This window comes from Peromyscus eremicus, chromosome 16_21 (assembly GCF_949786415.1).
Source record: "Peromyscus eremicus chromosome 16_21, PerEre_H2_v1, whole genome shotgun sequence".
Classification (NCBI taxonomy): domain Eukaryota; kingdom Metazoa; phylum Chordata; class Mammalia; order Rodentia; family Cricetidae; genus Peromyscus; species Peromyscus eremicus.
In genome coordinates this window covers 56,650,544-56,938,901 of record NC_081432.1, presented here as the reverse complement: position 1 = coordinate 56,938,901, position 288,358 = coordinate 56,650,544, and the positions used below count along the sequence as shown (strand labels likewise).

The 288,358-nt window shown below is 45.0% G+C and overlaps 4 protein-coding genes and 1 non-coding gene across 5 annotated transcripts; 3 read left to right on the top strand and 2 right to left on the bottom strand.

Annotated features, from left to right (window-relative positions):
• The first annotated feature begins 11,735 nt into the window (after positions 1-11,735).
• Positions 11,736-25,071, top strand: Ankrd66 (ankyrin repeat domain 66). Its single transcript, XM_059281642.1, has 4 exons — positions 11,736-11,769; positions 14,840-15,010; positions 19,096-19,324; positions 24,882-25,071. The coding sequence occupies exons 2-4, from the start codon at positions 14,848-14,850 to the stop codon at positions 25,069-25,071; spliced, it is 582 nt and encodes a 193-aa protein (XP_059137625.1). The 5' UTR covers positions 11,736-11,769; positions 14,840-14,847.
• A 32,481-nt stretch (positions 25,072-57,552) lies between these two features.
• On the top strand, positions 57,553-84,934 carry Mep1a (meprin A subunit alpha). The gene is made up of 14 exons (XM_059243876.1): positions 57,553-57,633; positions 57,720-57,744; positions 57,836-57,883; positions 62,302-62,342; positions 63,282-63,357; positions 65,277-65,394; positions 67,517-67,692; positions 71,484-71,705; positions 72,320-72,469; positions 75,169-75,384; positions 78,788-79,255; positions 80,516-80,689; positions 81,466-81,766; positions 84,385-84,934. Exons 1-14 carry the CDS (start codon positions 57,565-57,567, stop codon positions 84,539-84,541), a joined length of 2,241 nt encoding a protein of 746 aa, XP_059099859.1. The 5' UTR covers positions 57,553-57,564; the 3' UTR covers positions 84,542-84,934.
• Positions 84,935-96,213: 11,279 nt separating this feature from the next.
• Positions 96,214-193,566, bottom strand: Adgrf5 (adhesion G protein-coupled receptor F5). The gene is made up of 22 exons (XM_059282071.1): positions 193,357-193,566; positions 151,520-151,645; positions 145,103-145,157; positions 132,684-132,854; positions 130,547-130,723; positions 130,313-130,422; positions 128,205-128,263; positions 127,389-127,534; positions 125,346-125,567; positions 124,518-124,721; positions 118,624-118,794; positions 116,368-116,487; positions 116,009-116,218; positions 114,401-114,619; positions 111,165-111,320; positions 109,156-109,364; positions 106,569-106,748; positions 102,286-103,689; positions 101,174-101,215; positions 101,021-101,080; positions 99,472-99,556; positions 96,214-97,511 (listed from the first exon to the last, which is right to left on the bottom strand). The coding sequence occupies exons 1-22, from the start codon at positions 193,387-193,389 to the stop codon at positions 97,432-97,434; spliced, it is 4,239 nt and encodes a 1,412-aa protein (XP_059138054.1). The 5' UTR covers positions 193,390-193,566; the 3' UTR covers positions 96,214-97,431.
• A 2,248-nt stretch (positions 193,567-195,814) lies between these two features.
• LOC131894031 (small nucleolar RNA SNORD22) lies at positions 195,815-195,934 on the top strand. Its single transcript, XR_009374818.1, has one exon. It is a non-coding gene; the product is annotated as a small nucleolar RNA SNORD22 (small nucleolar RNA).
• A 40,630-nt stretch (positions 195,935-236,564) lies between these two features.
• Positions 236,565-285,440, bottom strand: Adgrf1 (adhesion G protein-coupled receptor F1). Its single transcript, XM_059281712.1, has 16 exons — positions 285,247-285,440; positions 273,986-274,052; positions 272,459-272,599; positions 269,569-269,626; positions 267,581-267,724; positions 265,778-265,951; positions 263,916-264,016; positions 262,282-262,340; positions 257,874-258,025; positions 255,373-255,536; positions 253,573-253,761; positions 250,064-251,431; positions 247,763-247,804; positions 246,335-246,394; positions 239,152-239,218; positions 236,565-237,143 (listed from the first exon to the last, which is right to left on the bottom strand). The coding sequence occupies exons 3-16, from the start codon at positions 272,525-272,527 to the stop codon at positions 237,070-237,072; spliced, it is 2,721 nt and encodes a 906-aa protein (XP_059137695.1). The 5' UTR covers positions 272,528-272,599; positions 273,986-274,052; positions 285,247-285,440; the 3' UTR covers positions 236,565-237,069.
• Positions 285,441-288,358: the final 2,918 nt, after the last annotated feature.

Below are 288,358 nucleotides of genomic sequence, written 5' to 3'. Positions count from 1 at the left end.
CTCCATGACCCCTGTAACCATCATTCACCAAACCGCCATCCTTTCCAGTCTAGACTTCTGCAATGCATCTCCTCAGTGTCCATGCTTGCGGTCTCGTCTCCCTCCCATCCGTTCTCCAATTAGCAGCCAAAGCAACCTTTGGAGGACACACAAAGTTGCACCATCTCATCTCGTCCATTGCTTAAAACCTTTCAGTGGCCAGGAGGTGATGGCACACACCTTTAATCCCAGCACTTGGGAGACAGAGGTAGGTGAAGCTCTGTGAGTTCTGAGGCTAGCCTGGTCTACATAGCAAGTTCCAGGACAGCCAAGGCTACACAGAGAAACCCTGTCTTGAAAAAAAACCAAGAAGAAGAGGAGGAGGAGGAGGAGGAGGAGGAGGAGGAGGAGGAGGAGGAGGAAAAGAAAGGAAGGAAGGAAGGAAAGAAAAGAAACCTTTCAGTGGCTGCTCTTTGTAATAGGGGGAAAAATCCAAATTCCTTGTTAGGTCCCAGACACACTGAACAGTCTAGCACTTACCTGCACTAAACTCACCTCTACGCACTCCATACTCCAGAACCAACATCCTCCCCTTCTTTATTTTTCACACAAGCCAAGCTATGCCCCTCTGTGTGGACCTCCTCTCCAGCTCTTCAGCTCCTTGAGTTCTCTGGATTTGCCAAGTGTCACCTCCACTATTAATCAAGGTTCTGCAGAGGATAAGGATCAATAAACACATAAGGAGGGGTTTAATCAACTGGCTTCTTCGGTTAGGGACACAGGAGTTCTGCAATGGCTACCCATCAGCTGGAGCGTTGGGGAAATCAGTATGTTCAGTCCAAGATTCTGGAAGCTTCAGCACAAGGCGGGCCATGGTGCAGTCCTGATTGGAGGATGAAGACTTGGAAACCCCATGTGGAATCATCAGTTTGCATCTGCCTGCAAATGCTGGTGAACCTGGAGACTGATGCCCTTAAGCTGTGGCGGTCACAAAACAATGCATGTGCTCAGGAAGGGGTTGACAGCTGCATGAGCTTGAGCTTCCCTCCAGGCCTTTAGTCTATTTGGTGATTCTGTACTCAGTGACTGTCTTAGGCTTTCATTTTGCTGACTTACCCACATGCTCTTGGAATCACTGATGGTTTTTAGCGACACTCTTACCCCCAAGGAAAAGTCATGAAACACAACGGAATCCACTAACAAGAGTTTTATCAAGACAAGGAGAAAGGGACAGATGTGATCACGCCTGTGGAAGGACAAGTGTGAGAAAGAGGGCGGGGGAACATGGGGCCCGACTTATAAAAGCCAGGTTGGACCTGCGCACATAGGACCATGTGGCTATTCCATGCATGCACGTAGATCACATGGTCATGTCCCTGTGATTACGTGATGACAGAGCCATGGGGCATGGGTTATGGAGGACGTATGACCCAGAAATGACTAGGCGGAGATGACTAAGTATCCCGCCAGGCATGCATGACCATGGAGGCGTGGTTGGAATTCCTATCAATCACTCTCAAGGACACAGCAGAAGTAGGCTTGTGTTTGTCAGTTTTTCATTGCTGTGACAAAATACTTGAGGCAAACCACAACGTAAAGGGGGAAATGTTTGCTTTGGCTCTCTTTCATTCAGAGGTTTCAGCCACAGTCAGCTGCATCGTTGTTACGTGAGCCTTTGGTGAGGCCCAATATCATGGCAAGAGGCTTTGGCAGAGAGTGTGGTGGAGCAGAGTTGCTTACCCCCAACCTGCCTAGAAGCAGAGAGAACAAGAGAAGACGTTGGCTTTAAGAAAGGTACATTCCTCGTGATGGACTTCTTCCCACGTGGCTACCCGTCCTCCTTCCCACCATCTCCCAATAACGCTACCAAAGCCTGAATCCAAGGACTAGAGAGATGATTCAGCAAAGTAGGTGCTGGACAAGGGTGAGGAACTCAGTTTGACCCTTGGCACTGGTGTTAAAAAAGCTGTCATGACCGTGCATGCTGGCATGGCAGAAACAAGAAGATCCTGGGGCTGGCTGGCCAGGCTAGCTGAATCGGCAAGCTTAAAGGTCAGTAAGATGGAGACACAGGAACATTCACATACACACACACACACACACACACACACACGCACGCACACACACACACACACACACACACACACACGCACGCACACGCAAACACGCGCACACACACACACACTATGAATCCATCAATGGATGAAATCTACTGATCAGGTCGGAGCCATCATAATTCAGCCGTTTTCTAAAGTCTTATTTGCTGACAATCCACCTTTTGACATGGGAGCGTGTAGGGCCCTTGTAGTGCATTCCTGCTGAGCTCCTGGCCCGGTTCCAGAGAGTAGCACCTAGCTCTAATCCTTCCTTTGTTTAACCACACCTTTTGTTTCTCTTACCTTTTGTTTCTGTTACTGCCCTATGAGAATCTTGTTTGAGAGTCAAGGATCAGAGAGTCCCCCAAGGATCAAAGGCCTATGCAAAACTTGGTCCAGGAAACCTGGAAAACGGAGGTTCCTGACAAATCAAGTAATTTGCACTTGACATTTGGTCTCTGGGAGCTCCTTTTAGGATGCTTTGAAGGTACGGAAATTAACTGGCTAAACTGTAAAAAAGAGTAAATATATATGCCCTAGGTGAAGGGAAAGTGCTTCAGTCCTTCAAGGCTGGACCCCCCTGCAGCCATGAAAGGCTAGATTCAGTCTTAAGATGCCTGAGTCTTCATTCCATGGACCCGCGTGAACACACACACCCGTGAAGTGACACACAGTTACAGGCCCTTTTACATGCAAACATGGTAACAGTTCTTCACCTCTCTTCTGGGTGTCTCTCAGGTCAAGCTGACAACCAAAATCAATCATGACTCCTGTTAGGTCTCAAACTCAGGACAAATGGCGGAGGTGCCTGTTTAACATATCAAAGCGGACTCTGGCCTCCAGGCTCCTTCAGTCTCTACTCACAAGCACTTGCTACAGAGTCATCCTGGCTGACATAGCCCACCCCCATATCTCCAGCCCTTGGGCTTCTGGGTTCCTTTATATAAGCCCAGGCATTTATTTGGCTGTGTGTCTTTTGGAGCTCTTGGTTCCACGCTTGCCCTCTTGCCTTCTTGGTCTCTTGGTCTCTGGGGGTTCCCAGGTACTCCATTTGCTCCCCCTCAACTCTCTTCTCCTCCTCTCTTGCTCTCCACCCCACCTCATGGCCCAGTTTAGTCTGGACTTTTCCAGATGACTCTGGCTGTTTTCTCCCTCACATCTCCTACAAACCTTCTCCTCAATCCGTACCTAGGAACAGCATAGCCTTCATTTTTTCCCATCCAACACTCCTTCAGTCTGATAATCCTCTCCCACTTTCTCTGCCTCTGCATGTTTGCTTATGGTATTTAAGAAGTTGTAAATTTACATGTAAGCATTTTTCTCTTGTTTATTGTCTGTGCCCCACCCCCACCCCTTTCTGGACCGAAAGCTCAATTAGTCAAGACGAGGAGTGCCTTGTTCTCTGCCTGGCTGTTCTAGTTTTCTGTGTGTTGCTGTGATAAAATACTCTGACCAAATGCACTTCCAGGTCATAGTCAACCGTTGAAGGAAGTCCGGGCAGGAACTCAGGGCAGGAACCTGAAGGTAGGGCTGCTTGCTCTTCCATGGTGTATTACCTCCAACCAGGGAACTCACTACAGCCAGGGCAGTACAGCAGGAACTGTGGAGGATGCTGCCTGCTGGCTGGCTCTTCCACTTTTTTTTTTATAAAGCCCAGGACCACCTGCTGGAGTGGTGCCATCCACACTGGGCTGGGACTTCCTGTATCCATTTATAATAAAGATAATGCCTCACAGTTATGCCCACTGACAGCCTGACCTGGGCTTCCTCAGTTGAGGCTTCTCCCCTCAGATGACTCGAGGCTGTGTCAAGGTAACAATCAAGGCTAGCATGGGCCCAGTACAGCCACCAACATGTATTGGAAGAAAAACAGGAAGACTAATGGAAGGAAAGAAAGAAGGAAGGAAAGTGGAAGGAAAGAAGGAAAGAAAAGATGTAGTGGAACCCCAGTAGAATCATTGTATAGAGGGTAAACATCAGAATGAATAGTTGTTTAGACTGATGGAGGATAAACATCAGAATGGATAGTTGTTTATACTGTATGGAGGGTAAAAATCAGAATGGATAGTTGTTTACACTGTATGGAGGGTAAACATCAGAATGAATAGTTGTTTATACTGTATGGAGGGTAAACATCAGAATGGATAGTTGTTTATACTGTATGGAGGGTAAACATCAGCATGAATAGTTGTTTCCTAGAAGTACTTAGACCTTGAAGACATCATTGTGGAAACAGTGATTGTTTCTGTTATCTACAGGGTTGTTTTTCTGAAGGAGCTTTATGGCCTTTGCATGATGTCACAAGACGGTCCTGGCACCCCTGGAGCATCTTACATTGTTGGGTACCGCGAACAGCGCACAATAAGGACTGAAGTTGCAGGGGCGTGCTGTTTTCCCTCACAAAACACATACATTAGATCAGCGGCTTTGGTATGAGGAACTTATTTTACCTCCCAAAACAACTTTTTCATAACAATCAATAAATCCGCCTTCGCATAGCTGTTCGGGGTTCAGTTCCTTGAAGCTGTTCCTCCTGCTGCCACAGAGCTGACTTACATCTTGGAGTGACTCTCTTTGATCGTCCCCTGCAATACAGACCACCAACAGGAAAAGAGAGGAGAAAAAAGAGCGGGAAGAAGGTGAGAGGGAGGGAGGGGCAGAGGGCTGGAGGAGTTTGAGATCAGCAGTGCCACAGACATGGTAGACGGTTGGTTAGAGCAGAGGGGCAAGGCCAGGAGGGGGCATCCAGAAATGTCATTGTTTAAACCTCTGTCTTGCATCAAATGTTTCATAAATTACTTCAGCTAATTGTAGTTAATAGCCAGAAGGGGAAAGGTTAAAAATGTTTCTTTTCTACTGCAGTAGTGGCCAGGCCTTTAATCCCAGCACTCAGGAGGCAGAGGCAGTGAGTTCAGGTCCAGCCTGGTCTACGTAGTGAGTTCCAGGATAGCTGGGGATACATAGAGAAACCCTGTCTCAAAAAACAAACAAAGAAACCAAAACATGTTTCCTTTGAGTGTTGAGCAAAGAGAAATGTCAAAGCTAAGGAATTTGCTCAGGATCTCACAGCTGGTTTTGAAGGTTAGGGGTCCAGGCTATCCCCAGTACTCCAAGGTGGGCAGACATTCCTCAAGTTCCAGTCGGCTGATTAACAGCCCGTCTGCTTTACAGTATGTTGTGGGCTGTGAGCAATGGGCTGCTTTTCAATTTCAATTTGGTTATCAAATGTTCTTAAGAGCCTGTTGAGGACCATCCCAGTTATACTAAAGTAGAAGATGAAATGATTGAACAGTTTGGGTGGGAAGCAGAGAGGCAAGCTTACCCCACCAGACTCCAAGGCCCCGGAAGCTGAGGGTCATTGTTGGCTTTCCTGGGGAGGAGGAGGGTTTAGTTTGTTGCAGGAATCCTAAGCAACAAGTTTCCACGGTGCACACAAACTAACACTCCAGCCAGCTAAGGTGGCCTGCGGCACAGAGCGCCTAGGAAAGACAGTAAGTGTTTTAATCTTAGTTCTTTTTTTTTAATTAGACAAATCATACTTAACTCAAGCATGTACTACTGACTACTTTTTTAAGCCAAGGCACATCTACCTGAAGGACTGGAGTTCAGATATACTTGATCAAATCCATGAGGATTCATGCAAAGGGAAGTTTGCTGAATTTCAGTGGTTATAGATAGGTTAGTGAATTCGGGTCAATTCACATGCCATAAAACTGGGTATGTTTAAAGCGTCCAATTCTGTGGGTTTTAGAATTTTAGGGTTAGGAAACTGTTGCTGCCACAGTCTGATTTTCAAGGAGTTCATCACCCCCGAATGAATCCCTGTACTTGGCCAGCACTCAGCGCTCACACCTATCCCCAACTGGTCCTAGACAACTATTGGTCTACATTTGACTCCAGAGATTTGCCGACTCTGTGCCTCTGTCATGCACAGGGAAGCATGTAATGCGTGGTGTTCTCTGTCTGACTTTGTTCACATAGCGTGTTTCATGATTCGTCCATAAAACACCCATCGCTCTTCACTCATTTAGTGTATGTGTGAATACGTGTGTGGCAGACGGAGGTCAACCCTCTGTCTTGTTCCTCAGGAGCCACACACCTTGTTTTTTGAGACAGGGTCTCTCATTGGCCTGTAGCTCACCAGGTAGGTTAGCCTGGCTGGCCAGTGAGCCACACAGATCTGCCTGTCTCCCCCTCCCCAGGTAGAACTAGAAGTGTGCTCCCACAGGGATGGAGGGTGGACATGGAAGGTCTGGGAAATGAGTGGGGTTGGGAATACATGATGAGAAATCCCCAAAGAACCAACTGAAAAAAAGGATGAAGTGTGTTCCCCTGCCATGTATACCGGAGATTGAACTGGGATATTCACACTTGCACGGCAAAGACTACCAGCTGGGCTGTCTCTCCATCCTGCTTCATTTCTGTTGTCAAATAATATTCTACTATCTGGATATTACATTTTTGTTTTGTAATCGGTTGGCTAATATCTAGGATATTTTTACTTTTGCCCATTATGACTCTCCATGAACATTCATGTTCAATTTTTTTGTTTGTTTGTTTTGTTTTTGGAGACAAGGTTTCTCTGTGTAACAGCCCTGGCTATTCTGGAACTCACTCTGCAGACCAGGCTGGCCTCGAACTCACAGAGATCTACCTGCCTCTGCCTCTCGAGCATGCACCACCACCACCTGGCCTCATGTCCAAATTTTTATAGCTATATTTTTCCTTCTTTTTGATGTATACTCTATTTAACAACTCACTATGAAGACACAGCAATCCAGATTGTGGAAATACCAGCACAAAAGAGAATAGGATAGCAAGTCAGGAAATAAAGCTGTTAGGGCCTGGAGAAGTCCCACAAAAGACCACCATCCACATATGCAGTCAACAATAGCATTTATATCTCAAGAAAGCTTCCGGCATGCTGGGCCCGGCCATTCCACACAAAGGCAAAATGGTGACGACCCTGAAAGAGATGTGTGAACTCCTTTTAAGCAGAGCTGAAGGGGAGTTCCTAGGGCAGTCAGGTCATTTTAGATATAATTGGCTTAAGCAAGTGGCAATCATATTAGTACATTCTAATTGGCCAGGGCTAGTCAGGGGCTGGTCAGGACTACAGTTTTCCATTTTAGGGTGGGCCTGGACAAGTCCCAGGCCTTATTTTGTTATTACTTTGAGCTTGTTGACTATGGAGGCTGGCTCAGATGTCCAGGTTTGCTACCCTCTATCTTCCTTGTCCCTGTTGTTAGGAGCACCAGTGATTAATTGCCCTTTGTTCGTGGCTTCCTCATAAACTGTCTTTCTAGTTTCAAGAGCAGGGACCGAGGCCTAGTTTTTATCTGAGTTGCTAGGGCACACTGTCACGGTATTTGCCTGGCCCTCTCAAAAGCTCATGTTCCTTGTTTTTCACAGTTGTTTATACATGGGTGTATAAAATGTCCAGATAAATGAAGTATGTTCACAATTGATCACAGATACAAATGCGAGACTGAAACCATCAAGGCAGAACAAGGAAAACTGCCCATGGCTGTCTAGTTCTCTCAGTACCATTTGCTAAAAGCCTCCTCCTCCCCCACTGAACTGCCTGCCCTGAGTCCTGAAGTCAGGAAGTCAGGGCCTCTCATCCTATCCCTTTTCAGATGGTTTTGCCTGTTCTAATATTGGTAGGTTTCTGTTTGCTTGTTTCTTGTGTTTCTTCTTCTTCTTTTTGCATTTCTGTATGATTTTTCTGGGGGCTGGGAGATTCACTCTTCAATTGTCTGGAAATAAAATATTGCTGCCCATGCAAACTTCTGGCTTCCTCGTCCACATGTTGTGCAAGCTCTTTGGTGTGGCCTCAGATGTGGAGCAGATGGGGACAGTTAAAGCCTAGAGGCTTGTGTAGAAGTCAAACACAAGGGCTTTTGAACACTGACTGTAAAAATGGTTTTCTGCTTAGTAACACCTGAAGATGAGATCTATGAACGTTTGTTCATTGTTGACCAAATCCTCTAGGATAAGGATTGTCTGTTAAATATTTATTTTTAAATTTGAGTTTATTTTGTATGTGTGCATGTGTGTGTGTGTCTGTGCACATACGTGTGGAAGCATAGGAAGCGTAGATCAACTCTGGGTGTCTTCTTCAGCTGTTCTCCACAGAATTCTTTGGAGACCGGGCCTCTCACTGAACTTCTAGTCATTTATTCTGCTAAATTGGCTGGCCAGTGATCTCCAGAGATCTGCCGGCCTCCTGTGCTCCAGCTTTGAGATCACAGTCACCAGCTGTGGTAGCGGCTGCGGCGGGCTTCCTTTGACATGGGTTCTAGGGATCTGAACTCAGGTCCTCCTGCTTGTGGAGCAAGCCCTTCACCAACTGAGCCACCTCCCCTGGCCCCAGTGAGTCACATTTAAAAAGTGAGACGCGCCGGGCGGTGGTGGCGCACGCCTTTAATCCCAGCACTCGGGAGGCAGAGCCAGGCGGATCTCTGTGAGTTCGAGGCCAGCCTGGGCTACCAAGTGAGTTCCAGGAAAGGCGCAAAGCTACACAGAGAAACCCTGTCTCAAAAAAAAAAAAAAAAAAAAAAAAAAGTGAGACGCAGGGGCTCGGGAAAGACTCCGCAGGTGCAGGTAAGATGCTTGACGTATAAGCTGAGGATCAGAGTTTGAATCTTGACACCCGCGTAAGTGCTAGTGTGAGTCTAGTGGCCCATCCCAGCTCTCAGGAGGCAGAGACGGGAGATCCCAGGGAAAGCTGGCCAGCTAGCTGAATCAGTGAGCTACGGCTTCAAGGGAAACGTGTTTCCTCAATATATAAGGTGGGAGCAGACGCTCAGCTTCTGGCCTCCACATGTACTCTCATACACATGCATGCACACCCTCACCCCAGACGTATCTGCGCACATGCAAGCACGCATCCCCACACATGCCAAAAAAGGAGAAATGCTGTGTATACCATCTTCTCTGTTACTCCACGAAGCACATGCAGAACACCTTTCTCTTGCATAACTAGAGACTCTGATCTGCTTGGGTCAAGGTCAAGGGTCTTTGTTCCCAACATTCCACTGGTGATACTATGTGTCCCCTCCAATGAGAGCCTCCATCCCCTTCTTGCTGTGTCCCACAAGTCTCCAATCTTGCTCCCTGCTTTCCATTCAGAGAGAAGCTGCTATCCAGTCTAGTGAGTGGTCAAGCCTGTTGTGGGAGCTCATTACAATTGCAGAATTTAAGGCCTTGTCTACTACCTACCGAGCCAGAAACACGAACAATTTCCCTAATCAATCTGTGCAGACAGAGGTTGGCAATCTGTGACCTCTAGGCCAAATCCCATTCCTGTTTTGAAGGCTTGTAGTCATCTAAGATACCCAGCCTTCCTAGGTTGGCTCGAGGAGACTTGCAGGGTGAGCCTTCACATCTCCATCCTGGTTGACCTTTTCACCCCAGTCACCTGCTTGCCCAGCCCCCTTGGTCCCCCCCTTCAGGTCCTTCTGATCACAGTGTTGAAAGATCCTAAATGTTTGCGAGGGGCACAGTAAAGAAACCCGTGATTGGCCACTCCGTGACTGGGGGCTAAGAGGGAGAAAACATGCAGAAGCATCTGGGAGAGAGAGTCCAGAGCAGGGAGAAAAGAAACAGACTGGACATGGCCCAGGCTCGGGAAACAGGGATGGCGGAGAGTAGCAAGTGAGAGACCAGCAAGAGGAGCAGGGTAGAGTGAAAAACCCTGTGTTATAAAGAGAGCATGGTGCAGGGTCTGTGTGTGTGTGTGTGTGTGTGTGTGTGTGTGTGTGTGTGTGTAGGGGGTGTGTGAGTGCTTGCGTGTGTGTCTGTGTCTGGAACAGCCTTGGGAGAGAGGTGAGAAAGGCAAGGGAACTAGCTGGGCTGGGAGATGTATAAGAAGCTCGTGTGAGTAGGGGCTGAAGGAGCCTGAAGGCCACCATGGGCTTCCACACACAACCATACGTATATGTCAATGGAGAGCCATAAGTTCCCCCTGCCAGAGGCAAGGGAGATGACTCCTTTTGGCAGATGGGAACCAGTTTCTCAAGTCCCTGAGGAATACTGGCTTTTACCCAACCACCAGAAACTCTTCTATAGTCCAGGGTAGGCTGAGCCTAGACTCAGTTTTGGACCAAATCAGTGGACTGGCTCTTTTGGGGAAGAACAGAGTAGTACCTGTTGGACGGGACACTAAGCTCTGGCACAGTCTTAAAGGTCTTAGATGGGGTTTAAGAGTATGCCAAGTTGTACTGATGATGAGTGATTTTTAGAGGATTATTATTGCCATGGAAGACAGACAGGTAGTAAAAACATGGCAGTAGTCTGAGATCCAGCCCCAGCAGGAGACAGACAGCATGACAGGGTCTCTGAAAAAGAATCAGAGCCCATGAGGCAGAAGGAGGGGCCTTTTCTTACACTGTTCTGAGAATGGAGGAGGTTTCACACATAAGCCAGTAGCCAGGCTCTCTTAGTCATAGGCAGGAAGCAAAGAAGGGTTGAGGAGCAGGATGTGTGTCCACTTTTGACGTAAACTCACTGACCCAGATGAGCGATCCAGACATCTGAAACTATGTTAGCTAGGGACTCACAGACGCAAGCATCTCTGTAGGAAGCCTGAAGGTATCTGTGAAAGGTGTGTCTGAAAAGCATTGTGGCCTGAGCAGCAACAGCTGGATTTTAACATTACATCCTTACATAGCCCGTCAATGGTCCAAGTGCAGGTAGTTCAACACTGGCTAGCTGTTGAGATTGCCAACCCAGGGAGGAATGAGGTCTCCAGAGGATTGTCAGCCCTGGGGCTGAAAGACGCCTGACCTTCTCACTGACCAGCTGCTCCCTCCTCACACCTGTCCTCTTTGTCCCGAGAATGCCTCCAGCTGGTGGGTGCTGGATACCAAGTAGACGGCACATTCACGCGAGGCACATAGAAAAAAGGGTGGAGCAGGAATTCCCATTGTTATAGAAGCAGCTTTTAAGTTCCTATGAAGTAGCCTTGCTTGGTCCCTCCGAGCAAAAGTGATTTGCTGTCTGATCCTTTGTAGAAAAAGATTGTTGAGCCCTGGTGTGGGAGCCCGTTCTCGGGTTCCTCGTGGCTTTACCCAGCAGGTCCGCATAGAGGATGATTAGACCACGGGCCTAAGTGCAGGTGTCTGAGATGGTCTGCACTTGGCTGTGCTGGGGGAGGAGGTCTTTTGCTCCACCCCTTGGCGTCTCTATAAAAACCCTGGGGCAGAGACAGTCAGGGCCCGTTGGAATAGGTTCCAGGCCCTCTCGAGGCTATCCTTTATTTTCTATCTGTTTATCTCCGCAAGATTCTCCGCAATAAATCCTTCCATCTAATATTTCCTGCTGCTCGCACTCAAGAAAACTTTGGGGACCTGTGGGGGTGGTTGGGTAAACGCCCCACACCCTGGTCTACACATTGATGTCGGAAGCTCTTACCCTGTGCAGTGTGAGCTCCTAGTCCCAGGATCCTCCACTGACAGTCACGAAAACGACTCTTATTCATCTCTTTAGGATCCAACCTAGAGCTCTGACAGGACAGCTCTGTTTACTTCCCCGTCTTAGTGACTGGCTCTTTTTCTTGTCCCCTGACACTACATTTGAATTATGTTTACTGCTCTGATCCTCGGACTCTAGGGTTGTTCTCACATTCGATTATGCATCAGATGCCACGCCAGGATCCTTGGTCCCTGCCCCAGAGTTTCAGGTTCAGTAGGTAGGTATGGAGCCCAATAATTTGCATTTCTAACAAACTCTGGAGCTGCTCGTGATGACAGTTTGGAAGGTAGACTCTGGCTTTCCAGTTCTCAGCTTGAATCTTGAGATCGAGGGCATCCCCAGTGGGCACAAGTTCAAGCAACTGCCCACTCCAGTTTCCTGCCTCTAGTCCTCATGTGTTCATATCAGCATTTCTCAAGACTTTAGAGCTCAGAATCTTTTAAACGTCACCCAAAGGGCTTTCGTTTATTTAGATTATATCTATCAATATTACCAGCATACAAAGTTAAAAATTAGCTCCCATTTTGGAGGGGCGTGTGGGTTTTAGAACCAAATGTTAGAGACCTTTGATCCCCTAGAGCTGAAATTATAGGTGGTTGTGAGCTGCCTGACGTAGGTTCTGGGAGAAGAACTCTGGTCCCCTGGAGGAACAGCATGTGCTCTTAACCATTGACCCATTTCTCTAGCCCTCAAACAGAATATCTTAAAGTGGGATGAATTCATTGATGGGAATTCTAATAAACCCATTCCATAAGAGTCCTAGTTATGCTTATCTTGTGATAAAAACACTGACCCCAAACAACTTGAGGGAGGAGGTTGCAGTAAACTGCTGTTCCTCCAGGGTCCTGCCTTGGGTTCCTGCCCTGATCTTCCTCGGTGATGGCAGGACCCTGGAGATAGGACCTAAAGCAAAGATCATAGAGGAGTGTTTATTGGCTTGCTTGCTTGCTTGCTTGCTTGCTTTCTTATACAACCCAAGACCACCTGTCCAGAGATGGCATTGCCCACAGTGGACTGAGCCCTCCCACATCTGAGGGCAAATTTGATGAAGGCAAATTCCTCAGTTCAACTTCCTTCCCTGTGTGTCAAGTTGACCAAAAAAAATGGTATATCTAGAAACATGTTAAAGTAGTTTCATGAATTAAATTTCTCATAGAATTAAAGAAAGCTAACAGCACAATAAGAAATATTTTCGTAAAAAGTAATCACGTTTTCCACAATAACAAAAAAATGTAAAGAATGATGTTGGCGTGCTCTCTGTTCCCAGAATCCCTTTAACAGCTACCGTAACTGGGGTCAGCTGGATCTTTATAGCAGCTTTGGCATTCACTGCCATGTTTTGATGGATGTATATAAAGAAACGGTGATTTCAGACATTTGTCAAGTTGGACAGGGAAACGTAATTGTAGCCTTTTTGGATAATCATGGGTTTTCTTCTCTGGATCTACATCAGAACCCCACAAGTGGTGATGTCTCAAAGATTTGCTGCCATGTAGCATCTGAAATGATGTCCATGTGCCTGCGATACACCATTAGAACCCACTGGCCTGCCTCCAATGGCTCTCTTCACCTGTGCTCCGTCTTGCAACATCCTGTGCTTGTCCTATGGAGAGGCTGGTCCATGGGTGATGGAGATCCCCTCATGTTGGCACATTTCATTTTATGTTGGGCCCTGACCCCCGTTCCTTGTGTAGCTGTTGCCTTGCTTGCTGACCTTCATCAGATGTCCTCCCTATGCTAATTCCCTGCTGATTTCCTTCCTCCAGAACAGCTTACCGGAGGTTCCTTGTTTGTGTATCCTGCATATTTGGTGTAAACAGCTAGGATGCAAGAATGTAAAACATCTGTAGCGAACTTCTGCCCTCCAGGTTCTCCCACTGTGCTGTAAGCCTGTATTTAAGGCCGCTTCCCTCCTTCAGTAAAGGACATTCTACTTAGACAATGACCCACTGTCTGGTCTCTGTTTTAATCTTCAGCCCCTCAATCCGACATGGTGAATGGGTAGTAGCGTGGGCACTACAATTTTACAATCACATTTGCTAAGCCGTATACTCAGGGGTAAAGGATTCAATAAATGCACTCCAAATTGTACCTGGAGGCGGTGCTCTCCTATAAGTGTGATGCATAGCAGTTTGCTGACGGCATCTTTTTTGTGTGTCCAGGCATCAGCAGTTTTCTCTACCATTGCCTTTAAACCACAGGGTAAGTGACAACAGAGTGAACAAGGCTGGTGACATTTTAATCTGACAGTGAAAACAGTTTTCATTTCCTAAGTCCCCTAAACTAAAAATCAGGGACGGACGCATAAGGGTTTGTAGATTACAGTATGTGCACTGGTGACCCATGGTACAGTATTTTGTGTATGTGTGCATGTGCATGTGTATGAGTGTGTGAGAGGAGAGCTGTGTGTGTGGAGGTGTGCATGTGTGTGTAGAGTTCAGAGAACAACTTTGGGTGTTGGTTCTCACAGTCTCCCATCTTTTGTTTGGGATAGGGTCTCTCACTGGCCTGGAACATCACCAAGCAGGTCAGACCGCCTGGCAAGGGAGCCTCGGGGATTGCCTATTTCTATTTCCCACGCTGGGATTACAACCATGAGCCACCATGCCCAGCTTTGTATGGGAGTTCTGGGGATCTGAATTTAGGTCTTCATGCCTGAGAAAAAAGCCACATTACTGACAGTGCCATCTCCCCAGATACCCTGTGGCATACATCAATAACAATTTTTAGCTGTTTTAGTTATGTGTTGGTGAGCTGTATTCCTCATGTGGTGTGGCAATAGCTTTTAATTTCCATGGATCCCTTATGCCAGATCCAGTCATCCAGTTCAAACTGTTCATGCAGATTGTCACTGGCCCCACAGCATCTCTGGATGCTTCTATACTAGAAAGACAAGATGCCGAACTCCACAACCAACTCAAGGTAGTATAAAACTAACAGAACCCTGAAGTAGGAGCAGAAAAGTCACACTGGGAGATGGGTGGAGGGGACACTGTAAAGTGCCAGTCTATTACTTTAGAGATAATTCTGGGTACAGTAGAGGCCATCAGTAGTTTGGGGTTTGCAGAATGGTGGATGCTATCCACAGTTGCTGAGAGTTAGGTATCTACACAGCAGAAAACACACACACACACACACACACACACACACACACACACACACACACACAAAGTTTAGATGCAAATCCACAAGACAGGAAAGCAAGTCACTGATGCAGAAACCTAGGGAGCCCTTGCTTGGGGTGAAGGATTGTATGGAATTTCCTAAATGGCCTGTATCTTGGGCAGATTCTGTAATGGAACTGTCGAAAATATCAGACATGACAAAGCTCCACCAGGCCGTGGCAGCAGGGGACTGCAATTCAGTGAAGAAGATTCTGAAGAAAGGTCTCTGTGACCCAAACTACAAGGACGTGGACTGGAATGACAGGACGCCTCTCCACTGGGCTGCAATCAGAGGTGAGTAGACAATGACTCCGTAGACCCGTTCCTCCTGGCCCACCTTCATGAGGGCATCAGTCTGTGTCAGAGTGGGATGGACATTTCGTTAATGCTACATGGACCATTTCACCTGGCATTGACCCTTACTAGTCACAGCCCCTGGGCGATGTTATTTAATGTTTTGGGCACTCATTCTTCTACACAATGGGAGCAGTAATGCTGTACTAGAGTTCTTTGATGGGGAGTTAGATAACATGATGAGGCTCTAAATATGCTCTCAATTAGTCCTCTGTCGTCATGACTGCATGCATAGAGCATCATGAAGATGAATCCCCGCCCCCTCCTAGCACATCCCAGGTATATGACCAGAAGTTAGTGACAAAACTCAGTCAAAGTCTCTGGAAATTGCTGCTGGATAGATGGCTCAGCAGTTAGGAATGCTCACTGCTCGTACAAGGACCAAGTTTTGTCCCAGCACCACATCCACCTCTAACTCCAGCTGCAGGACAACCAACACCTTCTGCCTGTGGGGCACCTACAGACATGTGCATGAGCACATGTGCACACAAACACACACGTAAATTAAACTTTTTAAAAAGAAAAGTCTCTAGTAATAAACACCACCAAATGACATTAGGGAAAATAGTACTAGAGACAACTTTGCTTGTCAATTATTTGTGTCTTCTCTCTTGTGGGGAGAGGGACTAGGCAGAAAGTAAAACCAGCTGCAAAAACCTTGGTTGGGGTGTTTCTGCAGAAATCTGTGTAGGGAGCATTAGTAACTGTATCAGATGACCACTTAGGGAACACTTGCTGTGTGCTGGATATTGTGCTGGGTGCTTCGTGTCTGGGAGTTTATTCATACTCCTCACGGATTTGGTGAGACCAATGGTGTAGCCCTAATTTGCAAATGAGGGCATTGAGCATTTGTTTCTTACCCAAGGTATTACTTATTGGAGAATGAACGCACATCTGTCCGATTAGAAAGCCTGTGCTCTTAAACTGTGACAGCTGTATTCTAAGGGTGCTCAATTTACTGATTGTAATTAGTTTTGCTAGTGTGTGTTTGTACATGATTGTGTGTGTAGGGGTGTGTAGGGGTGTGTGTGTGTGTGTGTGTGTGTGTGTGTGTGTGTGTGTGTATGCCATGGTGTACAGTGGAAGTCAGAGGACAACTTTCAGGAGATGGTTCTGTTTTACTTTAAGCTCTGGCTGGGTGGTGGTGGCACACACCTTTAATCCCAGCACTCGGGAGGCAGAACCAGGCGGATCTCTGTGAGTTCAAGGCCAGCCTGGTCTACAGAGTGAGATCCAGGGCAGGCACCAAAACTACACAGAGAAACCCTATCTTGAAAAACCAAAAAAAAAAAAAAAAAAAAAAAAAAAGCTCTGGTTCATGGCACCAGACTTGAATGATGAGCTATCTCATCAACACAAGTTTTAAAAATTTTTTATTCTAAAAATTTAGTTTATGTATTTTTTTTTTTTTTTTTTGGTTTTTCGAGACAGGGTTTCTCTGTGTAGCTTTGCGCCTTTCCTGGAACTCACTTGGTAGCCCAGGCTGGCCTCGAACTCACAGAGATCCGCCTGGCTCTGCCTTCCGAGTGCTGGGATTAAAGGCGTGCACCACCACCACCCGGCTTAGTTTATGTATTTTTGATGTTTTACTACATTTTTGTTATTTAAGTATATTTAATAATATTATTCCTCTCTTCCAAGTCCTTCTAGATCCTCTCCCTGCTCCCTCCTTTAATCCAGCACTCAGGAGGCAGAGGCAAATGGATCTCTGAGTTCAAGCCAGCTTGGTCTATAGAGCTAGTTCCAGGACATCCAGGGTTACACAGAGAAACCCTATATTGAAAAACAAATAACAAACAAAACCAATACAACAACAATACCCCCCCCCCCAAACCAGGAAAACAAGTAAAACCATACCTAAAAAGAAAAAAAGAAGAATACCAAGTTATAGCCAATAAAAGCACACACACAAAAGATACTCTACTCCTGAACACGAGGCCTATCCTAGGGTGGCTGATACACTCGGTGTCACTCTTTTGAAGAAAACAGATTTTTCTCTCTGCCAGCAAGTGTAAGTGCTACCTTTTACCCTAGGTCCCTGGGCTGTCTAGTCTCAGCTTCTTGGTCACCCAACCACTGTGCTGTTAGTTGTTTTTGCTCTTTTCTCTTTTAGGGGCCTGACACCCAGCTCCCAAATAAATCATACACACACACACACACACACACACACACACACACACACACACGCAGGATTATTCTTTTTTTTTTGGTTTTTCGAGACAGGGTTTCTCTGTGTAGCTTTGCGCATTCCTGGATCTCGCTCTGTAGACCAGGCTGGCCTCGAACTCACAGAGATCCGCCTGCCTCTGCCTCCTGAGTGCTGGGATTAAAGGCGTGCGCCGCCACTGCCTGGCTGGATTATTCTTACTTACAAATGCCTGGCCTTAGCTTAGTTTGTTTCTAGCCAGCTTTCCTTAACTTAAATTATTCAATCTACCTTTTGCCTCTGTGTTTTTAATCTTTCTCTATTCTATATACCTTTCTTTATGTCTTACTCCATGGTTTACTGTGTAGCTGGGTAGCTGGCCCCTAGTGTCCTCTCTCCTTTTCTTATTCCTTGATCCCCTTCCCAGATTTCTCCTTCTATATAGGCTCTCTGCCTGCCAGCCCTGCCTGTCCTTTCTCCTTCCTTACTATTGACTGTTCAGCTCTTTATTAGACCAGTCAGATATTTTAGACAGGCAAAGCAGCACAGCTTCACAAAGTTAAACAAATGCAACATAAAAGAAAGCAACATATCTTTGCATCATTAAAAAAATGTTCCACAGCATGAAAAAATGTAACACATTGTAAAATAATATTCCACAACACTGTCCGGTAAGGGTTGTATCTCATGGAGTGGGCTTTAAGTTGAATCAGGTATGGGTTGGTGACTCCCATAGGCTTTGTGCCACCATTGCCTCAGCATATCTTTCAGATAGGACACTGTTGTAGATACAGGGTTTGTGGCTGGCTTGGTGTTCATGTCTCTTTGGAGAGCGTGAAGAGTACCTTACCGTACCAAAGATGCTGGAACATAGGGTGAAGGCGCTGTGTAGGCACTGGCTCAACATCTCCACCATACTACCCCTTAAATGTCCCTTAATTTCCACTGTCTCTCTCTGTATTCCTCCCACACCCCCCTCCCCACTTGATCCTTCCATTCTAGCCCCCCACATCCATCCACAACTGTCTATTCTATTTACCTTTCCTAAGGAAATCTATCTGTTCCCTCTTGTCCCTTACTCTATATCTAACCTCTGTGATTCTATGGATTACAGCTCAGTTATCATTAACTTCATAGCTGATACCCACATATAAGTGAATACATGCCATATTCATCTTTGTGAGTCTGGGTGACCTCACTCAAGATGATTTTATTTTAGTTCCATCCATTTCCCTGAAAATTTCACAATGCCATTTTTTAACAGCTGAGTAATATTCCATTGTGTAAATGGACCCCGTTTCCTTTATCTATTCTTCTGTTGAGGGAATCTAGGTTGTTTCCCATTTTTGGCTATTTATGAATGGAGCAGAGCATTCAAGACCTGTTTGGGGGTACAGAATAAGTTCAAGGCCAGTCTTTGCAACTTAACTAGACCCGCTCTCAAAATAAAAAGTAAGGGAGAGTTCTAAGGACTGTAACTCAGCGGTAGAGAACTTGCATAGGACATGTGGGGCCCTGGCTTCAACCCCAAGTTCTACAAAATAAATAATTAAAATAAACAAGCAAGGAATATATTGCAGCTGCAGAAGCAGCGAGGCTTGCCAGTGCGTAGATGGGAAGGACTCGAGTCAGGCCTGGGACAGTACACAGAAAGCAGGACTGTCCTAGAAAGAATACAGGAAGTTCTTAGAGGGCTCAGGTCTCCATGGAAGGAGGATGGGGAACTGCCTCCCAGGAAGAAGAATGATGATAACAAGGTAGAGGTACCCCGAGGGCCAGTTTCCTCCTGCATCTGTACTGTCTAGACTGCTCCTGGCCTCAGGCCACTGGGGACATTTGTATCTTAACTCCATGTTTTTTTCTCCGTGGTATATCTAAGGGCAAATGGAAGTGATACATCTCCTGATACAATATGGAGCCAGACCCTGCTTGGTGACTGATGTGGGCTGGACCGCAGCTCACTTTGCAGCTGAGTCAGGCCATCTGAATGTACTCAAAACTCTCCACGCACTGCACGCTGCCATTGATGCTGCTGACTTCTTTGGAGATACACCCAAGAGGATCGCACAGATCTATGGGCAGAAAGCCTGTGTGGACTTCCTGGAGAAGTAAGTACTGTGTTTTCCCAGCGATGGGAAGGAGCCTGTGGTGGAGTTTTTGTCCACTGACCAATCTTAGGGAAATAAAAACAAAACAAAGAGATCTAACCCAGTGGTTCTCAACCTTCCTAGTGCTTAGACTCTTCATGACAGTTCCTCATGTTTTGGTGATCTCCAACCATAAACTTATTTCATTGTTACTTCATAACTGTAATTTTGCTGCTATTATGAACCATAATATAAATATCTGATATGCAGGATTTCTGATATGCGACCCCAAGGGAGTCCTGACCTACAGGTTGGGAACCCCTGAACCAATTGGCTGGTATCATAATTTTTTTAAATGATTATTTACTTTTATTTTACGTGTATGAGGTTTTTGCCTGGATGTATGTATGTGCCAAAAGAAGATGCCAGATCCCCTGAAACTGGAGCTACCAACTGCTGTAAGCAGCCATGTGGGCTAGGAAGAGAAGATCCTCTGCATAAAAAAAAAGCCACTGTTCTTATCAGAATGAGCCATCTTTCTAGCCTCTATAATAATTTTTAACTTGATTTTAATATTTAAAATTTTAATAATTTTATTAGAACGACAACTTGAGGGTGAAAAGCACATTGATCTTTTGCTTTAGATCCTACAAAAATTATCTCTAATAAGAGCTGGACATTAAGTTCGGGGATGGGACACAGCCTAAGCCTCATGGCCACTCTTGGGCTTCTGAAAGGTACTCGAGTTACCTGTATGACTCTGTAGGAGCTAAACCGGCCTCCTGACCCTCAGTCTCCTCACACTTCAGTGCAGCAGAGGCTGTGGAGACGGTTCAGTCAGTGAGGTGCTCGCCACACGAACAAGAGGTCCTGAGTTTGGAACCTCAGAACCCATGTACAAGCAGTCACAATGGCCACATCGGTAGCTCTAGTTTGAGAGTTCAGACACCGAAGGATCCCAGGACAGAACTGCAAGCTGTAAATCCCGTGAGAAATCCTGTCCCGAAATGTGAGGAGATGATACACTACATCGATCTCTGACCTCCTTATACACACGCACACAAACACATACACATAACGCCCTCCCCGCCATACCTCATGAGGCAAATGAATTAGACTTCTGTTTTTTAAGACCCGTCTACATTCATGTATGACTCCCCTAACACAACTAGAACTTGTCAAATATTCATTCATTTATTTACTAAGTTAAGCAGTTGGATATAATTAAGTACTAATTCTGTTCTTTGCAGTTATAGCCTTGAGAGGAATGGAAATGAGATATATGAACCTATAATTTGGGTCAACAAGTGATTCATACGAGGAAAAGTTGAATAGCCTGGTCTGAACATGGTTGCTTGGGAAGGAAGATGAGATAGAAAACCTGGAAGTAATGCCAGTTTGTGGTAGAGAACAGTGACCGTGGGCTGTCTCTTGTGAGCTTCAAATACAGTTATGGTCCAAATGTTAAACTAGGCCAGGATGGTGGCTTAGGCCTAAAATAGCAGCTGCTCAGGGGTCTGAGCCAGTGAAATTGTAAATGCAAGGCCTGCCTGGGCTATAGAGTGAGTTCAAGGTCAGTCTGGGCAAATTAGTCTCAAAGAAAAAGTAAAATAAGATTTAGGGAATGTAGCTTAGTAAATGGAGTGCCTGCTTAGCCCATGTGAGGCCCCTGGGTTCAATCTCCAACACTTCCATCCCCGTAAAAGTTAAACTAGTAAAACTGTTGCCTCAGCTGAGATTGGCAACAATCTCAGAGACCCTACCTTGGAAATAGTGTCACCATTTAAAATATCACAGATCACAAATAGGGATCTGGAAAGAGGCAAGGTATGAGTCCAGTTCACAAACTCTTTTCCCCAGTTCTAGGTGTTACACTCAGGACCTTTGTGTGCCATGGCCCTGAGCACCAGCAGGCATTCCTCATTGAGTTTCCTACAGATCTAACACCCTGCTATGTGACATGGCTCCCTTGATCTTATTACTTCTCAGGTCCCCACACAGGTATCTGAATCTGAAACTCCTGTTGTTCAACATTTTTCTTTCCCAACCTATCACCTGTGAGGGGGAATCACTAATTCCCCTGCCATCTGGATACCGTGGTATGGTATCCCACATCTTCCTTGCCTCTATTCATAATTTTTAGACCCTTATGACCTAGCATCCCCAGCTGTGGATAGATCTCTTGTATAAAGTGGGCTTCAGCACCAGATCTATAAATTGAGGACATGACTGCTCCGAGGGATGGTTGAAGAGAAGGTTTTTATTGTAGAGATGAGGGAGAGTACAGCCAGGGGCATTCCAGTGCAAAGTAGTAGACTAAACATGGCCAGTAGAATGGACTGGGTCATGAGAAGAAAGCGAGAGAGGAACAGAGACAGTGTGGCTGAAAGTTTTCTTGGTCCCACCCAGCTCCCATGGCCCACAGTCGCTCAGACCCAAATGAACACACAGAGGCTTATATTAATTGTGAACTCTATGGCCTAATGGCTCAGGCTTCTTGCTAGCTAGCTTTTACATCTAAATTAACCCATTTCTATAAATCTATACTTTGCCATGTGGCTTTTGGATTACTGGCATCTTTACATCTTGCTTCTCATGGCAGTGGTTGGCAGCATCTTCTCTGTTCTCCCTTTCTCCTTCCTCCTCTCTAGTTGGAATGTCCCTCCTAACCTTATTCTGCCTCACCATTGGCCAAACAGCTTTATTTATCAACCAATCAGAGCAACACATATTCACAGCATACAGAACGACATTACCCATCAGAGACAGTAAAGGGGAGAGAGAGCCAAGAGGACCAAGAGCCAAGAGTGAGCCAAGAGATAGCATGGCTGAAATGACAGGGCTTATAGGAACGAGAAGTTGGGGGAAAGGATGCCCGTGAGCTGGAGAAGTTTAGGGTTGGGGGTGGGGTGAGAAGAGCTGAGAAGCTCCAGAATGCCAGCATGGACTTTGTAACAGGTATTTGTAAGGTTGAGAGAGCCTGGAAGCCAGCATGCTCTTTGGTATGCTAATGGGCACCATAGTTAGCCATTTGTCTGGGTTTCTGTTGGACTTGACATTTCTACACTCTCCACTCCTGGGCTTGACCGGCTAAAGAAAGGCCCAGAAATAAGTAGATGAATATTGGCAGGGAACTACAGATGTCTACTTCTATATAAGCCCACCTCAACTGTTTCTCAGAGGGCACACTTTCTACCTGAATTCAGGAAGGAACACACTTTTCAAAGGCCGCCCCCCACTGTACTTCCAGGTCTTACAAATCCCTACATCAGTTCACCTCACCTTCCCATGCTTTCTGTGTCATGGTGTTCCTCCATCTGGGACAGTGGTCCTCAACCTTCCTAACACTGCGGCCTTTTAACATGGTTCCTCTTGTTGTGGTGATTCCCCAACCATAAAATTCTTTTCGTTGCTACTTCATAACTGTAATTTTGCTACTGTTAGGAATTGGAATGTAAATACCTGTTTTCTGATGGTCTTAGGCAGCTCCAGTGAAAGGGTTGTTCAACCCCTCAAGGGGTCACAAGCCACAGGTTGAGAACCACTGCTCTAGAATCTTCATGTCTTCTATAAGGAAGCCACCCCTGTGTTATCCTTTGTTTAGTCTCCACTTCCTCTTGGATTGCTAGTCATCTCTACCCCCCCCCCCCTTATAGTCTGTGAACACGTTCATGTAGATCTTACTAACCAAATGAACAGACCCAGAGGTCCCTCCGGCTGCTTTCTCTTCTCCCCCAGGCTCCTAAGCTCTGGAGTTGATCTACAGAGCTGGTTCTCCTTCCTCATCTCGCGCTCACTTTGGAAGTCTTCCCCATTGCTGCACTGACACATTCCTCATAGGAATAATCATGAACTCCCTGTTGCTAACACAATGCTCCCCTCTTCACCCATAGTCAATCTTCTTGCATTTTCCTTCCTCCTCCTCCCTCTCTTTTCACCCTCTTCTTCCTCCCTTTTCCTCTTTCCTTCATCCCTTTCTCCCTCTCTCCCTTTTTTCCTTCATTTAATTTTTTTTTTTTTGGTCAAAGCCTCACTGTACAACCCAGCTTTGCCTCCCTGTCCCGAGAGTGAGGATTACAGCCTGGTCCCGTCGGTCTTTTCCCTTGGGTATCTTTCAAATGCTAGAATCCCTCAGAGTCTTGTCCTTGGCTTTCTCTGGATTTTTCTGAGTAATCTTAGCCCCTCCATAGTGACTGGATGCACATGACATTTGGTCCAGTTATCTAAAATGGAGTGGGCACCACCAGGGAAATCAGGCAGACAATGCTGAGCAGACAAAAATAAACGTCAGCTGCATCACATGTGAATCACGTCTACCTACCACTTCCCACCAAAAACTTACTTCCTTTCTGTTGCTAGAGGAATCAGAGGAAAGAATTCTGGATGTGGGTGTAATTAGTCCGGTCCTGCAAATAGGGTGAAGATCTGGCCAAGGGAGGAGAGAGAAAACCTGTTGATCTGGGTGTTGGAAATGTGCATCAGTCCAGTGTGCATAAGAAGATGTGGAGGGTGTATGGAGGGCTGAACGCCCTGGCTGCCTGGGTGATCACAGCCAGGAGCCTTGCAAGCTAAAATGGGTGGGCGGAGGACCGTAGTTAGTTGGGCAAGAAGCCAATGCTGAACTCATCATGGGATTGATGAGCTGAAACAGACTGGCTAGCAAAGTCACTCATACAATAGAGGATGTGGCAATTGGGTTTCCTGTAGTGGGATCAAAGGCTTTATGATACTAGACAAGACCACTGAATTTCTTCACAGTTCACATTGTGAGGATGTACACTCTTAGGCTATTTTTTACTTAATTTACCTATACGTACAATTATGCAATTGGCATTTACTTCTTGCACTTCCAATTTACTTAATTAATTGATTGGTTGATTGAGACAGGATTTCACCTGTAGCCCAGGCTGGCATGGAGCTTACTATACAGCAGAGGTTAGCCTTGAACCTGCAGCAATCCTCCTGCCTCATTCTCCTGGGTGTTGGTATTGCATACGTGGCAGGGCATACTTTAAAATCTTAAACAACGAACATGTGTTCCTTTAATAGTCAGGAAAGTAGAGTTAAAAGAAACAGCCAGGCGGTGGTGGCGCACGCCTTTAATCCCAGCACTTAGGAGGCAGAGGCAGGCGGATCTCTGTGAGTTCGAGGCCAGCCTGGGCTACAGAGTGAGTTCCAGGAAAGGCACAAAGCTACACAGAGAAACCCTGTCTTGAAAAACCAAAACCAAACCAAACCAAAACAAAACACAATTAAAAGGAACAGCTTCCCAATCACATGAAGATTGTTCTGGAAATGTGGGCACTTTAACAATAAGCAGCCCCTCCTTCTAGCAGTCTTTGAAGATTAATCACATCCAGGCCTCTTCCATCTTCAGGTAGTTCCTCTGGGATCTGAGTCCAGACGTTGGAAGGTTTGGAATTTAACGCATGTGCACTTGGACATGTGTGAACTTGGCCTCCTACCGTCCTAACTAGACCATGAATGGCCTGCGCTGTGTGTAGTGTTCAGGAAGCAAGGTCGGTGGCGGCGCTGGCCAGGCTCCTTCTACCACGCTCACAGACTCGTCTCTTTGTAGGGCAGAAGCAGAATGCCGGGACCACCGCCAGAGAGGGCTGTTGCTTGATGAGCGGGACCCAGATTGGGACCTCAAGAAAAGGGAGCTAGAGCAGTCTCTCCCTGCCCCAGATCGAAACACCAACAAAAAGAGTAATAAGAGAATCCGAGGCTCCACCAGGCTCAGCCATTCCAAGGCCTGGAGGGTATGAGAAGGCGGAGCCCAGGACACAGACTCACTGGACCTGGGACCCAGCCTGGAGCCAGAGGGGTTGTCTGGCTTCCTGTTCTTCACGGAATTCGACTCCACCGCCCTTACCCAGGCCTCCACAGATACCCACAGCAAACCATTCGGTCGGAAAAGTCTTGCTGCCGTGTTCTCTATCAGAACCCATGTCTCTGCCAAAACCTGAGAGCGTGATGCTAAACCCAGAAGCTGGACCCGGAGGGGACATGGCAGTGGACAGCCAATGGCTGCTTGCGTTTTGTTTGTAGTGACTCGCAATGTCAGCATGCCCCGCCCCTCACCCACCAACGCACACATAGTTACAGAGTGTTCGCCATCAAAGAAAGGGCTCTTCCAATGAAATTGATCAGACGGGAGCAAAAAATGAAATAAAAAGCAAAACAAAAATAAAACTCTAAAACTTACCAATATGATCAATTCAATATATGAATACAATTATTATTTTTTTGTCACAAAGACTAAACAAGCGCTCTTTTGGCGTTCAGCTTTTTTTTTCTTGTGGGAGCCCACAGTCCCAGCATTGACAATTTCACCCATCATCATGTCCACCTAGGAGCAACGGTGGGCACTGCACCCACTCAGTGAGAGAACTGGAAAGCCTGTCATGAAGAGGTTCTGCCCCACCTAACCAAGCAAATGCAGAAAATGATGAAGTGTGGGCTTGTTGGTCTAGTTTTTCAATTGTAGATTTTGTAAAAGTTAGATTACATATTTCCAAGAAAAGTATCACATCTATTGAAGTTCTGAAGATGGTACAAGAAAAAGATAAGTGCCTCATTAGCTATTTTTAATATTGATTTGCTGAAATGCGTCAGATGTTTTAATGCTAAGTAAAGCATACTATGAAAATTAATTTTACTTCTTTCTATTTTTTATTTTATCTATTTGTTTTCAAGTATGAGAAGATTATGTAGGTTTTCTTTTTGATGGGGGCATGTACACCTGCCATATTGTGTGTGTGTGTGTGTGTGTGTGTGTGTGTGTGTGTGTGTCTGTCTGTCTGTCTCTCTGTGTTTGTGTATGCTCTTGAGTGCCAGAGAACAACTTGTGGGAGTCAGTCATCTCTCCATCATCTGGGTCCTGGGAATCAAACTCAACGGTCAGGCTTGGTGGCCAGGGCCCTTACCCACTAAGTCACCTTGCCAGCTCTGCCTTGTTTTTTGAAGCTTATATCTACTAGAATGTTTAAAAATCGCTATGTGGCTTGCATTTAATTTCTGTTGGCACTGCTATAGAATTCAGACATCTGTAGCCTCCTGTAAGAGACAATGCTGGCATATTTTATATTAATGGCCTGCTCTGCAGTCTTTCAGATCAATTAATTTCTCTGCATGAATCAATAGCCTTAGCTACCTAAGATCTTTACTACACACTCTTCAATTAATTATCTGTTGATTTGGGCTGGGTTTGATTGGGATTTTCCAGCCTTAAAAAAAGAAAGCTTCAACTCTTTACAGGAAAGTGGTGTAGCTATAGAAAAACTTTGTCCATGTTTCCATCTCTGAAGAGAAATGATTCCCCCTAATTCCAGCAGCCATCAATGGGCAATGACTCCTCAGCTAGGAGTGGGGAGCCTCATGAGGCCCTCTCTTGCCCGAGATGGAACATTGACTGGCTGGATCGTGTCTCTGGCTTGTGCAGATAACCGTAGTTGCTATGAATTCATGAGGTCAATGGCCGTCATAGCTTACAGACAGAACTTCAAAGACACTCCTCCCCCTCCTCTGGTTCTTACATCTTTTCTGCTCCCTCTTCCATGATGTTCCCTGAGTAGTCCCCCACCTCTCACTCTATGTGTGTGTGTGTGTGTGTGTGTGTGTGCACACACGCGCGTGCGCGCACACACGCACACACGTTGTTATAATTGTCTCATTGAGAGCTAAGCACTTACCAGTCATTTATTTTCAGCACCTTGACCCATAGATGTCTGTCCACTGTATCCTTCCCTAGTCAAGGTTGAGAGCAATGCTCATCTACGTGTATAATCATAAATGTTTAGAAGGCTGTTTGACAACATGTCCATTTGGCAACACAACAGCAGCAGGTCACTCCCTGGGGCCTATGACCTGCTTAGCCATGGACTTTGGTGTTGCTAGAGTTTTTCTCTCTAGGTTCCACCAATCCCCAGTAGTCCCTTAGCCCACTTATAAAATAAACATATAGATGCTTATATTATTTAAACTGCTTGGCCATTAGCTCAGGCCTACCATTGTCTAGCTCTTACTCTTATACTCAGCCCATTTCTGTTAATTTATATGTCACCATGTGTTCTGTGGCTTTACCTGCTGCTTCTACATGATGCTCCCTGGATGGCAGGCTGGCGTCTCCTTTTTTCTGCCTTCCTGTTCTCTCAATTCTCCTCTCTGCTAGTCCCGCCTATACTTCCTGCCTGGTTACTGGCCAATCAGTGTTTTATTTATCAATCAATTATCCACAGCACTTTGGACCATGTTTATAGTACTAGGTAAGAATTCTTTCCTTTGGAGCAAGCCTCAAATCAAATTAGAAAGCATTTGGTTATTCCCATAATGGTCACACCACTATTGTACCAGTGCCTGGCAGGTTAGTACTTTAGCATGTGGGTTGTACCATTGGGTAAGTCCATTGATGACTTTTCTCTCTCAGAAGCCTATACAGCACCTACTGGCTCTATTAAAGGTAGCCAATAGAAAGAAGACTCTAAGTTAGTTCCAGCCTAGTTTCTCTACAACCTGCACACACAGTGTGTTATGTCTTCAACAATGGAGTCTTGCTGCCTAGCTGTGATGGACAACCAAGAGCAATGACACTAGCTTGTGTTGTGTCGGGAGCCTCTGGGCCTCCTTGAACATAGGGAGTTCATAGGAAACTATTCTACGTTATTTCTTTTAATAACTGTGTCTTCTGGGGGAGGCATTCAGAGCACCTCTGTTCAATGTTTTCTCCTTTTTGCTTTGTATAGAACCACAGTCCACGGGATAGCCCACACACATTCAGAATGAGCCTTCCTAAGTTAAGCCTCTCCGGAAACACCCTCACAGACAGGCATAAAGGTGTGTCTCCCGGGTGATTCCAAATCCCACCAATGAGAGTAACCATCAAGTAACCCTCTGAAGTGTGGGTGATAAGTGAATGTGGACCTCTGAAACTGAAGAGAAAAAAAAAGAATATTTGGCTTTAAGTGTTGTGGTAGTTTGTAAATATCCACCATAGTCTCAGGCATTTAAGTATGTGGTACTCACTAAGTGACACTATTTGGGAAGATGTGGAGGTGTGGCCTTGCTAGAGGAAGTACATCACTGAGGCACTCTGAGAATTAAAGACCCCTCACTATTCCCAGTGCACTCTCTCTGCTTCCTGGTCCTGCCGCCAGTATAGACTCTAGCTGGTACCATGAGCCTTAATAAACGTCCTTCTGTAAGTTCCCTTGGTTACGGTGTTTTATCACAACAATGGAAAAGGAGCTAATACTAATGTCTTATATGTAGTGATTTATTGTAACAGTCCTGGAAGATTGATTCAAAAGCCTTTCAATAGCAGCATTGACTACAGAATGTGACAATCTCCTGTTATTCACTGTCATGTTAGAGAGTATATTAGGAAGACTTAGCAAATACTTTCCAAATGATGCCATTTGGGCCCTATGACTATTGAAGGGAAGAATGACTATAGCGTAAACCTGTTGGTTCCTGATTCAGATCTACATTCAAGACAACAAGAGGACACAGTGTTTTGTGTATGTCCTCTTGTGGAACATTTGTTTACACTGTGTGAAGATGAGTCACTGTGATTGGTTTCATAAAGAGCTGAGTGGCCCATAGCTAGACAGGAGAGACTAGGTGGGACTTCCAGGCAGAGAGAGGAACTCAGGATGAATCTAGGTGCATAAGAGACACCAGGAGACACTGAAGAAGTTGGGACATACAGTACAGAGGAGAGGTAACTGAGCCACATGGCAGAATGTAGATTAATAAAAGCTGGTTAATTAACTTATAAGAGCTAGCTGGGGAAAAGCCTAAGCTAAGACCAAGCTTACATAATTAATAATAAGTTTCTGAGTCATTATTTGTGAGCTGGCAGTACAAATAAAAGTCTAACTACAATGTCCAGTACCCAAGGGCCTGTTTGGGTCACGAATGAATTATCTGGAAATCTTCCTTTGGTCATGCATCTTAGGGTTTCTATTACTGTGAAGAGACACCATGATGATGGCGACTTATATAAAGAAAAAATTGGGTGGCTTACAGTTTAGAGGTTTAGTCCATTATCATCGTGGTGAGACATGGCAGCATGCAGGTAGACATGGTTCTGGAGAAGGAGCTGAGAGTCCTACATCTTGATCAGAAGGCAATAGGACGTGAACTGAACTAGGCATAGCTTGAGCATAGGAGACCTCAAAACCCACCCCCACAGTGACACACTTAATCCAACAAGGTCTCTGTAGATGAACAGTCTTATTAAATAAGAAACACAGAGCCAATTGCAGAGTTAAAAGCCCAAGAGGTCAGAGCAGTAGCTGACAGCTGAGACTTAAAACCGCCTTTCTTACCCTTAGCTGCCGCTGTCGTCCTTCCCCTCAGAAAGAGGCCTACTTCCTGTGTGTCTGTCCTTTTATTGACTTTCTGTTCTGCCTTCTCATTGGTTGTAAACCCAACCACATGACCTCCTCATCACTGCCTTTCTATACAGACCTCCAGGTCATCTATGGTTGGTATTGAGATTAAAGGCATGTGTTTCCATGCTGGCTGTATCCTTGAACACACAGAGATCTGTCTGTCATGTGATCTGGATTAAAGGTGTGCACCACCACCACTTGGCTTCTGCTATGGCTTGCTATTAGCTCTGACCCCCGGGCAACTTTATTTATTAACATAAAAATAAAATCACATTTTAGTACAAATAAAATATCACCATAGATAGGTCTCATCTACTTCAACCAGGCCACACTCCCTAAGAGTGCCACCACTCCCTATGAGATTATGGGGACCAATTACACTCAAATTAATACATCATGAATGGTTTTTATCTTTTTTTTTTTTTTTTACTTTTTCCATCTTCACATGTTTGTATATGGTGAGTATGTGTGTGTTTGTGTATGTCTGCATATGTGTGGGCACACCTATACTTGTGTGCATGTGCATGTAGAAGAGCAAGGTTGATGTTAAGCATCATCCTCCATCCCCTTTCTACCTTATTCACTGAGGAGAAGTCTCTCAAGCAAACCTAGTGCTTGCTAGAACAGCCACTCTTCCCAGCCAGCTTGCTCTGGGGATCCCCTGTCTCCCCCTTTCAAAGCTGGAGTTCCAGGAGCATCACCACACCAGCCCGGCATTTACATGAATTCCGAGGATCCGAACTCCAATCCTTATGCTTGCATGGGGAACACATTCACCACTGTGACACCTTCCCAGCCCCCCTTTAAAAATCTTGTTTCTTTTTAATTCATTATTTTATGCGTATGGGTGTTTTGCTTGCATGTATGTAAGGGCACCAGTATGCCTGGGTACTCACAGAGGTCAGAAGACAGTGTTGGATTCTCCTTGAACTGGAGTTATGTATGATTGTGAGATGCCACCTGGATTGTGAAAATTGAGCCTGGATCCTCTGAAAGAGTATTCTGGGCTTCTGACCACTGAGAAATCTCTTCACCCCCTTCATCTTATCTTTCTTAAAGCTGGTATGTCCTACGAAGTCTAAGAGTGGTAGCATATATAGAATAACACATTCAAGTGTCTCCATGAAGAAATAAATGTGAATGGTTAAAAACATGAAAAATAAGGAGATTAGTAAGAATTCTTCTTCTTCTTCTTCTTCTTCTTCTTCTTCTTCTTCTTCTTCTTCTTCTTCTTCTTTTTCTCCTTCTCCTCCTTCTCCTCCTCCTTCTTCTTCTTGTTCTCCTTGTTCTTGTTCTCCTCTTCCTCCTCCTCCTCCTCCTCCTCCTCCTCCTCCTCCTCCTCCTTCTCTAACAATGTGGCATAGATATAACCTGTCCTATATGGAGCTCAACACTTGGTCTTCAGGACAGTGCGGCCTTGAGGTAGGACCTAGGTGGGAAAGTCACTGGTGGTGCACCTGGAGGTTTCTCAGCTGGTCCCACGGCCTGTACTTTCCCTGTTTCCTGTTGCAGGTGCACTGTGATCAGTTGTGACCTTTCTCACCGCGTCCTCTTCTCCACCATGGGCTACATACCAGCACCACTTAAGTTACTTCTTCTTTTTGCTTTTGTATCCAGTTTTCAAACTATATTTTACTTATTTTATGTGTGTCTTAGTTAGGGTTTCTATTGCTATGAAGAGACACCGTGACCACAGCAACCCTTATAAAGGAAAGCATTTAACTGGGGCTGGCTTACAGTTCAGAGGTTCAGTTCATTATCATCATGTAGACAGACATGATGCTGGAGAAGGAGCTGAGAGTCCTATATCCTGGTCCTTGGCCAGCAAGGAGAGACTGAGATGTACTTCCTCCAACAAAGCCACACCTGCTCCAACAAGGACACACTGAAGGGTCCAGGAATAGGATGATAGGAATATAAGAATAAGATAGAAATACAGAGATGAGATAGGAATATAAGAATAAAAAAAGTAGTAAGCTTGAGAGATGGAAGCTGACAGCCATTAGCTTTGCCAGCAAATAGGGATTGGCCTTTAACTGGGCCTGTCTTTGTTTTACAATGGGCATCTCTGTTAGCAACCCAAATGTTAGCTTTTTACATGGCTCTCTACAGCTTGGGGTTAGCTATTCTCAACAACCCCCTACCACTGACAACTGCCATAGACCAAAGTTAACTTTAACGAGTTCTACCTGAAAACCTGCTTTGCGCTGGTTCGCATTCTCCCTGCTGTGGGAAACCAGCTACATCAAGAAAGCTATAAGTCTTGACAAATACTGCTAATTATGTCAAAAAGGACTACAGGGCTATACAAACATCCATTAGCTGGAACGCTCTGAAATCTTGTTAGTGGGAAATTGTAAATCCTAAAATGCAATATGTCTCTAAAAATTTAACTTAAAAATTGTAAAAATTCCTTTGTCCATGCCTAACGCTTGCCTCTTACTATAAGGGGGGCTTGAAACCCGCCCCCTTTGCCATAGTGACAGAAGCCTGAACCCCGGCTATGACCCCAGTTCACTGGTAAGCTGCTTCTCCCTGTGCTGATTTTTTTTTTTAAATAAAGTTTGCTTCTGGTTTTAGACTTCCATGGTCTGCTCCCCACTTTTTGCATGCCCTTAAACCTAACAACACCTTCTAATAGTGCCCCTCTCTATAGGCCAAACGTTCAAACACATGCGTCTGTGGGGCCATACCTAGTCAAACCACCACAATGGACATGTAGACATGTGGGCAGTCATCACTTTGTATGGAGGTCAGAGGACAACTTGAGGGATACTGTTCTCTCATTCTACTATTGGGGTGCTGGAACCAAACTCAGACGGCCAGTCTTGGTGGTAACTGCTTTCACCCACTAAGCCCTTTCACTGAACCCCTAAATTGCCTATTGCCTCTATAAATCCCATTCCTTTTGAGGGTCAATCTGCCTCCATCAGAAAGCTGTTCAGAGTACCCAGCCCACTCAACCTGGGTCTGCTCTGAGTTTTATTACCATTTGATGATTTATTTTATTCCCTAGCACTGTGCTCTAAGCTAAGAGGCAGAGGCTCTGAATGTATTCCTTTAGTTTCTCCCATAAGGCTTAACAGAAACACACACACACACACACACACACACACACACACACACACACGCATGCACCTCTCACATGGCCCATCTGGAAAATGAAGAGGTTTGGGTTAGAGTTTTAAAATCCTGTTATTTGGAGCTGGAGAGATGGCTCAGTGGTTAAAGACACTGACTGCTCTTCCAGAGAACCCTGGTTCAATTCCCGGCATGCACATGACAGCTCACAACTGTCTGAACTGTGCGTGTGCGAGAGAGAGAGAGAGAGAGAGAGAGAGAGAGAGAGAGAGAGAGAGAACAGAATATAATATATCCTGGATGAAATGGGATCACAAATGTTTCTAGATGAGGGAGAGGATTCCACTCCCACTAAAAAGGAAACAGGACAAAACAAAACAAATCTGGATATTGCTCTATATAAATAAAGCACTGATTGGCCAGTGACCAGGCAGGAAGTATAGGTGGGACAAGGAGAGAGGAGAATTGAGGAAGGAGGAAGGAAAGAGAGACTGGCTGGAGCCACTGCCAAGACAAGGAAGATGTAAAGTACCGGTAAGCCACGAGCCACGTGGCAAAGTAAAGATTAATAGAAATGGGCTAAATATAAGAGTGAGAGCTAGACAATGATAGGCCTGAGCTAATGGCCAAGCAGTTTAAATAATGTAAGAGTCTGTGTGTTTATTTCATAAGTGGGCTCCGGGACTGGCGGGACTTGGCGATGGGAGCTGGAGAAAAATTCTCCAGCTACACAAATCAAGCAAGCAAATAAAGAAACAACAGCAACAAAATCCTTCACAGCCTCTAGGCTGGCGTAGTTGAGAAATTAGAAGCTCCTTTCTTAGTCATTCTCTCTTCCAAGCTGATGTTTACAGACAGGCGCAAGATGAATGCTTGCCTAAGTTACTGAGCTGGCTGCAGTGGCGAATCCCAGGAGTTTCTGATTGTGGAGCCTTGGCTGCACACCAGGTATTTTGTGGCCTCTTTAGGATACCCTACTGACCCAGCAGATCAGGTGTTTACACACCTAAAGCTCAGTGGAGACATTTGTCCAAAATCAAACAATCGATAAGTTCCCGTGCAGGACTGCACGTCCTGCCTCCTGTGCTGGACTGGCAAAGTGCACCCACTTACAGGACTCCAGGGCTGCTTGCCTTTGGTATTTGCCGATGTTCTTCGTTCTCAATCTTTGTCCAGATTGTACCTGGGGAAACTGGCTGCCTCCCTCCCTCCATCCTCCCCTTCTCTCCTTTCCTTCCTCAGGTTCCCTAGCTCCTCCCCTTCCTGTTCTGTTCCTTCCTCCTCCTTCTTTCATGAAGATTGTAAATTCTTTGGGGATGCACGGCAAAGAGAGCAGCTGCCATAGTGGAGACAGAAGAACCACCTATTCTACAAAACCGTTTATGACTCCGGTTTTCTCTCTTACAACTGGGTTCAAAGGCACTGGTTTCTAAAACAAGTTGTTATTACAAAAATACACACAAATGTACCCTCAAACACAGGCACAAAACAAAACCATAAATATGAAGTGCTGTAGGAGAGGAAACACAATTAATTTAATCTTTGTCTCAGTCAGGTTTCCATTGTTATGATAAAAGACCATGACCAAAAGCACTTTAGGGAGAAAAAGGTTTATTTTAGCTTACAGCTCTCAGACCACGCCCATTACCGAGGGAAGTCAGGGCAGGAACTCAAGGAAGGTACCTAGAGGCAGGAACTGAAGCAGAGGCCATGCAGGGGTGCTGCTCGCTTACTTTCCCTGGCTTGCTCAGTCTGCTTTCTTTTTTCTTTTCTGGTTTTTTGAGACAGGGTTTCTCTGTGCAGCTTTGGTGCCTTTTCTGAAACTCACTCTGTTCACCAGGTTGGCCTCGAACTCACAGAGATCTGCCTTGCTCTGCCTCCCGAGTGCTGGGATTAAAGGCGTACGCCACCACTGCCCAGCCAGTCTGCTTTCTTACAGTACCCAGGACCATGAGCCTAGGGATGGCACCACCCACTATGGGCTGGGCCCTCACACATCAATTACTAATCAAGAAAATTCCCAACAGACTTACCAACCTGATGGAGACATTTTCCCGATGGAAGTTCCCTCTTCTCTAATGACTCTGTGTCAGGCTGACAGCAACAACAACCAGGAAATCTCTTCTCGAGCACCATGCTTACAGTTCCCATCCTAGCAGAGTGAACAAACCCTGAGTCAACCCCTGAGCCATCTCTCCAGCCCCTATCTTAGGTTTTCTAAAAAAGCATGCTTTTCTACTATCTTGGGGCTTGCCGACTCAGCTAGGCGGCATGGCCATTAAGTTTCTCTGCCTCCCCAGCTTTTTCACAGGGGTTCTAGGGCTTAAACTCAGGTCCCTGCACTTGCACAACAAGCTCCTCACTGACTGAACTCTCTCCTCAGCCCAGTTATAGTTGTAAACATTCCCACTCATTCTTTTCTTTTTTCAATGTATTTGTTTTTATTTTATGTGTGTTGATGTTTTCCCTGCATGTATGTCTGTGTGAGGGTGTCGGGTCCCCTGGAACTGGCGTTCAGACATTTGTGAGCTGTCATGTGGGTGCTGGGAATTGAACCCAGGTCCTCTGGAAGAGCAGTCAGTGCCCTCCTTAACCACTGAGCCATCTCTCCAGCTCCAAATAACAGGATCTTAAAACTCAAATCTTTTCATTTTCCAGATGGTACTCAGAGAGGAAAGATGATTTCCCCAGGGATGCGCAGCTGACTTATTGAAGAAGGATGATTTGTACTCAGATCCTCTGTGTTTCAGATGAGGAATCTCTCTTCCATCCCACTCACACTCCAGAGGACTGTTTCTTACACCTTACAAAACACAGAGGTCACTTAGAGAGTAGTAAGGTCTCACCAATCATTTCTGTGCACAAGAATAAAGAGTAGGGTGGTGGAGATCTCTCCCCTGCTGGCTTAACTGCTCTGATTGGAACACTTGAATAGTCTCAGATCCATAGGAGACGAGCTGTCCAGGACCCATCAAACACTGCTATTTTTTGTTTGCTGGCTAGGGCGTGGTAAGTAAGAACTTCACAGGTACAGCAGGTACATCCCTCCCTGCCAGCCATTCTAGCCCCATCTCATTTAACAAGACAGGGCATGATTAAAATCTCAAGGCCAGTGAGCTCTTACACATGTTCCCACTTCTGGATCTGGGAGAGTACACAGTCATGCTAAATTTGCAGAAGAGAAATCAGAAACCTCTCACCACTGGGAGTCATGTGGCCGTTAGGCAACACTGTACTCAGTAAATTCATAGTTTGAGACAATATCTTCTGTTGGCTACACTGGCTTCTTATCCTTGACTGGTCCCACTGGGACACTTCTCTTACCGTATCTAACATGTATGCATATTGTGCTAATGTTCAAGCATGTTGATCCACACACCCCCAACCCCTTTTAGCACTTAGTTTGGGAAATCACACAGTCATGTGACTCTGTTGCCACTGAAGAATCTGACATAGCAAATTACCTTCTACTGAGAAGTCAAGTTGCACATTGAGCAATGAGCTCTGAGGTGTCCAGTGACTGTTAGAAGTTAAGTTCTCTGGGGTTTAGGAGTCTTCCTGGTCATCAGAAAAATCTCTGCGACTGGTTGGCAAGGAGCCAGACACTTCCTTTGTATTAGGTTTTATGGCTTCATTGAAGTCTATCTGACGTGCCCTAAAATGGTCTCAATGTACTTAATAAATTTAGTAAACACACATAATTGTGCAAACATTGTGCAATCTAGTTTTAGAACCTTTCCATCACCCTAGAGGCGCCACCTGCTCCTTAGCAGCCACTCCCCATTCCTGGACCCTGGCAGTCACCCATCTACTTTCTGTTTCTGTGGAGCTGACATTTCCGCACATTTCCTGCCAATGTGTGGATGAAGGGAAGATAACACCTCCGTTACTCATTTCCTCAATAAGCCGCTTAGCAAGGGTACACCCAGCAGGGGGTGTATGCCAGGCACCCTGCTAGGTGCTAGGGACTTGTCCTGAATGGGCAATGCGGTCTCACTTCACAGGGAAGGCAAGAAGTTATACAGTCAACACAAGAAAGAAGAGCCCGCTGTGGAGGTGGATTCCTGTAAGCTTAGCACTTGGGAGGTGGGGGCAGGAGGGTCAAGAGTTCAAGATCATCATCAGGTACATAGCAAGTTTGATGGCAGGCTAAACTACATGAGACCATGTTGTGAGAAAGGAAGGGAGGGAGGGAGGGAGGGAGGGAGAGAGGGAGGGAGGGAGGGAGAGAGGGAGAGAGGGAGAGAGGGAAGGAGAGGGAGAGAGGGAGGGAGAGAGGGAGAGAGGGAGAGAGGGAGAGAGGGAAGGAGAGGGAGGGAGGGAGGGAGAGAGGGAGAGAGGGAGAGAGGGAAGGAGAGGGAGGGAGGGAGGGAGAGAGGGAGAGAGGGAAGGAGAGGGAGGGAGGGAGGGAGGGAGGGAGGAAGGGAGGGAGAGAGGGAGAGAGGGAAGGAGAGGGAGGGAGAGAGGGAGAGAGGGAAGGAGAGGGAGGGAGGGAGGGAGGGAGGGAGGGAGGGAGGGAGGGAAGGAGAGGGAGGGAGGGAGGGAGAGAGGGAGAGAGGGAGGGAGGGAGGGAGGGAGAGAGGGAGGGAGGGAGAGAGGGAAGGAGAGGGAGGGAGGGAGGGAGGGAGAGAGGGAGAGAGGGAAGGAGAGGGAGAGAGGGAGGGAGGGAAGGAGGGAGAGAGGGAGAGAGGGAAGGAGAGGGAGAGAGGGAGGGAGAAAGAGAGAGATGGAGGGAGGGAGAGAGGGAGGGAGGGAAGGAGGGAGAGAGGGAGAGAGGGAAGGAGAGGGAGGGAGGGAGGGAGAAAGAGAGAGATGGAGGGAGGGTGGGAGAGAGGGGGAAGGAAGGAAGGGGAAGAGGAGAAGGAAGGAAAAGAAAAGAAAGGGAAGACCACAGTTTTTGCAGAGCTCTCCCCTGACGCTCGTGGATATCTGAAGAAGTCAGAGCACAGAGGAGGGGGCAAAGGCTCCAAGCTGGAAAACTGCTACAGAGAGACCCAGACCTGGAACCACGGGCTGAGTCTGACAGACCATTGCCGCTCTGGCGGTGTTACTGTGAAGTGTTTGTGAGGGGGTTTAGGGACCCCAGGGGAGGTGACAACCCCGGGAAGTGAGCAAAGGCAGATCACAAACGTCCTTGATGTGGCCCTCAGAATGCTTCCGACAGGCTTTAGCGAGGGTTGCTTGTGACATGGTGACATTACAAACATTCCTCCGGGACAGGGCAAACATCCAAACAGACAGCGCACCTAAGGGTATTGCTGAAGTAACTGGGGTAAGTGATACTGCGCAGAGTCGGCCGAGCTACCAGCCCCGTGAAGCCCCCAGTCGTAAGATCTGCTCTAAGAGGAACCTAGTTTAGGAAAATTCCTCAGTTCCTCTAAACTGCTTGTCTGTGAGCTCTCCTGTTTGTGAACTAAGAAGAGTGGCAGGACTTTCCCCTAGGGCAGTGGTCCTCAGCCTTCCTAATGCGGCAATCCTTCAATACAGTTCCTCGCGTTGTGGTGACCACAACCATAAAATCCCTTTCCTTCTTACTTCATAACTGTAACTTGCTACACTTATGAATAGCAATGTACATATCTGTGTTTTCTGATGGTCTTAGGCGACCCCTGTGAAAGGGTCATTGGACCGCCAAGAGGTCGCGGCTCACAGGTTGAGAACCCCTGCTCTAGGTTCAGTGAGTGTGTTCCTGTGTGTATGGTGTAAACATGTGTGCAGTGCACGTATGTGTGCATATGTCCATGCATGTATGTATGTAGAAGCCTCAGCTGTCTTCCTTAGTCACTATTTACCCTGTCTAATGAAATAAGATCTCTCACTGACCCTCAAGTGAGGCTGGCTCTGGAGCAAGTCCCGGATCCATCTGTCTCTGCCTCCTCAGCACTGAGGTTACAAGTGTGTGCCACCACACCTGCCTCTTTCAGGTAGCTTCAGGGAGTCAAACTCAAGTGCTCGTGCTTGCCTGGTAAGCACTTTGCCAACTGAGCCGTCTCCCCAGCCTTCTCTGGGGTCCTCACATCTGTGAGGATGAAGCGACAGAGACTTCTGTGCCATTTCCACCAGGCTAGGCACAGGGCTCGTGCCCGCACATGTGAGCTACTGGGCACCTGGAGGCCCTCCATGTCCCGCTCTACTCAGTACACGTTGATGAGCACCCAAGTGAGTTGTATTCTGTGGCTGGAGGTGGAGATATTATTCCTACCTTTGGGCCATGTGGCAGTTTGAATGCAATTGGTTCCCATAATCTCATAGGGAGTGGCACTATTAGGAGGTGTGGCCTTGTTAGAGGAAGTGTGTCACTGAGGGGGCGGCCTTTGAGGTTTCCTATGCTCAGGATACCACCCAGTGCCTCAGTCAACTTCCTGTTGCCTGTAAGAGGTAGACTCTCAGCTCCAGCACCACATCTGCCTGCATGCCGCCATGCTCCCTGCCATGATGATAATGGGCTGAACCTCTGACTGTAAGTGAGCCACCCCAATTAAATGTTTTCTTTATAAGAGTTGCTGTGGTCATAGTGTCTCTTCATAGCAATAAAAACCATAACTAAGACAGGTCATTTTAATGGAACAGGGTAAAGCCAAAGCCTTTTGTGTGCATGTGTGTGTGTGTATGTGTTTACATATCGCATGTGTGCATGCATTAATGAGGACTCCCCAGGTCAGGGTTTTTATTGTTGCCGTTGTTTGCTTGCTTGTTTTTGTTTTGAGACAGGGTCTCTCACTGGCCTGGAGCTCACCAAGCAGGCAAGGCTGGTCAGTGAGCCTCAGGAATTCTGTCTTTACTTCCCTAGCACTGGGATTACAAGCATATGCTGCCATGCTGGCTTCTTTACATGGGTGCCCAGGATTGAACTCAATTCTCATATATGTGTGACAAACACTTGACCAACCTCTGCAGTCCTTTTGTATTTCTGTACCACAGAACTCTGGCTGTGGTAAACTATACAAAACAATTCAGATTCATGAATGTGCTTTAAAGGAACATATGCAAATTGTTCCCAGGGAAATATGAACAGATGTCTATTCACCCCAGAAAGGATATGAGTGACAGACCAAAGGAATGATTCCATGCAGGTTTAGTTAGGGAAACAAGTGTTTCACGTAGAATTACTTAGAAGAGTGTGGCTGAGTGAGAACAGGAACATGGGCCATTGAGGAGCAGCTGCCCCCTGAGGATAACAACCTCCCTTGCATCAACTTTAACTGTCTATGAATCCTTGAGGAGAGATGAGACCTTGTGATCACCTCCTGTGTGGTGACAGAAAGCTAATGGTCACAACTTGGTGGTGGTGTCTTTCTGCTAATCATAGCTACCGAGAGCTCGACAGGACAATGGCCATGCCTGGAGGCCAGCACTCTGCAGCAGGAGACAGAGGGCCCAGCTACAGGATGAGTAGACAGATACTCAGGATATGTCACGTCAGCCCCATTCATGGGCCTTGACTGTGTTTGATGACAAGTCAGCTTTTCAAAGGGAAGCCTGTGGCTGCGGTGGCTGAGGTGGCCCCTGACAGCTGGTGATTTTGTGAATAGCGATGATGTCCCCCCTCTTCTGGAAAGTTGTTCCTGCTTTTCCGCTGTCTGTTTGCTGGTGAAGCTGTCCCCTTTCATGCTGCCCTGCGCTATATCTTGGTAGCCCAGCCTTGCTTTCTGAGGTCTCTATGGATAGTTAAACACCATAGACTCATTTACTTTATTTCTCCAGAGAACCGCACTGCTTGGCTCTACTGGACACATATGATGCACACAAAGCTTAAGCGAACAGTTGAATGTGTGTGCCTGTGAATTCACACCTTAAATGGAGTTACAGACGAAGAGTGTCCCCTCCATGTGTCTTTCTGGTCACTACTACTTCTTAGTCTCTCCCTGTCGCCTCCCTATACTCTTTTCTGATTTCTGTCGCTGTAGATTAGCCTGGGCTTTCTTGAATTTTCTATGAAGAATTCATTATCATGGATCCTTTCTGTGAGGGTTCTTCCATTCCATGTGTTGTTGAGATTCATGAGTTACTGACTGCCAGCGGCTTATGCTCTGAATACACTACACTTCATTCAATGATTCACCATTCAATGGCTATCCGGGTTGCTTGCTGTTTGAGGGCACCGTAATCACAAACCATAGTGGCTGCTCATTGCATGCCCCCTTATTGATCTGTTTTCATTTCTCTCTGGTAAACACGCAGGGGTAGAATTGTTTGGTCACTGGGTATACCGACGTGGAACGCTACAAGAGCTTTACAGGCAGCCAGGCGTGAGAAAACACACAAGCATCTAGCTGGGTCCTGTAGCTTGAGTTTTCCTGCCTGGCCCACAGTCAGGACAAATCTCTCTCACCTGCCAGTCCCACAGCCGCTCAGACCCAACCAAGTAAATACAGAGACTTATATTGGTTACAAACTGTATGGCCGTGGCAGGCTTCTTGCTAACTGTTCTTACGGCTTAAATTAATCCATTTCCATTAATCTATACCTTGCCACATGGCTCGTGGCTTACCGGCATCTTCACATGCGGCTTGTCATGGTGGCGGCTGGCAGTGTCTCTCTGACTCAGCCTTCCACTTCCCAGCTTTATTCTCCTCCTTGCCCCGCCTACACTTCCTGCCTAGCCAACGGCCAATCAGTGTTTTATTGATTAATCAGCAACACATTTGCCATACATCCCATAGCAGGGTCCTCTCGTTGAAGGGCTTGCATCATCAGCCTTAGAATGGGAAGAGGTCAAGGGATGAGAGAGTGGAGGAGGGCAGGGGGATGACGACGATGAGGGGCAGGATGACGACGATGACGGGGACGATGGTGATAATGACAATGGCGGCAGTAGTCACCACGCTATTCCTGCAGAACTTACCACGTGCAGCTTTATACCGACAAGTTCAAGAGACCGAAGCCCAGCAAAGGACACGCAAACCCACACTGAAAACCCACACTTCCTACCAACACTGTGACCTTCCGTAAGGACCTATCCCTGACACTGCTTATTTACTCCCCCAGATGTGAAGAAACACCGTTATCAAAAGCAACTTGAGGAGGAAAGGGTTTACTTCACTCACTGTTTCGTAGAACGGTTCATCAACAAAAGCAGTGAGGGAAAGAACTCAGGCCGGGCAGGATCCTGGAGGCAGGAGCTGATGGCGCAGGCCATGGAGGAGGGCTGCTTACTGACTTGCTTCCCCTGGCTTGCTCAGCCTGCTTTCTTATAGAACCCAGGACCAGCAGCCCAGGGATGACACCACCCATCAATCACTAATTAAGAAAACATCCTCCAGGCTTGACTCCAGACTATTCCTGTGGAGGCATTTTCTCAGCTAAGGCTCCCTTCTCTTTGATGACTCTCCTTGTGTCAAGGTGACATAAAACCAACCAGCACAGTTAGAGACACAGGTGTGTCCATTTCTTTTCTCAACACCGAGACCTCGTCAGATCTGTACACGCCCCGTGCACGCTGTGAGTTCACGTGCGTGTTGATCCTGCTGTCTTTAGAAGGCTGTTTTCTCAGAGTCCTCCATCCCCTCTGGCTCTAGCAATCTTTCTTCCTCCTGTCCCACAAGTTTCCCTGGGCCTCCAGGATGGAGTTTGAAGAACACATTCTGTTTAGGGCTGAGTGTTCCAGGGTCTCTCCCTTTCTGTATCATGTCTGGCTGTGGGTCTCTGTGTGTTTCCCATCTGCTGCAGGAGGAAGCTTCTCTGATGATGACCGAGCCAGGCACTGGTCTGTGAGTACAGCAGCATGTCATTAGGAGGCATTGTTTTATTGCTGTATTTCTTTAGCAGAACAGTAGTATTTGGTTTTCCCCTAGCTCACTGGCCTATCTAGTCTCAGGATCTTTACTACCTAAGCAGTGTTGGGGATTTTGTTGAGAAGATAGACTTTTTCTTCCTCAGTTCAGCCCTTTTGTCCTAATGGCATAATCCTTGATAGACTCTGGATTTGATGTTGTATTTTTACAAATAACACTTTTTCAAATTACAGTCTTGGAAGATTTGTACACATTTTGTACAAATTAACCAGTCATTTACTGTTAGCCTGGACACATAGTAGTCACCTATCTGCTTTTAGTTGAATAATCTCTCTTTTTCTGCAGTTTTTTCTTGGTGTTTTGATTCTTTTTGAGATGCTAACAAGCCATCCTGGGATTAAAAAGTAAAGGTAGACTGACAGGAGCCCTAAGCCTAAGTGACCCTTGACACACATGCTGCCATATTTGGGCTTCTTTCCTCTTTTCTTAGATCTAGGCCTTGCTTAAGTCTCCATAGCACCAGAACCTCTTCTCACAAATACCAGAACCTCTTCTCAGATATCAGGTGAATGAGCTGCAGTTAAGCAATTAGGCAGTTAGACAAGGGTAGATAGATAACCTTCAGAGCAACATTTCCTGCTGGCACAACAGCCCATAATTAAGTCCCTTCCTGCTGACAACCCCCATAATTAAGTCCCTCCCTGCTTGCACCCCCTTTTGCCCCCGCCTATATATGCCTTAAGAGGAAAATAAAATTTTGGAGCTTGATCAGACGTCCTGTCTTGCTCTCATTCTTTGGGTCTCTTGTCCCTCTCATTCGCCGGCCCTCCCTTGAGGTCCCTGTTGAAGACCTCGTTGGCCGGGGCAATAGATGAGAGACTGTTTGCTTTCATTATGAAAGTTAGTTAACAGGACAATAGAGTAGAGTTTGGACCCTTCCGTCTCTCAGCTGTGGATGTTGTATAAAAGCAGAGGGCGGGTGTGAAACGTGTTGGGCAAGGTAATTGCCTAGTTCCTTCTGCCAATATGATGTCCGATGGCGCCAGCTCATTTGTCTTGCTTCGAGGACACTGGAATCTTCCCATCACCGTAAAACCGAAGCCACACATGCCCACAGGTTGATTTTGTAGGAGGGTGTGACAAAACATTGCCGTCTATAAAGTTTATATTCAAGAACCAAGCAATGGAGTTACAAAGTGGTTTGTTGTTGGTTTGTTTAAGACTCATACTGTTTAAGTCAGTTTGTAATTTTGTGTTGGACCTAGTTCATAGCTACCCTGGGTGGTCTGAGGCCCGTGGGTTGTGAATTGGACACTCGGGTTTAGGTAGTGCTTCAAACCGTCTCTGTAGTCTTTATGGACCACACAGGTGTAATTAGGAAGCACGGCTAGTAAGCAGAGTGTTGGTAAGTTAAGGAATTGAAAGCTTTCTCCAGCGCTATCTGAACCCCAAACTCAGTCCATATTTTATGTTTTTAGTACTGTGAGCAAAACTCACAAACTTATCCTACGTGCAGAGATAAACTTAAAAAAAAAATCTGGAATTACTTTGTAGTAAAAATGATCTTTTGAAAGCATTAATTTAAATATGGTGTTTCAGTGTCTTATAATGCTGTGCTCACAGCAATGCCTTGGTGTCTTTTGTTGGTGCTGTGGTAAATGGCCTGACCAAGGCTACTTAAGGAAGAACAGTTCATTCAGCTCTCAGTTCAAGGTGCAGTCCATCACACCTGGAAAATCAAGGCAGCGTCCTTCAAGTAGCTGGTCACATGACGTCTGCAGTCAGAAACGAGGAATAATACTAGGGCTCAGCTCCCTTCTCCCATTCTGCATAGTCTAGGCTCTCCATTCAGGGAACGGTCTTGCTTACAAGCTAAGGTGACTCTTTCCATACACCATTTAAACTAGTCAAGGGAATCCCCCAAAGGCACGGCGAGAGGTTTGCCCTCAGGGTGACTCTAGGTACATCAGCTGGCAACATTAACCATCAGAGCCATCTTAGTGGTTTTCCTGAAGTCTGAGGAAACTGTCTGTGGAGACAGGGGTGTGATATTTAATTCGCCAGCACGTGGGCGCCCCCTGGTGGGGAAAACACGAAACCAAACACCCGCCTCTGTCCCAGCCTACCCGCACTCATAAACGTAAGCACAGAATCCCAGAAGTGCATTTATTATAAAAGCGAACAAAACACTAGTCGATACTTTTTCAGAAGAAAACCTTAGAATCTGAAAGTAACGTCATGGATGAGGAACGCCGTTTCACAGTGCAGGAAACCAAAGCTTTATAAAGCTGATTGCCTGAACACTTGCGAGGGAGGATGAAAGAATTAAAGGGCTAATTCAGGTGTAACTCAACCGGCAACACTACAGCTTCCACGATGAGATTCTTCTCCTTTTTTAAATTTTGTTTTATTTGTTTGTTTGATTTTGGTTTTTCTTTTAAATTTGGGGGGGGAGGTTGCAAGGACAGAGAGCAGATGCGGGGGTGGGGGGTGGGGGCGGTGGACAGGGAGATGAGAGGGATCAGGATGCATGATGTAAAACCTGCAAAGAGTCAATAGTAGTAGAAAAAAAAGCTGAATGCCCTCACATTGTTAGATATTGAAATTTGGTGTTCTTCTGGGAGCAGAATCCATTCACGAAGCCAGAATTGACGTGGTGAGTGCCTGTAACATCATAATTTTTAGTCTTTGTAAAGTTGGGAGGACAGAGCAGGTATAATTTGGGCTGTGACATCAGCTGGGATTGAATTCAGTTGCTGCCTGTGACTTCCTTGTTCCCGTTCAACTGTTTGCTATGATAAAATAAAAGTCACTTTCTTTGGGCTGCTCACCTTGTGTGAAGCCCCAAACCACAGTGCTGGGGCGTGGTGGCCCGTGCTTCCTGCACTCTGAAGACCTCGGATGAAAGGAACTTGGGGTGAGATGCCTTCAGAGAGCAAGGACAAAGGTGTTAGGGGTTTTCTGTAACAGGTTTCTTCTCAGTTCTTTGTGATGTTTGTTCTAAGGGAATAACCTTCGATACCTAGGACTACAAATTCAAGGTTCTGCATCCATTGTGGATGCAGAATAATAGACCTATAATAAACAAGATCATGTGGAAATAACCTATAAATGCCTAGCACAGGTTCAGTTAGGTAAGTGCTGCATATGCATTTAGGGAATTTATTGCTAACCACTGCAAAGCATGATGCCTAAGAATGTCAACGTGGGGAAACATTTCTAAGTCAGGCTATAAGCCTAGTGCAAGGCAGGCTTTTTTTCTGTTTGGTTCAACAAATGAAAATCAGTCAATGTAACCCACCATATAAACAAACTGAAAGAAAAAAAACCCACATGATTATCTCATTTTGATGCTAAAAAAAACTTTTGACAAAATCCAACACCCCTTCAAGACAAAAGTCTTGGGGAGATTATGGATACAAGGGACACACTTCAACATGAAAAAGTCAATTTACAGCAAGCCTATAGCCAACACCAAATTAAATGGAGAGAAACTCAAAGAAATTCCAGTAAAATCAGGAACAAGGCAAGGCTGTCTACTCTCTCCATATCTATTCAATATGGTACTTGAAGTTTTAGATAGAGCAATAAGACAACTAGGGGAGATCAAGGGATATAAATTGGAAAGGAAGAAGTCAGAGTATTGTTATTTGCAGATGATATGATAGTATACATAAGTGACCCCCAAAAATTCTACCAGAGAACTCCTACAACAGATAAACACCTTCAGTGAAGTGGCTGGACACAAGATTAACTCAAAAAAACAAAAACCAGTAGCCCTCCTATATACAAATGACAAACAGACTGAGAATAAAATCAGGGAAACAAGGCCCTTCACAATGGCCACAAATAATATAAAAATATCTTGAGGTAGCTCTAACCAAGCAAGTGAAAGACTTGTATGACAAGAATTTCAAGTCTTTAGAGAAAGAAATTGAAGAATATATCAGAAGATGGAAAGATCTCCTGTGCTCAGGGATTGGTAGAGTTAATATAGCAACAATAATATAACTTCTTACCAAAAGTGACCTACAGATTCAACACAATCCCAATCAAAATTCCAACACAATCCTTTACAGACTTTGAAAGGACAATACTCAATTTCATATGGAAAAACAGAAACAAAACAAAAACAAAAAACAAGATAGATGAATCCTGAACAATAAAAGAATTTCCATTGAATCAAAGACACAGACAGAAATCCACATGCCCATGAACACCCAATTTTTGATAAAGAAGTCAGAAATACAAAATGGAAAAAAAAGCATCTTCAATAAATGGTGTTGCTCTAACTGGATGTTGGCATGTAGAAGATTGCAAATAGATACATCTTTATCATGCTGTACAAAACTCGAGTTCAAATGGATTAATGACCTCAGCACAAAACCAGATGCACTGAACCTGACAGAAAAGAAAGTAGGAAATAGCCTTGAACGCATCGGTACAGGAGACAGACAGCTTCCTAAGTAGAACACCAGTAGCACAGACACTAAGATGGACAATTAATAAATGGGACCTCCTGAAACTGAAACGCTTCTGTAAGGCAAAGGACACCATCAATAGGACAAAATGCCAGCCTACAGAATGGGAACAGATTTTCACCAACTCTATATCTAATAGGGCTAATATCCAAAATATATAAAGAACTCAAGAAACTAGACTTCAAAAAAACCAAATAATCCAATTAAAAATGTGGCACAGATCTAAACAGAGAAGTCTCAGCAGAGGAATTGGAATGGCCAAGAAATACTTAAAGAAATGCTCAACATCTTTAGCCCTCAGGGAAATGCAAATTGAAACTACTTGGAGACTTGATCTTACACCTGTCAGAATGGCTAAGATCAACAACGTGACAACTCATGCTGGTGAGGATGTGGAGTAAGGGGAACACTCTTCCACTGCTGGTGGGAGTGCAAACTTGTAATAGCCATTTTGGAAATCAGTATGGTGCTTCCTCAGAAAAATTGGGAATCAATCTACTTCAAGACCCAGCTATACCACTCTTGGGCATATACCCAAAAGATGCTCCATCCTACCACAAGGACACTTGCTCAACTATGTTCATAGCAGCTTTATTGCTGAGAGCCAGAAACTGGAAACAACCTAGGTGTCCCTCAAAAATTGCTAAAGAAAATGTGGTACATTTCCACAATGGAGTGTACTCAGCTGTTAAAAAAAAAATGACATCTTGAAATTTGTAGGCAAATGGATGGAACTAGAACAAAATCACCTTGAGCAAGGTAACCCAAACCCAGAAAGACAAACACTGTATGTACTTGCTTATAAGTGAGTAAAAATATAAGCAATGCTATCCACAGTCATTGACTCTATCTAGAAAACCACACACCAAACATAATTGACCAAAAAAAAGTCAATGAAATGATTCCTAACAATATTCTGCTATACGCATAGGCAGATGCCTACCCCAGTTGTCATCAGAAAGGCTTCCTCTGGCAGCTGATTGGAAGAGATGCAGAGACCCACAGCCAAACATTAGGTAAAACTCAAGAAATACCACAGAAGAGAAGAGGAAGGCTTGCAGGAACCAGAGGGATCAAGGACACCAGAGAACATGGCCCACAGAATCAACAAGCAGAACTCATAGGGGCTCACAGAGACTGAAGCGGCAATCATAAACCCTGTATGGGTCTGAGCTAGGTCCTCTGCATATTTCTTATGGTTGTATAGCTTGGTGTTCTTGTGGGACTCCTAGCAAAGGGAGTGGGGTTGTCTGACTCTTTTGCCTGCCCTTGGGACCCTTTTCCTCCTACTGGGTTGTCTCATTCAGCCTTGTTTATGCCTAGTCTTGTTGCAACTTGTTATGTGTTCTGTTGATATCCCTGGGAGGCCTGCTCTTTTCTGAAGGGAAACAGAGGATCAGTGGATCTGGGGGAGAAGGGAGACAGGAGGGGGACTGAGGGAGCACTGTAGCTGTGATGTTTTGTATGAGAGAAGAATAAATAAAAAGAAAAGGGAACAAAGAGAAAAAAGTCTTGGCTATGTGTATAGATTCCAACAGTGGGCATTTGAGTAAAGGGAGCCTTTTCTGGCTTTGCTTCCCAGTTTTCTTTATTCAACGTCTCTGAATTGTGAACAGAGAACAACTTAAGCATTGGTCTTCTGCTCATCTGTTTTGTTTTTTGAAGGCGAGACATTCAAAGAGTGTCGTGGGCAGAGCTCCGATGCTCAGGGTTTGTTGGCAAGAGTTGAACACAGATGGGTATCCACAAAAGGGATCATTTAGGAAAACCGGTGAGACCTCAACCCTGAAACTCCCCCAAAGCCCTCTTGGTCAGATTGGAATGGATCTGCATTTATATTATCTTAAAATATGCACGCCCAATGGTTTAAAACTGGATATGTAATCAGAGGCATTCATACTTTTCTGATCTAAGATTTTAAAAAATGATACCTTTTGTTTATTGTATGAAAATGGCATGCATGTATACAATGTATCTTGATAATCACCCTCCACATTCCCCTTCAGTTTCCCCAACACATCTCTCCCTCCACTCCATGTCCTTTTTTTCTCTCTCTTTCTTTCTTTCTTTCTTTCTTTCTTTCTTTCTTTCTTTCTTTCTTTCTTTCTTTCTTTCTTTCCTTCCTCCCTCCCTCCCTCCCTCCCTCCCTCCCTCCTTTCTTTCTTTCTTTCTTTCTTTCTTTCTTTCTTTCTTTCTTTCTTTCATTAAACCTATTTGGGTCTAGTTAGAACTGTCTGTACACACATGAGAGTTACCCACTGGAGCATGGACAGCCATCAGTGGCCACTTGTTACACAGAAAAATAACATTCCCTTCCCCAGCAGACAGCCGGGGCTCTGGTGGTGTACTCTTAATCCCAGCACTTGGGAGGCAGAGGAAGGCAGGCGGATCTCTGAGTTTGAGGCTAGCCTAGTCTACAGAGCTAGTTTCAGGACAGCCAGGGCTACACAGAGAAACTGTCTTGAAAAACCAAAAACCAAACCAAACCAAAACTAAAGATTATAAATGTTCTCTAATAAACATCATGTTAGATATACATCATTTTTCTTGCCAGTAGAGAAAGAAGCTGAATTATGAGGAGGAAAGAAGAAACAAATATACAGGTCTTGAGAACAAGAATGTGCGCATTCATCTTGGTTTACCCCTCAGCATTCAACGTAGACCCCAGTGCACAGGAGGGACCATATTTAACACTGGCTGTGGTTACTGTAGTAAGAGGGATTATTTGTAATTGCTCCTGTTCCTTCTTAGTGCCGACTGGTTCGAAATTAGTGGCAAATTGGACTCTAGGTTAAATATAATCAAATAAAAAAATCATGGTGAAGAATTGCTTTGTGAATTGAGAAATCACATTTTTGCTTCATCGGGGGAACAGCCAGCACTGAGGAACGAACTCACCAGAGGAGACTCGAGCAGCTTTTTCTGAACACAGCCCTAGCAGCTGTCACTAATTCCTTTTCTTCCGTGACCCCTGGGTGCCTTGCGCTCTGCACCCAGTCACATAGAGGACAGGGGCTTATTAATTATTTGGGGATGTGTGGTTCCTGGCAGAAATCTTCAAAAGCCATTATTTCCATCTGCTCAGCTAGTTGACGGTCCAAATTTGGAGCGGATGGGTGAGTTTTCCCTAAAGCATGTTGTCCCGGGCCCCAAGGCCTGGCTCAGACTCAGAGGCTGCTCTCTTTAGAAGGTAATCATCAACGAAATGTTATGAAACCCATCACATTAAATTCACCCAAGGCCTCTGAGAATCAGGACAAGGTGATACTCAGTGAAGGAATGACCAAGTCACATATTTACATGCCACCCAGAACATGACAAAGCCTTACCTTATACCTGAGTATTTAGAATCCTCTTCACTTCTAAGAATGGCAGATTGTCCCACTGAACCCACAGTGTCTCCTGGGACTAGTGTTCTGCTGTGCATTCTATCACAACATATCACAATTTATTACTCCGTTTATTACCTGCTCGTTCACCTTTCTACTGGACTGTCCTGAAGTCTGGCAATCTAGACATTCACTGATACCTAAGCTCCTTGAGGCAACACTGGTCCATGGTGGATTCATTGTCTCTGAGATTATATCCAGCACAGGGGTGGTATGTGATGGCATTTTATGGATGAATGCATAAATGAACACAGAAAGGACCCACCTAGTCAGCTGATGGAAAGAAAGCCCATCATTAAATAAGTTTATTTATTTAGGGCTGGGGATGTAGCTTGGCTGGGAGAGTGCTTGCCTATCATAGACAAGAGCCTGAGTCCAATCTTAGCATTGAATGAACCGGGTATGGAAGCACACTCCTGTACTACCAGACAGGAGGATCAGAAGTTCAGGGTCATCCTGGGCAATTTATCAAGTTAGAGGCCAGCCTGGGCCACACGAGGCCCTTTTTGTTAAATACTGAGTTTTTTATTTAGATTTTTTTTAGGTGCTGAGCACTATATATTTAGATGAAACTCGAGGCTTTTATCAAAGCAAAGAAATAATTCTTACTTTATGTGACTGTCAGGAAGATCAAGAAAAATAGTCCATATAAAGTGATTACTAGAATTCTGTCATATGAGGTTCAGTGTAGTGACACATGCCTTTTATCCCAGCACTTGGGAGCCAGGCAGGTGGAGCTCTGTGAGTTGGAGGCCAGCCTGGTCTACAGAGTGACTTCCAGGCTAGCTAAAGCTGCATAGTGAAATCCTGTCTACAATTAAAAGAAAAGAAAGGAAGAAAGGAAGGAAGGAAGGAAGGAAGGAAGGAAGGAAGGAAGGAAGGAAGGAAGGAGGGAGGGAGGGAGGGAGGGTGGAAAGAAAAGAAGAGAAAAGGAAAAGCTGTCATATGGTAGATGCCTCCTAAGTCACCAAGGAGAAGAAATTCAGGTGAGCAACTTTGCCAGGTGTTGGCAATCAGCTCGTCCCAGAAATTCAACTGAAAAACCAAGGCGTGTCTACTTTTCTTCCTTGTTTGGTGTGTGAAGCTATCTAGACGCTCCATTCCAACACGGCTATTAGAGACTGACATTTTTACATGACTGCACAAAGCTGTCCTCATTAGTGTGGGATGTGGCAGTGGTTTAGAAAGCAGCTGGCCTGTCATCCTCCCTCCGAGGTCATTAGATGGCAGAGTTATAGGAAACACTGGTGGTGAGCCTGGGGCTATAACTCAGGGCGCCTCCTTTCCTAATCTATTGGCTTGGATCCATTATCCAGAGAGAATTCCCATCACTGCCGCTGCCCAGGGCCTCCCGTTACCTTCTCCTTCTTACCTGACCTTGAATTGCGGCTTCTAGGGCCGATGATGGGGTTGGCGGGAACGGAGCCCTTGTCCACTCGCATAGAAGAGTGATTTGGCTGCAAACCAGCCTGGTGGTGTTCTGAGGGAAACGGGATTCTGAATCCCTTTTGTTTTCTGAGAGGGCTGAACCCCCTGTTCTCTGGACCGACTTCCATGTGTGACTTAGCCATCATCTTGCTTTCATTTAAGACTTCAAAGCTAAATAACTTTTCCTAGGACACACACACAAAAGAAGAGCCCTTCTAGACTGCCCCACCCAGGCTTTGTCCAACACCGTCTTCCTCTCAGGGATTTCATCAGTCTTTTGGCCTTGCTGCCCGGCAGTGGCCTTGAGACCAATTCTTTGTGACTAATACCGACTCCCTCCTTAAAATGCTTCAAAATCCAAGGATCCTCGGATGGCCAGGAATGCACTTTATGTGGAGTAATTAAGTGTCCCTTCTGCAAATGAGCTTGTTTCCTTGTGTCCTCACTTCTGAGGCAAGAGAAAAACAGACATCTTCCCCCTGAGAACCACATTACCGACAGAAGTCTGGCCCAATTTTCTCTTGGCTCTCTCCACCCATCCCCATGTGTTTAGACGCTTCTTTCAGACACCCAGTCCAGTTGGGCCCCTGGCCCAGTCATTATGGCTGTGTGGATCTCCTGTGAGTGACTTCAACTTAAGTACTTTGCAAAGTCTGAATGTAACTTAAGTGTCTTTAGGACAAAAGCCAGTACAGTGGTAGTCCCAGCAAGTTAGGTTCCACATCCATCCCCAAATGCTAAATAAATAATCACATAAAGAGGTTGGGAAGATTGCTCCGTGGTGGGGGAGGGGTCCTGTCCTGGGTGATGCTCCTCCTTGAATTCAATGTGACTGCAAGGTTTGGGTAGTGACATAGAGAGGTTAGGTAGGCAGGCACTCTTTGAATAAATAACATTCTGGCGTGCAGAGGGAAGCAGGTGACCGGAAGCAAAGGGGGCAGGTAGAGACTAAAGGCAGAGGTGGCAGGCTTTGGGGGTATGTTTAGTTGCCTTGTTGACAATATCAAGGAATCAATGCTTTTTTTTTTTTTTTAGCAAAGTAGCTTCTGTGTGTCCATTTTATCAACATGAAGATGATTGGCAAAAAATATGAAGAAGCTGCCTGACTGATTTCTCTCCTCACCAAAAATGGATGGCAAAGTATGTTCTTTGTGTCCCATCAAGGTAAAAACCTGAAATTAATCTATCGGATGCTGACCCGGATCAGGGGAATAGCTTCCCCAGGGCTCTGCCTTAGTGCTCAGGTGAGGAGCAAGCCCTTGGTGCCCTCAGCCCCACCCATTGTATTGTGCTCTTTCACATCCTGCCTGCTGGGGTCTCACAAGTTCCATACCAGATCCACCCCAATGTCTTAAAACTTCAGGAGCAAATGGATTGCACCCCCAAGGAGGCCTTCCCTGCAGTGTGGACACTGTCTCTGATTCTTAATATCTGCTTAGTACTCCCAGAGTCTAGAGGCTGCTATAGTCTTTTGATTTTCTTATAAGAAAAGGACCAGAGGAAGCTATCCAGTAATGACCAGCAGAAACATTTGTTGATGAAAATTCTAGAGAGTCCTGTTCATTAACATATAGTTCGTAGAACCATGGGGGTGACTATTAAGAATGTGGGGTCCCACCATATTGAGGTCCGTGGTCCATGCTGCCGATGAAGTCCATATTGAGGTCCGTGGTCCATGAGGCCATTGGCTGCTATAGGCAAGGAAGCTTCCTTTGCAGTGGTATCCATGACTTCAGACTTCATAACTGAAAATGAGAGACATTGAAGGCTTCTGTGCCAACCTCTCCCTCCCTAACACATGAAGAAACACTCCAGACAGGAAGCTATTGAAGGGAGTCTTTAAAAGTTGGGATAAAGATGCTGAAGTGTAGCTCTTCACAGCTGAAGGATTCTGGCAAAGACGGGGTAAGGTGGGGGTGGGGGGGGGACTCAAGTTCTCTTTAAGGGGCTGACCACTGAGAGTTTGACCATGCTCCAGTGAGTATATTGGCAACATCAATTGGACTTGGTGGATTTTTTTTTCTCTTTGGGGAGTGGGCAGAAGGGTGGGAGGGTGGGCCTGAGGGAAATGGGAAGCAAGTGTGATCAATGTGCATTGTGTAGAATTCCCAAATAATTAATTGACTTCGTTGGGCTGAGGTGTCTTGGAGTAAGCAAGCAGGGATGACTAAGTGAAGAGATCCTGCATACTGCTTGTCCCCACCCTCGATGGCACTCTATCCTGCTGTGGAGACATCACGTTGCTGGCATTAAGCCTACTTCTTTGAGATTTCAGTGTAGCTGAAGAGCAGCTGAGACATCCAGCTTTGTGGACTGAAGAACTACTGGATTCCAGGCCTTTCCACCAGGAGACAGCCATTGTTGGACTAGATGGATCATAGCCTATAAGCCATTCTAACAAATCCCTTTGAATACATAGATATTTAACAGTTCTGTTTCTCTAGAGAACCCTGGCAAACAGACTGCTGTTCTCCAGCCATTATCAGAGAAGCTTCCTCCTGCAGCAGATGGGAACAAATGCAGAGACCCACACCAACGGTTTGTGGAGAGTGAGAGACAGTGGAACACTCAGTCTCAAATGAGATCTCTCCATCCAATCCGCCCACTCAGGGCTCAGGAAACTGTGGAAGTGGAGGTGGAAAGATTGTTAGATCCTGTGGGGATGTAAGACACCAAGTAAACAAGGCCTTCTAATACAACAGGACGGACACCAACATGACTCACAGATTCGTGACAGCACGCACTGGACCTACCTGCACAAGTCTGCGCCAGATGATGTCCCAGCACTGGGTGTAGAAGTGGACACAAGGTCCCATCCCTCATCCAGAAGCCACTTTCAACTCACAACCACTTACAAAGGAAAAATTATAGTTTTCTCCTAGGGAGTCTCACTGGGTATATAAACCACAATAAGAGCAGGCCCCATGCCCGGCTGTAAATGACCAACACAAAACAAATTCAATGACATTTTTGGAGGTTTTTTTTTTTAAAACCTTGAAGGTCTTTTGCTTATATGTTTTATTTTTTGTTTTAATGGGATTTCTGGGTATGAGAATGCGTGTGTCTCTGCATCTGTGTGTTTCTTATGCTTTCTCTTTGGTTCTTGTTCCGTCCAATTTGGGCTTTATTATCTATCTATCTATCTATCTATCTATCTATCTATCTATCTATAATGCCTGTTAGTTTTCTTTTTTAAAAAATATTTTTTCTTTCTTTCTTTCTTTCTTTTTTTTTTTAAAGAATTATTTATTTGTCGTGTATATAGTACTCTGCCTGCATGTCAGAAGAGGGCACCAAATCTCATACGTGGTTGTGAGCCACCATATGGTTGCTGGGAATTGAACTCAGAATCTCTGGAAGAGCAGTCAGTGCTCTTAACTTCTGAGGCATCTCTCCAGCCCCTGCTTGTCTGTTTTCTAATGAGATAGAAAAAGAAGAGGTGTGGATTTGGGTTTGTTGGGAGGTGGGGAGCATCTGGAAGGAGCTGGGGGGAGGGGAACTGATTGATAAATATTGTATGGAAAAAAAAAACTACTTTCAATAGGAACCAAACCAAACCAAACCAACCAAACAAACAAACAAAAAACCCGAAAACTACTGCTCTTCTGTCAGACCCAAATTAGGGTCCCAGCATTCACATCATATGACTCCCGAAGGCCTGTAAGTCTAGCTCCAGGGGTATCCAACCCTTTGTTCCGCCTCTGAGGGCACCTGCACTTACATGCACACCCCGCCTCTACACACACAGATGTACATGTTTTTTAAAAGTTGATGATTCTTGCCCTGCATGTTGGAGCTCCTGTTACTGAGTGGATCCTAACAGGAAGAGCTACCATATCTGCTGTGTTAGAGCTGATGGCCAAAGCCAGAGCCCTGTTTGTGTGGCAGAAGGAACCTGGGGACAAGAACACAGAAAGCAGCAGGTGGAACATACCTCAAGGAGCAGGGGAAGGGGAAGGGGAAGGACAAGTTTCCCACTGTGGCCCTACAGGACCTGACCTGGGCTTTCATGGGATAGGAGAGTGCTGGGCCTTAGAGGGTGGTTCATCATCGTCCTCCATCACCCACTTCTAAGCTCACTGACATCAACGGAAGCCGCTCCATCCAACACCATTAGAAAAGCCTGTAATTTGCTCTTTTTCATGAAACATTGCCTACTGTATGTCAGTCCACTAGAGCTCACAGAGGAAAGCGAGGACTTTGCCCCCAGAGTTTGCATATTACTGCAAAACCATAAACCCTTCTAAGCGAGGACCTATGACTCTTGCCTCACTCTCTAGACACTGAAGGGTGATGAAGAATGTGTGGGGCTGCAAATAACTGGTAACTAATTAACATCTGCAATCAAGCTCATAAATGACTTGTAGGAATTCTGTAGGAACCTTTCCTTTTTATTCAGTGATAAATAAAACCTTTCCTTTTTATTCAGTGAACCTTTTTATTCAGTGATATGCAGTGTAAATATCTTTCCCACATGTGGCTCGTCCTTTAATTATGTTAGATACTTACCAAAAGATTAATATTTTTTAGAAAGTGTATCTACCACCAGTATTAAAAGTAATCAGTAACACCTTTACCTGAAGTCCTGTGACCCGGCATCACAGTGGCAAGGCTGTGCTGGGTGTGACGGTGAGGGTTAATAATCTTTAGGCTCCACCCTCTGGAGCCTAAAGCTGGAGGACCAGGAGCTCAAAGTCATCCTTGGCTACCTAGTAAGCCAACCTGGGCTACATGAGACCTTGTCTCAAAAAAGGAAGAAGCGGGGGTAGATTAAATTTTGATATAGCCAAATTGATTTTTCTTTATAATTTCAAAGCTTTTTTTGGTTGCAGTTCTTATTTAAGCAACTTTACTTGACCTCAAGGTTTGAGATTTGTGAATTTCCACCTTTGTCTGGAGTTTACGTTTTTCAGAACAGTACAGGGTAAGAATTTAATGTAGCTCTCGGACAGCAATGCAGTTTTCCAACGTTGCTGAGGTGAAACAAGTGTCCCTCTGGCACTTTGGTTCCTCCGTGTAATAAAGCCCTCACACACATCCCTTTCTTTGACCTTATACTCCATTCTAGAAACCCTGAGATCTGTCTTTGGGTTATATGATATTCTCTAATTACCATAGCTTTAAAAAGGTTCTTGATAATTCTGTTAGAGTAATTCCTGCCTCTTGAAACTTTCTTTTCAACATTTTCTTCTTTATTCTTGGAAGTTTGCTTTTGTGTAAATTTTAGATGTAGGATCATTGGTAACACCTTCTCTGAAATGGCATTGAACTCATAGACTAACATCAGACTAGTCATGAACATTTTATTTTATATGGGAGAGGGAATATGGAGGAAGAAATAGAGAAAATAGGCAGAGAGAAAAGATGTGAGTTGTGCATTTATGTCCTGTCGTAATTATAGCTTGCAACAACTGCACACAATTTTAGTTCATCTTTGACTGTCAATATATATAATATTATCGCTCTGAAGATTGTACTCACTTCTGTTGTGAATGGCATGGTGTATAACTTGTTATCGTACGTTCATTTGACTATTAATTTTTCCAACTTTCTCCCAGTCTCTGGGTCATGAGTGTTTAAAGCAGGCTTCTTTGTCCTCACCCCTGAAAGTGTCATTCATTCTTGGGGACTGTATTTACTAAGCTATACAGTACCTACAGAAGGGTCAAAGTTCCCACTGTGACAGTCCGAGCAAGGTCCAATAGGCTTTTATGGCAAGGAGTCTTTGCTGCATCCAGCTCATTTGCAGCGATGCCTTGGACGAGACCTGCCTGTGGCCTCTTTCTGATCTTGTTTGCTGCCCACATAGCAGCTGTGTCGGTAAGTGGATGTCTCTTTCTATGGGTATTTAAAGGCATCAGCTCCGGCCTAAGTCACCCACTTTGTGTACATTTATTTCCCTCCAGATTAAACATCTTTCGGACGAACATGGTAAGAATCATTTCCTGTGCAGTTTTTCTGAGTTTTCTTCAACAAGGTTAGTAACGTTTTTCTCCTTTTTTTTTTTTTTTTTTTTTGACAGACGACAATACAGATAGTGAACAGAAGGATATTTCAGAAATCAACTTAGGTGAGTTCAATTTCTGAAATATTGAGACATTGAAGTCCTTTGTTTATTATTTTAATTGATTAACTGATTTGAGACAGGGTCTGTCTGTGTAGTCCTGGATGGCTTGGAAATTGCTAAAGTCAACTGGGGTGGACTACAACTAGCATCCAGCCTTCTGCCGCTACCTCTGGTGTACTAGGGCTACTGATGGGCACCACCATGTCTGAGGTGAAAGGATTTCAAGCCCAGTGGTAGGGTTACCTTTTTGAGAGGCAAGTTTATTGGTGCCTACCGGCCTTAGAAGTTTCTAGAGAATGATGAGGCCTGAGAGAAAGAGGATTACATTAGGCTGTGTTTATGTTCATGTCAGTGTGGATTCATGTTTCATGCATGTGTGTGGAGGCCAGGAGTCAATTTCAGTTCTGGTTCTTCAGGAACTGCCCAACTGGTTTTTTGAGACAGGATCTCTTTGGCCTGTGTCTTGCCAAGCAAGTTAGACTGACTGGTCAGTGAGACCCAGAGATCCACATGCTTCCGTCTCTCTATCTTTGGGATCAAAACTACTCCTGGGCTTTTACTGGGGTCCTGGGGCTCAAAGTCAGGTTCTCATGCTTGCTCAGCATTCTTTTTACTACCTAAACCATCACCCCAGTCCCTAGGTTAGCTTTTTCTAGGGAAGCTAATGAGCCCTACTGGATCTAAACCACCAAACCTAACAAATTTTCTGTTTATGAAGATCTTATATTTTCTAGTTTCCAGTTTGAAATAAAAAGGAAGAGGAATGGGTAATGATTCTACTTGCTAAAAATGATAAAGAATTAGCAGATAGTTCCGTTTAATGGGAGAAACATCATAAGCCTGTCATATGTACTAGTGATGAGGTGACTCGTTGACCAGGCATAGAGAAGCAGGTAAATGGATTTCTGTTTGGATGGCTTGTTCAGAAGTGTATTTATTGAGGAAACCCATGCTGTCATCCATTACTGAGAGGAAAGACACCGAGGTGTCGCCTGCCTTGCTTCTGTCCTCTGCCTCTGGGATTTCAGGGAAGCCTTTGTGTCTTGATATCTTTGACTGGGACTGGTGTCTGTGGAGGGACACCTGATCACTCCCACCTTGATGTCTTTGGCTGGGACTGGTGTCCGTGGAGGGACACCTGATCACTCCCACCTTGATGTCTTTGGCTGGGACTGGTGTCCGTGGAGGGACACCTGATCACGCACACCTTGACGTCTTTGGCTGGGACTGGTGTCCATGAAGGGACACCTGACCACGCATACCTTGACATCTTTGGCTGGGACTGGTGTCCGTGGAGGGACACCTGATCACGCACACCTTAGAGTTTGCAAAGACGTTTGTATCCAGTGTCACCACCACCTTACAATGTGGGAAATTCTGTTTCCCTTTTGCAGGAAGGGACAGGAAACTCCCCATGGTTAGAGAGCCTGTGCACAGTGCTGTGAAGAGGTCATCTTCTCCTTCCTAATGTGCCCTTCCTCCATTTCCTGCTCCTGTCCAAGTGCTAGGAAATGCGCATGTTTGCACACAACAGGCCCCGGGAGCAGTATGGCTGAATTAACACAAAGCATACATATGGAAAAATCAACTCCATATCTATTCCTACTGGTGCTGAGGGTCGAGTGGCTTTGCAGTTGGTTGTTATTTAATTTCCTGTTATGGTGTAACTAGGTCAGCATTGAGAGGGTTGAGTACATCTGTGGAATGTATGTACACAGAAGTGGGTAGAGCAGGGGCAGCCTTTGTCCTGGACAGCTGAAACCAGGCTCCCTTCTAATACCTGGCCCCTCTGAGGTGTCGTTTGTAAGAAGCTATGTGCTTTGTAGAATAAGACTTCTGCTGCTACATAGGACTGCGGGGATTATTCTCTGGATTGGTTTACTAGTTGTGAACTCTGGGCTGTCCTCAGATTGCAGTGCAATCCAATGATCCTGTTTGAAGCTGTTCATATTTTATAGATATTACTGCTTGTCCATAGGGTTACAAAAAGTGGAGTTACCAGGCTGGGGAAGTAACTCAGTTACTTCCTAGCGTGGACAGAGTGGGTATTGTCTTAGTTAGGGTTACTGTGGCTGTGAAGAGACACCATGACTATAGTGACTCTGCTAGAGGAAAACTCTGCTAGAGCCACCATACCTGGATGATTATTAGGTGTTTCTGCTTAGAGCACATTTTAAAGCACTTTTATAGGCATTATCATTTAATTCTCACAAGTATATACATTTCAGAGTCTTCTGGTTACTCTTATAGTTAAGGAAACAACATGATAATAATTAATTCAAAGCCAAGGCTTGAACCCAGGTGTGGGAGCCCGTTCTCGGGTTCCTCGTGGCTTTACCCAGCAGGTCCGCATAGAGGATGATTAGACCACGGGCCTAAGTGCAGGTGTCTGGGATAGTCTGCACTTGGCTGTGCTGGGGGAGGAGGTCTTTTGCTCCACCCCTTGGCGTCTCTATAAAAACCCTAGGGCAGAGACAGTCAGGGCCCGTTGGAATAGGTTCCAGGCCCTCTTGAGGCTGTCCTTTATTTTCTATCTGTTTATCTCTGCAAGATTCTCCGCAATAAATCCTTCTATCTAATATTTCCTGCTGCTCGAACTCAAGAAAACTCTGGGGAACTGTGGGGGTGGTTGGGTAAACGCCCCACACCCAGGCAGGCCTAGGTTGTGCATTTTTAATAGGGTAAAATTAAAATTAATTATCTAATTAATTAATTAATTGAGGCTGGCTTACAGTTCAGAGGTTAAGTCTACTATTGTCATGGTGGGTGACATGGTGCTCGAGAAGGAGCTGAGAGTTTTATATCTTGATCCATAGGCAATAGAAAGTGAACTGTGTCCACACTGGGTGTAGCTTGAACATATATGAGACCTCAAAGCCCACCTCCACAGTGACACACTTCCTCCAACAAGGCCACACCTACTCCAGTCAGGCTGTGCCTCCTAATAGTGCAGCTCCCTAAGGTCAAGACTCAAAAACACACGAGTCTATGGGGGTCATACTTATTCAAACCACCACATTCCGTGCCCTAGCCCCCATAGGCTTGTAGCCATAACATAATGCAAGATGCATTTAGTCTAACTCTAAAGTCTCCGTAGTCTATCACAGTCTCAATAATGTGTAAAAGTTCCAAGTTCTAAGTCTCATCTGAGATTCGTGCAATCTTTTATTGTAATCCCCTGTAAAGTCAAAACCAAAAAGCAGATTACATACTTCCAACATACAATGGCACAGGGTGTACATTACCATTCCAGGATGGAGGAAAGGGAGGATAATGAATTCACAGAGATCTGCCTGCCTCTGCCTCCCGAGTGCTGGAATTAAAGGCATGAGCCACCATACCTGGATGATTATTAGGTGTTTCTGCTTAGAGCACATTTTAAAGCACTTTTATAGGTATTATCATTTAATTCTCACAAGTATATACATTTCAGAATCTTGTGGTTACTCTTATAGTTAAGGAAACAACATGATAATAATTAATTCAAAGCCAAGGCTTGAACCCAGGCAGGCCTAGGTTGTGCATTTTTAATAGGGTAAAATTAAAATTAATTATCTAAGCATTATTTTAAAAGGTAAGTGGTGCTCTTTAAATGCCTGGGACATTTTTCTGCGATCTTTTCCTTCAAGAATCTTATTTTTCAGAAGTCCAACCAGTGTGTATGGGTCCATTTTGCTAAATATCTGAAGAGCAGGGCTTGGAGACATCACCTTAAGTAGATTTGCACATATTTATCATTACAAGGGCATTGTCCCTGGCTAGGTTCATAGGCTGCCATCACCCTCATAGGAGGAAATCAACTCAATGTATTTATCTAGGTGAAGGGGAGGGAACATGAAGGGTTGGGATGGGACACCAGCTGTAATGCCCACTTGGAAATGGCCTCCTAGTTCACGGCTTCTCTCTGAGCTCCAATTCTTTTCTGAAGAGGGAAAGGTTTAGAGTTCATGATCAATGCTATCCTTTCTATTTTATCTTATTTACAAGGTTATTTTAAAAATAACATTATTTTATATGTATGGATGTGTACCACATGTATGCCTGGTGCCCACAAAGGCCAGAACAAGGCACTGGACCTCCTGGAACTGGTGTTAATAGATGATTGGAGCTGCCATGTAGGTATTGGGAATTGAACCTGGGTCCACTGCAAGGAGAACTGGTGTTCTTGACCACCGGAGCCATATCTCCAGGCCCAGTTCTAAGGTTCTTGGAGAAGGGCTTTCATTCCAGAATTGAGAAGAGGGCATATCAATATGTAATACTTACTGACTGTTCACATTTACTCAGTTAGAGGGAAAGACCCCACAATTTCAAATAGAGATAGATGACTGCATGATGAAGTAGCAAAGATTAATTTTACTGTGACATGTCTTTTATTAATGTTCATTTCAAATACCCTTTTGTTTTTAAATCCACCCCAGCTGCAGGCCTGAACCTCTTTCAAGGGGACATCTTTCTGCCAGTGAGTGCTACCCACAATATAATACTGTGCCTTGGGCGTTGTGACACCCTCTGGAGACCAACCTGTGCTCTGGGGCTTCCTCCATGTTGGACACCGTGGAAAGGAAGCAAAGATTGATGTGTAATCTGTGTCTGTAAGAACTCCCCCACAGTTGATAGTGTACAAAAAAACATTAAAAAGAACAGAAAAGTATACAATTATCAGATAATTTATTTATCCAACTTTTCCCAATAAACGAAAAATAGGAAGGAAGTGCTCCAGGGTGTTTATAGGGGTTGTGTCAGAGTTAGCAGTTACCTGGCTCCTTTCTTTTGTTCTTATTAATGCCTCTGAATCCCCAAAAATGGTCTCTGAGGAGTTCCCATTGTTTTCATAATGAGAAGATAAATGCCCAGAGTTAGGCTTGTGGTGTGAGTGGCGTGAGGGTCATGAAGGTGGTCTTGGGCACTGGGTTCCTCAGACGTTTGTTACTGTTGTTGTTTTCCATTTTGGTTTCATCACTTAATAAGTTTACAAAGTAGCTGTTTCCCTTACAGTACTTTTCATATACACTTAGTGTGGGTTGTTTTTCCTTCCCACGCATGGCTCTTGCCCATCGCCCTGATCCCCGCCAGTGTTTTAACTCTTGTATTCCCCTTTCCGCTCCAAATCACTGCTACTCTGTTACCCCACCCGCCCTTCTCCCTTTAGGCCTCCTTTTGTATTCTCATGACTCGCTTCCCAGCTTCCTGACCCCTGTTCATCCTCACTTCCACCTAAATACCAAGATATAAATACTAAAACTCTCCTATGGGAGAGAACATACAGGGTTTGTCTTTCTACACCTGGGAAATGTAGCATGTACATACAATGGAATTTTATCCAGCTGTAAATAAACATGAGACCAGTAGGGAAACAGATGGAATTGGATAACATTATGTTTGCTCTTATTTTTCATAGAGAACCAGAAATGCCCTGAGAGACCCAACAAGCAGATGGAAGTTCCCCATTCCCTACATCCTGGCTGACAATCTGGGTAATGGAGGTCGTTCTTAACTAGAAATGGGTGAACATTTCTCTCCCCTTCCTCCTGTTCATCAACTTCAGATCAGTATATAAAGAGCCCTGAAGAGTCTTTGTCTCGTGAGAAGAAAGCCATGGCATTTCTTTATCCAGTCAAGGTTTGGACAGATGACTCAGTCAGTGAAATGATTGCTTTGCCAGCATGAGGACCCGAGTTCGATCCCCAGCATCCAAGTGAGAAGTCTGGCAGGCTGACTTAGGCTTGTAATCTCAGTGCTTGGAAGGTAGAGATGGGTGGGTCTTTGGGGGCCTGAGCTAGCCAGCCCAGCCTGCTTGGTGAACTCTGGGAGAGACGCTGCCTCAAAATAACGTGAACTGCACCCAAGGAACAACACCCCAAACTGACTCCTGACCTCCACATGCTCAAGCTTATATATGTGTACTTGACTCAACACAAACATGCACACACACATGCATGCACAGTCAGAAGTTACTGCACATGTTAAAATGGTAGTAAAATCAGGAACAACATGAAGAACAAAATTGTGAAGAAAATTTGAAATCAAAATGGTATAATTTTGTACTTCAGCGGTACAAAGGCTGAGCTGAGTATAGATTGAGGATACTATTTCCAGCATATCGATTTCTTCTCCTTGTTGTGAGAGGAACGTAACATGTTTTGGAGAACTAGAACAGTCAACCATTTCAACAAGGGCACTGAGGACTCTCTCTCTCTCTCTCTCTCTCTCTCTCTCTCTGACAGAATCTTACTCTATAGCTGAGGTTGGTCTTGAACTCAAGTCAGTTCTCACAAGCGCTGAAATAACACATGTGAGCCACCCTGCCCAGCTAAGGACTAACTTCCTTAATGATGTTGCTATGACCTTATGATTCTCCAACATGGTGCTTTAAGAAATGAAAACCATGTTGTAACCACTCGGCCAACTGCCAAGGGTTATAGTGTTTCTTTTAGTTAATGTATAAAATGAAATGTGTAAACCCAAGGGTTTCATTTCCTATGACTTGGATTAATTTTTCATTGAGCTCTCTACCTCCAGTGAGTTGATGGTGGGACAAAGAATGCGAACGAAGTGAACTGTAGTCTCAGCTCTCTGGGGGTTCGCTCCTTTTCCTCCCATTCTTGCCCTGGGTAGAACTGTGCTGTGCACGGTGCTGGCCGGTTGGTCTTGCTACTTCCTACTCTTCTCACTGGGGGAGCAAGGTAACACCCCATCTGCTTCTTTTGTGTCACACTTCTCTAAACTGTGCTCTCCTCCATCTACGGGGAATTTTTTGTTTTAAGCCATGGGCCTTATTTAGCCCAGGTTGGCCTTGAACTCCTGATCCTTCTACCTTCTCCTTTCAAGTGGCTAAGATTACAGCCATAAACCAGCATGCCTTGTTTACATGGTGCTGAGGATGAACTCAAGACCTTACTCATGCTAGGCAAGCAGTCTACCAGCTGAGCTGCATCCCCGGCCTGGGAGGATGTTATTTTAGTCTGGGGACAGGACCACTATTTCTATAGCTAGTATCCAAGGTACTTCACCCATGCATACAAAAGCCAGAATGACTTGAAAGCCATATCTGTTTCCTGCTCTGTCACATGACTCTTCTGGGGAAAAAGCTCTAAATGAAAGAAAGGACAAAAAAAAGACAAAAAAAGGAAGGTGTTCTATGATTTAGTTCAGCTTCGTACACGTGTACGAGCTACTACTCCCCTCCGGTCACGCTTGCATCGATCTCTAAATTCTGAACCAGTACCGTGCATGGAATTAACTGAAATTTTAGTTTCCAAGGAATTGAGTTATTGTCCAAAAGAAAAAAAATCTACATGGAACCTCTGTGTATTTCATATGAGTAGTACAGTCTTCTATAAGCTATGAGCTATGTCTGTTATCCAAACTGAATGATGCCTGTCAATGTCTACAGATCTGAACGCCAAAGGAGCCATCCTCAATGCCTTTGAGATGTTCCGCCTCAAGTCCTGTGTGGATTTCAAGCCCTATGAAGGAGAGAGCTCATACATCATCTTCCAGAAGTTTTCTGGGTTAGTATGAAGTATTAGAAAGCGGGAAAAGCTTGTATCCTTCAGTTGGCAAACTGTCTGAAAGACATGGTCAGAATAAAGCAAAATCACATCTTTCTCTGTTCTCTTAGCTTCTGAGCCATCTCTGTAGCATTTGAATTAGCATCCATAGGCACACGAGGCTGAGGGAGAGCAGGTAGGTAAGACAACGTGACCATCGCTAAGCAACTCACTAGTCCCGAAACACTGAAATCTACCAGCAAAGCCCTTTCCATCCGTCTAGATTCCACAGTGGAAAGCCAAAAGGAGATCATTTGTGGAAAATTCTGGGGTTCCTAACAGAGGAAGGAAACTGAATTTATGAAAAAAGACAAAAAAAAAAAAAAAAAAGATTTTGGGAAAAGGAGGGTGAGTGGCATTCCACGGTAGACTTAGGGAGTCTGTTAAGGTTCCCTAGTCTGTCGGTTTCTGAGGCATGTTTGGGGTTCTTCCTGGTGAGGGCCCTCCAGAAGGAAGATAGACATAGACGGGTGACTTATTGCTGTGAGCAAGTTCCTGAAAGGAGGAAGGATTTAGTCTGGCTTGTGACGTGAGAAGGAATATGGTTTGCTGTGGTGATGAAGGCTTGGTGATAGGAGGGTAAGGTGGGGGACATTGCGTCCTGAGTCAGGAAGTGGAGCTGGGCTGCAAAACCCCACGGCAGGTCCCATGTGAAGCCCTTCTCCAGTAAGACTCTGCCTCCTAAGTCAGTGGTTCTCAACCTTCCTAATGCTGCCCCCCTTTAATACAGTTCCTCATGTTGTGGTGACTCCCCAATCGTAAAATTATTTCGTTGCTACTTCATATAGCTTTGCTACCATTAGGAGTTGTGATGTAAATATTTGATACACTTGATCTCTGATATGCGACCCCTGTGAAGGGGTTACAACCCACCGGTTGAGAACCACTGACTTAAGGTTTCCATTGCTTCCAGAACAGTGGGGACAAAGATGGAGTCTCAGTGGTGCATTTCATGCTCAACCGCCCAGCAGGAGGCCGGGGGCATTCCAAAGGGAGGGATTTAGGGGATCTGCCAGGAGCTCCCTAGGCTGCTAGTCTCTTAGGGAAGTTTTGGGCTCTCTTTGTCCAGGATCCTTCAATATGAGGTAAGCAGTCTTTCCTGTGTGGACAGACTACATCCTGAGATGTGAACGTCTACACTGGTTAACTTGCTTCATTATGGATACTCTTCATAATCATGAAATTGGCCTCAGCTCCTTATAGGGAATTTGGAAAATCCCTAAAGAGAGAATTTAAATCAACCACAACCATCACTGAACGACAGTATTTTAATCTGAAAGCAATAGTGTTCTTTGGAGTGCCCTGTGGGTTTATGATGGGGAAGGGGAACACCAATTTTCCCTCCTTGCTATCTTGTTATGGCAGTGTGCCTGGAGGGAAGGGTAGCTTTGAAGATGGATTATCACTGTAAACTGGGCTAAGAGAACACAGAGTTGCTTGCTAAGGACATCCCACACTAAATTCTTTTCTTGTCGCTGAGCCATCCATTCAGGGAAATGGTTTACTTTCTGTTTTGGAAAGTTCCTCTTTAAACTTTTTGTTTTCAATTGATCCAAGCAACTGTTCAGTTTTAAGGATGAGGGGCCGTGCTTCCTATAGCTGTTCTTAGGATGGAGGACTGGTCCTTAGGTGCAAAGCTGTGGCCTGTTTAAAGGGGTAAGTTTTGATGCTCTGATGCATGGTAAGCTGACTAGGGCTGACAATATTGTATTGGATATTTCCAAACAGACAGAAGAGAACGTTTAGAAGGAGCCTGTAGCCTCAATACCTAGACACTCTAGAGTCAGGCTAGCCAGGTTGCTCTGGGATTCTGTCTCTGCCTTCCAAGTTCTGGGATGGCAGGTGACTCTCTTCCTCTCCTGGCTTTTAAATGAATGCTGGGAATTTGAACTCTGGCCTTCATTCTGGCATAGCAAGTGTTCCACTAAGCAATCTCCCCAGCCCCCAATTTAAAAAAATCAAACCTAACTTTCTTCTTTTAGTCCTGGAATCTTATAAATTGTAGCCATTTGAAATATATGTTATATATAAATATATAAATTATATCTCTCTGAAAACATCTTCCTCTCTTCCCTCTCTAAAGGTGCTGGTCTATGGTTGGTGACCAACATGTGGGACAGAACCTGTCTATTGGGTCGCGCTGTGACTATAAGGGCATCATTGAACATGAGATCCTGCACGCTCTGGGATTTTACCACGAGCAGTCAAGGACTGACCGGGATGATTATGTCAACATTTGGTGGGATGAAATTTTGCCAGGTGTGTATGAACCCAGCATGGGGAAGAGGATGCCGTTGTCTTTATGGCTGTCTGAGAACATCTGTGGGAGGCCCAGGCTGGCTGTGGGCACAGGAGCGCCTCTCCAGTAGGAACAAGGGCTGGGAGTAAACAGCAGTTTGAGGATCTCTCAGGGGACTGTACTGATATGGTCACAACTGGTCTCTGAATGCGAGGATGGGGTGACTCACTGTGGGGGTCACTTGGAAGACAGAAGTGTATGCTTGGTATCAGTATGTTGTTAAAAACTCAACTGAAAGTCTATTTTCTTGTTGTAATGAGTAAAAGGAACTGGATTTCAGAGGACGTAGGGCTGTTTTCTGCATGGTGGCTTCCGAAGGCTGAAGTGACGTGATGATAACCAGGGAATACATGGCAGAGGGTTTTATGTATGTGTGCGTGTACATGTATGTTCATGTATATGTGTGTATATTTGTATGTGTGTGTATGCATCTTATGCATGTATGTTTGTGTATGTGTGTACATGTATGTGTGTATCTCTGTGTGTGTGCTGGCTAGTTTTTATGCCAACTTCATTGTGGGAACCCAGCTGGGAGACTAGCTCCCATATTTTATGACAGAGAACTCTTGAGGAGTGAGGGGTTAGAGATATTAGATAGAAGGATGGAGGGGAGAGAAACAGAAACACAGGATAGCCTCGGGAGGGCCTGGATCCTTATCCCCCGGCCCTTTCTGTCTCTTCTAAAGGGCTTTTTATAGGAATGCCAAGGGGTGAAGCAAAGACCTCCCCCTAGCTCAGCCAAGTGTAGACCCTTCCAGTCACCTAGAAACCATGCACGTGGTCAAGCAATCCTCTAATGCAGCTCTGTTGGGTAAAGCAAGCTCAGAGAACCTTTGTGGGCCTCTTTATACAAGCTAGGGCCACTTGGGAAGAAAGAATTTTAGTTGAGAAAATGCCTCAATAGAACTGGCTGATAGGCAAGTCTGTAGGGCATTTTCTTGATTATGAGAATTGATTGGGGAGGGCCTAGCCTATTGTGAGCAGTTCCTTTCTCCGGGTTCAGTTCCTGCCGCTGGGTTCCTTTCACAACTTCCTGTAATGACAGACTATGACATGGAACTGTAAGCTGAAGTAAACTTTCCTCTCAGGTTGCTTTTGGTCATAATGTTTTATCACATCAGTAGAAATGCAACTAAGACAGCATGTATGTTTATGTTTGTATGTGTGTATGAGTGTGTATGTATATTCTATATGTATAGTGTATGTATGTGTGTGTTTTTATGTGCATGTGTATATATGTGCTTTAATGTGTATGTATGCATATGTATATATACGTATATGTGTGTATATGTGTGTTATATATGTGTGTGATAATTGTGTGTGCCTCTGTGTATACATATATGTGTGTGTGTGTGTGTGTGTGTGTGTGTGTGTGTGTGTATGCATGCATGTTTTGAATGTAGGAATTAGCTTGGGATGTGTAAAAGCATTCTTTCAGATCCAAAATAAATAATGAAACTCTATTGTGCTAGAAATGACTTCACTCTTAGCACACATAATGTTTTGAATAAATAATATCCTTGCTCAGGAATTTTTATTTTATTTATATTTCAGTTTTATGTATAGGGTCATATATGACAGTATGTATGGCCAAGCTTTAAAATTAAATTTGAATTCAGAAAAGACTTACATCAGCACAGCTCATTAGGGGAAAAATGGTCAGTGATCCTTACAGGAGGATGGATAGGGTTCCGTAATGTATCAGACTCCCCTACATGATTTCTTAGCATGTGTCCCTCCAGCCCATCATATTCTGATAATTCCATGAATGTGGAATAATGGAAAAATAACAGGAAGCTGTAATTGTACAAGCCTTATGTGTCACCAGCATGTAACACACACACACACACACACACACACACACACACACACACACACACACACATGCATCCTGTCACCCAAGCACTGAGGCCAAGCAATTGTCTCACCTAAGGTTCTTTGAAGGGAGCTTGGGCGTCTATTTCCCCAGAGATGAAATTTCAGATGCGACTTCATGTGTTTGGCTCTCAGAGCTGATTGCCCCATAACTGGGTGTGTAGGAGAAAAGGGGAATGGACTCGCAGGCAAAAGTCCTACCTCACCAACTATGAGCCTTAGAGCTCTCTTAGACTCCACCTAGATTTGCCTACAGGTCTAAATTTCTTTCTTCCCTACACATATAATTGGCTTTGCTGAAAATTTCATTAGCAATAAAAAAATTCCTATTTCTAAGTCTTGAGGAAAATAATACTCAATGACTTTTAAAGAAAGATTTAAGGCAAATGATGCCCATCGATCAGAGTGAACTCATGCTGGCTGCTGATCTGCAGATTTGCCGCTCATATAATCTATCATCTAATCATATGATCTAACATATAATCTGCAGTGCAGGTTGGCATATCTGTCTCCTATCTCTAGTTCGATCTCATAAAATTCCATTTATCTGAATGACCTACAATCACTGGGTTATTGCTCTCTAAGGAGACAGCAAACCCAACGATCAACAGAGCCAGTATGAGTCCCCAGAGTTATTTGCACCTTTCATTGTATCTCATCCGCAGTCTATGGAGCCTGGAGTTTAACCTGAGGCCACCGCTGACTATGATGCAGTTTCCGCCTCCATCCCCTGAGTCAGGACTGTGTTTCCTCTTTTCCACTAAGGAAAAGATGCGATTTCTGAGGTCTAGCAGAGGTTGGCAAGCTATAGTCCCATGAGATGCAGTTGCTTTTATAATGGAAACAACTATGACCAAATGCGTTGTGAGAAATTAAACATCTCTCAATCCTTCCTCTCTGGATAGGAAACAGTAAATTATTGGTGACTGGTCAATTACAGGACACTGATTCAGCTATATAGTTCAACTCCTTATGGTGCAGCATATCTTATCTCCTTCTTACTAATCCAACCTTAGTAAGCTACCTTTGATAGGACAATATTTTTTTTTTATTCCCATCTTGTTTTTTCTTATACGTGTTCTTCCTCGACCAAGGGGCATGAACTTGGACTGACATGATTCTTTCTTGTCAGAGGCTCAGCTTTCCCTTTGATCTTTGGATTTCTTTCTCCTAACACACAAAAGAGCTGGTCTGGTAGAAAGATGGACAGACCTGGTAATGGGTGTACTTGGTTATTAGAAAGATACGTCATAAACATAATCCTGAATATTTTCCTTAATTCAAAAATTTCCTTTCTTTTTGTTTATAATTCTTATCTTATATTTGCTATTTTACTTTCTTTCTAAAGGCCACACACATATACACACTCTCATACAATTGCATGAAGTACTTGTAATGCATAATAATATATGATATATAAATATGTATATTAATAGAACATGGACATTTTATGTCATTCCAACAATCTTATACATACTATTTTACAAAACTCTGTATTATGGCATCAATGGATTAATACTAATAATCAACAGTGTATATTCTTTTATATATTCTCTTAACTGACAAGCCATCTCTCCAGCCTCTCTTTTATATATTCTAATTGTAAGGTACACATACATACATATATATATATATATATATATATATATATATATATATATATATATATATATATAGGTAGATAGATAGATAGATAGATAGATAGATAGATGGATAGATAGATAGATAGATAGATAGATAGATAGATAGATAGATAGATAGATGCTAATTGAAAATGCAATATTTCCCTTTTTGAGATATCTGAGTATCAAGACAAAGAGGAAAGTCTGGAGAGGATAATGTGACGAGTGATATCTGTGGGTTGTCTCTCCCACAGACTATGAACACAACTTCAACGTTTACGATGACAACTTCATCACAGACCTCAACACACCCTATGACTATGAGTCCGTGATGCACTACCGTCCGTTTTCATTTAACAAGAATGAGAGCATCCCAACCATCACAACCAAGATTCCTGAGTTTAACAGCATCATTGGGCAGCGTCTGGATTTCAGTACCATGGACTTAGAGAGACTAAACCGAATGTACAATTGCAGTGAGTACCTCTGTGCCTGGCTAAAGTGGCTTGCACACTTTTCTTGAATGCTTTGCAAAGCAGCAGCCTACATAACCTTAAGCACTTTCTCTTCAGAAAAAGACATCTCATGGGATGCTCATGTGCTATGCATGGTTTGTAAGGTACCAGTACTGGGCAAATGTAAGGAGCTGTTATTGTCTACTTCCTCTGGCTTCCTTTCAAAAGGCGAATAATTACGTAAAGGTCAAGATAGGCAGGGGGCTTGAAAGTGTAATGTACCCTACAAACTCTTTCCTCCGGTTAAAGTTCTCTAAAGCTCTGAGATGGGAACATGTCCCAAGTGTGCTGAAAAGGTATACAGGGCCTCGTGAATACAAGCCCATTGTGCTAGCTGCCTCACCCTTGGTCTTGAGTTCACGTTGGCCTGTCCAGCAAGAAATGAGTCCAGGTTTTTATTCTGGGTCTCTAAGCTACATGGTGTCTATCTTCTAAGAGCAACCAGTGACAATAAGAACTGCATTTGAAAAATGAAAGGTCTGTGGTTTTGTTTTGATTTAGTGGCTTAAGGCATTGACTTATTTGGAATGAGATACCTTACATTTTTAACCATGTGTCAAAAATGTCCTGTGTAGCCACAACCCACACCCTGTTGGACCAATGTGCCTTTGAGAAGACAAACATCTGTGGAATGATCCAGGGGACCAGAGATGATGACGACTGGGTCCGTGAGGACAGCAGTCAGTCTGGACGAGTGGATCACACCTTGGTGGGACAGTGCAAAGGTTGGTGATCGTCAAAAGTCAGCACCCTGAGCTGGTAAATGGCTGCTGGCACATTTTGCCTTTAGGTTATTGTGTTAATTATCAAACCTGAAAATCTGAACAAGGACAAAGACTATTTCTCATATCTTAATCATTAACTCAATAGAAAGTATCCAGGCTGTGGAGATGCAAGAAAACATTGTAGTTAGTCCCCAGCCCTGCATGCTAGTGACCTTAATTAGCCTCAGAAGGTGACACAAAATGAATGCCTTGAAAATAGGAGGAGAAGGTGTTGGGAAGAAGTTTCACAGGAACAGATACAGGGCAGTAGAGGATGCACATTATCAAAATGCGTTGTATACATGTGTGAGATGCCAAGGAATACATTTTAAAATATTTGTAACTAAAAATAGGAAATAAAGATGTATGTTTACCATGTCAAAACTGTTAAGGACATACCTAGTTAATAACACGACTTTATAATAGAGGGTAGTGTTTCCAGGTCAGTACCCACCAATGGAAATACCATGGTAGCCACATATATAATGCACATTTTACAGTAGCCTCATAAAGGGCTAAAAGGAAACAAGGAAAGCTCATTTTGATTCAAAGGTATTAGTATTATTATATGTAATGAACATTAAAATGCCTCTATGAGATACTTTAACTTTTCATAGGAACTATCTATGTTGTTACTCTTAATAGTACTTCTCAGTTTGTACTGGCCTCACTTTGAGTCCTTAGTGGACACATGTGTGTGATAGTTGATGTGTTGGCAGCGTAAGATCAACTAGTTCATGCATTTGCTTTATTTCCTGAAAACCCATAAGGTCAGACAGATTTCAGTTTGAAATGCAGCACCCCCGCTGACTGTTGGTGATTGCAGGGAATTGTTACGGTGTGCTGCTTTTCTTAAGACGTCTTGGCATTTACAAGGCTTGCGAAACACAGACATGCTAAAACTCCCCGGAGGAATGGAGGGATGAGGCTTACAAAGCCTCTGGAGGGAGACCTGTAGCTCCCTCTCTCACTTTTCATATCTTCAACTTCCCTTTTTCTGGGGAGGCTTTTAAAATTCTATTCACTTATTTATTTGTTTAATTATTTATTGACGAGACAGAGTCTCCCATGGCCCAGGCTAGTGCAAACTTGCTCTTCAGGGGCAGTGACCTTGAACATCTGATCCTCCCTGTCCACTTTCTTAGAGTTGGGGTTCTGGGGTGCACCGTCACAAGCAATTTATTTGGTGCTGAGGATTGAACTGGGGTTTCAGTTGAGCCACATCTCTAGCCCCTTTAAATTTTTTTTGGTTTTAGGGTCTATTTATCATGTGTCTGTCATGAAAGTCATGTCAAGCCTTTTTGAAAGCAAGTAGGGTTACAGTTAATAGTAGCCCTTTAAAGGCTAGACTGTTGGACAGCCTTTTAGCCCATGTCAGCCCAAGAGTTGATCAGATTTCCTTTCACAAGAGTCAGCTAAATGCCAGGCCACCAAGAAGGTCAGAGGTCACAAACCACTGGTCCTCTGAGCGGGGCTGAGGATGAAAGTCTCTGTCACACAGTACTCAGAGGGCGATCGGTCCTGAGGTTGCCACTGCGACCTCTGATTTGCCCTCCCCTGAGGGTTCATTACTAGGCTAATCATATTCAACATCCAGAGAGGCAAAGAGATGACTGCAGAAGAAGAGCCTTCTGGGAGAATGTTCTAGATCCCTTGTAGGAAAGGACCACACACGCCCCAGAAGGAATATCTGGGAAAAGCTCTAGTATTTTAACCAGACCATCTATCCTGAGTCGTGCATTCAAAGGTTCCTTGCTAGAGAGGGTTTTCTCTGCTCAGGTAGACTTCAAGAACCTGAAGAGTCCCCAGGGACAGAAACCACTTCTCATTTGAAACTCACAGATAGGGGACAATGTCCAGTCAGGTTAGCTGGGACATGGATTCAGACCTCCTGGGTGCTAGGCCTGAGTTATTTGATTTTTGTTTTTCAGCTCTAAAACTAACGTGGGCTTAACTTTCTTCTTCAATGTTCCTCCAGAGTTTTCCTTTATATTTAGGGGAAATCCTCAATCAGCTCCTATGTCTCGAATGAACCATTCCATGGAACAACAGATGATTCTTTACCACTGATAATAGACCCAATCATTGTGGTTAGAAACAGCAGTTTCAACCTTTTTTTGCTACAGACATTTGAAACCCAAACCCAAACCATACACCTGAATTGTTTCTTTCAGATTTGAGGAGATCAACTCTTTTCTTTGTAATGAATCTCTAATTTAAACTAGGAAGTTGGCAAGGGAAATGGAATTCACCTCCCAAATACCGAATTCCATCACATTCGGATTGAAGACTGTGTGAGGCAGACGTTTGCATTTTTACAAACTTGGAGAAAAGGAAAATAAAGGGAAAGATGCAAGTTTGGATCATCCATAATTCCAGCAGTCTAGAGGCTAAAGACAGCAGGATCATGAGTTCGAAACCAGCCTGGACTACGTAGAAAATCTCTCCCAAAGTAAATAAACATAAATATAATAGAGAGACGTGCAGAGCGTAGCTAGCTAGTCGCTATGCCCATTGAGAGAGGATGTTTCTGTTCCTGTTCCTCAGAGAAGTTCTAGCTTTGGCTGCCTAGATAACAGCGAGGGTTTCCTACGTCACTCTGTCTGGGTAGATGGAAGTCACGACGGTAGAGATGGGATGTTTGGCTGCTCTCTCCACAGCTGCCGGCTACTTCATGTACTTCAATACCAGCTCTGAGGGGACAGGAGACGTGGCGCTGCTGGAGTCTCGGATCCTCTACCCCAGGAGGAAGCATCAATGCTTGCAGTTTTTTTACAAGATGACAGGAAGCCCTGCAGACAAACTCACTGTCTGGGTGAGGAGGGATGATGGCACGGGCAATGTGCGGAAGCTGGCCAAGATACAGACCTTTCAAGGTATCTAGAGCCATCCCAGAAGGACCGCCTTGTGCAAAGCTGGGGCCGTGGTCCTCTTTCTGCTGGTCTCTCTCCTATCACCCTCTCCATTCTTCTCTTGCCCTCTCCTTCTTCTTCCAGCCTTCCTCTGCTTCTTTCTCTCTGTCCTCCATCCCCACCACCTCCATGCTCTTCTGAAAGTCCACCATAAGCTCCGGCATGTTTTACCAGCATGCTCTAGGCACTTGAAAACTAAGGGCATAGGTGAGGCTCAAAGACACTTTTAGAAGAGGCCATATGAATACACAACTCCAAGAAAGTAGGCGATTCAGAGGCGGAGATGCAAGAGCGAAGAGATGCTAGCCAGTTGGCCATGACTGGTTTGGGTTCTGTTTCAGGGGAGGAAATGACATCACTATTTAAAAGACTGACGTACCTTGAAGTCTCCATCCTGAGACTTCGCAAGTGTGTTTCAGCTACTTCAGCATTTAAAATAATGATAGGAACATAAGCCATTGAGTATATCAGCTCCACTGTGGCCATCTATTTGCTAAGTGTTGTTCTCTGTGTTTCTGGGAGTCCAAATGAAAACCTTTGGGATGTGAGGGTCCTCAGATCCAGCTTCTTAAAGCTAAATATTTCTAGTTTTTGTTGTTGGGATAGCAGGTCTTCAGAACAAGTAGGGGAGACAAGCTTTCCCTTTCCCCACCCAACCCAGAAGTCCTCAAAATGAACTCTAGAAAACAAATATTGTTTCCACTGTATTGAAGAGACTGCTTTTCTTAAAGGGAGAAAACTTGCTGAGATGTCTTTGGGAAGAGTAGGTGTCCAATCACTTTTACCCACTCCATCATCAGCTGAAAACTCTGCAGGCATAGCTCTTTTCTTTTTCTTTCTTTTTCTTTTTTTGCAGTGGGGGAGGGTCATGGTTTGCTGTTCCTGGTTGTAATAATCAAAACTAGTATGGTGGAAAGATGTCCGCAATCTGCCTTTCACTTTTTCCTTTAGTAATGAAAACATTATTGTAAAGAACTAGCACATAAAAATATTATACAGTGAGATTAGCCAGACACATATAGCATTTCAAAAATGCCCTTTAAAAGTAAAGAATATTTAAAATGAAAATGTGTTGTAAATATAATGATGTTGATGGACTGGTTGTTAACTGTGTCCAGCTCACTCTGAAAATGTTACCCTGGGAGCATGAACCCATCCCAGGTGGAATTTAGTTCCTTAAACTGGTTTGACTTCCCATAGGGCATCTTCATAAATTCCCTAAAAATAACGTGTAAATGGATTTTTGAAGTCAGTTCATTCTAAGGTTGGCCTGTCCATGAAACTTTTCTAAAAGGCTAATCGAATATGTTCTGGCATTTATGGAGTATTCAGCACAACTTAGTTACAATCATTTTGGAGTAGCTTGTAACTTTGGTGAAATGTCTATTTTAATCCAGAAGCTTACATAAAAATGTGTCTATCAATATGCTTATCAATATGTAAGGTAAGGGTCTATAAGACTTTTATATTAAGCTAAGCTACAAAATGTTTAAAAACAAAAAAGGAGTATGAATACACAGACGCACATGCACACACATGCGCACACGCACACACACACCCCTACACATATACAGCTTATGTTATAGTGATGCCAGGACCTCTAATAGATGACATTCTGAACCACCATGGATGAAGTTTGTCTCAAACAATCGAAGCATCACCATCACCTGCCTGATTCAGGGAAGCCTCTCACTTAGATAAAACCTTAGGAATTTCATTTTAAAAAAAAGTCTGTGATCATATGGCACAGTCTCGAGTCCACTACTCCCCTGCCCCACATTTCAGCCTCATTATCACAACCTGTATTTAAAACGAAAAATAAAATCAAAGCAGTTGCTCAGTAGCGAGCCATGAACTTTCATTCTCCTGTCCCCACGATCTGTAACCGGCCATGTGCTTACTTCTCGTCTATGCTTTTTGTCCCCATTTTAGGCTTTCAGTCACCCAATCTATTTCCTGTCCATGTGTCCCTATGCAAGAGATGACAGCCACACAGATTCCCATGTTACTGATGTGGTCCATGTACCTTCTCTACCTTCTTAGTATGTCTGGCAGGTCACCAGTTCCACCCAGGAGCGCTTCCATGGTCATCCTTAGAAGGACCAGAGAGCAAAGAGGGATACGGATGCTCTTAGTTCTGGAAAGAGCTTAGCTCTGGCTAGAAGATGCAGGAGAGGAAAGAGGCCATCCCCAGGGTCTCCTCTCGACTTCATTTTCAACTAACTTTCTTTGCATGTGTTTTGGGCGTTCTGAGTTACTCTGTCCCTACCTCACCTGGACTTCATACTCTGGCTGTTCAACTCAGCGTCCCATATTCCGCAGTGGCCCCTCATTCCCTCACCTCAGCTCTTTATTCAAAGTTCCCACTTCTAGTCCAGTCTCCGCAAAAGAACATGTAGACCATGTCTGCTCTTGGGACGTGAGTCACGGGCTTCTGGTAACCCTGGATTCCCCGGCTCACCTCCATACTGGTGTTTCCAAATAGACAAGGAAAAGTCTAGACAAACAGATTTTTGGTAACAAGTCCCAGGCTGAACCATATGAAATTTATCCATTACTTGATTTTTTTTTTTACTCCAAAAATGTCTGTTTTATATGGTTCAGCTGATATAAACACAGACATTTTAGTGCTACCGATAGCGGGGGAGTGCTGTGGCAACAGCAAGTTCGCTGGGGAGGAAACCTGTGACTGTAAAAACAGTGAAAAGCAAAACCAATTAAGATTTGATTACCAGTTGTAAAGTAAAGCCTGGGGTCGGGGAGGGGAGTGAGGAAGGGGGGGATAAGAATGGGCACAATGATGTGAGTGTGAGAACGCCGCAGTGAAGCCTACCACCGTGGATGCTACCTTTAAATGTCACAGTGTGCCTTTTTTTTTTTTTTTTTAATTTTTATTTTGCAATACAATTCAGTTCTACATATCAGCCACAGATTCCCCTGTTCTCCCCCCTCCCGCCCCCCTCACCTTCCCCCCAGCCCGCCCCCCACTCCAATCTCCTCCAGGGCAAAGCCTTCCCCACAGACTGAGATCAACCTGGTGGACTCAGGGTGAGACAGTTGATTGGCCTGATCTGTTTGGGAGGCATCCAGGCAGTGGGACCGGGTCCTGTGCTCATTGCATGAGTTGGCTGTTTGAAACCTGGGGCCTATGCAGGGTCCCTTGGCTCAGCATGGGAGGAGGGGACTGGACCTACAGTGTGCCTTTTTAAGAAGTGGTTCCCCTTGCTAAACAAGTGATTTGGCAAAGTTGCTTAACGCGTCTACAATGGCGCCTATGTTAGGAGCTGCCACGAAGAGTGAATGAGGGAATTGGATATGCCAGGCTCATTCATTGTTGACATTGACTGTCATCAACCTTTGTCCTCAGGAGATTCTGACCACAACTGGAAGATTGCTCATGTGACACTCAAAGAAGAGAAGAAATTTCGCTATCTTTTCCAGGGCACCAGAGGTGCCTCTGGTAACTCAGAGGGGGGGATCTCCCTGGATGACATCACTCTGACAGAAACGCCCTGCCCCACTGGGGTGTGGACCATACGGAATATCTCCCAGGTCCTTGCGAACACGGCCCAGGGGGAAAGGGTTCTGAGCCCTAGGTTCTACAGTCCTGAAGGCTACGGTCTGGGGGTGACCTTGTACCCCAATGGTAGAAACACCAGTAAGCCTGGCTATCTGGGCCTGGCTTTCCACTTGTGCAGCGGGGAGAACGATGCCATTCTGGAGTGGCCCGTGGAAAACAGACAGGCCGTCATGACCATACTGGACCAGGACCCCGATGTCAGGAACAGGATGTCCTTAAGCATGATGTTCACGACCAAAAACCAAACTTCTTCAGGTAGGTAATCTGAGCAAAAGAACTGCCCCTCAGGCTGGGATGGCCAGGATCGGTCGGTGTAAAAAACAATCATGTTCCTCAGTTTTTCCCTTGTGTGTCGGAACAACATAGTGATGTGAGTGTGGAGTTATTGGTTGTTTTTCTTGTGTGTGTGTGTGTGTGTGTGTGTGTGTGTGTGTGTGTCTCCATGTGTGTGTGGAGGCCAGAGGATAGTCTTGAGTGTTACTCTTCAGGCACCTTTTACCTTTTTCAAAACACTTCTTATTATTATAAAGTATGTATGTGCAGATATATTATCTACATTTGAGCCCAGATGTTAGCAGAGGCTAAGAGGCATCAGATTCCGGGAAGCAGAGTTCCAGAAAGTTGTGAGCTGCCTGATGAAGGTATTGGGAACTGAACTTCGGTCCTCTGCAAGAGCAGGCTGCACTCCTAACCACTGAGCCATCCAGCCCTCCATCCACATTCTTTTGACACAGGGTGTATTGTTAGTCTGGAACTAGTCAGGTACACTACAGTGGCCAGGCAGAGAGCCCCAGGGATGTGCCTGACACCACTGTCCCAGTGCTGGGATGACAAGCATGTGCCACCATGCTTGGGGTTTTTGCTGTTGCTGTTGTTTTAATGTGGGTCCTTGGGGTCAAACTCAGTTTCCCCATTTGATGGTAGACTGAGTCATCTCTGCAGCCCTGTTTTTCAATGCCATTGTCTCCTTCTTTATCCTAAATTTCCTTTTAGTCATCTATGAAAAGCCTGCTCTGTACCAGGCTCAGCAATGGAGTCTCAGGTTCCAGGAACTTGAATGTCCCCCACCCAACCGGAATCAGTTCTAAGTGAGAAGGTAGACATTGTCCGCCAGAAACTCAGACTTCATTAGACTTTCTATAGTATTGATGTGTTAAGTCTGAGACTGACTGGCATCAGTATGTCCATGAGATAAACTTACATCAACAAAAAGATGGGCTATTTTTTTTTTTCAAAAGAGACATAAACCTCAATGAGGGTCAGCAGTAGGAGTCCCTGTGCTCGTCATTAGGGAAAGCTACTTGGTAGAAGGCTAGCAAGCAGGGCTGTGGTTCTCTGGCCTTCTCACCTCTTAGTTCCAATTTATAATCATCGAGTAAATAGAAAAAAATCTTGATTTGTGTGTGTAAAGTGTGTGCATGTGTGTTTTAACAAAGCCCATCATGCTCATTAAAGACAAATTGGAGGGGACAGTGTAAAAGCTAATGAGACTGTTTGTCCCTCATCACTCTGCAGCTATAAATGACTCTGTCATCTGGGACAGGCCATCCAAGGTAGGAGTCTATGATCAGGAATGTGACTGTTTCAGAAGCATTGACTGGGGCTGGGGCCAGGCCATCTCCCACCGGATGCTGATGAGAAAACGTTTCCTTAAGGACGACACCCTCATCATCTTCGTAGACTTTGAAGGTACTTGTTAGACTTCCTGGGACAATAATTTTAGGCTCTGCATGGTCTATTGATTTACCTCAATTTTAAAGCAAGTCAGCGAGGTGGGAATCCCTTCCTTCCTTCCTTCCTTCCTTCCTTCCTTCCTTCCTTCCTTCCTTCCTCCCTCCCTCCCTCCCTCCCTCACCCCACCCCCCTCTCCCTCTCTTCCTCCCTCCCTTCTTCCTTTCTTTCTCTTTTTTTTTCTTTAAAGAAAAAAGCCTGTGTTGTAATAGCCACATTTTACTTGTTTGTTCAAGGATTCGTACTTTCGTATGATGCTTTGAATATGTTGCTTGATTGACACATGAAAATCATGCATAGTCATGCAGAGTATACCATGTGACACAGTGACACATCTGTCTATTATATGACTAGCAACCCAGGGCAAGTGGAGCTAGCTTTTCAAACACTCATCATTTCTTTGTATTAAAAACTATAATCTTTAACTGTCGCTGGGAGAAGCCAAAATTTCATCTTTTTGAAGTGTTATCTTTGTGGTAGTTAATCGGATATGACAGTGTTCTGGCTTCCGGTTCGCCTCAATCTATGCTCCCTTGGTTTGATTATGCTTCTTTTTGCAAACTCAGCAAGTAATTGTGTGACAGAATCACTTTCCAATAAACGAGCCGGCATTATGAGAAAAGCCGCTTTTCAATGTAACATGTGGTATTTGTGAAAGGTAGAGGAGGCTCAGGGAACTCCACAGTCAGTTACTAATCTTGGATTCTCTCACTGCCGTGGCCCGTTTCCTGAAGATCTCACCCACCTGATCCACACTGAAGTCCCAATTCTAGCCAGCAACGTGATCTCCCGAGGCCTCCTTCTCCAAGATCAGGAGCCTCCTGTCTTGGGAGAAAGCCCTGGAAGAGCCATGTTGGAGGAAGCCCTGCCAAGCAGCCTGGGCCAGAGACAATCCGGCCGACAGAAGCGGTCAGTGAAGAACACTGGCCCCATGGAAGACCACAACTGGCCACAGTACTTCAGAGATCCCTGTGACCCGAACCCTTGCCAGAATGAAGGCATCTGTGTGAACGTGAAGGGCATGGCCAGCTGCAGGTAGGCTCCACGGCCAAGGATGGCAGGAGGTGGGTGAGGTAGCGTATCTGAGTCAAATTTGCTGTCCAAAACCTCACAATGGTGGGGCTGAGGAGGTGTGTCAGTTGGTAAAGTGCTTGCTGCACAACCAGAGGACTTGAGTTTGGGTCTCTAGCACCCCCATAAAACATCAGAGCATAATAGCACACCCCAGTGCGGGGAAGGTGGAGACAGGGGAATCCATGGAGCTCACTGGCCTGATAACCTAGCTAAATCAGCCAGCTTCTAGTTCAGTGAGACCTTGCCCAAAGTAGAAGGCGAAGAGTGACCAAAGAAGATAACCAGTGTCTATTTCTGGAAACATGCACATGAGCACATCACACACCACACATGCACATGCACACACACACACACACACACACACACACACACACACACACACACACGAATGTAGGAATACATGTATGCACATACACACACTTACACACATACACACACATGCATGTGTGCACACATGCATGCACATACACCACACACACACACACACACCCACACACTCACACACACACAAGTACATAATACCTAAAAGAACACGGCAGTGACTAAATTATACAAGATGTTGTTTGCCTTAACTGTAACGCTATGGCTCACAAATGACCTAAGGGCTTTGGCTTCCTGGCTTCCTGTCACAGAGAATCAAGATCAAACTTAAATCTTCATGGACACAGATATCTTATTAGTTATTTAGTAGTAGTAGCAGTAATAGTTTTAGAATTAATCAGTTCTGTTCTATTATTATGTTTCCAATCACTGTAATGGAAACGTGATTATCATCATATTTCTGCTTGATGGATATCATGTGTCCTCCTAAGCATTATTTGACATGATCTGAATTATCTTTTCTGCCCTCAAGCACAGCTCTTCTTGCCTTCATCTAGTATATCAGGGAGATGAATGTGCAAAGGGTAATTTGTCCCAAATTATCTAGATAATCAAGGCTGGAGCTGGGACTTGCATATACCACTGCCTGTCTCTGAAGTTGGCTGTGTCTGATAGTTATTTTTCTAACGTTTGCATACAAACCTAACGAATATGTCATAAACAAAGGTGTGGAGGGAGAGACGCATCACCTGTGGTCAGCAGGGTGAAGGCAGATGTAGGAGCCATGCTGCATGTGGTCCCAAACAGGCAGGTGTCAGCTTTGTTTCTTTTGAGCTTTTACCTGCAAATAATTTCAGGCTTGGAGATACACTGCACAAATACTACAGATTTCCCTATATCCTTAAAATTTTTTCCTGTCATGTTAATACCTCATACAACCATGTTACCACTAGCAAAGGCAAGGCACGGACATCAACTCAACTCTAAGGACCAGACAGCAGACTTCATTTAGATTTCAATACGTTTTCCTCAATGTCCCCTTTCTATTCCAGGACCCCACAATGCATTTAGTTCCACATCTCCTTAGTCTCCTTCAACTTGGAACAATCCTTGTCTTTCACCATTTTGACATCTTTGAAGAGTGACGCCATTACTTCACAACATTTCCCTTAATGGTATTGACTCTAGATTTTTTTTCATGACTAGATTGAGCTTATGCTTTAAATACCAGAGGCCAAGAGTGCTTTGCTCTTATTATGTTCACTGCTCCTGGGGACACATCAACAAATGTTGACTCACCCAGATAGAGCACCAACAAGAGATCGAAGATAGGGGCCTGTGCCTCTGCCTGATGGTCCTCAGATGCCATTTCCCAGTAGGGACTTCTACTAGCCTCACTGGTCCCTGAAGGGAGGCCAGGAGTTGCCACGCATGCACCAAAGTATTCTTTTCCACAGTCCTGAAGCTGGGTCTTTGTGAGATAAGCTTGCTAAAGGTAACTCAAGCTGGTGGCCTTGGGTCTGAAGAGAAATGTTTCTGATTTAAGAAGCAAATTCTTAAGCTAGAGATGAATCCTTTACAAGTTAAAAAAATAAATAAATAAAAGCCAGGTGTGGTGGCTTACATTTGTAATCCTGGCACTTGAAAGGCTAGTGCAGGAGGATCATGGGTTTGAGGCCAGCAGGAGCTCCACAGTGAATTCCAGGCTAGTCTGAGGAGTCACAATGATACCCTGTCTCAATACTCACCCCAGAACTAAGAGAGCAAAACAACTCCAGGGATAAAGAAGGACCCCTGACTCATAAACACCCCAACCTGTTCCACTGAGTTCTCTGCAGCTGAGATTCTGGAACAAAGGCAAGCTTTGTCACTGTGGAAGCTGTGGAGCCCTTCCCCTAATGGACCTTATGCTAAATAACATTTTAAGAAGAAAACAGTCCCCAAGTGTAGCTGTTATGCCCCTACTATGTGTCAACAGCCCTTAACTGGCATAGGACCTGTTTTTCAGCTTTGGGTGGGAAACACCAACTATGTGACTCTGAGAGTTATTTACCCTTCCTCAGCTTAAATAACGCGAATGGCTGGATTATAACCCCTACCTCAAAAAGCCGTGGTGTGGTTAAATGTATTGCTATGTATAAAGCCCGTGGATGGCCTGGCGGTGGGCTGTGATTGTTTGCTACTGTTATTGGCAAGTCATGTTACTAGAAAGCACCTGAGGTCCAGGTTGTTTGCACTCTCTGTGTCCTGTTCCACAGGTGCGTCTCTGGGCATGCCTTTTTCTACACGGGAGAGCACTGTCAGGCCATGCAAGTTCACGGCAGCGTGCTGGGCCTGATCATTGGCGGCATCACTGGCTTGATCTTCTTGACCTTTGTCACATTTACCAACACTTACCAAAAGCTGATGCGGTGAGCAGATGCCTGCTGACGTCCACCAGACTGCAGAAGGGCCTCCTCCACCCAGACTTTCTTCCCGTGGTCAGCATCCTTTGGAATAGTTTTTATAACAAGCATTTTTGAAAGGGCTTCCAAAACCAAAGCTGCCATGTGTGGCTCTTCCTACTTCCGTCCCTTACCACTTCTGTCCCTGCACAGCTCTGTTAGCCGTCTGTGAATTCCTGGTGAATCCTCATGTCCTGAGACAGCAGCCAGCACTTTTAATTATAAACCTTTTGCTGGCTTGACTCTCTCCCCTTAGATCACAAGCTCCAGTCAGGTAGGGGACACGTTATCATCAGCCCCAGGGCTAGAAGCATACTTGGCAGGTATATTGTGAGTACTCAGTAAGTATTAAATGAATGAACCAACCAGTGAATGAATAGCTGTGAAATAATAGTCTATTGTGTGTGTTTCAGATCATAAAACATATGATTAAATCTAAATGTGGGTGTGTTTGAACCAAATAGTTTTCACTAGACAGAGCAGTCTTATTGCTCATTTGGTATCCTGTGAAATGATTTCAAAGATCCCAGTGGTAGTCTGAGTTTCCATGACTTGTACTTTCTTCTTGCTCTGGTTACGGAAAAGGCTTAATAAATCCAAAAAAGATGGAGTGTGTGTACTCTATGCCCCCAATGTGTACATGTGTGCGTCTGTGCGTGTGCGTGTGTGTGTGTGTGTGTGTGTGTGTGTGTGTGTGTGTGTGTCTTGAGTGCGCGCACACAGATGCCTCAAACCTCTTTTTCAGATTCTAAAATTGTAAGGTTTATTTTCTTGGCTGGATTTGTACATGAGCTTCTAGAATGTTTGCCTAGCAAGCATGAAGCCCAGGGTTGCTCCCCAGCACTGCACAATTTGGTAGCCCCTTCTCTGTAATCCACCATTCAGAAGGTGGATGCAGGAGGATCAGGAGTTGAAGGTCATCCTCAGGGACAAGTTCCCACCAGGGCTACATGAGATCCTCCATACTGATGATGATGACTGGTTTGTTTTCTATAGTATTAACGCATAACTGTGTTACGTTATTGTATTATGGTAACAGACCAGAGGCATCAGGTAGAACTTTGAAGACATGTTTGTAGCTCTTTGTCTGTCTGTAGCCTCAAGCTGGTCAAATGAAGCTGGGACAGGAAAGTTCCACAAGGGACCTAATGAAAAGGAAAGCTTCCATCCCCTCCCCAGCCAGCAAAGAGTTGGTTCTTGATGTTTAACGACAGAAGATCCCAGCAACCCGAGTAGCCCAGCGTTTAGGTGACCAGACTTCTGAGGCACAGGCTCATTGCGTTTCCATGGAGTTAGCCTGCACCGGAAACAAATGTGAGGGTGAAGGAAGGTAAAGATAGGAGCCTAACTTGCATCCAGCCACGAAAGGACCCAGAGGACAGGCACTCTCTAACTGGAGCTATAGAAGCATGCCCGGGAGCATGCCCGGGAGCATGCCCGGCAGGAGCAGTGGACACCATGGCGTAGCCCCTGCCCAGAGTTTCTAGTTTGGTAGGTATTCGGTGGCCTGGTGATTTTTATTTCTTTTTTTATATTAAAATTTTTTATTAGATTATTTCAATAAAGTTAAGATTTTTTTAATTAAGAAAATTTCTTATTCATTTTACATACCAGTCAAAGGTCCCCCTTCCCTCATGATTTGCATTTCTAACAGGCCGTCATGTGATACTGATGCTGCTGGCCTCCTCCACATGCCTTAAGAAATACTTTCCAGCAGTGGTGGCACATGCCTTTAATTTCAGCAGCAGAGGCAGGTGGATCTCTGAGTTGGAGGTCTCCAGAGGGAGATCCAGGACAGCTAGGGCTACCCAGAGAAACCCTGTCTCAAACAAACAAACAAAACAAACAAACAAACAAAACAAGAACAAAAGAAACCCTGTTGTTCTAGTGAGTAGGAGGCCGTCAGCAAGTCAGATATCCTGGACATAGGCTTGGACCAACCAGCCAGCTAGCTGTGTATTTTTGGTAAGAAATCACTCAGGCGGTTCTTGGGTTTAATTAACCACTGATTCCATCCTGCTGCTCAACCTCACCATCTCAAGGATTGTGTAGTAATCAGAAAAATCCATCCACGGTTCAGAACCAGTGGTCTGGCTGGATCAGCCAATGGAATCCTCTTCCGAGTGAAGGAGATCAGGGACCGAATAGGTTCCTGTTTAAGTTGGTTACTCCATTCTAGCAGTTCAGCCTCTCCAGTGCAAAGAGCATGCCCAGTCTTCTTCATGCTTGTAACAATCCACACCCAGTCCATGTTATTTGTTTTATTTTCTTTCCCCCTCCCTCTTCCTCTCTTTTTCTTTCTTTCTTCAAACAAGAGCTTGCTATGTAGCCCAGGCTGGCCTCAAACGCATGGTGGTCCTCCTGCCTCAACTTCTCAAGGGCTTGGATCACAGGTGTGCACCACTGTGCTTGCCTTCATATTTCATAGACTGTTGCTGTTGTTTGGAGGTTTAAACATATTTCACGTGCTTCAACTTATTGTGATTATGTTTTGAAATTGACTGAGAATGTCATACGTGCACATAGTATGTTCTGATGGAACACACCCTTCAACTCCGTCCCTCAACTGCCCACCCTCCACAGAATCCACTCAACGCTGCCAGTACGTGCATGGGTGTGGAACTGTCCACTGAAGTGTGGACAAGCCTGTCAGAGGCACATCTCTGAAGAACATTGACTCCCTCCCCAAGCAGCCATCCATTGACTAGCTCCTCGGTTAGGGGTGGGACTTTGTGAGCCCGTCCCCCATCCACACTGGAATTTGCCCCTGTCTGAAATAATGAAATGAGATTAAGTTCGAGTTAGATTTAACTTGGGGCTGAGGAGATGGTTCAGCAGTTAAGAGCACTGGAAAAGTTTGATTGCCAACATGTAACACGTTAACAACCACCTGTAGCTCCAGTTCCAGAGGATCCATGGACACCAGGCATGCATGTGGTTTACAGACACACATGCAGGCAAAACATATATATACATATATATATAATAAATAAAAATAAGACTTAATCCTCTACATTTCCTATCCTCCACAGTTCTCTCTCTCTCTCTCTCTCTCTCTCTCTCTCTCTCTCTCTCTCTCCCTCTCTCTCATTTTGTGGTAACAAAGTAATGGCAATAGGTTGGAATACAGTGAAGTTCCCATGTTTCCTGGTAGACACTGCATTCGTGTTCAATTCTTGACTCCAGAGATCCATGGCTGTGTGACCTTTAGGGAAGCTGTTAACCTCTCTGTGTTTACCATTTTTTTAAATCTGGAAAATGAAGAGGAAAAGATTCTTTGCTTATGTTTTGGTTTGCTTTCTATTGCTGTGATAAAGACCAGATCAAAGGCAAGATGGGGATGAAGGGTTTATTTGGCTTGGATGTCCTTATCACAGTCCATCACTTTGGGAGGCCAAGGCAGGAACACGGAGGCAGGAACTGAAGCAGATACCTTGGCGGGATGCTGCTTACTGGCTCCCAACCCAGGCTCACGGTCTCGCCCAGGACCACAGGGTGGCACTGGCCACAGTAGGCTCCCTCATCAATCGCTGACAAAGAAAATGCCCCATAGACTTGTCAATAGGCCAATCCAGAGGAAGCATTTTCTGTATTGGGGTTCCTTTTTCCCAAATGACCCTAGCTTGTAGCAAGTTGACAAAAACTAACAGAACAATAGACCCCTTGTAAAATGGACCCGCAAGCACATCCTAATCAAAGTGTTACCTTTCCCTTGTTTATGCACAAGATCTCATATTAATCTTACGGTGTAATTTTTAAAAGTCCCCCAGTCTTTAAAATTTTCAACACTTTAAAAGAGTCCAAGTTGTGTTTAAAAATCTAATTTCTCAGCTAGGAGCAGTGGTACACAACTTTAATTCCAGCATGGAGGGGAGGGGAGGCTAGTTTGAGGCTAGCCTGGTCTATAGAGCCAGTTCTGGTATAGCCAGAGCTACACAGAGAAACCCTGTCTTGAAAATACCCCCTCCAAAAACACAAAACAAAAACCCAAATAAATAAATAAATAAATAAATAAATAAATAAAATCGAATGTCTCTTTGAAAGTCTAAAGTCTCTCAACTATGGGCTCCTGTAAAACCAGAAACTAGTTAGTTATGTTTATTCCAAGAGGGAAGAACCAGGGCACAATTACAATAAAATCAAAGCAAAACCAATATCCAGCAATATAAGTCAAATCCTTTAGTTCAATATGCAGCATCTGGCACTCAGGATCTTCTGGGTTCCCATGGACTCGGACAGCTCCATCCCTCCATCTCTGCCGCCTGAATCCCATCATTTGTCTCCACTCAACTGCTGCTGGTGTCCTTGCTGATCATCCCACAGTCTTCGCACCTCCAGTATGCTGGGGTCTTCCCTACCACTGAGGCTGCACCTTTACCAATGGCCCCTTTTCCTCTTTTCAGGTCCAACAACCCTGACCCACAGTGCCAAGTCTCAGTCTCTCCCTGATCTCTTTGGTCCCGGAGTTTTCAGTGCAAATAAGGCTGGTGAACAGCAGCTTCCCCAGGACTCTTTTTAGAGACTCTAACTCAACCACCCAGTGCTGAGTCCCAGCTGCTCCCTATGACCCCCAGTCTTGCAGTTTTTATTCTACCCAGACCAGTACAACCTGGGAAACTCTTACATAATAACAAGTTTATTGCCAGCCTGAGATAACATGTCCTGGCCCTCCTCTGAACCACAGCTCTGTGTGTTGACCCGAGGAAATACTCTGAGAAGATTTTGCCACAGTGATGTCATTCTTTTCTTAACAACAGCCGGTCTCTTACTTAGCCCCAGCTGACCAGCATCAATTGTCCCAGGAAAGCAAGGTTTCACTTCAGTGATCCTGGTCTCTTGCTAAGTCCTAGCTGACTGCTCAATCACAGATGACCAGAAACCGCAGATTTTTTATTCAAATATACCATACAAATGGCCCTGTCTTGGGTTTTTTTTTTGCCGTGATAAAACACCATGACCGTAAATGCCCTAGGGAGGAGTGGGTTAACTTATTTCATTGATAACTCTCAGGTCACATTCCATTGCTGAACTAAGTTGGGGCAGGAGTCTGGAGGTAGGAGCGGACACAGAGTCCATGGAGGGGTGCTGCTTACTGGCTTGCTCCACCTCGGTTGTTCAGACTGCTTTTTTATTGTACCCCCACACTCGGCACAATGGGCTGGGCCCTCCCACGTCAATCACTAATTAAGAAAATGCTCCTCAGGCTTGCCCTCAATCTGATCTTTTGGAAGCGTTTTTTCTCGACTCAGAATCCATCTTCCAAGATGACTCTAGCTTGTTTCGGGTTGACATAAGACTAAGTGGCATGGGCCCCAGAAGTGAATGAAGTCTTGGCTTCACTTTGAGTCATCACAAACCAGGCCTCCGCCATCTGATTACTGTCAGATTATCTTCCACGTTCCCACAGGACAACCACGAAGCTTTGAGTCCTCGAGTCCTCGAAGGCACTTCAGCTTAAAACCCCAAACACACCCCCAATCCTAAGAGCACACTCGCACAATCCCCTGAACAACACGGTCAGGTTTGTTGCAATGATAACTCAGTTTTGGATTGCTGGAGGATTTCAACAAGGCTGCAGACATAAAGAACCAGGTACAAGGTACAGAGTAGGGCATCAATAAATGTCTTTTAATATAGTAGTAGATCTAGCAAAGCATTCTACTTAGAGTGCCTCTCATAGAGGGACTTGCTTATTAAACATTGCCTCTCACTGAGATTTTGCTATCTGGTGAAGAAATATCCAAATATCTCACACCCAGAGGAAAGGTGTGAGAGCTACGTGCACGTGTGTGTGTGTGTGTGTGTGTGTGTGTGTGTGTGTGTATGGTAGGGTGAACATCTCAATGCATATGATATCCCCCCAGACACTGGGTAGCGACCTTTCTCATTATATAAAGCCAATTCAGTTTGTCCTTCTGCCCTAAGTACCAGCCCTTCTCAACAGCTGACCCTGTTTATCCTCTTCTTGGCTCATGCTTTGGCAATGTGTGCCTAGAGGCCAGATGAGAAACTTACCACATGGCTCCAGCTGCTGGCCTGGTTAATGACAACCCTGGACAGCTGAGGATTCAGTGTGGATTGAAAACTGGAAATCTGTCCCAGCTAAGAAAATTCAACTGGCTAATTTAAAACAAGTATGTATCCATTGTACAAAGTGGTAAGTTTCATAATGACATTTTAAGATATTTTATTTTTTTAAAGTATGCATATGTGTGTATGTGCATATGGGTGCAGGTACCCACAGAGGCCAGAAGAGGGCATTGTATCTCTTGGAGCTGGTGTTATAGGTGGTTGTGAGCTGCTTGAAATGGGTACTGGGAACAGAACTTGGGTCCTCTGGAAGAGCAGTATGCACTCCTAACTGCTGGGCCATCGTCTAGTCGCAATTTTTAGTCAAGCTTATCATGCACTTTGACCGTATTCACCCTATTACCTTCTTCTTCCTCCCCACTTCTGTTCCCTGCTTCTCCCTTCCTCTCCCCTAACAGTTTCCATTCTATTTACATATGTGTGTGTGTGTGTGTGCGTGTGTGTGTGTGTGTGTGTGTGTGTGTGTGTGTGTCTTCAATCTACATGTTTGTCTTTTCCTGGGTTAAGCTTACCTTTCATAACACAACCATCTGTACTTCCATCTAGTCTCCCCCAAATGACGTAAACTACACTCTTCTTTGTGGCTGAATAGAACAGTTCCATAGGTGAGTTAGAAATGGAAAAAGGAGAATCCAAATCAATCGTTTTACAGCCTCACTCATGGACAAAGTTTGTTCTCATGGAACATGGAAAGGCTGCCACTCTGCTTCCTAAAATACCTTTCAGAAACCTGTTTGGAAAGGCAGGGGGATGCCAACATGCCTGCACTCGGTAAAGGGGTGGGACAAAGCGGGTCATCACTTCCGGGGCCGCCTTTAGCTTTGATTGGTTACATAAATTAGCTTTCGCTAGTGAAGGAGGAAACAAAAGGCAGAAGGGAGCTATTCCTCATCGTATATGTAAAAAAACGGACCCACCTGCAAATTCCCTATGCACAGTTCAACTGTATGTGTCCACACTTCTGTGTGTTTCCTGACCCGTCCCTGCCAAGATCATGGTGTCATGGGGGGAGGAGGTGGGAGGGGGAGTATTTCTTCATTCCGCACGTCTGCAGCCTAGGACTTCATCCTGTTAAGGTGACCCAAGTTCCATCACTGTGGGTTGTCCAGCGAGGACCCTCAGCCTCAGCCTCCGCGCTGGGGCTCTGAGCACCTCAAAAGCGGCACATCCTCTAATGCCCACCAGGTGGCGATCAAGCTTCAGGCGACGCGACGCGAATAGGGCGCGCTGGAGCCCAGGCCATTGAGGCCAGCTGTCACTGGTTAGCCCAGCTGGAGATGCCCGCGAGGATGCTGATTCAGACAGCTGTGAAACAGCTCTGGGGCGTGGGAAAACACTCACGGTTCCAGAAAAAAAAAAACAGCACATGGATGTAACAATTTTCCTCGGTTAATCAAAATCAAACACTTCTTTCCACAACTGCGGGGGCGGGGGGTGGGGTTGCTGACTGGCATGGATGGGGACAGGAGACAGCACTCATCAAAATCGCTCCCAGAGAGGCCAAGCATGAAGACATTCTTGGACTCTGTTGTCCAGCGCTGTCGGAAGTGGGCTGTGACAGCCATCTCCCCAGGCCTTGCCCAACCGGTTCCTGTTGCCTTTCATGCTGAGAATAAGCCCCCCGCCCCCGCTAGATTCCTGGGGTGGTTATGTCTAATCTGTCATGGTTGCCCGCATACTTCACTTGGCTCTGGGTTAAAGAGTAAAGGCCTTGGGATGGGAACAGATTCCCGTAGCTCCTGCCTGGTCCTGTTTGTGTGTGTGTGTGTGTGTGTGTGTGGTGGGCGGGGTGGGGGGGGGTGGGGGTGGGGGGACGGGACGGACCTGTCTCTTCTCAGTTTTTCAAGGGTGGCAATAGGAGTCAGTACAATTATTGGCTTCCTCAAATCCCTTTCGGCAGCCTGTCTGGAAGGGGTGGACTACGTCACTTCTGTTTTTAGCTTTGCCAGGGGTTCCATAAGCAGGATTTGGGCTGTGAGGGAAGAACCCTACAGCTGAGCCCCTTGGTGGCTACTGCCATACCTGCAGTGGCCTTTGGAAGTGAATAGCAGGTGTTTGCTCAAAGTAGACTTCAGCCATTGGGTCTACCTGCCCTCTTCTTGTGGTCTTTGCCCACACCACAGGAAGTGGGAGCCTTACCAACTTCAGCTCCTTCTAGAACACGCTACAAGGTATTTATAGGGCACAAGGGATCTAGCTTCAGCCAACTGAATCACACATGTTGGAACAGACATGAGTGGATTTGTTTCCTAGATGTTTAGGTCCTGACAGCTTTGCTTCAAACACCCTGTTTAAACTCCCAGTATGGCGCTGGATCATCACAACATTCCTGGGAGTGTGGAGGGTGTGACGGAAGCTGCTGGCCCTGCCTGAGCTCAGCTGTGAGCCTCTGGCATCCTCTGTGTCTGGAAAATGGAAGGCCTCACGGGGTGTTTGGGGAGTGAGATTGGGTTCTGGCTGATACGAAGCAGCAGCTTCATATCAGCAGCTGGGGTAGCACTTGACTGAAAAACGGACAATTTATACAAAGAAAGCTCTGCAAACCATTGGCTATTTTATTATCAGGAAAGAAAGCATCGCTATACACTGACATATTAGTAGGACATGATTTTAAACTCTGAGTCATAATTCTAGAAACCCATGGCATCTGATTGCAATAGAAATGCTATTTCTGTTTAAAAATGGGAAATAGATGCTCACTCTAAGTTCCTCCCTTGTGGACTCTCAAGGAACCAGGCTTCTATTGGCCTGGGTCACTGGTTTCTTTTGGGGGTGCAAGGGCCCCATATCATGGCACCTCTACATGTCACAGATCAAACACTCTCTCCCTGCATAAACAGCTTGTGTAATTTTCTTCTGTCTTCCTAACTGGCTGCGACTTACTGCTCCACTCACTGGGATTAACTCCCCCATGTCTCTCTCCACACTGACTGGCTGCTGTATTCTTTCTTATCTCCGTGTACATTTTCTTCAGACACAGACCTCTCTGGAGGGCCCTGCACAAAGCACCAAAGGTTCTGGCTTCCCAGGGCATTTCTTCATTTCCTCCCTTAGTGACCTACGCCCTGGGAGATGCTGGATGATGCTTAGAGCAGTCCCTGAGAACATTGCTGTGCACTAACTGTGTGTTTTTGGATCCTCCAACTTCACAACTCCTGAAACATTGGCATAGATTCTTTTGCAAGAAACCACCTTAATGGAAAGTCCATTATGGAAAGAAAGCTGGAGCCCATGAATTTACTTTACACAATAAAAGACACAGAAAATATTGGATCCAGGCAGGCGAGAGCACTCTCTTAGCAAAGTGAACAGGCTTCATGTGGCACCTATGGCACTGAACACCCCTTCTCTGCCACAGTTAGTGCTCCTTGCTGCCGCAGAACTGGGCACAGTCTCTGGCTTTCACGCAACGCACAGACCCGTGTGCTTCCATCTTTTACGATTTTGGATACTACATTTACTTTACTGTTTAGATATGTCAGTTGTGGGGTGGTGAGCGGAAAACCACTAAGTACTCCTTCAGCGTTTTGGCACACAGATTTTCTGGAATTCATTTTTAAAACTTTAATTATGTGTAAACATGTGTGTCAGGGAGGGGGATATGCACATGTAAGTACCCTCAAAGTCAAGAAGAGGGCAACAGATTCCATTCAGCTGGAGTTAGAGGTGGCGGTGAGCTGCCCAACATGGGCGCGGGAAACCGAACTTGGGATTCCTCTCTAAGAGCAGTATGCATTCTCAAGCATCAAGCCGTATCTCCAGCTGCCTTTCCTGGAATCCAGTGCTGTGCCTTGAAAGACTGAGGGGCCTCTGTGTTTTCATGTTGGTGTGAATGTGTATGTGTCTGCCCCAAGACGAATGGCCCCCTGCTGAATCTTGCATTTACAAACTAACAAACTTCCTTGGGGGAATTTTAAATAATGAGCCATTCAGTTGGGACAGAGATGTGGCAGTTCTCACGAAAACTTCTGTACATGTATGCCTGTGTATTTGGGTATCAGTGTGTGTTCACATGAGCCTGGGTGTGTATATGTGTGTATGTGCATGTCTGTGCACACATGTTCCTGTGTGCCTATGCCAGTTTGTGGGGTCTGTGTATGAATTTGTGTGTGGGCATGTGCCCTGGTGACAGGGAAACGTGTCTCTGCTCATGAAAGCAGGCAGAGGGCCAGATCCACATCCTATGGAATTCAGCTGAAAGTTCCTGCTATGCCGTTATGGAGGTTCTCTTCACAAGGTCAAGCCCAATGGCTCCCAAGGGGCACCAATGAAGTGGGCCAGAATTCAGTGTTCCCTGAGCACCACAGCCCCAGCCTTCCCTGGTGCTGGGCCTCTCTGATGTCAAGGCTGCCCCGTCATGCTGTGCAACACCCTGGCTCAGTCAGTGCTCCTGAATCTGAATCAGTCCAAGTCATTCTTTCTCTAGTACCCGATTCTAATCCAAAGGATGCCTCATCTTAGACTCATCTCTCTTTTCTCTCTGCTGAACTCTGCCCTGCCTTGAAGATTCCCTGGAGAACTCATCCACATCTGCATACCAACATTTGTTCCCTGGAAGGACTTTAAATCATGAGCCGTTAAGTGTGTGCTGCTTCTTACACAAGTGTGGGAATAGATCTCTGTGGCACTAGTGTAGAAACGGAACTCAGTTTGGATGGGACTTTGTCCGTCCCACCTCTCTCTTCCTCTGTGAAGAACAGAGAAGTAGAATTTAAGCTTAGAACTAAAAGAAAGAGATTTAAAGTACTTAAAAGCATTAAAAATAAAACTTTCAGAATCTAAGTCAATGTGTGATGGGTGGAGTTCGGACTCCTTTATCTTGTCATCCTAATGGAGGGCACACAAAGGCTCTCATTCCTTAAAAACCCACCACTGCCCTGAAGAGCCTGCTGCTTGTTGTTGAATGTGAAATGTCCCCCATAGGCTCCTGTATTTGAACCCTTGACCCCCACCCCATTGTCGGTGCTGTTCGGGAAGGTTGTGGAACCTTTAGGAAGTAGAGCCGGGTGGGCTAGAGGAGGTGTGTCACTGGGGGAGGGCTGTGAGTTCTCCTAGCCTTGCCCACCTCCTGTTCTTTATTTCCAGACTGCCGAGCGGGCAAGCAGTGTGAGGGGCTGGCCTCATGCCCCACAGCCATGCTCTCCCCACCACAATGGACCGTATTCTGAAGTATTAGTCAAAACAAACCATGTTTCCCTTCCGTTGCTTTTGACAGAGTTATCTTCCTACAGCAACGAGAAATTAACTAAGACACTGCCCTTACTGCCGCTGTTCCTTCGAGATTACGCTTGGATATAAACTGTATGACCTGCTCTTGGATACTGAACATGGTGAGCTCTACCATGGATGCAGTTTTAATAAATACTTGTATTTTTGAGAGACACACATATAAAAAACCACACAGGTATAAATGCACAAACGACCTAATCCTTGGGGAGGACATCTGCCATTTGCTTATCAAAGCCAAGTGTTGCTTGGAGCACAGAAGAGCCTACTGTACACTTTTCTCCAGAAGCCTTCCAAGCGGCTGTAATAAACACGAACCAGACCACAGAAACTCTGGATGTATATTGGTCTGGAAACACAGAAGACCGGGAAGAGATAGTACACGGCAAGCTGCATAGCACACCAGGGCCATCATCTCCACAGTCAGGATGAAGTCACAGCGGCAATAAAAAAAAAATGTACACGCCACACAATTATTAAAGTCTATTCTATAACGCACAGAAAGTACCTGGTTAAAGCTGTTACACATAAGACAGATGTGGGAGTCTGAGTTCAGTGCAATATATGAAATTTGTCAATAACTGGGTATAATATATACAGATACATGCATTGCTTTCAAAATGTCAAACAAACTTTCACACAGTGCTTTTCTGACAAACCATGAGAGACAAATCCTTACTTGAATCTCACAGAGTTGCTGTCAGATCTCCTCTGTGTGTTCATCTTACTTTGCTCAGGCCTTGACATGCAAAAGGTTCATATGCATGTCCTTGTCATGAGGACATGGATCTCCTTGGGCGCATTGCTCGCAAATGTCATCATCCAGTCAGAAGCATCCTCATGGCATGATTTCCTTCCTATTTTCTCCTCTGTCTTTGATTCTACCCTTTAAACTAGGGAGTCATCAGGAATGTGCTTAGCTTGTCCCCCATGACTTCATTTCATTGTCCAGTTTTGAGGCATATATTTTCATTCTCAGTGCTGAGTGATCATATTAGATCTTGATGTGGAAACCTTAAAATGTGCTCCCGAATGTTTTCTACATTATTCCCCCTTCCTTCTTTCTTTCCTTCCTCCCTTCCTTCCTTCCTTCCTTCCTTCCTTCCTTCTTTCCTTCCTTCCTTCCTTCCTTCCTACCTCTCACTCTTTCTTCCCTGAATTCACTGAACTCCGGAGTACTAGCCTTTTACTTACAACTCCAGTCAACACTTATATTTGTAGCCAATGAGGGGTGGGGTGGGGCGAAAACTCTTTTCAGAATTCTATTTTACAATACATATAGAAAAGTTGGGCCTTGGGTGTTTCTTTTAAATACTATACATATTTGGCATTATATAAGGAATGGGGTGAAAATAAAAATAAACGTGGCAATTGCTTTTAGTCTGTCTTTACAAAACAAAGTGTCTTCTCTACTGAAAGAGTCTCTTCAGCATCTGCTCCCAGAAGTCTGCGGAGAGAACACTTTACCCAGAGTTTTGGACGGGTCCCTTTTCTCGGCACATGCCCTGTTTCTGAGACGATCTGCTGATTTGGTTTTGTCTGGTCCTAGTTGAGCAGTGAATAAGCACTAGATGAATTTTCCACAGACGAACTGGTTGTTTCTGGGGTGGAAACGTTATATGTTCCTGCAAAAAAAGAAGGCAAAGCAGCATTTCAGCCTCAAAGACAAACTTTCACGCACTTTGGGGTGCGAACATTTTCTAACGAACCAAGATGCGCTCTGGTCCAGCAGTCATGCCTGGAAACCAACCCAGGCCTGCCCTCCTCCCTAACCCAGCATGCCAGAGAACCAACGACAGAAGTGCTGTCCTCAAGCATGCACGGCAGCCACCAAGCACTAACTACTCCCCGACACACCAGCAGCCAGATTTCCACACAAGACAGGAAGATCTCAACGTGGGCAGCCTCTCCCTAAGCGCCCACATGCATGGACCTGGGGGCTTCTACATGAAGAAAACTTCCTGGTCCCCATGTTTATCTTGACTTGGGGAAGTCTGTAGGAAGGAGCTAGCCATTGAGCCGAAGGTTCATAAGGGGAAGACAAGGAAAAGGAAGAATAATCATAAGGGAGGAAGAGGAAGTGTGGGAAGAAGTGACAGATACCAACGGAAGTACCGAGGACCAGCAGAGTGGGGAGGGCAGCTGGTGGGACCGCTCAGCCTTGTGTGGGCAGAGGCAGGCGCTGTGCACAAGGAAGACAGAGAACACACACTGGGCAAGGGAAGGGCCGAAGTGACTACCCTACCATCAGTATGATGAACTGCCACTGCTAACAGGGTTTCCATCACTGTCTGGGGGGACCTTTGGGGCTGCTGACAACATAAACCAAAGTTACAGGAATTAGCCCCCCCCCCTAAAAAAAATTATCCAGAGCAGGGCTGTACTGATGGCCCATGTAAGAGTATCCAACAGCAGGGACCAGGAATGTCAGGCCCCGACACCCCAGGAACAAAGCCCACCTCCCAACTTAGATCTGGATCATTCACAATTAAAGAGTGTATTCTATTGGCCTGATATTTTGCAAAGTTTAAATTCAGCGGATTACTTAATAATTTCTGCTCACTTCATTGGAAATGCTAAATGCTCAGGAAGTCCAACAGTATTCCAAAGACTCAGTCATTTCATGTGGGGTCAAATTAGTAACATTTGAAGTGAAAAGGGACAATTCTCTCGTCTCTGGAGTGATTCCCCAATTCTCCACTATATCCAGTGGAGATTCGGTCTCCATGGACTTCTCAGAATATTCAGATTCAGATATATTTGATAGCAAGGGTATGATGCCCAGAGTCTGGAAGAGAGCACAATCTAAGTTTGCAGTTGTGAGATCTGGTTTTAAGGATGGACATGAGGCTGGGAGGTGGCTCAATGGTAGAGTGCTCGCTTAGCATGCTTGAGAACCTCGATTTGATCCCCAACACCGAGAAAAATGAAATGGAAGGCATGTGTGTGGTCTTTCTCTTGTGGGAGGGCAGTGTGATGGAAATGTGTTGTGAGGGGTCTGTGTAAACAGGACTGCTCCGTGGGGGTGATGTGAGGGGACTGTCCCATGGGGCAGAAGTGTGATAGGACTGTCCTGTCAGGGCAATGTGATGGGGCCATGCTGTGGGAGGCAGTGGTTGGGACTGGGTTTTACATTCTGATTAGCCGAGACCAGCTGTGCACTCGTTAACACTATTCATTTCCTATTTCCCAGGTAGAACTTACGATTATCTAACAGACTGTCTAGCCCGGGTGATGGCTCATGTACGTATGCCCAGTTTGTAAATGTCAACGTATGGAATAAACCTGCTCTATAAGTGGGAGGAACCACACTAAGCTGAATCCTATAATCAAATTTTCCACTTTGGGGCTTGTCAAGATTCCAAAAATCTTCATGAGCTTCCATTACTTGTCCGTTTAGAGTAGCTGCCCTTCTTTAGCAAGCTCCTGGTCGCTTGTGAACATATAAGCAAGTTCCTGGATTCAATCTCTACCCTAAACACAGTTGTTGAGGTCCCTGCCAGGAAATGGGGGTGGAAGCAGAGGTACTAGGTCAGGGCCAGTCTGATCTGGTCCACCTAGGAGCACCTAGCAGTCACTACGTACCTGTTTTACCAAAAAGATTATTAAATCTTCTGGATATTGGAGAACTCATAGAAAACACGGGTGTCGACGAACCCAGGGATGTTGACTAGAAGAGAGAGGGAAGAAAAGACAGTCACAAAGCAAGTCTGGGAGACCAGGGCTCTTTGGATCTCTTGGGGGGCGGGGGGCTTACTGCCTTCTAGGGGTCGCTTTCCTGTGTTTCTAACTCTGTCCCTTAGGCCGAGTGGTGGGCTCTGAACTGAAGAGATTGCAAATATATATGAGTTGCGTTCTCACTCCCTCTTCAGCCCTGCCTCCCTATTCTTCCTCTCCCCCCCCCCCCCCGTCTCCTTCCCCTCCCTCCCTCCTTCTCTTTGCCTGTTCCTCACTTTTTTCTTCCTTCTTCCCTTACTTCCTCTGCATTCATCCTTCCCTCCCCTCCCCTTCCCTCCCCCTCCCCTCCACTCCCCTCTTCTCCCCTCCCCTCCCTGCTCCTCTCCCCTCTCCTCCCCTTTCTCTGTTTTATCTTTCTTTGCTAAGAAACCAGTTTAGCTCTTTTTACAGACTAATCATAAGCTAAGTTGTGTCCCTGCTTAAATGTGTGTCTTAATGTTTTGTAGATTTTTTTTCTTTAACTTTACTGTTAGTTTTTTTTCCAGTACCTTTTGGCATATGAAAGATAGCCAATCATATACAAGGACAACAGTTGCACTCTAAGAGTGAACTATAGAAATTTTCATTATTATTTCTTACATTGTTTTTTCTAATTCCTTGAATTCTACCCAGAAGCTTCTTACTGAGAATTTGATTTTCACCTAAAGGGCTCTATAGTGCTGCTGTTGGTGTTGGGTTTTGAGACAGGGTCTCACTATTTAAACCTAGTTGCCCTGGTGTTACTTGCTAAGTAGCTCAGGCTGGTCTCCAACTCAGGGAGATCCTACTGAGTGCTGGGATTACAAGTATGCACCAGCCAGTAGGCAGTGGTGCGCGCCTTTAATCCCAGCACTCAGGAGGCAGAGCGATGCGGATCTCTGTGAGTTCGAGGCCAGCCTGGTCTACAGAGTGAGATCCGGGACAGGCACCAAAACTACACAGAGAAACCCTGTCTCGAAAAATCAACCAACCAACCAACCAAACAAACAAACAAAAACCAAATATGCACCACTGCTCTGGCATAGATGTCGTCTTCGGATTCTCTGCCATTGAAAGCTGTGGAGTCACATCTTCAAGAGATGTGTGTGGCACATCGAACCAGAGACTGTGGCAAGAAGCAGTAGTCACTGACTAGTCATTTAAGGCCCTCACTGTGTAACTGTTGTATCACTTGTATCATCATGTCCTGGACTCATCACATCCACTAAGATGGGGAAAGAGGTGGGAAAGACTAACATCTGAGTAATAATGCTTTCTGTGGAACTAAATGACAGAGTGCTGGAATTAGTCACAGAAGCAGAGGGGTTTGTTTATGTTTTACCCAACTGACCACAACCCCAAGGTAAGAGTTAGTCTACTTCCTTGTATCGCATTAACAGAGTCCATGAGGGTAAAGTCTCTTCAGGACCAGGCTTACCTTTGAGTGCTGAGAAGACCACCTTGACAATGAAAACTTATTCAGCAAGGCTTCCTGGACCTACATTGTTTAAAAGAAACCAGTGTCAATTCAATAGACTCCGTTTGGGCATGTTAGACCTTGCCAGGAACATGAACCCATCTCTGTTCTTACCTTCTGATCCCAGAGGCAGCCGAAGAGGAGAATGAAGAGTCCCTGTGGAGAGGATTAAGGACCACATTTTAATGGCACACCATCATCCAGTTCCACAGAAAGCGTTAGTAAGCCGGTGTTGACTCTGCCCCACCTCTCTCCCCATCTGAGTGGGTGTGATGAGTCCAGGACATGATGACATTAAGTGATACAACAGTTACACAGTAGGGGGCCTTAAATGATAGCTGTCAGGGCAATCATTTCTGTTTTCCTCTGACTGTGAACGGGGTTATGCTAACACACTCCTCTAATTGACATTATTCCTCATTTATCCCCCGAGATTGTGAAGACAGTCATGGGATGAGATATTTCCTTCCCTGGGAGCATATCTTGAAAACCATTAGCTAAGAACCTTGTAGCTCATAACACACGGTGGTCGGACTTGGGACTCATGGGTTTTGTCACAAGCGCCCAGGGGCAAGATGCTTCCTTGTTGCCTTTCTCTTACAGCTTGTCTAACACACCGGCCTCCACTGTAAGTGACTAGATGTTACCAGAGAGCAAAGAAACGTCTTCACCTGAACACCACCAGATAGATTGGCATATGCAGGGCCTTCATTCTTCCATGTGTTTTTCTGGAGGAACTACATGGTACTCAGCATCTACTTCCTTCCATTGGCTTTTGAGAACCTACCTAGGACCAAGGTCTTTATCAGGCACTAGAGAGGAGGGGATACAGTGACCAACAGGAAGTCTGTTCTCACAGAGCCAGAGCTCACTGATGCTCACAGAGACTAACTGGAGCCATGACTTGACTTAGTGACAGCGCTATTCTTACTTCAAAGGTAAGACTAGGGCAAGATTATCTTGAGTAAACAGCATCACCTAGTTTAGAAGGGTGACTCTCGTCCTAATTGTACTACGGGCACATTTGGAACCCAGTCATAATGCAGCTGATAAAAGGTTCAAGGTTCCACGGAGGCAGAGTGCTTGCAATTACTGCTTTCTGATGCTTAGGTCTCCCGTGCATTCAAACCCTTCCCCATTCCTCCTCATGTTTGTGTTTCTACCATTAGTTCATCCCACAAGAACGGGCATTTCCTGAGATCCTGGCGCCTGGATATATGGCTTACCTGGAAGGCATTGAGGAGGGTAAATATGATGTGGAACACAGCATTACTCCCCTGGATCACTGTGGCAAGACCGAAACCCCAAGTGAGCCCCAAGAGGGGTGTGAGGACCCCGAGGCTCTTGCTGATCTGGAACAGGCTGCTCTTCTCCTGCTTGCCTGGCTTGTCTCCGATGGAAGGCCTCAGGATCTTGGTGATGACCACAACTGTGATGCTCACGTTCACCACCACAATCATCAATGCCGGGATGGCAAAGGCCAGCAGCGCCCTGGTGTCCTCCCAGTTGAGCCAACATGCGTTCTTCCTCATGTAGACTTCCTGCGGCTGGGTAACCCCCACTGTGATGGAGGAGATAATGAGTGGACAGCCATAGCCTAGGGAAAAGGCCAGGGCTTTCTGGGTGGACTTGCTTGCATCATGTAGAATGAAAATGAGGCGGTAGAAGAGCATGAGGCCCAGGGTCAGCATCCAGAAGAAGACACTGAGGTAGAAGAAGTGAATGAAGAAGGTGGCGGCCACACAGGCTGTTTCGTTGAGTGGGTAGTAACCATCATGGATAGCACCAGCCACAATGAACCAGACGTCAGCAATCAGAAGGCAAAAAGCAATGTTGACTATGCAGATGTGGCGCATATACGAAGTCCGATTCTTGGTCACTGATTTCCACACCATGGCTTCCACAACTAGACAGGCCGCTAAGCTGAAGATGGAAAAGCCCAACCCGATGTAAGAAATGATATCCAGAAGTACTTTTAGGAGAGATCCTGGATCTGGGGAGTCTGGGGACATGAGGATGGAGAATGATGTCAGGTGGTTACACTTGCAGAAGACCCTGTCCCTGTTGTCCTGACCGTCATCCTCCATAGAACAGCCGCTGCTGTCCCAGCCCCCTGTGTAGCTGTCAAGGCTGAAGTTCCAGAAGACACACTGGGGCGTGCCGCCTGCACGATGGTTGTTCTTGAAAGTCATGGAGATCCTAAACGGCTTGCTGATGCTGTGGCTGACGGTGGTGGTCATCACCAAGCTGCTGGAAGATGTCTTTTTCTCTGCGTCCTTGGCAAGGATGGCTTTGAGAGTCGGGAAAGCCACAGTGACAATCGATGCCTCGGGCTGCAGGGTTTCCAGCTGACACTCATCAATGGCAACATCACCCCACAGGTCAGAGTCTGCGAAGACAAACTTCTGTTGGTAGACTTGGGGGCGGCCATGTTTTATGATCATGCTCTTCATCTGGACATTGGGGTGGAAGAGGAACGGAGGGGTGTGGTCTCCCAGCTGTAGCGCTTTGGTAAACCTTTCCACGGAATGCAGGAACTGAGAGCTCTGGTTGTTCTGTTGCTGTAGTAACTTCTCCCAGGAGTTCAAGGTGGACTTGTCTAAGATGACATTAATGGTAGCAAGCACATCCTGTAGGTGACATGGACGGGGGAGGGGGGGGAACCAAACCGTTTTTTCAAGATAAAAGAGACAAAACAGCATTTCTCTGGGTACTGGTTGGCGTCTATAAGCCAAGGGGAAAAGCAGAGAATCTAAGGCATCACAAGCAGAGATCTGTCCCTTGCTTTCTCAGGACAGAGCATGACAGAGGCAGGGAGTAGAAGGCTGTGGGACTTTGCTGAGCATTTAGTAACAATGACTATGAGAATCATCCCCATCACTACTAAGACCTACTGAGCTGGCTGGGAGGGATCTTATTTCTTGTTTTTTTGTCATTTGATTTTTTGGGGTTCTTATTGTATTTTTGTATATGTATGCCTACGGGTGTACATATATATGTGTGCATGAAGGTACTGAGGTTAACGTTGGCCAGAGGTTAACATCGGATCTCTTTCACAACATCTGTCCACAGGGTCTCTCACTGAATCTGGAGCTCACTGATTCGGTGCAATTGCATGGCTGATATACTCCAAGGATTGATCCTCCTGTTGTCCCCAGCACTGGGTGGGGGGAGGGGATCAAGCCCTGTGCCCAGTTTCTCTACATGGGTTCTGGGGACTGAACTCAGAGTCTCACGCTTGCTTGGTAAACATTTTACAAACATCTCTCTAGGCCCTTGGTTGACTTGACTTTAAATCACAAGCCTGTGAAGGCGTTTTGGTAGGGGGCATGTCATCAGCACAAGTCTCAGAAGACCTGCTCTAGCCCTGAGCATCAAATAAGCTATGGGAGTGTTTCCAAGGGCAGTTTTGTTTTCTGATAAACAATTTCTTTCTCTTTTTTTTAAGCTTGGGTCCAATGCTTTTCATTCATTCCCTTCTCTTGAAAATAGTTTTTCTCCCTATTTTTGCTTTGTCTGACCTATAGGAGAATAAGCCCACGGAACAGGTTGAGTGGCAGCCTCTAACAAGGTATATCCTGATACCCAAACCTTGAGAATGTGACCTTATGTGGACGGAGAGCCTTTACAAATGTAATTGCATTAAAGATCTGCTCTAGTCAGCTTTAACTGCCAACTTGACACAGCCTAGAGTCACAAGTGTTGTCTGAGAAGAAGTCTCAATCAGTGAATTGCTTAGAGCAGAATGGCAGGTGGGCACACCTGTGAGGAATTGTTTTGGTTGCCTTAACTGATGTAGGAGGGCCCAGTCCACTGTGGGCAATGCCATTCCCTGGGCAGGTGGTCCTGTGCTATATAATGAAGCCAGCTAAGCAGGAGCCTGTGAACCACCAAGCAGCATTCCTCTCCGGTTTTTGCCTCAAGTTCCTGCCCTCACTTCCTCTGTGAGCTGAAATGAACCCTTTCCTCCCCCAAGTTGCCTCTGGGTATGGTGTTTATCACAGCAACAATGAACCTAAGACAAGATTTGTTCTGCATTATCTGGGTGGCTCCCAACTCCAAGAATATCTTCATAAAATACAGAAGAGAAAAGGGATTGGACAGAGATTGGAGTGGTGCTGCAGGAACTAAAGTATGAATGATTTCCCCAGAAGCTGGAGAAAGGCTCTTCCAGCACTTTCACAGGGAGCATGACTTTGCAGCCACCTTGATTCACATCTAGAACAGTGACACAGTACATTTCTGCCCAAGCTACCTAACTCATGGTTGCTGATTGTGCTGTCCCTACCCATAAACATAAAGCTTTGCTACTGTGCTCCATGCTTGTTGGCCTCTTGTTGGGCTTGGCCACTAGGGGGCAGGTGACAGGAAGATGAGAGCAAGAGAAGTTGACATAATCACCCATAGTGTCCCCTTGCCCTCTTCCCTTCCTCCCAAGCTTGTCTCTGGTAAAAACCACACTGGACTTCAAAATCTGTAGCTTGTGAGGAGAGTGCTCTCCTCCAAGACTTTAGCTCTCACGGGACTCCAGTTGTGTGATTTCCAATCTTTTGTCTATAGTGTGGTAATAGCTTATAAAGGCGCTGGTCTCTGAGTGCCCTGCCACCCCTCAGGTATTTTATTCTGACTTACCTCCATATGTCTCCCTTCATTAAAGCCTCTCCATTTGAACTCTTAGGACTTTTCCTTTCTCGCAAAACAACAAGTACCTCACAGTTCGCATTCAATGCAAGACCTGTGAGAATCTTGTCTCGATTTCTTTTCTGTTGCTGTAAAAAGTGTTGTTGTGACAAAACGCCCCAACGGAAACAACTTAGGGGCCTACAATTCCAGATTACAGCCCATCATGGCAAAGAAGTGACATCAGCAGGAGCTTAAGAGAACTGGACACATTATATCCACAGTCAAGAACAGAGAGCTATGGATTAATGCAAGCACGCACGTGCTCAGCTCACATCCTCTACTCCTATATAACCCAGGATCCCTAGCCTAGGGAATGGTGCTCCCACAATTAAGATGGGTCTTCTTATATTAATTAATTTAATGAAGACATTCTCTCACAGACCTTCTCTGAAGCTGGCCTGTAGTTAGATGTTTTTGTCCTGACCGTGGGCCAGGCGGGACATAGGAAAACTTTCAGCTACACTGACCTTAGCCCAGCCAATCTTTCACAGGTGTGTCAAAAGCCCTGCCTCCTAGATGCCAAGTTGACACCATCACACCCACCTTGTACAAACTTTGTAACTTTCTTAATTCCTAGTTTTCCTAGAAAACTAGTAGGAACTCATTCTATTTAAACAAAGGAACAAAAACAGAGATTCTTTAAAGAAATTGAGAACCCTCTAATCTAGAAGTCATAGCCTGCAGAGCATGCTACGCTAGTCTCATATCCATATCAGTGCTCTGGAAAAGAAGAATCTTCATGGGAAGAAGGAACGCTTCTTGAACACAAGCCCAGGGGTGTAAGAAAGTAAGACCCCAAACTCCCACAAGGCTTAAGGGCACTTACCCTCATCATTTCTGAATTCACTTGGGTTGGAACCGTTGCAAGCAAATCAAGGATGCTAATGATGGCTCCCAGGCTCCCTGGAGATGAGCGGATATCCTGTTCCTCCTTCACAGAACTAACAGAAAGGTCCCTCAGGTATGTAGGGAGCTTCCGGTCCTGTGAGGGGCTCTTGATCAATGCCTAGTTTAAAAAAAAGGCAGAACAAATGAAGATATTTTCATTCTGGTTATCTGGAAGCTGTGGTATCCTTTTTTTTTTCCTCAATGCTCATAATCAATAGTATATATTGTAAGTTGAAGCCTTTGGCCCTTAAACTATCTGTGCATGCCCCTCAGGGTGAAAAAAACTTAAGCTCTCATGCATATAGAAAGCAAAGAGTTAAACACAGGCCAACCTGAAATGTAACTAGAAACAAAGGAATGATATATGTGATTGCTACAGGGTTAAAGTAAACCAAACTTGTCACTTGTCCATATGGAAACACACCTACCATTCTTTTTTCCCTGTGTACTTCTGATACTTCTGATTGTGACTGTGATTGTCCCCCCTATTTTATTGTTCTATATTTGTTATCTCAATATAATTATTAGGAGTGCCCTCTTTTACTTTCATAGTCCTGAAAGGTCCTATGCAAGGTGCCAAGGGAGTGAAGTGAACTGTAGTCCTATATAGCTGTGAAGCCTATGAACCTCAAAGGGGACCAATGTGGCAAGATATCGCTGATGTTGCAATAGTGGCACTCATACCTTGGCAGTAACCAACCACCGTCTAATTGGAATTAGAGCTCATTCAACAGGAGGGAAATCATGCCTGCTACTAGAAACCTGGTCAACTGGGCTAGTGAGGTCACAGATCTCGGAGGAGAACCATACACTACCATTTCACTAAACTACATAACTCCTAACTGCATTTTAAATTCTTACCCATAGACCCACAGATAAGTGTCGCTTCTAACCCACACCAACAAAACTTCTCTTTGCAATAGACAGAAATGATCATAGAAACCCATAACTGGTCAAAACGCAGAAAATAACTGAGCACTGGGCATCCAGCCCAGTAGATACATCTACAACATAACTCCTGCACGTAAGGCTCAGGAAACATTGAGGAAGAGGAGACTTGGAAGAGCCAGGGGACTTGGAAAACGCTGTGAGAGGGTGTCTCCTAGGAATGACAAAGGAAGCTTCGCTCATGATATCTCCATAGTACGGCTGCCCCAGCAAGGTCTACACAAGGACAACAATAACAGATACGCTAACGTGTAAGGGGGAAATTTCACGGGGTCCCAACCCTAGATAAAGAACTACAGGTAACTAAGAGATGCTGAGAGCAGAGGAAAGAGTCTCCCCAAGGGATGGATTTCCTAATTGGTTATCCAATATCAAGTGGTCAGCCCAGAAATCATATACATATAAGCAACAGTGAATGGACTGAGAAGGTTGTGTGTATGTGTGTGTGTGTGCATAAATATGTAAGTTAAAGAAAAAGGGGAACAGGAGGCATGGGAAGAATTGGAGGAAGAAAAGGGAATGGGGTGGAATTTTGTGATTATATTTTTATAATAAAAATACTATTATAAAAATAAAAGAGTTGTCCCCTTTTAGTCTCAGAGTATCTCTACTCAGATGAGATTGTATCATCTACTGAACATATCTGTTTTCTAACTCTCTACATTCTTAACTCTTTAAAAAGAATGAGTCAAAAAAAAAATCCTGTCTTCTATAGGAAGCCTTCGATGAGTGTCCTTTCTGTGAACACACAGATATTTGTTTTATTTAAAATACTTCATACTGAGAAATGGTCACCAATGTCATCTGGTAGTTAACTTTCAACATTTTCCTAATTAAACTATTCGTTATTGAATCTTATTTTTATATTACCTCTTTATGAAAATGTTATAGCTTTTTGCTATCAGAGCTATTTGAAAGAGATCACTGAGCAAGTATAACACACCACCCACCCCTTGTAGGTCTTGGACAGGTGGTGCTGAGCAGCTGAGTTTAGGCATCTGGGTGATCCTAGAGCACCACGTATACTTTGTTGCCTTCATATTCAAGTTTAAGTGTTTTTAAAGTGTTTCTGGGTTTCATTTTTTGAATGGTTAACCTTGATTGTCAGCTTGCTGGGATTTAGAAACACCATGGAAACACACTTCTAGGCACAACTAAGAGGGAGTTTCTAGACTGGGGTAATTGAAGTGGGAAGACCCGCTGTAAGTGTGGATGGTACCATTCCCTGGGCCTGGGGCCTGGGCTGAATGAAAAGGTGAAAGCAAGCTGAGTGCCATCTTCTCTCTCAGTCTCCTGACTGTGGATGCCGTGTGACCAGCCTTCTCATGCCGTCCCCGCCATGATGGACTCCACCCTCTGATTGGGAGCTAAAACAAAATCCTCCTTCCTTAAGGTGCCTTTATCCTGTATTTTGTCCTATTTTGTCCCAGTGACTAGAAAAGTAGCCAATACAACATGCTTTGGCCATGTATTTTGGAGTGAGTGGTGCATGGCTCATTTTCCTAAGTGCTGAGAACTCCACTGAGCCACGAAGATGCTCCTCCCCAAGGGCTTGGAGTCAAGGGTTCCAGGTTCACCTTGGCCAGCCGGAGCAAACCGTTGATGGGGGCCGAGATGCAGCCTCTTTTTTCCTCCTTCCACTGGGAGCCCACACATCTGTAAGTGATGGTCCCACCGACGATCTGGCCGGGGCTTCTGGAAACACCGGAGAACTGGCACAGCTTCTGAATGATTTTCCCAGGCTCCCCGATCCCTATCACAGGATCCCGGCACGTGATGTTCTCCCCTGTGTCAGAAACACGGAAACGAAAGGGACAATCAGCAATTTCTTTTGGCCACAAAGAAGAACGAAGTTATGCCATTTGGGGGTAACTGGACACCACTGGAGATGATCTATTAAGCACATTTTGCTGTTCTCAGACAAATATTGTCTATTGTCTCTCATTTGTGGTTCCTAGATTTTATATAGATTCATAAAATTATGTATATACATATATATATATCATGAATGTAGAGATGAAATAATCTAAGGGAACCAAGAGGACTATTGGGGGAGGGGGAGAAGGAAAGAGGGGGGTGAAAGTTGGGGGTAAACTCAGTATACACTACGCACTTGTATGAAACGGTCCTTGTGTTATACAGTGCCGTCTACAACGAAAACTTACAGTGACATTTAAAAAAAAGAAGTTGAACACCTTTAATTTAAAAACTTGAGATCCGAATCACCCTGAATTCTGAATATTTCTAAGCACCAGCATGGAGCCACAAGTGGGCAGTTCCCCACTCAGAAGCCTGTCCATGTGTAAAGTCATCTCACTTTAGTTCTGTCTGGCTGATGATTGACCTCGTGCGTGTGAGGAGAAATGCTATCCCAGCTGCTGTGATCAACACAGAGTCAGAGCTACTGTGGATGGCAGGAGATTGCTCTACCCTTGATCTGCCTGCCCTGCCCTGTCATGATTATTAAAAACACGTATAAGAATTTTCAAAAGAGACAACTTACAGGAAGAGAAGGAAGAAGGAACCAGGATCAGGCTGCATGGTCTTTGGTGCTAGCGTTCAGACTGCCTTTGCTCTTAGTGGCCTGGTGGGAACTAAACACCTTCATTCTGTTCCTGGTTTTCCAAAGCCCCTTCTTGCTTTCAACCCACAGCACATTCCTATAATCTGCAATTCCTTTTCCTTCTGCTTCGTGCCCACCTTTAATCCCCTGAACTCTCATTTTGGATGTAGAGGAAATCCAAACCACGGAAAACAATAAGAACTTAATGTATGCTCATCCAAATAAGAGATTACCCTGTTTGCCAAGTGTCTTAAGATCATAATGCCTTCCCACTTTGATTGACAGGTCCCAGTTACCAATATGAGACAGAATGTCCACAAAATGTTCAGTAAACCAAACAAACTAGGTAGAAGAATTATGGAACCTTTGTCTATCAGGGATCCCATTTCCAGGAAATCATCTTTACCACTTTGCCTCTCTGGTGACTGGGGTGATTTCTTCTACATGGACTCACATAGAAATAGTCACACAGTCACCTTGAGAATAGGCCAGGTCACACTGGCCCAGTGGTGACAGAGGATGGGGAAGGCAGGAACCTCTTCTTCCCACCGATTCTTTTCAAATGGCTCTCTCTCAGGAAAGGAGTGCTAGTGAGGACACATTCCCTTGACATTCTCTCTAGGGAATCCCAGCAGGACACAGATACTGCCCAGTCTGCTTTGCAAACCACTCAGCCTTCTGGGTTCAGCCCTGGAACGACTTCATCTGCTAAGACTCCTCTCCACTATCAACAGCAGAGTTAAACCAAAACCAAGCAGCCTTTCTGGCCACCCACAACAGTTCTGTCTTTACGGCTGCCACAGCAGCTGTGACAGCATCTTCAATCATCTCTCTATCTCACCTCTAGGCTAGAGGCCAGAGAACATGGCCTCTGTTTCTTTTAGTATTCCCTATGGTTCATCCAAGGCCTGCCCCAGTGAACGTATTTGACATGTGTTTATGGAGTAGCCAAGCGAAGGAGGCATTGAATGAGGAGTCTCTGCTCATGATTATATGATTTTAAAGGAATTTCAGTGCATTTACCTGGAAGAAGGGTAAGCTTCATCGATGGGCTCCTGACTGAACTGTTCGCTGCATTGGTAAAGTGGCAAAACACATCGATGTGTTGGGGACACCAGCGCGGTGCGTTTGCCGGGAGACTGTATTTGTAGCACGTTTGCTTGCCATTGACTTCTTTCTCTAAAGACAGTGTTATCGAGAACGTGAATTCACAACTTGGATAGCCAAGACACAAAGGTTGTCAAGATGTTCTAAGACGAACAAACCTGCCCCAGATTCTCCTGGGAATTTGTGACATTTATTTTTAGTGTGGTTTCACATATTTATGTGAAAATAACCTCTGGCTCTCAGAATAGCTGAATTCATCTTTGAATGTATGCTAACCCAAATGTCACTTAGGCCATTCATAATTTCCAGTCTGAGCCCACATCCTGCTCAGCGTATTGATTGCACCCTGCTTCACAGTGATTTATAACCACCTCTTTATAGACCATTCTATATTTAGAAGATTTATTTAAGTTTTTAAAAATGATGTGTACCCATGGGTGTCTGTGTATGCTTGTTAGTGCAGTTACCTGCAGAGCCCAGAAGAGGGCACCAGACACCATGGAGCTGTAGTTGCTGGTGGTTGTGAACCACCTAAGGGGAGTGCTGTGAACCGAACTCAAACTCTGCAAGCACAGTATACGTTCTTAACAACTCAGCCCTCTCTCTTGCCTGTAGGTCATTCTGTTCTACTAACCCAGAAGCTCCAGGAGAGGAAGTCCCCCACCCAGTCCCATTTATCTTCATGTCTCCCAGTGCTTGTCTCAGTATCTGGCACATGAAAAGCACCCAGTTTATGCATACTGGCCTCAGAATGTGGAGATATTGGCACTCTTCAATATCTGGGTTGATTCTTTGCCATCCAGTACTGTAACATGGCCTTCTCTATCTAACTGGAGTCTTACTTTTCTGAATTTCCACTGCCTTTTCAATCTATGCTACACATTTAGGATATTTAGTGTTATATGCATTGCATTTTATATAGCATAGGCCTTTCTAGACATTAAAATAAACACCTAAATTATTATTTGCTATTATTATTATTAATTTACTTATGATTTATGTGTTTCCGCTTGTCTTTATACGCATCGTGTACATGAGGATTTCACAGATGCCACAAGAGGGTGCCAAACGCCCTGGAAATGGAGTTACAGATGGTTGTAAGCTACCCAATGGGGATGCTGAAAGCCAAACTCAGGTCCTCTGCAAGAGCCTTCAATTGTGCCTTCAATTGTAGGAGGCCTGGGGGTCCTTGTGCTCACAGGTAAGCACTGGGGGAACCAGGAATACACAGAGTTGTTCCTTTTAAGGAAGGGATGCGTAACCTGTCCTCTGCCTGGAAGGCTGGGAGCAGAGGTTAATGGCCTGGTGACCTTTGCACTGTCTGTGTGACTGAGACCACACCACACTGGATCCTTTCCTAAGCCCTTATCACGAGTTTGCTTTTCTCAATCTGTAGAACCTATCGTTATGGAAGGTGTCGCATGTACTTGACAAAGATGTAGTCATGTCTGCCCTTTATTTAGCTTACTTTGGTCCTCAAGGAGATTTATGCATGCTCATTGTGCACATGGGATTAATTATCACCAGGGATGTTTTCACCGAATTATGCTGTTTAAATATGCCTAAAATAAACTACTCAGGGTCAGACTCCTGAAGTTTGAACCAACACCAGCTACTGAGTTGTGTCGAACCAAACTGCCTTCTTGACGCCAATGGATCATTGCTCTGCTGGCTGTGGTGGATGCAGAGAGCCCCCACATTCAACCACTAAGCCATCTCTCCGTCTCCATGCATAATTTTTTTTCCTTTTCCTTGCCTATTTTTCTCAAGAATTAACAAGCTGTGTGCATTTGAGATTCGGAGTTGTCAGACTTTTGACAAGAGAGGATTTGAACTTTGTTTTATTTACTTTTGCAAGATGATTACCAATAAAGAACCGGAAGCTAACTTCTCCTCAACATAGCATTCTTAAATACCGCACAGTATACAAACAGCATCCAAAGTGGGCTGAAAGCAAGGAAGTTACAGCATCCACCCAGAGAGGAAGCCAGACTTTTAACCATGACTGATGGGTTTTTGTTTTTCTGCCCTGGTCTTCTACTGAGCATGATACTCTTTGAAGATCCTGCCATTGTCCCAGGTGTGGGATATGGTAGGCTCCCACCAGGCTAGGGTTCCATTTAAAGGACTGAGACAGGGGCTGCAGAGATGGCTCAGTGGGTGAGAAGCACTAGCTGTTCTTTCAGACAACCTGGGTTTGGTCCCCAGACCCACGTGGTGGCTCATAACCATCGATAACTCCAGTTCCAGGGGACTCAACATCCTCTTCTAATTTCCACAGGCTCTGTATAAATCTGATATACACACATAGATGCAGGCAAAAATACTTACACATATAAAATAATATAACTCTTTAAAAACGAGTTAGTTTTTCAAAACAGGGTTTCCCTGTGCTGCTTTGGCTCTCCTGGAACTTACTCTGTAGACCAGGCTAGTCTCGTACACCACCACCACCACCTGGCCTAAAAAAGTTTTAAAGAGCAAGGTCTTCCAGAGCCTTAAGCTCAAGACTCTGGTACTCTGATAATGGCAAATGCCTTCATTTGAGTGTGAGTCTTACTTTACTTTCTTTCTGTCTCTGGTCCTTGGCTGTTTCTCTCTTACTGTCTTGCCGGCCCAGTCATGCATTTAGAAGGGTTACTGGGACATTTTCTATCAAGTTATCTTAGGACACAGAAGGAGGGGTTATCAGAATGTCTAGTCGGCCACAGTGAGAGCGTGGAGATGGAGAAGAACGTATGGGCTCCACCCAAAGTTTCTGCTTCAAACTAGAGAGTCATCAGCCATGTGCCAAAGCAAGATAACAAAGAAGTCTCCATGACATTTCATCCCTGATGAAGTCTCTATCCAGTACCGAGAGAACTGATGCCGTGGACCTCCTGAAGCAGAGCTACATCCTCAGCCTCTTTCCATTCTTTTATTTTGAGACACGGTCTCTCACTAAGTTGCCTAGGTTGGCTTTGAATTCCCTATGTTGCTCAGGCAGGCCTAGCACATGAATCCATCTGTATCAGTTTCCTGAGTAACCGGGATTACGTTCCTGGACAGCAAGTGTGGCTCCGTCTCTGGGAACTTTTCAATATCTATTTAAAGAGTAAAACCTCATTTCTATGAACTAATGGGACCTAACAATGGGGTGGCCTGCCTCTTACCTGCAGGAAAGGATAAGGAATCCACGTGGAAAGTCACAAAGTACTCTTCCTTTTCCTCCTTTTCCACACAGCACTTGAATTGATGGGAACTGGTGCACAGACCACTGGCTTCCAAAGGATCAATCATGATATCTGACTCCAGAGGCAGTGGGTGGACGGTGACATCTTTGGTGGCGACACTGTATGAATTCTTGTATCTAAATATGCAGTGGTAGGTTCCTGAGGGGAGGGAGCAAAAGGGAGGCAGGGTGAAGTCCTTGGTCTTAAAAGGCATCACTGCAATGTGGTCATCACTCAGCATTGTTGACGATAAGAAGAGTCTTAGCTTTCCTTCCCAAACTTGGGTAAGGCCGCTGGGAGAGCTTGATTGACTTTCCTCCTAGGTACTTCACATGTCTGGAGAACTAACCAATAACTCTCCTTCTTGCAAGTATGCATTCACTCCAACCAATCAAGTCAAGTGGCTTATCCAAGGTTAAGCATGAAGCTGAGTGTCAAGCTTCCTACTCTGAGCTTCTCCCACAACCAGGGAAAGAATGGGGATTTGGTGGTGTGCAGAGACGAGGGAGTTTCTGAAGATCTGGGACATGATGGAGGACTGTGTCACACCCACTTGTCTGTCTAAATGAGTGGCCCCTTGGGCTCCAGGACACCATGGCACCAGAGGACAAACCACCATTTAAGCAGCTGCCCTGGATGTTTAAGTACTTAGCACAGTGAGTATTGTATCTTAAAGGATCCATGGATGTCAGCTGTCACCACACAGGTCTACCAATTCCTTATGCTTTCCAAGACTCATATCTCCTGGCAACATGAACAGCACAGAGCTATAAACAGGAAGTACAAATACTTCTCTACTTAAAACTAGACAAATAAACACTTCCTAGAGTTTTCGTAGCACATCTGGGTAGTGTCGTACCAAGCATCTAGTGAAGTTGTATTATTATTATTTGTGTGTGTATATGTGTGTGTGCACATGTGTGCACATATGCATGTGTATGTGTATATACACATACATGTGGAGTTCAGAGAACAACCTCCAGTATTGTACCTCTGTTTTCTCTTTGAGACAGGGTTTCTCATTGGCGTAGCAGTTTGCCACATAGGCTAGACTAGCTGGTTATCAAGCCTCCAGGAATCCACCTGTCATGACCCCCACCCCCACCCCTGCGTCCCATTGTGGAGGTTGTAAGCTGTCACTACTGTGCTGGGCTTTTTATGAGGCTTCTGGGGATGGAACTCAGGCCCTTATATTTGCAAGGTAAGTTGTTACTGCCCGAGCCATTTCTCAGGCCCTAGCAAGGTGACTTGGAAACAACTCCTATTGTCACGATGGCAGGGGTGCAGGCTGTGGGCTTAGACACTAACTCCACGCTGCACAACTTGGCTTGTATCCCCATGATTATTATTGCCTTTGAGCATCATTTTCTGCATCCACAAGATGGGTGGATGCTATCTACCCCCAAAGGACTGTCCTATCGCCCACAAAAAGCAATTAATATAGCCATCATAGGCATGTCCCGAGACAGAGCCTTCATAGGCAGCTGCTGTTGGTGCCCATTTCCAGGGGTCTACACAGCCCGCTGCAGGGGCTGGCCCATCACTTACCATTCCACTCCCTGGTGGAGGTCTGCACCGTCAGCACCGACTCCGCTCTGTCCTGACACCTCTCCATGGTATAAAACCTCGGATGGATTTTAATACCAGCTGAAGTGTTCCAGTATACCTCATCATAGTTAATCACATCGCTGGTGCATGTTATAGAAAAGCTTTGTCCCTCAGAAACAGAAATTGGGTCCGAGGTTATTGTTAGGTTGGCTGAAGGGATGCAAACAAAAGAGACAAGACAAAACCGACAACAAATCCAAGGTTTAGTTTTTCTGATGACATCGACACAGGAGTGAAACTTAAGACAGACAGCAACACGGACCATCCTGGCTCTACGGATGTCAACATGGGATTGGTACCTTGCTGCTCCTGGGCTTTACTTGTTTCTAGGCTGTTCCCGGTGGTGCTCTGAACTGTACTCACTTCCATCACATGCCTGAGGACCTCGGGCACTTCCCCTTTGTAGCTGGAATTATCTCCTGATGATTAGCAGGGTAAAAGGTTGCAAACTTAGGGATGTTAGTTTAACCCAGGCTCCCCTCCAACCTCCTCTGTGACCCCTCAAGGGAAAAATAGAGGACTGGGTTCTTGCAATGATTCATATCAACTTTTTAAACACTACCCCCATAATTCTGCATTGCATCTTGGAAGGTAGCTATGATTACCAGGGTACCACCAATGCCACACCACTGTAACGGAACTTCATTTCCTTCTATAGCTGTCCCCAACAAAAAAGGCAGCCTTTGTCCCCTGTTAGTACATCCTTAGCATTTACTAATGGTCTAGTATACAGTTAGTGCTTCATAAACAAAAGAATGAATTCTTGATCTGCTTTTTCAGTGGACAGATCATAAAGATCCCTAGTCAAATAATTATGCTTAGACTATCTCAGGCAGACTGAGATGTATGGGCACCTTAATATTATTTATAGCTATTTCATTTTAACTATATATAATACTAGAACCAAGGTTATATAATGTAACTGATTACTGCTATTTTGGGAATTCCCTCAGATTTGTAGGACATTGTTTATTGACAATGTCGAGACCATTGTGGATACAGATGCCGATATGAAAATCCCACTGTTTATTTTTATATTTTTTCTATCATTCCCCTTCTCTGGGAGCATGTCTTTTCCATGACTGACATCACAAAATGGCGTTTGCTTCAGTCACCCATGGAGGTGAACAGCTACCACCACAGGCCAGCTTCTCCAGTCAATATGAATCATATTCTTAATGATAATCCAGAGAAGCCAGTGATTTCCACAGTGTCTGAGTCAGGGTTCTCATGCTGAGGTGCAGCACCAAAGTGTGCACATGACACAGTGTGCCCCTCACTCTGCCCTCCCTGACTAGAGCGATCTGGACATGGCTCTCTGAGGGCTAGCCATGTCTGAGCAGAAAGCAAAGCCTCGTGGACCAGAAATCTGGTTCTCTTGTCCTCAGAAGAGGTCAGATGACCAGACCAGTGATTTTCAGCAAGGATTACCCAGGCCTCTACAATATGCCCCAGCTTTCCAGATAAGAGCGAAGCCGTGATGAGCGTCAGGAGAGGAACCAGGTGCTTGCCTTAGAGGCACTCCTGGGTATTCTGGAACTTTGCAGTTTTCTGTAGTGAAAACTGCCATGCCTGTGCACTCTTGTTCTAACTCAGAGAGCTGTGCTGTGGACAGGAGCCCCCAGAACCTGTTCTCGATGTATAAACACTAAGTCCCAGTAATAGAACGCTTGCAGGAGACAAAATGGGTACTGTTTCCATCCTGCTTTTCAGGACACTTCTCAAAAAGGCTGTAAATGGTTCATTTTCATAGGCTAGGTGGAAAGAAACGTTTGTAGCTGTGGTGACTCTATAATGCTGGTTGATTAATGATGCCTTTATTATTTTGATTGGCATATGACCAGTGCTATGGTTTGAACAAGAAATGTCCCCCACAGGCTCATGTGTTTGAACATGTAGTTCCCAGTTGGTGATATTCTTTGGGAAGGTTACAAAACCTTTAAGACATGGAACTTGCTGAAGGAAGTACATCACTGTGGGCGGGCTTTAAGGTTTTACAGCCTGGCCACACTTCCTGTTGTCTCTCTGATTCCTGTGTGTGGATGACATCAGAAATGATACTTTACAAAACCTCACTAAGAATTGAGAGATTGAAACAAAGGTTTTTATTCAACCACAGGACAATGGCAAATGATCATTGTCCCAACTTCCTGCCGAGTCATTTCTAGAATGGGTAGACCGGGAGAGGAACTGAGGAGTAGTGGGGATGTGAGTGAGGCTGTTGGAATTTAAAGAAGAGAAATTGAATTGTGGAAGGAGAGGGGGTTCGCTGTCACATGAATTCAATGACAACAGAACTAACCTGGTCACGACACTACTTTCCCAGCCCGTCTGCTTCTTTTATCAGGACAACCTGATTAGTTTCTTGCTGCTCTTTCCCACCTGACCCTTCCCAATTTAAAATGGGTTCCACCTGACTTGAAATGGTATAGAGGGACATCCGACCACCATCCCACTCCTAGGGAAAGCCCAGCCTTATTTTGCCCACCGATGATCCCTGTTGATTGGCAAGTGCAGCATAACCTATCAAAACATTCTATGGCAAGAGTTCTTACCTACAGAGACGAATGTCACAGCTATGTTCTTACTGCCTGTGGCTCCGTAGGGACTGACGAACTCACATGTGTAGGTGACTGTTGTTCCAGAAGACCCACTGGGACATTGGGTTCCATCTGCCTTGAGGGTGTAAGTGCTGCAGCTAGATTCCAGGTCTGTTTCTGGGTTCCCTGCAATGATACAAACAAATCTGTTGACATCAAGGTTGTCTGACTCTGAATTCGTAGCAAGTTTTTTAGTGGAAACTTCAGTTTCATACTTTTTCAGTTGCTGGCAGCTTTATATCTCCAAAAATCATCGTTCCCTTCCCCAGAAACAGCCCATCCTCCGAGCCGTCCCTACTTCTTGCCTAGGGTTCTAGAATAACCCTGTGTTTGCTTTTTCCTACTCCAGTCTCTATTTTCTCCCTGCCCCTTCACCTACTACCGCTGTCCTGAAACATTCTTCAAACATTTACACCGTCCCAAAGTGAACAACACAGAGTAAGTTGAAGGGTCAGTGTCTTTCAACTGTAGCTGATCAGCAGTGCTGTGCTGGCTGGTTTTATGTCAGCTGGACACAAGGGTCATCAGAGAGGAGGGAGCCTCAGTTGAGAAAATGCCTCCAGAAGCGCCAGCTATAAGGCATTTTCTTAATGTGTGATCAGTGTGGGAGGGCCAGCCCATGGTAGGTGGGGCCATCGCTAGGCTGGTGGTCCTGGGTTCTATAAAAGAGCAGGCTGAGTAAGCCAAGAGGAATAAGCCAGTAAGCAGCTCATCCCTACGGCCTCTGCATCAGCTCCTGCCTTCAGGTTCCTGCCCTGCGTGAGTTCCTGCCCTCACTGCTTTTGACAGTGAACTGTTACATGGAGCTGTGAGTGAAATAAACCCTTTGCTCCCCAAGTTGCTTTGGGTCATGGCATTTCATCACAGCAGTAGTCACCCTAAGACAGGTGACTTTATTATTTTGGTTGACACATGAGCATTGTTGTGGTTTGACTGAGAAATGTCCCCCACAGGCTCATGTGTTTGAAGACTTAGTCCCCAGTTAGCACTGCTCTTTGGGAAGGTTTAGGATGTGGGAACTTGCTGAAGAAAGTACATCACTGTGGATGGGCTCTATGGTTTTCAGCCTGGCCGCACTTCCTGTTCTGATTCCTGTGTGTGGATGAAACGTGCGCACTCCTGGTTGCCAGGCCCTTCCCATCATGGTGGACCCGTGTCTGCTCTGGAACTGGAAGCCAAAAGCAAACCGTGCTTTCTCTAATTTGGTTTTTTTCCTCAGGTTATTTTATCACAGCAAGAGAAAAGTAGCTCCTACAACCAACGTTCCTCCCCAAGTGTCAGTTCAAGGCACTCCACCGATTTCCACTTTCTTTTACTTGGACAAAATCACTTCTAACTCTCTGAAGACATCCTCTCTCTGTTCATCCTTCCTTGAACCGAGTTCTCAGAAGAGAGCCACCTCTGCATTAAGGATTCTACAAGGCTGACTGACTGTAGAGAGCTAAAATTTTGCCCTCAGATAGGGGTCAAATCTTAGGCCAAGTCTGCTCTTGTGAAAGTCCCTCTAGCTAACTCTATCCCCACCCCTTACTTTTCATGATGCTTCTGCATTTGTTACTTCTGGTTTCCCACTCCCATTTTTTATTACATCTTTGAAATTGACCTTTGTGACCCTCTACTTTACCAAAAGTTCTTCCTTAAGGCCAACAGGGCCCTCCTCTTTCCTCCATCCTGGCTTTTCTTCACACTATCTACACCAGAGCCTCCCCACTGCCAGCCATCTTTCTGCTGTGATGACTTCAGCCTCAGGCTCCTTCCTTTGTCTTTTTGTCCTCATCCTCCTGGGCCTCCTTTCCAAGCACTGCTCCTGAGCATCCCTCTTAAATGCATATGTTGTCCTCAACCTCACCCACCCCACCCCACCCTACTGCTGCTCATCCTTTCTTCACTCTCTCAGCAACAGCATCAGCTCTGGCTCCCGTTATAAATCAAGGTTGGACGACTTCCCACACTACTCTAAGAGGAATGTCCCGGTTGGAAACTTTTGAGGCAAATTCCCAAGTGTTGATTTGACATCTCCGGTACCTCAAACTCAACACGTGCAATTTATTTATTTTTTCCCCCCAGACAAAACTCGCACATCCAGTGTTTCCTCTCACTGATACTGGCAGAAACACAAATTTAAAAGCTTAAAGGCCACTTTAATTACCTGCACTTCCTCACATTGTGCTTCCATTCACTTGTAAAAATGCTCTCTGAGCTTATACTCCTGAACCCAGGCTGTCTCCCTCAAAGCAAGGTCACTCTCCCAGGCCCCACTGTTTGTTGACTGAACTCTGCAACTGATTCCATGTGGGGCTCAATTCTCAATTATTTCACGCTTCCACTTACTCGCTAGGCTACCTATAAAGGTTTCCCTTTCTTTCTATACCTGACTTGCTTTGGGTTTGCTATAGGGTCTCACTATATAGCTCAAGCTTGAATTTGCTGTACAGTTCAGGCTGGCCTTCAGCTTGCGATTCCCCTGCCTCAGCCTCCAGAGCTTCCAGTATAAGTAGACACCACGAGCCCCCTGAAATGTTAGTGTTCTAAAGCTCTTGTCATCTAACGAACTTTTACTGTTAAGTTCTTGATATGTGTACAGTGAAGTCAGGTGCTTTTTTTTTTTTTTTTGGTCTTTTTGAGACAGGGTTTCTCTGTGTAGCTTTGTGCCTTTCCTGAAACTCACTTTGAAGACCAGGCTGGCCTGGAACTCACAGAGATCCGCCTGCCTCTGCCTCCCGAGTGCTGGGATTAAAGGCATGCGCCACCACCGCCTGGCCAGTCAGATGTTCTTAACACAGTGTGTGGTTCTGAAGGACTGGGAGCTAGACAGACTCCTGGCAGACAGACAGATGGGGAGAGGACAAACAGAAGATGGCAAGCTTCCAGCTTCTTCCCCGCCCCTTCTGAGACAAGAGCTTGGCATCTCAAAACAAAGACCTAGTGGGCTTTTTCCTCCCAGCAGCATTTCGCACTCCACCAGCGGACCAGCCCAACAAGTTCAGGGCTGTAGTAGGACAGATTTGCCTGTCTGCCTCCCTGTCTTTGTTCCAACTGACCAGCCCTAAACTGAAGAAGAAAAACCTCTCAAAACCCCAGTGAGGAGGGATCTGGCTTTAGACTTCCCAAGACCCTCCTTTGCTTTGCAGAAGGTCTTTGTCTTGCTTTCTCTTGATGGGCCCTACTGAGTGTGTTTCCTCACCCCTGTGAAAGCCTTCTTCAGCTTCTGAGTCTGTCTGTCTGTCACGTCTGAGATTTCTCCCATTGCTACCCTTAACCCTCAAGATATTTTCGGGCCTTTGAATTCTTCAGTTGGCAGACAAACAAACCTGATTCAGACCCCTAGATGGTAGCAACGTTTGTTGCACAGTATACTCTAATCTGTTCCTCTCCTCTGAACCTGCTTCTTCATCCTCTCAAAACCCAAACCACATCCCGGCTTTCAACACACCATGCAGCCTCGGACCCGGATGCCCCTCCTCTTCCTGTCCAATGTAAAAGTCCAGCTTTCTCACTCAACAGGCAAGCCAATAAGCCATGCAGAGTGAGATGTATAGAGAAACAGACAGAATAATAGAATGTCCCAAGGATAGGTCCCACAAAAGAAAATTCAGTACAGCATGTAGGTTATAGTGGGGGAGGGGCCGTCATTTCAGATGGGTGTCTACAAAGGATTTCAGAGGATAGGACGTCCTTCTAAGCCTTAAAAGACAACTGGGAATTTAACAGAAGGCAGGACTGTGGTGTGATGATGTGAGGCGGTCAGTGTGCCGTGGGTGCATAAACCGGCAATTCTCATTGTAGAACTTAGCACTTCATCAAGCTGCTGTAGGGGCCAGGGCTGGGGTCAGGATGGGGAGATAACAAGTTATGCAGGAAATCCATTGTTCTGCAGCCTGGCTGGTCTTGCAGGACTTAGGAAAGTCTGCAAAGGGGTCACCAGAGAGAGAGGTCCCGGAGCATCCCACTGCAGACTTCCTGGTTCCTCTGCCAGAGGGCAAGGTCTGTCACCTTGCGGGGTTGAAAGCTCCTTCAGCAGAGCCATGGGAATCATGCAAGGCCTCTCGTCCATCTGGCAGCTCCTTCAGGATGCCTGTGCCACCTTTTCCTCATAAACCAGGGAAGTGACTAAATGGCCCGTGCCAACATTTTTCAGGTTTACCAGATGTCTTTCTCAGTCATCGAAGGTCTAATCAGATGCCGCAGGGCAAATGTGCTTTACAGACTAGAGGTTGTCAGGAAAGTGTGGGTGGAAACGGACTTTTCCACACTAAAAGAGTAATAATGATATAGCATAGTCTTAAGAGCAAAGACTTTGTAACGTATACACTTACTGCACTCACAAAGTTTGTAGCACTGCGTTTTAGTTCAAAGATTCTTTTCCTTAAAGGTTTGTACATTATACAATTGTTTCTTAAAAGAAAAGATGGCTGTGGTCCCATATGGTTTCTAAGTTGCAAATGATCCTTTGTGTCTAAACCTCTGGCAGCTCCATCCAAGCTGGCTCATCGACGGAGAAAGTGCTGGTCACTATCGCCAGCCTCGTGACATGAGATCAATGGAGAACCCAAATTCCTTTCTTTTCATAGGGTCATAAACTTGGGAAAGTAATTTAATCTGGATCCTAGTTTCCTTATTTTCTCACTGGAAGTAAAACTACTAGCTTCAAAGTTGTGACCAAGTTTAGATGTGATCACTAGCAATCATGTTTTTTTTTTTAATGGATTAACATTTCTGCAAAACTTAGCATTTTTTTTAAAGGTTTGTTTATGTTGTGTGTCTGAGTGTCTTCCCCGTAGGTGCATCTGTGCAGCACGTGTGTACATGGTGTCCAAGGAGGTCAGAACGGAGTATCAGATCCCTGGGAACTCGAGTTTCACATGGTTGCAAGCAGCCATGTCGGTGCTGGGAACCAAACCCTGGTCCTCTGCAAGAGCAACCAACGCTCTTGCTCGCTGAACCATGTCTCTAGACACCATTACTGTTTTTCTTTATTGTTATCATTTATTAGTCTAAACTGGAGGGTGGGGAACTTCAGTTTAGATCTCAGGGCAAAACAAAAGCAGTGTTGGGAAGATGGACCGGTGGGTAAACCACTTCCATATATGTGTGAGGACTGGAGTCAGGTCCCCAGCATCCATATAAATACTGCAGCCTGCCTGTAACCCCAGCGTGCAGAAGGGAGAGATGGGAGATCCCTGGATCAATCCGTCTAGCTCTACTAGCAAAATTCCTTTAGCTCTGGGTTCAAGAAAAGGAAAGCGTTCAAGGAGGAACCTCAGTGTTAGCCTCTGCCCTTTACACATGTGCGCCCCCCGCACTGTGTGGTCCAATATGTGTAAACACATACATACCCCACATACATATACATACAAAAAACCGAGTAGGAATTGACATGAATTAACTGAAAGAGAAATAAGTCTGCAGAGAAATGAAAGCTGGGAGCAGAGAGACAGAAAAAGCTGAAGCAAGTATGTAAGCTAGTGACTTCCGGTAGGATGGAAATGAGAAGCTCTGGTCAGGTCTCAGTGAAACCTCCATGACCTCAGCTTTGCTGAGGATCATGGGGAAAAAAAGGCAGGGTGGGCCATGCTATGGACTCAGTCTCTAGGGTCACTCCCTCTCAGGTCTTTATCTGCTGGGATCTTGCCCAGGACACAAGCATGCTGTTTGCATGCAAGTACTCTGGGAGGTTTGCTGTAGAGCGTCTAAGCTGGTGCTGACATCGAAGCTAGTTTTTTGGGTTTTGTTTTCATGGTCCAGAATTAATGTCATTCTTCCTCTGCTCACAAGATCTCTCACTTTTTCTTGGCTGAGAGGCAAGCAAAGAGCCCTCTTTGCAAAAGGTCTTGATCCACCACTCTTACCTAGAATTCTTATTTCCCCTTCCTGCTTCCATTCGATTTTACTCCAGTTTGCAATGTTCTCGCTGCAGCAGTTCAGAGATATAGGGTTGCTATCACACACCACCTTCCTCTCTTCCTTGGCCAAAATCCGAATGGGGGTGACATCTAGTTTTCTGGAGTCCCCAAATTCAAAAATATCCAAGGTCAGCTTGCAGCGATATTCACCTGTAAAGAATACATCAAATTATAAATTATTATCACTCCTATGAATTTCTCTTAATAAAATTGAGCCCCCATGTATCATGGCATCTGAGATTTGATGCAAGGACCCCTAAAGGAATATTCAGAAGCTGACCAAGCTTCTGTTGAAGCGCAGTCCTATCCTAAGGCTCCCAGCACAATGTCTAATTATCATGTGGGCAGCAGCGGGACAGCTTCTGCAGGGAACTGGGTCTAGGGTCACACTAGAGAGAAGTCAGGGATCTGGGCCTAGGGACAGTCTCCAAATACGGTCAGGTAGAGAACAGGGCTTGGGGGGAGGCAGTCGTTCATGTTGCCAAGCTCAAAGAAAGCTGCCAGGCCATGGTAGACTGTAACCTCTGACCAGCAGGGCCTCCTAGCAGATATATACACACTCACACAACATTTGCGCGTGCACACGCGCACACACACACACACACACACACACACACACACACACACACAAGAATGCCATGGGATGCATTTTCCATTTTGGAATATGAGCCATCAGGCTTCTTGTGGGCAGCTCACCCCCGTCCTCTGTTCTGTGGGCTGCCTCTCTGAGTGCACCATTCAGCTCCTCCCACAAGTCTCAGGTAGGAAACCCACCTGCATCATGCTCCGTGAAGTTATAAATGATGAGGCGGGAGACCAAGCTCATGTTGTTGAGGACAGAGGTGTGAATGGAGAATCTGCTGCCATCCTTCATGTCCAAGTGTTTTCCTTCATAATACCAAGATGTGTTGGAGGACACGATTTCACTTTCACACTCCAGAGTGACGTTGTCTCCTTCAAAGATGACTTCCGGTGTAACGGTGAACTTCGTTTCGTCTGGGAATTCAAAGACAAAGTGTGAGGGTAACACATCAATGAAGGTAAACCATGGACCCGGCTTTCCAGACTTCGCCTCCTCTCCCTCTCTTGAGGGCTCTTCCCAGCATCTGCCTGTCACGGTGCTGCCCACAGACTCCTCCTACCACTCTTCGAGTAACAATGGTCCCATTGCCTACTGACACACCAGAGCCCATGTCTGGACCCCACTGGAAGAGAGCATCGAAAGTCATGCATTTTCCACCACTATTTTTAATGATCTGGAACAGCAGTTTGGAAGCCTCCCCATGCATCAGAAACATCCAGGGTTGAGGTGTCGGTAAAGTGCAGAAGGGTCTTTGTAGGGCTAATGTAGTGCAGATGAGCTCTGAGAATCACCCTCTAAAGCAACAACGGAACCCTACTAAGTGTCGCTATCTGCTCTGATTCCCGCCCCCCATCCCGTCCACCACAGTGTTAGCCTTACATTTATGGATCTTTTGAATATATGAACATAGGAAACTCACAGGTCCTGGGTTTCTCTTAGAAACCCTGTCTGTCCCCATCTCCCTGACTCTCCGGCTCTAACAGTGTTAGTTAAGGAGGGGCAGATGGCACACAGCACTCCAGGCCTCCGTAATAAGAAACATCCCCATGATTTCCTAGGCCTTCTCCTTTCCCTCATTTTTTAAAAACATACAAAGTATTATATTTCCTTATGGCTTTGTTTGTTTGTCTGTTTCAAGATAGGGTTTCTTTTTTTTCTTTTTTTTTATATTAACAATGTGTAGTCCATTATCATTTGACAGATTCAGACAAATATTTTCATTACTTATCCTATGTAAAACAAGTAGTTTCTTTTTAAAAGTAGATTCAATAATCTCCCTTTTTATCTTATCATATCCATATTCTCTTTTTTCTTTTCTTTTTTCTTTATTAAGAATTTTTCTACTCATTCTGCATACCACCCACAGATCCCCCTCCTCCCTCCTCCCACCCCTGCCCTCTTTCCCAAGCCACCCCGCATCCCCACATCCCCCAAATTGAGGTCTCCCATGGGGAGTCAGCAGAGCCCGGCACACTGAGCCTAGGCAGGTCCATGTCCCTTCCCACTGCACCAAGGCTGTGCAAGGTGTCACACCACAGGCACCGGATTCCAGAAGCCTACCCATAGACCAGGGATGGATCCTGATCCCCCTGTCTGGGTGCCCCCAAAACAGTTCGAGCCAAACAACCACAAGACAGGGTTTCTTTTGAAGTCCTGGCTGACCTGGAACTCACTCTGTAGGCCAGGTTGGCCTCAAACTCACAGAGATCCTCCTGCCTCTGCCTCCCGAGTACTGAGATTAGAGGTGCTTGCCACCATGTCTGGCCCATTATGGCATTTTAAAATAATTTTTTTTGAGTCTCCTCTTCCCAAACTTCTCCCTCATCCCCCACTTCCACCCTTCTACCCCTGGGAGTGTCCTTTCTGCCTTCCTTTTACACATTAAATGTTAGGATCTACATATAAGAGAGAACACGCAATTTTTGTTTTTCTGAGTCTGGTTCACCTGGCTTCGTATTTTTCCAGATTCATCTATTTTCCCGGGAATTTTCATAATTTCATTTTTCTTGACAGCCCGGGAAGATCCCATTGTACATACACACTGAGTTTTTATTATCCATTTGTTTGTTGGCAGACCTCTAGGCTGATTCTGTTTCCTTGATGATGTCGTGACTAGGCAGCAGTACACACAGACATGCAAGAACCTCTGTGGCAGACTTCCTAGGTTTAATCGACACCATCACCATGCCCACCCCAAGTGGACACTGCGCAATAATGAAGTGGGGTCCACTTACTGCTCGGCGTTCCTTGGAAGGAGTTGTAGTCCATTCTGTAAGTCTGGTTAAGGCTCTGTGTGACTTGCTCGTTGGCTTTGTGAAATGATCCAGGCTGTGGTGCCGATGATAGCTCGACCTCATAGTTCACAACCACGCTGCCTTTGCTGCATAGAGACCACTCAGTTTAGTAAAGCAGTCATTGATCTAGGAGAGTCCTGATCCTTGTGGCTTAGGGCATGGAAAAGCAAAAATAGCAGAAGCCAACCGGGTGCTCTTATCTTCAAGGATCTGCTAAAAATAAGCCTGTCTTCAAATGTTAATGGACAGCCCAAGGTATATAAAGGAGAATTTATATTCCTTGCCCGGGAATATAAATGAGAAAAGTGACCTGATGGGGAAAATGAGCTGAACCCACAAGGTTTCCAGGCTCCAGGGGAGTCCTTCAAGGCACGCCAGAAAACCTGCAATCTCGTCTACCCAGCAGGATCTTCTAGTAATGTCTTTCATATCACTATCTGATATAATTCCACTTTAACATTTCAAACTCTCAGAACTACAGATGTATTTCTGTTTGTAAAATTTTGGTACACATGAGATGCACACACCTTTGTGTTTCCTTACTGCTAAGGAGGTCCATCTGTAAAGGGTAGGGGGATGCATCATGGTGTTCCCTTTTCCTGTTCACCACTGTGGTCTGGTAATGGCTCTCACCTCTATCAAGCTGCTCCTGCTGAGCACCCCACATGATAGCCCAAGGATGTTTCGTCTCCTTTCCTGGTATTCTGAATTCTGCCCTCATTAAAAAAAGAAATGAGCAAACTACATCATTCTTACGTGAACTGTGTCACAGTCGCCGATCTGAATCCTGGCAAAGTTTTGTAACCCTCTCGGAACTGGAAAATACAGCAAGAGAAGAGTCATGTAATCAAAGCCTGGTGAATGATACCAGAGGTTTACACGTGCTCTTTATCAACCTGGGTACAGCTTTATTTTGTGTACTTTGCTAGTGGTGGCATTGGCAAAGCTGTGAAGGAGCAGTTTCTCATAACTTGAGTCAGTTTTTAGAGAAATGGACAGCTGATTAGGTGTACAAAAAGACTGCTCAGGGAAATGCAGAAGAGAACAGGGAGAGGCTGTGGGGGCGGTGGCGGGGGGGGGGGGGGGGAGAGGCATCAAACTCCAAGTGGAAGAGAAAAGGGAGGAAATAGTATGAAAGAGTTCGACACTAAGCCTGACAATGTTCAGAAAGATCTTCCAAGGACACGTGGGTGTCTTTCTAGGAATCCCCATGTCTACCAGGCACACAGCACTTGTATGCATTTTGAGGTAAGGAGCAGAAACATGTTCCTGAGTGTCAGGGGCAGCACAGGGGGCTACTTACTTAACCATAGCCAGAGAGTCGGAAGTCAGGAACACCCTCCTGGCAGCCATCACACTTGTTCCCCGCCTTAACACCCCTGTGACTTTGATGAAGCCGGTCTCATTTTTAATGATGTGTTCATATTGTTCTTCTGAATATCAACCCCATAATAGGTCCTGACTGATCCAGGTATCATAGTTAGCTTTCAATACCACTTGCCACAACCTGGAGTCACCTGAGAAGACAGCCTCTACTGGAGGAACACCTAGGTCATGTTGGCTTGTGGACACATCTGTGGGGGATTATCTTGATTGTTACTGGACAGGGGAAGACCCAGCCCACTGTGGGTGGCACCATTCCACAGGCAGAAGGTCCAGAGCTATGTGAGACCGATGAAAGCTAGGTGAAAGCTAGCAGCAAGAAGCAGGCAGCAGCAGGGTGCATTCATTCCTCTTTTGACTGTGGTTATGATATGACTAGCTGCTTTACAATTTCCCCAAATGACAGACTGTGCCCTGCAATTTTAAGCAAGGTAAACCCTTTCTTAAATTGCTTTGTGCCAGAGTGCTTTATCATAGCCACAAGAATAAAGGTAGGCCACCAAGAAGTCTACATGTGTAGTAGGCCTAGTACTTAGGTGAGTAGCACTCAAAGGCTATTATGTAATCCACCTTTCCTTACAAGCACAGAATTCAGTGTCTGGTCTGCTAAGTAGAATCATCATATGCCAGAGATGTCAATCAGGTGTCCCAGGGCTTTGTAGAATCAATATTCCATCAAGGCACCATGGAAAAGTCACCATTTTCGTGTGGCATACAGGGATTAGCAGGGACTTCTCCTGTCCTGAGGCAGGGGTCTGTCTGTACCAGGAGCTATGGGAAGTCATTATCTCAGCCCATGTGTAATAGTATTCACCACACCAGTGAGGAAGCAGTTTTTGAAATGAGCGGGTTCAAGCAAAGCATTTACCTTAAAACGGCTTAATCTAATACCAAGCACTGTACAGTTTCATCTGGGAGACAGTTAAGACAGACTTGCAGAGACTTCTCTGTTTTTACCTCAGTAACTATAAACTGTCCCTAGAGTGAGTGCCTAGTGACCTCCAGGCTAGAGAAGTTTGAAACTCTCTGAGCTTAGCCTTGAGTTGGATTCCCAGTTGACAGTAGGATCCTTATCTATGTGGGAAATCCCTGCCCATTTTGGGGACAGTACCATCCACTAGGCAGAATGTTCTGAGCTATACAAGACAGGAGAATGCTAAAATGAATGCCTGAATGAGCTACGTACCTCTTCTGGACCAGGCTCCTGAGCCTCTGAATTGATTTTAGTGAAGTGATGCCACCAAATCTTATCTGAATAATTTTTACTCAGGGAAGAGATTCTACTTATAGGCCAAGGTAATGGCCCTGTCCTCTGAATGCTGTTTGATTTGAGTACTTCTTAATTCTCCTTTTCAGGTGGATTTCCATAACTTCAAATCCTTACATCTAGATTATACACATGCAAGCACCCTGCCCACTGGGAATGGGCTTGGCTTGTTCCCCCTAAGCAGTTTCTTGGGTAAGCAACAGCCCAAACCTACCGCTCTTTCCAAGTCAGTCTTGTAGGACCTATAGAGGGCAGAGGATGTGTTCTTGAGGTCTTCTTGAAATCCTATGTTCAGTCTGACTCTGATTTTTAAGGTAATATATGCTGAAAAACACAGGGCAAAATGTAAATGTCTCCTTGGTATTTGACTACAGACAATACAGAGAGACATTTGCTTGAGGTAAAGTTGAATACCCATTCAGCAAATCTTCAAAGAACAATTGCATACCTTCTGGGAGCTGGCAGAAAGGTCCCTGGGGAGGAAGTCCTTTCAGACAACTGCAGTGTCGGCCTGACAGGGCACTGTCATGCTCTTGACAAGTGACACTGTGGAGACACCTTTCCCGAGGCCACACATAGCCTTTCTCACAGGAGCACAAGAGGTCATTTCCAGCAGGTGTGCAGACTGCCATCAACCAAAGAGAGAGGAGAGACAAGACAGTCACCGCCCTTACATTTGTAGATTGCAAATGTCTACACTTGAAGGAAGTCCTAGCTCAGTTCCACATTGATCTTCTGGAAAGTTCAACAGAATCACATGAGATTCAAGAAGGCATATATATTTACATCACAGAACCATTAGATGAGGTCATCTGAAGGTGACGTGGAGAGATCGTTGAGTGGCTACAGACCATTGAATCATTTTTTGGATAGTCATGTTTTATATTGCATGGCCACTAGGTGTCAGTGATGAGTGGATCCCTTGATGTAGAGCAGTGGTTCTCAACCTGTTGGTCGTGACACACCCCCTCCCCCACCCCGACAAATCTCTATCTCCAAAAAATATTTACATTATGATTCATAACAGCAGCAAAATTACAGTTATGAAGTAGCAATGAAAATAATTTGGCATTTGGGGGTTACTACAACATGAGGAGCTGTAGTAAAGGGTCCTATAGTATTAGGAAGTTTAAGAATCATTGATACAGCCGGGCGGTGGTGGTGCACGCCTTTAATCCCAGCACTCAGGAGACAGAGCCAGGCGGATCTCTGTGAGTTCGAGGCCAGCCTGGGCTACCAAGTGAGTCCCAGGAAAGGCGCAAAGCTACACAGAGAAACCCTGTCTCGAAAAACCAAAAAAAAAAAAAAAAAAAAAAAAAGAATCGTTGATACAGAATAAGGGGCAGCCAGCTTCCAAAATGACCTCTGAGCATCTCTGCCCCTAGGAATTCGCAGCCTTTTTTGGTGCCCTCTTACAGAACATGGTAAAAGTGATGGGATCATTTAGCATATTCTCTCCCTCCCTCCCCCCTCCCCCATCTCTTTTCTCCTTCCCTCCCTCTCTTTTCCTCTGGGGAAGTTGGCTACATGGCACAAAGACCTGTCAGGGAGAGAGCCAATGGTAAAAGATTAAGGTCTCTAAACGATAGCTACCTGGGGACAGAGGTCTTCCAAAAACTACCTGGTAAACTTGAAAGTGAATTTTCCAGCCCAGTGAGGGCCTTCAGATCAGAGCTTCTTAAGCTAGAACCAACCACCGCTGCTACTACTCCAAGATTCCAGACCCCCAGAAACTTTAAGATAGCACATGTCAGTTGTTCTATAGTGCTAAGAGTAATTTGTTACATCGAAATAAATCACAAATGCAGAATGTAAACAAATGCCCTTTCCATTTCCAGTCTAAAGAACAGCCCAAATGGGACGCTGATCTCACTGGAGACATTAAAAAGGGAAGAAAAAAAAAGCTCTGAAAACAGAGACCCTTGAATCAGTTTCTACAGTTGGACCACCGAGATGTCTTTGGAAAATGCTCTGCAGACAGGTGCCCCCAGGATGCTACTCTAAGGAAAGTCATTGAACAGTCACCAAGTTACCATGGTGCTTTCCAATTTACAGAGCTTTTATAGGACAAACGGCAGCCTCATCTATGAGACCCCAAGTCTTTGGGGATGGTACACTGAGACAAAGGAGAAATGGCTTAGTTTAGTAGGCGGTTGTCAAACCTAAAGTCATGATCTGGGAGAATTTTGCTTAATGTCTTGCTTCTGATCCAGGTATGTGCCTAGTTCCTATTTCCTGACCTATGACACTCCCCCTCAAAGAAGAAGTTGCTGCTTATGACATACTGAGCCTCTCCACATGGCACCCACACATTGTTCAGAGGGAAAGGATCCAGTAATTTGTCAGGAAGGGTCTGCTGGTGTCTTAGGGGTCATTTGATGATAACCACCACGGAAAACCTCTGGCCATCATTTAAAATAAGGTGATGACTGGCTGGGAAATTTACTGCTAGCAAGTTCATTCTGGGAGGTGTGGGGTGCTAAAATCACACAGTCATTATTACACTTGGCTCCTGTGTTTAGTTTGATTGAAAAGAAAACAGTTGGCCTTTCTCCCGATATGCCGTCATCCACTCCCAAGCTCACCTGCTGTCACTGCCATGCTCACGATGTCAGTGGCTGGGTCAGTGCTATTTCCTTGAATCGGAAGACTGAGGCTGTTCAAGTGAGCTTTGACAGACTCCAGGAAGGAGACGTTTTCAAGACTGATCTCAATATCCACAGTGTATTCTTCCTCCATGGGGCCACCCTCCGCAACTGAAATGAAAATGCATGAAGACTGAGCGTTTGCAGAGAAGGGAGAGAGATCCTGGTGGACACCAAAGCAAGGAAAGCCAGGGACACATTCACGGAGATAATGGGCATGCCAGCCCATAAGAATTACTAATGGGCCCTTTTAGAAAAAAAAAAAATTTATCTACTCTAGTTTCTCCCAGCTATTACCCTCAACCTTGATGTCCAAGGCCAAAGGCCATGTGTGAAGAGCAAAATGGGGCTGGGGCAAGACTAGTAGTAATGACCTGGAAGGGAGTCTCTCACACCTGTGCAGTCAATAAGCTCTCGGATCTCCACTCATAGGAATGTCTTGCTGTCTTTATAACATTGTGTTGTTTGCATATACTCTAAGAGCTGAACAGGCATGCATGCATGCTTGAAAATCTTCTAGAACACTCCCCCATTAACTTCCTTTGGTCTTAGCTTGTACACAGGCACACAGCACACTCTTTATATCAGGATACTGGGGATATGAAGCACAGTTGCTTCATATCCCCAATATCCCGAACTTGGTCAACAGAAGTTTGGCCACTCGAAAAGTGAAATGCAAAAGATTCCCAGTTCTTGGTTGATTTTCAAAATTGTCTCCAGGCAGTTGAATGTGGGCTCTCCAAATAAATCTGCTGCAAACACACACACACACACACACACACACACACACACACACACACACTTCCATGTTACATCGTGTTTTGACCACCAGTTGTAAATTCCTGTGACAGGAACTGGTTCCTTCCCTTCTGATGACCCCACTTAGCTGTCCCGGAGCTCATCATGTAACAAACATGTGCCCAAGCACTTCTCACTAAGCCTATCCCCTACACCGAGTCATACATTCTCTTCTCTGTCACTGGGCTAATCATTGCTCTAGCCCTGGCTGGAAAATACTATTGGAATACCCAATTAAGGCCGAAGGTATGGGCTCAGTTACTACCTCATGAAAAAGTTTGAAGGATAAGGTTGTTTTTCACACAGAGGTGTGGAGAATATTTTTAAATAGGTTAAAAAAAATAATGAATACTTGTAAAGCCATTCCTTTAAAATTTAAATGAAATCAGGTAACATGATCTCTATTTTAATACGTAGTTAGAACTCTGTGTCTTCTTTCTAAAGACAATTGGTTTCCTATGAAATGCTAAGGTTTGTTTTAAGCATCCCAAGGACCATTGCTGGGAAACACTGGGAAAGTTCAGAATAGAAAACCCCAGTGGTAAAATGTCTACTGCTGGAAGCTAGAATGCATGTTTCTTTGGAGGTATAAAGTACATTAATCTCAGGCTATAACCTTATTGGAAATTATTTCTCTTTGGTATTATTCTGTTTGCTGCAATGAACTGGTTATTTTTTAAAGAACATTGTGACGGTATTTTAGGAATGCATTTGATGGTGTATTTCCTCCTTATACAAGCAGAACAAGACAGGTTTTCAGTTGGATGTGGTGACATGAGATTGTCATCATGCCTCTTGGGCAGGGGAGGCAGTTGGATTGTGAGTTCAATACCAGCTTCAAATACATAGTGAGTCTGAGGTTCATCCGGATTCATGAGACCTTGCCTCAAAAACTAAACTAAACTAAAATTAAATTTAAAAGTCACTTGTGAAAAAAAAGTTACTTGTGAAGTCTAATATGGAGTCTTGTCTATCATGACATACAGACATTGCCTCAAGTTTCTTGTTTTTTTTTTTTTGTTTTTTTTTTTAATTCTCAAATGTTCTGTGATGGAAACAAGCATCCTGGAGGAATGGTTAGTGTTAATTTGTGTAATTCTAACTCCAGACACACCATCCTGCCCACTAAGAACATTTCCAATAGGGCAGCTGCACAGTATTTACATTTACATTCCAGAACATTCTTTTTCCCTGAAAAGTCCCGTGACCATGTTTATTCCCTCCGGTAAATTCACTAGCTCAGGGTCCTCCCATGAATGCAAACAGGATTTCCTGGATGGTGGCTGCCCTGGATGGGTGGGGTCAACAACAATCTTCTATCATCTACTTTGTTGTTTGTATGGCTGCGTCCCAACTTGACACTGATACCTACCTGAGGGTCCTCCCCGGCCCAAAGCCCTCCTTCCTGTGCCCCTTTCAGACATAAGAACCAAAGTGTGTACCTGAAGCAACAGCTATCCATGAATGTCAGCACTCCTGGTGAAAGCCCAGGCAGATCTGCTTAGATTTTCACAAAACTGAAAATAAATCCTAGGAAGTGAAGGACCTTGTGACATAGGGAGAGTCAGCCTTTGGGATTCACGCTACGGTCCTCTTCTCCCATCCGTCACTTTCTCCAACACCTCAGGAAGCTTTAGAGTCACACTCAGGTGACTTACGCACTGATGAGGACCTGGAATCTACAGTTCCTCCTCCACCTCCCCCCCCTTTTCAAGAGGTCTTGCCATAAACCCAGGCTGGCTTGGAGTTTACTGTGTAGCTTAGGCTAGCCTCTAATTCACGTTCCTCTTAAGTGTTAGGATTTTCAGCCTGTGCCGCTGTGCCTGGCCGGAAATGTCTCTTTTTGAAAACAGTAAATTCTCTGAAGATGCCTCAGACACACCATTGCAATTAGGCAGCCACAGGCTTGTCCTTGGGTAGTACCCACTCCTGACCTTGACTGAGAGCTACTCACATCTAGGGCATTACGTGCCCAGGTGAAGTGAACTGTACTCTTATACAGAGAGTTAGGCCTGGATATCTGCTCTATTAAAATCTTCTTATGGTGATTTTCATGTGCAGGTGGCTGGAGATCAGACATTCTAAACCAAATGATTAAATATTTCTAGTGACCCTGGAGAACTGACTTTAATAGACTTGCTTTTGGGGTGTTTTGCCTTTTATGGTCAGTCATCTGCTGCTGCTCCTGGTGGCAAATAGGCACTCCCTTGTTATGTTTGCTTAGCCTCTTGTGTTTTTAAGATTTTCTTATTTACTTAGATGTCAGTATACCATAGACAGGCAGTTCCCTTGGAGACTGGGTGTCAGATCCTGTAGGGCAAGAGTTACAGGTGGTTGTGAGCTGCATGATGTGGGTGTTGGGAATGGAACTCATGTCCTCTGAAAGAGCAACAAGAGCTATTAACTGCTGAGCCATCTCTCCAGCCCTGTTTACAGATTTTGCCTCAGAGCTGGCACAGGCTTCTAGGGGTCCCCTTCTGGGGATACCAGGTGAAGGAGGAGATGAATAGTAACAGTCAGGACAGCAGTTTCTATTTGCTCTTGTCTGGCCGGGTAAAGGGCCGTAAGGACAATATGCTTACTTCCACTCCGAAGGTGCCAAAACTGAGCCGCTGAGAGTTGACGTCCTAAAGTAATATCTGAGCTAAGATTTAAGAAGACATTTTGCTGACTCCAAGGTCCATTTTCTTTTCATCACACCCTGCTACAACGCTAAAGGAAGAAGATAAGAAAAGCAACCATTTCACAAAGCCCTAAAGCACTATAAAAAAACATATTATTGTTAAATATGGCCTTGTGATAAGTTAATATTCTTAATTTTTTTAAAGCCAAGCTCAAAAACAAAATTATTAATAGTAAATGCAAAAGTCTTGAAAAATTTCTTCAAGTCTGTCAGCACCATAAATACCTTAGAAATCCAAACTCAGAACAAAGGCTTTTGCCCACCAGCCTTGCTGACGTTACACAGATCTGTTCCTCGATTTACTGATTTTCTTTCAGTTTTACCATTCACTGGGTGCCTGTTTCTCAGCACTGTGAGAGATGTCCCAGCACTGGATTAATAAAAGAAGCAAAGTCCTGTCTCCATGATATTTCCCCTCCTCAGCTGGGCAGTCTGTATCTTAATATCAGACAGTTCTACATGAAATAGAATAAGGAAGCAGAGGGACAGGGTAATAGGATGATGGTGGTGATGATGATGATGATGATGATGGTGATGGTGATGATGATGTTGATGGTGATGATGATGATGGTGATGGTGATGATGATGATGGTGATGAAGGATGGCCAGAAAAGACCTTTTTAAAGGCATTGAGCAGAGACTTGAATGAGGTGAAAGAGGCACCAGCAAGCCATTGGGAGAACATCGCCCTGGGAAGCGCAAATGAACACGGGAGCTCTGAGTGAGTTGCAGCCCTCTTGGCTCCCTAGAGGGCCATAAGGTGACTCCTGCTTGGGCCATTCTTTTCTTTGTGGATCTTAGGATGGTATCAAGGTTCCAGAACCCTGGCAAAGTAAGGCAACTCACCCAGGAGCTCAGGTATCAGTGTGATAGCCTCTTGTTTCCCGCAGGCAGATGGAAGCCTTGAGTTAGGGATGTCAAACTCTAGGGCCTGGGCATGACTCAGGGGTTAGGAGCATTCGCTGCTCCGGCAGAGAACCTGGATTTGGATCCCTGCACCCACGGTTGCTCACAACATCTGTAACTACAGCATCTCATGCTCACTTCTGATCTCTGCAGGCACCAGGACACATGTGAAGTATACGTACAGGAAGGAAAAACACTTAACGCACGTACAAATAAAACAAATAAATCTAAAAACAATAAGAAAAAAATGCCAAACTCTGTCTTTCTGTCTCCTCATGAACCTGAAGACCTCGGAGCCTGGGAAAGTGACATCCTTTGTCTTGCTCTTGGCTACAGGACTCAGGAGGGTTAGACCACAGCTCCCCTCCTTCCCTGTGTCTATCTTTGCTGACCCTCAGCCTGCTCTGCCACCTGAACTAGCTGCCTCCTGGCAGCTCACCATATTTTCTTTGTCTCCATGTCCTTCGCCCTTTGTGTTGTTTGTCTGGATTTTTCTGGCTCCCACTGCCCGGAGTGGAGGGTAGAACATTCCTGGTGTTATTAGTGTCAGACGATGCCCATCTGCCAGCCCAGGGGACACTAACTGACCAGGATTTCCCTTCTCCTTTCCCACAAGTCACTGCCAGCCTCGAAGCACTTATCTGAAAGGGACATTTCTGGAAAATTGGCCACCAACGGCCACAAGCAATGCTGGGTCTTAATCACAGCTGTTTAAGCAAACAATACCATTTTTGCCTAGCAACTCATGGGAACTAAGGATTCTCAGCAGCGGAACTTAAGTAGACGCATGAATGAATCTCTAGCCTGCAAAAGGACGCCCGCCGACCTCATCCAGGAGAAGGGAGCTTGCTGGAGGCAGCGATTCTTCATTGCTGACGACTTCACACACACACACACACACACACACACACACACACACACACACACACAGTCTTGGTCTCAAAGCAATAAACATCTAAAGACACCTGCTCTTCTGCTGGCTTCTTGGCATTTCCCAGAGGGCCATTAGGCAGTGCTGTCTGTACCACCCTGGGCTCAGGGGATGCCACTGGAGGACCCATTCTCACTCGAGGTTAAGGAAGGTTTGTCACACAGGAGTAAGCTGCCTGAATTCCAGGCTGTGGCTCCTGTAGCACGTGTGAGTGGAGGAGAAGGTTAACGTCACATAGGATGGAACAATGGACTGTGACGTCCAGAGAAAATAATCAATTTAGAATTGTCCGAACTAGCCCCATGTAATGTTCTTTCTCTGGGACGACAGAACAGACCTCCAATCCTCCTCGCTCCTTAAAGCTACTCAAGGGTTGTGAGGTGGGGGATGGGAAGATGGCGGGGGGGGGGGGGAGTGTCAAAGAGCTTTCGATGACCTGAGTTTAGATTCCTGGAACCCATGTTTTAAAAGAGAAATGAAATGAAAAGAAAGAAAGCCACACATAGTAATTCAAAGGTCTGTAATCCTAGAGCTCCACCAGGAGACGGGAGGCAGAAACAGGAGAATCACCCAAGGCTTTCAGGCCAGCTAGCCTGGTGAGCACAGCAGTGGACAAAAGAGATCCCACCTCAAACAAGAGATGGACGGGAAGGAACAACACCCGAGCCTGTCCTCAGATCTCCACATACTCTGTGGTATGTACACACCTGCACTCACTCACACACATGGATGAACACACATGTACACACCTGCACTCACGCACACATCTGCACTCACTCACACATACCTGCACTCACATACCTGTACACACACACACACACACACACACACACACACACACATATGCTGTGGATATTGCTCTATATAAATAAAGCACTGATTGGCCAGTGACCAGGCAGGAAGTATAGGCGGGACAAGGAGAGAGGAGAATTGAGGAAGGAGGAAGGAAAGGGAGACCGACTGGAGCCACTGCCAAGACAAGGAAGATGTAAAGTACCGGTAAGCCACGAGCCACGTGGCAAAGTAAGGATTAATAGAAATGGGCTGAATATAAGAGTGAGAGCTAGACAATGACAGGCCTGAGCTAATGGCCAAGCAGTTTAAATAATGTAAGAGTCTGTGTGTTTATTTTATAAGTGGGCTCCGGGACTGGCGGGACTTGGCGATGGGAGCTGGAGAAAAATTCTCCAGCTACAAACACACACACACACACACACACACACACACACACACACAGAGAGAGAGAGAGAGAGAGAGAGAGAGAGAGAGAGAGAGAGAGAGAGAGAGAGAGAGAGAGAGAGAGTCATGAAATGAGACTGCAAGGGCAAGAACCAGACACACACTGAAAACCAGTGTGTGGGGAGTGAAGGCCAGAGAGTTGAGGTGGAGCACTTTCTTACTTGAGGGGGTCACTGAAACTCCGGCTGGCTGCCACACTTCGTAGATCTGTAAACTAGAGGTAAGGTATTTCTCTACAGGATTGCTGTGGAACAGTTTGGATCCTCTGTGAGAAAGAACCCTTAGCCATGTCGGAGCCGGTAATCACAGTAATGAGCCTTAAAACACACACACTATGCAGGCTGCGGAGAGAGCCAGGCTGGGAAAGTGCTTATGTTCCAAGTGTGAGGGTCTGAGTCTGTCCCAGAAACTGCACACAAGAGCTGAGCATGGTAACTCACCTGCTACCCCAGCATGAGGGAGGTGGAGCCAGGCGGAGCCCAGAGCTTGCCCCCTAGCCAGCCTAGCCTGCTTGGTGAGATCCAGGCCAGTGAGAGTTCCCCTCTCAGGAAAAAAGGGGTACAGCCTCTGAGGAACAACACCCAAGGTTGTTCTCTGGCCTCCATGTACACACACACACACACACACACACACACACACACACACACACACACGCATATAATGATGTGTATTAGTAGTAAAACAAAATTGACCTTAATTGATCATATCTCACCTTCAAATAGTACAACAAAAATCAGATTAAAAAAAAAAAGCCAGGCAGTGGTGGTGCACACCTTTAATCCCAGCACTTGGGAGGCAGAGCCAGGTGGATCTCAGTGAGTTTGAGGCCAGCCTGGTCTACAAAGTCAGTTCCAAAACGGCCAGGGCTGTTACACAGAGAAACCTTGTCTTGAAAAATCAAAAATAATAAAATAAAATAAAAAATAAACCAAAACAAAAACAAGAAAACCAAAAGGAAAACTTTTTCTTGACACTCTGGACACTCAATGTTAAGTCTAAAACTGAACCAAGCCCTAGATCAACCCCACACGTCAGCCAGGGAGAACCCAGCTCCTTCTGTCACCCCATCACTAGTCTATTCACTCAGACCACACACCACACGGTCCCGGAAGTACAGCTATGAATCTCCAGGTTCTGTACCACAGACTCAGATTTGCACAGTGTATGTGGAACCCGGATCACAAAAGGGCCCATGCACACCACCTGTCATATTTGTAAGAAGTCAGGATTTCCTCATAGGCAGCCAGAGACCTGCTCACTCCAGTAAGGGCTTTGCTCTGGCCAACGGGAGGTGTGAGGACATTAGCATGTCCTGCAGCTCTATGCATGCAGATTCCTCCCTCCCTGCTCTTCTGCTTCCCACCAGTCACTCCTGAAGCCGAGGACAAGGTGGTAGGCATTCTCCAGTGTCAGAGCTCAAGGCACTCTCTCCACATTAGCTCAGAAACTCCAAGTCGAGAACTTGACAGTCGGCATTTCTACTATTTGTGAACAGTAAGAATGTTCCCTTGAAGACCCCCATGAAAATTCCCTGTGGATGGTTAATTTTGATTATCGACTTGATTTTGATTTAGAAACCCTCTAGGAGACTCAGCTCCGGGTGTGCCCTTGAGGGCATTTGCAGAGATCTGCTGAAAGGGAAGGGCCCACCTGGAGTGTGGGGCACTCCATCCCCTGAGCTGGGGTTCCGGGCTGAATAATGACAAGGCAAGCTGGCTCCTGACTGGAGATGCGATGTGACCAGCTGCCTCAAGGCTTGCCTCCAGTCCTGACCCTCCATGATGGTCAGCACTTAGAACTACAAGCCAAGAGCCTCCCTCTTTCTTTCTCAAAATACCTTTTATTTATTCTTGGACAGTCTCATACATGTATACAAAATATCTTGATCCGGTCTGCCTCCAGCTTCCCCTCCCTCTACCCACTCCTCCTAGAGACCTTCCACCATACCCCCTTCAGGTTCTCTCTTTCTCTCTGTCTCTCTCTGTGTCTCTCTGTCTGTCTCTGTCTCTGTCTCTGTCTCTCTGACTCTCCAAAACCCACTGAGTACAATTAGTGCTGACTGCCGGAATACTGAGTGACGTTGGATTGCTCTTGTGCGCGTCTTATTCCTTCCCTTCTTAAATTACCCATGTTGGGTGTTTTGACACAGTAGCCAGACAAGACCACATTTGGGGTTTATCTTCAAATCTCTAAAATCCTTTCCAGCCCAGGCCTCTCTCTCCAGCTTTCCCAGCACATAGTCTCTTAGGTCTGTGCTTTCTTGTCTTCTGGACATTGCACACCTCTTCTCTACGTCACACCAGCATCTGTATCTCTTTATCTCTTTCCTTCTGTTACTTAAACGGCCTTGGGCAAGCACGCCCTCTACTTTGTTCCTCTCTTACTCATGGTCAGGGCCCATGTGGGAACTGCTCAGCCTCCTAGCTGGCTTCTCAGCACACTGATTTCTTTATCCAATTAATTCAACCACCTGGATCATTGTCACTTTCAGTGGTTTTCATCCATCATTCTTGGTGCCAGCCTCCAGCTGTCCTGGACCCTACTTCCCGATATGATAGTGACACAATCCTGGGAAGTTTTCACCCATCTTAACTCCTCCTTCTCTCCCACAGCCACACTTCACTCTCTCAAGGAACTCCACACATATTCTTGCTTCTGGTCTTGGGTTCTGTGCAGGCTCCTCACCAACAGCAGGGAAGGAGTTTTCCTAAAATGCCAGCTGGTGTGTCATGGCATCATATTCCTGCCATCAGGTCAATCTCTGGGACTGGTACCAAGTGAATGACCTCTCAGTGCTGGGGATATATCAGGTTTCTTCTAAGGGAAGCTTTTGTATGCGTGTGTGTGTGTGTGTGTGTGTGTGTGTGTGTGTGTGTGTGTGTGTTAATGGATGTATGTGTGTGTATGTATGGTATGTTTGTTTGTACATGTGGAAGCCAGAGGTCAGCCTTGGTTATCATTCCTTGGGATTCTGTTCACTTGGTTTTTGGAGACAGTGTCTCTCACTGGGACCTGGGATTTACCTGGCTAGCCTGTCAGGCCAATGACCGCATTGGGTCCTCCTGTCTCTGCCTCCCCAGTGTTGGGCTTACAAACTTGGGCCCCACTCCACCTGGCTTTTGATATGGATGCAGAAGATCAAACTCAGGTCCACATGCTTGTGTGGCAACACGTTACCAACTGAGCTCTCTCCTTAGCTCCAGGCCTTAAAAGTCCTCCAATCATCTTAAGGTCTTTGAAATATAATAACTCTGATATATGTATAAAGTACATGATGGATACATGTGTGTGATGTGTGTATATATGCACACATACATTTGCACACACACAAATATACACCTCAGGAGGACAGTGAGCTCGGGCATCTGACTTGTCACATATGCAGACATTTATTATGTCCGGAGAATAAATATAAATATTGATTCAGCCATTAATAATGGATTGAGTTATGATAAAAATATATTGTGTGTATATATGTATATATGTATACATATACATATATGTATGTATATATGTATACATATACATATACATATATATATATATATATGAAATTTTCACAGACTATATTTTAAAAGATGATTTCTATCCCAAGTTGTAAAGATGTGGTCCAGCGATTCAGATGGAAATTCCATTGCTAAGTTTATTTCTTCTAGAACCTTCACACCTCCTGCTATCATGGCCTCAGAAATGGAGGCCTACATTTCCTAGAACAGGTGCGCTGTTCTAACAACCCAACTCCCGTCTGAACTCCTCACGTGATGAGCACAGCAGGTCAAACTTGGGCATCCTCTGGGTGTGGCCGTTTGTAACGCCTCCATCGCCTGCTTCCGTCACTTAGCTGGAGACTCCCACTCTCACTGCAGTTTACAATCCCGTCGGGCCCAGCACTGGAACTTTCTATGGCTATTTCTCACATTGGCAGTTTTGTGAAAGTACCAAGGCAAATCCATCATCCACAGAGGACAGGCTGATTCTTTAACACTTCCCATTGACTCTAGCGGCCCGAGAGCACCGGGCATCACACATAATAAATGGAAAATGACTTATCATTGTCACGATTGTTTTTAGTGAAAACAAGCCTGGAAAAATTTTGGAATGTTCAAATCCTTAGATGTGAGAGTATTTCCTGTCCCAGAACTACCCCTTTAGGATGCTCACAGGAGTGACAGACAGACAGGCTCAGAAGAGCAGGGAGACCAGCTGCTCCCTGGAAGAACTTGGTAGAAACCAGAGTTGGGACTCATCCACACATGGCTCCATTTTGAACTATGGAAACCTTCCACAGTACAAATGGACACATCTCTGGCCCAGTGCCTGTCACAGGGTAAAGGGGAGTTCACAGGGTTGACGGGATGACGGAGGCATTGCACTTGATTATGAGTTCAGCAGCTCCAGGCTGGCTTCAGGGAAGGGAGCAGAAGGGACATTGGAGTCCATTGGGACAATAAAGTAAAGGATAAACTGGAAGAGAATGAAGAGGAGAGGGAGAGGGAAGAGAGAAAAAGAAAACCAGGCAAGGGCAGGGCAGCAGAGGGCAGGCGCGTCTAAAATAAAGCGAGAATGGAGGTGTGGGAGGAGGGGAGGGAAAGCTGCTGGCTCGGGAGTTTTGGTGGCACTGGAGAGCAACCGAGGAGAGTGACAGGAGGTTAGGGGGTGTCGAGGAGCAGTGGTGATGGGAAGAAAGGGGTTGCAAGGTGTCTCCGTGGCCACTTAACATCACTCGATAAAGCTGAAAATGGGAGTTCTTTATAGTTACCCATAGCAAACAAAAAAGCACTCTTCCCTTGAGTTACTGGGAGACTGAACCATGGAGAACACTGTGTTTGAAAAAGTTGCCCCATAGCCTGGTTTGGAGGCCTGTAATCCCAGCCACTTAGAAGGCTGAGGCAGGAAGATCCCAAGTTCAAGGCCAACATGGGCAATTAAGCAAGAACCTATCTATAAATAAATAAATAATGGCGTGGTGGTTTGATTGAAAATGACCCCCAACAGGCCCATAGGGAGTGGCACTATTAGGAGGTGTGGCCTTGTTGGAGGAAGTGTGTCACTGGGGGTGGGCTTTGAGGTTTCAGAAGCTCAAGCCAGGCCCAGTGTCTCTCTCTGCCTGCTGTCTGTGGATCTATCTGGACATAGAACTTTCAGATATTATCCAGCACCACATCTGCCTGCATGCCACCATGCTTCCCCACCATGATGACAATGAACTAAATCTCTGAACTGTAAGCCAGCCCCAATTAACTGTTTTCCTTTATAAGAGTTGCCATGGCCATGGTGTCTCTTCACAGCAATAGAACTTTAACTAAAATGGTTGGAGAAATTACTCATTTGGTAAAGTGGTCCCTTCAGTGTAAGCGTTAGGACCTAAGTTCCATTCCCCAGAACCCACATTTACAAACCCAGACATGGTGGTATCACACATTCACAGTCCTAGTGCTCTGGAGGGAAGAACAGGCAGATCTCTGGGGCTCTCGCTGGCCTGCCAGCCAGCCTAGTCTGCTTGGGGGCGGAATGGTTCCCAACCAGTAAGAAACCCTATCTCAGCAAACAAGGAGGATGGCTTCTGATGAATGCCACCTCTAACCTACATATACATGTGCACGCGCATGCATGCTTGCATTTAACAAACAAACAAACAAACAAACAAACAAATAACAAAAGAGATGGAGATGGAGTGTTTGTCTGGCAACATAAGGCCCATACCTTGTATGAGAGACAGGGGAGGAGGATCAATTGTAGAGTTACAGCAAATGCCATTTGGTTGGATTTCTAAAAGAGACTCCAAGCAAGAAGTGCACATACCTGCTCGTCTCTGCCTCAGAGGCTCTTCCTCTGCCAGTCCATGGTCATGGAGAATCTGGAAGAACAATTCGAAACACATCAGTGGATACTGAGGAACTCTCTTACGTTGGCTTCCCACTCCCAGGCCACTCAGCATCACACCTGAACACAGATGCCGATCTGGGAAAAACACCACAGAAGTGTGTTTGTATAAACCAGTCCCTCAATCTAGCAGTGGAAGAACTCCCTGCTTTCTGAGCCTCTTGGTATCTCTGTTCTGCAAGCCCTGTCTAAAAACAGACACAGCTCTCCTCCAATGTATGTTCTCTATACCTGAGATTTGAACCCTACGTTGGGACAGTAGTCTGTAGCATGAGTCAATCTCCCTGCCTTTTCCCAGCATTCACTGAGGATGGCCTCAGTGTTTCTACTGCTGTTAAGGCTGCTTAACCACTGCCTGCTTAGACATGATAGTCCCCTCTTCTGGGTCTTTTTCTCCTAGATTCTAGATGGTGTCTGTGGTCAGACATCTGCATATATACCTATGCCTCTTTCTAGCTTTTCAGCTATAGGGAAGTTGCTGATACTCAGTGGACCTTACTTTCCTTTTCTGTGAAATGGGACTAAGGACAGTGTCAATATCATAGGACCATTACAAGGCTCAAGTGAACTACAAAAATGGCATAGGGTGAGTTCTAGGCAAATTTTAGTTATTATGATGTACAGTGGTTAAAAGCAAAGACTTGGACAAGGGAGATAGCTCAACAGGGGTGATGGCTGCTCTTGGTTATCAACCTGACACACTCAAGAGAGGGAACCTCAGTTGAGGACTTTCCTTTATCAACTGAGGCCTGGGGGCATGAGGATTGAGGATTGGTATAGGAAGTCCCAGTCCACTATGGGCAGGTTCATCCCTAGGCAGTCAGCCTGTGCTGTATAAGGACAGCAGCTGAGTGAGCAAGCCATAGGGAGCGAGACAGGAAGCAGCATACCTCCCCGCCTCAGTTTCTGCTTTAAGTTCCTGCCTTGGCTTCCCTGGATGATGGACCACGGTAAGCTGTGAGATGAAATAAATCCTTCCCTCCACAAGTGGCTTTGGGAAACAAACCAGAGCAATGGATAAAAGCACTCGCTGTGCAAGTGTGGGTACCTGAGTTCAAATGCCCGGAACCCAGGTAAAAAGTCGGGCATGACCTCACGCACATATAACCCCAGCAGAGTGGGGATCAGAGAGAGGAGGAGAGCTAGGGTTTGCTGGACCCCAGTCTAGTTTTTCATCGAGAAGTTCAGCAAGAGCCTCTGTCTCCAGGGTGTAAGACAGAGGGTGACTGAGCAGGATACCAAACGGAGGAAGGTCTGGCCGCTACACACACAGGTCCACACATCTGCACACACTAGTGTACCTCCCCCCACCCCCACCCCACCTCACCCTACCCCTGCCACATACACACACAGAGAAATGGGGACTCTACTGATGCTAAGTTCCGATCTCAGCTCCACCATCAGATAGCGGTGTGACCTCAAACAAGTTATTGAATCTCTATGGCTCTCTCCTAATCAGGAGCATGGGGATAAATACAGTCAAATGCAAAGGTCAAATGGTTACTATACATATAGAATAGAAAGCTCTGGTTGCACGCAAGCACTGTCTAGAATCAGATGCCACACTGCTTCGGGATACTTCTCACTGTCAGCTATCTGGTTCTTCTCAAGGCCCTCCTTTCCAGCACCTACCTGTGGTGAATGGTCTATTTCGCTGATGGGATCAGTTTCCACTCAGTACCAGTAACCAAGCCTTCCCTTGGCCTTGACCTAACATGGCTTTTCTCTTTCTCATTGCTTCTTGCCTGCAGGAAGACTCCTGGGATAACCCACAAAGCAAGCTCCCTCTGAGGCTTAGTGAACAAGCTTCGTTTCATTGAAGTTTCCCCAGATGGGCCCTACACACAGGGATGTGTCCTTTCCTGTGAGCTGCACACATCTCTGAAGGTCACACAAGGCTAAGTGTATCCTCAGCGCTGGGTGTCTGCTGTGATTTTGTAGTTCGTTTGCTGTCTCTCAACTCCAACAAAATTCCTAAGATGTATCACCACACTCCACACCAGGACGATCAAAGGTTCTATGACTACCCACATTTCACTAAGGAAACACAGGTACAGGAAGTCAAATATGGTTGCCTAAGGTCCTTGTGTTTCGGGACTCAGAATTTGAACTTCGCTAGCCTGACTCCAAAGTCTGCTCTCGCCCGAGAGAGCTTAGGGGACACATGGGAAACAGGGCTCCTCTCGGGGAGCCAGTCTTCTCCTGCTTAATGTATCTCCAAGCCCTACTGCCTCTTCCGCCTCTTCCTCCTCTTTCTCCTTTTCTTTCTTTTTTTATTTTTAGTTTTTTCAAGATAGTATTTCTCTGTGTAACAGCCCTCCCTGGCTGTGCTGGAACTCACTCTGTAGACCAGGCTGGCCTCAAACTTAGAGATCTGCCTACCTCTGCCTCTGCTGGGATTAAAGGTGTGCTCCATCTCGACCTGTTCCCTCTCTCCTTTTCAACAAACGTTTTCCATGGCTGGTCTTCCTCCCCTTTCTAGGCTGCACTTTCGGGAAATTATCAGCAATTATCAGCTGCTTTGGGTGTTCCCCTCCTTGAAGTCCATAAGGAACACCAGCTGAGGAGAAGATTAAAATGTGTAGAAGTGGGGATGGGGAGGGAACGTGTAGCCGAGAGTTCGTTCACAAACGCTCTTGGAGAACTAGAGACCTGATGGATGGTGACTGGAATTTCAAAAGCCCAGTTGCTGCTTCCTCTGCAGTGAGGTGGTTGCAGAGGAATGTAAGCGCACAGGAACTGAAGTCACTCAGTCCTCAGTTGATGTATAGGGTGGTTCCTGGCAGTTTCCCCTGCTGTCGGCTTGGCCCGGTGCCCAGGCAGAAGGAAGGGTCTACCCTGCAATCCTGTTTTTATCCTCCCTGGGGGCTGGGGAGAGGCTAGCCACCTAGCTAAGTCCTAAGATGTATTTGAGGGGTTCAGACAAACCAAGAGGAGCCAGTCCCAAAGGGTGGCCTTTGAGCAGCTCTTCCGGGTCAAGTCTTCGTGCTTCTTATCTTCTGGTGGGGTTCCAAAATCGCTGCTGGCTGAGGTGTGTAAAATATGAAGGTACATTTCCCTTCTAACGCAGAGTGTCTCAAGTCTTTGTGAGGACAGAATTTTGCCCTTCCTTCCCACAGACTGACTGGGTACAACTATAGGTTCGGGGCCTTGTGACCAGTACCTCCCATGTGTGAAGGTGCCTTTAGGGAGTCACAACTTTCTCAACTCTTTTGAGTAGCCATCTGGAACTTTCTGGACACATCTTTGTAAGGTACTGCTCCCACAGCTTGGCCCCGCCCACTCTGCTGGAGAGTACTGCACAGAACTGGGCTGTTGGGTACCAGGTCTTGATTTGAACAGGCAAAGCTAGGGTCCTATCATGAGTGGACTTCAACTGTCTTCTCCTCCTATAGGCTGGAAAAGCCATCCACTCCTCTTAAGTTCCAATTCCTGCTTTCTAAACAATAATCTGTGCAGAGGCATATGAAGTGCCTGACATGGCCTATGGTAGTGGTATGTGCTCATGTGTCCTGCTGCCCTGGGCTCCCTGGGACCATCCTTGCCATCCTGAGTCCTCCAGAGAGTCTAGTTTGGGTAACCATGAGACTCTAACACTTGCTTTTTCTACTAAAATGTGCTTTCTGGCTCGAATAGCTAAGGAAGGAAAATTGGTCCAGCTAGAGGATCACACAGCCCTGGGTTGTTTTCAGGTTAGACAAAACAGCTCCCACTTGGATCTGTCTATACACCCTCTGCAAAGTTCTCCAGATGAGGCTCTGAGCCACAATTCCGATCACTGGGGATTTCCTGATGGCAGAGCTTCAGTCGGAAGAGACAAGGCCACCAATACCAGGAAGAGCCCCACCTTCCATACAAGATGACTTTCTAAACAATTTTGGTGGAAGTGGGGTGGCCTGAAGTTGGAGAGGGTAATCAGTCAGGAATGAGAGGTGGTGTGTGTGTGTGTGTGTGTGTGTGTGTGTGTGTGTGTGTCTGCATGTATGTATGGATGTCAGAGGTTACCTTTAGATGCCTTCCTCAGTTACTATCTACACCTTAGTTTTTGGTATAGCATTTCTCTTTTTTACCTGAGACTCATCAAATGTGGCTGGACCAGCTAGCGGTCAGTACCAGGGATCTTCCTGCCTCCACCCTCCCCCTGTGTGCAATGATGAGCATGCACTACTACATTTGGCTTTTTCACATGGATGCTGAGGATCACACTTGGGTCCTGACTCTTGCAGAGCAGGAAAGGCTCAGCAACTGAGCCATCTCCCCAGCCTGAAAGGTGGGGATGGAAATCTAAAGAGACAAAAGGCAAATAAGATGCTTACCCGAGAGTCCAGCTGCCCCACATCTCAGCCCCCATCACCAGAGCCTGCCACTCACTCGTTTTGTTAGCCTAGAATACTAACTAACCTTTTGCTTCCAAGTGGATAACTTGGAACTACGTTACCAAGATTCCTCACAGAAGGCTAGCAACACACATCACCAATAAGGACCAATTCAGAAGCCCTTGGCCTGTGAACTAGTGAAGGAGCATATGTATGATCCTTACAACAAGCTGGAGAAGGGGATATTATTTATTCTCATTTTATACAGAGGGCATAGGTTCAAAGATATGAGGAAAATTAGTAAAATCTCTGAAGCTTATGTGGGTCAGAGCTGGACTTCAATGCACGTGTGATACCAGGGTGTTATTGAGAGTGTGATCTCTGGGGTCACTTCTGGAAGAGAGGTTAGGCCAACCTCAATGTGGAAATCCCTTAAACTCTCGCTTGAGACACCATGTCTTTTGAGTAACCAGTGCTGTGCAGGCGCAAACGTTCCCTCCTCAATCTAATGAGCAGGCTGGCTCATTCTCCCGCCTCGACTGCACCCCGCAAACCAAGGTTTGGGAGAAGAGACATATTATGTGCATGCCCCAAGTGATGAGAGAGAAAAACGAAAAAGACAAAGAAAATCTGGACCAAAACAAAAAACCTTGAAATGGGGAAATGAAAAAAGCACGTAAACTAATTGAGACAGTAAATCTTCATCGTCAACATGACTGGATCAAGGATCACCTGTGTCCGCAGAGGCGTTTCCAGAGAGGATTGCCTGCAAACAGACCCACCCTGGTGCGGCTGGCGTCATCCCTACGTTAGGGGGCAGCAGGGAATGCAGGGGCAACAGGGATGGGCAGAAAGGGGAGAGAAGAAAAGCAGCCAGACATGAGCATTTCCTTTCCGTCATGGCTACTGAGATGCTCGTCTGTGGTCTTCTGTGCCGTCCCTCCAGCAACTAAAGTCTCTAGAACTGTGAGCCAGCACAAAAGCTTTCCTTTTCCTGTTCCCCATGTCAGATATTTGTTAGGTATTTGTTACAGCACCAAGAAAGCCAAGAAACACAGTGATGAAACAAAATGCCGAAAGCAAGATCAAATACTTACAGCACACTAAATGTGAATAACTTATACTCCCTGAATCCAACTCCAGTCTCAAAGACAAGCCTTTATTTACCTTGGAATTATTAAAACTTCAATAGTGATATATAGACTAAAACAGAACATTCTGATGCCTGCTATAAACATAAGCTATTTTAATTCTCATAACGATCATAGGAAATTGGTACTACTGTTCGCATGAATCTGTAGATGAAGAGAAGATGCAGAATTGCATGTCTTATTCCCAGCCAGCAATGGCATTGCCTCTGATGTAAGAAGTGGGATAAAGAATCCCGCATGAAGCGTCCCTCCCTTTACTTAACTGAATGTCTCCCGACTTCCCAAACACAAACGGCCCGTTTTATTCCTGGGGAAGAATATTGGACACTAGCCGTGGTCCTTTGGCGATGCTAAGCTTTGACTGTGACACACACAGAGATGAAAGGATTTTAGACTGTGCTGCAGTCTGACACTCAGGTAAAGTCCTCTGAGAACACATTTTCTGCTCGGCTTTCCAAATCTGCTTTATCACTGCCAGCTTCAGTATGAAGCCTCAGCCTAGTGGGCGTCCCCAGCATTTCTGAGATGGCAACATGATGTTGTCATCTACAGAGGTTACCGTCAAGAACCATGCAATCGAGTTATGTTGACTGTTTTAAGTAAATTTACAAGTTCGGGTTGATCTGTATTTATAGCTTGCCTTGGCTGGACGAAGCCCATCAGCCAGCTTGGACATGGAGATGGCAGTCTAGTGAGGGAGCTGGGTGGTCTCCTGACACTACCACTGATTTCCGACTCTAGAAGGTTGAAGCGCCGCCTCAAAATCCCCTCCTCCGTCATTTTTAAAAAGAGCTATTTTCTGATGTCAACCGTACCAGGAAATCAAAGACCTGCCGCGGGGAAAGTACTGCAGGTGTGGATTTACTCACCGAAGGATGAACAATGGGCTGCGTAGTCATGCTCAACGTCGTTTCAGAAGAACAGGTCACAATAAGCACGAAGCAGAACGCGGCTATCCTTGGCGATTTCATCTCTTCTGATTCGAGTTGTTTTGCCTGAAATGGAAATAGGATGCTGTAGAGACACAGCAATTGATTTATGAAACAAGGAAAGAGTTGCCACCCCCTGTCTTGAAAGCCACATCACGCAGGACTTTTCAATAGAGGGGAAGGGCACAGACAATCAAATTGAGCAACAAGCTTTGTCTCGGTGGGGACATAAACACGTCAGGGAGGATGAGGAGAGAAGGGGTTTTGGGGGGTGTTAATGCAAGTAAGTGAAACAAAGGTAGCAGGTTTGGGGGTTCAGTTCCTGCACATGTGAAGAAGAGTGGGATGAATGAACGAGAGGAGAAAATGAGGCTGAAGAAAGAAAGCAAGAAAAAAGAGATGGACCGTTTAGTAGGAGATACTGTCAGGCCTGGGAGATGGTGCCGTGTGCCAAGCGCTTGCCGCACAAACACGAGAACGGGATTTTGCATCCCCAGAACCCATATAAAGCCAGGTGAGGCTGCACCATCTATAAATCCAGAGCTGCTGTGGACAGATGGGAAATGAAATGAACAGCATCTCCGAAAGCTGCCGGCCGGCTAGCCTGGTGTACGCAGCAGTGAACGTCAAAGAGACCCTGCCTCTGACAAGGTAAGGCTAGATACTTGGGGTTGTCCTCCAGTCTCCGTGCATGCAGCGTGGCCTGTGCACACCCCATATACCAAGATCTGCACAGAGAGACAGGGAAAATCTCTTTCATGTAGTCCACTACATAGACTGTACCATGAAAGCATTCAGGAAACTTGCCTCGCTTTTTGCTACATTCACTGCACTTTGATATTTTCATGTCTACCCTATTCTATCCTAGCCTATTTTTTAAATTTTAATTCTGAAAGCAACCCATTCAGTTTACCCTTTGACCACATTAATAGGCTAGGACTTACTAGTATTTAGTTATAAAGATGCCAGTTTTACTTTATACCACTATTTATATCATGGTATACCATAAAACATATATGATATTAATGCCATAAAGTATTCTATCAGACATGCTAATTTTTAAACGATTTCTGTGAGATGATGGTTCTGCATATAGGAGCTTTCTTATAACCAAATCAATCATTCTTGTATTTGAAAATCGGAGCAATAAACTCAAGCCAAGTACATCCAGGAATCAAGAAAAATGGCTCATTTCTTTTCTGACTTTGTGTGCACGTGCAGTGTGCACACAGGTTGGCTCGCCTATGCATGCATGCACGTAAGGAGGTCAGAGGTCAATGTCAGGAATATTCATCCTTAGTGTTCCATCTTATCTTGAGGCAGGTCTTTCATTGAACCTGGAGCTTATCCACTTCAACTGGCTGGTCATCCAGGCCAGGACCTGCCTGTTTACCTCCCCAGTGCTGAGATTACGGATGCTGGAGACTGTATTGGGCATTGACGTGGGTGCTAGGGATTGAACAACATGGTAATACAGCAGGCATGAGACCCACTGAGCCACCTGCCTGGCCCTCTCACTGGAGTTTTCTATGCCCACATGATGTGTGTCACTGAAAAGAGCCACAGATGAAGATGGAAGATTTGGGTTAGGGACCAGGATTAGGACATTATTGTGACCTGTATCCTGGACTAAATCTCCTCTTTCTTGTCCCTAATACTTCATCTGTAAAGTGGAGATCATTATACTTCCTCCCTTAATTCTCTCAGAATTTCCTGAGATGCAGATGAGATTCAAAGTCAGGAAGAGCTCCTGAGAAAAGAATTGGAAATATCAAAGCACTGTGAATACAACAATGTTTGTCACCCCAATGGTCAGTGAAAGAGGGCAGAGGGCAGCCAGGAGGGAGCTGCAGAGAACACCAGAAGCTCAGGATGCCACACTGATGAGGGCCAAACCATGTGCCAGGAAGAACTGTATGTCAGTCAAGAGCCAACTGCCTTTCCCTCTTCCCCGGTGAGAAAGGGAAACACAGGGCATTGTGAAATGTTTCAGTTGGCACATCTGGCAATCAATGCCTTTTTTAAATTCCTCAGCTCAGTGATTTTAGGACAATGCTTTGCAGTTTCAGCTATGGGGCTAGATGTCACAGGCCAGATGCATCTGCTGCAGGGGAACCGTAGAGATACATTATTTAGTCTTTATGTTTCGTCTGGGCATAGGCTGATGAAGTCTGCTGATAGCAACTATCTCTAAGACGAATCAGTCCATCCTGTATCTCCACAGGATACTCCCTCAGCAGGTGAATTAATTTTCTCAGGTCCCAACAGAGTATGTTCTACACTGGTCCGCACCACAATGAGGCAATTAGTCAGGGGTGTGAGAAATAATAACAGAATAGTTAGAGAGCCTAGGGAGGGACTCAGGCATGGGTGGGGGAGTGGGGGACTAGAGTAAAGCTCTGCTCTTTACTTCCCAAATGCTTCAGTGAATCTTTCCTGTTTGTGTTAGAGTTATGGTGAATTATAATGTCCCTAAATTGTCACATCTGATGCACTAATGTAGGTCAGTGGCCATTACAGTTCTATCTCTCTCTACCTCTTAGCCTCCTTTGAGACTGTTCTTGGTAAAGGAGACATTCTTCTTTCTGTTGAGACATTTGGAGAAAAATATAATATATTGCTTGACTCATTCGGTGTGTGTGTGTGTGTGTGTGTGTGTGTGTGTGTGTGTGTGTGTGTGGTGTGTCCCCAAAGAGACAGGACTCTTCCTACGAATATTCTCTGGACTGAGGGACAACTGTCAGCTACACTGCAAAGGTGAGGCCTCCTTTGGAAGAAAGGAGAAAACATTACTCTGAAGGGAAAGCAATATTCCAAATAATTGGCAAGTCGTGAGTCAGGGGCTTGGTCAGAGGGAGCACGGTGCCAGCTGGAGACCCCTTCAGCGATGGAGGTTCCTACTCCATCAGGGAAGATGTGTGAAGCTGCAGTTCCTCCTAGCCTTGCCCCTGATCTCACTAACGCATCTGCCCTCTGGCTCGCAGGAATTCTCACCCAGGAGGAATCTCACCCAGGAGGAATCCAGCTGATGCTTTGCAACTCAGCTAGTGACAAAAATATCCACACTGATCCAGTTGAGACCTGGAGCTGCCTCCCACATTCAAGGCCATGTGTGGCCACAGTGCCTTTGGTTGTAATGCCCCTAGAAATGCATATTGCTTCTCACATCCCTAAAGTGAAGGTCAAAGACTAAGAGACACAGAGGAGCAAGAAAATTATCTGTTGTCATTCCCGATCTTCCTCTTAATGAATTAACGTATTGGACACTCTACTATAAGCCACCTACTTGTGTGAGCTGGCTGATCATGGGAACTGTGCTCTAATTCCCAGGATTAACCCCATCGTGCTGAGCAACTTCCCGGTCACCTCAGACTCAGTCTTCCTGTCTATGAAGTTTTAAGAATCAGATAAAAGGAAAGTGGAGGCTGATGTCATATTCCAGGAATAAGTCACGGTTATTCTCGGCAACACGCGGACCATGACATGTCTGGCTCCTCGCCTGTCAATAGCAACGGTCTCTTGCAGAGTGGCTATGCACCAGGAAAGGCACAGTGAAGCTCCAGTCTGTTCGCCCAAATCTGAGAAACATCCTACACTGAAGACAGACTCTTCTACTAGAATCTCACCAGCGGTCCCGGCTAACTCTGATTTTATTACGGATGAGAAAATGGCAAGAGAGAAGAAAACAAACAGGTTTCTTGCCGAGTTCAACTCCTGATCATAAAATGGTCACATCTAGGTTGTCTGATAATTCCGTGGACTGTCACATGGACGCCAGGATGCTCCCAACAGGGCCACTGTGGGGTTCTTTTTGAAATGATTGGCGTGGTAAACTCCCTACAGCTCTGCCTTCCCATGTTCTCCCATCTGCCCCTCACCAAATACACTCAGCCATCTTGGTTTTTCAGATGAGGTTCCTAAAGCTTAGGGCTAACTTTATCTCACAACCAGCTAGGGGTGGAGACAGTCAGAACTCAAGCAGTTACTGATGATTCTTAAAAACCCAGCTAATCATATTTCCCTACATCCTGGTGAGCCATGTGGATAGGACATTGGATAATTGTAGGAGGTGATAGAGATGACAATCCCTAGCAATGACGGTAGCTTACCACAACCCAGTGTGTGTTAAGCTCTCTGTAAGGGTGATACCCTCTGGGCACCATAGTGCAAGGCTTCCAGTATTCAGAAAATAAAAGGAAGACCACGAGTTTAAAGGTAGCCTCAGCTACACATCGAGATATCATTTCTGGAAATAAGAGGATTTGTAGCTGGAAGTTTTCCTGTGTCCCATCTGGTCTGCAGGCTCTCAGACCCAAGTAAACACACAGAGGCTTATATTAATTAAAACTGCTTGGTCATTAACTCAGGCTTCCTACTGACTAGCTCTTACACCTAAACTCAGCCCATTTCTGTTAATCTATATGTCGCCACATGTTCCGTGGCTTTACCTGTGTTCCATTACATGATGCTTCCTGGACAGTGGGCTGGCATCTCCTGACTCAGCCTTCCTCTTCCCAGAATTCTCCTTGTCTGCTTATCCCACCTATACTTCCTGCCTGGCTACTGGCCAATCAGTGTTTTATTAAACCAGTGTACAAAAAGCATTATCCCACAGCAAGGATTTGCCGGGTGCACGCCTTTAATCCCAGCACTCGGGAGTCAGAGCCAGGCAGATCTCTGTGAGTTCGAGGCCAGCCTGGACTACAGAGCGAGCTCCAGGAAAGACACCAAAACTACACAGAGAAACCCTGTCTCGAAAAACAAAACAAAACAAAACAAAACAAAAAAGGAGGATTGTCTTATTTAATCCCCTCCACCATCTACAACTTGGTGAGACTACTAAATTATTCCTACTTACTTTCCAGATATAGAAGTGGAAACTTTGTTCAGGGCTCAGAGCCACACTGCTGGTACCAGATAGTGGAGAAATTGATTACCAAGAGACCTGTCCACCAGAGAAAGGGCATTTGAGCCAATCGAATTTCTTGGTGAAATAGCAACAATAATAAATAGAAAATTTTCTCAAAATGCACAAGGCAGCTGAAACATGAATTCTAGCCTCATATTGCCAGCATTTATCCGTGTGATGCAGGGCAGGCCACTTTATCTTCTGAGTCAGAGTTTTCTTATGAACTAAGGCAAGGATTTGTCAGGACTCAATGATTGCAAGTTGAGTTACAGCAGTTGGCCTTGGGAAGTCTGTGACTTTGAAACATGTACAATTCCTTACATTTTTTTGCATCTCAGATGCAATCTTACAGATTAACTTCTAAAGTCACCCCCTCTGATGTGAGACCTGGCCCAGGCCTCCCTTCCTGACCTGTGTACCATGTCAACAATAGCTGTGACCCTTTTGCTTTGGCCAAGATTAAGTCTTTCTGAAGCACCTTTCTCTCTAGGCCTTCTCTGCTTAGCTTTTAATGATTTTCAAAATAAAAGTACTCTCACTGGTACCCAAGGCCCCCATGACCTGGCTTTTATTTTTTAATAATGTATTTAATAAGTACTCCCCATATTTCTTCTACTAATGTTAGCTGATATAGGAATATCTAAAATAGTGCAAGAAGTTTTTCCAGTGTTCATACAAAAGCAAAAGTCCAACAAAAATCATTCTTGAGGGTGGAGGGTAACAATTATCAGCAAACTATTTTAAGAGTTTGGCAAACTAAGATAATCCTGCCATTTACTTGGTTCATTAATCTTCATCTCATAGGCCCAGCAGTCACTGTACATTCAAAGTTTACCCACCCACTATGTTCAGGAAAAGGCTGCCTCCTAATTCTAGTCCCTTGATGCGCGCAGCTATAAATAGTCCTATTCCCCGAACACCTACACACACTTATGCAGGCCCTGGGCCTTCCCGCCTGCATGACATATATTGTTCCATGAAGCCATGATTCCCTCTCCCATCTACTCATGTGTCCATTTATTAGGTCCTGACAAGTGCCAGGTGTTCTGCTGGGCTCAAGGAAGTGGCGGTCACCAAGAGAGTGGGTCCTGTCTCCATAGAGCTTGGAGTCTAATGAAGCAGACAGATGTCATTAAATAATCAGTTACTCAGGTCCCTGTAGTATTAACAGTTCCTGAGCAGTTGTTATGTACCCAATGCTGCGAACCAACTATATTTAATCACTTCATCTTTATAACAATCTCACTGAAGGGTTTCAGGTATGCTTTCTAATTAACAGTGTGATCTAAAATTAACTGAGTCACACAGGGCTTAAACAACTTTTGAGTAAGAATTTAAATGTAGGAAGCCTAAATCCAGTGTGGATCATTTTATCAGTATGCTGAATTTTCTGGAAAAACAAAACACCCATCAGTAGGACCTGACCCAATCTTGGGTCTGTGGAAGGTGTCCCAGGTACAGTGTTTATTATCTTTAGGTTGGGGGGGGGGGTGAGAGGGTGAATTAGAAGAAGAGGTTCCAGGTTAAAAACATCATGTGCAAAGGCCCTGAGGTAGGAGAAAGCACAGTCCATTTAAGGAGCTATAAATGGGTCAGAGTGCCTGGACATTAAAAGAGCAGAAGACAGGTATTCTGGGAGGTGAACAGAAGCCAGGCTAGGCAGACCTGACAATTTCAACCACAGGATTAGTTAACATTTCATAAAGAGTCGTGTGAGAGAGAAGGCTGGAACCAAGTTCAGCAGAATTCCAAACAGTCAGCTCCGGGCCAAGAGGATGATTGCATCCAGGTATTTAGGAATGGGACTCGAGTAGCAGGAAGGGAAAGAGGCCAGCCATGTTGGTGCACACTTATAATCCCAGTGCTTTTGAAGCTGAGGCATGAGGATCTTGAGTTCAAGGCCAGCCTGAGCTACATGTGAGACTGTCTCCAAAAACAAACATAGAAAACTAAAGCAATGAACAAGTTAGCAGAAAATGATGTAAGCCAGGAAGCTTTGGCATTAAGAAAGGGGATGTGGTCAACACTGTCCATGATGAATGGTCCATGAAGGAGGGACTGAGGGTGTCCACTGGAACTTCAGACAGGATGGTCTCTTAACAAGGACAGAGGTCTCATTGAGGTACTGAGATGATAATCATCCCGGGAAGAGTTGTAGAGTGTGTAGGAGGTAAGGAATTAGAGATGGTGAGCACAGGACTAGAGAATTTGCTTACAATGGCCTCAAGGGAGTGGTGGCCCTTCAGTCTGTACTGCATACTTGGGTAATGTTGCATTCATAGCTCTCTTTTTTATGAATTGAACAAATTATATTTTACGCTAAGGTGATATCAAGGGAAACCTTGCCTCTAACTCAACGTGGCCTGGGGCTCACTAACCAGACATGCTGCTATACCCTTCCGAAGTAATTTAGGAGCTGTCTCTTTATACCTTTTACGTCCTTGTCCTAGGGTAGAGACTAGACTATTTTTGAAAACATATCCTTACCAAAATCAAGACATAGACTAAAAATAGTATGTTCACTTATGACCTCAACAAGAGAGAATAACACAAAACAAAGCTCCTTGTCTAGATGATGGGCAATGGGGGATAGCGCCTCATTTCAGGAGCAGCTTTACACTCCGAGATTATTTCTTTGTTTACTGGGGATGTGGCTCAATGTCAGAGTAATTGCCTACCCTACCGAGATTTGGTCCCCAGAATTGAAAGAAAGCAAACAAAGAGAAAACAACTTTTGGGCTGGGAGATGGTTAATGGGGAGAATGCTCGCTGTGCAAATGTCAGAAACTGAATTGGGATCCCTAGCACTCATGTAAGAAAACTAAGCAAGATTGTGTGTGCCTATAATCCCAGCTCTAGAGAGAAAGAGACAGCAGTATCCTTGGGGATCACTGGTGGTTCGCCAGTCTAGCCAATTGGAGCGCTCCAGGGTCAGTGAGTCAAAAACATTAATTAAAAAGGTAGGGAGCTATGGAAACAGACAACCAGTGTTGACCTCTGGTCTCTATAGACACATGAGGGTGTGCATCTGCACATATGTGGGAAAGTGCATGTACACACACACACACATACACACATACACACAAACAAAGAGGAAACAAAAATGAATAAATAAATAAGAAGTCTTCATTCGTCCGCATGATAGTTGAGGACACAATAAGGATGGGATGCTGTTCGTATGTAACCTCCCTCCAGAACTACAGAAGTGCAGATTCAAAATCCTTAAGTGTAGCTTTAAGAGGCTCTCAACAGACCTGTATTTACAACAGCGGAGTCGATAAGACTTATCTCTGTTGACCTTATTTAATACGGTGACTCATCCCTGGCACATGCAGGGTTATAAAGTAAATATTTATTCAACACAAACAGAAAACACAATGCCAATTAAAAGATTCTATTGAAGAACATTTTTTTTTCCTATTTAATTTTCCTTTGCCTTGAAATAAGCTTCTGTGGTAGCATTGTGTCCCAGCAGCTCGGAGACTATCTGATTACAGAGGAGCATTTGTTTGTACACAATGGGATGGAGTTTTCCAAAACACACTACACATGTGTTGATTCTTGATAACTCTAGGCTTCTTGCCTTCTTGTAAGTCACCGGGGGATTTTAACCTTCAAGCGGAGATTAGCATCTTTAAGAAAACATGAAGTTCCTAATTGAACTCTTATCTATTCTATCTCATAGCTTCGATGTTTCACAGAAAGGGGTTTCCCTGCACCAGAGAGAACAATGTCAAGTAGACATTCCAACTGCAGACAGGGGTAGCCTCGTGGTTGGCCACAGGGCTAGATTGAGAAGGAGTGGGTTTAAGCTTCACAGTTCTGGAGGTTTACTGCTGTTGGGTGAGTAGTTAAATAATACTAATCATGTGTGGCTAACCCTGCAGTCTGGAGTCTTCTGCTGGGCCTGATCTTAACTATTCCATTGCTGGATTGTGGAAAATCAGAACTGTTGTGGTCTGTCATGTAATTTAAAATATTTCAACATGTTGAGCTAGGGAGCTGGCCTAGTTGGTAAAGTGTTTGCTGTGCACACAAGAGGACGACCTAAATTCAATCCTATAGCATCTCGTAAAAAAGCTAGGCTCAGCAGAAACTTCTAGAACACTATGTGGAGCTAGAAGGATCCCTGTGGCTTGCTGGCCAACAAGTCTAGCTAAATTGGTGACTTCCGGGTTTAATGAGAGATCCTGGCTCAAAAAATAAGGTGGGGAGTGACTGAGGAAGATACCTAGAGGGAGACACTTATCCTCAACATACATGCCTTCATACATGCATATGCACGCCTCCAGGAATGTGTGAATGCACACACACACACACACACACACACACACACACACACACACACATAAAATATTCCAGCATGTACATCGTTGCAGGGCCATCTTAGCCTTCAGAAGCTGCTCCTTCCAGTCCTGGCCATACCACCTACAATGTGGTCTGGCTACCCTTGGTCATGATCTTAATTCTCTTACATTTTTGTTTCTCCCATTATGAATACTGTTGAATTTTAATGATAAGAACTATGCCACACAAAACCAAAAAAGAAAACATAATTATTTCATTTTTCTCTCCAGGTGTAACTATAAGACCTTAATGCTCCAAGATGTATTAATCTGGACCATGTGACTGTAGAGCTTATTATCTTAAGTATTTTACAAAAAAAGAACTTGACAATGTGTCTCACTGGGGCTCCCTCTGGTTCCTTACCTGTGTCCCCTCCCTTGTGACATCCCTTCTCCTAACCCCATTCCCCTGCTTCTCTCCTTTCTCATCCACCACAACCCCCAGAACTGGAGTCTTGCCAAATGCCTCTCCTTCCGGTTTGGCTTTTCTACCTTGACACCTTTGCTCTTGGGGAGCTTGTCTAGTTCCACAGTTTGAACAGTGGTTTTATGTGAGAACAGTCCAAGCTTTATTTCTACCCTGGCCTATCTGCTAAACACTAGGTACATAATTCTAGCTGTACCATCTCCATCTGGGTGTAAATTTGGCTCAGCTAGAATCAAATCTGCTGTCTTCTGTGCGTCCATAGTCTCTCCTAACCATCTCTTTCTGGATTCGATTTCTGCTGCTTTGTTCTCCAAATACACAGGCCCACAGCCCTACTGTTATTCCTGGGCACAAGAAGCAGACAGGGGTAAGGAGTGGCATCCAAGCAATTACTAGGTAATTGATGACACTCTCGGAGGAGCTCATGTTCCTTTTTGAGGGGGTTGGATGTTACCCAGTCACATCTGGATGGTGGCTGTAATCTCCTGAATGCCCCTCCCCCTTTCCCTGACCACACATCCTACACAGTAGCAACTGTTAAGTTTTTTTCTGGCGGAACTCTCCTCTAGATCACCACTGCATCTAATTCAAGCACTTCCAACATTTTCAGATGTCCTGAGGATGGATGCCTCGGCAACATCTAACAAACCAACCACCGAAACCTAACGCAAACCCAGCTCAGCCAAAGTTGTCTCCAGGATATTTGGATATAGACAGACCCACTCACAAGCTTTTACTGTGACTTCCTTTACAAAACATGGTGCAAATACTAACAGCAAACGTGGGTTAGATGCATTGCCACCTCTGAGTGTCTCCTCATATGGGTCTTGACCACTGCGAAGCTATTTTTCTTCCTTTTTGAGCTTGGGGCATTGTTTTGGGCCCCTCCCTTTTTTTTAATTACTCAATAACAATGACTACCGCTACCTTTTATCAAGCACGTCTACAGACTAGATTTAAGGCTAAACACCCACACACATCAGGCTCACTTAGTCTTTATGATCCTATCTTATGAAAACCACCATTATCGCCCACTTGTATAATGGAAAAACCAAAGCCTAGCTAAATTACACAATACACCCAGGTCACACAGCACATGGTAGTGTCTATCCCAAAGCCTGAGTCCTTAGCCTTTGTGGCGCACAAAGCCAAAGCCTGAGTCCTTGGCCTTTGTGGCACATCACCTCTCCTCTTTTCTTCAGGGATGCATCCTTCTTTGAAATACACCTGTATTTCTCTACCTAGCTACTTTTCTGGCCCAGCCTTGTGGATCTCTTAGCACCTGTGTTGTGGTTTTTGGAGTGTGGCCCAATAATTCAGTACACAAACTCTGAAGTCAGACGGCCTGAAATGTAATTATGACTCTATTACACATTAGTTTTTTTTTCCTTAAGCAATTTACTTAACCTTTGTATATTTGCTCCTCTATAAAATAAAGATTACAATAACACAGGCCTGTTGGCACAATTAAAAAAAAAAAAGAGCAATCTTCACAAAACAATGTTCATGGTGCTTGGAACACAGTGAGCACTCCATAAACACAGGTCACCCAAATTCTCAATACTAGCAACTCAGCTCATGTTAAGAGTCTAAAGGAATTAATTACAGGACAAGGGTGCCTGCGTTCTTAATCCTGTGAAACCTAGCAAGCTGTTCTGGGACACCTGATTCTCCAGGCTGTGACTTTAAAGTCTTTATTTTTATAACTATCTTTCAGGAAATAAGCAAGCTTTCAGTTATTTTGAGGGTGGTGACCAGAGTTAAACAACGTGAACTGAAACACACTGGTAAATCACTTGTGCATTTACGGTGTGCACACGCACAGCCAGTTCATGCATTTAACTGAGCATATCCTGTTTACTAGGACATTTAATCAGACTCCGCAAGGTCTGCAAGAAGCAGGCGCTAATGTATCTGTGTCAAGTCAGTGGGGTCATTCCAGTTTAAATGGGAAAGACAATGCCACTTTGGGTGGAGACAGGATCGTCCTCTCCATCCTTGCCTGCCAGGGTTCTAACTCATAGCGCTCACAGCTGGGCACAGGCCCAGATTTTCAGAACCATAACCAGGTAATGTCACTGTACCTCACTTTAACCACTCCACCCTTTACAGCCAAGATTTCCACTCTCAGCCTCGGGGACATAACAGAACCACTGGGGAGATTGAAAACAAACAACACACGGCACAGGTTCCTTCCAGAAAGGTTCTGATCCAACTGCGACAGTGAAGTGTGTGGACCTCACTCTGGTTTTGGGAAGCTCCTGGGATGACAGCACCTGACAGCAGATATTCTAGTCTGCAAATATCCAAATGATGCAATAATGGGATGCAGTTTCCCAGTCCCCAGCAAAGCATGCTGCAGAGCTAATGGACTCAAGATAATCACGCCAATTCTTTGTTATCTTTTATCTTCACATTCCTAGTTAAGAAGTGGGCTGAAGAGCTGAAAAGAGATCTGAATTCTCATCTCAGAGACCCACCAGAAAGTCACTGTGTAAAGCTGGGCAAATTAGTTAGCTTCACTTTCGAATTCTTGGAAATGTTAGTGTACTTCTCAGCTTTTACTCACTAATACAGGAATCCGCCAGACATCAGCTTTACCTGCGGCATGGTGAAAGAGGTATGGGTGTCTTCTGAGGATGCAGAAGTTATATATGAACACAAGAGACTGAACAGAAACCTAGTGGAGGTGGATCGGCCTCACCACTCAGAAGGGGGTTGCCTGTGTGAGCATTGACTGCCCTGACATGCCACTGAGCACCAGGTGGTGCCCAGTGATGTGGCTGCATTCTGTGCAGCATTGGGCTATCAGGTGTACCCCGAGGTCAGCGCAGTGGGTGAGAGGATTCATTAGCTTAGCATCAGCTCCAAAAAGGGGACTGCCGAAGGCAGATTGAGCAAGACGGCCTAAAACAGAGTCTTAGATCCAGCAGCCCCAAGCGACCTTCGGTTTTGGGGTGCAGTTTCTGAAGTCTCAGAAACATCAAGAAAATACACACAAACAACTGAGTGAGTTGCTGTTACTCTCAGGGGTTTTTCACTTTTCCTTGTTTGTTTCTTCTTTCTGAAGGCCCCTCCCATTCTCTATAGTCCCTGAGGACTTGTTCATTGCGATTTTTTTCCTTATTCTTTTATCGTTTTATCTGTTTATGATCCTATCTTACGAAAACCACCATTATCCCCTACTTGTACAAGGGGGAAACCAAAGCCTAGCTACATTACACAATATACCCAGTTCACACAGAAAGTGGTAGTGTCTATCCCAAAGCCTGGTCCTTAGCCTTTGTGGCACACCGTCCCTCATCTTTTCCTCAGGGATACATCCTTTTTTGAAACACACCTGCATTTCTCTACCTAGCTACTTTTCTGGCCCAGCCTTGTGGATCTCTTGGCACCCCTGTTGTGGGAACAGAGATCACACAGAGTTGGGGCAAAGAGAGAAGGTCGCCTTTTTTTTTTACAGAAGATTAAAATATTTGGAAGATGATCCACCAAGTAAAAATCAAATGTTCCCTGCCTTCACCCAGTCCTCCCTGGGTCAACCATTTAGCTATCGAAGGACTGATCGATCTGTATAGCCAGTTAATTTCTTTATCGTTCCCCCTTTTTATTTCTAGAAGAAGGCTAACTCTGATGTCCTTCAAAGGAAATGCCCAAACTACTAATTGTTAACGTTTCACCCTGGAGAAGCTGTCATTAATATTATTAAGTAGTGTTAAGTACCAGAGCCAAAAGCAACACAAAATGACAAAATAATAAAAAGAAATGTACTATTGTTTCACACTTTCTAAATTCTAGTGAGCTGTGCACATTCTTTGTGAGTCACGTTATCCTTCCGTGGAGGAGATATTAGGTATCATCACAAGACTGTGACATTGAGTATGTGTGAGACCCCATCCTGGCTTACTCTAAGAGCCAGGGAAAACAAAAAATAAGCCTTTAAATGGTACCATATAGAGTACGTGGCGATATAATTTGTGGGGGAGAGGAGAAAAAGCATGTATTGTAGTGGTAATAATATTTGAAAACTGTCAAGAGCTAGTCTTCTACAGTAAGAATACATCCTTGTATTCCTATGCAATTAGAAGAAAAATGACTCACCCCGTCTTCCCAGTGCTCTGGACATAGAGGCAGGAGGATCACAAGTCTGAGGCTAACCTGGTCTACATAGCAAATTCCAGGCCAACCAGGGCTATGTAGCAAGACACAAGACCCTGTCTCAAATAAAAACGAAACAGTAGCAACAAACAACTGCATTGGGCCCTTTAGAAAGGACAAAGAGCTATGGTGGAATTGCACAGCCTGGTTTTCTTTAAAACAAAAAACAACAACAGCAAAAACCATACACCACAGAGATTTCCCCTACTTTCTACAACATTCAAAGCAAGTCTGACTGCTTCTTGGTCCCACACACTTTTACTGAGCAATACACAAGCTGCTTTCCCCTCAGCCGTGGCCAGGAGGTCTCTTTGCCCCACCCAAGCACTGTCTGTGAACTCCTTCAGCTCCTCAAGGGCAACCTTTCCTTGCTCCAGGCCACCACCACCGCTGCGTGGCTATCAGGACAGGTACCGGCTCAGCAGTGCTCCTGACAAGTTTGGGAGGATTCAGGAAAGCAATCTCTACTGAAGAGAGAATCCTGAAGGATCCCGGTGAACGAGAGGGAGACCCTCTGAGCCGGCCTTGCTGGGAACTTCCAGCAGCCAATGATCTTGAGTGATCTAAGTTACCATGACTGGGACGCCACTGAAGGAATGTCAGAATGCCTCAGGTTGCCAGAGGTCTTGCTGCAAAGGCGCACAGACTACAGAAAGAAGAAGAAAGAAATTGTTACCTGTCTACCACTGTTGTCTCCAGGCGCCTGTTCTCAGCAGATGTCTAGAAGCTTCTCTGTTTTTCACTGCGGGGCCATTGGCCCCGCAGCCTTCTTGGGGAACCTCACAGACAGTCAGGGAACAGCCAGGCAGGCTTCATTGTGAACAGGACCGGCCACTCCTTTGCTCAAGTTTAGCCTCCCCGTACTGCACTTCTCCTAGCCTCACGGAGCCATCCCCCGGAGCCTCGTTTGCCTTTTGAAAAACAAGAAGCGATTTCCTGGTCCACTTCCCCGGATGGCGGATGGCGTGTGCAATTTCCCTCACACCCAATGGGAAGTCCTTCAGGTCCTCTTACGGAGAAGCCTCTCCACCAAGTGGACAGACTTGTTTGCTTTCCTTTCTCCAAAGGGAGTTAAAAAATTTAAAAGTTACCAACAGTGCAAGCCAGAAATGGGTTAGCTTACGAGTGAGTGGTGCAGGATACCTGATTGAAGCTGTCAAGGCATGACTGGGATCTTAGACTGTATAAGGAAAATTAAAATTACCCACAAGCCCCTTATCTCTACCAAGACCAAGAAGTCAGAAGCTAAAAATATCTGAGAGGTTGGAGACCTGACCAGAGCTTTAGGGAGACCTGTGAGTCGAACACATCACAGTAGGGGACATCTAGTTCCCAGGGAAACTGACCATTTGTAGATCAAATGATATTAATACAATGACAACTGCAACATCTTCTCAGCAACAGAGGTATCTGAAGACAGAGAGACATGGAGAGGGCTAGCCGGTGAGCTCCCACCACAGGCTTTAAGAGTAAATTGCAATCACAGTCACAGTTTCTGAACTGGAAACAGTCCTGCCTGCCCATAACTCACAAGAGAGGACAGTGGGGACTGAGAAGATTCTGTGACCTGCCTGGGGTTGGAATAAAGATGGGAAGTGGTATGTCGTCATTAATTAAACTTCTTTTGTGTGTGGGAAATGCTGTTCAATTTCTGAAACTCTATCCACACAAAGTTTGCTGAATGAAGTCCTGCTGGGGCCCAGGAATCTATATGGGGAAAAAAGCAATCCCAGATGGTCCCAAATATTAAAGAAAACCATGTACTGTCAGGGTAAGGACCCCAGAATCCGACTATAAGGATTCAAATCATAGCCTACAAATGTCTATTCATACAGTCACATGGATACATGTGATGGTATTGGAACTTAGTTTTACTGTGTGGGACTGTGATGAAAACCATATCGAAGGCAGGCGGTGGTGGTGCACGTCTTTAATCCCAGCACTTGGGAGGCACAGCCAGGCGGATCTCTGAGTTCGAGGCCAGCCTGGTCTACAGAGTGAGATCCAGAACAAGCACCAAAACTGCACAGAGAAACCCTGTCCTGAAAAACCAAACCAAACCAAAACAAACATATCAAATTTGCAGGCTTTACTGTTGATCATTTAGAAGAGCTGAAGTCCTAGGCTGGATGGGGCAGGGAGATGGATGAGCATGTAAATGCTCTCACCACACAAACCTCAAGATAAAAGTGCGATCCCTGGAGCCCACATAAAGGTAAATGGAAAAACTCAACTCTATAAAATTGTCCTCTGACCTCTGCTCATGCCCTGGAAAACACACACACACACACACACACACACACACACACACACACACACACCCCTACACACACACACACACACACACACACACACACACACACACACGCGCGCGAACTGATAAATAGAAAGTTTAGAGGCCTGGGCTGGAGACATGAAGTCTCCTTCTATCTCGTCTCTCTCGCTGTTCCACTCTGCCCCCTTCTCCCTGTACACCTCCTCTTCTGATGATGCTACCTCTGCAGGGCAGACGGTGAGCAGAGATCAGACTGGAGACAAAGGCTAGCTGACGTCATCGCTCAGGGGCCAGTTCTAGGAGTCCCAGAAGATTCTAAAGTCTAAGGATGCTCAAGTCCTTTATATAAAATAGCATACCATTCACATATAACCTATACGTGTATTCCTACATACTTTAAATCACTTTTATTACTCCCAATAGTCAATGTAATGTAACTGCTACATAAATAATTATGATTCTGTATTGTTTAGAAAATAATGACGAACAGAAAGGGTCTGTACATGTTCAACACAGATGGAATTTTCCGAACATGTTCAATCCAAGTTTGGTCGAATTCAAGTCTATTCAACCAAAAAATATAGAAGACTGTGTTTGGGCATAAAGAGCATGAGGTCCTATAGTGTATTATTCCACATCTACGCTCTCAGCTGCATTCTATAGCTTGAACTGGGTATTTTTTGCCTGAAAAAAGAGCTTGCTATCAGCGGGAGCTCCTGGGCAAGTCTTTCTTTTCCACAATGCTCACTTGCTTTTGTGGCTGGGTTACAGTTTGCTCTCTGATGTGGAATGGAGCATTGACAAAGTGGTTTTCCCTTTCCTTCCCCCCTGCCCACAGTCCCCTGTCGTCACTAGGAACACTCTGTGCTCACCATACACTTTACAGGGAAAACAAAGCCAGCTCGGAAATGGGACTGCCACATGGTCCCGACTGCGGCTCAGAGTTCGCTGCTGACGAGCACCTTGCCTTGCCTTGTGGCAGCCACCTGGTGACTTTGACCACCGAGACACCTTTCTCTTTTAATTCTAGAATGCTGCAGTTGGTGATTAGTTGAACTCAAACCTCTGCAAGCAAACTATGGACACACCCAGAGTAAATAATCCATCCATTGTGCTACCCATCCTTGTTAATAGAAGTGCTGCCTCACACGCCAGGTGTAACCTTCATAAAGAGAGACCTCCTGCTTTCCCAGGCAAGAATTGCAGCTGCAATCAACATGTACTTTCTAGTATGGACCAAGGCATCTTCTTCTGATCAACTCTTCTTCACCCAAGATGCTACTTTTTCTTTTTACGATTACAGGTGTTATTTTCTCCAAAGACCTTCCTAACTCTCCTATCCTGAGCCAGGTGTCTCCCCCACCCCCTCACTCCAACCCCAACCCCCCACAGCCCTACCCTCACTCTGCCTCATCTCACGCTGCCTCAAAGGAGTCTTTGCTGCTACCACTCTGCAGGCAAACGATCAGTTTAAGGCATTCACTATGAGAACTTAGAGGACAAGGACTAGTATGTTTAGATTTATTTTATTTTTAGATTTATTTTATGCCTAGGTCCTAGTATAGGAGTGGAATGCAGTAGACGATCAATAATAAGAAGAAGCTGCTGAAATTAAGCTGGGTCATGTCACTTCTCACAGCTAGTTCCTCCTCTCAGCAAACTGTCCCATGGCTTCAACTTTGGAATGCTTCTCTGTTGACACATATCCTGAGGTGATCTCCACTTTGGTTTGAATGGTTGTATAATGACTCCCAAATGTCTGTCCCTATTATGGACCTGAAACTCTGACCCATATACCTAACTGCCTATGTACCATTTTTAGCCGGAAGTTCAACAGGACCACAGGCTGTACGTGTCCAAAATGAAATCCTTGACTTCCCTCCAAATGAGCTATCTCAGTGGCCATCTCCATACTTCCAGGTTACCCACACCCAAACCCTAACAACCTTGCTGTGTCTCTGGTTACCGTTCTTCTGTTAGAAAATCATGTCCCCGAGAGAAGAGACAATGACCACCAATTCCCTGGAAAAGACCATTTGAACATAATACCTCACCACAAATCCCAGCCCAAAGCAGTCTACCTAAAGAAATTCATGCAAATCTACTGGAAAAACATTCCCATTTCTACTTCTTGCCTGGGTCAGCCCCATGTTTTTCCATCTATAACCAGGTGTTGGCAAGCCTTTTGACCCAGTGTCGCCCAGGGTCAGCTCTGTTTTACTATCTTTACATCTTTGCCGCTGACCTATGTTTTGGCAAAGAAGGCAAGGGCAAACAGCTAAGCTGTTTCATAGCACATGAACGGCTTTACTGCTGTCTGTGGTATACAGAGTCTGCCAGAGCCTACACTGAAGGCTTTGGACACATACGTGCTCAGCTGCAGCCTCCAAGGTTGTCGTCACACTCACTCTTAACACACCCATTCTTCTAAGGGTCGCTACTCTAAATCTCTCAGAGAGTGGTGGTATTTTGCAGTAGAAGATCCCATATCCTCCATCTTAGAAGCCGGCTGAATGCGGTTGACAACCTCTTTCTGCCGCTTTGTGCCTCCACTAAAACCCCAGCCTCTGCCAGCAATCCCAGACACACCGCAAGTAGAAAGCTGCGTTGGATTCTGCTCCTTTCTTTGCCTTTTCCTGGGAGAGGAAAACTTGAGGTGTGGCTCTCTACAGTTGCCAGCAGCAACCCTCACTTGACCCTTCTTAACCTCCTCTTGGGGGAAGCTGATCTGAACCCTCAAATACACTTTCCGGTTCTCTGAAGTGACATCATTCCTGGAGGGAAAAAAAATGCTGGCTGGACCTATGTGTCACTCACATACTTCAGCAGTGATGCACATGGCATCAGTTACTGGGTAACTAACTACCTTTGACACAGACTCTTCCTTCCAGTAGTCCCCTCCTGCCCTGGTACCATGAGGAGAGCAAGGTGTTGAAGGAGCTGGGTGTTCTTTGGCCTGGGAAGATATCTGTATAGAAGGAAGCTATACTTTCCCTCTTGAGGACTACATGGTAATGCCTGTGCATTCTGGTCCAGCACCTTAGTTCTTTCATGGTGCATGCTGGGGCAGATGTTGTGTATCAGCACATAATGTATGCAGTGACTGACAGTGAGCGTAATCTACAGACACTGGACTCTAGGTTCAACCCTTAAAGATGCTTTGCCTCTGCCCATTCCAATATTCTTAGTTCTTTTCAGGGCCTCATCATTTTCCATGAACCCTCCCCCCCCAAAAAAAAACAGTCCTTTATGATAGGAACTAATTTCCTTCAAATTTACTAACGTGTTTAGCATGACTACTGAACAGCCACATTGCCCAAGCTACCAGACAAATAGGAGGCAAAGATTCATGCATAGCAGGGGAAAAATCCAAATCAAAGAAGGTTAAAGGAAGCCCAAATATCCTGGTTTCCTTTCTGCCACTGTGATAAAACACTCTGTCAAAAAGACTCAGGGGAAAAGAGGTTTATTTGGCTTACAATTTCAGGTTGTAGCCTATCATGTTGGAGGAACTCAAGCATCTAGCTGAATCACATCCACAGTCAACCATTGTGATAAACCAATACACTCTTGATACTTGCATGCTTACTTGTCGTTCTGTATGCTGTGAATGTGTGCTGCTCTGATTGGTTGATAAATAAAGCTGTCTGGCCAATGGTGAGGCAGAATAAGGTTAGGCAGGAACATTCTAACTAGAGAGAGAAGAAGGAGAAAGGCAGAGCTGAGGAGATGCTGATAGCTGTGGCCAGGAGAAGCAAAATGTAAAGTGCTGGTAATCCACAAGTCATGTGGCAAAGTACAGATGTATAGAAATGGGTTAATTTAAAGTGTAAGAGCTAGCTAAAGAGAAGCCTGAGCCATTAGGGCATATAGTTTAAAAATAATATAAGCCTCTGTGTGTTTATTTGGGTCTGAGCGGCTACAAGACCGGGCAGGACACAGGAAAACTTCCAGCTACATTTGGCATACCAATGTGGAGCTCTCGAATTTCCATAAGCCCTAAAAGAGTTTTAAAAAGGGCTTCTAAACACACAATAGCAGAGCCAAAAACAGCTTTCTACTTCATGTCTCATGCAGGCTGAGATACAGAGACACCATGGAGTGAGGACTTGAGCAACACTATGGTGGGTTTGCAGCTTAAACTAAGCAGCATGGTAGATGCCCACAGTGGTGTTTCCAAGCCCCTTCCTCTCCCATGACTCACTGCAACACTCCATTACCATCACAGCTATCCTTAAGCAGAGTCAAGTAAGTAGAGGTACAACAAAGTACATCTTCTTTAGCTCCATTATCAGTCAAAAAAAAAAATAAGGGCTAGGGAGCTAGCCCAGTTGGTAGAGCTCTGGCTTAGTATATTAGTCAGGGTTTTCTAGAGTAACAGAACTTATAGAATGAATCAAGAAAGAATGGGGATTTATTAGAATGACTTATAGGCTACAATCCAATTAATTAACTAATCGAACAATAGCCGGCCGTGAATGGAAAGTCCAAGAATCTAGTAGTTGCTCAGTTCACAATGCTGTATGTCCTAGCTGATCTTCAAATATATGCTGGACTCCCAAAGAAGTAGGTTCTTATTCTAGTGAAGGAATGGAAGTGCTAGCAAGGTGAAGACAAGCAAGCAAAGAGCAAAACTTCTTTCCATGTCCTTATATAGGCTTCCAGCAGAAGGTGTGGCCCAGACTGAAGGCTTGTGTCTTCCTGCCTCAAGACCCGGATTAGAAGGTAATCTTCCTACTTCAAATTAAGCAAATAATCCTTCACTAATCTGCCCTCCATTTTTGGATTTAGTTAGTTCCAGATGGAGTCAAGAAGAGAACGAAGAATTGCCATCACACCTAGTATGCACAAAGCCATGGGTTCAGTCCACAGCAACATAAACCAGAAGTGATAGTATACACCAGTTACCCCAGCACTTGAGATGGAAGGCAGGAGAATTAAAAATTCAAGGTCATCTTTGGCTACATAGTGGTTCAAGACAAACCTGGGATATACAGGAGAGATTGTATAGAAAATGAAAATAAAGAGTTGGGAAGAAAGGCTCCTGCAAACAAGTGTGTGGACCAGAATTTGGATCCTCAGAATCCATGTAAATATCAGGTGTGCACGGTGGCCTGCCTATAATTTCAGCCTCTGAGGGTAGAGACAGGGAAATTTCTAGATCAAGCTGGTTAGTTTGGTGATCTATGCCTGAGTTGACCTCTGACCTTCACATGTTGTGGCACATGTACATATTCATGTATGTATGTACATACATGCATGGAGGAAAAAAAGAAGAGGAAAGAAAAGGTTAATTCAAGATGTGTAGGAAATATTAAAAAGAAAATAGTAAGTGCTCAACTAATGCTTTTGAAAGAGATGAATGAGTGACTCAAAGGCACACTTTCGTTTATCTTGTCAGTTTTCAGCTGCCTAGGAAACTTGCTGTTAGTATAATTCAGTATATTCAAAAGCAAAGTCAGGGTGTGATCTGGTTGCTAACTCTCTTAGTTACTTTGTTGTTGCTGTGACAATACACACTGGCAAAAGCTATCTAAGTAAGAAATGGTTTCTTTCGTTTCAGAGTGTGAGGAACAGTCCATCATGATGGTGACATCAAGGCAGGAGTTTGGAACAGCTGGTCCCACTGTGTCTTCAGTCAGGAAGCAGAGAACAATGACACTCATGCTCAGCTTGCCTTCTCCTTTATACACAATCCAGAATCCCAGCCAAGGGAATGATGTCCCCCACAGAAGGCAGGTTTTTTCCCTTAATTAATTTAATAAGATAGTCCCTCATACGCATGTTCAGAGGCCCATCTCTCAGGTGATTCTAGATTTCATCAAATAGTTAATTGAGATTAACCATCACAATAACATATCCACATGAGGTTTTCTATGGCATTAAAACCCCAATGAAACCCGTATTACTAGATGTATGACCAAACTGCCATGTACTACACACTACTTGGGTGAAGAAAAATTGGTTCTGGGGGAAAGCTCAAACCATAAGTTTTCCAAAATGTACAACACAAGGATAGCAATAACGAGTCAATTTAGCCTTCTGGTCAACCCTGAAAGGGTTTGCCAGTAATAACAATTGCCAACTCGCCTACCTACCCAAGGCTTGGCTCCAGGGTGTCTTATGTTTTACAAGCCATGGTCCTGTAATAACTCATCTCTCAATTCCGCTAGGGATAATAAACTCTTTTTTAAAAACTGCTTCAAGATTATGCCACATGTCAGGCGCTGTGAAGGTGTTTGCTTGAGGCAGAAACAGGGAAAGAACTGGCCAATTCCCACTTAGATCTGTGAATAACAATCGCTCTGAAATTCAGTTATGAAAAGGGGCCGAAAATAGGCTGGCTGAGGGAGGAGAAGTCCAAAGTCACGGTTGGGGGTAGCGGTGAAGATGGAGCATGACACACAAATGAGAATCCAATTTTCTGAAGTTTGACTCCTTGTGCTTTTTTAAAGGCCTGGATATGAGGAAGGCTAAAAATTGAGAATCTGGGGAAACTAGTTAGGAAGGTCCTCGTGAAGCAATGACCCCACTTTCTCGTGACCTCTTGTGAATCATTTAAAAGAGAACGTAAGGACACATAATTGCCAGACTCTGCACATGTTAGAAACTCACTCATGTTCAGAATAATTTGTTTGTTTGTGTACTGGGGAAAAGCACTAGTCACTAGTGGCTTGCCTGTAAATCAAATGAATCCTTTGCCTCCCCAGACCGAAGTCATGGGTATACCATTGGTTACATGGGTAAGGCACACAGGTATGGTGCCTTCTCTGTTCACTATAATGGGGACCTCTGATGCAAGAACTGACCTTGCCGTTGTCCTCCTAATCAAGCTGGTGAACACAAAAGTGAATTTTCATGGATTCTAGCCTGACCCTATGTTTTTCAGGCAGGGTAAGAAGTTAAAGGCTGTGTGTGGTGGCTGTTATTGGTCTTGGAAATGACCTAGGATTGTGCAGACTGATGCCTTGCCCTGTAAAGATTGCCTATCCTGCCACCGTTCCGATGACCTACCCCAACACAAGGAAGGGCCTGGGTTTCCGAGTTCAAGACTTTTCCTAATTATATTGCCTTCAGTTCATGAGGGTTCTCCTCTCAGGACCATGAAGCTATTTTTGGACTTGAAAGTTAGTACACAAAACACTGCTACTGATCAACAATCATATGACTATTCCAGACCCACACCCCTCCTCCAGCTTGCCTCATCTGACCGGGAACGCTGAGATGGGAAAGCCATTCACATTTTCAGTCTTTCCACACAAATACACACACGAAGGTGTAGATACAGGTGTGTGTGTGTGTGTGTGTGTGTGTGTGTGTGTATGTGTGTGTGTGTATGTGTGTGTGTGTGTGTACACCTAGACCTCATACACACTCAAGCTTCACGTTGCAATTTTTTGACTAATTATCTAAATTGAAAATTATTAACTAAGAAGGGAAACATTTTCCTCTAAAAATACCATTAATCCAGTGAAATACTTAAATATGAACTAAAATTTGTACTTATCCATTTTTAAACATAAATAAGAACTCTTATGGTTCAGAGTTATGGAAGTGAAGTGATTCCTGCCCAGCTTCTTTGTCTTTCCAGCAGCCATGCTAACAAGGCTAGCCACCGTTTCTGAAAGAGCCCCATGTAGCCTATGCGCACACTATGGAGCCAGAGATGACCTTGAGCTTCTAATCTTCCTGCCTCTGCTCCCAAGTGCTGGGATGTGGGCCACCGAAGAAGGTTCATTTGATGCTAGGGGTGGAGCCCAGTGCTTGGGTCATGTTAAGAAAGCACTCTACCTGCTGAGCCATGTCCCTAACCCCAGAGCTTACCTTTTAAATCTCTATTTTAAATGAGGATCAATGTCATTTCTCCATCAGGAGCTAGAGACACTTGAGGCGAGCACCAGGGGTTCTAAGCATAGTGGAGCCTACTCCTTTTTTAAATTAAATATTTTGTATTTGTATTATCTGTGAGTTTGTGTCTGTGTATGTGTAGAACATGTGGTATAGGTAACTGCAGAAGACAGGAGAGGGGCATCGGGTTTCCTGAACTTGGAGTTAAAGGTAGTTATGAGCTACCTGATATGGTCCAGGAAGCTCTGAGCCTTCTCTGTAACCCCCAAGACTGTAGGATTAAAAGCAGCAAAGGAGCGAGTCTGCCTGTGCCAGGAGTCATGATACAAATGAAAGGTGTCTGAATTAACTCCAGTGTTGAATATGCCTTTTTCTTCCATTGAGACAGTCTCACTGTGGCGCCCTGGATGGCCTGAAGCTTGCTATGTAGACCAGGCTAATCACAAACTCACAGAAATCCTCCTGCCTCTGCCTCCTGAGTATTAGGATTAAAGACATACACCAGCACCCTTGGCTAGTTGCTTTTGTTTAAAGTACAATTTAATATACTTTAAACCAAAAGGCACACATAAAATAACAAGAAACTTAAATAATATTGTAGAACTCACTGATGTCAGCAGTTTTTCAGAACTTATAATAACCAAGGCTTTGTTTGTTTTTAGTGATGTTGAGAAATGATGTCATACATTGATCACCTTTTTCAGACTTTGGTTCATCTTTTACTGATTTTAAACACTCTGTAGCTGGAGTTTTCTCTCCGGGTCCCACCAAACCCTGGCAGTCCAGCAGCCCACTTATATAATAAACACATAGATGCTTATATTATTTATAAACTGTATGGCCGCAGCAGGCTTCTTGTTATCTAGTTCTTTTAATCTTAAATTAACCCATTTCTATAAATCTATACCTTGCCACGTGGCTCATGGCTTACCAGCATCTTCACATGTTGCTTGTCATGGCGGCGGCTGGCAGTGTCTCTGACTCAGACTTCCACTTCCCCAAATTCTTCTCCTCCTTGTCCCGCCTATACTATCTCCTGCCTGGCTACTGGCCAATCAGTGTTTTATTTATTAACCAATCAGAGCAACACATTTGACATACAGGACATCCCACAGCAACACTCTGTAGACATTTCACCTTTACTGCATACAGCCCCCCTCTCCACTCCAGTGAACTCTTCACAGGAGCAGAGGGAACTGCAGTAAAGGTCACCTGGTAATTTTCATTAGTGTTCTCCTTGTGAACATGGAGCAAAGCCTGTCAGGACATACATACAAAGGTAGGTGGAGGACAGACTTGTTAATGCCAAGTAGAAACGGGGAGACAGCTCACAGAACAGGAAGGCCATGAGAATCCCAGGACTCACCGGGGGTCTACCCTCTTCTCCAGAAGAAGCTAATTCTGCCACTTCCTTTCCCCAAAGTCCCCCACTTCCCTCTGACTTGCTCCATCTGGAAACATCTTCCTAACTATGAGGAAGCAAAGCATCAAAATTCTCAGTTCCAAGCCCCCTGGGTCACCTTTTAAAAAAGTGTGGTATGCAGGGCCTGGAGGCACACAAGCTTTGACTCCACATGACCTGAAGGAAGGAAACAGGAAGTCTTGCTGAGGAACAGGGCTGAAGCAGCCCGTAGGGACAGGCCCTTTCTTACCTCCTGACCCCATCTCTAATCAAGAGTGTGGAATGACCGCCCCAGTGCAAAAGGCAGAGCCTCTGGCAGCATTTACGTTCCTCTCTCAAGTTCAGAGAACATATTTGGTGTAAGAAGCAGACCACCCATTAGAAGCTGCTGTTGCCCACCCATTAGAAGCTGCCTTTGCCTGTACAAGACTTGCACAAGATCGAGCCAGGAAGCCTTCTAGCGTGGAGGGGAGAGGGGCTCACAGCCTCCTCCCACTCCTCACCCCTCCTCCTACTGCCCTCACCCTGCCCTTGCCCCAGCCAGTCGATGGCTTCTGAGGAAGGGAGAGACAGTTTTCTTTGAGGGTGTAGTCCCTGGTAGTTAGACCAAGCTCCAGCGCGTGGCTCCACCCATGAGTATGAAGGTGGCAAGAACTGGACCCAGAAACAATGGAAAGAGGATTCAAACTTGGGATGGGTAGAAGAGTAGGGGTAGATATGGGAGGGGTTAGGGAGGAGGGATGGGGTTGAATATAACCAAAATACATTGCATATATTCAGAAAAGATCAAGAAACAGCACCAGTGGTTGCTACTGCCCTTGTTTACCACGCCAATCACAGTGTCAGCTTACCATAGACCCTCAAGTCCTGAGGAAGGACTATGCACATCCTCATTTTATAGATGAGAAAACTCAGTCTCAGTAACTAAGTGGTAAGGGAGGTACCCTGAGCTGCCCCCTATCCAAGCAGGTGAGGGTCAGCTATGGCTAAATTTTCCCATGTGTCTAGCACCAGCAGATACCAGAACACCAACTCTTGGTACACAGTCAAGTTCACTGATGCTTTCTGCGCTGGGGAACTTGTTTGGAGTTAGCAAGGTGCAGAGGCTTTTGCAACATGATTAGAAAAGAAAACCAAGGTCTGAGAGACTCAGTAAAGGCACTGGGTCATCTAGATGCCAACCCATCCCTCGTTCCTTCCTTCTACACCTGCCTGTAGTACTGGCCCCAGTCAAGATATGTACATGAGACACTGGTCCAGAACCCAAGGAGAAGCCGCAGTTATAGCAACAGAAGAGTACTGGTTAGCCTCGCCTTCCCCTCCGGGTCCAGCTCCATCTTTCTGTGTTCTGCTGTATGCGTTATTCTGCATCACCATGTCCTCAAGGAAGGCATTTCTACAGAACTGGGATGAAGCAACTCTCAGGGACAGGCTGCCCCATCCCCTGCTGACCCTGGGGAGTACAAGGAAACATCCAGGAAGGAGATACTGCAGAACTGGCCAGGCTGCAGTTCTGGAAATAATTCCCCTCAGCTTCGGGTCCAGAGAGAGCCATTTGCCCACATCACAGATCTCACCAAGTTCTTAGGACACTTCTCCTCATCTTCCCAACTTTTTGTTCAAGGAGAAGCCACCAAGTGGGCAGTTTTTCCGTGCTTCAAGTCACCTATAGACTTAGCGGCCTCACCTCTTCCGTTAATTCGTCAGAGTGGCCTTTTTTCCCTCTATAAGATCTTGACTGACCAGGCGGCGGTGGTGCATGCCTTTAATCCCAGCACTGAGGAGACAGAGGCAGGTGGATGTCTGTGAGTTCGAGGCCAGCCTAGTCTACAAAGTGAGTTCCAGGATAGCCAGGGCTCGAGAAAAAAAAAAAAAAGATCTTGACTGAAAGAGCAGTTGCAGACAAGTAAACAGGTCATTTCTGTCATTTGTGGAGTAAAAATTGTGTGAAGACAATAGAGGGGTGTGAGTGTGCATCTGAGTGTTAGTGGTGGTGGTGGGTGTGAGTGTGTGCATCTGAGGTTTAGTGCTGGTGGTGGGTGTGAGTGTGCATCTGAGGGTTAGTGCTGGTGGTGGGTGTGAGTGTGCATCTGAGGGTTAGTGGTGGTGGCTAGTGTGAGTGTGTGCATCTGAGGTTTAGTGCTGGTGGTGGGTGTGAGTGTGCATCTGAGGGTTAGTGGTGGTGGCTAGTGTGAGTGTGTGCATCTGAGGTTTAGTGCTGGTGATGGGTGTGAATGTGCATCTGAGTGTTAGTGGTGGTGGCTAGTGTGAGTGTGTGAATCTGAGGTTTAGTGCTGGTGGTGGGTGTGAGTGTGCATCTGAGGGTTAGTGGTGGTGGCATGGGTCTCTCTTCTCTGTTGTGAAATCCCCTGCCCCTTCCTCCTACCTACCAGCCCAAGCCTCTTTGTGTTTTGTTCTTGTTTGTTGATTCTAAGCTAGGCTCTCCTATATTTACCCCTGTCTTTAAACTTGCTGTATAGCCGAGGGTGACCTTGAACTTCTGATCCTCCCGTTTCTACCTTCCAAGGACAGGGATTTCAGCCAAGAGTTCCCATGACTGGTGCCACTGGAGTTTTCTTAACTACATCAAGCATTTCTCTCATCAAAGCATCCGCTTCCCAATGTGTGTCTTGGGGCCTCTCAGCGAAGGTTCCTCTAGAATGGACCACTCTACTTCCAACATAATAGGAAGCATCCCGAGAACCAGAAAGACTTCCTATCGAGAGTTGCTTTGAGGAAACACGATTTTCTATTGAATTTGTGTGTTTGGGAAACATGGACACTCTTAAACCTAGAAAGTTCGTGAAACCAGTTCCAACACTTACCATGTAAATTCTTTGTTAGCCAAATGACAACACTCTGGTGGCTTTGAAAGTGGCATGCCCTTGTGCATTTTGGTCAGAGGACACCTTTTGGGATTTGTTTCTCAACTTCCATCATGCCAAGAGAGGCTTGGCAGCAAGTTTCCTTACCCACTGGGCCACCCTGACAACCCCTCCGTCCCCCCTTTAAATCTTAAGTATAAAAGATTTCAGTTGTTCTTCCATAGCGTCCGTGCTCCTAACCTGCAGCTGAGAGTCTTTGGAGGGTTTTAGGTCCACCCCTACCCCAACTCCTGTAAACAAAGGGTGGCGGGGAAGGAACACACAGATTCCTCCCCATCCCTCCTTCCATCCTTTCTCGTCAGTGATCTTGGTCTCCTAGCCCTTCCTGCCTTATCTGCAGGAGGAAATAACAGCCCTCAGGATACAGTTTGTCTTTGCTAGCAGACCACACTCAGAGCGCAGACCTCCTGTTTTCACAGTCATGGTCCATTCCACAAGGACTCAGTTTCAAACTCTCCTGGATCATGGAAAGTTGCTTAAACGCTGCAGCATAAAAGCCCTCCAAAGGAACAGATTGCTTGATTCAAGTGTTTGTTCTGGGCAACCATTGACTTCCTGCTTTGCAAACAGAGGTTTCAAAGGACCAATTCTTAAAATTCCAAAGAACCCTAGAAGTCACCATATTTTGACCCCTTACAGACCAAAATGAACCAGAATATTAGAAATATCTGGATATGAGTTTTGTTAAATTACAGAAATGTTTAAAAATAAAAGAAGCATTTATAGCAAAGAAGAGATTTGGTGATCTTCCTTCAAGGACATTTCTAATTTTAATGTGACCTAAGAATGATCCAAGTGATTTTGGCCAAGTTCCTGCCTTCCTACTCAAGAGATTGAGCTGGGTCCACAGAATGGTGGTTCTAGAATGTGTGTGTGTGTTCCAAGGTGGCCATCAGGCAGTGTCTGGGCCACCTGAGATCTGGTTACAAAATCCTAGGGTCTACCCCAGACTCTAGCATGTCTAAACCACCAGTGGGGCTGGTAACTAGCCTTCCACCAAGCTCCGTGGTGGTTCCAGGGCACATGGGAATTTAATGGTTATAGAGAGATGGAAGGTTGCCTCATTCTACAGTTTCTCACTCTGGAAAGATACTGATGATGCTTGGCTTCCAGCCTTGGGGGAGGTGACCAGAGCCTCCCAGGGCCTTTAGAAAAACACTGGCAGGGAGAGGTGCTCTTGAGTCAATCCACGGAACATCTCTCCTTTTTCCCCAACATGCATGCACACACACACGTACACTGATCTCCAGCTAATACCCTTAGTAATTAGAACTTCTCTTTCCACAACCAGCTTTGTCTCTATGCTTTACCTACCCTACCCAGTTTTATTGAGACACAATTGACCAGAGTCAAACAGTTATGTACGATGTACGAAATGATGATTTTATACATGAATGCCTCCTTCCTTCCCTCTTACCCAAGAGCCCTGCAGCCAGTGTGCTCTCTGTTGCATTGACTTCCCCTGTCCTTCATGGGCCAGTTCAGGGTCACTACTGCAGGAATCCTCTCCAGCTGCACGCACACTCTGACTTCCTTCTGTCAGAGCACTAACTGGACTGCCTTGCTAAAGGTCTATTTTTAGGCCCTCAGCCTTCCTGCCGCATTCCTACCCTGTCAGTGTTTGCCTACTTTTCAGGCTCAGCACCTTGTACTATGCGGTCCAGAGAAGGGGATGCTCATTTATGTTTGTGAATGATCCTTGAGGTGGCATATTATTAGAGTCCTAGAAGAAGCGAGAACTTGGGCTGTGATGCCGTACTGCTGGAGTGAAAGCCTGAGTTCTACCACTTACTAACTGTGGAGGCGTGGCAAGTTATTCAGCCTCTCCAGCCCTCAGCTTTCTCACCTGTGAAATGGAGATAGTAGTGTAATTGTCTCATATTAAATGGCATTATCCATAGGAAGTGCTCAGAGCTGAGCCTGGTAAGTGTTAGGGCCTCGATGCTAGCAAGGAAAGATCCAGAAGAATCTAAGACGCTTCTCTGCTTAGATACCTCTTCATGCACTGTCAAATTCACATTCTTTATCCCTTCTTCTCCCTCGCCCTGTATCTCATCAAATTTTTTTAGTTCTTTCTAGATTACTAATACTTTTTCTCCTTTCTCCTCTTTCTCTGATACAGTATGGTGCATTGCAAACCCACAGCTAAGATCCCACGTGCATAACCACCATAAATTACTGGTGTGTATCTCCACGAATGTGTGAGTAGATCCTTTTACAGATGTTAAAGTTTGATGGGTTAGTTTCTGAGGTTAAAATGGAACCAACCAATCTCAATCAACTGGAACTATTGGCCAAATCACTAATGAAGGGGGTGTGTGTCTTAATTCTGAAGGCTAATCTAGCACAATAAATAAGTTTATAAATGTATCATTAAAATGATCATTTGTGAAAGCATTTATTTAATGTGGGTTTTAAATAAAACAACTCTCTGATTTTAAAATTTTAAGTCAGTTATTCGATTTAAGCATACAAGCAGAGGACTGAATTGTCTGATAAACTGAGAAGAATTTATAGAGAACTAGAGAACGTGTGGTATGTTACAGATGCTCTTTTCAAGTGACTGTGTGCCCAGCTGCCATCTCCATTCACAGTTGGGTTATCTTAGTAAATTTAATTTTATTTTCTAATTGTGCCTATGTGCATGTATGTCTATATGTGCACATGAGTATAGGCTCCTGATAAAGCCAGAACAGGGCATCAGATCCCAGGAGCCAGAGTTACAGGGAGTGGGAGCCTCCAGATGTGAATGCTGGAAACTCAACGTGGGTCCTCTGCAAGAGTCTTATGTGCTCTTAACTGCTGATCCATCTCTCTAGAACCCTAGAGTGTTTTCGATACTTAGTCTGTTTTTGAGACAAAGTCTCACTAAACAGCCCAGGATAGTCTCTAACTCACTATGTAGTACAGATTGGCCTCCAACTTGAAGTGATCCTCCTGTTCCATGCCCCTCACCCACATGTGCTCAGATTACAAACCTGTACCACCCCATCTGGCTTTAGGTAGTCATTTGCTATTTTTTAAACCTTACCCTTTTCTGAGTAAGGGCATTCACACCAGGGAGTAACATTCACTCACTGGCTAAACAGAGTTGAGTACCTACTTTATATGGAGTATTTTCTTTTTTTCTCTTTCTTCTCATTCGTTAATCCCTCCCCCCATATTAACAATTGAACCTAGGGCTTTACACAAGCTAAGCATTTATTCTACCACCAAGTTATAACCACGGCCCAGAATACTGTCTTAGTGCTTTAAGAAAGAACTCATTCATAGGTTAGGGGTTTCCCAAGATTACAGACTTCCTGTTGGGGAGGTGTTGATGTTGGTGGAGATGTTGGTGTTGATGTTGGGGAGGTGTTGATGTTGGTGGAGGTGTTGATGTTGGTGTTGGTTGAGGTGTTGGTGTTGGTGGAGATGTTGATGTTGGGGAGGTGTTGATGGTGGAGGTGGTGATGTTGGGGAGGTGTTGATGGTGGAGGTGTTGATATTGGGGAGGTGTTGATGGTGAAGGTGTTGATGTTGGAGAGGTGTTGATGTTGGGGAGGTGTTGATGGTGGAGGTGCTGATGTTGGAGAGGTGTTGATGGTGAAAGTGTTGATGCTGGAGAGGTGTTGATGTTGGGGAGGTGTTGATGTTGGTGGAAGTGTTGATGTGTTTGTTGTTATTGGTGATTCCTGTACCTTCTTGGGAACAAATCTCGTCATAAAACTACACTGAGAGCTTTTGACAAAACTTTTTATGTACTCTATCATTTAGTTTCATAATATTGTATAAATTAGTTAACTATTTCCACTTCAGAAAGAAGACTAGTGAAAACGAAACAACTTTTCAAGGCTTAAGACAAAACAAAAATCTACATAAACTGAAAAAAATCGAACATACTGAAAAAGTTCAGGCAGAATCTGAGCCCCAAACCCCATTCTTGCCACTGCATTAGGTTGTGTTCCGAGATGCAAAAGTGCTGAGATGTAACTGAGCAGAAGAGTAAATGCAACATTACAAAAGATGGAACAAAAGAAGGTAGACTTTTCTTCCAAATGGTGCTTCCAAACAGGACTACATATTCAGCAGGATGAATGTTCTAGCAAAGATGAGCCGAGAGTGCAAAATCATGAACCTACTGTTCAAGTTTCATTTCTGTTTTTGTGATAAGATATCCGGGGATGGGCAATTTAGGTAAGACAGGAATTTGTTTCAGTTTACAGTTCCAGGTTAGAGCCTACAGCTGATCACATCATACCTACAGCTGAGAACAGACAGAAAAAAATGCCTGTGTGTTTGCTTGAGCAGCCGCATATGTTCAGCTTGATTTCTCCACTCTTACACACAGTCACAGCCCCTTGCCCAGGGAATGGTGCTGCCCGTAGTGGGCTGAGTCTTCCCACATCAATTCACTAAACAATTTCCCACAGACATACTTACAAGGCCAACCCAGTGTAGATAATCCCTTATTGAGTCTCTCTTCCCAGGTGATTTTAGGTTGTGTCAAGTCTACAAGCTAAGCATCACACCCACCCTGAAGAACACATGAGGGGCTCTTATGCCACCATTGTAAACAGTCTTCTAAATCAACATTGGGGCGTATTTTCTAGAGAATGGCTCTTACACCTGAGTAAGTGTGCATCAGACTTGGGGGGTGTGTACCATGGAAGATACTGTTCGGAAAATGGGCATCTGGCAGCATGTTTTCCTCTTCTCCCCCCCACCCCAGCCAATCCTACACTCCTGCATACAGGGTCTGGCCTCAAAGGCTCAGGGGGCCTGGGAACCTGCTTTTTGTCCATCACTCCATGCACACCTTATCATACCTGTGTTCATCTCGCTTGGCATCTCTGGTCCTTTGTCATTTACAGTTCAAGAGCACTGCTGTATTGCAAAAACGGAGACTGTGGGCTGGGGAGCTGACTCAGTTGGTACAGTATTGCTACAGAAGTATGAGGACCCAAATTCAGATCCCTAGAAACTACGTCAAAATCTGGGTGTTGCAGTGCACAGCTGTAATCCCAGTGCTGATTGCAGAGAGGAGGCAGAGACAGGGCAATCCACAGATCTGATTGGCTAGACAGTCAAGGTTAATTACAATGAAGTTCAGTGACAGATCTTGTCTCCAAAACTAAGGTGGAGAGAGATGGAGGAAGACACTTAATGTCAAGCTCTGGATTGCACAGGCATGCTGACACATGCACCTGCACACACACACGTACACCTGTACACATACATGCACCTATACATGTATGAGCACGCACACAAATCAGTACTGTAAAGAGATTAGGTTCATACAAACAGCAATGCACATACTTTCTGCTGACAGCCCAACAGAGGCCATGGGATCCCAACCCAACAGAGGCTGTAGGATCCCAACCCAACAGAGGCCATAGGACCCTATCCACAACCCATAGTTGGGGACGCCAGTGTCCTCTCAGACGGGTCTTCATTCTTACTCTGAGGAGAAAGGAGGTCGGACAGCTCCTCCACTGACTCAGTGTTCACACTCTTTCTCCATGATCACTGCGCTTCTCCCTCAGACAGCCTCTGCAAACCACTCTCTGGTGTGGTTTTTCTCTCTTCCCAAGGAGAGTAAACACGCGGCAGAACGCATGCTCAAATGCTCCCGAATGAAGATCAGAACACAGCACGACAGCCACACTGTCAGTCACTTCTACTATATAAACAACGACAGCCACACTGTCAGTCACTTCTACTATGTAAACAAGATGGAGAGTCAGAGCGGAAATGACCAGAATTGTGATTTTGGTTAGAGTTGGGGACAGGGGGCTGTTTCGAACCGTCCTCCCTAGAGCAAACTGTGCTTGCATGCGTGTGTACAGATGAGAGGAGGGGCCTGTGAACACTCACTGTCCTCGTACTTGGAAAATTCTGGACAGTGTTTCTAGGAACTACAAAGGAGTCTCAGGCAAGATGAGGACTCAAGGCCTTCTAAACCTTGCTGTCCTTAGTCCAGACAACTGTCTGACTTCTTTGCACCCTCATCATGCATGAAAGTGTGTGCCTGCACATCTGTATGTGCTCTAGAATTTTCTAGAATATCTGCATCGCCTTTGTACTTAACAGTGTTGTAGAAGGATGTTCGATAAATCATTGTTATCCGATGAAAAGATCTTTCAACGTCTCATGGCTCTGCTTTATAAATACACTACAAGGTGGGGCACTCAACTATTAATTGACAAAGAACTGAAAGTGAATTAGAATTTTTGATAGAAATGTATATTATGGTGAAGAAAGTAGTCGTTTTATGACTTCTAGGCAATGATAGGGGCATGAATATAACTGTGAATGAAAATTGGTTTACTGGAATGTATTACACATTTTTCTTCTCCATTGACACATGGGCATACACACACAAGCACACAGACATGCATGCACGGGCACAGGCATGTTGCAGGAGCACACATACACCTGAAAAGCAGAGATCTTTTTACTTTCCAGTGTGGTTTTTTTTCAGCTCTGAGGAGCCATGGGGCATCAGCGGGAGAGGGTTAAGTAGGCATCTCTAGTAATGTCTCCACTTGTCCTTTGAGGAACAACAAAGACAGGAAGCGTGGCTTCCATGGAAGGAAATTCCCAGGCCTCACATGGACCTTCACAACCTGCCTTGTGACCCCCTGAGGGGTGTGATAATAAACACTCAGCCACAAAACAACCCAGAACGGCATTTTTACCCGCATCCTTGTATTCTCACCAAAGGGCTAGAAAACATTCATCTGCATCTGGGGACCTGGAAGGGCCTGGATAGCCACCTGCTGACAAGGCCCACTCAGCTGCTCCTTCTACATGCAGGTCCCCTCTGCTCCCTGAGCCTTTGACTGTGCTGGGGCTGGGCCTTGAGCCCCCGGAATTAGGATCACAGGTGGACACAGGGCAGGGCAAGTGTGGAATGCTGCATGTAGACCTGAGACCCTCAGACACAAGCCAGGGCACTGAACCTTTAAACAATGCTGTACAGACCTTCCTCGGGAGTGTGCAGGGAGTGATTAAAACATAATGGACAGTGAAGTGAAAGAAGTTTTTGTTTTAATTTCAGAGTTTGTGTGTGTGTGCGTGCGTGTGCGTGTGCGTGTGCGTGTGTGTGTGTGTGTGTGTGTGTGTGTGTGTGTGTGTGTTTTCATGCTTGCAAGCACACCACTTACTGAAGCTATCAGCATAGCCAGGTTTAAGAGGTTTTGGAGAAAGATCTCACCATGTAGCTCAGGGTATTCTAGAACTTTCTCTGTAGCCAGGCTGCCTTTGAACTCTGACCTTAGCTTCCCTAACACCAAGATTAAAAGTGTGTGCCTTCATACCCAGCTTATGTGGCATTCTGGGCTTCTTTGCCTACACTAGAGAAAAAGGCAAACAGAAAAACAGTGTTGGAAATGGGTTGTTAAGTACTTTGATAGTAATGACTTAAAAGGAACTTCTAGCAAAGTAGAATCATACTGTAAAACCGTAAGCAAAAGTCTAGTTAGGGTATGGTAATTTGCAATATAGTAGCTTGTTTATCTCCAAACTAATAAGCTGTGAGACCTTTGATGTCTACCTTGCAGATGAACAAATCAAAGCCTACAATAATTACAAAATTCTGGGTGTTTCAAGGACTTGGTGCTTGCATTGACAAGTGTCCACACATGCATGTTGGGGCTGTGCGTGTGCTCTTATGATTTTCTTTCTACTGTAAAAGCCCCTTTGTTAAACAATTCAGCCTATCTCCTCAAATCCCATCCCTTTATCAAAACTCCATCAGAATCCAGCACCCATCACCAGGCAGGGGTCTATCCTTCGCTGCAGATAGAAAGCAGACCTTTCATTGTTGAATTGCCGTCACCGGTGTCTGAGATATTTTTAGATGAAACAATCAGACCTGTCTCCTCATTTGCATTTGCCCAGAGTGGAGGACGACCTCCATCTTGACCCCCTGCACTCGGGATCCCGTTGAGTTGACTGAAGGGGATGACAGCTTCTATGTTTCCTTCTAGGTGGGGTTACCAGGATCTCCACTCAAGCCTCCTTCTGCCCTCTGTACTGCAACAATGGACGGAAGCACAGCCTTGTTAAAGGAAATTCCCAGGGCCATGCTTTGGACATTAGACAGTTGCTTTGCTATGCTGTGTAGCCAAAGGGCATCTAAAAATAAACACACCGGTCTGCAAAGGTTCTATAATGCGGCCCTGCACTGTTGATTATATTTCAAAGGGAGTTTTTATTACATAGCTGTTTTTAAGAAAGCCGACCTCCGTAAACCTGCAGAATAAACTATATCGTGCCTCTGTTTCTGCTCAGCAAACTGCAGCCTTTTCTGTAGGAAAGACAGTTGACGGTCTTTTTCCTTCCCTGGGATTTCAGTGTGAGGCTGAAGGAAGCAAAGGCGTGCTGGAATGCAGCCCAGCATCATTAGAAAGATGTGAGGGTCCTAAGCGGACTGCAAGAATGGCCAGTTCTCCTGCGTCTATGAAGAACCCAGTATTAGCTGAGAAGTTTAGATAGCCTGAGCCCACTAAAGCTGATTCTCACAGCTCTAGGAATCTCCAAGTTATCAGCTGGCAGAGGCTGTGATCAATGTAGTCTTTTTTACCAGAAGAAAAGGTGGATGGAAGGCTGGAGAACTTGACATTAGAGAAGGCAGTGCCCCCCCCCCCCCCCAGCTAGCTCTCTTCTCTCCCTAGGGGTCAAACACCAAACTCATGGCATGAGAGCAGCGTGGAACTATTTAGCTTCAGTATGTCTCAGGTAGGTTTCTGAGTGACGAAGGAACCTTAGCCTGTGTGCACATCCATGTAGGACTCCTGTTTCAGGCCCGAGAGATAGCTTCTGATTCTATGTTGACCGAAAAGGCCTCCAAACACAGCGGTTTGCCACCAAATAAGAATGTGTTTGTAACACAAGGACCAAGCCACAATCAAGTTCCAGGGTGACCCGAGAGTGGTTTGGGGTGAACTAGTCCCCTCCTCTTTGTTCTCATTTCTTTTTCTGTACCGTTTTCCTGGAAATCCGACTTAATCTATTGTTGCCAGGATCCTATTTTTAAATTACTGCAGCCAAAAGCTATGGCTAGCAAGTGAGAAGTCAGCTCAGCTCACGTCACTCCAGGCTAGCAATTTTTTTTTTTCAGTTCTTTATCTGGTGGCTTGGATTAGGGCACTGACATCATGAGATTCTCAAGAGAGGGAAGGGACCTTCGAGGTCATCGCTCAGACCCCACCCAGTCAGTCATGCCTTTGGGAACACCCTGGCCACTGGTCTCCTGGGGTGCTGGAATGCTGCCCAGGACAGGGTGTTCCCCACCCCCGCAGGACAACTCACCCATTTTTAGACAATTCTGATGGTGGGTAAATCCTTCCGCAAACTGGGTTGAAATCTTTTACCCTATAATTTCTATTCCATAATCTGGGGGCCTTCTCTTTTTCCACACCAGAGACCTTTAAGTAATCACAGGCAACCTTTACATGTTACAATGTGTAGCTCTTCTTTCGAATATACCTGCGTGTTCTTCTGCTACTCTAGGTGACCCTTTTCTCACTTTCCCCATCTTGGGATAGCCCTTTTAAGATCTGGGATAGCTCTTATCCAGTGTGACTGGGTGTATTCACATGCTCACAGACACCAGAGGTCAGCTCATTGATTAGATTGGATTGGGGGCAGAAAGCTCTGGAAATCCACGTGTTTCTGCGCCTCCCCTTCCCCGCAGAACTAAGATTACAGATGTGCACTGCCACACCTGGCTTTTCGTAGGTGATAGCCATGCGAATCCCGGTTCTCAGGTCTCCGAGGCAAGCATTTTAGCTGTTGAACCATCTCCCCAGCTGTGCCGGAATAGTTCAGCCAAGCCATTCGTTCCAGCCGTCACCTTGTGCGTTAGTACATATTTTGAGAAACAAAATCAAGATTTAGCAAGGTACAGTTACTTACTTAAGGAATTAACAACAAGGAATTTAAAACTGGCTTGGCCTCTTGTTACCCTGCAGCAGGCTCCGATTAAAAAAGAAATGGAGGCTGGGCGATGGTGGCGCACGCCTTTAATCCCAGCACTTGGGAGGCAGAGCCAGGCGGATCTCTGTGAGTTCGAGGCCAGCCTGGGCTACCAAGTGAGTTCCAGGAAAGGCGCAAAGCTGCACAGAGAAACCGTGTCTCGAAAAATCAAATAAATAAATATAAAAATAAAAAAGAAATGGTCAGCTAGGTGAGGTGCCGCTCAAGGGGAATCCCAGCACTTAGAGAGAGAGGAGGACCGAGAGGTCAAGGATCTTCCCGCCTCGTCTATATATTAAGATGGGGACCAGCCTGGGCAGCATGCAGCCCTGTCTCCAGAAAGGGTGGTGGAGGAGGAGGGTGAGAAGGAAGAAGGGAAAGGAAGGGGGTGAGAGGGAAGAAGAGAGAGAGGGAGAGAAGGAGGGAAGGGAGAGATCGATCGTATTCTATAAACCAAGGTTTCAGACATAATCTATGTACGCCCGTTCACTAGACCCCTCCCATGCGGGTTAACATCCCTTTTTACAGCTAAAACTATCGCTTATCATCTATAGAGACGAGTGCAAATCTGAGTAGTTGGGAAATGACTCGCAGGGCTGTTGTACAGACAGGGCAGTGAGTGAGAGGCAAAGCAGTGTGAGCAACAGGAAGTAAGAAAGAATTCGGGATGTCCAGGGGGTATTTACTGGGAAATATCCAGTGGTAGAGGGTCAAGAAAAAGAGGGTTAAAAGACAGGGAAAGATGTCACCGGATAAGGCCCAAGCAGTTTGCGTCACCCTAAGTCTAGTGGTCGGGTCTGGACACACGTAGATGGTGCTGTTTTTCCTGCAGCTCCCTTGGATCTGCTGCTATGCGGTGCCTTAGGAAAAGGTTCCAAAGGGTATCGTGGACATCTATGGCTGGGGTTAAAGGCAGAGGGACAGAATGACTCCCTTAGGGTCTCTTTGTGACTTTGCCTCAGAAACCAGCTGCTCATCGCCCTTCACATGATTGTGAGAGATGGGGGATGTAGCTCAGTTGGTAGTGGGCTTGCCTGGCATGCATGAGCCCTGGTTCCATCTCTGGTAGAGCATAAACTGGGTATGATAAGGGCAGACATGAAAGCCCAAGACTTGGAAATGGAAGCAGGGGCATCAGAAATTCAAGGTCACTCCTGGCTATGTAGTTCAAGACTAGCCTGGGACCCATAAACCATTATCACGAGCCAATGTGAGCAGAGGCACCCCGACCTCCGTACACTGAGTGACACTAAAGCTTCCCTGTTCGCCACTGCAGAAAATCAAGGCTTAGAGAAAGGTTGTAGACCCAAAGTTACCCGGCAAGACCGCCACAGGTACAGGGGTTACGGCCACAGACCCCAGAACACAACGCGAATCTTTCTGCTTTCTGTCTTAAAGTTCCCGATGCCCTTACTTGCATATGTTAACATTAATGAGGCACCAGGTCTTTTTGTTTTCCCAGTTTCTTTTCTTTCTTTCTTTTCATTTTGGAGGGCCCAGGGGTGAGGGGTTAGGAGGGAGGATGCTGAAAGGTCTCCTGCTCAGGTTCACATCCTCTCGTTTGTCATCATGTTCCTCTTGCAATGCCAGCTCCCTGCTAGGTGGAAGGTGTTCCGTACACACGGCGAGAGAGTAAAGCCCTGACTCAGTGCGGTAAAGAGTGGAGGGCAGGGATGAGGAAGAACCTAACCGGAGAGGCTAGCGATCCAGAGAGATGCAGAGACTTTCGAAAACGCATGGCACACAGTAGATCCTCAAAACACTCGTCGAATAACTGAATCCAGCCAAGTCTCAGGTCAAAGAATGGGAAGATGTTATAGATATTGGCAGTCTTCCTGGAAAAAAAAACGTCTACCTATACGTCTCATTCTGACTGTTAATTTAAATTATTCTGCTAGCACACGCATTCATTTGTTCCTTCCTCCAGTCATTCACTCAGGAACTCAGATAATACTGAGACGAGCGGTTTGCCAGATGTCTTGTCCAGTGCTGTGGACTCAGAAATAAAGCACCAGAGTCTAGTCAAGGATGAGAAAACCCATAGCAACCGTACTTTGTGCACCATAAAAACCACAGACCCAGGGTGCTTAGTAGAGGGTGAACTGAGTATGGGGGCCTGAGAGTAAAGTAAGGCTGTAACGGGTAATCGGGGAGAAGCTGAATGGAGATATCTAGGCAGAGACAGCAGCACACCCAGATATAGGTGGGCAGCAGAGTGACACCAGGACGAGGGAAGTGGTACTAGGTAGAATTGGGAAGTCAGGTGGTGAGAGGCGAGGCTGGCAGGGAGTTATGGAGCAGACCTGGAAAGAGTCATCCGCTCTCACTGCAGGCAGGACCTGGCAAGATTTATTACGCATGTCACCCACCCAGGAACCTGGATGAAGTACAGACTCAGTCTAGGGAGGAGAAGGGGGTTTGCATTTCTAAGGAGTCCTTAGTGATGCCTGATACAAACGGTCCCTGGGGCCCCTTAGGTAGCAGAGGTGCAGGCGGCGGGGTGTGTGTATTAGATAAAGCTCAGGAGGAGAACCTCAAAATCACAATTACATTTTGCCAAGAACTCTGTAGCAGGATACGGAGGATGAATGGAGAAAGGCAATACCAAAGCTAAGTATGCAGTGTCAAATAAATAAATAAATAAGAGCATCTAAACCAAGTACGCTAGGGGAAAGAGTTCAGCATGGTCTTGGAAGTCAGGACAAATATCTCTCCTCAAGGAAAGCCTGGTGATGAGGGGGTCGTGAAACAATAAAGCACAAGCACACCCCACCCAATTCAGAACTCTGTGAACTGAATCTACCTCGCCTTCCTTTGGGTCTCAGCTGTATCCTCTTGAACCCCACTGACATCCAGCCAAGGTGGCCAGGGAAAGGACGAGCATCGTGCCTGCAAAGGATTTCCACACCAAACAGGTAAAGCCAGGCTTTGTAGTTATCATTGGATACGTATCTCAGGAAATCTCAGGGAGAGCAAGAAAGTTCTGGAAAATGACACAGATGCCCACCAAATCCCTGAACAACATGTCTATTTAAAAAAATAAATAAAAAGCATGGTTATGTAAACGAGAAACACCTTCTTCTCTATCCACCTTGATATATTTCTAACTTGAAAACTAATTAAAATAATCATGGTAAAGGTCTGCACAGTGGGGGGAAAGGCAAGTCAGAGCATAAATATTTCCCCTTCCATGACACAGGAGCCAAAACACACAACCCCTAATGAAATGTTCCTCTAAAGAAAACAAGAAGCAGGCTTTGTGTTTCACGAACTATGCTGGTCACTATTCTCCAGCCAAAGACACACGAACTCAGAATAACCAACCACAGTTCCTCTGCCTGCCACTATTTACCCACACAATCTTGTAGCTCAGCGGATCTCCACAAGGCACACAAGTTGAGCACAGGCAGCACAGCGGAGTGCTGGGTCAACAGACACGGTCTATCTGCTTTGAGGAGCTAGTCTCACATCCAAGGAGACAAAATAACAACAACAACAAAAACAACAACAACAACAACAACAACAAAAAAAAAAAAAACACAAAAAAACCCCACAGACACCTACCTTTCTCTTCAGCAGTAGGCAGCCTCTCCACATTTACTCCTGTATGAAAGATCGGCCCCAGACCTCTGAAGGAAGGTGAAACTTAAGGACGTCCCATTCATTCAAGTAACCTGAGAAGGGTTGAGTTTCTCCAGATCAGCCTTCAGGCTCCCGCAGGCTTCCAGACCTCGGGGCAGAGGTGAACTGTGGGCTGTTCCTCAGTGCAGGAAGAAACTGGGAGGCACCGTGTAGCTGGAGGTGGAGGCGGAGGCTGAGGAAGGGAAGTAATCTGGGGACTGTAATAAATGAGAGATTCTCTCCACATGATTTCCTGTATTTGGTGCCTCTTGCCTCTCTCAGGGTCCCCAGAGGAAATCAGAAATTTAAACGTGTCCTTTGGCCACTGAGAAAGGAGAGAATAAACATGCTAAGAACTATGAAAATAAGGAGAAGCAGGCAACAGGCTGGGAGCTCACACTGGCCCAGCTACCTTTATCTTTAACCAAGTACTTTTCTCCTGAAGTCTCTCCAAGCGTTTAACTCTGCAAAAGTCAAGGATGCCTTCATCCTCTCCCATGCTGCTTCTGGCCATGGTCCAGACGTTGTGTAGCAGAGCAGCCAGTGAGAAATAAGTCAGCATGGGCTCAGGAAGAGTGTCTCTCTGCCCTCAGGAGAGACTGGCACTGCTCCCTTTGTGGAAAGGCTCATGATAGTCTTTATTAATCTTGAAAAAAATCTCCTAATAATTCTCAAGCCATTCTTCTGTTTTTAGAATTATTGGTGACCTATGACATATAAATGGCTGCAAGCAGGACCCTTTCTACATGAAGGGTGAAGCTCGCTGTGAGCTGAGAACAAAAGGCACTCATTCCAAAGTGTAAGAATTCAAGATGGAGGCAAAAGAGCACTGAGCCAAGGACAGGGGGCCTCTGTGAGCACAGGGCTCAGTATAACTATACAGACTAATCCACCAAGCTGATTCCAGTTATAGGAAGATGCTGGGAACTCTAAATGAGTTGACTTCAAGAGGCTTAGACTCCCCTATTTTGCTTTGTGGGGTGAAGCATGTTAGAAGCTAGTGCATGGAGGGAATTGGGGGTGTGAAGAGTCAAAAGAGTCGGAATTTTATTTGGGCTGCCAGATCACAAATAACAACACGGAGATTTTTTATTAATTATGAAAGCTCAGACTATAGCTTAGGCTTGTTCCTAACTAGCTCTTATAACTTAAATTAACCCATTTATATTAATCTACATTCTATCACGTGGCGTTATCTCTCTTCCATCTTTACCTCCTGTTTCCTCTCCATGTCTGGCTGGCGACTCCACTTTTCTTTTTTCCAGAGTCCTCTCTGTCCCCAGAAGTCCTGCCTAATGGCTTTCTGCCTAGCTATTGGCCATTCTGCTCTTTATTGAAACAATCCCAGTGACATATCTTCACGCGGTGTACAAATATCCCACAACAGATACAGACTACAATGTGTCAGTTAACATCACACCAGTTGACTCTTTGCCAGTGTCTTGGCTTCTTCTCCCAGCTACCAGGGAAATGGTCCTCAAATACAATCTCCATGAAATGTTTCCCATGATTAAAATCTTGTGAAACCTTAAGAAGAAAAGCCAAATACTTCACCGTGTCATAGAACAACTTCTCCTGCTTTACCTCAAGGCTCCCTTCTGCATGCCCCGTTTAATCCTCTTTCTCATTCCCTCCTTTCCTACCTCTCTTCATTTATGAGAATTACTCTATGCAGAATGCAGAGTCCTTGTCCCAGGGTCCTTTAACTCTGAGAGCCTCCCAAGCACATTCTCCAATAACCTGACCCCTGGTATTGTTCCCTACAAACTATGGTTATTTCCCAAAGCCAGGAAACCTGTCTCTCTACCTCCCTATCTCTGTCTCTCTCTGAGGTATGGACCAAATCCCCAGGACCCACACTCAGAAATATTTGATTTCTGTAAGTTGAGAGTTACTGGGAAGAATATTTATAAATTATCAGTATATAGGAGAAAGAGATCTTTAGGAGAAAGAGAAAACTGATAACTCAGAAGAAAACACACACTTGTTGTTAGGGTTTTACAGCTTAAACTCTGGCAGATGGAGAGCAGTATTTTCACAGGAAACACTGCTGGTGTTTCAGGTTTACTATAATGCCATAGTTTGTCATGCCCTTACAGACTGCATTGTGAATAGGTGATGGTCACTATTCAGAAAATGAATATTTGAGAGTTAGACATGCTGGGGCTGGAGAGATGGCTCAGTAGTTAAGAGCACTGGCTGCTCTTCCAGAGGACATGGGTTTAAATCCCAGCAACCACATGTTGGCTCACAATAGTTTACGACTATAGTCCCAAGGAATTTGATACTTCTGGTCTCTCTGGAGACCAGGCATGCACATGATGCACAAGCGTACATGCAGCCAAAACATTCATGCAAATAGAAACAAACAAATAAATAAAATGTTAAAGCGAGCTATGCCTCTCAGTGAAGAGATGTTCATATGTCTTACTTTCTACTCTCAACCTAGTTCAACTGACAAGGTGAGCACATTTTGGGAGGAGAAGAGGAACATTCATTCCAGAAGGAATTGTTTTGGGATCATCCCAATTTTTATCTAAAGAAAAAGGAAGGATCAGTATTTGTTGAAACTCAAGTTCAGCCATTTTTTTTCCAGGTCTGAGGAAAGAGCAACATGCCTATAAACTGGGGTTCATGCTTAGAGGACTCCAGAGGGGACTTTTCAGATCCTTTCTTGAAACTTAGCCTTCAAAAAAGAAAAGGTTATAGAGCCAGAGAGACGGATCTAGCACCTGAGTTTGGTTCACACCACACACATGGGGTAGCTTGGAATCACTTGTGAGTCTAGTTCCAGGTTCTTTTGGCCGTCTCGGGTACCTGCACACATGTGCCTCATCTGTACAAATAAAAGTAAATATAAATCTTTAAAACATTTGGATGTGCTCAGAAGAGAAGGGACTAGAGTTAATAAGGGTGAGGGGAAGCACAGGTCGTCAAGATGTAAGGAGAGAAGGGGAAGGAGGAACCGGTAAGTGGGGGTGGGAGAGAAGGGATGGATTGGGAAAGGGGGGGGGCAGGATGAAGGTGGGGAAGGTGGGAAGAAGCATGGGGTGAGGAAAGGATAGAAAACATCAAGACAGGAAGTTAGGGGCCGTCACACACCAGCGTTTCCTGTAGGGGAAGCATCAGGGCAGGCTCTCTGCGTTTCCGGCTTGACTCCTTCATCTTTCCTCTCTCCTGCAGGCAGAGGGAGGTCCTGGAACACACCACCGTGGCTGCCACTGCAGCAAAGCACTAGCCTCTGCCTTTTTCTTGGACCCCGAGGCACTGTTAAAGCCACATTGTCATCTGTCATTTTATGGGTTAGAACACATCCTTGACAGTCACCACTGGAATTTTTAAGCATGTATTTGGATTCCTTCCCAGGGCTCTCCAGAATCAAACGGTTGCCTTCCCTTCTCTGTTTACAAAGGCTGTTCTCATCTGAGATGCTCCACTGGGGCTGCCTGATCAAAGTACAAGAATGCCAGTATGCACAAGGACAATCAGGTCACAAGCACTCTAAGTAGCCACTTTTGTGTTCAGCACTGGAAATTTTTAAAGATTTTTTTTGTTATTTATTTGTTTGTTTGTTTGTTTGATTTGTGTGGGCAGGCCGGTGCACGCACATGTTGGGGGCCTTACTCCAGAGGCCAGAAGAGGGGTCAGGTCCCCTGAGCTGGAATTACAGGCTGTTGTGAGCCTTCCAGTGTGGACGCTAGGACCTACATTTGGGTCCTCTGGAAGAGCAGTTAGCTCTTCCAAATGCTGAGCCATCTCTCCAGCCCCATACACATGTATCTGAAATAAAGGTATTCATGAAATGAGTTATTTGCATTTTTCTTAGCAACTCTGGTTCCTAGTTAGTTCCCAGTTAAAAATGAGAGCATCAGGAAAGACAGTGGAAGACTTTAAAATGGAAACAAAAACAAGATCATCTGTCAGCAGAGTGTTGAGCAGCACTGGGAGATCTTTTAATGAGGGGTGTGAATCCATAGGGATCTATTTTTTATTGTCCTTGGCCATTTTGTAATTATTCTTATAGAAACCATTGTTACAGAAAAATGATTCTTATTTTAGAAATGGAAATTCATTTTGTTTGGTGGCGTGCAGGGTAATTGATGTCCTCTCTGTGCAAACGCTTATCCTGAACATCATCATATTTTAGTTCATCATAGGGAATTACCCAGTTGTGCGTTTATTAGCAAATGCAGTACAGTCTTTCTGACCTTCTATGTATAAATAGGCCTGTTCTTCAGATTTCCCTTGGGACAAATTTTAATGCCTTACATCCCTCTTCATTAATTCATGAGATAGAGGCAACCTCTGCTGTGTATTTAGTTCACATTGAGGTAAGAATTATGATTTTGCCACTTTGAAGATGATCTTTGGAAAGAAGGTCCATGTTAGCATTGCTGATAGTGTGTTGTCTCGTTGTCTCAACCGTTTCCAAGGGCAGGCCCTTTCCTTAAATGTTCTGACTAGTTTTCCATGGTCCCTGACTATATAAAACAAAAGCAGGTGACAAACAAAGTGTGTTGATTGTTGAAGGTAAATGACAGGACAAGGGGCCAGATAGGAACACCTAGCTCTCAGCTGCTCCAGCACAGAGAAGAACCAGAGCAACAGGTGTCTGGGGACATTTGGAGGTCAGTGACAGGGGGCCTGGAGATCAGCAAGAGAGAGACCGGGACCTTGTAAGGTACAGAGAGCCGAGCTAACAGCAGTGAAAGAAGAGAAATACCCACCATCTGCCGCTCCGGCTCCACACCTCTGGAGTCTCTCTCATGCAGGCATGCAGAGAATTCCAGCAAGTTCTACTAGGGCAGATGTTGGCAATGCTAGCTGCTAGAAAGTACCATAATCTCCTCAGGCTTATAACCCACTAGAGAAGCATCCTGAATCTGCACAGGGTCTCATCTCATCATTTCCCGGTGAACCCTCGGGGTGCTGTGAGCCTAACCCCATTTTATTTTATGCACATGAGTGTTATGTCTGAACGTATGGCTTTGCACTCAGAAGAGGGCATTGGATTCCCCAGGACAAGAGTCACAGATGGTTGTGAGCTGCCGTGTGGGTGGTAGGAATTGAACCTAGGTCCTCTTGCAAGAGCAGTCAGTATTCTTTCTCTCTGTCTCTGTCTCTGTCTTTGTCTTCTCTCTCTCTCTCTCTCTCTCTCTCTCTCTCTCTCTCTCTCTCTCTCTTCTGTTTCTCAAGACAGGGTTTTGCAGTGTAGCTTTGGCTGTCCTGGAACTCACAGAGATCCACCTGTTTCTGCCTCCAGAGTGCTGGGATTAAAGGTGTGCACCACCACCGCCCAGCTCAGCCAGGGCTTTTAGCTGCTGAACCATCTCTCTAGTCCCATAAGGAGCTATCTTGAAAAGAGAGGAGAGAGAGAGAGAGGGAGAGAGGATGGATTCAAAGCTGAATTCATCTGGTTGTTTTTCTCAGTGCTCAGGAATGACCCCAAGGTCATGAACATTCAAGTAAACACTTGTCAACCGAGCCATAGCACCAGCTTTCGCTACTGGATTTTGCCAAATTTTTAAAGAAGTGATCCTAGTTTTTCTCAAACTATCCCATAAAATTGAGACAAGAGGAACTCTTCCAAATTCCTTCTGAGGCCAGCATCACCCTGTTACTAAAGTTAGACAAGGACACAACAACAAACTATATACCAATATCCCTGATGAGCATTTGTGCAAAATTTCTCAAGCAAAATACTTGCAAATCAAACTGAACCGTGTACAAAAATGTCTTTCATCATAGTCAAGTTGGTGTCTTTGGAGGCATGCAAGGATGGTTACACATACGCAAATCGATAAGTATAACAATGTATCGGAACAACAGACAAAGATTACGGTCTTCTCAATAGATGTAAAATATCACTCACTAAAATTCAGCATCAGGAGGCTGAGGGGTGGCTCAGTGCATGCTGTGCAAGCATATGCGCATGAGCTTGGATTCCCAGTACCCAAGTAAAAAGTTGGCTGTGGTGGTTGTGGTTGGTGTACACTTGTTCTCTCAGAAGTGGGAAACAGAGAAAGGTGGATCCTGGGGACTTGCTGACCAATCACTCTAGCCAACTCTTAGTTGACAGTGACTCTATCTGAAAAAAAAAAAAAAACAATGGGGAGAATGAGAGAGGACAACACTTGACATGGACCTGTGGCCTCTAGGTGAACACACATGATTATTCATACTTGGATATAAATATTCATACATATCCCCATATACATTACGATTAAAGCCCTAAAATAAGTATAGAAGTCCTTCAACATAGTAAAGACTATGGATGATGAATTCATAGTCAACACGGTAAGAGGAAAAGATCAAAGCATTTCTTCCTAGATTAGTAATGATAGAGGGATTTCTACTCCTGACACCTTTATTCAACACAGTACTAGATAGACTATTTAGCCAGAACAATTGGGCAAGAGAGTGAAATTAAAACCATATAGTTATGGAAGAAGTCAAATTATCCTTATTGGCAGAGGATATGATGGTACATATACAAGAACCTTCATCAAAACTTCCACTAAAAGATTACTAATTCAGTAAAGTAAAAGGATGTAAAATCAACACACAAAGCCCAATAGCTTTTTGACATATTGACAGTGTGTTTACTGAGAAAGAAATCATTCAATCAATTCCATTTACAACAAATACAATAAATAAATAAATAAATAAATAAATAAATAAATAAATAAAACACTAAGAATAAATATAACCAAGGAAAGACTTATATAATAGAAATTATAAATCCTGAACAAGGAAATTGCAAACCTAAAACCCCATGTTTCTGGATCAGGAAAATCAATATTGTTAGAATGTCCACATTCGAGGCCATCTACAAATTTATGCAATGCTTTAACTCATAATAGAAGCACAAAAGACCCTGAATAACCACAGCAATCTTGAACAAAAAGAACAAATCTGTAAGCATCCTGATGTCTGGTTTCAAGATAATGTGCAGAACCACAGTGACCAGAACAGCATGGTACTGGGCACATAGGCAGATGATCAATAGAACAATCACAAACTTAGGAACAAGTGTGTCCATCCTTGGTCAACTGACTCTTAACAGTGTTACCAAAGGCTTATGCTAGAGAAAGGGCAGCATCTAAGCAAGGGTGCTGGGAAGGCTGGGTATTCTCATAGGGAAGATTGAAACTCAACCACTATCTCTCACCCCGTAGAAGATGGATTGAAGAACTAAATATGTAAGACCCGAAACTCAGAGCAGAGGGCACACTTAAAGACATTGGTGCAAACACTGATTTTTCTGGTAGGACCTTAAAAACTCAAGAAAGAAAAGGAAGAAATGGGACTACATTGTACACAGAGACGGAAGGGTTGGGGAGCGGGGTGGAAGGGCAGGGGGTGACGCTTTCTTACAGCAAGAGAAACTATGCCTGAAGAGACAACCTGGAGAATGGGAGAATGTATCCGCCATCTGAATTTAACAAATGGTAAAGTTTCAAAACTCAACAACACAAAACAAAAACCGACTTTTAAAAAAACGGGCAAATTGACGGTACTCAAAAGAGGAACTAGCCAACCTCATGTGAAAAATAATATATATCATTAACTGTCAAGGAGATGCCAATCAAAACTAGGATAACACATCTCACCCTAGTGAGAGTGACTATTATTATCAAAAAGGCAAAATAAAAAGGAAGGGAGAGAGGGCAGGAAGGAGGGAGGGAGGGAGGGAAGGAGGGAGGGAGAGAGAGAGAGAGACAGAGAGACAGGCAGAGAGGAAAGAAGAAAAAAAGAAACTGGTAAGGTTGTAGAGAAAACAGAACTCTTACACACTGCCAATAGAATGTAAACTGGTACAGCAACTGTGGAAAGCAGGTGTGAGCCCTTGGAAAACTAATCGGTCTAGTACGTAACCCAGCTAGCTCACCTCCGGTTATATACACAGAGAAAAGCAAACCAGCAGCGCAGAGATGCCTGTGTGCCCACGTTTATTGCAGCATGGATCACAACAGCTAGGATATAGAATCAGGCTAGGTGCCCAGCAACAGGAGAATGGGGCAGAAAAACAAGGCTACTACATATGTTGGTGTTTGATCCCACCACATAAAACACTAAAACCTGGATATTTGCATTAAAGTAGATGGAGCTAGAGATACTTATGTTAAGTAGTGTAAGCCCGATTTAGGAAGACAAGATTGCATGCTTTATTTTGTTCTGTTTTTATTGTATGGAAGCTGAGAAAAATTCCCCTTGAAAGGTGTGGTTGTTTGAAGAAGAATGGCCCCCATAGGCTCACATACGTGAATGCTTGGTCTCTAATTGCTGGAACTGTTTGGGGAAGGATTAGGAGGTATGGCCTTGTTGAAAGAGGTGTGCCATTGGGGATGAAGCCACACCATTCCCAATCACCCTGGTTCTCTGCCTCCAGCTTGAGGATAAGATTTACACTCTCAGCTACTGCTACAGTTCCGTTCTTGCATGCCTGCTTCCAAGCTCCCCACCATGATGGTCATAGGCTCATCCTCTGAGCCTACAGGCAAGTCCCCAGTTAAATGCTTTCTCTCATAAGGTGCCTCAGTCAGGGTGTCTCTTCACAACAGAAAAGTAGCTAAGACAAAAGGACAATAGTGATTACTAAGAATTGGGAAGGGGAGCAAAGAGGTGTGTAGAAGGCCAGCAAGATGGCTCTGTGAGTAGGACCATTTGCAACCAAGCCTGACAACCTGACGTCAATCCCAAGACCCACACGGTAGAAAGAGAGAAGCGATTCCTACATATTGTCCTCTGACCTCCGTATGTGCATTGCATGTGTGTGCAAACACACACACACACACACACACACACACACACACACACTAAAACACTAACAAATAAATTATAAATACAAACAACTAAGTTAAGTAGGTGGGTGAGTCCCCAGAAGCTGGCCAACGGGTGAGAGACCTGCAGACAGGCTGCACCAACACCCGAGACATCCACTGGACTCTGTAACCTCTAGGACCTATTCTGCCACCCAACCCCCCACCTCGACCTCATCACTCCCTCCTCTTGGCAAGCCATCCACTGCAACATCAGTAGCCCCTATACAAGCACCACCTACTCCAGGTGGTAGAACAGGTGAGTGGCTGATCCCCCAGCTGAACAGTCCCAATCTCCAGGACCCTAGCCCCAGGACACATCCCGTGTCCCTCCCCCTCCCATCTCAGTCACAGCAAGGGAGTTGGACCCTGCTCCCAATCTGATGGATCTTCACTGCCCTGGAACAGTCCCCAGCAGCCAGCCAACAGGTGAGAGACCAGCAGGCAGGCTGCATCATTACCCCTGACACCCACTGGACTCTGTAACCTCTAAGATCCACTCTGCAAACCAACCCCACCAACCCCATCACCCTCCCCTTGGCCAATATAGGCACAAGCACCACCTACACCAGTTGGAAGAACAGATTGGTAAACAGCAGCATAAGAATACACGCAACAACATAAAGGGCAATATGGTACCACAAAAACCCAATGGTCCTACAACAGCAAGATCTGAACATCCCAACACAGATGAAGCACAAGAAAATGACCTTAAAAATAACTTTATGAAGATGATAGAGGCACTTAAAGAAGAAATGAAAAATTTCCTTAAAGAAATTGAGGAAAAGACAAACAAAAATATTTGAAGAAATCAATAATTTCCTTAAAGAAAGCCAAGACAAAACAATCAAACAGGTGAAGAAAACAGTTCAAGACTTGAAAATTGAAATGGAGGCAATAAAGAAGACACAAACTGAGGGAATTCTGAAAATGGAAAAGCTGGGCAATTGAACAGAACTCTAGATGTAAGCATCACCAACAGAATACAAGAGACAGAAGAGAAAATCTCAGGTGTTAAAGATACAAGAGAGGAAATAGATTCATTGGTCAAAGAAAACATTAAATCCAAAAAATTCTTAATGAAAAACATCCAGGAAATCTGGGACACCATGAAAAGATCAAACCTAAGAATAATAGGGATAGAAGAAGGAGAAGAATTCCAGCTCAAAGGCACAGAAAATATATTCAACAGAATTATAGAAGAAAACTTCCCAACCTAAAGAAGGACATGCCTATGAAGGTACAAAGAGCTTACAGAACACCAAGTAGACTGGACCAAAAAAAAAAGTCCCCTCACCACATAATGATCAAAACACTAAACATACAGAATAAAGAAAGAATATTAAGAGCTGCAAAGGAAAAAGGCCAAGTAACATATAAAGACAGACCTATCAGAATTAAGACTCCACTAGCAATAGTGGAAAGGGTGCCTGAACTAGCCATCTACTGTAATCAGATTGGTGACTATCCTAATTGTCATCAGAGATACTCTATCCAGTAACTGATGGAAGCAGATGCAGAGACTCAGAGCCAAGCACTGGGCTGAGCTCTGGAAATTTTGCTGAAGAAAGGGAGGAGGGATTGTAGAACCGGGGGTGTGGGGGGGGGGGAGGCAGGGGGAGGAGGGTCATGATAGGAGAACCCACAGGGGCAGCTGACCTGGGCTTATAGGAGCTCATGGACTCTAGAAAAACAGTTGGGTGGCCTCCGTAGGACCGACCTAGGCCCTCTGCATGTGTGTGACAGTTGTGTAGCTTGGTCTCTTTGTGAGGTTCCTAGAGGTGGGATCAGGACCTGTCTGCTGTGGATACAGTTCTGTATAAATAAAACACTGATTGGCCAGTGGGACAAAGAGAGAGGAGAATTCTGGGAAGTGGAAGGCTGAGTCAGGGAGTCACTGTCAGCTGCCGCCATGACAAGCAGCATGTGAAGATGCCGGTAAGCCATGAGCCATGTGGCAAGGTATAGATTTATGGAAATGGATTAATTTAAGCTATAAGAACAGTGAGCAAGAAGCCTACCATGGCCATACAGTTTGCATGCAATATAAGTCTCTGTGTTTACTTGGTTGGGTCTGAGTGGCTGTGGGACTGGCGGGTGACAGAGATTTGTCCTGACTGTGGGCAAGGCAGGAAAACTCTAGCTACAAATGGCGCCCAACGTGTTGGCAAGAGTTTCCACTAAAACCTGAGAAAAAAGATTCTAAAATGGAGCTAAAAACAGTTCCTAGTTGTTTCTCTCAAGTTAGTAGCAGCCTGCGTGTTTGAGCTACTATGGCGGGTTTCTGGCGTGTGTGCTCAACCTGCAGTATGGCGGGAATGAGGCCTCTGCAAGTGGCACATTAAGCTGGGCTTCTGCAAGTGGCACATTTAGCTGCATCGTGGATTTAGCTTTTGCTAGTACAAAACAAAAAAAGAGGTTTCTGGGCTACACACTGCTTTGATAGAAGCATAGACCCACTATTTCTGAGAGTTGATGGCTCCCAGAGCTGGCAGAAAACATACCACCACCATGTTGGGAAGCTGAAGTGGGCGGAGGCAGCAGCCACAGCACCAGTGCCGATTCAGTCTTAGAATGCTGCAGTTTAAAGCAGTAGGTTCAAGGTAATATAAAAAAAAATAAGCCACGCAAAAATGGCTACCACACAGAGAATCTGGATTATGTTCTCTTTGATATTCGTAACTGAAGAAAAACATTTGATTGCAAAAGCTGTTGAGTTATGCCAAAATGTATATTTTAAAGATACCTTGACTTCAAAATTTGGATGTAAGGATATATTGCTTTGGAAAGGAGGCTCTGATTTTGTTTCCACAGAAAGCCAGAGGCTATGAATTTGTTCCAGGTTAAGATATATCAGGTTTGACTAGCCAAGACCCCCTGAAAGGTCTCCAATGACACCATGGCCCAGATGATCCAACATCCAGAATGGTTTGAAGGCAACTAGCTCAGACAATACAGCCTCATGGACTACTCCATAATCCTAAGATTTTCTTTGTGTCCCCATAAGATACAGTGCCCCTCTCCAGCAGGAAATAGTAAGAGAAGCTACGCCCAAATTCCCAAATTATATGTAATTTTACTATGTTAAGGTTAAAACCTTCCTTTTTGAAAAAAAAAAAAAGAAAAAGGGAAGTGCTGTGGATATCATTCTGTATAAATAAAACACTGATTGGTCAGTGGCCAGGCAGGAAGTATAGGTGGGACAAGGAGAGAGGAGAATTCTGGGAAGTGGAAGGCTGAGTCAGGGAGTCACTGTCAGCTGCCGCCATGACAAGCAGCATGTGAAGATGCCGGTAAGCCATGAGCCATGTGGCAAGGTATAGATTTATGGAAATGGATTAATTTAAGCTATAAGAACAGTTATCAAGAAGCCTGCCATGGCCATACAGTTTGCATGCAATATAAGTCTCTGTGTTTACTTGGTTGGGTCTGAGTGGCTGTGGGACTGGCGGGTGACAGAGATTTGTCCTGACTGTGGGCAAGGCAGGAAAACTCTAGCTACACCTGTCCCTGATGCTTAGCTGGCTTTTGGGAACCTGTTGCCCATGATGGATTACCTTGCCCAGCCTTGATTCAAGGGGAGGAGCTTGGTCCTGCCTCAACTTGATGTGCCATGCTTTGCTCAAGCCTGTGGGAGGCCTGACCCTTTCTGAATGAAGAAGGAGGAGAAAGAGTGGAAGGGGAGGGGGTAGATGAAAATTGGAGGGGTATAAGGGGGGTCAATTGAGAGGAGAGGGAGAGGGGAAACTGTGGCTGGTATGTAAAATAAATGAAAAAAGTTATTTAAATAAATTTTTTTAAAAAAGGAAGTAGGCAGGTTTGATCAGTCCATGCCACAGGTGTGTTTCGAAATATATTGAAATCGAATCAATTCATATATAGATATAAAAATGTGTCAATAACAAAAGCACATGGTGGAACTGTCAGCTGACCATCAGGGCTTTTAGTCGGGACAGACGGCAAAGTCTAAAGCAGGTCTATGTAAGACAAGAGGATGGGCGTTCACCAGGACTATGTAAGACAAGAGGACGTGCATTCACCAGGACTATATAAGACAAGAGGACGGGCATTCACCAGGACTATATAAGACAAGAGGACGTGCATTCACCAGGACTATGTAAGACAAGAGGACGGGCATTCACCAGGACTATATAAGACAAGGGGATGGGCGTTCACCAGGTCTGGGGAGAGAGGTCTAGGTTAAGACCAACGACTTTGATAAGGAAAGGCCATTCATGTCACCTGAGCAGGGGTTCTTAAAAACCGATTTCGTAGGAGTTCTAGCCATGTAGACAACTATTTAGAGATGTCCTCCTGCCGAGTGGTCATGGCAAACCCCTCGACAAAGGAGACCATGGTTTTTTACCCAGCAAGCACTTTATTGGCTGGGCTATCTCTCTGGCCTTTTTGTCTTACATTCTAGATCTTTGACTCTACAACCTGTCTACTCAAGTAACAAAAATAGCAGCACCAAAAATTAGTTAAGACCTTACTATATGCCTTTGACAGAAGGTAACTTGACCAATTCTCCCTAAATGCAAAACTCATGGATGCTTACTGTGCTTCCTTTCCTTAACAGCCTATGTTATGTCCAGAACAGTAGGTGGGGTTCATTATGGCATTTTCATTATATGTATATAATATACTTTGACCACATTTATGGTCCACAAAATGTTACCCTCATTTATTCCACTATCCACCTTTTCTTAGTAGATCTACCTTCATGAACAAACCCCTAACCCACCCCCAGATCACACATGTGAGAAATGTGTACTTTTTTTGAGTCTAGCTTATCTCACTTAACATGACCTCCAATTCTATCTATTTTTTCCTGCAAGGGATACAATTTTGTTCTTGTGTGTGACCAAATAACTCTTCTTTACCAGAGAATGAAGATGATGGGTTCAGGTCTAATCACTTTTAACATGGAAACTCTGCCAGATCCCATATTTCTCAATCCTCTAGGGTTCTCTGAAAGAAGGCAGTGAGTGGGGAGTCACATTCTTCAGTGCTGTCCTTCCTGGAACCCCAATGAATATTTCACCACATAGCTGTGGTTCTTGGTTTTTGCAACCAAACTCCACAATTTCCCACTTCCTAAAGCCCAGTTGGCATAAGGCTGTTGAGCAGAACCGACTTCTATTAAATGTCAGAGAAAAGAGAAACGGCTAGCTAAGTCATACCTCAGAAAACCTCTTAAGTCCTCACCGGTGGCCGTGTCCTAAAAGTCCCCTTGACTTTGCTGCACAGGAAATGGTTATGACCCATGTTCTCCTCACGCCTTTGTTCATAGGCTGTGACTGGGGATGATTATGACAGCACTCCCCTCACGCCTCCGTCTATAGGCTAGGATTGGGTTCTTTTACCTTCCCCGGGCCTCCTGGCATCTTTTCTTTCTCCCTGTCTGGTTCCATCTGTTACTACTATATAAAGTGCTAAGTTCTCAAAACCCACAACAGTTTGGCCTCTTTCTTTTCATCTGTCCTTGCAAGGTGTTCAGTGGGTACCAATTTTGACCTCTGTCCAACCTAGTTAGGGTATCTTCTAAAATAAGCATCCATCCAGAGCTCGTGCATCTTAACTTCCTGGTGTGTATACGCCTACTGTACAGTCTAAGCATCTTCGCTGCATCTTAGCCAGCCTTGTATCCCTCCTTGTCCCACCCACTGCTGAATATATTCATCAATGACTGCAGATGCTAGCTGGCCTGAGGCCAGCAGGTAGATGGGATGAGGAGACAGGAGACTGGTTTCTATCACTGACTGGAAAAGCTAGAAGGCTTTGTTTGCAGAGTCACTGGTGACTCAAAGCTAGTAGACAGAAAATGTGCACACAAGTAACATTGACAAGGTCTTGAAGTTCCACGAACTTTCTAGAATGTTCCGGTTTTTTGTTTGGGTCTTGGTTACTAAATGTTTTCTATAAATACTAAATATCTTAGGAAACCATTTTCCCTCAATCGTTTATATTCTGGAATGAGAAGCGTTCTGGCATAGGCTGCCTACTGGGTCTCTGTAAGCTCCAGGGTGTAGGTTACCCTCAGATGGAAACCATGTCCTGTGACTTACCGTTGTTGAACTCACCCGCACACTTCCCAGGGGACTCACTCATTCTTCCCAGGGGATGTGTCCCAAGCTCTTGGCCTCAATGATCCATCATTTCTTGTCACAGAAACAGTTCTTTCTCAGCTCTTCACTCTTCAGGATGAACAGAAACTTTCTTATGTTCTTTACTCATGTGTGTGCTGGATAGTTTTTAAATGTCAACTTGCCACAGCATAGATTCACCTGAGAAGAAACTCTCAACAAAGGGATTACTTAGGTCAGATTTGCCTGTGTGTCTGTCTATGGGTGACTGTCTTGATTGTAAGTTAAGGTAGGAAGACCCAACCCACTGAGGGTGGCACCATTTCCTAGGAGGGGGTTCTGTGCTCTGAGACAGGAGAAAGGTAGAGGGAAGCTAGAAGCAAAAGTGGGCAGCATGAGTCCATTGGTTTCCAACACTCTTGATCTTACCTGTGATGTGACTTGGTACCTGAGGTCCTGCCTTCGCTTCCCTCCAATCCTGGACTGACCTGGAATTGTAATCATCATAAGTCTTTTCCTCTTCTACATTGCTTTTTGTCAGGTGTATTTTATCACAGCAGCAGAAATGAAGCTAGGGCAGTATCTCAGGACTCCAAAGACTCCCCTTTGAAGGTGTCTTACTCTCACAACACCTCCAGTCCTATCCCACACTCTATGTTGGGTCTTGTAGCACCATAGAAACAAACAGGACACATTCTGAGTCCAAGGAGTTCATAGCCTCCCTCAGCCTTTAAATCATTTCCTGACTACGCAGATTTAGAAATACTGTAACTCTGGTATGCTGACCTTATTGAGATTTTTTTCATGCAACTTGATAATATGTCATTTGTAAAGAATTCCTGTCTACTATTATCTTAGACACACACACACACACACACACACACACACACACACACACACACGCATTTCCACATCTGATAGAAATTGAGGGGCTAGGGATGTCGCCTAAAGGCCAAGCAGTTGTGTAACATGCTGAGGCCCCGAGGTCCTAGGTCTGATCCTCAGAGCTAAAAACAAAAACAAGATAAAAGAAAGGAAAGGAAATGTAAAGAAGATAAGGAAGGAGTTGGGGTAGGGATGAGACAATTTAGCAGTCACTTTTTTCTGTTTCTTTTTTCTTTATTTTAATTCATGGGCCAAGGAGGTGGCACAGCATAGGAAGGTGCTTGTCAATAAGCTTGATGACATGAGTTCAACCCTTGAAACCCAGCTTGAGAACCAACTCCCAGGAGTTGTCCTTTGACCTCCATAAGCACACACACACACACACACACACACACACACACACACACACACACACAAAATAAATAGAGCCCAGTCATATCTTAGGAAATGCAGAACACATTTTCCATAAATTCAAAAGTAAATTCACTTCTTGAAGAATAATCAATACCATTGCTTATGTATTGTGTCAAGGATACTTTGTTAGAGTGGGTGACATGATTTCACCAATCCTGAGAGCAATTGAAGGGTAAGAATGCCCTTTGAAGGCAACTGAAATCAGAGATTATATATCTGACTCTAGCTGTGATTTAAGAACCTATACACTGATTTTTAGTTTTCTTTTGAACTAGCAAACATAGAATAAGAGAAGGAAAGAATGAACTAAACATGAATCAGGGTGTCCCTGAAGAATGCCTTTTTAGTGTCCCTATGGGGAGGAAAAACAGAAAAGTCATTATACTCTTAGTAATAAACTATGCTTAAAAATAAAATTTAAAAATCAATAAACTAGGAGAAGTAGATACTTCCATTGAAGTCTGATGTTTAAAGGTCCCAAGGTGCACAAAGGAGGGAGATGGGCAATGTGGGGCATTAAGAAGTGGCCCTGAGTTTGCCCTAATTTCCCTGGGCGCCTGGATTTGCTTCCCGTTAGATGGTGTAACTCCTTACTGATTCATTCCTGCCCTTCGGTTACCATCTGTAGTGAAGAGAACGAAGTCTTATTATAGGTGTCAGGGACCCGAGGGAAGTGGATTTGTAGTCTAGTTTCACAGAGTATGTCTAACATTACTGTCGAGTTTCTCAAAGCTGGAATGGAAGAAGACAGAAAATAGTTGTATCTGGCATTTCTTCAAACTGCTCATCAGTGGCCACCATGTTCTACATCTTTTGTGGCCAGAAAAGCCTGACAGAATTTTCTTTCAGGATTGTTTTTCTACAAATAGTTTTATTCTATTGGAATGACTTTTGGTGTCTTATGTGGTATTTTTTCACTGAGAATGGAAAAGAAGAAAACTGGGCCTGATGGTGTCTGTCTTAAGAAGTGGAGGCAAGAGGAGTGTAGAGCCATCCTCACCTCCACAGTGAGACTGAGTTCAGCTTGGGCTACGTGATGCCACGTCTAAAAACATTTTTTAAAAACTAGAATCCTTTCATGTATAAAATAATAAAACATGGATTTTTCTTTTTGTAATATTTTTAACAGAGCACATGAAATCAACACACAACCCATCAGTCCATCTAAATAAAATGTGGACAGCTCGTGTTCAAATTCCTGTAACGTTCTGCTGGTTGCCGTGAACTGCTGCTTGCCTGAAAACGTTTGCTGTTTTAGGTAACTCTCGTGTACATCTGACAGCTTGTCTAAATTAAATCCAGACGGGGCATGGTGGCTCATACCTGTGAGCCCAGCACTAGGGAAGCTGAGACATGTTTACCATGAGCTTTAGCCAAAGTTGAGCTAGAGAGTGAGATTCTATCTCAACATAAAATAAATTAACATGGCTTCGATGCCTTTCAGCCATTGTGGTCCTGCAATGTCTATGAGAGGTCATAGGGCCAAATTAGACATTAATTTTGTTTTGTAGCCTCGTCTGCCTGCAAAGTCATCATCCTCCTGCCTCAGTCTCCCATGATGCAGGATTACATATATGGTACCACTGTCATACCTGGCTTAGTTTATTATTCCAACTTCTGGTGGATGCACGCAACACCGTGTGTAGTCTTTGAATTGTCCCATGATACTGCGTGCTTGAGTTCAGAGTTCGTGTTCTGATAACCAATTCAAATCATGCTGAGGGCCAGGGATATAGTTCAGTGGTAGAGTGCGTGCCTGCCTAGCATGCCTACGACATTAGGTCCAATCTCTAGCTCGGCAGAAGCATAAACAATATCCATTCCAACATATTTCCTCTTCTATAGAAAATGCCTGAGCTGCATTCTCAACAGACTTTTAAACCCAGTGCCTAAAATGGTAAGCTGTGCTTTTCACTTTTTATAAAATTTGGAACTCTTACTTTTTAATAATAAATATAAATCCTAGGAAGCATTTGTAAGTTTTTACTTTCTCATTTTTTTCAACTAGAAGTTGTTTTTTTAACCACTTTGTAGGTATACAGTTAATGATGACATAACTTAGTTGGTCATAATTTTTATACAGTAGATATTTTTAGTTTAGTAGCTATTATTAACAACCCTTGTAAAAAGTCTGAATCTAGGTATGATGATTATTTTATAAACCAATCTTATGTGTTTGGTCAGTTTAACATCAAATTTCAAAAGTATTTCTAGTTAACCTGCAAATTTTTCATTATTTTCTGTAAATACTGTCTTTCTGTTGTCACAGAAACATCATTATGATTGGGTAAATATTGGGCATAGTACTATTCTTTTTTAAATGCCACCTAATGTTCAAAATTCTATTTTGGTGTTTTCCATTTGTCCAACTTTTGTTTTTCAGTTCCACTAGTGACTGAGGTTTTAAATTTGTCCTTCATGTTATCTTTATTGAGAGCCCAAGAATTTCCGGTAGCAGGCATCTTCATGCCCTACAGCTAACCTTGGAAAAGAGACTCCAAGGAACTCAGAGTAACACATACTCTGTCTTTGAAGTAGAATATATAAAAGCATTAGCTAAAAAACCAATTTTTAAAGATAAAAATTTTATTTTACTTATTTTTATTTATTTAATGTCTTGGAAGTTATAAATTTTTTCATGGATATCATTAATTAGTTATCTTAAGATCCACTCCAGAATTTATATTTGTAGATAATTTTTTTCAAAGACAAAAGCCATGTTATGAAATCATTCAGATTATTAAGAAAAACGAAGGCAAAAGTTTTAGGATTTTTCACGGGGGTTGATTTTTTTCCAGCATGAAAAGTTCTTCCTGAATTGCGTTCCCAGAGATGCCTCTCCTAGTGTTAGGGAAGCCATGGTCCCCGTTCCATCGTTCTGCTAATATGACCATTTCTCCTGTCCTTAGTGCCAGGCATTTATGTAAGCTTCAACTGTTTCCTCTCCTCTTTGTGACTGATGCCAGTTGTCATGTCCAGATGTTTGCATCTCAGCGAACCCTTTCCTCTACACATTGGCATCCGTGAATAACATTTCCTAGTCTGAACCATCCATACGCCATGTGTAGACTTCGGCCTGAGCGTCCCACTGTGGCGCCACTCTCTTCTTTCAAGGTTAAACACTGGTCCATTCTCTAGCATCTCGGCTTGGCTTTAGCTCTTGGGTAGCCTGCACACTCTTCAAAGTCAAGCTTAGGACTTCCACTTCCAAGAAGCCCTGCCTAATCCTCCCATCAGCCTGGGAAGACATTATCCTCGTCTGGTTGCATCCCGATGTGTTCTCCATTCCCCTCACAAAGACCGACTGTTCTTCATCTGCCTGCATCCGTAGCCTGATACAAAACACGCAAGGCAGTATCACTGAGTTTGCTGAATTAAAATTAAGTGCATAAGAAAATAACTTGCGCTAAGGCTCCCAGTGTGCAGAGATGGTTTTACTCCGAGTAATGACTTCTGTTCCGGATATATGGTCTGACTCTTCCCAGCCTCATGAAAGTGAGGAACTGTCAGGTGAGAAAGCAGCAGACAGCAGCAGGGATGTGGTCCTTCCTTCAGTCTTACCGAAAGGAGAAAGAAAAGGAAATGTAATGCCAGTTTCCCCGTCAACACTTTCCCGGTTCCCCCAGCCTGAGGGAACTGGCTATCAAGTGGCAATGCCTGGTAGTTACGCCTCTTTAAGGGCTCTCGGAGCATGTTTTTATACAATGCTCACAGAATTGGTGGGCTACTTCAGCCAGGTACGTAAACGGCTGATTTTCAGAGGATAAAGTGGATTAGCAAATGGGAAATTAAGAATTCTATCATCTGCTCATCGAATGAGCATTTCTGATTGCCTCACTTTGGGTACTATTTCGTGAATTAAATCATAAAATACACTTACTTTTGTCTCAAAGGTTTAGTCTGCTAACATGCACACACACACACACACACACACACACACACACACACACACACACACAGCTCCCAGATGGAATCCCTTATATTTTAGCTACTTGTGGAAGCATATGTGCGTTACATCGGAGGTACACAGATCTGCTCAACCGGATGCAGCTTAGTAGTATTTAACTGAGAAGAATTTGATTCCTGATTTCGGCTGAGTGGGAACACTCAGAGTGGGTTGGCTATGTCTGCTACATTTGCAGGCATGGAAGGGCCAGCCTATGTGCCAGCATATGCTCAACTCTCTTGTTTAATGAGTAGGGAAACTGGACCTCAGAAAGTTTCCTTGGCTGCTTTTCAGACACATGGCTCAGTTCAGATAAGACACTGGATGACATTCTCTGCTTCATGAGGCTCATATTCACACACAGTTATACTCACGGCCATGACCCAATCTCCACGCTAGGGAGACAGACTCCTGAAGAACATTTATACTTAACTATGAATTCTTTCTGTTGCAGTGACTGCTATTTAGAGTTGAGAGATTATGAAACATACTTATCTTCAAAACTTCTGTTTGAAAACTTTTAACGGGAACCACAGTAGTGAACAAGCAAACCTCCAAGCGTGTCTATTCCTGTTTGTTAAAAAGAGAACATCCTAAAATGTTGGCTACCCTGCTCCCTGTTTATGTGCTGAGAGACCTTGTGTCCTCAGTAAGGAAGAAAACGAACTAAGGTTGAGCCTGGGAAAAGCGGAAGTAACCTCTTTCCCTAAAGCTAATCTTTCTTGCAAAGCCATAAATATGACATAATGTTAATAGAAGGCAATTAATTCTCTCCTCATAGATGTAATTCCTATCCATCATGACAGGTATTTTCTATTATAGTCTTACTCCTGATTCTGAAGGCCCAGATTCCTCCAGACAAGCTGTAGATTGACAAGGAAACCAAGAAGGCAAAGTTTTGAAATTTCCCAGGATATTTATATTGAAGGAAAATGATCCATTTATCTCAAGACTCTGCTCCTGTCTTCTGAAGCAGTAAGGCAAATATTGACCCAGTCCATCAGGAAAGATGACTGTGATCAACATAAAATTGATTTTTCACTTATGTATCAGCCTCAGGTGTAAGTTATAAAAAAGAGATTGGCAAGTACATGGAGAACTTGATAAACACTGGGAATGGGAAGTTACTTTTTTAAAATTAAGAACAGCATTCTTAGTTTGAAAGAAGGGGGATTTTTTTAAACAACAGGGTATATATTTTGAACCGTAAGGGAAAGAGTTTGCTTGTCTAGAGTGAGTTACGACTGTGTATGATTTACACATGGCTCCATCCCACAGTGTTCTGACACAATACCAAATATTTGCAGAAACAACCATACAATGCTCCTGTAAAGGGCAGAGAAAGTGAGTACATACCCTTGGGCTGTACTTCATCCTTGACTGCTTCAGTTATGACGCGGGGCAGAGGGGGGGCCGGGGGGCAGCAGGCCTCTTCTGAACACCCCATGCAGTCAGCTCAGGCTCTTTCTCTGGTCAGGTAGTTGATATGGGGATGAAAAGGAGATAACTATGGAGAAACTGGCTCACCAATGCTCGTGCTCACTCTATTCACAATAGCTAGAGAATGGAATCAGCCTAGACGTCCATCAACTGATGAGAAAATAATGAAAACATGGTGCATGTACACAACGGAACTTTACTCAGATGTAAAAAAAAGTGAAATTATGGGATTTTCAGGTAAAACAATAAAAACTGGAAGAAATGCTGAGTAAGGTAATACAGGCCCAGAAAACAGATGCCACATATCTGCCTGTAAATTCTCACATATGAATCTTAACACTGAATTTTATGTGTTCAGCTTGTAGAAGCCAGGAAACTAGAAAAGGACCACGGGGAGAGAGATGCCTTAAGGAATGGAGGAGAGAGAGAGAGAGAGATATAATAGAGTGCAGATAAAATGAAAGTAGAGAGGAGATAATATTAGGGGGATGGAATGGTTTAAGCAGGGAGGGGAGGGGATAGGGGAGATGGAGGGGTAGGGGAAGAGGATTAATCAGTATAAAGGCAGTATGAAAAAGACATAAGAAATATACTATCTTGAAACCTATACACACCACACACACACACACACACACACACACACACACACACACACACATATGTGGAGCTTGATGGAAGGTACCCTGAATGGCTGGGGAAAGGTGCTGTTCTCAGGCAGGAGTAGTGGGTCATTAAACAAACTCTCCAGTCCCAGCGGTGGGGTCCTCCTTATGAGCTGTTAGGAAGGGGGTCCCAGGAGCCTGAAGAAATATTCTGATGTATTCTGAAGGTGAAAAGGACGTGGTTGTGAGAGAATGTGGTAGATTTGGAGGAAGCAAGGAGTTGAGATACCACCCAGAATCAGGCCGGCTAGTGGGACAGAGAAAACGCAGGATGAGGACTGAGGCTGTGGCAGAGAATTCCGTGGGTAGGTGGATGCTGGGAATTGAGTGTGAGCGTGCAGTATTCATGCACATGTGCACACATATGTATGTGGAGGCCAGGGTGCAACTGTGGGTGCCACTCTCCTGGAGACGTTGCCGTGTTTGTCAAGATGGCAGCATCCTTGTCTCTCTCTCTCTCTCACTAGCTAGAACTTGACAAGTAGGCTAGGCTGGCTCTCTGGTGAGTCCCGGGGGTCTGCTTGTTTCTGGCTGCACTTCCAAGCACATGCTACCATGTTCAATATTGTTCCTTGAGATTAAACTCAAGGCCTCATGCAAGCACGTTAGGAACCAATGTTGACCCATGTCTTCTGTTTACCTACCTCATAGTTGCTCAGCACCTTTCTCGATAAACTTTCTCGATAAGAACCACCTCAATAGGGGCCTGTTCTGGTGTGGAATTTGCAGATCCCAGTAAAGAATAAACCTTAAGTCCCTTTCTTAAGAAATTAAGAATTTCTAGACAAGGACAATACAGACTAAAGCCAGTGTGAGTGAGCCCTGTGGAACCCTGTGGGTCTTTCAAGTCACACATCCATGAAGTTGGCCTTCTATGGACACACAGTGAGGAGAATTATTCTCAGGGCTACATTGGAGTCAGAGTTACAAGGATCCTCTATCCTTGTTCATGGACCAAATTGTCAAAAAAAAAAAAAAAACCATACATCTATTTTCCATTCTTTGCTAGAGGAGCATTATCTCTCAAAACACAACAACCTCATTAATCATTCCAAAATATCTAGAAAAATCCTTAGGTGTTTCATATTTGAACACTTCATCCTTTTAGAAAGTGTCCATTTCCTCTAACAATAGGCCTTTGAGTTTGACCGTTGTGATGATATAATGGAACGGTAATAGCTTCCATTCACCCATCATTTATCATCTGACATAACATTATCATATCTGCTATGCACATGAGCCTTCGGTGGCAGCTGGGGAGCCGCTTGGAAGCTTCCATTAAGATACTTTAATAGTAAAATATTAATTATTTTCTTAGTAAGTCCCAGTAATGCTTCAATATTTGTGTAAAAACTTTAAAAACATTATTCCTCTCTCTCTCTCTCTCTCTCTCTCTCTCTCTCTCTCTCTCTCTCTCTCTCTCTGTGTGTGTGTGTGTGTGTGTGTGTGTATGTGTGTGTGTGTGTGTGAGTGTGTGTATAGGCCAGAGTGCCTTTACCTGCTGAGCCACCTTGCTGACACAGAACCTATTATTACTCTTATTTTATTATTATTATTATCATAATTATCATCATCATTATTATTATTCATAGCTGCATGTAGCACAGGCTGACCTCGAATGTGCTATGTCCTCAAAGAAAATCTTGAACTTCTAATCCTGCTGCTGTTGCCTCCTGAGTGCTGAAATTAGAGACAGGCCCCACCGCTCCTGGCTTTAGGTAGTACTGGGAACTGAACCCAGGGCTTTGTGCATATAAGTCAAGAACAGAGCAAGTGAGCTACGTCCACTTACAGCCCTGTGTAAGAATTCTCAAGTTTTTGAAATTCTAATAAGTGTCCTTGTAACAAAAAGACTTTTAGTCTGGACTCTGCCCACATGATTCATGTGTTATCTCCTGCCTGGTTCTTCTGAGTGCTTGGGAACGGTTGACATTGAAAGTTAGCCTTTTTTGTCATTTTATTTTTTACATTGTACTGATTTATTTCACGGGCACATGTTTGTGCATATGTGTGAATGCATGATTGCCACAGCACATTGTGGAGGCCGGAGGACATTCTGTGAGACTTAGTCATCTTCTTCCACCATGTTGGTTCTGGGAATCTGACTCAGGTTATCTGGCTTGGCAGCAAGTTATCTTAGCCGCAGAGCCATCTCACTGCTCCGGGGTTATTCATGAGACTAGGCTCCCCGAATATCAGCAGCAGCTCACCTCTCAGGAGGTCTGAGAATCAAAGTATTTCCTGTCTTGCAAACTTCTAAGCATCTTGGATGATTCAACTGTCAAGTGAGACATATGTTCTGACTCTATTCCCCTCGACCACTCAACCATCTGTGCATTATCCTAGATCATTCTCCCACAGAACCCCAAGACACACATGCTCTTCTCTCTTCCGGCATTTGCCCTGCTCTTCAGTCCTCCTGAGGAGCACCTCCCTCACCTCTCCTACAAAACATACCTACATGTCCATATCCTCCAATCTTGGTGCATGCCTGTTAACCAACTCATCTAACTTTCATGTATCTAATAGTAAGAAGCGATCGAAGACACACACAGATGTGTGCACTTTTTAAAACAGAAACAAGAGGAGTATGGTGGAGCGTTTCTGTAATTACAGCATTTGGGAGGCTGAGAAAAGAGAAGCCTGAGTTCAAGGACATCCTGAGCAACAAAATATCCCTGTCTCACAGCAAAACAATCTAGAAAATGAAGGAATCAATGAACAGACAGATTTAATCCCTTTACTCTTCCTAAGGCATTTTACAAATAAGATACGTTCGTGTCGTTTTATTGCTTCTGAAAGGTGTTATTTTAATCAGTGTCTCACTTTAAAATCATTAAGAACTTGTAATAAAGTGGCAGCTTATAAATTTGGTCTCCCACCCTCTAAATCATATTGTTAGACTGTTCAGCATGGCCCATGTAAACAAAAATCTTCTTAGACAGGACATGGTGGGGAGAGTGGGGGTGGGGGGTGCCGAGCATCTCCTAGTAACCAAAGGTAAGACAGACAGCTCTTAAGGTTAGATTAATTACCAATGGGGACATGGCTCATCTTACTGATTTGCAATCCCAATCATCTTCTTTTTTTCTGTTTAATTTGGAATTTGGCCATTTATTCACTTTTCAGCCTTCAGTGTTCACAGATGGACCCCCATCTGCAGCACAAGATGCTACAACAGCAGAACAGCCCACTCCAGTGGGTCCCAGGTGTCTATAGTTGACCTTCAGTGATTTTACAGTGATTTCCCAAGCACCGATTCTGGAAATACCACTTGATGCAAAGCAAAATTACAAGAAAATGTGAGTCACATTTGTTTTCCACCAAACACGAATGTTGACATGAAAGAATAAATCATAGGTCTTACTTAATATTTACATGTACACACATATGTTCACAGTGGAAAGTACACGACAGTATCAGGACACAGGCTGCAGCAATATGACAACAAAGCCACCATGTTGTCCCCGAAGCAGATCTGGGAATCCAGAAGGCAGACATCTTTTCCCCCCTTCCCTTTCTTCCTTCCATTTCCACTAAAATTTCTTTCCTGCAGTTTTTCCCATGTGCCCCTCTCTTTCTCAAATTCATTTTTTCTTTCACTATTATTACTATACATGTATGTGCAGAAATACATAAATACAGCGGGTTGAATCCGTTTAGTGTTGGTGTGTGTGTATGATTTCAGGGCTGAATGCTCGGTATTGAATGAACAACTCGAGAACTCATCCCTGGGAAAGACTAATTCTCCTCCTCTCATTGGCTATTAGTTACCTGTCGTTCTTTGTCTAGGAACCCCGTGAGATGTCTCTTCTTTCACAACAGTGTGTCTGTTGGTGTTACTGTTCAGGTCTTGTGTAGGCATCCATATTGTTGAGGTATCATGGGGGAGGTTTTCCCGTCATTTCTAGGAGACATAATCCCCAAAGAATTCCTGGATAGTACCAACCTCTTCCAGGTTCCTATAACACCGGCTTTTCTGAGCATGCGCCCTTGACGGAATGAAGCTAGGGTAGGGACTAAGGGCTGCCAGTCCTTCCCCTGCTGCTACCTGACTATGTCAGTCTTTGGAATTTTCTCCATTGTTTTTCTGCCTTGATATCTTGTGGGTGAGGACAGATAAGACACGGCCTGTCAGAAGAACACTTTTGCTGGGCTGTGAGACAACTCAGAGGTTCAAGGCACTTGCCACCAGGGCTGCTGGTCAAGGTCCAGTACTTGAGTGCCATCCCCAGAACCCACATGGGGGAGAGTGTTGACGCCTGCAAGGTGCCTTTTTTACACAGGGGAAATCAGGATTCCCATTTGGGGCTTTTTAGGCTTGTTAATAATATGCATTTAAGAATCGATTCAAATGGAAACTCAAGGACAATTTTATCACTGTTTAAAAGACAACCCCAGAGCAGGCAAGCTGTAAATCCTAACCAATGTCTGGAAGAGAGAAGGAAAAGAAAAAGCAAAAACATGCCATTTAAACCAGCAGAAGCAGGCACGTGTTGGTAAGGGTAGATTTAAAGAAAGAGGAAAGAAGTCTAAAGAATTGGAAAAGGCACACTTAGCTTCTCTTCCAAAAGGAAGAGACAGAAAAAATAAAACTGGAAAGTTACACTTTTCTCTCTTGGGCCCCAGAAGGTTAGAAAATCCAGCTGACCCTCATGGTGATGGCCTGTGGGAACTGCAGTAAGAGTTGGAAATCTGGGAAGGAAAAGTACAGTAGCTTATTAAAGAGATGATCATTCTGTCTATCTCCTTAGCTTGGCTTACTGTGAGCCTGGGGGATGCAGGGAAGGGCAGGGCTTGACCAAATAATTGATGTGGCCCAATTGAAATGTTATGTTTCTACCCAGGCCACAGGTCCTAGTCTCTTGACCAGAAGGAGTTTTTTCCTTAATGGGCCTTAATGCTTTGACCTCCACATGTGTGCTGTGGCATGTGCAAATTTTATACACAAGAGCATGTGTGCACATTCATTCACACACACAGTAAACACAAACAAATGAAAATTAAACAGACAACATTTGTATGTCATATTGTTCAAGGGAATAGGTACACCTCATGTTGAATATTTTGAGAGCACATTTGTACTTCAAATTATAGATAGAAATCGGCTACATGGGCATTGAAAAGACAACATTTGTGCAGGTAGGAGAGTAAGTATGTTTCCCAGTAAGTGAAGTAACAGCGAATGGCAAGTTTTTTCCTTTGGAAGGGAACCATACAAGCATGAACATATTGAGTTATCCATTGGCTGGTCCTATATGTTTCAGATCAATCAACAACAATAAAAGAAATCTCACTTTGCAGGATGGCAGAGGCTAAGAGGAAGCAAGAAAACACCCATCAGACAGGGTTGATAGTTATCACATGTGCTGGGTGACATGGCTTGGTATCACATGGATATGTGACTAGTGATAGTTTCCATAGTGGTGGTGATATCATCTCCCTTATTCACCATAATCCCACTGTGCTCCTGTGGGCAGAGTGCCTAACTGAGAGGAAACCTCCAACCAACTTTATAAAGTGAATGAGTTGAGTCCTTGTCTATTGCTGTGATGAAACACCATAACAACAGGAACTTGGAGGGGAAAGGATTTGTTTTTGGCTTACACTTCCATATCACTGTTAATCATTGAAGGAAGTCAGGGCAGAAACTCAAACAGGGGAGGAACCTGAAGGCAGGAGTTGATGTGGAGGCCATGGAGAGAGCTGCTTACAGTCTTGCTTTTCATGGCTTGATGAGTCTCTTTTTTAAAATAGAACCCAGGACCACCAGCCCAGGGGCGGCACCATCCAAAGTAGATTGGGACCTCTCACATCAATCACTGATTAAATAAATGTTCCATAGGCTTGTCTACTGGGCCATTCTGATGAAGGCATGTTCTCAGTGTACTTCCCTCTTCTCAGATAACTCGACACAGCACAGTTCCTACATTTAAGACTCACTTCCGTATCTAGTCCATACACATCTAAGGAGAACCATTCTAGAAGAAGGAGTTAATGCTGTTTATCTCCCCATTTTGTCGTTAGAGTAAAGCTGAAGGAACTCAAGAAATGCCTCCTTTCAGAAGTACTTGAATATAAACATCCTGTCTAAGCTTATCTCCTCCCTGCCCAAGCCTAGAAGTATAAATGTTGATTGTTGACCCCAACGTTTATGAGACTGACATTAATAAAGGCCACAAGAGTGCTCAGCACTTTATGGACAAGCCAGTTACATATCTTGAGACTATCTCCTATGTGCAGCCTAAGAACTAAATCCATGCAGGACAGCTTATCACGTGTAGAATGAATTCAGATGTAGTTAAACCCGCCAACATGGCTTCAGCTAACTGCAGAGAAAAGGCATGGCCCTTTATTAAGGATAGACTCAAAAGAAGAAAATGTCCCAACTAAGAACACAGGGGGTTGAAATGTCATTTCATAAGATAAAACAAGAGGACTGTGATTGTCACCCAGTGGTAGATGTCACCTTAGCATTTGATAGGCCCTGGGTTTGATTCCCAGCAACTCAACAGGTGTGGACCATGTTTTATTTTCTCATCCTAGTACTGAGTGATATATCTGCCACATTCTACCATGGTTATGTCTTCCCACTGCCCTGTTGATCCAGCCCTAGCAGGATGAACTATCCACTGTGAGGGACTAGAGAGAGGACTCAGTGGTTAAGGGTTTGTACTACTCTTTCAGAGTGCTAGGTCCTTCCCAAAGTCTGGCATTTAGACAAAAGCCAGCATTCCCCCAGGGACTTAAGAAGATAATTCCTATTTGCTGAAAGGAATGTTCTCCTTATCTCTGGCAAAAGGGACATGTGCATATCAAGGTCTATGTTCCCTCAGTTCTTCCTCACAAGTACCTGTTACAGAGTCACCCTGGGTGGCATACCCTGCCCCTACACTAAGCTCCCTCCTCTTCCTCTCTTGATCTCCTCTCCTCTTCTCTCCTCTGTTCTCTTCTTCTCCCCTCTGTTCTCTTCTTCTCTCCTCTCTTCTTCTCTCCTCCCCTCTCCTCCTCCCCTCCCCTCCCCTCTCCTCTCCTCTCCTCTCCTCTCCTCTCCTCTCCTCTCCTCTCTTCTCCTCTCCTCTCCTCTCCTCTCCTTGCCTCCTCTCCCCTCCCCCCTCTCCTCTCCTCCCCTTGCCTCCCCTCCCCTCCCCCCTCTCCTCTCCTCCCCTTGCCTCCCCTCCCCTCCTCTCCCCCTCCTCTCCTCTCCTCTCCTCTCCTCTCCTCTCCTCTCCTCTCCTCTCTTCTCCTCTTGTGGTGGTTTGAAAGAAAATGGCCCCCAAAGGGAGTGTCACTGGTAGGAGGTGTGGCCTTGTTGGAGGAAGTCACTGTGTGGGCGGGCTTTGAGGTCTCCTTTGCTCAAGCTTCCCTCAGTGTGACTGCCAGTTGACTTCCTGTTGCCTGTGGGATGTAGCACTCTCAGCTCCAGCATCACACCTGCCTGCACGCCCCCGAGCTCCCCTTCGTGATCACAATGGACTGAACCTCTGAAACTGTGAGCGAGCCACCCAGTGAAATGTTTACTTCCTAAAAGTTGCTGTGGTCATGGTGTCTCTTCACAGCAACAGGAAACGCAAACTGAGACACCTCTCATGGCCCAGTTCAGTCTGGACCTGTCCAGATGCCTCTGACTGTTCTCTGTCTCATATCTACAATAAAAACCTCCTTCTCAAACATTCCTAGGAACAGTCATGTCCTCATTCACAGAGGTCTTGAGTTCAGTTCCCAGCACCATGATGGTTGGCTCACACTACCTGTTATTCCATCTGCAGGGGATCTGATGCCCTCCTCTGGCCTCTGTGTGCACTTGTATTTCTCTCTGTCTATCTGTGTCTGTTTGTCTGTCTGTCTCTGTCTCTGTCTCTGTCTCTGTCTCTGTCTCTCTCTCTCTCTCTCTCTCTTTCTCTCTCTCTCACACACACACACACACACACATGCAGGCCTCCTGGCCTCTTCCTTCTGACAGAAGAAACTACAGAGGTCCTGTCTTGCACATGCCTCTTTCTCTCCAAGCTCTTCATTAAACAAGGACCCACATCTCTCCACTTGCACTGGGTTTTTTCTTTCTAGCAATAGAATGACCTTTACTTCAGACTCACAGTTTCAGCAGGAATAAAAAAAATATATCTTTTTCCTCTTCAATTAATTTCTCCTCCTCACATGCTTCCAACATCCAACCCAAGTAGATTTCTTTTTAACTTGTTTGACTATTAGACGGCTCTCCCTGCTCTCGCCTCCCTGGGAGACAGGCTGAGAATAAATGTGGTAAATGCTCCTCTGTGACCTTCCCCACTGTGGGAGAAAGAAGAGAACTCTTTCCTTCCCACTAGGCAGCCCAGCCCGGAGGAGGCCTGGCTTCCTGGGGGCGTGTCCGTAAACCCAGGACCTGTTCATTCTTCTTGAGTTATTGTCTGCTTTCAGGTCCTGGCAGTTAAAGTCAGGGAGGAAAGAACTGAAACTTTTGACAGCCTGGGGAGCTGTGGGGCTGAATAGAAGCTGGTCCAGAGATTCAACTCTCAACCATAAACCCAGGGCTAGCATGAGTTTACTTACCACTAAACATTGAGGTTTGGGTTTTGTTTGTTTGTTGGCTGGTTGTTGTTGTTGTGTGTGTGTGTGTGTGTGTGTGTGTGTGTGTGTGTGTGTGTTTCCCCCAAAGCTAAGTTAACAAATTAAAAGAAAAACATTAGCTGAGAAGAATCTGATGAACCCCAGAAAGCACTCCGGAAGTCCCCCCCTCCTCAGCCCTCCTCAGATCCTCTGGTATTCCTGGTTGGGAAGGAGAATAGAATCGGAATGGGAACATCTTGAGTTTGGGTTCTATTTTTGTCACTTTCTAGATGAATTTCGTCTGTTTCCTCATCTCCAGGACTGAGTTTGTTATGTTAGATCTATACGTTCGTCCATGTGAAACTACTGCTGAGCTGTAATTGGAGGTCCAAAGCCTGGGGCGCCGGCTTCGTTGTTACAGTGCCCAACCTGAAGATCTGAGTCCCATCCCCAGAAGCCACGTGGAAAGACTGGGTGTTGTGATGTGTTTGTAATTCCAAAGCTGAGGAAACAGAAACACATAGATCTCTGGGCCTTACTGGCAAGTCAGCCTTGCCTACTTGGAAAGTTCCAGACAATAAGAAACCTGTCTTAAAAGCAAGCTGGGTGGATCCTGAGGAGCAAATCCCAGGGTCAACTTTTGGCCTCTACACACACATGTGCACCTACAGAAACACACACACACACACACACACACACACACACACACACACACACACACAAACATACGGACAGGCACACATGCTGTAGTGCATTTGGGTTCACCCAGTAGAGGCATTCCTAAAGGTAAAGTGGGGGTTGTGTAAGGCTGCCTCCTTACTTCTTGACTATAGAAGCTGTCACCTTATGCCAGCGTACTGACTACATCTAGTCTAGCTGCCTCTTGCCCAGGTTCACTTCTGAGCATTGCGAAATACCAAGCAGCAGTTGATTGATTGCAGCTCCAAGAGAGGCTGGCATCCTCTTTGATTTGGGGTTTGGCCTGGCAGGGAGGCTGTGGGGGCTGGGAACAGAGCCCAAAGCCAGGGAAATGTGTGGGAAGCTGAGCAAACAAACGCTTCCCTTGGAGTTACCACAGGGTGGAGGTTGCTCTCTTTTTACCATCAATAAAGCTGACACCACTGATCATGACCAATCAGCAGCTTTGACCAGGGTTTGAAAGTTTTGTTTTTGTTTTTGCTTTTTGTTGTTGTTGTTTTTTTCTTTTGTTTGTTTGAGACAGGGTCTCACTTTGTAGCTCTGGCTACCTTTGAACTCATAGAAATCCACCTGCCTCTGCCTCCCAGTTGCTAGGATTAAAGGTATATCCTATCATGACTGGCCCAGGGGTGTGAATTTAAAAAAAAAATATTTCAAGTAGGGTTTTATTTATTTTACAAAAATTTTATTTTTATTCAAGTGTGTGTGTGTGTGTGTGTGTATGTGTGTGTGTGTGTGTGTGGATTGTTGTGCTTGTGTAAGTAAGCACAGAGTGTATATACAGATGCCCATGGAGGCCAGAAGTGGATGTCAAATTTCCTGGAGATGAATTATAGGCAGTTATGAGCAGCCAGCCATGGGTGCTGGGAACTCAGGTCCTCAGCAAGAGTCGTCTCTCAGCCCACTCTTGAAAGATGTGATCTGGACTTTCAGGCTGTGTCTTGGTGGGGTGAATAGAAAGGGGAATTTAGGAAGGCCAGTCTAACAAAGAGAGGAATTTTTGCTGTCTGCTGCATAGCTTTATACTAATTAAACAGATGCTAATAGGAAATATACTGAGCACTGAATGTGTCCCAGGAATTTTGCTAAATGCACTATTTATTTAATTCTCACAGCAACCCTTAGGCAGGACCTTGGCTTTCCTTTTTTCACAGATGAGGATCCAAAGTTGTGGAGAGATTAATTACCAGAGGATGCACGGCTAAGTGTAAGAGGTACTGTAGATAAGGAGCTTGAAGTCTGTAGTCTGGAGACCGTCCTGAACTTCCCCAAATGAACAAATAAACAAAAGCCAAATGCCTTTGGGAAGAAAGAGTTCCATCCCACTGCCTTATAGTCACACCTCCTGTGCGGCCTCTGATTATACTCCGGAAGTAAACTACGCCTCACTTCAACACTCCGTCAGATGTATATTACTGCTCTGCATGGGCACTCCCTGCACCTGCAAGGCCAGGATAAGAAAAATACATTCCCATATGGTCTGGAGGAGGGGCAGACCGGAAAAGGGCTGGATGCTGGCGTCTGGGCCTCTGTAGAGCAGAAAACAAAGGCAGGGAGAGAGGTGGGTTAGGAAGAACTGCACTTGAAGATGTCCTAAACCAGTGGTTCTCAACATGCGGGTCGCGACCCATTTGCGGGGTCACCTAAGACCATCAGAAAACACAGATATTTACATTACGATTCACAACAGTAGCAAAATTACACTTACGAAATAGCAACTAGCAACAGTGGATAGGTAGCCTGAACTGGCTTCTTCTGTGATCAGATTGGTGACTACCCTAATGTCATCATAGAACCTTCATCCAGCAACTGATGGAAGCAGATGCGGAGATCCGCAGCCAAGCACTGGGCTCAGCTCCTGGAGTCCAGTTGAAGAGAGGGAGGAGGGTTTATATGAGCAAGGGGTGTCAAGATCATGATGAGGGAACCCACAGAGACAGCTGACCCGAGCTGGTGGGAGCTCACAGACTCTAGACCAACAGCTAGGGAGCCTGCATGTGGGTGACGGTTGTATGGTTTGGTCTACTTGTGGGGCCCCAGCAGTGGGACCAGGATCTGTCCCTGGAGCATGAGCTGGCTTTCTGGAACCTATTCCCTATGGTGGGATGCCTTTGGTATGCCATGCATTGTTGACTCCCATGGGAGGCCGTACACTTTCTGAGGAGTGGATGGGGGGGGGTAGGAAGGAGGTCAGAGGAGAAAATGGAAGAGAGGAGGGAGGGGAAGCTGCAGCTGGTAAGGAAAATAAATTTAAAAGACAATAAGGAGAAGAAATAGCAACAAAATAATTTTATGGTTGAGGGTCACCGCAAGAGGAATTGTATTAAAGGGTCACAGCTTTAGGAAGGTTGAGAACCACATCCTAAATAGAAGTCTTTCTTTCTTTCTTTCTTTCTTTCTTTCTTTCTTTCTTTCTTTCTTTCTTTCTTTCTTTCTTTCTTTCTTTCTCTCTCTCTCTCTCTCTTCCTTCTTTCCTTTCCCTCTCTCTCTCTCATTTGTTTGATTGTTTATTTATTTTGAGTGTGTGGTTATGTGCGAAAAAGAGTGTGCCTCAATGTATGTGTGCCACAGGGACGTGTGGAGGTCAGAGGACAACTTCAGGAATCACAGGGACATGTAGAGGTCAGAAGACAACTTCAGGAATCACAGGGACATGTGGAGGGTAGAGGACAACTTCAGGAATCACAGGGACATGTGGAGGGTAGAGGACAGCTTCAGGAGTCCGTCTCCCTTTCTGTCATGTGGATCCTGGGGACTGAACTCGATCATCAGACTTAACAATGGGCACCTTTACCCACTGAGCCACGTCACTAGCCCGAAAAAGTCCGTTTTGTGTTAACTAGAGGAAAAAAAGAAGAAATAGAGAATTCTCTTGGCTTGTACTCTTCAGTTTTATTTCTTTTAGAAGGCTTCTTTTGCTACCTTTATTTCTACCTGACGAGGGGCCATCAACATTTTCTATAGGGTAATAAACAAGAAATGGAAATATGTTTCTTTCTTATTCTCAGCCTCTTCCATAGACCTCCTTTCTAGCTTCTAAAACAGGATTTATTTTATTATTTTGTGTTTATGTATATGTGTACCATATTTGTATAGAAGCCCATGGAGGCCAGAAGACGTCGGGTCCCTGTGACTGGAACTGCCACTGTGAGCCTCCACGTGGGTGCAGGGAACTGAACCCAGGTGCTCGAAAGAGCAGTCAGTGCTCTAAAGGACTAACTCCAGCCCCTCCCTCTAGCTTTATGCAGGCGTTTTCCAGTCTTCATGAATAGAATGTCCCATTGTGTGTGTGTGTGTGTGTGTGTGTGTGTGTGTGTGTGTGTGTGTGTGTAAAGCAGAGAAGGGAGATTTATTCAATGTGGCCACAGTAGAAAGAGAAATAGTTAACGGGGCCCAGTGTTCAGAGACCCCAAATCCATCTTTGGGGTCCTGACAGGAGCTTTCAATAGAGAAAGGCTAGGAGGAAGGGGGAAAGTATGCACAATCCCGAAGTCCTGACCCTGGTGCGGTACAGGAGGAGTGTCCTGCCTGGTGTAACTGACAGCACACTGTCCTTTGCACTCTTGAATGCCTGAGTTTGCCTCCCCCACTGAAGAAGACGGTGAAAAGTGGAAGGCGCTGTTGAAAAATCCTCAGTGCTTCACGCCCCAAACAGCTGCCCCATCTGCTTCTCCACCTGAACCTCCCAAGGACCCAGCAAGATCATTGTCGTCTTCCACATTTTACAGCTTGCGGTACAGTAGTCTGTCCAAGGACGTCGGTGACAGAAATGAGGTTTGAGCGTGCATTGTCCTCTTGAATGATGCCTTTCCTTTAAACACACTGAGTTACGCTCGCAGCAGAGCTGTGCGGAATTCTTCCCTTGCTGCTCGTGTTAGCATTACCAACAATAAAAAACAGCGGCCCTTTGTCAGGAGCTCGTCAAATAACAGGAAGTCTGTTAAGAATGTCAAGCATGTAGGAACCCAGGTCAGGCCGTGGAATGCAGACCTGCAGCACACAGATACTGACAGGCTCCGCACTGAGCCTCTCCTGTGAATATCTACCCAGCAGATTCCAAGCAGGTATTGGTGGTCACCCTGTGAAAGGTCTCAGTCCTCCGAAAGGTCTAAGGAAAGACTCCACGTCAGCCCTGTGGGCCTCGACTTTCGTCTCTCCAGAGGCCCAGCCATGTCATCTGTCTGGAGCTTGAACTTGCCTCAAAGCCCCTACCATGCTGCTGTCCGTCTGTCTATCTGCCCATGGCCCTCATAACTCCTCTAATAAATTACCTTTAATAATCCATCTTCCTGTCTGTCTTGAACCCCTACAAGAGACTTTTCAAAGAACTTTCAGGCTTCCCTCCCATACTCTCACCCATAATTTTTCTTATGGTAATGTGTCCAAGGTTTGGCAAGGTAACCAGATCGGTACAGTTTAGTAAAGGAGCCAGGCCTCCAACCGGTTTCATTCTTAACACCCATACTACATTGCCTGAAAACCTCCATCCAACATCTTAGCTCAGGCCATTCCCAACACTCTCTTGACTGTTGAAGCTCAGAGAAATGCCAGTAATGATGCAAAAGTGATTAGAAAGGATGTCTCATACCATCACCACCTTGGTGCCTAATCACATCTCAGGCTCTGACAATCTCCTCTCAAGTTTTCAGTTTAGTGTCTCTGAACTTGAGTAGGCCGCAGTTGCTTGGATAGTGTATGGAAATGCAGGCCCCTGGTGTCTATGTTTTATTTTATTGTACGTGCTTATGTTGGTGCTGGTGTGTGTACAGGTACGCATGCCTGTACGTACAGAGGCCAGAGGTTAGCATCCACTCCTTTTCAATTCCTTTCTTTTTTATTTTATTTGTTTGTTTGTTTGTTTGTTTGTTTGAGGCAAGGTCTCACTAAGAGGACTAGGCTGGCCTGAAAGTCACAGAGATCCATCTTCTCCTGCCTCCTGAATGCTAAGATTAAAGGTGTGCACCACCATGCCCTGCTCCAATTTATTTTTGAGGCCAGATCTCTCAATGAACCTGTAGCTCACCAAGTAAGCTAGACCGGCTGGTCACGGAGCTTCAGGGATCATCTTGTCTCTCCCTGCCCAGCGCTGGGATTTCAAGCTCTATTGTGCCCAGAATTTTTTTACATGGATCTAGGAGAATCAAGCTCAGGTCCTTATGTGTTCACAACGAGCAGTTTACCAACAGAACAGTCTCCCCAGCCTGGACATAGCATTTCTAACCAGTGCTTGAGAGCATGGATGCTGCTGCTTGGAGTAAGACCTGGAGAATCGTTCTCTAGTCTAAGAGAAATCAGGTCATGACCAAGTCATAGTTTTTTTGCAGACTTTAATATGGTCAAAACAAATTCTGACTGTGCCTCTGGTAATGCAATTTCCTATTTATTCCTTTCAAAATCGGTGGCAAGGGTGGGTGCTTCATAACATTCCCTCCCTCTGATGAAACAGATGATAGACGGGGCTAGTTCTCTGGCCCAGCCGACTCCAGGAAAACAGAGCCACATTATCGCCAGTGCCAGGGGAAGCTCTCAGACACACAGTTATCATTGGCAGAACCTGCCAATATGTTGTTATGGAGTTCACAAGCTGCCTTCCCCAGGTCCTGGTGAGGGATGTGGCTGAGATCTAAGAACCAGGAAGCCTTATCCACAAAACCAATGTGTCCCTTGGCAGCACATCACAGCAAGGAGCTCCTCTGCTGTGGATCAGAGCATCGGGTCAGAATTCCAATAGGGTGTCACCTCCCATGCAGTTGGCATAATGTAGCTGGTGGCAATGTTTGCATCGATGATTCCTACCCACCAAGATAAGGTCTTGCCAAACTCACTTGGGCCGGTAATCTTTGGTGATAAATTTCTCTCCTCCCAGGGTGTTAACTGTGAAGAGTCACAGAACCATAGAAAGTTCGGGATCCAAGGGACCTTTGAGGTTATCTATTGAGTGCAGGTTTGCCATATCAAAGATGAAAAACTCAACTGTGGAAACAATAGAGAAAGTCGGGTGTGGGTCCCCCAGGGTCTCCCTGACCCGGAGAGACTCCTCCACATCATCTCATGGGAATTAGTCTATGGAATGGAATCTTGACTCATTCAGCTAGGTTCAAACCAGGTAAACTGTGGAACTACTATAGAGTTAGCAGTAGGGACTGAGTTATGAGACCCTTCCTATAGTTTTCTCCTGATTCAGCTCTCTTTCCATCTTGCCCCAGTTTTCAGAAGGATCTGGAATGAGCAAAGGATGCCACTCTGTTGGTAGAGCGTTGCTTGCCTAGCATGCATGAAGCCCTGTGTTCAGTCCTCAGTAACCTATACCAGCAAGCATGCTGCAGTTGTAGCAACCCAAGCATTTAGGAGGCAGAGGCAAAAAGGATCAAGAGGGACCTTTAGTTACGTGGAGATGTCCCAGCCAGCCTGAGATAAATGAGATTCTGTCTAAAAAGTATGTACGTGTGTGTGTGTGTGTGTGTGTGTGTGTGTGTGTGTGTGGTGGGGCAGTATATAGCTTGACAGTAGTGTGGTAGCATGCTTGCATGGCTTGTGTGAGACCACCGACTCACTCCAAAGTGCACGTATGCATGCGAGCTCTCGCACAGAATCTGGGGTGGGGGGAGTTACTCAATGATTTGGTGTTAGAAATGATATATGTTGGTTGTTTGAGCTCAGGTCTCCCTGTGTAGCTTAGATTTGCCTCAAATTCATGAGCCTCCTGCTCCAGCCTCAAAAGAGTTGAGAGATGGCAGGCATGTGTCACTACATCCATTGTGGGAATGAAATCTTTTTCAAGAGAACCTCAGCGTTCAATCACAACCCAAGAGGACTAAAGCTGTATGGGTACGCTGCACAGTCTTTGCTGCTTCTCTGAGGGAAACTGAGCATCATGAAGAAGAGAGACCCTGCTAGGGCTTAAATCACAGCTGCAGCTGGAGGCTGAAGGGTGGGGAAGACTGGGGTGGGATTCAGGTGGAATCCTCTTTATTCACCTGTATGCTTATACCTAAGAGTGACGCCTGGCTCTGTGTGAGCCAGCCAGAAAGAGTACGCAATGAAATCTCCCCAGGAACAAAGTTTATTGTTCAGTTTATTTTCTTTTTTTTTTTCTTTCTTTCTTTCTTTTTTTTTTTTTTTTTTTTTTTTTTTTTTTTTTTTTTGGTTTTTCGAGACAGGGTTTCCCTGTGTAGCTTTGCGCCTTTCCTGGAACTCACTTGGTAGACCAGGTTGGCCAAGAACTCACAGAGATCTGCCTGGCTCTGCCTCCCGAGTGCTGGGATTAAAGGCGTGCGCCACCACCGCCCGGCTGTTCAGTTTATTTTCACTTGATTATTACATGTTTCATTGTTGTTGTTGCTGTTGTTGTTACTGTTCTTGAATAAAACCGAGTATGGTACAGCTTAAAAAAAAAGACCTAATTTTATAACATTTCCATGGGGATGTGTATATGTGCCCTAGTGGACTATATTGTCTAGCTATGGGCCACAGGATTGGAAGGCATTGCTTGACTGATGATGGAGAGGAAAATCTGTTTATTGTCTCCTGGGATGAGCCTGAGCCCTGGGACAGAGGGTTGAGGGGCTGTACTGGTTAGTTTTCTTGTCAACCTGACACAAACTAAGGAACCTCAACTGAGAAAATGTCCCCATCAGATTGGCGAGTTTCTGGTGCATTTTCTTGATGAATGATTGCTGCAGGAGGGCCCACCCACAGTGGTTAGTGCTACCCCTGGTGCAGGCGGTCCTGGATTATACAAAAAAGCAAGCTAGCAAGCCGTGATAGCAAGCTAGTAAATGGATTCCCTGCAGGTTCCTGCCACGCTTGAATTCAGGCCTTGGCTTCTCTTAGTGTTGGGGACTGCGGTAGGGATGGGTAAGCCAAACAAGCCCTCTCCTCCCCAAGTCACTTTTGGTCATGGTGTTTATCACAGCAACAGGAAGCAGAGTAGAGCAGGCATTGATGGCCCAGCAGCTCTGATCTCCCCAGGCGGCGCTGGACTATAAATCTCTATTCTGGCTGCAAATCACTGTTTGTTCTTATTTGGCCTTAGGAACAAAACTGAACCTACAAGAAGACCAACACCACCACCGCAGGGCAGGGGAGGCTCAAACCTTAACGTACGTTTTCAAACTACTTCTTTCCAAACCGTTAAATCAGAAAGCTCAAGGTTGTCTCAATCAGTGTGGCCTAAGGACCTTGACTTAACCCTTAACTTATGTATCCACACAAGATGTCCAAGGTGTATCCAACCACACAGGCTGCTTTCTAGCGGATAAAAATTGCTCGCAGACCGTGGCTGATTCCTCCTGTGCTTAAGCGGTCCGCACTGTTTACCAGCACCTTGGGGCACAAACCCTGGAAAGAGAGGCACTGTTTGCTACTTGGCTGAGCTATTGTGCTCTGAGCTTCCTAACCTCTCCTATTAAACAGAGCAAGGATGCAGCCACACTCCTAATCAGAAGAGCAGCACTAACCCCACCTGACCCCCATAATCCTGTGGGATTATGAGAGCTAGAGAAGCACTCAGGTGCGTTTACGCTGTCAAGGCGTCTGGGTGAGTTTCTTGGGCAGAGCCTGCCCCCTACAGTTCAATAAGGGTAACTACAGTTCAGCTCAGCTGTCTTCTTGCAAAAGCCCCATTGTCTTTGCCCAAGAACCCAAGGAAATAGAGCTGGGAGTTTCTACTGAAGCCTGCCTTGGGTTGAGTAACTTTGTTCTAGTGAGTGGAGTGGCCATCTCTCAGCCTGTTCATTTGCTTGAGAAATAAAACTGACTTTTCCTCATAGTTCTTTAAAAATCTAGATTTTTACAGGGCAGGCCTATGTAGACAACCTCCAAGTTTTTTAATTAAATTTTCATTAACTAAAAATAATTAATGTTTTACAGGGGCTGGAGAGATGGCTCAGGGGTTAAGAGCACTTGCTGTTCTTGCAGAGAATCCAAATTCAATTCCCAGCAACCACAGGATGGCTCACAATCATCTGTAACTCCAGTGCCAGAGGCTTTGACACCCTCCTCTGTCTGGCAGGCACACATGTGCTATGCAGACAAAACCCACACATATGTTAAACATTTCAAAGCATTAAAAATAATAATTAATGTTTCACTTTGCATATACAAAAATAGATTCCCCCTACACTATGCTCCCCACTCACTGGTCCCCGTCTTCCCCCACAGATGTGTGAGCGTGTATTATTAGATTTTAGGGAGTGTAAGAGGAGGGCACACACATACACACACACACACACACACACACACACACACACACACACACACACTTGCATGCTGTCTGTCTGGGTCTTGAACTTGCCTAACGCGGTAAATTCAGGCAATAGGCCACAGCAGGAGTCCAAAGGCAAAGTTTGAGGCCCACAAGACAAAGGATGTCTCTACCTTTAAAGGCTTCTAAGGCAAAGTGTGGGCTGGAGGGAACTGTATTGTGAGGAAGCAGGTTTAGTTAATATGTGACCCACACAGCACACACGAGTGATGAGTCACAAAGGCACTTGGTGGAAGAGTGGACCCATAGCCCAGCTGCCTCAGACTCCAGATGCCCACTGGAGGTCTGGGTCCTGCTAGAACCTTCTCAGCTTGGGTCTGAAGGGCCTGGGCACTCACTCTATCATGTGCATGTGTAGTGGAGGTGAAGGAATTGTGTGTGGCCTCTATGTTTAAAAAAAAATCATAGTATTTGCATGAATTCTTTGAGAGTGTCATACAATATGTTTAAATCATAGTCACTCTTCACTCCTCCAAACAATTCATCCCAGAGCTACCCCCTCCTCTTCATTTCCTTTTTTCCTTCCTTCCTTCCTTCCTTCCTTTATTTTTCTTCCTCTCTTTCTTCCTTCCCTTCTTTTATTTTTCTTCCTTTCTCCCTTCCTTCCTTCCTTCCTTCCTTCCTTCCTTCCTTCCTTCCTTCCTTCCTTCCTTCTTTCCTTCCTTTCTTCTCTCTCTCTCTCTCTCTCTCTCTCTCTCTCTCTCTCTCTCTCTCTCTCTCTCTCTCTCCCTCAGAAGATACTATCTCCCGGCAGCCATCCTGGTCCTCCGGCTCTCACCGTCTTTCCACCCTTCTTCCGCAATGTCCCCTGGGCCTTGGGTGTCGGAGCTGTGTTGTAAATTGGTTGGTGATGGGCACCCATGAGTCTGTTCTCTGCATTTCGACCAGTTGTGGGTTTCTATGATGGTCTCTGTTCCTCTGCAAAAAGAAGGTTCTTTGATGAGGAGCAGGAGCTACCCTTATCTGTCGATAAAAGGATAAGCTTTTAGAAGGAAGTTAGAATGGACACTGGTTTAGGAAAGTGGCTTTTCTGATGCCCCTGGTGAGCTTTGACTGTTTATACCTAAGAGCAGAGTACAGAAAGCTGACTGGGCATCCTGGGGTGGAGTTTGATAACTCTTGCTTCTCTCTAGGATGATCTGGATGAAAGATCATCATCACCCGGTCAAAGTCAGTGTCTTTGGTATTTTCTCCTGATAAAATTAGACATTTAGAGATGCTTGTCTGGACTCTTGCCTGGAAAGCGTGAGACTTGCTTCTCTGTGAGTGTTCACTCGGCCCCTTATTTTTAGGGAGATAATCCTTCCCTCAGTTATTTCCACTATCTCTTGGTTCCAGTAGATCATCTTTTCTAACCTATTCATATAATCTACTTCCAAGATTTGGGGGTGTGGGGCACAGTTGTCTGGACACTTGGCTTAGAGAGGGACCCAGGACTCTCATTGTTCTTTGTTTTTAGAAAAAGTCATTAATTACATATTAATTTATTGTGCATACATGTGTGAGTGTGTGCACACACTCACACATGTGCCGTGGTCATTGTGGGCAGTCCAGAGAACAAACAACCTGTGAGAGTCAGGGTTTCTCCACCATGTGAGTCCTGGGGATCCAACTCAGGTCTTCGGGCAGCCTGTGAGTTTCCTTCCTTCCTTCCTTCCTTCCTTCCTTCCTTCCTTCCTTCCTTCCTTCCTTCCTCCTTTCTTTCTTTTCTTGTTTTTTTTTTTTTGTTTTTTTTTTAAGACAGGGTTTCTCTGTGTAGCCTTGGCTGTCTTGGAACTAACTCAATAGACCAGACTGGCCTTGAACTCAGAGATCCACCTGCCTCTGTCTCCCAAATGCTTGCATTAAAGATGTGAGCCACCACCACTCAGCTCATGATTGTTTCTCAAACTGAGTTTGAACCAACTACACGGCTCTGTTTTGTACCTACACCACCTTTTTGCCTTTAAAAACCTTATTGACAACAAATTCTATGTACTGGTTGCATGTGATATGCAATATGTTTTGATGGGTAGATGCATTGACAAGTCATTATTTCAATTAAGACAGTGAATGTGTATTTCACTTTTTAAGGGAATGTATATGCTCCTTTCCTATTCTGTATAATTCACCCACCTGACCCTACCCTAAGACAACCAATATGCTCTCTTTATACAGAACATCTTGTTTGTTTAGGGTTCAGGATGAATCAAAATATACACTGCACTTGGGGTGGGGGTTGGAGTATTTGCTCAGATAGTTGAGTAGGTGTATGGCATTATCTTTTTTTTTTTTTTCCGAAGCTGAGGATCGAACCCAGGCTCTTGCGCTTGCTAGGCAAGTGCTCTACCACTGAGCTGAATCCCCAACCTGTATGGCGTTATCTTGTTGGTGTTTTTTATTTCCCTCAGGGTTGGACATATTGACCAGGGCCTTTGGGGGTCACTGTCACGTCCTCCTGGATTAACAATATGTATTGTTTCTTTGCCCACTTTGTAATTAATATCATTTCTATTTAATTTAGGATAAAGGAGGCAGGATTGATCCACTGAAGTCACCTATTTTGTTGGGTTTTTAAAAACAGATTATTTTATTTCATGTATGAATGTTTTGCCTGCATGGATGTCTATGCACCACATGTGTGTAGTGCTCATAAAAGTCAGAAGGGGGCTGTAAATCCTCTGGAACAGACGGTTGGGATCCACCATGCTGGTGCTGGAACTGAGCCCAGGTCCTCTGCAAGAACAAGTGTTCTTAACCACAGGGCCGCCTCTCCAGCCTCAGAGTAACCAGCTGTCCTGAGACCCCTAAGTCACAAAATCTTATCTGATTGTGTGTGTCTTCTCTGCCATGTGGCTCTGAAGGACATGTTTCTCAAAGGAAAATCTGTCCTTGCTTGTGACTCGTGGCTTTATTCCGTGGATAAAAACTGGGTTAATGTGATCTCATTGGACGAGTCTCCAGTGTGAGAAAGCGCATACATGCCTGAGGAGGGAGAAGAAGACAAGGTAAGTCACTGCTGTTGTTCTTGACTCTAATATAAAACAAAACGACAGTGAGCCTATGGAATGTTTTAAAGGGGGGCTAGTGCTAGGATGGCGCTAAGGAAAACTAGAGAACATGCTTGGTTGGTTGAGAGGGACAGCCCTTCGCTGACACCACAGCTACATCAGCTATCTACCCCCGTAGGTGAATAGACTTTGTTTCTCAGCTACTGCTGGAAAATGTGATAGCGTAGACTTCAACTCAATGTATGGTTTCTAGGAAGGAGCCCTGGAAGTGGCCTGTCTCCCCCCCCCCCCCCCCCGACTGGTGAGGAACATGTGTCTGGAAAGATGGAGATCAAAACTGTCTGTCTGGTTGGAGGCTGTGAAAACAGGAAGGAAGGGGCTGGGGTAGGCACTTTTTCCAACACTTGAACTATATCTGGAATTTAAGTTTTTTTTTTCTTTTCCCTTTTTTAAAACCGTTTTACTGTTTTGAGAAATTCATTCCTGCAAATGATGTATTTTGAGCAAACCTCCCCATTCCCACCCCCAAATTTGTCCCCTATCCTCCCATTTTCTCTACCAATTTCATGTGCTCTGTTTTCAAATCTACTGAGCTCATGAGGTACTCTGTGTATGTGCAGGGATGTAAGACCATCTACTGGACACGGGTAGTGTGGTGATTTGAATGAAAACGTCCCTCATAGGCTCTGGCATTTGAATACTCAGTCCCCAGTTGGTGGTGGTGTTTGGGAAGGAGAAGGAGGTGGCCTTATTGAAGGAAGCGTGTCACTAGAGGTAGGCTTTGAGAATTGAAAGATTCATGCAATTCTAATTCCCTCTCTCTGCTTCCAGATGTGGTTCAAGATGAGATTCCCTCATTCCTGCTCTCAGTGTCCAGTTCCTGCCACCTGCTGACTCCTCTACCATCATGGACTCTAACCCTCTGGACCCATAAACCCAAATAAACTCTTTCTTCTGTAATTTTCCTTGGCCATGATACTTTGTCACAGAAATGGAAAAGTAAAGGCAGCCTCTCAAGGACTACACCTCTAAGAAAAACTGACTCTTCAGCTAGGAATTTCCCTCAACCCTTTCCTCATCTATGCTGAAAGTTTGGCTGGATTGATTTTGTGCAGGTTTTATGCAATCACAGTCACTATGAATTTACATGTGTGATGACCCCACCATGTCCAGCAAATACTGTTTGGTGAGAGATACCCACTATGTCTGACTCTTATAATCATTCTGCCCCCTCTCCCATGAAGATCCCTGAGCTTTTAGAGGAGGGGGTATAATATAGATGTCCCAGTTAGAACCAAGCACTCCACAGCTAGAGTTCCAATAGTTTTGATGAGAATCTAAAATGTATTTAATCCTGATGGTGTCATAATTCAATGTAAAACAGGATGGAAGCTTTTCAGTAGGACTACAATTTAACTGGAAACACAGTATATCTCTTCTACTTCTTCCTCCTGTTCCACCCTTCCTCCAAGAGCACCGCGACTCCGCCATGTTTAAATGTCCAGTGATCATCAGTATATGAATTCAGTGGGAACAGTACTTTCTCAACCTCCTGAGGTCTCACACCTCCCTCCTGCAGGTCAGTTTAGAAAATAACAGGTGTCCATCACTGAACATCAGCACATCATCCCATGCCCTCTGCTCAGCAGCTGGCATAAGAGGTATGATCTCTAGTAGGGAGTTAGCTGGGGCTGGTCTAACCATACTCCTCAACCCTAGGGCCTTGATGATGAGTGCTCCAGGTGTGTGAGAGTGTGTGTGTGTGTGTGTGTGTGTGTGTGTGTGTGTGTGTGTATGTGTATGTATGTATGCTTATGAACATCAAATCCCCAGTATTGCTTTATCAGTCCTGAACACAACCCAGAGGACCTCAGAGGCACGGCCATCTGGTACTGTTTCTTTTAATAGTTACTATCAGACTCTCTTCAGAATCATAACCTCTCTTCTTACCTCTTACATTCTTTGGCTGTATTGTAACTCACCTTTGTGTTGAAGTATGTTGAAAGGCTTTAAGCATTTGGGTTTGGTAACTATATCTGAGGAGTTCTGCTGTACAAAAGAACAACAAAATAGTTTACGTTAGGTAGCTAGTTGGAAATCAGACTTGAAGGTCATGGAGGTTTGGTTCCTCTTTATAATTATCATCCTTTATAATATAGTTTGGGAACCCATGTCCTATGTTCCTGTTAACAGCGTAATTTAAGGAATCACACTTAAAAGAAAAAAAAGCAGTACAGTGACTAGTCTTTAAAATTTTATATATAACCAGGTGTGATGGCACATGTCTAATCCCAGACTCAGGAGGCAGAGGCTGGTGGATCTCTGAGTTCGAAGCCAGCCTGGTCTACAGAGTAAATTCCAGGACAGCCAGAGCTGTTACACAAAGAAGCCCTGCCTTAGAAAAATTTTGTTTTAAAGATAGCTACAGACTAAACCAAGGAGAAGGTGGAGGTGGCTTTAGTATGACTTATCCCCTGGGAAAACACAGGTTTCAATTTTTCTTTAACTCCTTTTGGTTTGGTTTGGTTTTTTTTTTTTTTGTTGTCTGTCTATCTGTTTGGTTGGTTGATTTTGCTTTTTTGGGACAGGGTTTCTCTGTGTAACTCTGACTCTGCTGGAACTCAATCTGTAGACCAGGCTGGCCTTGGACTCACAGAGCTCTGCCTGCCTCTGCCTCTGAATGTGGAGACCAAAGGTGTGCACCACCACACCCAGCTTCTTTTAATCTGCTCTATTGCATGATTTGGTGTTTGGTGGTGTTATTTTGGTTTGGTTTGGTTCTTGAGACTGGGTCTGATTGTAGCTCTGGCTATCCTGGAACTCAGAGATCATCCTGCGTCTGCCTCTTGAGTGGTGGGATGAAATTAAAGACATGTAGTGCCACATCCAGCTACCATGTGATCAAAGAACAGAATCTGAATTTTGTCCTGACTATGGGTGAAGGCATGGCCTTATGGAAACTTACAGAAAACCAGAATATCTTAGCCTGGTTGTAAATACCATGGACAGACCATTGCCCCCAAAGAGTTCATTAAATCGGGCTTGCCAGTCACTTCATAGTCTTTCTTTTTACCTTTTTCAGTCTTTGGATGGGAAAATGCCCGGCTGGAAAGCCTTCAGGCCCAGCAACTTTATGTGAGAGTGTAAAGGCTTCAGAAGTGTGCAGAGTGTAAAGGCTGCAGAAGTGTGCAGAGTGGAAAGGCTGCAGAAGCATGCAGAGTGTAAAGGCTGCAGAAGTGTGCAGAGTGTAAAGGCTGCAGAAGCATGCAGAGTGGAAAGGCTGCAGAAGTGTGCAGAGTGGAAAGGCTGCAGAAGCGTGCAGAGTGGAAAGGCTGCAGAAGCGTGCAGGCTGGCACAGTAGTCTCTCTGGTTGTTGTGCACACTTACCCCTCATGTTGGTAAGCCCTACATAATGGCCTCTCTGGTCATTGTCCATTCACACCCTATGGGAGTGTTTTCTTCAACAATGGTCGCTCTGTCTATTGTCCACTCTCATCCCCCAGGAGTGTGGTCCTCCACAGTGATCTCTCTTGCCCTTCCCCATGCTCCTGATTGTATTACTGTATTATTCCTTAATGAACTCTGCCTGTCTTCAATGTTTCGTCTTGTGACTTTCTTTTATTCCATGTACATAAGCTATGATTCTATTTGCAAGAATATAGAATAGTCACTCATTCATCCCTTCATTTGCCTTTTAAAGTATAGGAGATGCCTGCATTTATTTCCAAATAATACTGTGTTTCTGTGTCTTTACGGTTCCAGGAACCAACTAGGAAGTGGCTTTGAGGGAAACATTACCCCTTTTCATATCCATGCTTATACTTCGCTCATTTGAACATTTGCCACTCGAAGCACTGAAACAAGCTAATGTTCATTGTAAACAGAGCCCCGGCACAGCTTTGCCTCATTCTTGTACAACTTAGCATTCAGTCCTGTGAGTCATCCATTGCTTGTTGGTAGACAGACTGGGGAGACTATAATCATTTAGGGACTGAATCACGGAGCTGGAGAGATAGATGTTGCAGCAGTTGAGAGCACTTGCTGCTCTCCTGAGAACCTGGGTTCAGTTCCCAGCATCCACAAGGTGACTCACGATGATCTGTATCTCCAATTTAGGGGATCCATGGCCTTTGTGAGCATCAGACATGCACACAGTGTACATTCTTGCATACATGTAGGCAAAACAGTCATAGGCATACAATAAAAATATTTTTTAAAAATTGAAACTGAGCCACTAAAGCTGAAATAAAATGTTTCAAGCAAAGAGCAAGCATGTACTAGGAAATATAATAGTGTTTAGATACTTGACACCCTTTTCGGTTTGTTAATACTGATTTATTCATTCACTCTCATGTCGAGAGCTTTTGTTTGCTACACACTGTTCCAGGCATTAGGAATGCTGGGAGGAATCATTTCCATTCCCATTCTCATGCCGTATGACACGGACGCTAAACCAAGAAGGGAGATGTAGATTCGGCAATGACCACTTCCCAGGCAACCTCTGCAGGACACAGGGTGGATGGTCCTCACCGAGAACATGGCAGCTTCCTCTTCCATCCCTTCTGCCCTGTCTCATCTCTTCAGTGTCCTTCTGTAGATCCCTGCCTCATCACTTCTTTCTCATGCCTTCTCTCAGTGAACTCTCAGCCTCATGGCTCTAACCTGTCCCTGCTGCTCACCTTCCCTCATTCAGACAGGCCTTATGTCAAGAAAGAGACCACTCTGGTCATCTTTATTTTGCTTCTGAATCTGTCTCTTGCTTCCTTTATCTTCGTCCATTTGCTTTCCATATCCCACAGTTCTAACAAGCCCACTGCTTTTGGTCCTGTGCTTATACTTTGTCCCCTTCCTTTCTCGTGGTCTTTTCACTCACAAGCTCCTGATCTTATCTCTTGTTGTTTCCAGTTATGGATGCATGTATATGACTGTGTGTATGCAAACAAGAGTGCAATGCTCACAGAAGCCAGCAGATGTCACTGAACTCCCTGGAGTTGGAGTCAGAGACATTTGGGAACCACCAGTATGGGAGGCTGGGAACTGAATTTGGGTTCTCTGCAAGAGCTTTATGAGATCTTAGCCACTGAATCATTTTTCCTCAGCTCGTATCTTTACTTTCTAATAATCCATAATCTGGGTTCTTGGTTTTGTTTTGCTTTTTTTTCCATTTAAATTCCCTCAGACAGAGACAGTCAACCACTATGCTAGTTAGTTTTGATTATTGGCTTGACATATCCAGAACCACCTAGAAAGGGAGTCTCAATGAAGAGTTGTCTCAATACCTTAGATTGACACAGAGGCATGTGAAGTTCCATCCTAATTAGTCTTATCTATAAAAACCTGCAGTCAGATAGCAGAGTGAGAGCTGAAAGAGCAGAGCAGCAGAGCAGCAGCCACTAGAGACTTCTTACCCCTATGAATCCTCAGACTGAATGGGGGGCCAAGATCCTGTCTCCACCCACCTTATATTCCTGTCTCTACCTCCCTAGTGCTGGGATTAAAGGCCTGAGCCTCCCCTGTGCTGGGATTAAAGGCATGAGCCTCCCTTGTGCTGGGATTAAAGGCATGAGCCTCCCCTGTGCTAGGATTAAAGGCATGAGCCTCCCCTGTGCTGGGATTAAAGGCATGAGCCTCCCCTGTGGTAGTATTAAAGGTCTGAGCCTCCCCTGTGCTGGGATTAAAGGCCTGAGCCTCCTCTGTTCTGGGATGAATGGTTTATGCCACCACTGCCTGGCCTCTATGGTTGACTAGTGGCTAGCTCTGCCCTCTGACCTCCAGGTAAGCTTTATTTGTCAGAACACAAACAAAATATCATGCAACAGGTGTGTCTGTGTGGAAAAATCTTAATTATGTTCATTGATGTGCCATCATTTTCTGACAGGGCATCCTGCGCTGTGCACAAATGAGCACATAAGCCGAGCACAAGCTCACGTTCTCTCCCCAGCCCCTCCTGACTGGGGACTCCTGCCACTTTAGTGCACTGTAACAAATGACTTGGACATGTGAGCCAAATGACCCTCCCCTCTCTAAGTTGCTTTCTGCCTGATATTTTACCACAGAAACAGAAAGGGAAGCCAGGACAATCACTGGACCAGACAACCAAAATGGAAATCTAATTCTGACCACCTGGCTTGAATTAAAATGCGGAGGGCCATGGATGCTGAAGAAACAGGCCCTCAGTGACGATCACTGGCTAGTGACCACCCTCACATCGGAAGAGCACTGACATGACATGTCAGAAACAGGGAGAGGTGCTGCCGGGCATTTGAGCCTTCACGTCTGTTTTGTTTTCTGTCTTTGATTTTCAATGAGGAAAAACACTGACTTCCTGCTCTGAAGGGCAGGGAGTGCCCTGCCTCATTTTATTCACTGATGTGTATTCTTTTCTGTAACTTCCTCCTTTTCCTGAGACTACACAATAACATCAGTCTCACACCTTCTGGGCCCAGCGGTTTGAGTTCAAGACATAATATTGAAATCATAGACTGTAAGAACCTCTTTGAGCCACTGTGAAACTTTCCTCAGACCTATGGCCAATGGGGTACAAGTCACAGGACAGGGGCCAAGATGGGTTACTGTTCCTTACATCCACAGCAGTGCTCTGCTATAAATGGAGATCAAGGGAGCTCTATGATGATTTCCTCAATGAGCTGTGATTTATTTTACGTATACTTTTTTGTGTATATGTGTGAGAATGCTACATATGTGTGGGTGAGCACAAAACCCAGTAGTGTGTGTCAGATCTCTTGGAGCTGGAGTTACAGATGGTTATGTGGTGCCTGATGTGAGTGCTAGGGACCTTTAGGAAGAATAGCAAATGCTCTCAACCACTGAGCTGCTTCCCCAGTCCATTATTTTGTTTTTGTTTTCGTTTCATATTGCCCATGAGAGACCAAACTCTTTGTTTCAAGAGCTAGCCTTGAACTCCTGATCTTCTTGCTTACACCTTCCTAAACATTAGGATTATAGTTGTTGTCTTAGTTACACTTCTATTGCTACAAAGAGACACCATGACCAAGGCAATTCTTATAAAGGAAAGCACCTAACTGGGGCTTGCTTACAGATTCAGTCTTAGTCCATTGTCATCATGACGGGGCATGGCAGCAGGCAGGCAAGCATGGTGCTGAAGAAATAGATGAGGGGTATATCCTGATCCACCAGCAAAAGAAGAGAGAGGAGAGAGAGGAGAGGGAGGGAGGGAGAGGAAAAGAGAGAGGGAGAGAGAGACACAGAGAGAGAGAGAGAGAGAGAGAGAGAGAGAGAGAGAGAGAGAGAGAGACTGGGCCTAGCATAGGCTTTTGAAACCTTTAAGCCCACCTCCAGTGACACACTTCCTCCAAAAAGGCCACGCCTCCTAATCCTTCTAATCCTTTCAAACAGTTCCACTCCCTGGTGATCAAGCATTCACATACATATATACATATATATATATATATATATATATATATATATATATATATATATATATATATGAGCCAAAAGAGACCATTCTTATTCAAACCACCACCATGGTGTACCTCTACACTTTTTTATTTTAAAATTCTACTGTTTCCTATAAAAATCTCTGAACACTCATGTAAGTTTGTGTGTACAGTTAACTTGGATGACTTTTTACCAAATAGAGACATCTATACTTTAGCACTCTTCCTGAAAAGTCATCCGTGTCTTGTCAAAAGTCTTAAACTAACATTGAAAGTAGAAAATGTGTATGTGAGTGCTGTGCTATAGCACACCAACCTCAAGGGCACTTTTGTAGAAAGAACGAAACAGCAACCCACCCCCACCCCACCCCAATCCCTCCCCACCCCACCCCCAACCCCCACCCACCCAATCCCACCACAACTCAACCCCATCCTTCCTATGCAAACTCCTCAGGTTCTGGACTGCAGACCTAAATGCCGGGGCTATCAGGGACCAAAATCAAATGTTTTATCCACTCACAGCAAACACGGCAGTGGACGAGGGGTAAAAGCAGACATGGGAAGAGAAAAGAGTCTCCCTCCCACTCCTACTGGCTGAGAATCAAAGAATCTCATGAATGAAGTTATGAATGACATTTACGGGCAAAGTGTCATGTCACACTGCCCTATGTATACTAAGGATTTCTTTAATAAATTTTGTTTGTTTGTTTGGTTTGTTTTGTTTTTTCAAGACAGGGTTTCTCTGTGTAGCCCTGGATGTCTGGAACTCGCTCTGTAGACCAGATTGGCCTCGAACTCAGAGACCTGCCTGCCTCTGCCTCCTGAGTGCTGGGATTAAAGGCGTGCACCGCCACTTCCTGGCTCCTTCAATTTTTTTTAACCTCTATTTTTAAGTCGCCTATACAATACACCTCAAGAAATATCTTACCATCTTGCTCTTCCCTGCCCCCGAGACAGGGTTTTTTCTGTGTAGCTTTGTGCCTTTCCTAGAACTCACTTGGTAGCCCAGGCTGGCCTCGAACTCACAGAGATCTGCCTGCCTCTGCCTCCCGCCTCTGCCTCCCGAGTGCGGGGATTAAAGAGGTGTGCCACCACCGCCTAGCTTTGTTTGATTTTGATTTTGATTTTGTTTTGTTTTAAAGTTCTTAGCTAAAAATAAATTCACCAGAGTATTATTTTTACCTAATTTCTAAAATCTTTCAAACAGTGTAACTCCAAAGTCGCTGAAATTGTATATGTAGCTATGGCTAAGACACTAGAATGTGACTCTCTTGAGAAGCAGCCCCACTGTGTGCCACTGTCCACCTCTAGCCCTCCCTCCCCCTTTTTAATGCTCATGCTTAAATATGCATTAGCATGTTTTCTTAGTAAACTCTAACCTTGCTTCACACTGGCCTGCCTTGAGATTCTTTTCTGCATTCTCTGTCAAGAAGATCACCTTAATACGGAGCTGACACAGTTTCTGAACACTCTGGCCACTACCAGTGGCTGGTGGTTGCATAGAGACCCATCTCCGGCAGCCCTGACACAGCACCATAGGTCTTGTAGGTTTCAAGCCTTCCTGTACATTTGCCCAGGCCCTCCTTACACTGTAGCTCTTTATCTATCCATCAGCCCTGGCCGGGCACCATACCAAGTAATGATGCCAGAAAAACAAGGGCCTTCCACAGAAGTGAGCTAGCCATAGATGATGTTGAGGGAAAAACCCAAAGCTCCTACTTTGTGCCTCGGAGCTGGAAGACATTACCTTTGATGTTTGCTTCCGTGAGCTTAACAGAGTCAGCTTATTGGACAAAAGTTGCCGCAGCTGTCAGGACATCAAAAAAAAAAAAAAAAAAAAGTAAAAAGAGACAAATAATCAGGTGTCAGCATATTAAGAAAAAAGCACCCTTTAAAACTGTTAATTAGCAACATCACTTCTAAGCAACACATCTAGACCATTACACAAACGTGTAGTAGATGACTCTCACAACCTTACTTCCTAGAAGCAAAACTAGAATCCAGCATGAAACAGCAGTATCTAATGTAATAATGCATGAGCATCTGGCAATCATTGCTGGGGTGAAGTTTATCCGTGGAGGGAAGGGTCTGGTTTCCTAACCATGTGTCTGGTAGGAACATGGCCATCGTTAGAAAACTGCCTGTAAATGAGTGGTAATATATGGCAAATGAGTTTACAATAAAATCTTTTCTATTTTTAGTATTATTGATTGATTAATGTGTATGAGTATTTTTGCCTGCATGTATGTCTATATACCATGTGTGTGCCTAGTGCCTGTGCAGGTCAGAAGAGGCAGCTGGTCCCCTGGAATGGGAATTACAGGCGGTTGTAAGTCATTACGTGGGTGCTGGGAACCAAACCTCTGGGTCCTCTGCAAGAGCAACTCCAGCCCCAATAATAAAACCTTTTTGTCTTCTTACTAAAACATCAATTACTGCCTTTACTCTCCACATAATTGCTTGCTACTTGGGAGGGAAAATGGAGGGGCACGGTTCTTCACAATTTTTTTTTCTATTTATCTTTCACTAAAACTAATAGTCCTTTGTTGGGAATTTTGTTTAGTGTGAGAAACCACTTAGCATTCGATAGCCTGGAAATGTGGAAGTTGTGTCCTTCCTGCATATTTTGAATAAATGGGCAAAGGAATTCAAGGCACAAAACAGAACTCATCCCCTCAGAAAGCAATCTGACCTTTGGCCATTTCTAGAGCATAATTTAAATTAGAAAGAGATTGTCCTGCTTGTTTTGGAGGCAGAATCTCACTCCTCTTGCTGGTCTGTAACCCTTTGTGTGCCACAAACTGGCCTGGAACTTGTAATCCTTCTGTCTCAGCCTTCTGAGTTATTGGGATTCCAGATATGTACAACCACACCAGGCTTAGAAAGATTAACTAGAAAAGGCTCTCTCTCTCTCTCTCTCTCTCTCTCTCTCTCTCTCTCTCTCTCTCTGTCTCTCTCTGCTGTGATGTTCACTTTATTTGCTATTGAATCTATATGCTTCATCAGCAAGGATGGCTTAGGTCCTTCGTCTCCTGGATGAGTCTGTCTTTTGTAAAATTATAGAATTTTATTACCTAAGTACCCATCATGTGTATAAAAAGGCCTTGGAACTGAAGGGGAGGTTTTTAAATATGCCTACATTACATAATGAAGGAAGAAATGAATATACACATACCTTATTATCCAAGAGAATTCCAAAACAGAAGATGAAAAATCCCTTTAACAACCAAAAGCAAAGAGTAAATCATATGTATTATATTATGTTTTCTTCTCCAGACAAGAAATAATCTATATATTATATGACACAATTCTATCATCCTGTCAACCTTACTATACTCTAATGTTGATTTTTTTCTCTCTTTTTGGAGGTTAGGCTACATTCTATAACCCAGGCTAGCCCACATTCTATAACCCAGGCTAGCACACATTCTATAATCCAGGCTAGTCTGGTACTCACTATAGGCCAGGCTGGCCGCAAAGTTGTGATTCTTCTGCCTCTCCCCCTTGCGTGCTGGTGACAGCCAAGCACTCTATGCTCAACTTGGACTTGTTTTCTTGTCTGCCTTCCTGCTAGACTGTAGATTTCTAGAAGGCGAGAATAGTGTGAGGTCTACAATGCCTGACACATAACCAAAGGCTCACAGCTTGTTTTTCACAAGTGTATTAATGAGCAAATGATTGAATGAATGAGGTTGTAAACTCATGTGGAACTTCATCCTCGACTGTGGTGCTGTTCAAAGCCCCAGATAGCTCCCAATGACTGCGTATCTTAGCCATTCTTTAGACCAAGCACTTCATAAGCATTTATCATGTACGTGCGATGGCAGCAGGCCCTGAGCTTCAGCATCCCTGTGGCCAGGAGGAGGAAGATGGTCTCTCTGAGGAACCTTCTCCTCAAGTATGTCTCTTCGAAAATCTTGGCAAAGGCTTGCTTCCTCTCAGTCAAAGACCCTTTCATTCATGCTTGTCAAATAGCACACTGCTCACAAGCCTGCCCTTCCTACAGCTGTTGAGACTTGTCACCATTGGGTGCGTGATTTCTGTGACTTCATCTGTGACTAACGCCTGCATGTTAACTGTGATGTTAACTGCCGCATCACCTCCAGGAAACTCTCTCAATATTTACTGAATCGGAGCACTGTACCAGGTGCTGAATTACCTCTCCTAACCCTCAAATTGTTCCCTCACCATTACTGTGGCCACTACTCATCAGCTGGGAGAACTAGGGGACGCAGAGACTAAGAACACAGTTGGTATTTGAGAAAAAATACACTTGACTCCAGAACCCAAAAGTAAGACTACCATCTCTTTGAGTCATTGTCCTCGGTGGTCTGGCCTGAACCCGCAATAAACTATGGTTGAAGGCTTTCTCCCAGACACATCAAGACCTAAGGATTATTTTTTCCACTTATTTTGAACACTTTCTGACTATGGAATATAAAATCCACCCTGAAGAGTAAGGATCAGCAAGTTTTTTTGTGGAAAGACTAAATTGTAAGTCTTTGGGTCTTTGTAAGACACATAACATCTGTTTCAGTTCCTCTGCTTTGGAGAGAAAAGAGCCATAGGTTCTATGAACATTAATAGGCATGGTTGGGTCCCCAAAAAATGTTATTTACAAAATTTGGCTGTTGGTGTCTGGTTGCTGGCCTCTGTTTATTAAATTCCAGGGAGTTGTTGCTTTATATCTGTCAAGGCCAACAAGTACTTTTGAGTTATTTCTCTTTCTTTGCTTTGTCAGAGATTTGTATGAGAGATGACTGCATCAACCACAAAAGAGATAAATGCCAGTTATGTGAACTCTAATAGATTTAACCTCTGCAGTGGGTTACTGGGAAAGTCTAGAATTCTGCTTTGGTATGACATGAACTTCTGGGGAAAATGGATGGATTTGTCTTCTCACTGTTTCCATGCACTTTGTGTTATAGACTTGTTGGAGCCGAGGAGATGAGATCATCTTCATCTACTAACCCTAGTTCTCTATACATATTCCATTGACAGTGTTCAGTTGGAACCTCCAGCTCGCTCCTGCACAGTCTGAGAAGCCATATTTCTCTCTCCAAACCCTGCCTTCTCAGAGAATCTTCAACAAAGAAAAGGGGCCAAAAAGCCCAGTTCCACATTCTTGGCAGCTACGGTGGCTCTTCCCCGGAAGTTGCCAGCAGCCCAAGTCCCCGCCTAACGTGTTCAGTTCTTTACCACACAGGCACAAATCCAGCTTGTGGCAGACACATCATTACCCCTCACCTACAAAGCTATATAATCTCCCTGCTTTAGTTTAGGTGTATGATTTCTCCTGCCTCGATCTCTGGGACTGGAGAACTTACCCAGGAATTGCATTGCTCAAATAAACCTGGTCTTTTACTTTTTCAATTGGGCTTGATCTAGCTTACTGTGTTGGCAGAGAAATCTATTATTAGCTTATAGAAAACCTATTAGACAGGAGTACATAATACATCATTCTTATTTTTCTTACCTGGAAAGCATTAAGCAAAGCAAAAAGAACATGCCAAGCTACATTCTGGCTGTCCACCATTGTTCCTATGCCGAAGCCCCAGGTGAGCCCTAGCAGTGGGGTCAGAATGAGGAGGCTCTTTCCCATGCGGATGGCAGTGGCCTTGTCGTCCTGACTCAGTCTTTCTCCAACCGCTGGCCTCCAGAGCTTCCTAAGGACCAGCAGCACCACAGCCAAGTTCACGGCCACAATAGTCAACGCAGGAACAACAAACGCCAAGAGGGGTTTGCTCTCCTCAGACCAGTTAAGCCAGCACACGTTGCTCCTTTTGTAGCTGTTGCTAGGTTGGGTGGCGGCAATGGTGATGACGGATATAAGGAGAGGGCACCCGTAGCCCAGGCAGAACCCAGCAGCCATCATGGTGGGCAGAGCCATGTGATGGAACACGAGGATGATTCGATAAGCCAGCAGGGCGCTGAGTACAAGCATCCAGAAGAACAAAGCGAGGTAGAAAAAGTGGGTAAAGAACACGGCAGCTATGCAGACTCCAGAAGGGCTGGCGGCGGCGGTATCCACGGTGGCAGCAATGATAAACCAAACATCAGCAATTAAGAGTGACAGGGCGATGTTCACCAGGCAGACATGGCGTGTGTATGAGGTTTGGCTTTTCTTGGTCTGCTTCCAAAACAGAGACTCGATGATCAGGCATAAGATTAGACTTGCAATGGAGATGCCCAGTCCGATGTACGTAATCCATTTCACCACAGGGACAATCGAAGAGGGGACGAAGGGAGACATGAGCACGGAGAAGGAGGTCAGGTGCATACATCGGCACAGCACTGTGCCTGGAGTTTCATTCACGAGTTGGCAGCCTACGTCGCTCCACTGCAAATGACTGAAATCCCAAAATACACAATGAGGCTGGCTCAGGTTTCCCTTTATCTTGGAAAAGTTCAGGAAAATTTCATTGATGGAATCGTTTTGGATAAGTGTGGTTATCACCAGCCCATTGATCCGTGCATTTCCTCCGTGGGTAATGGGTAGAATGTTCCCAAAGGTCAATGAGGCCATGCTGATAATAGTCTTTGGATGGGATTCCTGGAATTGATCTGGTTCAATAAACACGTGGCCTCGGATGGGCAGAGAGGCGTTTTGTTGTAGCATTTCAATCTGATAGTTGTAGCCCTGTGTGCTTTGGATTTGGGTCCCTTTCCAGTCGATGGAGTTTCGAGAAAAATTAAGAGGCAGGGCAGTGGGAGGTATGAGAGTGCTGATGTTTTCCAATGTCTCCAGCAGCTTGGAGCTGGCATCCTTTTCTTCTTGTAATAAAATTGTCCAATTAGTTATGGAGGTTGAGTTCAGAATATGATCAGCTATGTTGATGACATTCTGAAACATAAGAATCGAAGTCAGTTTAGGTCTTCTGAGAGAGAGGAGCTAAGAGTGAAGGTCGATCTTATGAAGGGAAAAGGCCATAGAATTGGTGAGTTGAGGATCACAGGAAAACTCAGGACTTCCGTTAGTCCTGTTACTCAATCCAGTACAAGTGTTTGTGTAAAGAAACTTGGGCCAAGATCACAAGATACCTCAGTGAGTAAAGTGCTGCTGCCAATCCTGGTGACCTGAGTTCAAGTCCCAGAACCCACCTGACTGAAGGAAAGAGCCAAGTCCCACAGGTTGTCCTCTGGTCTCCATACACATACTACAGTGTAAGCAGGCCCCCCCCCCCCCCCGCGCGCGCGCGCGCGCGCGCACACACACACACACACACACACACACACACACACAGAATAAATAAAATCCAGAGTGGTCATCCCAAGGAATCTGCAATCACAGTAGCGCTTTTCTTCAGCACAGAGGAATAAGCATCCTACAACACACAGGTGTGCATTCCTTCATCCCTGGGATGGGGGAGGTGACTGCACTAGTGAACAGCTATAGCACAAAGACAGGAGCATGACCTCCAACAGCTTCCCCCCTTTGCTTCTGTAGCTAACGTTAGAATTTGTTTTTGTTTTATCGTATGGTATCTTATTTTATTATTATCTCTCAGGAGCCTGTTCTCTTCGAAGGAGAGGCCAAAGGGGGTGGATCCGGATGGGAGGGGAGGTGGGGAAAAGTGGTTGGAGTAGAGGAGGGAAGGACTGTAATCAGGATACAGTGTATGAAAAACACCTGTTTTTCCATTTGAAAAGGCTTGTGAATTCATGTCACAGGTGCTCAAATTTCAATTCCTGGGTTTTTGTTGTTGTTTACTGCATAAGAATATCCAACAGTGATCCTTAAAAACAGTGCAGTATTGAACTGTTGCCTGGGGAGATGGCTCAGAGGCTGAGAGCACTTACTGCTCTTTCAGGAGACTCACTTCAAGTCCCCCATCTTCCTCCTTCAGCCTCCCAGGGGCTGGAACTGCAGGCCTGTGCCAGCAAGCCTTACACTGCTATTCTGTATGTTCTTATTCTTAATTGAAAATCAATTTTTTTCATAAAGTCTATTCTGATGAATGTCCCCCCTCCAGTCCCCCCACCTCCACCCCCACCCAAATCCACACCCTTTCTCTCTCTCATTAGAAAACAAACAGGCATCTAAATAATAATAATAAGGTAAAGTAAGATGAAATAATAGCATACAAACCAGAATAGACCAAAACAGACAAACGGGGGAAAAGCCAAGAAACACATAAACACACGGCTGCACACAAACTTGCACACACAGATTGCACACAAATCCCATAAACACACAAAACAGGAAACCACACTATGTCCTCAAAGGACCTGTAAAAAGCACATGGGGGTTGCTCTGAAGTGTGGTTTGTATCCCCAGTAGGACTCTATTGGACAAAACCCATTAGTTGTACTGCCATTCTTATGGTGACCAAATACTATCCTGTCATGGATAAATACCAAAATTTAAATATCTAAACTAAACCAGCCAGTTCTTACACTGTGCACTGCAAAGGTCAGAATTTACAGAACTTACGATGATACATATTATAGATTACAAACATCAAGGATTGAGGTGTAGTGAGCATTGGGCCCCAGGTTCAGTCCTCACTATGGGGTCCGGGGAGAGAAGAAATGAAATATTAGTGCCCATGTTCAATAGTGCAAAAGCTTACCCCAGCCTCTAAGCCTGAACCTTCACAAGCAGCCTGTTTGTGGGCAGATTTGAATTTAATCTGTTTATCCTATGAGTTCATTGTATACTATGAAAATGCAAGAAAAAAAGCTCACACTGGGAATGTTCTATGGCTTCTCTGTTTTTCTCAAGAGTTTCCCCATCATCCATGCTCTTGTTACACCTCCCACAAGATGTAGCATTTGAAGTGAGACCTTCAATCTGGGTATAGTGGTACAGGCCTGTAATCCCAGCACTCAGAAAGATAAACCAGGATGGTTTCCAGGAGTTCAAGGTTAGCCTAGCCTATGTCTTGCAGGCCACGTCAGCCAGAGCTACATTGTGAGATCCAGTTGAAAAACGCCAAATTATAAATAAATAAAGTGATCCCTTCAAGCGTAGAAAGACCATACCTTCAGGGTCAAGTTGGACACAGTGAAAGAGTTCGCCAGTGACAGGGATGAAATGTCGCTCAGAAGTGACACCACTGAAGCCAGGTTCCCAGCTGTGGTGGATGAGCTTTGCTGAACGATGGCAGAAAGATTTTGCACCAAAGAAGACACATCTGCCTCTGTGATGTTGCCTGCAATCATACTGAAATTCTTTTTAAAAAAAAAGAAAAGAAAGATTAAGTTCGGGGGGGGGGGGGGACAGAAATGCTTGCACATCGTTAGCTTGCAAATCAGATGTCTTGTCCACAGAACAAACAGCACAGTGTATCAGCAGATAACTATACAGCAGTGGCAAACAGCAATGACGTGTTCATCGCTTCTGATACTCTAGACCCTGTGCTAAATGCTTAATAATGCTTTATAGGAAGTTGTTGATTAAGCATCTTCAATGCTCTTTGAAGGAAGTAGTGTTATTATTGATATTTTAGCGCTAAGGGAACTGGATCATGAAAAAAGTCTCTGAGAGACCTTTTCAAGTACATCACAATCTCAGTTGTAGGAAAATGAATAATGACTGCGATTTGGTGATTTTTGCAAGGAGTACTCAGCTAAAAGTGGTACTGCCAGTACCGAGCTCTGCCAGTACTAATCCTGTACTTCCTGTACAGAGTGAGAAAGAGATGGGCACATGAGTAAGTATGGCTACTGGGCTTGGGTCCACCCCAAGGCGCGGCTGGGTTTAGAGTCTCACTTCTTCCTTCAGGCCCGTCTACTGCTGCTTTGCTAGGATAACTGAGAGAGCGGCGGTGGCGAGCGGCAGTGTTTGCCTCCACCAACACGGGTTGACCCAGGATCCCAGAACCCACCCAACCTCCTTGCTCTCCTCAGCTAACTGTACTGCTCTCTGCCTGCCCTCACGTCCGGGATCAGCGAGTTCTAACTACTGTCATGTTCAGAACTGGGCCAAGGAAGGAAAGAGCAAGACTAGACTCCAGTGGCTCCCTGCTCCTCGTCTACCGGTGCGGACACAGAGGGCAGAAAGGGACTGGTGATTGTTCTGGGATGCTTTGTGCTTAGACACGCAGCCCTGCTTTGGTATTCTCTATTGTGGAAGGGAGGCCTCTGGTGGGATGGAAGCTCTACTCCATATGGAGGTCTGCTGCAAGAGCAGTGGCTGAGCCAGTCTGGAAGACTTTTTTTTCCCCTGTGATTTCAGTTCTCCTGTTCCTGACCATTTACCTCTTCTTTTCTTTGCTTTTTCTTTTTCTTTTTTTAAATACAAAGCTGGAACGGAAGCCACCGCACTGAAATAGGAATCAAGGGACCCTGTTTCCAGATCACTATTCTTGTTATCACTGGCTGCTTTGTCTCGTTTCCTGAAGATTTAGATTTAGATTTTCATTTATATTTATATGCAAGGTCTATTGCATGGATCACCACTCCCTCCCCCGTCCGACCTACTCGCTATTCCAACAGAAGATATTTGTACATTCTCACTTATATTAAGTATATTACCCTGACTTACGCTTCCCCTTAGGCTTCAACTCCAAGGCCGCTTGGATTTCCAAGTCTAGCTTAGTCGCTGTTTTAGCATCTATCATATCTGTAAGCATTGAGTGCCTTCACTCTAAGTCAAAACCATTAACTCAGGCATTGTCGACTCTGCTCATCATGCTCACAATCAATGGACCAACAGAGACCTCATATTTTTGCACTCTATCTAAAGATATAAATAGTCATATTTGACCCTCTACCTAGGCACACCCTCTGGGTGATGTCCACTGTGAAATTCAAACTGCCAAGTTCCTAAAAATGTGTCACCTTCTTCAGTTCCGCCAGCTGAGAGAGCACGCAGGACTCCTTGGCGATCTGCCACCCAGAGAGCCGGCACCTGACGGTGATGTTTCCGGTGAAGCCGCTGCTACAGGGTAGAGTATATTCATCATCCTCAGACCCAAATCCAAAGGAGATGCTGTTACACTGGGCTGGAAAATAACAGGTACATGGGGGGGAAAGACTCCAGAACATTCTAGCGCTCTACAACAAAACTGCAGTGTTGAAGTGATTTAGAAGTTACATTTACAGATTTAAAATCAAGTGGGCATGGCAGCCCACCTTTAATCCCACCAGCACTCAGGAGACATGAGCAGAGAGTTCTCAGATCAATCTGGCTAGCCAAACCAGCCGGAAACAATGAGCTCCACATGCAGTAAGAGACCCTGCCTGGTTATATAAAATGAAAAGCAACCGAGGAAGACACCCAACATCAACCTTGGGCCTCCACGGGTACACATATGCATCCATACATACTTGTGTCCATACCCATGCAAACCTGATAACCTTGAGGATGCCATAGAACAAAGAATGATAGTGCAGTTGGAATACGGATGGTTGTCACTGTGACATGATCCTTCCTGACGTGTACTTATTTCAAAGCTGCTTTTACTGCATCACCAATGACCCTTAGAGTCTATCTTCCCATGACTGGAACTAGGAGATGGCATTATCGAAAGCCAGGTCCTCAAGGCCTGCCTGGAAACTTGATTTCTTCATTGTCCTGTTCTATGTCTGATATATCAGATAGTGAGTGTTGGCTGAGTGAATGTTGTTGGCAGACAGTGACAGAGGTTGTGACTGGAGATACTCAAGGCTGAATTTAAAAAGTAAAATGAATACACATCTATTGCTAATGGCAGACCTTCTGATCCGCATCTTATATTTCTTGCAGTCCCAGCCCTGCATCACCTACCCCTTCCTTTGCATACTCTCTACAACCACTGGGGACCACATGCCATTTCTCGGCTTCTGTGAGATCAATAGATTCTTTTGGACTCCATACATGAGTGAGGACATATAGTATTGATCTTTCTTTGTCTGGCTTCTTTCATTTAACATAATGTCCTCTAAACTCATCCATCATGCCACAGGCAGCAAGAATCATCCTTTTCAGGGGCTGAAGAGTACTGCATATCAAAATAGCTGGGAAGCATTCGTTGACTGTTTCCATTGAAAGGAAATCATAAATGTTTGAGGTGATAAATGTGCTAATTACATCATTACACAATGTCAGCAGCTCTCAAAAGAGTACATTATCATCCCATAAATGTGCATGACTACTCTGTGTCTAATTAACTATTTTTAATATTAGGCATACCGATGCACATCCATAATCCCAGGACTCAGAAGGCTGGGGGTGGGGGCTTGAGAATTGGAAACCAGTCTGGGCTACAGAGAGAGAGACTCTCTCTCAAGAAATAAGAGAGAGAGAGAGAGAGAGAGAGAGAGAGAGAGAGAGAGAGAGAGAGAGAGAGAGAGAGAAGAGGAGAAGAGGGGGAGAGAGGAGGGGAAGAAGGAAGGGAGGGGAGAGAGAAGGGGAGGGAAGGGGAAAGAGAGGAGTCGAGAGGGGAGGAAAAGAAAGGAAAAAAGGAAAAGAAAGGAAAGGAAAGGAAAGGAAAGGAAAGGAAAGGAAAGGAAAGGAAAGGAAAGGAAAGGAAAGGAAAGGAGAAAATGTGTGATATTTGTTTTAACCATCAGCATCACCTCGACACAGTGTAGAGTTAATTACCTGGGAAGGGAGTCGATGAGGGCTTGTCTAGATTGGGATTGTGTGTGGTAGGTCTGTGGTGGATTTTCTTAACTGGGTTAGCTGAGGTAGGAGGACCCACTCTGAATGTGTCACCATTCCGTGTCACCATTCCGTGGGCTGGATCTTGGACTTGGATGTGACTGTGACTAGCTGTTTCAGGTCCTGCTGCCTCTACTTCCCCCAAAGATGGACTATAGCCTGGAACTATGAGGCAAATAAGCCCTGTCTCCCCCAAGTTGCTTTTATCAAGGTATTTTACCTCATCAAGAGGAAATGAACTAAGACGGTATTTTTAAAATGTAGAGAGAGGTGGGTGTGTGCACTTTCCCCTTGGGTCTTTAGGTGGTGAGTTAAAACTACCATCAGCTCCAAGGCGTTTCCTATGTGTCTATCAGCAAAGCGCTGCTGAGTCATGTCCACCACAGCCTGTATGGGTCAGTGCTGCTGAGTCATGTCCACCACAGCCTGTATGAGTCAATGCTGCTGAGTCGTGTCCACCACAGCTTGTAGTGGGGTCAGTGCTCCAGCACGTTTATCTGAGATGCTCAGATCTCCAATTAGTAACTATCAGAGAGTCAGCTGGGGTTGAGTGGTATGGGGGTGGGGGAGGCTACCAGTTTCCACTGAAGGTAGGTTTTAGAACAGTTCTCTTAGAAACAGGCATACTCAATCTACTTTCTGAGGACATCATGCAGACTGATGAAAGATTGGATCAAAGATGGAAGCCCAGCATTACCTTCCCCGAACACTCGAAAAGAACTGTCTTTAACTGAGAACCGCCTTCTCAGGGCCTCCAGAGCCTTGTCCGTCGCCTGCTCCATGGCAGACAGGAGCTCATCTGTGTTAATGGAGCCGGTCACTTCATAGCCAACAACGATGCTTCCTTCTCTGCAGTGAGGGAGTGGGAGAAAGTAGAGATTCACTGTCCCTGCATTTACTTTCTCAGGACAAATCTGTAAATACATGGTGTGGAGTCCACAGGAATGAAGTAAGCAGATTGTCTATGTGCCTTCATGGAGCTGAGAAATAAGCAAATGCTCCCCCCCCCACACACACATATGTGCACACATACATATGCACACATACATTTCTATCCATGCATGCATATGTACATATCATTTGCATGCACATGCATACCCGTATGCATCCTAGCATCCATGTGTACATACATGTACGTGCATATGCCCACAGTCATTTCTAAATGTTAAATGTTATGAGAGACAGGTAGAGAGTGGCGAGCATAGAAGGCAGAAGCAAATGCCTCACACTCTACGCAGACTGGGTGGAGAAGTTTTCTCGGTGGAAAACATCCCTGGTTTTTGACACAGGCCTTTAAGATGATGTCTTAGTCAGGGTCACTATTGCTGTGATAAAACACCATGATCAAAAGCAACTTGGAGAGGAAAGGAAGGGTTTCTTTGGCTTACTCCTCCAGGTGACGGTCTATCACCAAGGAAAATCAGGGCAGGAACTGAAAAAGGGCAGGAACCTGGAGGCAGGAAATGAAGCAGAAGCCATGGAGGAATGTGGCTTATTGGCTTGTTCCCCACGGCTTGCTCAGTCTCCTTCTTATAACACTTAGGACCACCTGCCCAGGGATAGCACTACCCACAATGGGCTGGATTCTACATCAATCAGTGATTAAGACAATGTACTATAGACTTGTATACAGGTAAATCTTATGGACACATCTTCTCCATTAAAAATCCCTGTTCCTAAATCTGTTTCTATCTTATGTCCAGTTGACAGAAAAATAACCAGCATAGAGGAGGAGACAAGTGATGAGCAGCATTCTTGATGGCATGCACGTATCTGTAAAAGTTCTGGGACAGGCAGAGTGTGACCACCTTGAAGACTGGAGTGACTAGTCCAATAACCAAGAGAGAATGGTAGGAAGTAATACAGGGGAAATAACACTGGGAAAACTAGCTAAAGGAAGGTGGTATGAAAAGCAGGAGGATGAGCCAAGAAGGCAGTGGTTTGGCTTGAACTAGTTGGCTAACCATTTCTGTGGAAGCATTTAGACTGAGGTTATGCTTGGCAGACTTGCTAGGAAAGCAGGTTTGGGATGTACAAGAAAGAAACCAGTTAACAATAACTTCACCAGGACACCCACAGAACCAACTAACCTGGGCTCATAAGAGCTCACAGAGACAGAACTGACAACCAGGGAGCCTGCATGGGACTAGGCCCTCTTCATATAAGTTACAGTTGTGTTGTTTGGTCTTCATGTGAGACTCTGAATAGTGGGAGCAAAGGCTGTCTCTGACTCAGTTGCCTGCTATGGGGACCCTTCCCTCCTACCAGAGTGCCTCATCCAGCCTTAATAGAAGAGGAGGTGCCGAGTCTCACTGCAACTTGATATGCCATGGCTGGTTGATATCCATGGAAGGCCTGCCCTTTTCTGAAGAGAAGGGGAGAAGGAATGGATGGGGAGGAAGAGGGGAGACGGAGGGGAGGACTAGGAGGAGAGGTGGGAGGGGAAACTGTGGTCAGGATGTAAAAACAACATAAATAAATACAAAAAAAAAGAGAATAATTTCACAGAATGGGAACAAAATTAGTGTGCTTACATAGTGGAATATTATTGGACAGTAAAAAAGGCGGGACTCACAGCTACTGGGTAAAACAAGAATGAACTGCAAGGACTTCATGCTGAGTGATAGAAGCCAGGTAATTAAAAAAAACAAATCAACAACAACAACAAAACCTGACCTTGCATTTGTATGACATTCTAGAGCAGGTTAAACTAACCTAGGGATGTAGAAATCAGCCCCAGTGGCTGCTTCTGGTGGAGAGTGTGGTGGTAGCCATGGAGATTGGCTGCAAAGGAACTGGAGGAACTGGAGGAACTGGAGGTATTGGAAACAGTCTGACCGGGTGGGACAGGCTGCGTGCAGCAGGTCAGACCCGATGGAACTGTGCATTGACAATCTGTGTACAGCGTGATGTGTTCATTACACCTCAGACAGTAACTGAGAGCAGAGCGTGGCTCAAGGTTTGAGTCTAGCAACTGGAAGGTCAGGTGAGAAGACAGTGGAGGAGGTGACTGGTCTGGAGTGAGTGGGCCGAGGGAGCAGGGGTGGCCATGGGCTCGACATGCCCACTGGAAGAGCAAGCAAAAATGTCCAGTTGGTGGCTGACATTCAGAGTTCAAGGCCAAGACAGGTGCCAGGCGCAGCCACAGGTACACAGAGTGGCTCTGAAGCCACAAACACACCCGAGAGCACGCACGTTGAGGAAATGAGTCCTATGGTTAGTCCAAGAGATCAGCACTGAGTCGCCTTCACTCTTGTTTTTCACTCTGTAGACCAGGCTGGCCTGGAATTCACCACGGAACCCAGGCTGGCTTGGAACTTGCAGCAATCCTCCTGCTGCGGCTTCCTAAGTGCTGAGATTACAGGTATGAGCCACCATGCCCAGCTGCCTCTGTTTCAATGTTTTATTTTCTGACTTTAAAAAGATATTTATTTTAAAATGCTGTTGTAATTAAGTTTAAAATACGAATTTTAAAAATATGTATTTTTTATTATGTGTGTGTGGAGAAGGGGGATACACGAATACAGGTGCCAGGGAGGCCAGAAGAGGGTACCAGATAGCTCTGGAGATGTAGTTACACGTGGTTGTGAGCCACCTGATAAGGGCTCTAGGAACCAAAGTCAAGTCCTGTAGAAGACCAGTATGTATTCTTCACTCCTGGGCCAACTCTCTAGCCCCCCAGCTACCCACATTTTAAAGATAAAAGAATGCAGACACAGAAAGAAGCCAGGTTAGGAAATGAGAAATTGGCCGGAACTTCTGAAGTCTCCAAATGCGAACTCAGATGCTTTTGCTCTGATACAGCCCACCCTGATCCGCTTGCCGACTCTTTTCCTACCTATTGCTTATTTTGTTTTACTTTGAAACAGGGTCTCCCCGTGTAACCTTGAATTCATTGTGTATTCTAGGTCAGTTAGAAAATAATGGCAATTCTGCCTCCACCTCCCAAGCACTGGGATTACATTCATGTGTCACCACACCTGGCTGTTTTCTCAGGTTTTGACTGTAAGATTACTGAAATTAAATCTCAGTTTTATCTAGTAGTTCACTGACAGCAAAGACAAAAAAGAAAAGAAGACAGATAGAAAGAGAAAGAAAGAAAAAAGAAAGAAAGAAAGGAAGGAAGGAAGGAAGGAAGAAAGAAAATAATAATCCACTAAATAGATTCAATAGAAGAACAAGGAAGCCATGTTCTTCTCTGTGTTGGATTTTGAAGAAAATTACTCCCATGGGACTTTCTAAATGACTTTATGGAATAAGAATACATTTATAGCCAGTGTTGCTGAAAATTTCCCATGACTGGTTTGAAGTTAACCATGGAAAAAATAATGACTCAAGTTCTCTGACCTCTAAGCTACTTCCTCCAGCAAGCAGACTACAAGTAGCTGGCAGTTGAAGAACACATGATCAACTCCAAATAACTTTGAATTGAATCATAAACAAAAGGCTAATTTACTAAATATCTCTTTATTTGCTGTAGACAGTGACTTCTGAGTTTTGAACCACAGCCTATACTTGAGACCTGCACAGAAGGATTGTTTTATCCAAGGTTCCCATCGTGACTCCAAATTATACAACATCATGTCTTCTGTGGTAGAAAAATGCTCATCTCTCTACACCCACATCCCTCATGCCACCCCTAACCTCTTCCTGAACCTATCACCATGATTCCCCCTTCCTCTCAAGTTCCTACCTACACCCATATGTTTACAATTCTCTTTTTAATGTGTGTGTGTATTCTTTCATGCATTGTGTGTGTGTGTGTGTTCACATGCACATGCATGTGTGTACTTGTATGTGGGGATGCTCTCTACTTCTTTTGAGACAGGGTCTCCCACTGGCCTGGATCTCATTAGGTGAGTCTAGCTGGCCAGTGGACCCCAGGGATCCCCTGTCTCTCCCTCCCCAGCCCTGGGATAACATGTGTGCACTACCATACCAGGCATTATTATGTGGGTTCGGGGGTCAGACTTCAGATCTCAGGCTAAGATATCTCCCTGGCTTTGACTTTACAGTTCTGTCAAGACCAGCAGGAACATCACTGGGCATTCTCAGGACCGGTGCAGGATTCTAGAGCAGCCCTTCTAAGACCAGCTGTGACTTACCGAAATTGGGTGACCCGAACTGACTCAAAACCGCGGATTCCTCTGTATGCTTCTTTAAGCTTAGAAAGAAAACAAACGACAGTGTTCCGATCTTTGTCCTCACACATCAAAGAAACAAAATTGGAGCAAAACACAGATGCAAACAACAAATAAACCAACAGCAGATGAGCAAAGAAAGAAGGGACCCTGGGAAGAAGTTATGTGTCAGAACAAATACAGTTAAAATAACAGCTGAGAACACATGCACACCATTTATTTTTGAGGATGCTAGGAGTGTGTAAATGGCCAGAGGCTGGGGAGGTGGCTCCATCAGGAAAGAGATTGCCACAGGAATGAGGACTTGAGTTCAGAATCCCAGCATTCATGTAAATGGGGTACATAGCCACATACATCTGTTAACCCCAGTGCTGGGAAGTAGAGACAAGCAGATCCTGGAGCTGGTTGGTCAACCAGTCTAGCCACTTGGTGAGTCCAGTAGGAGGCCTTGTCTCAAAAATAACAATGATAATGTGTGGACACCTTTAAATTAATTAGATTAATCAGAAGGCACTTGGCATCTGCCTCTGGCCTCCACACGTGCACACAGAGACGGGTGGTATTGGAATAATGGGAATAGGGTAAATGATATAGTAAATGTACCCAGATCTGTGCTCTGGCATACTGACTGGTCTACTTTTTACGTGACTTCGCTACGAAGTCAAGTTTTGTTCAGTAACTCTTCTCAGCTTCTAAGAGATGCTTCTTTATGGAACTAATTAAAATGCTGACGATTGAGTTTAGGTTGTGACCATTTAGTATGTGTAGTTTAAAAACCATAAAATAGTCAAGGATCCTTAGTATAGCATTCAAATCAGCAAGAAAAACCAAACCCAAGTCAACTGATAGAATCTCAGGAAAACGCTCAAGGAACATCAACTGTGGGCAGAGTGAATAGGGGCTCTGTAAGAACTCATCAAATGTAAGTCACTAAATATGTATTAAGGGACTGAAGAGTTGGCTCAGCAGTTAGTTAGGAGCATGCAAAGGGCCTGACCTCCTCTGTTCCCAATGTCCACCCATAGGTCTAACTCCAGGGGACCTGCCTCCCTCTTCTGGACTCTGCAAGTACTGCACTCTTCACTCATACCTGCACACACACACACACACACACACACACACACACACACACACTTTAAAATTAAATACATCTTTTAAAAATATGTTATTAAGGGGCTAATTCAGTCAGTAAAGCACTTGTCTTGCATGAAGATCTGTGTCTGAGCCCCAGGACCCACATTAAAAAAAAAAATCCAGATGTGATGGTACATGCTTATAATCCCAGCACTGAGGAGGTAGAGACAGGCAGATCATACAGACTTACTAACCAGCCCAGCTGAATTGGCAAGCCCCAGGCCAAAGAAATCCCTGTCCAAAAGGAGGAAAAAGCAGGAGGATAAAGAAAGGGGGGGGAAGAAAAGAAAACACATTTGAGGCTGTTTTCTCTGTTCCCCACATGTGCACACAGCACCCACATGGGTGACCCTTGTATACAAATATGCACACATATAAAATATGGATTAAATACATGTTCTTATTTGAAGAGCATCTGAACTCATGGTTAGAAGGAAAACCCTCATATAATACATAGTGCTTACTTGATTTTCAATTCCAGTTGTGTAGTAGGCGTACACAGCAGAAGATGAATTCCAAAGGTCTTTGGTAAAAGTTGCATTCATTTCAAAAGTGCCCCAAACCTCTATAGGAAGTGGGGAAAATAGATACAATAAATTTGTAACTTGATTTTATCAGCAGCATAAAATTATGAAAGCACAATTCAGAACCCATGGTAGATATTTTTACTTATTTATTTATTTGTTTCCCCGTAATTCTCAAGTCACTCAACACTGTGTGTGTGTGTGTGTGTGTGTGTGTGTGTGTGTGTGTCCGTATTTGTTTGTCTGTGTCTGTGTGTCTGTGTACATGGAGATGGGATGTTTGGTGTCTGTCTCAATTATTCTCTACCTTATTTTTGGAGACAGGGTCTCTCACTGAACCTGGAGCTCATGAATTCTGATAAATAAGCTGGCCAAAGAGCCCAGGGATCCTAGAGTCTCTGCTTCCCCTGTTTTGAGATCCAGTGTGCCCAACTGAAGATCCAACCTCAAGTTCACATGCTTCCACACCAAGCACTTTATTGGCTGAATCATCTCCTCTGCCCCAACACAACTTCCAAGCTGTATGCTAACTCTCACAAGCCCCATGCTTACTAGCTCAGGGATAGTGCTCCTCTGTACAGAGCTGGTCTCTCTGTGGACAACTCCTGCTCAGTCTTCACTCAGGGTCTAATCATCAGCTATTCTGGAAGCCCTTCTGTGGTCCCCAAATGCAAAATCCTTCTATCTCTGAATTCCATCACTGCTTTTTCTATCTGGCTATACCTGTCTCCACAGTACTGTGGGAAGCCCCTCATGAGCACGTTGCCTGTCTGAGCCTTCTTTCTATTTCTTGCAGATGGATCAGAAATGGGTCTTCTTCCAAAATGTGGGCTTTCATTAGCATTTGGTGAAAACAATTCTTTTCTTTCTTATATTACAGCCCAGCCTCCCCGACTAGCCTGATAGTTCATACATAGCAAGACAAGTGCGTTGTGGCTTCTCCAAGGGTTTACTCTGGAACTGGACATGAAGATGGTCCTTAATAGACACACGATGCCATAACATGAATTGCTGTGGTCCTGGGAAGGAGAAGTAGGCATGCCCAGTTAAACTGGACTGCTTCTGGCTCCTCCCTCAGTATTTCCTCATACCTAAAACCCAGAGCTTCCAGATGACTAGAACAGTCTTTCGGAAGCTCCTCCTCCTCTTCCTCTTCTTCCTCCTGCTCTTTCTCCTCCCCATCCCTTTTCCAACTCCTCTTCCTTCTCTTCTCTCTTCTCCCTCTTTGCACACAGTGTCTCAAACTATAGCCTAGACCGTCCGAGAACTTACTATGAAACCTAAGCTGCCCTCAAACGTCAGGCAACCCTCTTGCCTCTGTCTCCAGAGTGCTCGGATTACAGGCACGAACTCCCACGCTCGGGGGAATTTTCTTAAAGTCCATTAAGGCCTGGAGTCCATGTCACTAGCCTCGTCTCATTCTTCATAAAACAGAAACATGTCAACAGTGGTTTCCCTAGTCTCTAAGGCTATATACATTGTGTGGGGGAAAGAAAAGAGAGCAGAGAAGGAAAGCATGCTGGCTCAGGCAGTTGCCCACTTGGATTACAGTGCATCTTTCTAAATCTCAATAGAATTCTGCAATCACAGAGCCGAGCTGCATGTGTCTAGGGGTTGAAATGGCATCCAAACATCATCTTGTAGTTTGGGATCTGCTGCACTGAGGAAGCTTTCATGGGTCTAGACAAATCTAACGGGGTACCACTGCCTCACAACCACCCTTCAGCATCAGCCAGGCAGAGTATATAATACTGTCTGTGTGGCATCCTGGGATGAGAGTACCCAAGCCAAGAGTTACTTACTTGCTCTCTCACAGAAATCAACACTCTGGCTGAGGTCGTTGAGAGGGCAGTTACAGCTTGAGAGGGGTCCAGCTGTGTGAAGGTAGCAGTTCTGGGGATCAAGGCAGGAGGGAGGAAACCAAGTATAGCTGTCTTCACAGGCACACTCCGGGAACCCCTGCAGGGTTCTGCAGTCTACATATAGAAAAAGAAAGAGAACACAGTTTCACCGTGTCTGCTTTCTAAATCAACTTCTGCTCAGTCCTTGGCTCTGACTTGGAATCTGAACCAAGGCTTTCTCAGCAGAAGCTGGAAGGATGGCAGTGTTTAAGATATAGACGTGTCCAACTCCAGAGACTCTGAGGTAGCTGTGAAAATCCTAGCAAAGACAAAAACCCAAATAGCTTGGCTTAGCATCCAAAACAAGGCTACAGATCCCACCGGTACCCACTGTGATGGAAGGAAAGGCAGAAGAGCATGGTCACCACATAGAGTTATTGACAGGGTCTAAAGGGTATTTGACTGTTATCTCATGGAGTCCCCATTCATCCACCTTTCAGCACTCCAAGGGAGACCTTCATAGCTGCATGCCAGGGCTGGAGACATGATTCAGGGTTTAGGAGCTCTTGTTGCTCTGCAGGGGACCTGAGATTGGTTCCTAGCTATCCTGGCGGCCCACAGGCATCTAGAACTGCCACTCCAGGGCATCTAAAGCCTTCTGCTGGCCTCCTCGGGTACCAAGCATGCATGTAGTGTACATATATACATGCAGGTAAAGTACTCATACATGCTGAGTATTGTGAAACACTCCTTTAATTCTAGGACTCGGGAGGCAGAGGCAGGAGGATCTCTATGAGTTCAAGGCCAGTCTGGTCTACAGATCAAGTTTCAGGACAACCAGGGCTACACAGAGAAACCCTGTCTTGTGGCGGGGGGGGGGGGGGGGGGGGACGACACTCATATACAAAAATTTTAAGTGTTTAAGTGTTTTAAAAGCTTAGAAAGGCAGAATGATTTGGAGGTGGGGTAATGATGAAAATGACTACCAGTCAATGTTGTGCATTTGTTATTTTGTGTTGGATCTGGCATGCCCATCAAAAGCCTTCCATCTTAACAGAAAGGTGAAGGGTGGGGCTGGGCAGGGGCGGGCAGGGATGTGAGGGTGAGACAGTCTAGGATATGTCTGAGAAACATACATGGGAGTGTGTAGTGAGTGCTGGTCAAACTTTACCGTGCTTCCTGGAGCATTTCACCCCCAGAGTTTCTGATCCAACACATGGACTAGAGAATTTGCATTTCTATCCAGTTCCCTGCTCCTGATGGTGGTGGTGATCTGAATACTTTGGGACTCACAGCTTTAGCCAAGTCATTAAACTTCTCTGGGAACCACTTTCATGTTTTGAGTTACCAAATATTTCTTGCTATCTTCTAGATACACACTGGGATTTCGTATCCTGGCCTCATGAGGCTGGATGGGGTCATAGAATAAATTCTGGCCAATAAGATAGAAACAGAATTAGTGTCTTCCATTCTCAGCCCAAGATTGTCATTGGCTGTAAGATGGTCTCCAGGGTTTCATTTCTTTGTTACTCAGAATAGATACACTTGAAGTAGGGTCTCGTCCATCAGCTGGTACCTGAGCGACACCCACAGACACAGCTCCTTTGCCAACATACAATGCACATGTCCCATTAAGAAGAAACATTAGGTCTTGATGCCACAGAGCTTGTGTGGAATGATCATTTTTCACAGCACAGCCTGCCTACCCTGACTGGCCCGCCCCTCTCCCCATTTACACTCCCAGTCCCTGGGAAGCTAATTTACACGTGGTGGCCTTCACTCTGATGATCTTGCTGGGCCCATGTAAGCAGGGTGATGGAGACTTCAAATGCTTCAGAAGTCTTTTCAGTTCTCTCTTCTCCCTGGGATCCCTGTACGTCATCTGAAGCAACACCTCATACTCCTGGACTGGAGGGAGAGAGAGGTTATCAGCAGGTCTCTGTGTGAGGGGAAGATCACTTAGCCGTCATCACGTCCTGCTTAGAGCTCCCGGGCTGTCCCTGACACTGGTCACTACATTCTGCACGTCCAGACGTTGACTTAACACTTGCGCAAGCAGACACGCCTCACACATGCCTCGTACAGACCTCTCCTCCCACTTACCTCTCCTCCCACTTCTGCTAGGCCAATAGTTCCTGTGCTCTCTGTCCTACCCCAGACTCAAGCAGAAACAGGCTTGAACATCCTACTTACCCTTCCGTCATACCTTAGCTTTGGTTTCCTTGAAATATCTCCAACATAAACCCCCCAACCTCACCCTTTCCAAAGAACTTGTTTTTTTAAAATGTTCCACTAATTAGTGGAAATTTGGGAATTTGCTTGAAATACAAAAGCAAAACACAACCAGACCTTAGCATATATCTGTGCACACTTACCTCCAGCTACTCGTTTCTGTAAATAAACAATTTTCCTTTCTTGCCCCAAAGATGAGCCTTCTGTACCTGGGGCTCTGGTGTCCTGGGCTTCCTTCCACATGCCAAACCCAATCTTACCTTGGGGCTTTGCATGTGCTAACTCTGTAGCCAGAATGACTGGGTTCAAATCTTGTCTACAGTTCCTTGGGAGTACCTCCAAATGGTGGGGAACAGGGTAAATGTGACCCTGTTCACTTTCCCAGGAGTCAGTGGTACTGACACCAGATAGGTTGGATTAAATTCTGACTTACAGCCCCTAGCTCTGGGCCCTAGTTTCATGGTCTCTAAATAAAGATGACCATGAATAGTCAAAGTGTGAGTGTGATGGTTTAATTTATATAAAAGAACTAAACACAGCCTGGCATAGTGACAGCCCAATAAATAAATAAATACTTGCTGTATTTTATTGTCATTGTTATTGTTGGGGAGATCCTGTTTGTGGCATTCCATATTAAAGTTATTTTTTGTTTCATTTTCCTGAAGAACTGTAGTCTCGCACTGGGGACATGGTTCATGCCAAGCCTAGCACATGGTCATATGTCGTGTAAGTGTACTTAAATGCATTGCATGCCAGAAAGTTTATTGTGGACTGCGCTAGAACCTAGCCATCATCTGTGTGGGTCAGTGTCTTCATAAGGAAATACATTCAGTGTTCCAAACATCGGGCCTGTGTGTTGACATCCACACCAGGACTCATCCCCAAGCTGAGAGCTCTGCGCATTAATTACTTTCATAGGCACAAGAGAATAGGAACAAAGAGCAGGCTCCTGTTGGGTGTGGTGCAAGATGCTCATCCCCCTTGTCAGCTCTCCTGGATTTGTAGTCACCTAGGAGACACACCTCTGGAGCGGTATTTGAAGGCGTTTCCAGAGAGGTTTAACTGAGAAGGAAAGCCCACCCTGAATGTGGATGGCACCATTCCAGGAGCTGAATAGAAGAGGAGGGAGAGGAAGCACACTGAGCACCAGCAACCATCCCTAAGCTTCCTGAATGTGGACATGGTGTGACCAGCTGTCTGCCGCTCTTTCCTGGCATGATGGACTGCATGGGCTCTGAAATCATGAGTCCAAATTAACCGGTCCTTCACTGCAGTGCTTTGGTAAGACATCCTGCCACAGCAGCAAATAGACCAACTAGTACACCGAGTTTTTTTTGTTTTTTGTTTTTGTTTTTTTTTTAATCCTTAAAAACGTCTTACTCAAGAATTACCACTATTCTCACTTAACAGATTTGGATAATTCCATAATGTGCCTAAGATCACCTGGCAGTTGCTGGGGTAGGAAGCCTGTTTTCTTGGCATCAGTGTCCCCAGTACAGGGACCTCTAGCAGGGTCTTACCTGATTGTCTTTTCTCAACCACACTGACATCTTCTTTTGTTTTGTTGTTGCCATTTTTCTGCTAAAAAAAAAAAAAAAAAAAAAGGAAAGAAGACGGCTGTGGTGAAGCTTTGTGATCTCCAAATCGTAAGGCCTGTGGAGTTTCCTAGATGACCTGAAATTGCTGATCTAATACCCAAGCCTAGAGTGGTAGGAGATGGCCGAGAGAGGCCTTGCTAAGGCTGCCTTGAGCAAAGACCTGGAGGAATGATGGAGTCTGCAGAAGAGGAAGTGATGGATCTGCAGGAAGAGGAAGTGATGGAGTCTGCAGGAAGAGGAAGTGATTGAGTCTGCAGGAAGGGGAAGTGATGGTCTTTGCAAGAGGCAGGAACAGCATGTGTGCAGGCCAGAGCTATGAATGAGTCCAGCTGTGATGATAAAGTAAAGGACTGGAAAACATGAAGAAGTGAGGGAAGGGAGAAGACTAAGAGGTGGGGATGGAGTCCACAGAGGCAGGTCATGTAGACAGAGGCAGGTCATGTAGACAGAAGCAACTCGTGTACATCTAGCAGACCACAGAAAGAAGATTTTAAGATTTGTAGGAAGGGTTGTTGTTGTTGTTGTTGTGTGTGTGTGTGCACGTTGCATATACATGGGTATATTAGTGAGTGCAGCCATGTACCCATGGGAAGACCAGAGAAGCTATTGAATGTCTTCCTCTGTCACTCTTTAGTTTATTCCTTGGAGACAGGGGCTCTCACTACAGTGAATCTGGTCACTGTTTTGGTTGACTGCCTGGCTCAGTGTCTGTCTGTCTCCACCCTCCTGTACTGGGGTTACAGCCATTCCCAGTTTTTTTTTTTTTAAGTGCATGCTGAGGATTTAAACTTGGATTGTCATGCTTCCAGAACAAAAGGTCTTCACCACCGCATCAGTTTTGTAGCCCTGATTTTAGCTTTTACCTGAGAGTTATTCGGAGTTCGGACAGGGGGAACACAAGAAAGATTCGCTCTGATTTACTTTACAAAAGCCTTAACCTTGAAGCCACGTTAAGAATGGACAAGCACTCCCCGTGCTGAGTCGCCCAGCCTGGATGCAGGGGGAGGAGTTTGGTCCTGCCTCAACTTAATGTGCCAGGCTTTGTTGACTCTCATGGGAGCCTGGCCCTTTCTGAATGGAGACAGAGGAGGAGTGTGTGTGTTGAGGGGGAGAGGCTGGGGGGAGGGAAGGGAGGGGTTGAGGGAGGGGAAATTGTGGTCAGTATATAAAATAAATGAAAAAAATTAATTTAAAAAGGTCTTTTTTTTTTGCCTTTTGAAAAAAGAATGGCCAGGCACAGAAGCAATGGAAGTGTTTCTGGGGTTACCAAGGTACTACAGGAGTAAGACAGCGAAGCCGTAGATGACAGAGGCCGCAGTAGTGGGAGAAGTTAGGAGTGTCTGACTGCTGCTGGATGTATTTTAAAGTCAATTTTAAAACTGGTCGACAGAGGCAACAGTACAAGGTTCAAGCATGGCACTGTTTCACCCGGGTAGAAAGTGGTGTCGCAGGAAAAGAAGAGTGGGTTTAGTAAGAAAAGTTCAAGGGTTCAGTTTGGGACGTGTGAAGTTGAGGAGTGTTAGTGCCCAAAGGGATGGTGGCTCCATGAGTGAAGAGTTCAGGCCGAAGCATCCGGATGAAAATCCACACTCGGGAATCGTCCGTGAGCTGAAACCATTCAGACCATGATCCTAGATGAAACCATCGAGAAAGTGAGGGGCCCGTAGCCGGGGTGACGGCTCAGTTGTCAAAGCATCTGCTGTACAAGGGTAAGGAGCCACCAGAGTGTGGGTCCCCAGAACCTATGTACATGCTGAGTAGGCAGGGTGGCCTGCCTCTGATTCCAGCCCTAGAAGATGGATACACAGAACAAGCTAGCTAGAAAGAGTCATCGTGTCACAGACCTCTGGGCCTGAGAGATCCTGACTCAATAAATAAAGTGGAAAAGCAGTTGAGAAGGATTTCTGTTATCAACCTCGGGCTTCTGTGTGTGTATATACTCTCACACACGTGTGCATACACACATGCAAACACACATACTCATAAATTTGCAACAAATACAGACAAATAGAAAAAAACAAGAAATGTAAGTACACTGGCACTTGAGAGGTAGGCAGGCTACTGCAAGTTTGAGGCTAACCTGGTCTACACAAAGAGTTCCATGCCACCAAGAACTACATGACAAGACCCTGTCCCAAAAAGCATAAAACGCTGGGCAGTGGTGGCCCACGCCTTTAGTCCCAGCACTTGGGAGGCAGAGGCAGGCGGATCACTGAGTTCAAGGCCAGCCTGGTCTGTAGAGCAAGTTCCAGGACAGCCAGAACTACAGAGAAACCCTGTCTCCAACAACAACAAAGCATAAAACAAGAGAAGAATGATAGCACACATCTATAATCCTCAAAAGTAGGAGGTAGAGGCAGGAAGATCAGCAGTTCAAAGCCAGCCTCAGCTACACAGTGAGTTGGAGACCAGCCTGCATTGCATGAGACCCTGTACTAAGCAACAACGTGAGAAGAAAAAGGCGGAGTAGAAATGATGGAGAAGGCCCATGGGTCGTTAGTGTCCACCCACATGGCTTTTCTGTGCCCAAGAGGCTATAGCAGAGAATGTGTTGAACTAGACAAGAGGGTTACATTTTCGGGGGAGACCCTCATTTGCAATCCAGTCACGCGCACTTCAACGAGCTCCAATAGCTTCCTGAAGACCTCACAGTGAACGCTGGTAATCCTGAGAGGAGAACTCAGGACTTCGGATGGGAAGTCCGCCAGCCTCGGTAGCCCAGCTGCCTGCACAGTGATAGATTCTGAAGGTGACAGGAAGGTAGAGAGGAGAGATGGTTGCCAAGGGAAACAGGACATGTGCACCAACTCACCTGCAGGAAGCCATCGGTGCCCTTGGTCAGAGTGAACAAAGGGATGAGCCACAGGAATCCAGCTCTCATTTCCAGGAGCTCCTTCTACCCTCTCTGGCCTGAACATAGACACCCGTGTCTAGTCACCTGGGAGGCAGCGTACTAAAACAAAAATTATGAGCCAAGACTGTAAACAGGTACGTTCAACATCAGCCCCTTAAGTTTTACTGGGATTTTCTTTGTCCCATGAAAATATCCAAGGGTTCTAAGAAGCACAAACTCTATAAAGTGCTTAAACTTAAAGATAACAATCAGCCAGTCTAGAAAGTTTCCTTCTTATTAGCTGATGGAGTCAGTAACAAATTGTTCTTAAGTTTCTACTTATGCTAAATAATTTGGACATAATTCAACACATAAACATTGTGGTGATTCAAAAGAAAAATGTCCCTCATAGGCTCTGGTGTGTGAACATTTGGGCCCCAGGTGGTGGCGCTGTTTGGGGAGGTTGTGGAACTTTTAGGAGGTCAAGGCTTGCTGGAGAAAGCACATGGGGGGCGGGCAGCTTTGAGGAGTTTACAGGCTCACCTACTTCCAGTCCGACTTCTCGGCTGTGCGTTTGTGGGTGAATATATGAGCTCTTAACTTCCTGTTCCCACTGCCTGTTGCCACGCTTCCCTTACCATTACAGACTTTCCCTCCGGACCTTTCTTCCTCTAGTTGCCCTTGGTCATGCTCTTTTATCGCAGCCACAGAAAAATAACTAATACAGACATGGTCATGAAATTAATCTTTTATAGCCAGGCTATTTGGTGTTGGAGAAAAATCATGCTGACTTACAATTGTTTTGCCTAATACTTAGCTACTAGGCACGCGAGGCCTCTGCATTTTTCATTTTAATTAAAATCATATTTAAAATTCAGTTTCTCAGATGAAGGCTATAGCTCGGTGGTAAAGCACTTGCCTAGCATGAAAGAGTTCAGCCTGCAGGAACACAATGCAACACACCACACACACACACACACACACACACACACACACACACACACACACACAATCAGTTTCTCAACTGCATTAACTATACATATTTTTGTCCTTGTGTTTTTGAGATAGGATATCATGTAGCCCAGGCTATCCTCAAATTCACTACTAGCTAAGGATGACTTTAAATTTCCTAGCTGTACATCCCAAGTGCTAGGACCACCAACATGTGCCACCAAGGTCAGTGTATGTGGTCCTGGGGATAAACCCAGTGTTTCACACATCCTACACAAGCATTCTCTCAACTGAAACACATCCCTAGCTACTGGATGTATTTCTAAGATTCACAAGTCACAAGTGGCTAAGTAGTACATCACAGAATACCTCCATCAGTTTTGAAAGTTTAACTGGATAGCAGTGATTGAAAATAAAGGATTATTTCCCCCACAGACTTTCAGCATTTCTTTTACAGCTCCATAGAAAATAGTTTTAAAAATGGTTCCCAGACTCAATAATCCACTGGAGTAAGTGTACAGATCAGTACAGAGTGGAGCTCTCTCCGTCACGTACCTTGCTTCTTGGTGAACTTAAGTCTTCATGTGCACACTGACATCTCCACCAGATGCTGCTCTCTGACCTAAAGAGAAAAGTGTCAGGGATGGGGGAGGACTACTATACCCACGGTTGGTTTTCTAGGGCCTTCTGGGGCTGCTCGGGAAGTGTGGAACACAGACGACATCTGCATCACCTTTCCCCTTGGGAGAATGAATGGTCTTCTCACACCCCACCTTCCCTTTTGCCAAAGACTCCTCTTCGATCTTTGGCTGGCTGAGTCTGCAGACGGTAACCTAGGCTTCAACCACTCTTTTAGATCTTGGCTTACCTGCTCTAAAGCCTGTCTGCTTCTGCCTGCGTTCACTGTTCTCCAAGCTAATGGGTATTTGTCTCTGAAGAACAGCATTTCAATTTTTTTCTAGCCTGCAGTAACACAACACACACACACAGACACACAGACACACAGACACAGACACACACACACACACACACACACACACACACACACACACACACACACACACACGCATTTATCCTTCTGTATCAGCATTTGGAGATTGGTCCAGGGCCACTGAACATACCAATATCTGCACAAATCCCTCATATAGAACAGTAAAATAGTGGTTCTCAACGACCCTTTCACAGGGGTTGCATATCAGATATCCTGCATATCAGATATTTACATTATGGTTCATACCAGTAGCAAAATTACAGTTATGAAGTAGCAATGAAAATGATTTTATGGTTGGGGGGGTGTCACCAGAACATGAGGAACTGTGTTAAAGGGTCACAGCATTAGGAAGATTAAGAACCACTGAGGCAGACTATCTGACAGTGACTTAGACACATCTTCCCACAGAGTCCAGGTCATCTCTAGATCACCTGAACACAGTGTGATGTAAGTGCTACGAAAATAGATGTTATATTGCATTGCTTAGGGGATGACAAGAGAATGTCTGCATGTGTTCAGGGTAGACACCTATTACTATGCACTTGATTGAATTAGCAGACGTTTTGTTTTATATATGTATATATGTATATACACACACAGCATAAATTGAATTCTTTCATGAGCTGTACTTTGGATTCTCTCTCTCTCTCTCTCTCTCTCTCTCTCTCTCTCTCTCTCTCTCTCTCTCTCTCTCTCTTCTCTCTCTCTCTCTCTCTCTCTCTCTCTCTCTCTCTCTCTGTGTGTGTGTGTGTGTGTGTGTGTGTGTGTGTGTGTGTGTGTGTTCTAGTTTCTCTTCTGTTTCTATGACAAAGTGCCCTGACAAAAAGCAACCAAAGGAGAAAGCCTTCATTCAGAGTGAGTTCCACCCCCTCATTTAACAGTCAAGACAGTCTTCAGGGGACTCCCCTACCGGCCAACCCAATTCAGACAATCCTCAAGTGAGGCTTTCTACTCAGGTAACTCTAAGTTACATTAAAGTGACAGTTCAAACTAACTGCCACGCTGTTTTTTGAGTCAAGGTCTCATGTAGCACAGACCTGTCTCAAATTCACTGTGCAGCAATGGACTGATCCTCCTGCCTCTACTTCTGAATTTCCGAGATAATGAGTATGAATAACCACACCATTGGATATAGCCAAACCTTGGGTACTTTCCTTGGTTTTAGTTTATTTCCATTTAATTGTTAAGCTTTCAAGCATGACCAACTTAATATACTTCAATGCAGTCCAGCCCCAGAGCGAGGGGCCGGGGCTGCTCCCTCTCCTTTTTCTCCACTTCCAGGAAGACTCTTTTAATTTGAATGCTAGATATTCTTTTGCTTGTGACTTGTAACCCTGGAGTTGATGAATAGGATAACAGCCTCTGTGCATGTGTGCCCCATCTGTCCCTTCTCTGTGTGCCAAGGACTATTACTAAATAAAAGCCCTGGCCATCATGTGATTCTCCACAACTCGCTGCTCTCTCCTGCTAAAAACTCTTTCTCCCAGGTGCAGCCTGAGGCTGTAAACCCAGCTCAGAAAGCCTGGGCGACAGCTCTGGGCATCGTAAGGAAGTCTTCTCTCCCACCTCCTTATTCCCTTGCCCCTTCCTCTGGACTGCCTCTTGGGATTTTCAGAAATGATTATCAGTGATGCACGGTTGAGGTTGTGTTGGTTGGTAGGCCAATCATCAATAGATGACCATAAAGAAAGAAGAGAAAGTGAAGAGGCAGCAGAGGAGATACAGAGGGAAGGGTTGAGACTAGAAGGGGAGCATTTAGAAAACCTAGACATCCATAGTTTTCCTAAAGCCTGTTAAATCTTCATTAGGTCCAGCCTAGCTATGGATATTATTAAAAGTATTCAGCAATGCTCATGTCCAGGCAGATGTACTTCTGGACAATTTCTACTCTAGGTAAAAGATCTACACACTTAACCTGGTTCTGCGGTAAGTGTCTGGTGCAGGTTTGGGTACCTGTATTAGTCAAAGTTCTATTGCTGTGACAAAATATCAGGAAAAAAGCAACTTGAGTTAGGAACGACTCACTTCGGCTCATGGCTTGAAGGTATAGTCCATCAAGCAAGGAGGGCGTGGTAGCAGGCGCTGAGTTTTCTGGTCACATTGCAGCCACAATTAGGAAGCAGAGAGAGCCTCGTGCTGGTGGTCCGCTCCTTGTCTCTGTTTTATCCAGTCTTGAACGCCAGTCCATGGAATAGTGTCACCCATATTCAGGGGTCTTCCCACCGCATCTAACCTAATCCAAATGTTCCCTCATAGACATCAGAGTTTTGTCACCTTTCAGGTTCACATCAGTATTAACCATCACAGCGCCAAAATCTGAACTAATCATCTTCCACCCTCTGCTTCCTGTGCTGTAGGGTTGGATAATTCATTAAATAAAAACAAGAGACCCTAAGGTAGGTATATCTGAACTCAAATGAGTAGTGAATAACATTTTTAGGATAATTTTGCTCTCTGTGATACTTGGAACATTCTCCAATGGCAGGTAACATGAATTTATCTGAAATTCAGATTCAACTGGGCGTCCTGTGTTGGACAATAAGTCAAAGGGATAGCAATGGCATCTCCAGGTACAGAGCAAAGCTAGACGCCTTCTTTCCCATGTTGACATTACAAATGGATGCCTATGACATCCTTAGGCTTCCTATGTCTTTCTGTATTCACCTTTAAGATAAGAGAATCAGCGTCTAATTCCCAGGTTTCATTTTTCTCAGGTTTATGGATAAATGGTCATAGGGTTGGGGGTGGAACAATAAAATTTGGACTCAGTATTCTCCTTAGGAAAAGGAAAGGGAGAATGGATAGGTATAGGATATTAATCAGAAGAGTTATCCACTATGTGTACGTGTACGTGTGTGTGTGCGCGCGCGCACGCTTGTGTGTGTGTGTTTGTGTGTGTGTGTGTTGACCACACACATCCTGCTTAACTTCGCATTCTTAGACATAAGCCTCACAGCATTTTCGTCCATTTCCTTCCAAGTCAGAAGGATCCCAGAAACTCAAAAGAAAAAAAAAAAGAAAAGAAATGCCCAGAATCTTTGCGTAATTCCACAAATGAGTTGTCCTTGTCACTAGAGCATGGGTGTTTACATCACATTTCACTCTGGGGGCAGCTAATGCCTGGCAGACAGCTGTGTTGGCACTACCATCTGTGGAAAGGCTTAACCACAGTGGGGGGATGCCCCCCTACTTCCTTGAATTCATTCAAGTGAATTCACTTCTGATAATCCCTGTCCTTTACATAACCACAAACAATCATTAAAACTTGCTGTTGTACCTCTGGGGACAGCGGCACATTGTCTCCACGGTCTTTCAGTTCTGTGTTTGTGGACTCTGATCCACATGACGCAGACCCAAAACTGCTCACACAGACACCCTCCAGCATTTTAAGCAACCATCTAATCTTAGGTACCGTTGAACTCTGGGCTTTTCTGTCTTTAGCGTTCATGGAATTATACCTTTTCTTCTGTAAATAGAAGCATCCCCCACAGAATGACCTCTCCCCTCTCGGCCTTAAATTGCAAGCCCACGGGTGTGCACACACGGGGATGACAGAGCAGGGCTCCGCGGAGGACAAAGAGAATCACGGAGGCTCAACCAGGGTTAGGCAAAGGATGTGAACCAACTCAGCTTTATCTCACTTCTCATTCTGTGGGTTTGGGATAATACTTTTGTGGGAGGTGTCTTTGCATAGGAGTCCCCCCTCATCCCTGGGGCTGCTTGCCTTTTAGATAGACTTCCTTGTTTATCCTGAAGTGGGTAGATGTAATAGAGAGAATAGTGGGGGTGGGGGGTGGGTAGTGCCCGGAAAAGGCAAAAAAAATGTTTGGAAAGCCTATCAAGTTAAAGAGCTAAATTTCCCCTGAAAAAAAAAAAAATAACTTAAAATTATCTAAAATTTCAGTGAGTGTCCATTTATATATAGACATGACAAAAAAAGAGTTGTTTGTTTGTTTGTAGTTGTTGTTTTGAGAGAGGATCTCCTGTAGCCAAGGTTAGCCTCCTATTCACTATGCAACCAAACCTTAAAATCCTAATTCTCCGGCCTCTACTACCTACATGCATATCATAAATATGCAGTACCCTACCCATTAAATCAGGGCTCAGGATTGAACCTCAGACCTTGGACCCTACTCTACTGAGCTACATCTCCAGCCTCCCAACCCCCCAGCCCTGCAGAGTAAAATTTTAAGCACATAATTTATACTTTAGCATACCTGTGTGTACAATGTGGAAGGAGAGGCCTGGGTGAGTCAGACCAATCCTTGGGTTTGCTGCTTAAATGTAAGGTTTCGTGAACTGTCACATGCTCTCCGGAGTCAGCGTCCACCTCCGCTGTGAGGGGTAACACTGGGTCCACTCACATCCACTCAGATCCAGGGTCTACGTGCATACCGTCTACTTTCCACTACAGAACACTCATCTAATTGTCCTTCCATTCATTCATGCCTGTCACCAGACGTAAGTCTGGAAGTACTGAAGATGTTCACTTGGACTGGCTTTCTCCTCTCGCTGGTCCTTAATCCCTGAGCATCTTCGAGATGAGCTGAGAATTCTTGGAAAACTAAGGTCTCGGTACAGAACAGAGATGGAATTTTACCAGTTCTAAGTCTTGAAGGGTCTAAAGAATTATTTAGCTCAGTTGCCTCTTCTCCATGGACATTCTACCAATCGGACAAACTCTGATTTTTTTCAACCACTGTGAGAAGAGGGTTGTCAATTTCCCAAACACAGTGAAGTACACTGGCTACTAACATTATAACTCTATGGACTGCTGTGATGACAGCTCCACGCATTAAGAGAGAATCTGGCGGGTGAAGAAGATGTCTCAGTGGGTGAAGTGCTTGCTGTTAGTGTGAAGACCTGAGTTCTGATCCCTAGCGCCTATGTAAAAAGTCAGGCAAGGCCACACCTGTCTGTAACCCCAGAGACAGGACGATCCCTGGAGCCCACTGGCCAATCTAGCCAATCGGTGAGCCCTAGATAGTGAGAGACCTACTTAAAAAAAAAAAGTCATAAGATGCAAATTAACAAAGAAGACATCAGAAGTCAACTTCTGGCCTCTAGACATGTGCACAGGACATGTGCCCCCACAAAACACATATGCACATGCATATAACATATACCGGGCGAGGGGTGTGGCAGAGAAAAAGTAAAACCCCCAGAAGCTATGGTGAAACTCACTTTTGCAAACCCCTGGGGATGGGGCTGGAAGGTCTCTGTGTTGCAGGACCCTTGTTGATTCTGCCTTTCTGTGTTGCCCTGAATGGCTGTACCTTCAGAGGCCAGTGTGGCCCTCCTAAGGCTGAGTCCTTTCTATTCCCAAACTGAGCTGGTACACAGCTGGTTTTATAGCAGCCTGCATGTCCTCTGCCCTTCATTCCACTTCAGCTGGAAAACACTTCTCCTGTTGCTGGTGATTTCAACCCAACACACTGCCTGTCCCTTCCCAGCAAGGATGGTGTTTCTCTAGCCACCTGCTGGTGCTCTGTCTTAGAAGAGCATTGTTGAGGATGCCTCCTTGTTTTTAGCTCATCATTCAGGGTTTCAGCTAGACTCCTGATAGGGCTTATTTCCCTGGGAAAAAACATCCAGTTCAGTTACATTGTGAAAGGCCTGACTGCCAGCCTGGTAGCTTGGAGCTCTGTCAACCACTTATACCTGAAGATTTTTCTTCAGTGACCTGTACAGTGTGAGTTCCCCCAAGGAGTTACAGGGAGATTAATAATCTTGTAGCCAAGGTTTTTCTTCCATCCAAGTCTTCGGCCTCCCTGGAATCCACAAGTCATAACTAGGTATCATTTCCATCATGTGACATTGTTGACTATAGAAGATGAAGCCTAGAGAATCTGAGCCTCCTCCTGGATTGCTTTGCTTTGAAGAAAACTCAGCTGAATGGCACTTAGGAGAAATCAGTTAACTGTGACTGGGGTTGGGGAGATGTCTCAGTGGGTAAAAGTGCTTGCCCCACAAGTATGGAGACTGGAGTTCAAATCCCCAGATCCCCAGATAAAAACCAGATGTACAGCACAGCATCTGTGACCCTGGGACCCCTATGGAAAGATAGACCAGAGACGGGAGGAGTTCCAGGCCGTTCACAGCACAACTGGCCTGGTGCACACAACAGAAAACAAAGGGCCTTGTCTCAAACAGGACAGACAGCTGAGGTTGCCCTCAACCCCACACCTGAGTTATGGCATGTGAACACCTGTACTCCACACACAGACACACATGCACGCACACACATACACTCACATTCATGCACGAAGAAAAAAATCCAATTTACAAAATGTTTCCATATATATTGGGTTTTTTGGTTTTTTGGTTTTTTTTTTTTTTTTTTGGTAACCTTGTAAATTACCAAGAATTGTTTCAATTTCCATTTATGGCAAATGAAAAGGGTAGGCCTGAACTCCACTTCAAAGACTGTATCACTATTTCCTTCAATCCTCTTTCCCTTAGACTATGAGTCAGTCAGGTTTCATTTCTTGGAGCATGGTTTTAATAACTCAGGATTACAATTGGATCCCCATCTGCATACCTTACAAACAAGTCCTCTTGCTCAGGAAAAGGAAGCACACATGTTTCTCAGTAATCATCCTAGGAAATGTGAGTGTCTCAAATGCGGGAAGAGACTCTGGTTTACAAGGACAAGGACAAAAAGCCGGACCTTGTGGGAAGGCGCTGTAGAGCATGTTGTGCTGGGTCTTTGCCTGTGGACAGTTAGATTCAAGCTGCTGCCAATTCCTCCTGACTGACATTCTTTCCTGACTTTGAGACAAGGCCTCTAACTCACCATTCCCCTGTCTCTGATGGAATTACTGGTGTGTGCCACCATGTCAACACAACCCAATCTGAGACCTATTTAAAATAAGGGTAAAATGAAGGTAACCTCTGACCTCATGCTAGCTCCCTAACTCTTGCCTTGTACAAATGTGGTGTCTGTATCACAACTTTCTTAAGAGCAAAAGCAAGTTTTTCAGTCACATCCTCCAAGTGGTCATTCTAGAAACAACTATTGCCAGGCGTGACATCGAGCCTAAAAATGCTAACAGCATCCACCAACCCTCAGAAGCCTTCAAGGCTCCATGCTATGTGCAGAATCAAGAGCGACCTGGAATCTCCAACTCTCAGGATCTTCCTTCAAGGGCTCCTTCTATAATGCATCCCCTCACGTACCCAAATCCCAGGCCAGCCAGGACCTTTCCAGGTTAGGGTGAAGGTGCTGTTCCAGAAGGTTCACGTACGTACTTTGAATTCTGATAAATGTAGCCTGTCTTAGTTAGAGTTTCTATTGCTGTGACAAGACATCATGACCAAAAAGCAAGTTGGGGAGGAAAGAGTTCATCACTGAAGGAAGTCAGGACAGGAACTCAAACAGGTCAGGATCCCGGAGGCAGGAGCTGATGCAGAGGCCATGGAGGTGTGCTGCTTACTGGCTTGCTTCCCCTGGACTGCTCAGCCCACCTTTTTATAGAACCCTGGACCAGCAGCTCAGGGATGGCACACCCACCGTGGACTGGGCCCTCCCCCATTGATCACTAAATGAGAAAATGCCTTACAATTGGATCTCAAGGAGACATTTCCTCAGCTGAGGCTCCTTCCTCTGATGACTCTAGCTCATGTCAAGCGGACACACAAAACCACCCAGTGCACAGCCCAATAGTTCTCCAGATGAGGACCCCGTTTTCGTGCTCTGGTCAGAGGCAGGGATGCCGTCTCATGGCACTGCCACCCATTTTCTCCTGATTTCTTCTCATGCTTTTATTATTATAATTTTAACATGTTTGAATATTTAGTTCTGGAGTTATTTTGTTTTCATGTCAAATTAGGATTTATTTTTATTTCCTCAAAAATGAATGTCCGCCAACCTCTTTCCAATTTGGACAAACTGGTAAGCGATGTTTTTATCTTACTTCTTGAATTTTCAGTCCTAAATTATTAATAAGGTCAATCATTTTTCAGATTGCTTATTAGTTACTTTTTCCTTAAACCACTACCCCAAGTTTTCTAGCAGACTGCTCATCTTTCTCTGAAGAACCACTTTGAGACACCCTCATAACGCTGGCTCCTGGTCGCTTGTGCTAGAGATATTGGCTCACGGTTTGCCATTGTGCTGTTTTGTTTTGTGTGAAAGCTTAAAATATTCATAAAATCACTCTTTTCAAACATTCTCATTGTATATTTTGAACATGGGGTTATGCTAAGAATTTTTTTTCTATGAAGAGATTGTAAAAACACTTTTCCTATGTTTTCTTCAATTACTTTTATCATTATAAATTTAGTGCTTTGGAATCTTTGGTCCTGGGGGTTATTTTAGGTTTTCATGTACAATTAAGATTAATTTTCATATCTCTGTGAGTTCGAGGCCAGCCTGGTCTACAGAGCGAGATCCAGGACAGGCACCAAAACTACACAGAGAAAACCTGTCTCGAAATCAAAAAAGGAAAAAAAAGAAAAGAAAAAAGATTAATTTTCATTTCTTTAAAAATAATAGCTCGCTATGCTACCTTCATTATTTGACTAAACTGCTCCTTAAACCTACCTTGAGAACTCTTTATTAACTTTAAATTTTACATTTTCATATAAAAAACAGTCTGACAATTATTTTAATCCTACTGATGTTTACATCGTTTCTTTTCAATAGCTACAGAACATACAAGAGTGTTCTATCCCTGAGAAATAGGACAGTAAGTATCTTAACAAAGATAACTTAGTCAAGCATGGTGGTACACATGCTATAATTCCAGGACTTGAGATAATGAGGTAGAAGGATTGATGCAAGCTGGAGGTTAGCATGGTCTACATGTGGAGTAGCCTTGTCTACATCTGGAGCCCCACCCCCAACACACACACACACACACATACACACACACACACACACACACACACACACACACACACACACAAACACATACATCCATTCCTCAGCCTAGCAAGAGGAAAGTTCTGGAATGGGGATGCTGACACTGTTTTTTAAGACATCTATTGCCTTCTGGAAGAAGTAAGACATGTGTGGCTTCCAGCAAACATCACATCCACTTGTGAGTGATGTGAGTGTTCATAACTGAATTTACAGGCTCAGCACACATCTTCTCATTTTCAATTTTAATCCCCCATCCACACTGCATTACAAAACAAGCTTCCAGCTTCTGAGAAGAAAAGCCAAGCAACTTACTCAAGGCTCCAGGACTTGCCCAGCCATTCTTATCAGAGAAATAGATTTTAATTTCAGTTACAGTTGGGTGAGTAGTAAAGTTCTTATAATGAAATTAGGAAGACTATAACAAAAGGCTTGTGTTAATGTCATGACTGATTGTAAAATGTACTCCTTTGAATGTTTGCTGTTTTCTCTTCTGTAATCTTGTGTGTGTGTGTGTGTGTGTGTGTGTGTGTGAAAGAGAGAGAGAGAGAGAGAGACAGAGAGACAGAGACAGAGACAGAGAGACAGAGAGACAGAGAAAGATTATCAGATTTTTCTTAATGGGAATTACCACGAAAAAGCCAAGGCTGCTACTTCTCCACACTCCCTCCCACCTGACCTTCCGTTCATTATTATTATTGTTGTTGTTTGTTTGTGTGTGTGTGTGTGTGTGTGTGTGTGTGTGTGTGTGTGTGTGTGTACACACATGTATGAGCAAGAGTGTATGATGAAAGGGGACGTGAGAGTGCCATGAGAATGTCTGGAGGTCAGAGGTCAACTTTGTAGAGTTGGTTTTCTCCTTTCACCGCTGTTTGGTCTCCAGGAATCCATTTCCCACCATCTATCTGAACCATCTCATCTATCTGCTGAGCACATGGCCAGCCCTGGACCTCCTGCTTCCTCTTTCTCCAGCACCTTTCTACCCTTTTGCTGTGACATGAGAGACGACACACAATATCAAGGTCATATAAGTGACTCCATTCCTGTTGGTCAGGATAGGTAGCGCAGGCTGGCTTCGAACCATCTGTAAAGCCAAGAACGATCTTGAACTTCAGATCCATCTGCCACTACCTCCCAAGCACTGGGATTACTGGCTTGTGCCACCATGCTCAGTTATAAGTGAATTTTTTAAAAAATAAAAATCATGAATTTTTAAGGCCTGTGAGGTAAAGTGTGGTTGGTATATCATTTTATATTTACTTGAGGAAGGACCAAGGACAAACAATTGTAGAAGTCCATTGTTTTTCTGGTGGTCACCAAGGGAGTTCATTTGGTAGATAACTTTTGGGCTTATGCTGGTTTGGGCAAGATTTCTCATCCTACAGTGGAAATAAACTAATTGTTTCAGCCACTTATGGTAGCAGCACACACTTCTGAACCCAGCACTTGGAAGGAGGATAAGGAGTTCAAAGCCAGCCTGGGCTACACAGTGAGTCTGGACCAGCCTGAACTACATGAGATCCCATCTTGAACAAACAAACCTAATAAATAAAATACAATTTAATCTTTTCAAGCATGGTTGGATTTTAAGAGAGTCTGCACCATTGTGCGTTAGATACAGCCAAACAACTGGTAATTTTAACAGGCTTCCCAGACGAAGCTCTCATATACTAGTCAGCTGAACTTCCCGGGCAGATGGTGGTGGCCTGCCTTGTCCTGGATAGAACTCATGGCTTTCAGCTGGAAAACCTAGCATTTGAGACTGAGAAAAACCATCTCAAGTTACATGGTGAGGAAAGAACAGAGCCCTTTTGTTTCTAATATCGGCTTCAAGGACGCTCTTCCTTGTTTATCTTTTCAGGAAATGAGATGTTGAAATCAGAATATTCCCCACAGAGTAAACCACAGCTTAACCACCAGAGCTGGAACCCTAAAAAAATCAAACAACAGTTCTTAGCTTACCTGTGAAGCTCCTGTCTTCACAGCCCAGGTGAGCCTTTCTCCAGTGCTCCCCAACCACTAGCTCTGTTGAGGGGTGGCAGTGAGCAGCGATGGGACCCAGGGCAGTCCCGGCAGCCTCAGGTCCACTGATGCATCAGCAGCTCCGGCCAGGTTACTGCCTCTGCCTGCAAACCCCAGGACACACCCCCTGCAGGAGGAAAACAAAGATAGTTTCCACTCTCTCCTCCCTCCTCTCAGAGCCAACATCGGAGCTGGTAAGACAAAGAGTTCAGACACCAAAGACTTACTGCTTCTGCCTCCAGAGATGGGAGGCTCAGCTCATTAGCTCCAAAGGGGACAATATGTTCTTGGGCGCGCAGATAGGACCCTACAAAATGCCACTCCCTCGGGCGCTCCTGTCCAGCTTCTGGACACTCAGGAGTCACACCTCATAGAGCTGAAGGAATGCAGCCCTCCCTGCGGAAGTCCACAATGACTGGAAGCAGGTGAGTTCTGCGGTAGGGCAGGTAAGACGTTTTCTTTTCCAACCTCGCTCAAGGCTGAAGAATCACCATACCGCTTTCCTGGATGAAGGACTCCCGACCTCCTGTGGAAAAGCGTGGACTGGGCACCTACAAGAGAGGATGGCAGGGACATGCCAAAGGTGAATGGCATTTAATAAGGATTGGTTTCCTATCTAAAGTTTCATCTGATTTAAAAACTGTGATGGGTCGGCTCTCTCGCATTGATGAGCACACGGGCTCATGAATTGCTTTGTGGTAAAGTAACTACAGATGCAAACAGCTATATCTAAATCACTCAGGTAACATTCTGGGGACACAAATATACTTCTCCAAAACGTCAACAGAAAAGAGGAAACTATGCCCCTGAACTCGGTGAACTTCCTCATGCTGTTTTGCTTTTTTAAAAAAAGCAAATGCACATTCTACAAATGTCTTCAGGTGGTTTACAGTACAAACAGAAGAACAACACAGTGTTGGGCAAAAATAAAGAACCATGAAGTGGGAAAGTTATAGATAAGTACATGAACCATATCAAAGGCAAAGTTTAGCCAGATGTGTTAGCTAATGCCTATAATCTCAGCATGTGAGATGCAGATGCAGGAGGATTGCTGTGAGTTCAAGGCTATATAGTAAGCTCCAAGCCAGCCTGAGCTATAGCATGAGAGCCCCACTCCCATATATATATATATATATATATATATACATACATATGAATATACATATTATACATATATGTCTTGTATACACACACACACACACACACACACACACACACACACACCATGGTGGCGCACATCTATAATCCTTAAACTTTGGGGGTAGAGCAAGAGGATCAGAAGTTCAGGGTCAACAGTGGGTATATGGTGAGTTTCAGGCTAGCCTGTGCTATCGAGTGGATACAACCTCAAAAACAAATAAACAAATGGATAAATAAATGGACATTAAAAAGGCAAGATCAAAATCATGCACATGATAATCAGAGTGACTATTATGTTTTATAAATTCAAAACTTCACTCTAGGGACAGAACCCCTAAGATCTGTAAGCAGAAGGGAATGGTTTATACACTTTGTCTACTGAGGTAGACTGTTCTCCTCCTCAGTAGAGGAAGTCTCTACCTTGGGAAGTAGAAAACTAGTCTAGGAGTGTTAATTTCAGGGGATATATCTCTGAAAGCGGGCCATATTGCCAATTAGAGTCGACTTAATTTCGTATTAGAGACCATCAGGGTGATGAGGTATGTTCTCAGCATGGCTCTTATTTCCTAAACAGTTGGACTGCTTCACCCATATCATAAGCCTTCACCCAGCCAATCTAGATCCGTCACGATGGAAACTTAGCAGGAGAACGGAGCCCATCTGAAGAGCCCCCCGCTATCAGAGGGAACCAAGCATTGTTCCCTTGTCTATCTACCAGTCTAGGGGAAAGAAAACTTATAAGTGAATGGAGGTAATGTCATTCTCTTCTTATTGCTTTCCTGCAGAGTTCTGCCTGCTTCCAAACCAATCAGTTGTGAATGGCACCAAGTTTCCACTCAGTACAAATGGCTGAGGACGTCTAGAAATACATCGTGCTGTGCCACTGGTCCCATACCCAGCAGTCTAGAATTATAGAAGACATTTCTTTTGCTATTGTCTAGACTATAAAATGCACGGCTTGCAGAGGCACCTGACTCCCTGACATCATCATGTCAAGATGCTCATAAAATGGGGCTAGCCAGCTGTGGTGAGGCACACTACAGTCTCAGCACTCAGGAGGCTGAGGCAGGGGGATTACATACCTTTGAGGTATGAGTGAGTCCCAGGCTGACCACGGTTAGATATGAAGACCCTCTGAAATAAAAATGTACATACAGAAGTAAATAAAATCGCGTTAACAGGCTACAGGTTATTTGGACAGGACAGTGGTGACTGTGACATTGGACAGTAGTGATGGAGGGCGTGGGGAAGTAATGGAAGGACAGATGGAATGGTCAATTGACAAGGGGCTGAACATGACTAGGCTGGAAGCTCAGAGGGCAGGTCCCTCACTCACCTCTGCTTTGTTGATCTCAACCACGTCTTAGGGACAAGTGTGTGGCTCTCGGCACCAGTGGGAGCTCCACCACTTCCTTTTAGACCAAAAGCCTGTTAGAGGAGTCTAGAAAGTGAGACAAGCAGTGACCTTTGGGGGATCTCGTGACTCCATTGGTTTGGGAACAAGAGGATATGCAACTGAACCACTAAGGATACTTGACATTTTTAAAATCCCCAAATTGAAATAAAAGGGGGTCAAGCTGTGTCCAATATTTAGGTCATTTCAGAAATAAGGTGCATTTTTTAAACAAATGACTCACTAATAAGCCATTTGTTTATTCCTTCTGGTTTCCTCATAAAAGCCAGTTAAGACATGAAGCTGGATTCCTTGGTACTTCCTGGTTAGGTTGCGGGGCGTGATATAGACAGCACACAGGACGGAACAGAAGGAAGTGGTGTGGCTATGGTCCTGGGACGGCCCTCGGTCTTACCATTGCGAGTCCAGACCTGGGTTAACCTACAGAGGCAGGGCTGAGGACCTGTGCCCGCTAATTTGTAGAATACTCCACTGACTCTAAAATGACACACCTGGCCT

Coding starts and splice junctions, on each gene's coding strand:
- Adgrf5 (XM_059282071.1), bottom strand. CDS start 193,389: ATGTGGAGAGGCTGCCTACTGCTGAAGAGAAAG. Junction 130,423..130,546: donor TTTCTGCCAGCTCCCAGAAG/GTATGCAATTGT, acceptor TGTGTTTTTCAG/CATATATTACCTTAAAAATC. Junction 114,620..116,008: donor CTCCACCAGGGAGTGGAATG/GTAAGTGATGGG, acceptor CCCTCCCCTCAG/GAACCTACCACTGCATATTT.
- Mep1a (XM_059243876.1), top strand. CDS start 57,565: ATGCCTTGGACGAGACCTGCCTGTGGCCTCTTTCTGATCTTGTTTGCT. Junction 57,745..57,835: donor ACATCTTTCGGACGAACATG/GTAAGAATCATT, acceptor TTTTTTTGACAG/ACGACAATACAGATAGTGAA. Junction 72,470..75,168: donor CTTGGTGGGACAGTGCAAAG/GTTGGTGATCGT, acceptor CTCTCTCCACAG/CTGCCGGCTACTTCATGTAC.
- Adgrf1 (XM_059281712.1), bottom strand. CDS start 272,527: ATGAGAGCTGGATTCCTGTGGCTCATCCCTTTGTTCACTCTGACCAAG. Junction 269,627..272,458: donor GCACCGATGGCTTCCTGCAG/GTGAGTTGGTGC, acceptor TTTTTTTAGCAG/AAAAATGGCAACAACAAAAC. Junction 265,952..267,580: donor CAGAGTGAAGGCCACCACGT/GTAAATTAGCTT, acceptor TTCTATATGTAG/ACTGCAGAACCCTGCAGGGG.
- Ankrd66 (XM_059281642.1), top strand. CDS start 14,848: ATGGAACTGTCGAAAATATCAGACATGACAAAGCTCCACCAGGCCGTG. Junction 15,011..19,095: donor CCACTGGGCTGCAATCAGAG/GTGAGTAGACAA, acceptor GGTATATCTAAG/GGCAAATGGAAGTGATACAT. Junction 19,325..24,881: donor TGTGTGGACTTCCTGGAGAA/GTAAGTACTGTG, acceptor GTCTCTTTGTAG/GGCAGAAGCAGAATGCCGGG.